General features: G+C 54.4%; 10 protein-coding genes across 12 annotated transcripts; 3 read left to right on the top strand and 7 right to left on the bottom strand.

The window, feature by feature from the left end:
- Positions 1-18,250: 18,250 nt before the first annotated feature.
- MST1 (macrophage stimulating 1) lies at positions 18,251-22,111 on the top strand (the record flags this gene model as incomplete). The annotated part of the gene is made up of 18 exons (XM_079540574.1): positions 18,251-18,302; positions 18,422-18,560; positions 18,631-18,743; positions 18,834-18,948; positions 19,242-19,378; positions 19,451-19,571; positions 19,658-19,776; positions 19,855-20,017; positions 20,088-20,218; positions 20,290-20,392; positions 20,470-20,606; positions 20,692-20,727; positions 20,800-20,911; positions 20,989-21,066; positions 21,131-21,277; positions 21,358-21,464; positions 21,733-21,872; positions 21,950-22,111. The coding sequence occupies 18 exons, from the start codon at positions 18,251-18,253 to the stop codon at positions 22,109-22,111; spliced, it is 2,112 nt and encodes a 703-aa protein (XP_079396700.1).
- A 247-nt stretch (positions 22,112-22,358) lies between these two features.
- On the bottom strand, positions 22,359-30,778 carry APEH (acylaminoacyl-peptide hydrolase; the record flags this gene model as incomplete). The annotated part of the gene is made up of 44 exons (XM_079540573.1): positions 22,359-22,488; positions 22,564-22,670; positions 22,742-22,844; positions 22,923-23,113; positions 23,281-23,369; positions 23,448-23,528; positions 23,598-23,675; positions 23,761-23,887; positions 23,986-24,074; positions 24,154-24,205; positions 24,273-24,367; positions 24,451-24,520; positions 24,637-24,758; positions 24,826-24,866; positions 24,950-25,041; positions 25,116-25,253; positions 25,424-25,563; positions 25,672-25,747; positions 25,824-25,905; positions 25,988-26,111; positions 26,177-26,361; positions 26,599-26,694; positions 26,760-26,866; positions 26,939-27,041; positions 27,109-27,299; positions 27,397-27,485; positions 27,571-27,651; positions 27,732-27,815; positions 27,886-28,024; positions 28,097-28,185; positions 28,253-28,304; positions 28,381-28,478; positions 28,567-28,627; positions 28,733-28,854; positions 28,928-28,968; positions 29,038-29,129; positions 29,211-29,348; positions 29,419-29,585; positions 29,653-29,728; positions 29,803-29,896; positions 29,973-30,099; positions 30,167-30,296; positions 30,555-30,617; positions 30,767-30,778. The coding sequence occupies 44 exons, from the start codon at positions 30,776-30,778 to the stop codon at positions 22,359-22,361; spliced, it is 4,464 nt and encodes a 1,487-aa protein (XP_079396699.1).
- Positions 30,779-33,031: 2,253 nt separating this feature from the next.
- On the bottom strand, positions 33,032-87,910 carry BSN (bassoon presynaptic cytomatrix protein; the record flags this gene model as incomplete). Its single annotated transcript, XM_079540245.1, has 10 exons — positions 33,032-33,072; positions 33,269-33,412; positions 33,514-33,607; positions 33,891-34,603; positions 34,916-37,007; positions 38,015-44,590; positions 45,528-45,935; positions 61,901-62,701; positions 78,174-78,552; positions 87,738-87,910. 10 exons carry the CDS (start codon positions 87,908-87,910, stop codon positions 33,032-33,034), a joined length of 11,421 nt encoding a protein of 3,806 aa, XP_079396371.1.
- Positions 87,911-89,463: 1,553 nt separating this feature from the next.
- On the bottom strand, positions 89,464-106,365 carry TRAIP (TRAF interacting protein; the record flags this gene model as incomplete). The annotated part of the gene is made up of 16 exons (XM_079540258.1): positions 89,464-89,589; positions 90,355-90,405; positions 90,916-91,041; positions 91,545-91,593; positions 91,787-91,942; positions 92,695-92,783; positions 93,000-93,089; positions 94,400-94,487; positions 95,429-95,542; positions 96,143-96,237; positions 98,621-98,748; positions 101,247-101,286; positions 104,535-104,690; positions 104,987-105,070; positions 106,074-106,131; positions 106,268-106,365. The coding sequence occupies 16 exons, from the start codon at positions 106,363-106,365 to the stop codon at positions 89,464-89,466; spliced, it is 1,548 nt and encodes a 515-aa protein (XP_079396384.1).
- An 806-nt stretch (positions 106,366-107,171) lies between these two features.
- On the bottom strand, positions 107,172-110,220 carry CAMKV (CaM kinase like vesicle associated; the record flags this gene model as incomplete). The annotated part of the gene is made up of 10 exons (XM_079540375.1): positions 107,172-107,417; positions 107,484-107,571; positions 107,646-107,724; positions 107,806-107,942; positions 108,015-108,090; positions 108,687-108,807; positions 108,892-109,030; positions 109,103-109,177; positions 109,303-109,434; positions 110,021-110,220. The coding sequence occupies 10 exons, from the start codon at positions 110,218-110,220 to the stop codon at positions 107,172-107,174; spliced, it is 1,293 nt and encodes a 430-aa protein (XP_079396501.1).
- Positions 110,221-118,789: 8,569 nt separating this feature from the next.
- MST1R (macrophage stimulating 1 receptor) lies at positions 118,790-125,614 on the bottom strand (the record flags this gene model as incomplete). The annotated part of the gene is made up of 20 exons (XM_079540314.1): positions 118,790-119,018; positions 119,094-119,230; positions 119,312-119,477; positions 119,553-119,662; positions 119,738-119,919; positions 119,996-120,076; positions 120,154-120,375; positions 120,454-120,546; positions 120,729-120,885; positions 120,951-121,097; positions 121,172-121,393; positions 121,470-121,566; positions 121,680-121,841; positions 121,952-122,097; positions 122,207-122,384; positions 122,452-122,621; positions 122,757-122,927; positions 122,997-123,122; positions 123,224-123,412; positions 124,400-125,614. 20 exons carry the CDS (start codon positions 125,612-125,614, stop codon positions 118,790-118,792), a joined length of 4,200 nt encoding a protein of 1,399 aa, XP_079396440.1.
- Positions 125,615-127,985: 2,371 nt separating this feature from the next.
- Positions 127,986-131,056, bottom strand: MON1A (MON1 homolog A, secretory trafficking associated; the record flags this gene model as incomplete). The annotated part of the gene is made up of 5 exons (XM_079540468.1): positions 127,986-128,126; positions 128,983-129,130; positions 129,256-130,021; positions 130,241-130,708; positions 130,930-131,056. 5 exons carry the CDS (start codon positions 131,054-131,056, stop codon positions 127,986-127,988), a joined length of 1,650 nt encoding a protein of 549 aa, XP_079396594.1.
- A 5,366-nt stretch (positions 131,057-136,422) lies between these two features.
- RBM6 (RNA binding motif protein 6) lies at positions 136,423-185,502 on the top strand (the record flags this gene model as incomplete). The annotated part of the gene is made up of 22 exons (XM_079540544.1): positions 136,423-136,466; positions 138,427-139,780; positions 140,593-140,682; positions 141,615-141,684; positions 153,281-153,354; positions 170,644-170,718; positions 171,868-171,928; positions 172,991-173,059; positions 174,118-174,369; positions 174,861-175,021; positions 175,416-175,513; positions 175,923-175,965; positions 176,526-176,586; positions 177,540-177,631; positions 178,315-178,467; positions 179,238-179,327; positions 180,082-180,171; positions 180,765-181,028; positions 181,595-181,669; positions 182,227-182,324; positions 183,501-183,612; positions 185,224-185,502. 22 exons carry the CDS (start codon positions 136,423-136,425, stop codon positions 185,347-185,349), a joined length of 3,552 nt encoding a protein of 1,183 aa, XP_079396670.1. The 3' UTR covers positions 185,350-185,502.
- A 4,559-nt stretch (positions 185,503-190,061) lies between these two features.
- LOC306950260 (semaphorin-3D-like) lies at positions 190,062-194,863 on the top strand (the record flags this gene model as incomplete). Its single annotated transcript, XM_079540469.1, has 17 exons — positions 190,062-190,164; positions 191,255-191,415; positions 191,502-191,564; positions 191,667-191,786; positions 191,881-191,983; positions 192,059-192,187; positions 192,265-192,410; positions 192,680-192,794; positions 192,868-192,937; positions 193,016-193,160; positions 193,235-193,457; positions 193,559-193,641; positions 193,713-193,754; positions 193,863-194,020; positions 194,130-194,194; positions 194,297-194,427; positions 194,495-194,863. 17 exons carry the CDS (start codon positions 190,062-190,064, stop codon positions 194,861-194,863), a joined length of 2,226 nt encoding a protein of 741 aa, XP_079396595.1.
- Positions 194,864-198,398: 3,535 nt separating this feature from the next.
- Positions 198,399-233,593, bottom strand: RAD54L2 (RAD54 like 2; the record flags this gene model as incomplete). Of its 3 annotated transcripts, none has more annotated exons than XM_079540363.1 (21): positions 198,399-199,387; positions 199,578-199,670; positions 200,227-200,316; positions 200,800-200,996; positions 201,108-201,304; positions 201,983-202,158; positions 203,347-203,552; positions 203,887-203,986; positions 204,794-204,909; positions 205,221-205,339; positions 205,943-206,194; positions 206,805-206,982; positions 207,829-208,171; positions 208,897-209,093; positions 210,441-210,574; positions 210,835-211,017; positions 211,598-211,830; positions 212,553-212,684; positions 213,962-214,101; positions 215,872-216,070; positions 233,446-233,593. In XM_079540363.1, the coding sequence occupies 21 exons, from the start codon at positions 233,591-233,593 to the stop codon at positions 198,399-198,401; spliced, it is 4,422 nt and encodes a 1,473-aa protein (XP_079396489.1). The 3 variants fall into 3 exon arrangements, with proteins under 3 accessions (XP_079396489.1, XP_079396490.1, XP_079396491.1); XM_079540364.1 differs by having other exon boundaries at positions 233,449-233,593; XM_079540365.1 differs by having other exon boundaries at positions 210,441-210,559; positions 233,449-233,593.
- Positions 233,594-249,079: the final 15,486 nt, after the last annotated feature.

The following is a 249,079-nucleotide window of genomic DNA, read 5'->3' as shown; positions in this document are numbered from 1 at the left end:
GCAACAAGGAAAATTACACCAGTGCTTAGCCAGGTTCTGTACCAGCTCGTGCCTGTCCCCTCCAAGCACCATCTCCCTGCCTCACCCCCAAAGCAGTGCCCCCGTGCCCTGCTCCCAGTTCCTGCAGCAGGGCTGCCTTTCCCAGGCACAGGCACCCAGCAGCGCCCCAAAGGAAGCAGGACAAGCCCATTTCACAGCCTCAAGCACTCAGGGCCTTTAACACCCCACACCTTTCCTTCCAAATGCCACCCCTCAAGTCAAGCTAAGTGTGATTTCTGCTCAGCACCCATCTACTCTTCCCTATGAAAATAATGCCCAGACCCCAACAATTGGCTGGAGAGGGCATCCCACTCCCAGGAGACCCTCCTCTCTGTGTGCACACTCACCTCCTTACAGCTAATAACTGCACAGATCTGAACAGCTTTCCAGAAAAACTCAATGGCTCACTGCTATCACACAGCACAGGCAAAGATAAAGGGTGTGGAGAACGGAAGGGCTGCATGAAGAGGGATGCTCAAGCGCCACAGGAAAAAGCAGGCTCGGAGTCGCAGCGAGGCTGTTAACCTCTGAAGGTGTGTGCGGCTTGCCTTGGTTTTATAATGCTGCAGCAGATGCAGGGAAACAATTAAACTGCTTATCACAGTATGGCCCATTCAGCTTCCAGAGCAGAGAGCAATTCCAGTCCCCAGGTGGCAAACACAGCAATTAGGTACCCAATTACCTGCACCAAAGCTTCTATTTGCTTACGCTATCTTACTTCAGTGGTTATATGGCACTTCCTTGGCTGGCTTTTGCTAATGGGCTACAGGTTTGGGGAAGAGCTGCAGGGTCCCAGGAGACCTGGCAGCCCTGCAGGATCACACGGTGCCACAGCTGCAGTTCCATCTTACTGCTCCTACAGCAGGGCCAAGGTACAGAGCCTGGCCACAGCTTCATGCCTTCACCTGGAGGGGGTAGACTTCATTACCAAAACACGAATGGCTACAGGGCAGCCAGGATTAACTTCCAGCTTTCCCAACAGCCCACCTGCTAAGAAGAATCCAGGCCTGGTGCCTGAGCCCTCTCTGGGTTCAGTAAAAAGCTCTAAGGAAAAACGTGCAGCTCAAATTTTAGAAACGGAGAAGAGAAACCCTGGCTTAGCAGCTGCAGCCTCCAGGCACTCCCTGCTTAACAGGAACCTGCACAGCAGAGCAGAAAACTAAAACAGCACGCAGCCAGAGAGAGGTGTGCTGTAAAGAACAAGAAAGGTGCAGTTTGGGGACATAATTCGAGTTAAAGGCCTCCCCAACCTCACTGCAACAAAGTGCACATAAAACCACCAGATGAACCGAATCATCTCAGGCACAAAGCGACTGTCAGAAACAGCAGCAGAAGCCAGAAGGGCAGCAGAAGCCAGGCTGCCCCTCGCTGCCTCATGACAACCACAAGATGAGCTGCTATGACTGCAGGCTGAGCCCCGCACCGCCCGCAAGGCAGGATGCTGCTGTGGGCAGAACAAGCTGCAAATAATGGATTAAAAGTGAGAATACCTGAGCTCGGGCTGCCCATGAACTGGTCACAGCAAGCACAGCGTGCTCCTCGTCCTGCACCTTCTCTGGGCTTCTCTCTCCACAAGGCACAGGAGCTCCTCACCTGGCTGTGGCCGTACACAAGGCAGCAGTGAGGGGACACGGCTGTCCCCCCACAGTGTCCCCAGGTGTCCCCGCCCTGCCACAGCCCATCCAACCCGGCCCTTCCTAGATAGCATCTGAGTGGCAGGTCTGCAAAGCCATTCTGGTGCCTGCCAGGTGATAAGATCAGGGCATTTGTGCCTGGAGCACAGCCCTTGGACACTGACAACAGCAGGCAGCTCGGTGCACAACAGTTAAGCTTTGTTGTTCTCCTGAATACTTAAAACTTTGGGCACTTCTGCCTTTAACTCCTGAAAATGTCTGAACTGTTTTTTGCTGAAAGCTTAAAAACAAGCAGACCCACAGCATGGGAAACTCCAGGGCCAGCTCAAGAGTGAACCAGCACCAGACACAACCTCTCCAGCAAGAGTTTGGTCACGGCTACCTACTGCAGCTTCAACAAGGACTAGTTTGAGAAAGTCCTTTGATGGGGAGCTAAGAAAATGGGTTTTTAAAGCTGGAAAAAGTTACATTTCCAGTGTTTTTGCTCTGTGCCCCAGCACTGACCACCTTCTTGCTCTCGCTGCCTTTCTCACTTGGGAACGGTAGCCCTTTCTCACACTGCTCTTTCACTAAAACAAGCGATGATCCAAAGAAAAGCTGATGAGAGGACTTGGGGCATTTGTGCCTTCACTTGTTAAACGTATCAGCTGTGTAAATCAGCACCATCCCTGCAAACCCCACGGAACTGCTGGCTTTTGGGGACAGCCAAATCCCTGGGATCCGGAGCTGGCTGACCTGAAGCCCCACAGCCAGCAGCTGCTCGGGCCGAGCCCAGCAGAACGCCCTGGGGATCAATCACACCGGGGGAGGTCTGACCACAGCCCCACCAGCACGACTTTTATTCTGGGTTTTCCAGGAATCACTGTGCAGACAAAGCGAAGCGGACCCAAAGCACTCAGATCACGTATCCCAACGCGAGCACGTCAGCCAGAACGAAAGCTTAGAGCCTGGGAAAAGCACCCAAAACGTCACTTGTGACAGCAGCTTTGCTCCGCTTGCAACATGCACTGCCATCACACACAGGAACGCCGCTCACAGATTACCAGATAGGTTTCTCTCAAGGCTTCTCACCACTCACTCTGTTATTTCACGTAGCCCAGCTGCTCTGCCCCTGCGAGACGCCTCCCCACCAAGTGCCGGGCACTCAGAAAGCAGCAGTGGGTGCGAGGAGCGAGCTCAGGAAGCGCCGCCACGGCTCACGGTCCCGCTCAGCCCCGTGCCATGCACTCCTGCACCCTGCGGCTGCGCGGCCCCGCACTGCTCAGTACAGGTGACCTCACAGAACCACCGTCTCCAAGCAGGGGTTTTGTCCACGGAAATGACTCCAGACTCCTCAGAGGGATGAAGTCATGGTTTAAAATGCAACAGTGCAGCAAATTCAATGAACTCACTGAGCCCGCCCGCCTCTTCAGCAACGTGGCGGCAAGATCCCTGGCTGCCCAATCCCGAGGTGCGGCACGTTAGTTATTAGGAACGCCGCCGAGTCCCAGCAGCGTGCTCCAAAGGCTCTGCCCCCATCCCTGGAGCAAGGGTTCCGCTCCCAGGACAGCACAGGGCTCCCCAGCACAGCCCAAGAGCTGCCCCACTATAAACCCCCGGCGGAGGGGCTCAGAGTGGTTTGCACAAAGCCAGCCAGAGGCAAACAGAGGCTCTGCTGTGGAATGAGCCCCTCTGTCAGTCTGTCGTGATTGATATGTACATCTGCCAGTCCCCACCTGCTGTTCGCATTCCTGGCATTTCTTTCTGCAGCGTTTTCTCCCTGAGAAAGGACCAGCTGCTTATCAACTGCTGCAGAGATTTAAAGGAAGAGAAACAGGCCCTGGCTTCAACAAAACTAAGAGGTTTCAAGCCCTGACATACCAAAGAGTTTTCCTCTATCAGGTGCAGAAACCTGCCCAAGGAGTACACTGAAGAACCCCCGCACCACGCGAGAGCTGCACAGAGCTCGATGCTCCCTTCCATCGCTTCTACATCCCACCACCACTCAGTGCCCAGCTGCCAACTAAAGCAGGGGCTCCAAGAGCCTCTCCAACCCTCCAGCCACTCACCCCAAAGTCGTTTTCTGCCCCGGTGAGCCACAGCCTGGGAGAAAGACGTGAGGAGCGTGAGGAAGGCCAGCCTGTGAGCAGGGCACAGACTGCCCAGCAGCGAGGGCTGACGAGCAGGGACAGGCGGTAGGGATGGGGGGGCAGCCAGGGTGCAAATCCCCAGCACACCCCGAGCCAAGAAACTGCCTTCCAAGTATTCATGGGATGGATTCCTGCACCTCCCAGTTCTGGTTCTCAGCCCTGAGTATGTGCTGGAAGTTTTTCTTTCCTTCTCATCTTAGCTTTAATGTGGCAAGGAGGCTGAGAAGAAGAAATGGTAAAGGGATCCAAAGCAGGGAGGGGGAATGTGAGCCTACCTGCCTGCAGAAAGCAGCTCTGAGCAGCAGGACAGACCGAGTATCACAGGGCTCTCCTGAGAGCTCGGTGTCTGTAAGATCCGGACCCCTATCAAACTGGATCAGAATTAGCTATCAGGATCAGAATTATTAGTGTGTGCCCCTGCTGAGAGCAGAGCAGCCCAGCTGCTGCAGGGAGCTGAGCTGTGTGCAGGGTGTGCTGCGGCACCCCGCCTGCTTCACACTGAAAGCAGTACAAACAACTGCAAGTCTACAAGGCTTTGCTTACTTCTGTCTTTGGGGAAGAAGGGAGAAAGCAGCAGGAAATAAATGTAGCTATCCCCGTGCCTGCAAGGGGAAAAAAATGCCAAACAGGTTTTGGTTTGGACCGTTAGTTATTGCCACCTACACACACTCCCTAAGCCAGGCTTGAGTAAACCAGAGTGAACGCAATACAAAAGCTGATAGATATCCCTGACTTGGCCCCAGGAGCCATCTCAGCAGCCAGGACACCTCCAAAGGACATGCAGGGCCGCTCCTCTGCAGAGCAGCCCTGAGGACTCCGTCCCAAAGCTCCCTGCAGCTGGCTCTGCACAGGCCAGGTGGGAGCAGCCTTTGGTTTGCGACGGGCGCAGCTGTCCTCTGGCTTTATGGCTCCTGCAGGAAATTTAAACAGGAACTTTCTATAAATTAACTGTCCATAAAACGAGCCTGTTTTCTCAGTGCACCCGAAGGTCAGGAAAGGTCTGCTCAGCCTCACGTTCCCAGGGCACCAAACAAGCTCTGCACTGCAGCTTTCCACCCAAAGCACTGGAGCACGAGCTCAGCGCAGCACTAAGTTGGTTGGAAGCGCACTCACGCAACGAGCAGCCATTCTTCATCCACAGCAAACTAGTAATTGGTTTTTGCCCTAAAATCCCCGGTGCAATCCAGATGTCTAAGTAGCCTTTGTCCCAGAAAGTGAAATACATGCTGACCTAGGCAGACAGCCCTGGCTCCACTTGCCACAGCCCTCGCACGGCTGTTTGCTCTGCAGGAGTGACAAACACCGATTTCGGCTCCTTCAGGTCTGGAGTTGCTGGTGATAAGGTGGTTATGGTAACTGTCCCCTCACCTTTCGGCCTCTTCCTGTTGATAAAAACACACCTGACACCTTCCCACTGCTGGAGGAAACAAGTGTGGGGAAAGCCAGGCTGAAGTCAGCGCAGCAAACCTGGGAAATCAAACTGCAAATACATCGTAGCACAGGATGCCCAGGAGGGCTGGGGCAGCACACAGGGGAAAAGCCTTCCACAAGAATTATGGAAATCTCTGGAAAAGCTGAAAATAGAAGTTGGGAAACTTGCTCTGTCCAGCAGCACAGCTCTTCCAGGGATATTTTAAGCCACAAGTATGTCCTCTATAACCGAGTATTCTAAGTCACTTTGTTTCAAAACTTATTTTATTGAGCACCCTCAATGCAGTGCCTCACGTTTTCGACCTGCACCTGCCAGCCCAATTTGCTCCTCATTTATCGTAAAGCCATGCTGTGTTACCTCAGAGGTTTCTGTGGTTCTTGCTTCCTTGATATTTTTTCCTTTTTTTCCAGGAGCTTGTCTACAAATACACCTGTGACAGAATTTTAACATACCTGGCCTCCGCTCTACAAATCAACTCTGCTTTGTTCACAAAACAAGAGGTGGTCTTATTTCCTAACCTCGTTTTTTCCCTTTTACGGGCCAGGTAGTGAAAGAAAATACACCAGTAACTGTGCAAAGTAACTCTGTTACGAGGCACTGCTCTCAGGGACAAAGCCCCACAGCACACAGCCAGCTGTGACTTCTGGATGCTGTGCCTGTGCTCCGGCCAGAACACAAATCCTGCCCTGCCATGGGCCAAAGCCCATCTGACGTCTGCTCTCCCCTGAAGACTTGGCCAAGCCTTGCACAGAGGGAAAATGCATTACCCCACAGCCCAGCGTGCCAGGGATACGGGCTCTCGTGCACCAGGGATGCTGACAAAACACAGCTTAACCTTCAGAGCACAAACGTTTGCGGATGTGTTACAGTACACAAATATTAATATTCGCAAATAAATGCAGGCCTGCTTAATCCAAAGCACACAGAGCAGATGGGTCTGTGGCCAAGCACAAAGCGTTTTCTTTGGAGACCAGACCAAGCGCTTGGAGCCCACTTGTTTTACCTGCTTGACACTTGAATCTGACTTTCAAAAACAGGAACCAGCCACACCAAAAGGCCAGCTGTCCCTGCAAGAACTCCTGCTCTCCTCTGGCTGTTACCAAAAAGGGGGAAAACACCCCCAGGTTACTGAACTCACCTCCAGGAGGCTGACAGATACAGAAGGCATACCACATAGTTAAGGTGTTAAGATACACCTCACCAACTCTTGGGAGCCACGCTTGGAGACCAAAGGTGCACCAGCTCATTTCAGCAGGAGTATCAGTGCCAGGTGACCCTCTGTCTCCTTTCCCATCAGTACAGCTCGGGTCATAAACGCTCCAGGGCAGCTGTGAGCAGGAGCTTTGTCAGAGCACCGCTGGGAACCTGCAGGAGCCAGTAGAGCCAGCCACACAGCTGCTGCTGGAATGCAAACGCAGCGTGGAAAATGGCAATTTGCTGCACTGGGATGAAAATGTGCACGTAAACTGCTTGTGCTTAATGGGACACAGGTAGAAGAATGAAGGCTGACATGGGGTGATTTGCCTGAAAGGACACAAGGCACCCAGCGTGCACCAAGCAATTGTAGGGGATCTGCATGGTCATCAGCACCAGGCAGCAACAGGATAAGGTGGGGCTGGAACTGCACAAGTCAAACAGAAGCACCAGGTTTGATATACATATAGCAGAGCTGGAACCAGCAAGCAAAGAAATAACGAGTCCTGTTATTTGGGAGTTTGGGAAGAGCAAGGGGAGCAGCGGAAGGCTCAGTGCTGCAGTGCTGCACTCAGCCTCCCACCAGTGGGGGAGGATTTGTTGTGGGAAGGCAGGCAGGCAGGGACGAGCACCCTGACACCAAGTGCCATGGGAGGGCAGGGCGACACGGCAGCTCTGAAGTGTGACTTCTAAGATCTCAGATTAATAATTACCGACTTTGCAGCCCTAGGCGTGCACAACGGTACGACTGTAAATTAGTATCAATGGTATTTATTAGCAAAAGAGCTAAATAATCAATATCTTGGCTAGTTCTTTGTACGGTTGCCTCAGGTCAGTGATGCAAACTGCAAGGGCTGGACCAAACCTGAAGCCACACAGCAGACTCCAGTCTAGAAGTCTGAGCTGATGGCTTCCAGGGGCTGGGGGGCAGGAGGAGGATCAAGCCTGTGCGGATAGGGGCCCTCGGGGCCACTCACCATACATGCTCATCCAGCCTCCAACGTGAGGAGGCTGCGACCCATCCCTGCAAACCACACACGTCACTGTGAGCGCACCATGCTTTTAATAGCTCTTAGCAATAAGCCAGGATAAAGAGCTTAAAAGTTTGCAACGCAACACGTGAAGCACAACTCCACCAGCCTCAGGCGAGCACCAGCAGCAGAGGGCACAGCACACAGCACACAGCCTGGGCTCCCCGCTCCCAGACCTTCACATTCTGCACATCACTGGTGACCATTAAGCCCAACCACCCGCCCCTCTGCAGGATGGCACAGGGCCCAGCCCCAGCAGCAGCCCACAGCCTTTGCAGACCCCCCAGCAGCACTGGGTGGACGCTGCTGCAGCAGCCTCCGCACCTTACAGGAGCAACGAGTTTTCCTGTGATATCCAGAGTTTTTAATCCAACAGCAACAGCAGATGTTAAAAAACACCCCAGCCTGAGCGGCTCCGGAGTATAAAGTAAACAAGCCGAGCCCTGTTTGTGACAGAGTAAAAATAGGCTCTGCCTCATCCCTCACTCCCAGCACCTCTGCTTTGCACTCCAAAGCCTCATGGGTTAACTACCAAAATACCTGTGCTGTGAACGTCAGCAGGTGCGTGGAAGGAATGCTTCACTCTGAGCTTTGCACCGGTTCTGCAGGAATTTGCAGAGCTGGAGTGTGGATAACACCCACGAAGCCCAGGGCACGCATGGGGCGGATGGCCGCCGATTCCCTTTAATAGAAGCTACCGCCCTTCTAAAAAAAAACTCTGTTGGAATTACATCTTGTGCTCTTTCTTGGCTGGATACTTTTTAAATGACACTGATTCCAAAGAGCATTAGCTACCAAATCCAGTGCTGCAGCCGCCAGCAGCTCCCAGGAAGGCAGTGAGCACAACGGGTCCGTGTTCCAGAGGGCTGGGAGGCGCTGGGTGGATCTGCTCCCCACCAAGATCTGTGAAGTTAGTGCATTTCCAGCCTGAACGGATCATCCAGCACCCACATATTCAGGCCTTGGCACGGGACAGAAGGCAGCCACAATGCAGGGGGCTGTCAGGAAGCAGAGGAGCGCCCAGCCCTGCCAGATGTCCCTACACAAGGGGATCCTGCTGCTGTAACAGCCATCTCCCCACAGGCACACATTACCAACAGCTACCAAGCACCACAGCCAACACATGGCCACGTCCTGCTCCACCACTGCACACATCCTGCTCCCCAAACGTGGGCTCACATCACAGCAGCACCAATTACAAAGCCATGTGGGCCTTTGGACAAGATGCGCAGCGTGTCCCACAAACTCTTAGCGCAGCCACAGTCATTTTAAAGTGACAGGGACCAGAAAAACAGATTTGCTCACTAAACACACATTTAATGCAGCCGGTCTTATGGCAATGCTCAGTGCTTATTTCACATTACACTGCACTCATGGGCAGCATTTAGCAAGATCAGTTACACAGGTCCTTGAAGTTTCACCTGGTTGATTAAAGCAGATCTTGCAGAAGGGCCGCTGTGTGGTCAAAGGCACAACCACAGTCTCTCCCCAGCTGTTTCTTCCAACTAGGAAGCACTCTAGCAAACAATGAAAAAAGCACACCTTTTCCAGGCTTTCTTTCCCTGGCTCCCTCTTCCTCTTGCTGTATGCAGGCTTCCATAATCCAGTCAAAAATGCTTTGGAAAACAAGGAGGCACACTTCAGCTCCCGCCCCACCTGCCTACATACTGTCAGTGCAGCCCCCCCAGGCAGATGCTCCAAGGTAAAAATCACAGCTCCTTATTTACGTTAATATTGGGTTAGCCATTACGTAAATACTGCTGCTCCTCAAGGACACTTCTCTTCTGTCCCCTGCTCCTCATCTGTCATCACTTCCCATTCTTTTTGCCTGCCTGGCTCACAGGAAAAAAATAGGTGTCATTTGGTGGACAGGGGTCTAACAGCCCACTCCCCAAACAGCTGTGGTGTGTGAATACCCTTACCCTTATGTGCAGCCCAGGATTTCAGCTACTAGGTCCAAAGGAATAACACCCCTGCGCATGCACTAAGCAGTGCCCTCGCCTCTGGCGCAACGTGGTGCAATGCATCACACTTCCTTCCTACCCCAGTGCACTTTTCCTCCTATTCAATGGCCTCTGGAGATTTCAGGAGCTCACGCAAGCAGGGCCTGAGAGCAGCACGACATCGCAGGCAGCTGTATAAGCAGCATGGATCCTCACTGCCAGCAACTCAGTGCCTGGTCGGATTTGCCGGACCAACTCTTCCTGCCAGGCACACGTACCTGAAGACCCACACAGGGCAGCTTCATAGTCCTTCTAAGCTGGTGCCCCCTCCAGAGGAAGCACGTCCACCCCTGTACTCTCTGTGCTGGCACAGGAGTTAAAGCCGCACGCAGAGCCAGACCAGGGCACCGACATCTGGCAGAGGAACCCAGCAAGAGGCTGTTTTCCACCTGGCACAGGTTCCTGCTGGATGCGGGCTGTATAAGGGCACTTCTGCTCCCTGGCAGCAGCACAAGAAGGCAGGACTCTTCTGCCCGCAGCACCAACTCAGAGCACGCCAACTTTGGGCTCTGTAAAATCCTCTGGCACAAACTGTTCTGCCCACAGCTGCCAAGGAAAAACCCAAACAACTGCAACAGATAAGGGAAAAATAAATTAAAACTGGTTTCAGCTGGACATCTCCCACTTGTTTCCCACTATTGTCCCAGCCAGCCCCTACTGCTCCAGCAGCAGCAGCTCCCACAGACAGCTGCATCCTGGCAGCACTGAAGCAGTCCCCACTCCACGTCTCCGGATGGGTCCACCCCACACCCACAGCCTGCTCCAGCACTGCAGCAAGCGACCCGACGCAGGTTGCCTTTCAGCCACTTTAAAAGATACCTATAAATGCATTCAGTGCTTTTCTCGTACGGCTTTCTGATTCAAGGGACTGCTCTGAAGCCTGCCAACAGCAAATGGAAGGCGGGCTGCCACGAGGCCTCCTTCCTGCAGGAGCAACCTGTGCACCACAGCCGGTCCGGGCAGTGACAACGCCGAGCCACCCGTGTTCCTGCTCCTAAGAGGTCTGCCACTAGTCACTGCTAGAGGTAAGTTCACACATCCGCTCCTCCCAGCAAGGCCCAGGGAAAGAAGACAAGACTTCAGCCCTGCTGACACAGGTCATTCCTCCCCACTGAGGAGAGATGGTACACAGGACAGCTGTTTGCCTTCATAAGTACGTCGAAATGAGCTCAGCCGGCTGTGATCACAAAGCCCAGGCAGAAAGACACCAGCCACTTCAGTTACTCCTGCTGGTCCTCACGGCCATCGCTTTAGAGTAGATTTACATCACCAAGCTTCCCGAAGCAATAACTTCTGCAGCAGCCACCAAACTTCCTCCTGCACTCTCAGGCAGCTTTTGTGCTGTTAGTGTGAAACCAGGACCAACATGCTTAGCAACTTCTGTCCTTACAAACCTCTGTCCACGTTTGCCTCTGCTTTCAGTTGGATCACACACTGAGATGCTGAGATGGCAGCAGGTGCTTACTCCTGGGTCAGCTCAGGCTGCCGAGCTGGGCTATCTGCTTCTGCTCATACCATGAGTGGCTTTTACCCTGATCACTCTGCTGCATGCCCAAGCAGCACCATGCTCCAGGTAACCTTCTCCACTTGGCACAGACCAAGACTGCTGGTCCAAACCTATTGTGGGAAGAGTCAGGCCATTCAGGATAAAGTTGCCATCATCCTAAGCTTCTACTTAAGAAGAATCCCACCCCAAAATACTGGCTCAAGGACTCAGCTACACCAGAGTGAATTCCCATATACAAGCAGAAAACAGGACTTCAGCATACCTGGAGTGACCAAGACACGTTGCATCAGTCCAAGAGAAATGGATTTCATCTCAGCTCCTGGAAAAATCCAATTCAAAATCTCACTGCCTGCTCTGTTCTCCATTTTTCTTTGCCAAGCAGAGAAACTACATCAAGGAATCTCCTGAAGCACTGCATCAAGTCAGTGGTTTTCAACCAGCACATCAACAGACTACAAGGAACCCACAAAAAGAGCAAGAAGGCTTATCTGGAGTCAGCAGATACAAAGCTGTGCACCTCCAGGGGAAGGTTTAGGAGCCTGCGATTCAGGAGAGGGTGCAGGATGCTAAGCTGGAGCACAGCAGGGTGAAGACGACAGCAACAGAACGCAGCAGCAAGTTCTGCAGGAAGCAGCTCCTTCCTGTGACGACAGCACAGCACCACGGCCCTGCTCCCCCAGGGTGCCCACAGACCCCGCACATCCACCTGCCAGAGCCAGCCTGCAGAAGAAGAGGAGCCTTAGGATTCCAGTTTCCAGCAATAAGGGGTGTGCAGGACTCTGGTTCTGGCAGTGGCACACTGGTTTGAGGACCAGGGGGTGCCTGAGCCATAGCACAGGGCTGAAGTACTGCTTCCCAACAGCAGCAGCTCACCCACTGTAGTGCCGTGGCAATCAGGAGTCCTTCACTCAGCCAATGGAGCAGACAGGACCGGATACAACTTCTATCCTGGCTTATCACCAGCACCACACAGCAACACTGCCACTTTCTCCAGCAATGTAAGCTCAAAGACACGAGTTCACATCATCGCCAGTAACAACCGAATCCCTTCTCCACGTTAGCTGTGATTACCGAGTTTCCTGAAGTGCTGTTCCTAGCCCTTCCTTACAGACACCTTATTAACGAGGTTCACGGTTCTGCCTACAGTACTGATACGACAGAGCTGTTAGCATGCTCTGTACTTTTTTTGAAGGGATGGTATCCAGCAATTGATACTCTCACAACATCATGGCCTCTCTGAAGTCTGAGCTCTGATATCCAGACAAAATTTTATTCAGAGATGTGACGAATGTATCCTGAAAAGGCAGCCAGCACAAGGCCACCAGCAGAAAGATCAGTGCCCAGACTAGAAGTTCTTCTGACCTGGCCTAAACAAATCCAAAATGGTGTTTGCTACCCCACTCCTGAAGCTTTGCTCCACACACAATGGATACATCTGCTGTGTGACCACACTCCAGAACTGCCAGGACCACCAACACACCCTGTATTCACGAAGCTACTCAGCTCACATCTACCACAGGGCAGAGACTTTAGGTCAATCCAGCGTGAGAGCTAACAAAATCAGTGCCACAAGCTTAGTCTATTAAGTTCAGCTGTTGCCACTATTACCAAAATTACACTTTTCAACATGTCATAAAGCATGCATGACTGTGCAGCACGCAAAAGAAAGGAAAGATTTTGGAAGCTGACAGGAGAGAGGGAACTGAATTTTAAGATCCTGAAAACGTTAATACAGACTTTAGATTAACCACCTTTCATCCTCTAATGTGGCTCCTGGCATTATGATAGAAACTCCAATGGAAATAGTTTCTCCGGGGTGGGAAACCACCATGCATGGTCCTGCATGAGAACCAATTCCTCCAGCACAGAGAACACAACATTCAACAGGTGCCAAGACACCGTTTCCAACAGGAAAGCCTAAGGGATGCAAATCTGAAATTGCTGCAACCCAGATTATTTCCATCTTTGTAGCCTCAGCGCCAAAACCATCAGGTCAGATTTCCAGCAGCCTCACACTCTGTGTCTGCAGGTGACTGCGAGGTCATCTGTGCTAAGAACCCCTGATCCGGGGAAAAGCCAAGTGCCCACATTCAGAGGAAGCAGATCCAGACGGAAGGTGTTAGAGGAGAAAAAGGGGGAGAGCTCCGAAGCATTCAGTATCAGCACCCAGCAGCACAGTTCCTCTGCCTTCTGGCTCACAGTGCCTCCTGCTATCACACTCAGAATCTGCTCCCTGCGTGAAGTCTTCCTGTAAGAATCCCTGGAGTACAACATGGAGATAACAGGAACACCTCAGCTGGAGGGCAATGGTACAGCATAAGTTTATGGGCTATGCATAGAAGCCAGAAACGACTACAGAAACATTTCCCCTTTGGTTACAGAGATCCCCGACCCCTCCACTGTAACTGAAAAGCCCCAAAGAAGCCGTGGACACAAGGGGGCCTTACAGGGGCTCTACTTGGAGGTGCCTTTCCCAGAGGGTCTGAAAGAGTCCACCCTGGGCTGACCCTGCATAAGGAAAAGGGAAAAATGGTGGCAAGAAGCAAGCAGTGCCACCCTCACAAGGGACCTGTGCTGCAGCTGGAGACTGAGACAGCAATGTAAAGCTGTCACATCAACCCTCATCATGCACTGCTCAAGTGGGAAACTGCCAGCCCTGACTGCTCCTCACCCTCCTGTTCTCCAGCTCATCCCAATCCAACCTCCAAGCCTCTGGGTCTGATATCAAGCACCCAGTACCTGCTGCTGGAAGCTGCCATCAAACCTACAGGATGCTAATAGCCAGCCTTGAGGAACACACTTCACAGAGGATTAAGCGGCCTCAAGTCTAAATGTACAACCTAGTTTAAAAAAAAAAAAGAAATGAAACGTGCCTGCAAGCAGCAGTGTGAATTTATCACCTGTGTTCAGCACCAGAGCGACCTGTGGCCGTGCTGCAATAAGCTGAAAGCCCTCCTGCAATCACTGCACTGAGGGCAGGCAGGAATGCCACCAGTCAGGTCTTCCCGAGGAGCACTGCAGAACCCAATGCTGCACAGAGGCTTTTAAAGCAATTTGTGGTAGAGCTCCGAGCCAGGATCTGAAATCTTTCTGAAGCCACCACATCGTCCTCTGTGAGCTGAGCTCTTCTCAGAAAGCACGTGAGAAAATACAGCCCATATCCTCAGTCAGGGTCACCGCGATGGCAAGTGCCACAGCTGAGCGTTGTGGTGAGACCACAGCATGTGAAAGGAGGAAAAAAAGAGAACTCATCAGCAGAATCCCTCACTCACACATCTGTTCACAAAGCAGATGAGGCTGGGAGCCTGTTTTCCCAAAGAAAACCCCAACGTGAAACCGAGCACTCCCCCCTCCAGCACCGGGACAGGATCCACCGCTGGCCCCAAGCCTTGCCCCTCCAATACAAGGATCTGCCAGGGAGAACACGTGGGGATCCCATCAGGAATCAGCCCTTGGCCCTGCAGTCCTACAGCACACTTGCAGGCACAGCAAGCAGGGCAGTAACCCCACAGGAGGGACCTCAGAGGAGAGCTGTGCTGGCACAGGGCTCCTTGCCTGCCAGCCCCATCCGAGCTCTCTCCTCTGAGACCAACAGAGAAATGCTCACACAGAAAAAAAAACCACCATGAAAAGAACAACTGAATGCCAAGTGAGCTGGGTCAGTCCATCAGTGCACGGGCTGGCACGTGGGAGGAGGCAGGAGGGCACAGCTGAGAGTGGGGAAGAGAAGGGCCCTTTTGAGAGTGCCCAGCACTAACTCACCGCTGCAGCGCCCGCTGCCTCCTCCTCCTCCAGGCTGGACCCCCCCTCCTCTGGGGCTCTGTGCTTATCTGCTCCTTCGTGTGACCATTTGGGTTACTAATTTGCAGACAGTTAATCCAGGGGAATAAAAAAAGGTAAAAAAAAAAAAAAAAAAGGATCGGCTCAGCAAAAAGACTGGCCGCCACGTGCAGGAAAGAGCTTGCTCACGTTCACAGCGAGCGTGCCACCAGCAGAAACCCTTTGTGCTAAAGCTGGGGGCCCACCAGGACAACCAAAATTGGACATCTCCACACCATGGCCCAGGATGTGGAGGAACCCTGGCACGGTGGGAATGCCAGGGCACTTCCCAGCAGGAGCCTCTGGGAACCCACAGTGCCACGCTGTGCGACCTTGAGCAGGACACAGCGCTGAGGAAAATGGCATGCGTTCCTGGGGTGTGGGATCTCACCTGAGCCCTACTGACATCTCAGGTACAGGCTGCCCTCCAGCCAGGAGCTTCGGCTTCTATCCACCGCCTGTCCCAGGATGTAGGCAGCCTTTCACAGCCAGCACACACTCAGGAAAAGCACAGCAACACCAAATGGTCCCGAGCACCTTTCCCACTGACATACTGACCTTCAATCCAGACCACAATCAAAAGTCAGTGAATAAATGCAGGAAAATACTGATAGGAAAATGTGCCGGAGTAGGAAATATGCACACCTGCATATAACACACCTTAGTTAATGAACAAACTTCCCCTCCTGCAGCACCTCCAGGCTTCGCCCAAACTTACTCAATCTCAGAGAACAAGCCCCAAAAGCACAGGTTCTTCAGACAGATTAAACACAGTCATAGCCCTCAGCAAATGGGGCTTACAGTACAGAGCCCTCCAGACTGCACAAACATCCTAAGAACAAACATTTTCAGCATACCAAGACCTCAGACACACTGGATCAACCCAGTGGTGTTTACTTGTATTTTGCCCAAATTGCTGGCAAAGTACTCAGAGCTGGGGGAGCAGCAACCTCCCCACCAGCTCAGCAAGAAACCATGAGGGATCGGGCAGTCGATGAGCACTACAAGGAATACCAGAGGCATTTATTTACACAACCACTGTTTGCCCAACGAGAACACAGAGTTTACATTTTCCTCATCCAACTCAACGGACTTAATTCCTCCATGCTATTCCTCAGCTGACAGGACATGGAGAGGCAGTGAGGCATCACTCCTGCTGCTGTGCCACACCTCTGCTGCACAAGCAGCACGCTGCAGCTCACACCTGTGCAAGAGGAGCCTGGCAGTACCACCATTGTGACTCCCCTGCCCTCTCAGTTCCTCCAGCAGGGCTGAGGGGACACGGGGCTCAGAAGCAAAGCTCTGAAGCGCCTCTCTCTGTGGCACAAACCTCCAATGTCCCCCCACTGCTGGAGCAAAGTTCTGCCGCCAGAAGATGTGCAGGAATTCCTCCAGAGCAGCCGCCCGTGGCAGATAAGCTATAGTCAGGTCTGAGCCAGTTCTGGCCGTGCATTTCACAGCTCAAGCCGGCGGGGTTCTTGGCGTACCCCAGTGCCCACCCTCACACCCTGCAACAGCCAGAGGAGCAGGGAGCAGCCCTGCAGCGCTCAGCCTGGCGTCAGCCACATCTGAAAGCAGAGAAGCACTTGGGGTTAACAAACCCCTGCAGACCCACGGGTGCGTGGCAAGGCGCAGAGCGCAATCACCCGTACGCCGGTGTGTAAAGAGGTGGGCACTGCTAAATCAGCACACACCACAGCCAAAGCCCACCTCGTTCAGGGACTCACAAGAAGCACAAAGCCTGCAGTGAGCAGGCAGCACAGCGCGGGTGCAGCACGGCTCTGCCGACACGGCACTGTTCCCTGCACCCCAGCTCCCGAGCCTCACCCGTTGGCACACTACCCTATATTTAGGATAGCAGAGTGCAGTGACAAGCATTGGGAAGAATGAGTAAGTAGCTTAGGACGCCTGGAATGGTGGCAGAGGCTGCGGGAAGAAAATGAGGCTGAATTAGGAACTGCCGGAGCAAAGGATGTGGAGGCAGAAGAGCACCTGCGAAGCTGAAGTTTATACGGGCCAATAAACCTCTCACAAAGCGGGGTAAGGACTGGAGCAGCGCTCCCCGGCGAGGGGTGGCAGCAATCCGTGGTGCAGCGGCGGGAGGCGGCCCTGCCCGGGAGATGGGAAAGAGAGGAAAGGTGAAGGCGGGCTCCGCTCACACAGACAGACACAGACAGACACACACACACACAGTCCGCTCCGCGCCCGCTTAGGCCCCACGGCCCCTGACGCTGCCACTTCCCCAGCGCGGAGCCGCAACCCCGCGTTCCCCGCACGCCCCGCACACACCTCACGCCGCGCACCGCGAGCCTCGGCCGGAACGCGCCGAACTCGGCCCGAGCGCGCCCGCGGAGCTGGGCCGGCCCGCCCGCCCGCCGCCTGTTGCTCCCGCGGCCCCGCCGCCCCCGCCGCGCCCCGCCCGGACACCGAGGCGGCCCCCAAGGTCGGCCCGGCACTCCCGGAGCGCGGCCCAGAGCGCCGGCGGGACTCCGCGACTGTCCTGCGGGCGCCGCTCGGCCGCGGCAGTGGGGGGGAGGCGGAGCCCGTCCCGGTGCGACGAGGCCGTTCCGCGACGAGCCCGTTCCCGGCGCGGCCCGCGGGGACAGGGAGAGAAGGAGGAGGCGCTGTGGCCGCCCTGCCGCCCGCGCCCCGCCGGGCCTCGGGCCCGCCCGCCCGCCCGTCCCGCCCAGGCCGCGCCGCGCCACCGGGCCCGGCCCACCGTTAGGCCGAGGGCGGCGCGGCCGGCAGGTGCCGCCGCCGCCGGGCGGAGGCGAGGCGAGGCCCGGTGGCGCTTCCCCCCGCCGCGCCGGGCTCACCGTGCTCGGCCGGGCCCGGACGCCGCTCCCCGCCGGCTCTCGCCGCCAGCGGCCCCGACGCACCGAGCGGGCGGCGCGGCGCGAGCGCGACCCCGCGCGGGCACGTACCTGGGGGCGGGGCCCCGCGGCGCCTAGCAACCGGCGGCACGAGCGCGGCGCGGCCAATCGGAGCCCGCCGCCGGCGCATCGCCCCGCCCCCTCCGCCCCGCCCCACCTGGCCGCGCGCGGCTCCGCCCCCACCCGCGCCCCGCGGCCGTCCCGCGCGGCCCCGCCCTTCCCGTAGCCCCGCCCCCCGCCGCATCCGCTTCCTCTGGGCGCCGCCCCAAGCCCCGCCCCGCACGCTGGCCGAACCCACCGCCCTCGGCCCGGCCCCGCCCGCGCCCTGCGGTCCCCGCCCGCCTCCTTCGGGCCCCGCCCACCGCATCGGGCGCCGCCCTCTCCCGGCAGACCACGCCCTCGGGCCTCGGGCCACGCCCCCTCCGGTTAGGCCACGCCCTCTCCGGTTAGGCCACGCCCTCTTCCAGCAGGCACCGCCCCGCGTGCGGCTTCGTGGTCCGCGACCTCGGCAGCCTCCTGGCCCCCGGACCGCAGGCAAATATTTGCTGGGCCGGCCTTGGGCCGCAGCCTGACCACCAGCACCTTCACCATGCCGGCCCCGCTGGGCCTGCTGCTCTCCCTGGCTGTGGCCCTGGGTGCAGGTAGGGCCCTGGCAGGCAGTGTGGGGCCAGAGGGCAGAGGGCGTGGGGGGCTCAGGACGGGGGCTCAGGAAGCTCTGGCTCTCTTGGGCCGGGACGCACTGACCCTCGCTCCATCTTAGGCCACCGCTCAGCCCTCAACGACTTCCAGCGCCTGCGTGGCACCGAGCTGCGGGCGGCGCCCGGCGAGCCCCCACTGCATGTACTGAACTGCACGGCCCAGAAGTGCGCCCAGAACTGTGCCAACAGGCCGGCCTGCCGGTGAGCGCAGCGCGGCAGGGAGCTGAGCCTCAGTGCTGTGCAGCACCCTGTCGCCTCTGCCTGCCCGCAGGGCCTTCCACCACGAGCGGCAGAGCCAGCTGTGCCAGCTGCTGTCCTGGACCCAGCGCTCACCCGGCACCCAGCTGCAGAAGAACATCCACTACGATCTGTACCAGAAGAAAGGTGGGGCTGGCACCGTGCCTGGGTGCGGGGCTCACGGTGCGGGGCTCCCAGCACCTGCACGGCTCTGATGCGGTGCCCGGTGCTCCCCAGACTTCCTGCGGGAGTGCATTGTGGCCAATGGCACCGGTTATCGTGGCATGCGGGACACGACGGAGCGTGGCCTGCGCTGCCAGCACTGGCAGGCCACCACGCCCCATGATCACAGGTGCCCCGGGCGGTGTGGGCTGATGGGGAAGGGATGGGGATGGTGCATTAATGGGGAGTGGGATGGGGAAAGCGTGGGGCGATGGGAAATGGGGTGAGGGTGGGTGGGGGGCAACAGGAACAGTGCAGCAATAGGAAATGGGATGGGAAACAGACAGCATGGGGTGGTGGGGAGCGGGATGGGAACAATATGGGGTGTTGGGGATGGGGGTGAGGACAGACAGGGAACAATGAGGACAGCTTAGGGACACTGGGGACAGTGCAGGGACAGCGGTCACAACTGGGGTGGCACAGGTTCCTGCCATCCCCCCGCAATGGGCTGGAGGAGAATTACTGCCGCAACCCTGACCGTGACAAGCGGGGCCCGTGGTGCTACACCATCGACCCCAATGTCCGACACCAGAGCTGCGGCATCAAAAAGTGTGAGGACGGTGAGTGCTGTGCTTCGGGGACACCCTGTGCTGCCCATCCCCATTACCAATGACAACCCCGGCTGTTGGCAGCCATCTGCATGACCTGCAACGGGGAGGATTACCGGGGCTTTGTGGACTACACCGAGTCGGGGATCGAGTGCCAGCGCTGGGACTTGCAGCACCCACACAAGCATCCCTACCACCCTGACAAGTCAGTACTTGTTGCCGGGTGTGTGACCGTGGGGGTGGCAGCAGATATCTGTCACTTGCAGCCGCTGCTCCCCGCCTCTCACCCAGGTACCCTGAAAAGGGTCTGGATGACAACTACTGCCGCAACCCGGACGGCTCTGAGCGGCCCTGGTGCTACACCACTGACCCGGCGCTGGAGCGCGAGTTCTGCCGCATCCGCGTCTGCAGTAAGTGCCCTGGCATCATCTCTGGTTCCGGTGTTCTCGGTGCCACCCTCTCCCCGCCTCTCTCTTCCACACAAGCAGAGAAACGCCCGCGACCCATCAATGTCACCACCGGCTGCTACAGGGGCAAAGGCGAAGGCTACCGAGGCCGAGTGAACGTCACCGTGTCGGGCATCCCCTGCCAGCGCTGGGACGCGCAGACACCCCACCGGCACCACTTTGTACCCAGCAAGTACCCCTGCAAGTAGGGCTGGTGGGACGGGGGGCTGCGGCAGCACCCAGGTGTGCAGGCACCCATGTGGCCACTCCACCAGGGACCTGCAGGAGAACTACTGCCGCAACCCCGATGGCTCAGAGGCCCCGTGGTGCTTCACCACCCGCCCTGGCATGCGCGTCGCCTTCTGCTTCCACATCCGCCGCTGTGACGACGAGCTGAAAGCACAAGGTGAGCCCCCGCCACGTGAGTGCCCCACCGGGGTGTCCACCAGCAGTATCAGCTCCCCTGCCTGTCCCCAGAGTGCTACCACGGCCACGGCGAGCAGTACCACGGCCACGTCAGTAAGACGCGCAAGGGCATCACGTGCCAGAAGTGGGATGCCACGACACCTCATGTGCCACAGTGAGTGTGCCGCAAGCGTGACAGGGTGATGCACAGCAATGGGAATGGGGGCAGTAATGGTGGCTTCTGGCTGGCAGGATGTCGCCCGCCACCCACCCCGAGGCACACCTGGAGGAGAACTACTGCCGCAACCCCGATGATGACAGCCACGGCCCCTGGTGCTACACCATGGATCCACGCACACCCTTTGACTACTGCGCCATCAAGCCCTGCTGTGAGCTTGGCCCCACCGAGCCCTGGCTGCCCCACAGGGTGCGTCGGGCCTCCTGCCACAGCCCCACTCTGCTGTCTCTCTGCAGCTGGCAACGCTGTGCCATCTGTCCTGGAGAGTGCAGGTGAGGACACGGGGACATGGGGCGGTGGGTGCTCGGTGCGGTGCCCCCAGCCAACGATTGCTGTGCCCACAGATGCAGTGAAATTCGAGGAGTGTGGCCGGCGGGATGAGAGGCTGCAGCAGAAGCAGCGTGTGGTGGGCGGGATGCCTGGCAACTCGCCGTGGACCGTCAGCATCCGCAACCGGTGAGCAGGCACCCCATGTTCCAGCTGTGCTGTGCTGCCAGCTGGGTACCCACCCCTGCCCGTCCCCATGCCTGCAGGGCCGGCGTGCACTTCTGCGGTGGGTCGCTCGTGAAGGAGCAATGGGTGATCAGCACACGGCAGTGCTTCTCCTCCTGGTGAGCTCAGGGGCAGGGTGCGGGGTGCCGGCAGCTGCCATACCCTGATGGCCTTGTCCCGCAGTGATGCGGACCTGTCAGGCTATGAGGTGCACCTGGGGACGCTGTTCAAGGACCCCAGCCCCACCGACCCCGACCTGCAGGCCATCCCCATTGTACGCATCATCTGCGGCCCCTCTGAGTCCCACCTGGTGCTGTTGAAGCTGGCGAGGTGAGTGTCTGCATGTGGTGCCCTGTGCCCCAGCGCCATGGGCTGGCACCACATCCCCATGCTGCTCCGTCCCTCTACAGACCAGCTGTGCTGAATACGCGTGTGGCCCTGATCTGCCTGCCGCCCGAGCGCTACGTTGTGCCTGCTGGCACCACCTGTGAGATTGCTGGCTTTGGGGAAACCAGAGGTACTGCCAGGGGCAGCCCCACCAGTGTCCCACTGCGATGGCATCCCCTATCTACAGCAATTCCTTCCATAGCACCCCCAGGGTCATGACGTCCCCCCTGCCCATGTCCACTGTCCACAGCAATCCTCCTTGATGTCATCTCCCTGCCCATGCCATCCCCTGCCCACGTCATCGCATTCTCCTACCCATGGCATCCCCTACCCATGGCACCCCTCACCCACCTCCCTCCCACACCCATACATGCCTTGCTGCTGTCCTGTCCCCGCAGGCACAACGGATGGCCACGTGCTGAATGTGGCAAAGCTGCCAGTGATGGCACATGCTGAGTGCCAGGCAGAGCTGCGTGGGCGCCTGAAGGAGAGCGAGCTGTGCACAGCCCCGCTGCGTGCTGGTGTGGGTGCCTGCGAGGTGAGCAGGGTCCAGGGGGCCAGGTAGGCTTGGGGACCCCACAGCATAGGGGTGACGGTACTCTCTCGGCCCTACAGGGAGATTATGGTGGGCCCCTGGCCTGTCTGACTGCCGACTGCTGGGTGCTGGAGGGGGTGATCACCCCATCCCGTGTCTGCGCCCGCACCGACCAGCCTGCCCTCTTCATCCGCGTCTCACTCTACGTCGACTGGATCCACAAGGTCATGAGGATGGTGTGAGCTGTGCTGCAGGTGGCACCTCCCCCTCAGCCCCCAGTCCCAATAAAGGCAGTGGAGCCAGCCTGTGTGTGCATCTGTGTGGCCAAGATACGGGGGACAGCACTGCATAGGGCATCACACGTTTATTTAGAGCCGAACCCAAATCCCCATCCCTATCCTGCACCTTTGCTGTGCTCAATCAGTTCTGACCATCTCCAGGACCCGTGGTCACCCGGAGGCCAGCACAGCCATGGGGCTACCATGAGCTTTAGGGGCTGTGCTGTTCCACTGGGAGCTGCCCCAAGTGCTGGAGGAGCCAGCGGGCGCAGTTCCCAAAAACATCAGCTTCCATCTCCACGCCGGTCAGTGCATGGCCACCCTCAGGGTACCACAACAGCCTGCAGGGCAGGAGATGCTTAGCCAGCGCCGCAGGGTTCCATGCCCGCTTAACCCCAGCTCCACGCTGCACTCACCGGGTTGGCACCCCGCAGGCCCGCAGCACTCGGTACAGCTCCAGCGCCTGCGTAGGGCTGACACGCCTGTCCTGGGCACCCACACATAGCAGCACTGGTGCCCGCACCTGTGACACAGATGGTGGTGAGCACCCGGTTCCTGCCCCTGCACCCCTGCACCCATCCCACCGCACCATACCTGGGCTGCCTGGATGATGGGCGAGCGCTGCAGCATGACAACCAGGTCCTCCGCGCGGGGCACCCGCTGGAAGGAGTAGGGCAGCCCCAGGGATGCGTAGCGCCTGCGGGAGGGAGGCAGTGGTGGGTGACACGGCACAGCGTGGTGCGGGATGGCACGGGGTGGGATGGGTGGCTCTCACCAATCGGGGATGTCGGATGTGCCCAGCAGCGCAGGAAGGTTGGAGACAGGGTTGCGCAGGGCGCACGCCCGGTAGCGCTCAGGCTGACGGGTGAGGAGGTGGAGGGCAATGAAGGCTCCGTGGGAGCCGGCTAGCAGTGCCACGCGGTGCGGGTCGAGGGGCTCATAGCGCAGCGCCTGCTCCACTGCCAGCTGTGGGCATGGGCACCCCACCATCAGCATCCCCACCATCAGAACCCCCACCGTCAGCACCCCCACCGTCAGCACCCCACCGTCAGCACCCCCACCGTCAGCACCCCCACCGTCAGCACCCCCACCGTCAGCACCCCCACCGTCAGCACCTGTTTGCTGCTCCTCACCTGTGTGTCAGCCACATCCTGCTCACCCACACGGGACTGCAGGCACTCAATGCTTGCCTGCCCAAAGCCCAGCGAGCCACGGTAATTCACTGCAGAGATGGGGATGGTGGAGGCCATATCCCGGTGTGGCACAGGGGACACGCAGCACCGTAGTCCCCATCACTCACCCAGCAGCACGGCGAAGCCCAGCTGACACAGTGCAGCCATGCTTGGGCGCCAGCGGGCATCAAAGACGGCGTGAGGGCCGCCTGGGCATAGCAGGGATGTTACCTGAGTGCCACCAGCACCATCAGGATGTCCCCCTGGCCCTCACTCACCGTGGGGACACACAACAAGGGGGTGCGGAGTGGTGCCACCTGTTGGGCTCAGCAGCAGGGCCTCGAAGGTCTGGGGACCTGCACCTTGGAGGGGCCCCACTCAGCACCCAGTGCCACAGACAACCCTGTGCACCCAGGCACTGCTGGGCCCCCACATACTCACTGTGTGGAGCAGAGTTTTGCTGGACTGTCAGCGTTTTCCAGGTGATGCCAGGAACTGGTGGGGTGTCCTCCACCGGCACCCAACGCAGGGGCAGCTCCTGGCCCAACGGTGGCAGCTCCGCCATCACCTGGGGACAGGCAGCGGGTGGCATCAGGTACTCCTATTCCATAGCGGGGTATCACCAGCACCTCGCACGGTGTCAATACGGCATGGTGCTCTGCTCACCAGGCCGGGTGGGCGGTGTGGGGCTGAGCAGGTGGCCACCAGCAGGTCCCACTGGATGGTCAGCAGCTCCCAGCACCCCTCTGCTGACCCTGGGGACAGCGGCACGCTCACAGTTCCCAGTGCTCATCCTGCTCACCAGAGCAACGCGAGCAGCCAGGTGCCACGTACCAGCAGTGAGGTTGGTGATGGTGGAAGCTTCTGTGTCCACCAGCAGCAGGTCCTGTGTGGGGACAGCGTCACACGGGGGCTGTGCCATGGCTGTGCCCTGTCCCCATGCCCCAGCTCACCGTGCGGCTCCGCTGTGGGGTGCACAGCAGCGCCCGCCGGCTGTCAGCTGCCCAGCACTGCAGCGGCAGCGCATCGGTGTAGATTCCAGTGAAGGCTGTGAGTGGGAGGGAGCGTTGAGGAGTTGGGGTGGTGGCACTCAGTGTGATGGTCCGATCCCCCAGCAGCACCCAGCCTTACAGCTCTCACTGCCCGTGGGCTCTTGCACCACGTCGAGCACCGTCACCGTCTGCCGCGTCTGCCAGGTGAGCTGGGGGGAGCCGAGCCCAAAGGGGAAACTGAGGCACGGGGATTCAGGGACCAAAACAGACTTTGGGGACCTGCCCAGTGTGGGACGGGTGGCCCAGCATGCAGGATCCTGCTCACCAGGCGCAGCTGCAGACACTGCCGGTGGGGCCCTCCCACGGCCCCTTCCAAGTAGAGCAGGCGCTGACCGTCCGGGCTCAGCCGGGGTGAGAAGGAGGCACGGTTAGGGGCAGACAGCAGCTCTGCAGGCAGTGGGTCAGTGCCTGGGGACAGCAAGGAGCCCACGGTCCTGTGTGTCCCAGTGCTCACCGCAATGCCCGTCGGCCAGCTCCAGGTGGAAAACACCCGACCTGGGGAGGAGGAACGCTTGGGTCAGAGCTCCATGCCTGTGCCATGCAGGCAGTGAGTGAGCATGGGAGGCACTGGGGCTCACCTCCTGTTGGAGCAAGCGCTCAGCCCCAGGCGGAAGGGCTCGTGCCACCAGCCCACAAATACCACACCAGTGTCACCTGGGGACCACAATGCCTGTAGGACAGCCAGGCTCAGGTCTGGGCCTCAGCCTGATCCCACAGCTGCCCCACCTACCTCCCAGTACTGACCTGGCCAGGGGACACGTGCTCAGGGACACTTTCCAGCACTGAGACACTGTTGCTCTTGATATCCAGTATGCAGAGCACAGGGGCACTGCAAGCGCTCAGCTTCTCTCCCCAGCCCTCGTGGTACACGAACTGCTCGCCCTGCAGCATGCTCACAGGGAGCATGGCACGCTCAGTGTGCACATGGCACACTCACTGCCCATATGGCACACTCACAGGAATCAAGACACGCTCACCATTTGTGGGGCATGCTCACAGGGTGCACAGCACGCTCACCATGTGCAGGGTATACTCACATACTCACCACCCACCTCCTCATCCTCATCCTCTGCTGGCCCGGCTGCCCCTGGCACATGCCCTGGGCAGGCTGCAGGTAGTGTGGGCCGTTTCCTCTCAGCCACATAGAGCAGCTGCGTCTCCAAATGGGACCAGGCCAGGCAGGCAAATGGCCCTGCCGCAGGCACAGGCTGCCAAAGCGCTCCACGGTGCGGGGGCAGCCGGGCACCGCGGCTGTGCCACCCTCAGCCGTGCAGAGGAGGATTTGGGGAGGGGTCCTTACCCTCTGTGTAGACCGCCCCGTGCTTCCCCAGCGCTGTCAGATCCACGCAGTGGCTGCGCCCGCTGCCATCCCACACCTGGGTGAAGCAGGTTCACCGGTTGCACCGTGCCCATTGCACCCGGCTCCCCGGCGCGCCCCCGGCACCGCATTACCTCCAGCAGCTCGTGGCCCTGCGGTGGGCGGCGGACGAGCACGGCGCGGCGCTGCCCCGAGGGTGAATCCTGGCCGAGCAGCCTGCAAGCGGTAGGGAGCCGTGGAGGGTACAGAACAGAACGCCCCGCTCCGCCCCGTCCCACAGGCTGGCCACGAGCCGTACCGGTTGTGGATCTCCGTGCTGAGCGCAGCCCTGCTGATGGCGAGGCCGCGCTCCGTGCGCTGAACGCTGTAGTGGCGACTGAAGCGCAGGAGCCGCCGGCGGGGCAGGTCGGGCTGCCGGCACTCTGCAGGACGGGGATGTCAGCACCAGCCCGGGCACAGCGCAGCGGGGCCGCGGGGCCTGACTCACCGGTGTGCAGCAGGAAGGCCTGTCCCTGTCCCTGTCCCTGTCCCCCCGCGGTGGCCTCCAGCGCGGCACAGCTGACGGCAGGGAAGCGGCTCAGCTCCCTGTAGCAGGCACCAGGGCTGCTCCGCTGCCCCTCCGCTGGTTGCCCCCAGCTCCCCGCGCCCCGCTGCGTCCCCGAGGCCATGGGGCTGCTCCGTGCTCAGCCGGCCGTGGCTCAGCGTGGGCAGGGTGCCAGGGTGCGCGAGCAGCCCGCCGGGGCCAGAGCCAGGAAGGGTGCTGGGAGCTGGCAGCAGGCTCTGCCCAACCTCCGCCTGCGGTCACGAGCCCCGGGGGCAGCGGAGGCCAACCACAGAACCACCGCAGAGAGTCCAAGTGCTCAACAACATTTATTGGGGGGTGATGGTGCCGGGGGCTCTCAGCCCTGCAGGTGCTGGAGCAGCCACAGCACGATGTTCATGAAGCTGTCGGCTTCGGCCTCGACGCCGGCCAGCGCGTGGTTGTTCTTGGGGTACCAGAGCAACCTGCAGGGAGAGAGGGCTCAGCGCTGTGCCCACAGCCCACGTCCCAGTGCCTGCATCCCACTCACCGTGTGGGCACGCCACGGGCCTTCAAGGCACGGTAATACTCCAGCCCCTGCACGGGGGGAACGCGCTTGTCGTCCTCCCCCAGCATCAGCAGTACAGGCGTGCGGACCTGCAGGAAGGGCACAGACTCAGCTGCAGTGCTGCAGGCCGGTACAGGGGATGGGATGGGACAGGGATGTACCTGATTGATGTAGGACATGGGTGACTTCTGCAGCATCACTGTCAAGTGGGCTGAGTCTGGGAGGTTATTGGGCACGTAGGGTACTCCCATCTCCGTCAGGCACCTGCGGGTGAGAGGCAGGGGGACATGCGGTGCCGGGGCTGAGGGAAGCGGGGGGCTGCAGCACTCACCAGTCAGGAATGTCAGTGACGGTGAGCAAGGAGGCGATGTTCACCACGGGGTTGCGGACCACGCAGGCACGGTAGGCATCGGGGAACTGCCCGATGAGGTGGCATGACAGGAAGCCCCCGTGTGAGCCACCCACCAGGGCCACTCGGCTGGCATCCAGCTGCTCCTCCTGCAGCACTTGCTCCACACAGAACTGTAAGCACCAGGGACAGTTGTTGAAGTGGGGACGTGACTGAGCCCAGGTTTCCAACCCAGGACACCCACAGGACGATAGGGCACGTGCATCCTACCTGCACATCCCGCACATCCTGTGCGCCCACATTGCCTGGCAGGGAGTTCACGCTGTCCTGGCCGAAGCCCAGTGAGCCACGATAATTCACTGGGAGAGAAGGTGTCAGAGCCTCCTGCTGCAGAACCCCACAGGTACTGTGAAGGTGTTGCGCCCCATCTGCCCCAACACTCACCCAGAAGCACAGCAAAGCCCAGGCGGCACAGCGTGGCTGGGTACAGCATCCACCCAGCAGAGAAAACAGTGTGGGGTCCCCCTGTGGGGCAGAGGTAGTGGGAGTGACACTGCAGGGCCGGGGGTGGCGCTGGGCAGTGGGAGGGGGGGGCGAGCTCTCACCGTGGGGCATCACAACCAAAGGGGGCTTCTGGACAGTGGGACCCTCACTTGGGCGCAGCAGGATGGCATCAAAGTCCAGCCCCTCTGTGAGGAGGGTGTAAGCAATCAGGGCTCAGTGGGGATGAGCGACAGCCGTGCTGCCCCCAGCACTCACCATACTGGGGGTTTTCCTGATCTGGTGGGGGTTTCAGGGTGCGGATGCCCCAATTGATGCCAGGCACTGGGGGTGCATTTTGCAGGCATATCCACTTTATCTGTGTCTCCTGGCCCATACCAGGCAGGACAGCCACTTGCTGCATAGAGAGAAGTGTCAGCACCAGCACCCAGAGGGCAGGGGGGCACTGGGGACAGGGATGTCACCATACCAACGTCGCGGGGCAGCTTGGGGTGGAGAACTGGGCCACCAAGAGATCCCGGTCAATGGTGAGGACAGACCAGCTCCCTTGGGGTGCATCTGGGGAGGACAGAGAGGGTCAGAGCTGCAGGCCAACCTGTCCCAACCCTGGCACCGTGGCACTCACCAGCTGTCAGCGAGGTTGTGCTGCCTGTTTGCGTGTCCACCACAAACACATCCTGAGGACAGAAGGGCAGAGTCCAGCTCAGCACCAGAACAACTGCTCTGTGTGCCCCCAGGCCCTGCAGTCCTTACCTGCTGACTGCGCTGGGATGTGTCCAGTACGAGCCGACGGCTGTCGGCTGCCCAGCACAGCCTTGGCAGAGCGGTGCAGTAGATCCCAGGGAAGGCACCTGTAATGAAAGTATTGGTGCTCAACACCTCACCCTGCCCCAAGACCTGCCCCATGACTCAAAACCTGCCCCACATGGCTACACTCACCCCATACTTGCCGCGGCACAGCCTCCAGCACAGTGCAGGTCTGCTTGGTACGCCAATTGTACTGTGGGAGACGTGGGGTGGGAGGCTGTGTCAGGTGCACTCAGAAAGCCCATTAAGGTAGGGGTACAGCACCAGCCCCCCCAGGTGGGGGAGCAGAGCCGCTCACCATGCGGAGGCGGCTGCACTGCTGGTGGGGGCCTAGCACCCTGTTTTCCAGGTAGGCAATGTGGCAGCAGTCACGGCTGAGCCGTGGGGACCACAGGGCCCCAGTGTCCTCAGAGAGCAGCTCTGCAAGGTCACAAGCGGGTGGTGAGGGGCTGCAGGGCGCTCAGCACTGCAGGTGTGAGGGTGAGCTGCTCACCGCATTTCCCTCCGGTCAGGTCCACGTAGAAAAGCGCTGAGCTGCCGGGAGAGAGGAGCTGTCACCACAGGGCCGGGGTCCTCAGGGTGGTGGGGACCAGGGGGACTCACCGGCGGTTGGTGCAGTGCCGCAGCCCCAGGCGGAAGGGCTCGTGCCACCAGCCCACAAACACCACCCCAGTGTCATCTGGGGACCAGAAGGCCTGTGAGCAGTGGACCGTGTGGCTCAGTAACAAAGTCTCCCATTGTCCACCACCTCCCATGTCCCCTTTCCCCATCCTGACCTGTCCAGGGGACACGTGTTTGGGGACACCCTCCAGCACTGAGATGCTGCTGCCCTCGATGTCCAGCACGCAGAGCACAGGGACGCTGCGGGTGCTCAGTGTCTCCCCCCAGTTCTCATAGTACACAAACTGCTCGCCCTGTAGCACAGTCCCATTAGTGCCAGCTCCGGGGTGGAGGGACATCACCCCCGGGGTGGTGGGGACCCACCTTGATGGGTGCATCTGTCTTCTTGGGGCACTCCAGCTCCTCATCAGCAGAGCCATCCAGCTCGGGTGCTTTGGTCTGGAAGAAGGACTCAGCCTTGGGACGCTTCTTCTCCGCCACATACAGCAGGTGGGTCTCTGAGTGCGACCAGACCAGGCAGCCAAACTGGTCTGTGGGGAGAGATCTGGCACAAACTGTCCTGTCCCCAGCATCCCCCAGGGCCATCCCGTCCCTCACCGTCATCATAGACGCTGCCATGCTTATCCAGCGCCGTCAGGTCGATGCTTTTCACCTTACGGTTCTGATACCACACCTGGGAGCAGAGGGGCAGGAGGAGCCCAGGTTGCCAGTCCCTTCCTTTCTGTAACCCTCCGGCCCCTCACTCACCTCCAGGAACTGCTTCTCTTTCTCCTTCTCCTTGCCGGCAACTTTGAGCAGGACAGCCTTCAATGCACCGCTGGGGGACTCGCAGCTCAGCAACCTGTGAGAAGGCTGTTCATCAGCCCCGTGCTGCCAGGGACGTGGGGATGTGGGGAGGTAGGGACACGAGGACGCACTCATTATTGATCTCACAGCAGGCACCGCCAGGCCCTGCATAGACGATGGAGGCCCCGTCGTGGAAGAGCAGGTACTGCCGGCAGAACTTGATGCTCTTGGCCTGCACCAGGTCCCGCTGCGACCACTCTGCGGGGATGAGGGTGAGGAGAAGCGAAGACCCCTCTTCCCCCCTCGCCCAGGGCCCACCCCATACCGGTGTACAGGCTGCAGTACTTGCCCCCGTACTGCGTGGTGACATCGGGACCCAGGCAGGCGGTGCTGATCCCAGGGTTCTGGCTCAGCTCCTGGTACAGCGCTGCAGCCTCCTCAGCGCTGGGCAGCACCTGCGGGAGAACGAGGAGGGGGGCAAAGGGCAGGTCGGGAGAGGCTTCTATGGGGGCACTCAGCTCTTAGCAAGGAATAAGGGGACACGGGAGGAATTATGAAGGCTGGGGGGGGTTCTATGAAGGGAACCAGTGCACGAGGGGGCTGTGAATGGGGTACCAGTGCACGGGGGGGGCTGTGATTGGAGTACCAGGGCACGGGGGGGGCTGCTGAGTGGTACTAGGGCCATGGGGGGGGGGCGAGCTGCTGAGTGGTACCAGGGCCATGGGGGGGGTAGGGGTCCCAGGCGTCAGGAGGACAGGAAGTTCCCGCGGCGGCGGCTATGGGGTACGGGGACACCCGGGGAAGGGCAGAATTCGGGGTGCGGGGGAAGCACCGGTCGGAAGGAAGGTGATGGAGGGCGGGGGTCCCGGGGCAGTGACGTCACCGCCCCCCCAAGCCCCCAACCCGTCCTCTCTCAGCCCCTCACCAGCGGCTCCATGTCGCTGCGCCGAGCGGACGCACCGCCGAGCTGCGGCACATCCGGGACGGTGGGCGGGGCGGGGCGGGGCCGCCTCCCATTGGCTGCGGCACTCTGGCCTCGGCCGCGCTACGGCGCCCCCTCGCGGATGCGGCCGGAACCACTGCCGCGATACCTCCGGGCGGGACCCGAAACACGGACCGGATTGAGAGCGCTGCCGCGATCGGAGCGCTGCTCCCGGCCATCCCCGGGATGCACGAAGGCACGAGGCGGAGGCGGTGTGTGGTTTATATCAAGTCCTTTTATTTTGTTCCCACAGAAATACCTGGGTGGGGGCAGCTTCTGTACGGAGTCACGACACAGCGCGGCACGGGGGGTTACTACGGGTCTCACGGAGCACAGCAGACACGCACACCGTCACAATGGTCAGAGGGAGGGCGCCGGCATTGCACTTACCGCTGTAAACTTCTCCTGGGGCGCAGCGGGGCCCCGCGTGCAGCCGCGCCCCGGCCCCTATTTACAGCGCGAGGGGTGGCGGGGGCACAGCCGGCAGCGGTGGGCACGGGGAGCCCAGCCCGTAACCCCGGTGCACGCATCGCGGTCGGTATGGAGATGAACCGATGGAGGAGAGAGAGAGGAGAAAAACAAAAAAAAAAAAAAAAAAAGGGGGGGGGGGTAAAAAAACAAAACAAAAACCAAAAAAATAAAAAAAAACGGGAGTCCAGGCAAAAAACAGCAAGCACTGAAACGCGGTGAGACCGTGCAGAGAAGTAGCAAGCCATGCTCTACGACAGGACAGACGGTCACGGGCGCTATGGCTGCCCTTTGGCAAAGTGGCCCTCCGTGGGTCAAACATGCCACGAATTGGAACTTCATACGCACAGGTGGTCGAGAGAGGAGTTACCCGGTTTGCAATGACACCCTTGCACGCGACGTCGGATTATCAGCTATGAACGGGTCTCGTTCTGGAGTCGTGTTATTTCGTTGCATAGAACATGGGACGGGCGCCGGCGGGGCACCAGGGTGGGCGAGGGCTGGGTGCGTCTCCCAGAGCTGGGGGGAGCCCCACCGGTCCGAGCGTGCCCACGCGGAATGGCTTCAGAAGGACTTGGATTGCACAGTAAGAGGAAGGATATCGGCGGAGGCGAAGCTCTCCTGGTCTTGTTCCATGGATTGTGCTCTTTTGTGGCCTCCTGCACTCTATTGCTTCTACAGACGACAGCCCATGTGCTAACTCATCGCACAAAGCAAAAGGGGGAAGAGGATTTGGTCGAAAGTGAAATAAATTAAAACAAACAAACAAACAAACAAATAAAACAACAAAATGAGCCCAAAGAAAAAAAAAAAGAGGAAAAGAAAAGAAAAAAAAAAGATCCAGCCCCTCCCCTCCCCCCCTGCAGACTCCCCCTGCCCCTCCCGGTGCGGATGAGGTATACGAGAACTCAAAGTGGGATGATTAAGGCTGTTCTTGAAAGAAAAGGGGTGCCCGGTGGTGGGGCGCGCCGGCTGCGTGGCGAGGGTGAGCGCGGCCCTTCGGATGCTTCCCATGGCTTCGGGGCAGAGCCCGGCAGGGCCGCGTCGGCAAAGGCCAGCCCACGTCCGCGCCGCCCGGCAGAGTCCTATGGCCTCGTATTTCGGTAGTGAAACAGTGTTAGGTCCTAACGGGGCGTGCCAGCTCCACGGGGGGAGCGGGCGGCAGTGCAGGGGACCGAGGAGCTGGTGGGGCGGAGGGAACGGGGAGCAGCCCTCGGCTCACACGGAGGGGAAAAACCTATGAAGACACCAGAGCTGGGGGTTCGGAGGGAGCAACTCTGTGTATAATCTTGAGAAAGGGCCGAGGGTCCGGCTGCAGCCCCTCGGCACGCGGGGCCCCCTACGCTGCACCACGCCAGAGCTGCTCGCCGCCATCTGCCACGGGAGGTCCAGCACCCAGGGGTCACCCCGCTTTCAAAAGCTGGCAAGAGACAGAGAAGAGGTCAGCCCACACGGCCACATCCCCGCGGTGAGGGGACACCGCTATGTGGCCACACGGCCGGCCCCGCGGTGCGCCGGCTGCCAGCACGGAGCTCGGCGCAGCTGCCGAGGGGCCGCTCACCGTTATACCCAGAGTCAGCGCTGTGTGCTGAGGTCCCCGGCTTCTTCATAGGTTTTTCCGCTGCAACGACTCGATCTTCACTCGCTTCCCCAGCTCCTGCGGCAGGAGGGCATCAGGGCACGGCGGGCAGGGGGCACTGGGCTGCGGCACCGGCACCGTGCACTCACCTTTCGCCATTCTCACCAGAACGAAGTGAATTTCTTGCCGAAAGCCGACACCGCTGTGGGGAAGCGGGAGAGGCATGAGGACGGCCACATCCCACCGCACCCTGTGCCCGCGGTCGCCAGGTCAAAGCCATCAGACTTTGACGCTTACACATCCCTGGCTGTGGGAGCAGTGCATCCTGGCAGAAGCTTCCAGCCACCCCTGTGCCGCCCAACTCCATCTCACCGCAGGGACGTGGAGGCAGCCCTCACCTTCAGTCAGTTTGCCTGCTTGCTCAGCTGCCCCTCCCGGCAGGATTTTGGAGAAGACGCTTTCTCCCTCCGCCCCAGGCTGCCCCATGGCTGGGCCGGTGGGGCCACGTGTCCCGGCCGCCCTCGGACCAGTCTTGCTGTCTGCTGGGGGACAAACAAGGTGGCAGTCAGCAAAGGTGGGTCCCACGGGATGACCCTCAGGCAGCCAGCACCGGGGTTCTGGTCGCTGACTATCATGCACTGACCTGCTGCTCCTGGGGGCTGAGCTGCAGGCGCTCTCCCAGGCTGCTGCGGCACTTTTGCGGCGGGTTTGGCCGTGTCCGTCTGCTCTGATTTCAGCTGCAAGGCAGAAGATGCCTGTCAGCTCTTGCCCTCCTGGAGGGGATGGCAGAGCATCCTTCGGCACCGGCCCTCTGGGTGGGAGGTGGCACGGGGCTCGCCATGGCAATGTCTGCACTCTGCTTCACAGGAACGACCCCAAAGTACAGTGGGAGCAAGACTCCACACCCCAAGAGTCAGGGGCACAGGGATGGCCCTCCCCACGGGCACCTGGCGCGGCACATGCCCCGGTCCCCAGCCCTTCCCCAGCCACAGCAAGCAGACGCAGCAGATGCGGGCTCACCTGCGGCGCTGGGTGTCCTCCCGGCTGTGCGTGCAGCGTGGCCGCCGCCTTCCCCGCGGGCTGGCCCGTCCCCGGCTGCTGCTGTGCCGGCCGGGCCGCGGCGGCTCCCTGCGCCCTGGGCTGCGCAGCGCCCGCCTGCTGAGCGCCCTGCCGCGCCGCAGGCTGCTGCCGCGCCGCCGGCTGCCCCGCCTGCGGCTGCCTGCCCGCCGCCTGCTGCGCGGGGACCGAGGGCTCCGCTTTCTGCGCCGGGGAGGGCGTCCCGTGCGGCTGCGGAGCCTTGGGCGCCTTCTGGGGCTCGGCGCCGTGGTGGCGGGACGGCGGCGCGTACTCAGAGGCGCCGGGGCCATACGGTGCCGAGGCGCGGGGCTCTGGCTGCTGTGCCTTCTTGGCGGCGGCCGGCGTGGCGTGGCCGCGGGGCTCGTGGCGGCCGGACTCCCGCTGGTGCTGCTTGGCCGAGCGACGCGGCTGCTCGTCGTGGCGGGAGGAGGCAGCGTGGCGGCCGTAGTCGCCGTGGTGCCGGTGCTCGCGGTGCTGAGGATAGTCATCGTGCTGCCACGGGTCCTCGTCCGGTGGCTCGTCGTAGTCGTGGTAGGTGTGCTTAGCCGGGGGTCTCTTCTGCGAGGAAGAGTGGCCGCCGTAGTGCCTTACCCTCTCTGACCGCGCTTCCCTGGGCTTATCAAACCAGTCTGTCTCCTCCTGACCCAAATGATAGGCTTCAGAAACCAAAAACAAACGACAGTCAATCTCTCGCTCCTCAGGCGGGAACGCAGCCCGGGCTGAAGCCATGCAATGAGGCAGGAGAAGGCAAGCAGCTCGTCACACACACAGGGAACAGCCCGCGCCGGCAGGGACGGGACGGGGCACCGCGCGAGCGCCGCCGGCCAACACCGAACACCCAGACAAGGACTGGAAAGGGGGGAGGAAGGCACGTGTCAAGCAAACTGAGGCCGTGAGTGTCTCTGCGGACGAGCATGCCCCGGGGAAGCGCCATGCTCTGGGTGCTCACCACCACGGGTAGCCGTTACCTTCGCTGTCCGAGACAACGCAATGGGAATCGTCCATGCCGTAGCCCTCCTCGTGCTTGTACAAGTGGTTCCTTGGCACGTCTTTGATGTGCTCTTGCACATCAGGCAACGAGTGGCTGGAGCAGAACTGGGAGCAGGGGTCCCCCGCAGACTGCGGAGGGACCACGGAGCGCGACCCCCCCACCGACTTGCCCAGGGGGCTGATGGGGCTTTCCTCCTCGGAGGGCTGCGTGCGGACCGGAGCCCGGCCCCGGCTCTGGCTCATGCCGAGGGATGAGGGCTTGGAGCCGCCCTTCTGGGAGCGTTCCGCAGCCTCCCGCTCGAAGGACTTGCTGCGACCACCTGCGTCACGACTGGAAGACTTCTCCAGCCCGTAGGTGGAGGAGCGGGCTCTGCCACTGCTGGAGTAGACCCGCTCCTCCTCATCCACCAGGTCCCGGCTGGACGCGCCGTAGTACTTCTGCTGCTCATATACGTTCTTCTTGAGCCCGTAGGTGATCTCATCCTGCAGCTTCTTGGCCCGGGAGGCCACGTTGCTGCTGCTGACCGATGTCGTCACTGCGTAGGAGGCCAAGTCTGACTCCACGTCTTTGGCTTCTTCAATGGGAGAGAACTTTGAGATCTTCTGCTCCATGCCCTGCTTCCTGTGCTTGCTGCGCTTGGATGAGACAACGGCAGGTGCCAGGTTCTTGGATGAGTGCTTTGGCAGCGCCGTGCCAGAGCCGTGCTTGTCTGCCCGTGAGGAGTGCCGGTACTCGCTATCCCCGTAGTAGTAGGAGCCCGCCGAGCTCCCCGACACCCTGCCGTTGCTCTCCCGGTGGTAGCTGTTCTTCCCACGATGGTCAGGGCCGTGGTGGTCATAGATGTCCTCCTCGGATTCATCCTCTGCCTTGCTGTAGCAGCACGGCCGGCTGGACCCCTCGCCATCCAGCATCTCGCTCTTCTCTTTGCTGTGGCGGCCGTTGGCACCCGTGCCCGCTGGCTCCACTTTCTGCCCATCCACCACTGGGCTCTCCTTGGTGAGCTCGCTGATGTCCTCAATCATCACGTAGTTCCGGGGAATGTTCTGCTCCAGGCTGGTGTAGAGGGACTCAGAGGAGAAGCTGGTTGACGGGCCCTGCGTGACGCTGGTTCTGTCAGCCAGCCGGGCTTCGGGCGCCTTGTACTGCTCATAGCTGCTGCTCACCGCCGCCGCACCGAGGGTGACATCAGGGACAGCAGAGGAGCTGGTGGCCGCGCTTATGACCTCGTAGTTGGTGGGGATCTTCTGCTCCAGCTCGGCCAGCGAGGTCTGCCGTGGCTTCTGATGTGCGTCTGACGGGCTCTGGTAGAGCACAGGCTGCGCTGCGGGCACACCGGCTGTGCCGGGGAAGGTGCCCTGGGCTTGGTAGGGGTTTTGGGGCCGGAAGCCTGGCTGGTCGGGGGCACTCAGCTCTGGGTACACGGTGCCAGGGGCCGGGAAGGCGGCGGGCGAGGCGAAGGCAGGCAGTGGGGCGGGTGGCAAGCCGTCCTGCGTGGTGCTAGCAGCAGGGAATTGGGGCGGTTGCGGGCGCGTGGCAGGGAAGGTGGGGGGCCCCGGTGGGGCCGCATAGGGGTATGCAGCATAGGAGGCGGCAGTGAAGTCGGGGTACTGGGCAGCAGGCGCGGGGCGCAGCCCGGCGCTGTCATAGGTGGCGAGGCGCAGGCTGTGCAGCTCGCTGTCGGACAGGTAGTCGCGGCGGTCAGCCAGGCCGCGCAAGTAGGGGTGGTCCCGCGTGCCTCGGTCCTTCAGCAGCGACTCCTTGCGCTGCGTGATGCCCAGCTCCAGGTACTTCAGCTTGGCGTCAATCTCCTTTTCCTCCTCGTCCAGCTCTGCCTGCTTCTTGCGAAGCTTGGTCGACTCGTGCTCCACCAGCTTCAGGTCACGGTCCAGCTCCTTCAACAGGCTGGCCTTGGTGACCGGTGCTGTGGCAGGGGCCTTGGGGGCCAAGCTGCCCAGGTAGAGCTGTTGGGTGGCCGGGCTGCCCAGGGCCACGTGGGGCTCCTCGGGCGGTGGGCTGGGCAGAGTGCGCTTCACCTTGCGTGCCAGTGGGCTCGACTGCAGTGTGCTCACCTGCAAAGGCAAGGGGAGGCCGTCAGCAGTGCGGCCCCAGCCCCCCAGGGTTGAGTGCCCCGCACATGTTCCCTCATGCCCCATGCAAGCAGCGTTTATGTAAAGGCACAATAAATAGGATGGAAGTAACAGGCAGGGCACTTTCTATGAATAATTACCATGAGTGGCAGCAAGCCAAATACCAGGCTGGCTGCTGGCATGCCAGCAGAGGAGCACTGCTAAGTGCTGCACAAGCCCCTGCAATGCTCTCCAGCAGGGCTGGGAAAATTGGCAGTGGGGCGATGGCGCGGGACCTGCTGAGATGGAAGCTGTCACAGAGCTGTGTTCCCCCACTGCACCCTGCGAAATGTAGGTTGTGTTTGGGGATGTTGGACAACCCACCACCTGTCTACCCTTCTCCCCTTTGTATGGAGGGGTTTTACCAGGTCGTGCCTCAGTTTCCCCACCTGCAAAATGAGGCTGTTTGCGGATGGGAGTGTGAGCTGCTGCACCCCAAAACTGAGCTGTGCAGGAGAGGGAGGGCACCCGCTGTGGGATGTGAATATCCAGGGTCCTGCCATGGTCATGCTGTGCTGCTGTGCAGCACCAGGGCTCCCTGAGTGCCTGCAGACCTGGAGGAGCCGCCTGCTGCCTGCTCGGAGGTGCAGGGCCACGTGTCCATGCATGCAGGCTGCCATCAGCCGCTGCGGGGAGCCAACCTTTTGAAATATTAATTGCTGCAGCATTAATGAAACTGAAATGGCCTGAGGTGCCTCCTGGGGCCACTCTCCAAAGGAAAGGTTATTTATTGCAGGATGAGAGTGAGTTGAGTGACTGCATCTCTCCTGATCACAGGGGTGAGATGTCACCAGAAAAGATTCAGCTCGGGTCAGCCTGGCCAAGCACACACAGGAAAGGATGCCGCATGAGGACACATCTGAGCCCAGCAGGGTGAGACGTCCACTGAGCTGGGACACAAAGCGCCATCACTGGGGTGGGCGCCCGAGCATGACCCCGCACACACGTACCTGGGTTCCTGGGAGCAGTGAGTGCTGGTAGAGGGAGAACCTGTCCTTGCCGGCCTCCTCAGAGGTGGGGCTGATGGGCTTGGGGTCGGACAGTGAGCGCTGCATGGTTTTGATGGGACGCGGCAGCGTCTGCTGGCGCTGAGCCGAGTCTGTGAAGTGCTTCTGGGGTGGGACGTGCGCCTTGTTGAGCCGCTCACTGGTGGCGAAGGAAGACTCCAGCAGGCGGTGTGGGGACAGCGGGGACACGGGCGAGTAGAGGACCTGGGGGGAGCGGGGAGGCTGGCGGGTCACCAGCTGGGAGAGGGAGTCGCCCGCCAGGTGGGACTGGTACCCGATCTCCAGAGGATCTGGCTTCTTCTTCTCAAACTTGCCCAAGGTCTGCTGCCGGACAGCGTGGGGGTCCAGAGGCCCTGTGCTGACCATCTGCAGGTTGGTGGAGTAGGGGGTGATGGTGGTGGGCACCGTGAGCTGGGGCACCACGATTCCGGGCTGTGGGGGTGGCTCAGGTTCCGTCTGACAGGCGAGACTCTCGCCCCGCTGCGTCTTCTCCGGCGCTGAGATGTACTTGATGATCTCCACACGAGGGTCATGGGTGGTGATGTGGATGGAGGGCGAGACACGGAGGAGCTGGTCGGGCTCAGTCTGCACCGAGCAGTCGCTAATGGTCTGGATGCCAACGCTGGCCACGCCGCGTGCTGTGCCATCTGCCTTGCCCTCAGTGCCGGCATCGGCATGCCGGGAGGGCCGCGAGCGCCGGCGTCGCACAGGCTGCTCCCACTCTCCGCTGTCCTCCTCATCTGTCTGCACGCTGCAGTCAGTGCTGCGCCGTGACCGCCGCCGCCGCGACAGCATGTACCGCTCCTCGCCATCCTCCTCATCTGTCTGCACACTGCTGTCTGCTGTCTTCCTCGCTGTCTCCTTCTCATAGACATCCCGCAGACGCGGCATCGAGTTCCTCTTCTTGATGCCCCGTCCGGGCTCCCAGGACTCCTCGGCCTGCAGTGACATGTCCGAGGCAGAGCTGCTGAGCGGCCGCTGCGGTGCAGGGTAGCGTGGGCCACTGGCAGTTTCAGGACCCCCGGGCAGCGCCGGGCCGGCTGGTGTCCAGCCGTGTCCATTGTGCATTGGGCCCCGTGGCACCTCGGCAGGCCCCTCAGGTGGACGGCTGATGGGTTCGGCACCAGCGGGGGGGAAGATGGTCTTCTGCCTCTTCTGCTCCTCCAGCTGCTGCTGCAACTGGTGCTGCAGCTGGTGGATGTGCTCGAGCTGCAGGCGCTGCTGGGCCAGCTGCTCCCGCTGCAGCGCCAGCTGCGCGTGCCGCTCCTCCTGCTGCTGCTGCAGCACTTGCTGCTTGATGCACTGCAGTTCCTGCAGCTCCCGCTGCACCAGCAGCTGCTCCTTCTCCCGGTGCCTCTGCAGCTCAGCGCGCTCCCGCTCCAGCTCTTCCTGCAGCCGCAGCTGCCGCAGCTTCTCCAGCTCCACACGCTCCCGCTCCAGCTGCAGCACGTGCTCCTGCTGCTTGCGCTGCCGCTCTTCCTCGCGCTCCCGCTCCTCCCGCTGTACGCTCTCCGAGGCTGGTTTGGGCACGGGGGCTGCCTGGCCACCCTCCTTGCTGCCCGCTGCAGGAGGCTCGGTGCGGGGCGCTGCTCCTAACGCCTCTGCTCTCTGTGTGCCAGTGGCGGGTGCGGTGGGGGCTTTGGCAGCGGGGCCTGTGCCTGGTGCAGCGCTGACTGCCTTGCCTAGGTAGACGGGTGTCTCCATCATCGAGGAAGCCGGGAGGCGGCTGGGGGCTGGATAGCGGTAGAGGCCTTGTGGGGCCAGTGGGACGCGCGGCGCAACGACAGGCACCCTGGCCAGGCTGGCGAGCGGGACAGCGGCCATGCCGGGTGGGCCGTAGGGCCGGTACAGCCCACGCAGCATGGGTCGTAGCACGGAGGCTGGCTGGGTGGTGATGGGCAGCGTGGAGGCGATGGGTGTGTTGATGGTAGAGTAGATCATGCCATCGGCTGCCCGCACGGTGGCGGAGGATGCAAACATCTGCCTGACAGCACCCAGGCGCACGCCGGGCACGTTGTACTGTGCCAGGCTGCCGAAGCCCTGCCGTGTCTCGGGGATGGACGGGTTGAACATCCCGCTGGGTTTTGGGGCCACGGCGCCCCCCGGCTGGGCTGGCAGCCCCCTACCGCCGGGGCCATAAGACAGTGTGTCGGGACCATTGGCGTGCCGGGCCCCATACTGGTGGTCCATGGAGTTGAGTGCAGCACACATGCGGCTGATCTCACGTGCAGTCGTAGCACTGTAGTGGGCCAGGCTGGACTCCTGGAAGCTGGCCAGGTCCCCTCGGGGTGAGTAGCGGTAGTCGGAGTAGATGTTGGAGGCTGAGCTGTACCTTCTCATAGGGAGCGGGTGGCCCAGCAGGTCAGCGGGCTGGCGCAGGTCAGAGTAGGAGCCATACTGCAGCCCTTGGCCCAGATACCCACCTTCAGCAAAGCCGATGCTGTAGGAGTGCTTCATGGTGCTCAGGTCCACCGCGGCCTCGTGGAAGGGTTGGTCCCCCTTCAGTGGGTAGTAGTTCATGCCGATTTCTGACAGGTTGGTGTCCGACATGGAGGAATAGAGTCTCCCAAAGGTGCCAGCGGGGTAGAATTTGTGCTCCTCATAGAGTGCAGGTGCCGGCTGCTCCCGGTATGGGAAGGTCTCTGGCAGCTCTGGTTCCCTGCTGCCATATAGGGGCCCACTGGCCTTCCTGCTGGGGACCGTGTCCACAGCCTTCTTCTCTGGCACCTTGGAGGTGGGATTGAATGCACCGGTGCAGCTGCTGCCAAAAGGGAACTTGTAGACCACATCACAGCAGGCCACCTGACTCTCCGCCTTCACGCCCGTGAGGTCCAGCACATTGGCTGGAGGCTCTTCCTTCAGCACTTTGGTCACCGGGCCAGCTGTCACATCCTCCACCTGCACCATCATCACCTGGGACTTCTTGCCACCCAGGGCAAGGAGAGGGCTCTGGGTCTTCAGCTCCACCGGCACCGCACGGTACAGCTCCGAGCTCTGCTCCTGCTGGAATGGCTGTTGAAGGCCGCTGACACTATGCGCAACACTGGTCTGTGTGATGAGCACATCCTTCTTTACCATTTGACTGGGCAAACTGTACCTGGAGAACTTCGCCTGGGGAGAAGCCGGTGGCTCAGGCTTGCTGGTGGGTGCAGGGCCAGCTGCCCCACTGGCTCTGCCAGCACCCGTCTGAACGCCCTGCTCTACCTGCTTTACCTGTGCCAAGCACACTGGGCTGCCGGCCCCCTGCCCAAAGTCCATCCGGCTCTGGAAGGGGTCTCCGTAGACCACGGGCTGCTTAGGCTGGGAGATGAGCATTGGGGAGGCGATGGCAAGGCCTGCGGTGCTGGAGGCTGCGATGATGGCGTGGGGCTGCTCCTGGGCATTGAGGTTGATGATCAGGGGCTGGATGGCTGTGGACTGCCGGCTGGGGATCTGGTCCAACGTTAGGCAGTACTTCCTGGCCTCGGTGGCCAAGGAGGTGAGATCCATGCCTTGGTCTGTTATGATGATGGGAGCTGATTTCAGAGCAGTGCGCAGGTCCACAGCGCTGCTGCTCGGCACCTTGGGCCCTGGCTCCACACGGGAAGTGCCGGGGATGGAGGAGATGCGGCACAGTGATATGTTCTCTGCAGGCAGTGCTCCCCAGCTATACAGCCCCGTGATGCCATCGGGGCCTGAAGTCACGGGCACCTTCTGGGCTGGGTCCTTCACATGCTGTGCCCGGATGAATGTGCCCAGAGGCTGCTCTGGCTCCTGACCGTACCCGTGGGTGATCACCTGCCGGCTTATCCTGGTGGGGGATGAGGCAGGGGACGCAGAGGAGCTCGGTGGTTTGGTCTGGCTGGCTGCATCGGCTGCTAGTGTGATCAGCATGAAGGGTGCATCCTGTGAGGACTGCTGCCGGGTCAGGCGAGGCGAGCCTGCCTGATGTGGTGTCTGTGTCCCCTGGGCCACCATGGGGGAGGAGGCTGAGGGGCCGGTGGTGGTGGGGACATCGTAGGCGAGGAGGGGACTTTGCGTCTGCGTGGAGAACTCAGCAGTGGACTTGGCAGTGGGGCCAGAGGGCACAGCAGCTCTGGGGGCAGCGCGAGTGGGACTCTGAGTGGGAGACGTTGGCGAGAGCGGGGGACTGGAGCTCTTGAAGAATGAGTACGTCTTGGCTGGTGGAGGCTTGCCATCACTCACCCCTTGGAGCTTCTCCCTCGCCATTTGCACGCTGGTCTCCACCCCCACCTTGCTTCGCGTGATGTCCTCTGTCTGCGAGCCGTAGCTGACGGTGCTTTTTGACGGGCCATAGCTCCTGGCAGGTGTGGAAGCAGCCTCTGCAGAGCTGTAGATCCGTGGTGTGCTGGTGGGGCTGGCCACCGCTGTTGTGACCATGCTGGTACCTTTGCTGTAGGTGTAAGGAGCTGTGATGGGCTTGGGAGCTGGGCTGGGTGCTGCTGGGGTGCTCTGGAGCTTGGCCAGGTCTTGTCCCTCTTTGGCAAAATGCTGTGTTACCCGGACGTCAGGAACCGCCTTGCTGCCCTCAGAGGTTGAAAAGGAGACAGGAGCAGAGAGCTGCGTGGGGCTAGTGCCGGGGGTGAGGGGTCCCCCATTCTGCTTCATTAGCTCAGCATATGCACTCTCGGCATTCAGAAAGTGCTTCTCCTGGTACGCTTCCTCCTGTCCTTTCTTCTTGTCTCCCTTCTCCAGAGCCAGGTCAAATGAGGAGGACTGGTGCATCCTGGCAATGCTCTGCGAGGTCTGCAGGATCTCCTCGTACACTGCACCAGGCTTCGACAGGGAACTCGAATAGTCGGGCTGCGAGGGGCGTGTGGGGTCACTGTCATAGCCGTATTTGTCCGCATACTGGTACTGGAAGCCGTTCTGCCCCTCGGTGCTGCGGTATCCAACCTGCTGATAGGTGCTACCACCATAGGAAATGTCCTGCTGGGCCTGCTGGACCTGCTGCTTCTGCATCATCTCTGCCTTCCTCATCATCTCCTCGTAGGCTTCCTCGGCGCTCTTGAGGGGCTTGCTGGTGGGCTGCACATTCTCCACCTTCTCTGTGGGGGAGTACAGTGACATGAAGGTTGGCAGGTTGTACTCACTGCCCGACTTGTACAGCTTGGAGGTCACGGCATCAAAGCTCTCAGCCTCTGAGTCGATGGAGGGCGAGTACTCAGAGCAGGAGGAGCGGTGCAGCTCCTCCATCTCCGCCGCCTGCCGCAGCTCCTCAGTAGGAGAGGCGTCCTCGATGGGGGACAGGTTGCTGGGGGGGGTTTTGGAGCGCTCCCTCCTCCGCTGCGCCCTCAGCTCCTCCTTGTCACGCTTGGTTTTGCGTGCCGTGCTGCGGATGCGCTGCTGCTCCACCTCCCGCATCTTCTCCTGCTCCCGCAGCAGCTCTTCTTCCTCCCGCAGCTCCTCCTCCTCTGATGAGTCCTCAATGGTAGGCAGCAAAGGACCGTGTGAGCGGTGCCGAGCCTTCCTCTGCTGCTTCACCTCCTCCAGGCGCTGCCGCCGGCTGGGGCTGCTGTCACTGTCCTCCTCCAGGGAGGAGATGGAGGTGGGTGAGGTGCCCGAGGTGTAGCTGGGTGTGGTGGCTGGCAGGGTGGATGAATACTCACCACGGGATCGCTCCTCGGGTGATCCCATCAGGCTCTCCATCTCCAGTTCGGGCTCCCTCTCCAGCCCAGCGTCAGCCTCCTGGCTCACCTCCATCTCCCTGCCATAGCCGGTGGTGCTGTTCAGTTCAATGGTCTTGAAGCGCCGCAGGCCTCCCTGGGTTGTGCTTATGTCATTGCTCTCTGCTGCCTCCAGCTCCTTCCTCTCCTCCTTGTAGAGGCCACCAGGGCCGTGCGGCAGGCGCCGCTTGGCTGAGGAAGGCTCTTTTCCTTTCTCCACCTCGGCTTTGGGGGCACTGCACTTGGAGCGCCCGTAGCCCTCCTCCTCCTCCTCCTCAAGGTTGTCCTCCTCTGCACTCATCTCCAGGATCTGCCTGCGCATGAACTCCTCGTCAGCCACCTCCTCCCGGCCCTTGGGACGTCCGGGCACCGGGGAGAAGCCCCCCTCACTGCTATCCTCCACGTAGTCGTGCCGCAGCTTGCTGCCGAACTCGTCCGAGGACTCCACGCTCTCCCGCTGCTCCCTCTGGTTCTCCCAGTCCAGCGAGTCCTCATCCTCCTCCAAGATGTCCTCCAGCTCCTCGTCTGAGTCAAAGGCTTCAGGGGTGATGGAGAGATACCGAGGCCGCTGCCGCTGCCGCTGTTCCTCCCGTGCCTCTGAGCCCTTGCCGGTCTCTGCCGGGGCCCCCCGCGCCTCAAGCAGTGGCCGCATGCTGCTCTCTAGCTTGGTGAGCTCAGAGGGGCTGGGAGGACTTTGCCCTGCCAGCCCAGTGCCACTCAGCTTCTCCTCCTCCTGCTGCACCAGCCCCGTGATCTCACTCTGCGAGCTGGAGATGCCATCCGAGGAGTAGCCAGTGTCACTCAGACTCTGGGGGCTGCGAGACAGGTCCGGGGGGTAAGGCTTGCTCGTGTCCTGCAGGTGAGAGGGAGCGTGGAGTTAGGGTATGTGAGTGCCCCAAGCAGGAGGGGACCTGGGACGCCCCCCAGCGCCCCCCACCTGACAGCAAATGCCAGAAAGCTGCATAATGGCAATACCTTCAATTTTCTATTGCTGAGAGACCCAGCAATGGCTGAGCCCTCACTGTAACCCTTGGGATATTTACGGCTGTGAGCACATCCCTAGGGAAGGGGGCAGGAGCTTGGCCTCGGGCAGCACTGGGAGTACAGCACTGGCTCTGGGTGTGGGCAGGGAGCAAGAGGCTGGCAGCACAGCCCGGAGGGCACAGCTGGGCTGGAGGCAGTGTGAGGCCAGCAGCCTCTGAAGGCAATTTAATTTCTCCAATGGATAGCCTTGCAGAGGACACTGGAGAAGCAAGGCAGTCCCCAGGATCCTTATTGGATGCCAGCAGGAATAAAGGCATAGCTTTAATTGATAGTACAATGAGGCAGCACTGCAATGAGACTCAGTGTCACACTCAGCAGTGGGGGCTGTGCCTGAGAGCCTGTGAGCAGGGGTACCATGGACCCCATGGGATTGGGGACCACCAGGGTGCAAGCAGCCTCCCTCCCCAAGGGCCATGATGGCTCCCTGGCACAGCCATCCCAGTGCTGTTGGGCTGTTTCCCCAAAGAGCACTGAGTTAAAGAGGGAAAAAAACAAACAGAATGAGCTTGGGAATGCCCATTTCTGCAGTGCAAGCTGGAAATGTTTCTAAATTAGCTTTGCATTTAACGAGAACTCCAACTGCCCTTTAAAACCAATGGGGCAGGACTACCTGAGCTATTGCGTTATGAACAGAAGATCCAGAGCGGTTCGGACTCTTGGGAAGCACTGTGCTGTGACTGCGGGTGTGAAAAGTGCCTCTCTGTGACATGGAACACAGTGACCAAGGGGACAAGGGCAGAGCTCACCTCCAGCTCCTTCGCCTTCTGCGTTTCAGGGGCTGCACGTCCCTCCTTGCTCTCCCCCTCCAGTTTGGGGCTGACGCTCTTCCCCTTGGGCGCTGCGACAGATGGCTCCGCAGCAGCTTTGGGCAGCGGCTTCTCCTCTGGTAGCACCAGTGGCTTCTTCTCCGGAGCAGGGCTGGGGGCCCTGCTCTGCTCGGGTGCCCGCAGGCTCCTGGCAGGGGAAGGCTGCCGTTCAGGAGGTGCCACCGGCTCGGCAGGGACCGGTGCCCTCTGGCTGGCTGCTGTGGGCTGGTGCCGAGGGGAGCCGCTCACGGGTTGCTTTGGCGCAGGCAGCGGCATCGGGGCAGGGTCTGCCAGGCTCCCTTCCAGCAGCCTCTGGGTTTGGCAGTTCAGACACAGCCATTCGTTTTTCTGCAGGACACGGAAAGGAAGCGTCATGTTAGAAATCGGTGCCAACGGGGCCTCCCTTTCTCCGGTGCCCAGCAGAGATGGGCATCACGGTGAGCCCTGGGATGGCAAGGTTCTGTGCTGGCTCTGGCCCCATCACCAGCAAGAGCACGGATCTCAGCAGTCAGTACGCCATGGGGCTGTGCCTCACTATGCACTGACGACCATCAGAATGTTCCATTCCTCCCATCTTGCCTTAGGGTGAAAAGTCCTAATTGCGGTTTGTGACAACACAAAAATCATTCTTGCTTTTTATGCCCCCTTCTTATCATCCTGGAGGAGTTTTAATGAGGAAGACTAGATCTCTTGCAGACTACACCAAAACACCTTCAGCATCTATTCGAGGGGGAACGAGCCCAGTGTGAACCTGCCTTTGGCTCCAGGTGTGCTGTCTGTGGGCTGGGGTGTTTGGCCCTGCCTGCTCTGTGAATAAGAGCAGCTGAAAAGTCCACTGGAAATGGGGAGATGCAGCTTACTGGGCTGCTGTGCGACTGACCGCACATCAAAGCAATGCATTGGGCATCAGTAGGAATGCATTGGGCATCAAAACAATGCACTGGGCATCAAAGCAATGCATAGGGTATCAAAGAAATACACTGGGCATCTATAGGAATGCACTGGGCATCAGAGCAGTACATTGGGAATCAAAGCAATGCATAGGGCATCAAAGAAATGTACCAGGCACTGAAAACGACAGCATGGGGGAAGGCCCAACCAAGACAATCCAGGAGGACAGGTTTGGGTCCCCAAGGGGACCCCAGGTTTAGGTCAGACAAACCATGGTGCAAATGCCAGCACATCACAACCCAAGTGCCCGCACTGCTGGTGGGTCCCAGCTTCTTGCTGCAGTTTGTTTTCCTTGCTACAATAGAGGCCTAACAGCATAACCATAATGCTCGGGGATCTTTTTTTTCTAGGTTATCAGAAAGTACTGGCTACACGAGTATGCGAAGAAAAAACTTCCCAAAGATATCACCCCAAGTACACGCTGTGCGGAAAAGAACAAGGCAATCTTATTGAGCGAGGCTCTCAGCAAGAGCCTTCATTTCATGACCTGGAAAAAACAGCGTGCAGCTGGGGCTGTAAGAGAGCCTGCAGGGAGAGGCAGAAGCCCTGCTCAGGGCTCACAAGCACTCTCCCACTCCGAGTCCTCAAAGGGCTATTTTTACCCTCACAGGAATGTCCAGGAATAGGGCCCTGACGTTTGCTTCACTTTTGATGTTTCATCATTTTAAATCTTCTCTCTTTTCTCGGCTCACAGCCATCTCTCCCCATTCCCCAGGTAAGCCTTTCCCCCTCCCCACAGCCCCCTCTCCTCCGCCCGCCCTATGCAGGAGCATCTTCAGAAAGCACCAGGGTTGCACAGGGCCATAAAAGAAACCCTTCAGCACGGTAATATTTAATTACTGCTTAATCAAAGAGAAAGTCTAATTAAGGGGCAAGTGCAGCCTATTGTATCCTAATGATTGCATTTGTCTTCTTTTATTTCGGAGCTAGCTCTCATCATGTTGCCTCTGAATCAGATCTCCTTGCCACGCTCTGCTCTATAATTATTTCAGGCGGCAGAAGAAAATGTAATTGTGTGACACAAATTGAATCCCTTCCTCACAGAGACGCGCAGCCCTGCGTTTTTCTTCCAGGAATCCCATTTTCCTTGCGGAGCTGCTCACGTGGAGGGGCAGGGAGGGCAGGTGTGATGGGGATGGCACAGCTGCTTGGCCCCTTTTGGGGCGATGCAGGCCATGGGGAATGGGGAGCTTAGGGAAGGGTCAGGTCCCACCTGGGGTGGTGCCTTCGTGCCCATGGGCTCTGGTCAGCATACTGCAGGGATAGCCACGATGGCAGCCCCTGCACATCCAAAGCTCAGCCTCCAAACCTAATGCCTTGTTGGCTCGGGGCTGCCCAGGCAGAGCGGCGGGTGCTGTGTGAGAGCAGAGGTTTGGGTGGAGGTTAGGAAAGGCCCTTTGGTGGCAGTGGTGCCGCCCCAGGTTGCTCACCAGGTCTGAGCTGCCCTGTCCCCGTACCGATGGCCACCCTGCACTGGGGACCCCACAAGCGCTTCCCCAGGGGCAGGGGGCATGCAGCAGGGTGAAGCTTATGGGACCCCCAAGATCAGCTGAGCATGAACCCTGCCACAGGAACCGGGGGGCTCATGGGGCCCCACACTTCCTCAGTTGCCACCAGCTTTGCGCAGCTGCGATGGCTCAGCTCTGCAGGGCCACACTGAGAACCAGAGAAGGGAACGCTCTCCATTAAAAATAGCCCTGCCAGGAAGATTGCAGAGCCACGCTGAGCTGCCCGTCCTCAGCAGCGAGCAGGGAGGCTATGGCACAGGGAGGGGGCTGCAGCTGGCTGGGCTCAGCCTCTGCTCCGGGTGAGATGTGCCAGCCGGACTGGGGCACCTCTGCTGTTCCTCCTCACCGACTTGGCAGTGATTGCAGCTCCCACGGCCCCTCTTTAGGCTGAGGGGCCCATTTACCCCTTGGGGCTGGCAGCCGCTGGCGGCTGGCCAGAGCTGCGCTCGCCAGCCCCTGACGGGCTTTACCAGGCAATTGTTTTAATTTACTAATGGGCAACGACAAAACGGTAATTAAGGACAATAGAAGCCTTCCCGCATCATTTTGGTCAACGCCACCGCTTGGCAACTTAATTAACTGCTGAGTCCCCCAGCGCCGCCGGGTTACGTTCCACCGCGAGCTCCAGCAGCTGTGCCAACACAGCCAGCCCTGGCATAGCCCAGCGCTGCCCACAGAGCCCCTCCTGCACCTCATCTCGGAGCTCTGCTGTTATTTGTGCTCCTCAGCATTATTCTACACATTCCAAGTGATAGATATTAAAATACCGGCACGGAGGCTGCACAAAATCAGATAAGCGGCGCGAGGTATAAGTATCCTACAAGCCAGATCTCATCTCCCAGCATTACACACAGCGAATATCCCACGAATATTTCATTTATTTGCTGACAAGCCCTGCGCAGGGCTCATTGTGATGACAGATGGGTGCCTGGGAAATATGGAAAACACTTCTGCTATCTGAATCAAGATCCAAATTAGCAGCAAGAGCCTTGCAGAATGGCTTCTCGAGCCCTGCTCCATCTCAAGGATCTTTCTCCCAGCTCCTTGCACGTGAACACTGCCGTAATTCATTTCGCTCCCCGGATGCTGCTACCCAAATGCCAGCTAATGCTTCTTCCCTCGGTTTCAGCTCATTGGCACAGCTGAATTCTCCAGAGCAATCCCTCCATGGGCTGCATGTGATGCCCCTCCATGAGTGCTTCCTCGGGTGGGAACCAGTGGAAAGGATGAGCCCAGCATGCACTGTGGTCCAAGCACCCGCAGGGGCTGTGTGTGTACCATCCCTGCCCAGCACTTCCCCCTATTTAGGGTTGGTCCACGCGGTGAGCAATCGAGTGGGCAATACTCCATTTTTGGGGATAGCAGATGAGTCCACTATCTCTAATTTAAATAATACAGCTTGGGATTTCCTTCATCTTGTTCCAAGTGCTGCCTTCTCAACGAGAAGCCCCACAAGGGCTTGGAACCAGATGCTCTTCAAGGTCCCCTCCAACCCAAGCCATTCTATAGGGCAAGTTTTAGCCCAGTTGCCAATCTCCCAGTGTTTCTCTGAGGAGGAGGCAGGATGCCCTGCTTCCCAGCTGCATTGTGCCCCATGCACAGAGCAAACACAGCAGCACGAAACCACGGGCACCGCTGTCTGCGCGTCCCTTGGCAGAGTCTATTCTACACTAATTGGCTTCATTAATGTGAACCGGGTGAGCATCAGTGCCACCACAGCTCACAGATTAGCTCAGCCAAAAACCACCGATGTGGTTTTCATCACTAAACAGAGCATATGACTGCACAGTGGAGCAATGCTCCCCAGCACTGTCATGTCGGCACCCATCCCCAGAGCCCTCCCAGCCAGGGGGGATACAGTCCCTGCCCGGCTCTTCTCCAGCCGCGGTGATGTAGCATCACACTTGGCACAGCAATAATGTGATTAAAAGCGGCACGGGGTAATCTCCCTGCAATCACACCTTGATGCAGCTTCTCCTCCCCAGGGAAAAATCACGGGTGGGGATTTTCCTTCCCCGTTTCTGCCCCTACGCCGCATCCGCTGGGCAGTGGCAGGGTGGGCCAGCAGAGCTGAGCAGCCCTCGCCGTGCCCGGCAGCGCTGGACCGCAGCCACCGCCACGCACCGCACTGACCAGCAAGGGATTAATGCAGCTGAAAGCCTTTGGCTGATGAGTAATAGCAGCACTCCCCTCGCCTTCCTTCGAGGAACGAGCACGCCCATGCCAAGTGCGGCTTACTGCATGCTGGCACCGCGGGACGAGCCCAGCAAGCACGGCCACAACGGGAGGGACAGCAGGGAAGGGCTCTCCCAGTGCACAGGTTGGCCGTCAGCACCACCTCCATCCCTTTTCAGTGTCATCCCTCCTTCTGTAACTACCTGAGCGGGAGCACCTGACTGCTAACAAGTAATTACTGCACCTTATTCCCAAGGCAAAAGCCGCTTGACTCAGCATTTCAGACCCAAAAATCCAGGCCACGTAGCCTGGCAGCATCGACCTGTGCCCTTGTGCCCCTGCAGCCCGGGTTTTTGCACCGTGACAACCCAACCTCGCCAACGTCCACCTCAATTCTCTGCTCCCCACCCACTTTGCACCCCTTCCCAAAGCAGCTCAGCTCCCTGTGCCAGCAAGCGCCTTCTGCATTTTCCGTGCTAAAAATCTTCTCGAGTCTCAAGAACGTGTTTCTAAGTTAAAAGATTTAAACTATTTTCCAATCAAGTGAGAGTATTTCCAAACGAGACGGGTTCCAAGTTCTGGGTGCTGCGTGGGCTGTGTGAAAGGGCTGCTAAAAACGGGTACACAGCTGTCTAAAATTTTGAAACCGGTGCTTTTGGGGAATATATATAGCCATGCCTCCCCACTCAACATATTTCCTTCCAGTTCATTAGATTAAAAACACAACAACAACAAAAAACAAACAACCAAACAGCCTCAGTCAGATATTGAGTTAATTTTGATGCTCTTGGCTCATCTAGAAGCCCCAGGACACATCCCAGGGCTGCGGACGAGCATCCTTCTCCCCTGGGAAGGGTCCATTTGATGACACTGCTGCGGTAACACGCACATCCAGCAGTGCAAACAGCTGCTGCAGAAATAACATCTGCGCGGCGCGGGGAGGCAGGGCAGCCTGGGGACAGCCGCATGTCCCAGCTCTCGTGGGACAGCCGAACTCTCATGATGGAGCTGGGAGCAGAAAAGCCATCTGCCAGCGTGGCCAAGGGTGGTGGAGGTGGATGCAAGAAGGTTTGTGTCTCTACGCAGTGGGAGAAACCAAACGTGCAGCCCGGTGCTGTGCGTGGCTCTGGACAGCAGCAGGGCAGCACCATGGGCACGGCTCGGCACCTTTCGGAACAGCCGGAAAAACACAGTGCCACAAAAGAGTAAGAAAATTATGAGGAATGAGAGCAAGGCTGAGATGCTGAAAGCACTTTTTTCCTCTCTTTTCACTAAGCCCTACTACGTCCTCCTTTTTTTTTTTTTTTATCTTGGAGAAAGAGCTAAATTAACTCCCAGCTCAGTTCCGAGAGACTGAATCCAAAAGGATGAAGAATTAAGGAGATTTTCTGTTCACAATAAAACACAGCCAACGGCATTAAATCAGAAGAGGGCCTGGTCTGTTTTTCAAAGATTAGCAATGGCTGTCCCACGGAAGACAAGTTTGTATTTTTCTCTTTTCCTCTACCGTGATGTTTCTGGAGCTGCATGGGTCATCTGTAGACCAGCCTCTGTGAAGGCCCTGTGAAACAGAAAGCCCCCAGAGCACTGGGGATTGCCATGTAGATGCACAGCGCTCATTCCTGGGGAAGTTTTCCTGGTGCTGGTGGCTGGAGCTGGCACTGCATGGCCATGGAGGAGGGGCACGGGGAGCTGAGCACAGCCAGCAGGAGCAGGGGAGCTCACAATAGGAGGATAGGAGGAGAACCACTGCCTGCAACAGATAAAGACTGAAGAGAGGGAAAAAAAAAAAGCCAAAATATGATCCCTGATATGCAGGTAGAAGATAGCCCATGAAGTCCTCTGGGATACAGGCAGAGTAGATTGCCACAGGCATGAGATGAAGGATGATCGTGTATACGAGGCTGAAAGCTGCTGGAGAGGCAGAAATGTATCATGCTGACTGCTCTGGGCAGGGGGGATGCAGAGGTGCTCCAAAGCTCTCCTGTTGAGTGAGCTAAATGCAAAGTACCCTGCTCTGACACATGCCGAATCACAGTCTTTGGGGCTGGAAAAGGCCTTCAGGATCAGCAAGTGCAACCATCTGCCTGACCTACCTGACCTACAAGCCCTGCCACCAAACCACGTCCCTTAGTGCCACGCTCACACATCCCTTCAATACCCGCAAGGGATCAGGACTGCACCAATGCCCTCAGCCACTGCCAATGCTTGGCCATCCTCCGTGTGATGAAATTCTCCCTAATATCCCATCTAAACCTCCCCTGGTGCATCTTGAGACCACCTTCTGCCACCCTTTGCTGCCCCTTGCTGGAGCTCACTGCAGACCAGCCCACGATGAGCACTGTGAGCCATGCAGAAGTGAGGATGTGCTACCGCCCCGTTGATGCCAGTGCTGCCAGAGCTGCTCTCATCTCCTCAGCAAGTCTTGAGCTACAAGTTGAGACACTGAAACCCAGCACAGAGGGGGGAATTTATCCCATCCCCATTAACAGAGCGGTAATATATTGTTCATTTCTGTTCAAATCGATCTGAGCGCGCATTGTAATTTACTCTGCAAAGTAGCACTCCTTAACCAGATTTATCAGCCTGCCAGGCAGCCTTATCTTTAACAGCCCACATTATCAGGATGTATTTCTCAGCCAAGGTTAACAGTAGCGGGAGGATCTCCACACACTGTCTGCATACCAATAATTCTGCAAGAATGCCCAGGCATTGGGCACCATGGAGCCCTGCTCACAGCTCCCATCAGGGCATGGGCACAGCACTGGTGGGATACGTTTTCATGGCCACGCTGCTGCTGCACACATATGTCACCATGCATAAGTGTGATGAAGAAACCACACCTCTCTGAACCCGGATGGGGGAGATTTCAAGTCTGCAGCCAAATAATGCCTGCAAATAGAAACCTAGCAAAACTGCAGAAAAGAAATACAGTATTCTAATCTTTTTTTTTTTTTTTTTCCCCACTAGACAGGAGGATAAAAATCCTTAAAAAAAAAAAAAAAAAAAAGAGGGAGAGAGAGAAATCTTATTTAATCAAAACCTTGGTTTTTCGCAGGCACTCGTGGTGACTAAAACACCCAGCCACCCATCGAGCAATTTTCTGTCTCTGATAAAAGCTGATTCAAGCTGTTTGATTGCCCTCCTCTGAGCTGCGCAGGGCCCCACATATGCCAGGCAGCAGCCATTCACTTGCAAACCAGACAAAAACCTGCATCTTGCCTTGCAGACCCCAACCTTTGCAGACCCTTTCTTTGGGTTTGAGCCTCTTTCATGACCATGATGACCACGAGCACCTTCGAAGCACGCTGGGGAACTGTCTGTTCTGTGGCCCGGAAGCTGAGGACATCACAAGCCAAATACAAGGTCAGGTTGCCCAGGGCTCCATCCAAGCCTCGAATGCTTCCAGGGATGGGGCACCCACCACCTCTCCAGACAACCTGTTCCAGCTCCTCAGTGTCCTTTGAATAAGACACTTCTCCCTAACATCTTGCACAGATCTCTTCTTTTTTGGTTTAAAGCTGTTCCCCCTTGTCCTCTCACTATGATACCACACAAAAAGTCAGTTCTCCTCCGCTCACTTCAAGCACTGCAAGGCCACAATGAAGTCTCCCCAGAGCCTTCTCTTCTCCAAGCTAAACAATCCCAGTTCCCTCAACCTTTCTCCAGCTCCTGCCTTCCTTTCTTTACCTTTATCTTCTATTTCTACACCCTTACTTGGCCCCTGCCAGCATTTTCACCCTGAAATATTCCTTGATGACTGTGAGCTTTAATTTCTGTCTGATCCCATTAAATGGCCATTTTTTCAAAAAAGCCTCTGCCCTGCTCCAAGCTTCAAGCTCACCAATCCCAATTCCAGCAGCGCAAGTATTTTAATGAAAGGAACTACATTTATGGAATAAATCAAGTGATAAGCTTGAAAAAGTAACTCTCATAATCTTTCATACTTGTGTACAGGTCAATAATCTCTCATACCAAAAGGCTCAGAAGCATTCTAGAAACGCAGATTGCTACAGCAAAGATGCATGAGCCATTTCACTCCCCACATTACGCACACCAGCACCTCTCTGTACTTGAGCCTTGCATGCTGGAAGACACCATGGCCATGGGGGGCACACATGGGATCCCACAAAATACCTACAGAGGGTGTCTGCAACTTGGGGGGTCCAACATATTTGTCGTCATCTTCAGAACAACCTTATGTAAAGAACTTGCTTTAATTTAACTTATTAAAAAATAGGTTATTCCTTCTCATACCTAGAAATCAAGGCAGGAGCTCAGCTGAAGCATCCTCTGATGCCATCAGAAGTGTTTGGGAACCCTCATTCCCCCCTGCTCTCCTGCACACCGCAGCGTTGATGGGCACGAAGAAGCCCAGCTGATGGCAGATGCCCAAAGCCAGGGCTGTTAGTTAGTTAGTAAGACGAGAGAAAATGACCAGATACAGCAAAATGAAGCCAAGAAACCAAACCAAAATGAAATGGTGCTATCCACACAAAATGGTTGTTAGCACTTTTTTAACCACGTGGCCATTTTTGCTCAGTTTAACATGCTGGAACCTCTTCCTTCCCCACGTGCTCCATGCAGACAGGGACACATGCAGGAGCTCGGCTCCCTGCAGCCACAGGAGATCTGAGCTGAGCAAACCCTTGAGGCGAGGCACCCAATGTGCTTTGGTGCTCCAGAAACCTGCTGCTCCGCGCCGGGCACGTGCCTCCGCCTCCAGCCTGCAGCAAGCCCACGTGCCTTCAAGCACTGCTGCCTGGCTCTGCTTCGCTCGCCTCTTCCTGACGCGCTATTTGCTCCCAGCAAACAGATGACTGCTGGTCACGCTTCACAGTTTCCAGCGAGTTGGGAAATTACATAAAGATGGGAATTTCACACCACTTGCGGGTGCCGAGCCCTGCCGTGCGGCGCAGTGCTGCCTGCTCACCCAGCTCCACCGTATGCCATGGCCACAGCCCTGCTCCCATCCCTGCGCCCCGTGGCACACGTCATCCCCTAATCAGGTCTGCAGTGAGAACGTTTGTTCCAAGCCATTGCAATCCAGTGCTCTTCTGCTTCAGCAGCACTGGGAATCAGGTGCTCTGTGCCCCACGTGTACCCTTAAAAACATAGCAGTGCAAGAAAAAAAAGAAAACAACCAAGCAAGCAAACTCCAAACCACCACAAAAGCCACAGAGCAACGCAGCTGCATAAGACCGAGCTGGGGGAAGGAGGAGCAGCAGGGAGGGAGCTGACGCTGCTCTCTCCCCTGGCAGCGTTTGTGTCTCCCTCCGTCAGGATACCCGCAGCCCTGGGGGCAGCAGCTGGCCCCACACCATGGCATAAGTGGCCGAGGGAGAGGTCCTGGTGCTGTGCCCCTGCGCTGAGCTGCCTGCAGCCCCATGGGCCGCATGGGGTTCCTGAGCACGGCACAGCGCGTCCGTGGCACGGCCTTATTTTAGTAGGCAGAGCAGATGGCGGTGGGAAGAGAGTGGTGCAGAGCAAGAGTGGGGAGGATGCTTTTGCAGTGAGATCTCAGCTCGGCTGGGGGGGTTCGCCGCGTTTTCATGGCACTGCCAGGGGGAGCGCTGAAGGCTGGGGTGGGAACTCCAGGCACAGAGAGCAAAGATGTGGGAGAAGCATGCCCCAGTTTCCAAATACCGCATCGCAGGAACAGCTGCCGTTGGCTCAGCACAGCCTCGTGGCGAGGCACAAACAGAGAGACCCAAAGAATCCTCGCCAAGCGGAGGCAGAGCTCTGGGAAGGCTCCCAGCCCCGGCCAGGAGATGCCCTGGCTCTGCTGGGCTCCCCCCCCTTGGGCCAACTCCAAGGCTGCCCCCCATCCCCTGCAGCCACTGGGGTGCTCAGATCCTACTGGGATGGCACAGAGGAGAGGGAATGCAGCGCTTATCGCAGCCGCGCGGCGCCGATGGGAAACAGCAGCAGCTGCTCCCTTAAAGCTGCTTCTGTTCCAAGCACATGGAAAACTGTTTAAGTTGCAAAGTGTCATCGGGGGCTTTTGGAAGCAGGTTCTTAATTAGCTGAAACTATTTGCTTTTGTGGGTGAATCGCTTCCAAAAGCACCTAAGAGCTTTTAGCAGCAGGAGCACCCTCAGGAGCGAATGGCACCGCTGTGCTCTGCCCCCACAGCCAGCTCCCCCTGGACACACACGTTCTGAGACTGCATTTGGAAAGGAGTCTGCTGTTCCCTCCTGCTGCTCAGGAGGCTCCCTGGAGTTTCTGGAGCACTCGTGCATGCTTTGCCAGGGGAGCAGCAGCTGCTGGGCCCACTGCACACTCCCAACCCACCCCATCCCACTCCCACATCCTCCGGGGCTTTGCTTGCAGCACGTGCCCCCTCTGGGAATTTTAAGCAAGAGATGGGGAGATTTCAGGGATTCTCAGCCTGAGTGCCTCCTGTAGCTCGGCACTTGCACAGGATGAGTGCCTGCATTTTGCAAGGGTTGCATCAGAAACTGTGCTCATTGCCCATCCTGCCTGCATCTCGGTTCAACACCACGGTTACCAACTCTTGGCAAAGCAGGAAGGAAGGAGTACTTGTGGATGTTCTTTTCCAACAGTGCCAGCATGGCCAAAGGCCACGCAAGGGAAGGTAGCCTGCCCACGGCACTGCTCTCTGCAAGCTGCTGCCTCATGGCACATCCCTCGTCCAGCTCCTGGTGCCTGCCCAGGGTTGCCTGCAGCAGTGTTGGCAACACTAATAATACACATTCCATACCCTATGCGTTGACATGCTGTAGCACACGTGTTTTGCTCTGGGGACACTGGGCTGGGAGCTTGAGAATCCTTCCAGGCTGCTCACAAGCAGAGAAACTCAATAAAGATCATCCATGAAAAAGTGCAATTGCTGTGGGATCAAGTGCAAGCATCTACGTGGATGCCTCTGCTCCTAACTGCAATCCTTTCCGTTAACAGACATGCCTCCCTGCCAGCCCCTCCTAGGCTTCTGATTACTTCCTTTCAACCTCATGTACAAAATGAGACTTTATGACTCTGAATAAAGCAAAAGCCGAACCCCGCCAGTGCCAGGTCCCTGGAAGCAGGTGTGCCAGGGCCTGGCAGAAGGAAAAGGGGCCACGAGCGCCTGCAGGGCTCCAATATCTGCAAAGGGCTGGCACACAGCTTGCTGCACACCTGAGGGCTTCCTTTGAGAGAGCAGAAAAGCAGCACGGATAAATCACAAAGCAGTTTCCAGCATTCAGGGCTTTGCCAGCCAGCACCTGCACCCGGTTCCTGCCAGGGCTTCCTACCTCCAGGAATCAAAGGGGAAATGCTTCCCTTTCAACTCAGTGGCAAATGGCAACAAAAAGACATTTAATTAAATGTTTCCAGCCAGCTCCTGACCCGCACATCTGACAAATTACCCACGAGGCAGCCTTCAGCTCTCCCAGATTCAGGAGGGTTTGGGATAAGAGCGATTCCTATGAGGAGAGGAGAGAAGGCGGGCAGGGCAGCAGCCCTCTGGCAGCCCACATGGGCAGCTGGCACAGCAGCAGAGCACTGCAGCCTTGGCAGGAATGCACATCCCTGCTACGAGCTCACAGAGGAGGAGGAAGCCAGCACTGGTGCACCCCCAGGCCATCCAGCACAGGCTTCTTCCAGCTCTGGGTCCCAGTGAAGCCCAACACGTGCACATCCCAAGCAGCAATCCCATCATCAATCACTGGTCCCTTCCCTCCCCATCCTTTGATTCCAGGGGTCTCTGCAGGATATGGCTGCACAGGGCTCGTGAGGAGAAACAGGGCTGGCTGGGAGGTGGCTGGGCACCGAGAGAGAAAGCGCAGGATCTGCTGCCACGGCTGGAAAACCGCAACTTCTCTGCAGTCCCCAACCCGAGCAGAAACACAGGGCTACAAAGCCAATTAAACGCTCGATTAAGTGTCCCAACGTGTTCCCACACAAAGCAACAACGTGGCACGTCAAAAAAAATTAAAAGAAAAAAAAAAAAAAAAAAAAAAAAAGATAAAGAAATGAGGAAGCGCCAGGTTGTGTAATGGCCTGAGAGCACATCAGGATAATCTGTGCCTGCTCCCAGGGGATGGCAGCAGGAACAGCCAAATCCCCACGCCACCTCAGCATGAATCGCCGTCTCCCTCTGCCTGCTGAGCTCTGCCTGGGGTGGGGTGAAAGGGAGATGATGGATCCAGCCTGCTGGGGGGCTCTGAGCACTGATGGCGCTATGGGTGACACTGCAGGGTGTGGGACCAGATGGCCCTTAAGGGTCCCTTCCAACTCAGACACTATGATTCTGTGATACGGAATGCTGCTGCCCCATGGGAGCACCAACACTCCAAGCCTGGCCCTACACTTACATGCTTCCACTCAAAGCAAACCCCATGCAGGGTGCTACTGCCCCGTGGCACAGAGCTGGGTGACAACACAGGGCAGCAGGGCACACCTCCTGGGATGCAGCACAGTGCAGGTGGCAGCACCACGAGAAACAACAGAGCTACAGATTCAAGAAAGGCACAGGCTGAGATGGTTTTCTAAGCAGCCACAAGCTGGCAGTGGGTCCAACAAGCAGCTCAGCATCTGCACTGGTCCTGGAAGCCCCAAAGCACAGCCAGCAGAAGATGGGTCTATAGGAGGGCTCCCCAGGAGTGGTTCTGCAGGAGAAGCAGTAGCAAGGTGCATTTTGGGACCCCACTCTTCATTCAACTGAATGTAACTCAGACCCAGCCCCATGCTTTCCCATAGGGTTTGGGCAGCAGGCTCCAGGCACTCGGGTTAATCACAGCACATTAAGCAGCAGAGAAAACTCCTGAGTCACGACAAGCTGTTAATTACCCATCTGTAAAGGGATTTGCAGGCTCAGATGGGCAAAGCCGACTTCCATGGTGCGCTGTGGAGGTGGCTCTCTCATTGTGACTGCAGCTCAGATGCTGTCCTACAGCAAGCTCCCAGCCCCACAATAACATCCGGGAGGACAAAATTTGGATGTGGTGCTTGGAGCCTAAATGCAAACTCCTGTTGGATCTGGGTGCTGTGCAGTGGGGACACGACTCGATGGGAGGAACCCCCACGACACCTACTGGGGGTCACAGCCTGGTGCTCAGGGAGCAGCCTTCAGCAAAACCTGCTGCAGCTCCTGTTTCAGGCTGCTTAATTAGGCAAAGGGGCATCGTGCCATGCTCCTTTAGTAACACAACATGCACAGCTCGTTTGTTCCTTAATACAAAACCACTGGAGTCAATTGGGGTCAGCTGGGCGACCAGGAACGCGCCGCACGGCATGGGGCCACTGCGCTCCAAGGAAGCCCTTGCCAGATCACTCAGGATGGCAATGGCCTCACAGCCTGCCTGCCTGCCATGGAAACCTGCTCCTACCTGCACAGCACTGGGCTGGGGGAGCTCGGGAGCTCCTCAACATGCCGGATCCGACGTGGTGGGAAGAGCACCAGGAGCTGCTGGCAGGAGCTGTGCTCCTGGAGGAGGTGTGACGAGGTGGGAAGCGGCTCCAGGCACCTGCAGTTCTGACAGTTCCCACAGAGAACTTATTTAAAGCTGGTAAGGCGAGCAGGCGAGAGAACCGCAGGTCAGACACGCATTCAGGCTCCTTCCAGCTGGTGGCCAATGGCAGCACAGGACAACACAGCCCACACCTCCTGCAGTGCCACACTGACACCGACCTGAGGGTATAACTCCCCATCCCTTCCTGGCCACGGGCAGAAGCTCTCTGTGATGCAGATGCAGAGGAGAGCCAGCCCTGCTGGAGCAGCCTGCAGCTCACAGGTGGGATGGATGCTCAGGGAAAGGAGCCTGCCCTGCTCCCTTCTCACCTGGGAACACCTGGAAAGGCAGGGTGCCATTCCCTCAGCACCTCAGCAGGGATGACCTACGTAGAGCAAACACTTGCCCACAGTGACGAAGCAAACACTGCCCCGGGTTTTTTTTTTGCCAACCCTTGAATGCTTACATGGATTTTCCAGAAAAATACAACCGCATGCAGCCCATCTTCAGCACTGTGACTCAAAGCCTTGACTGCCTGCAGTGATGAGGCAACTGCATTTATGGGAGATGCGTTCATTTAGCGCCACTTTGCTGCAAAACTCCACCCTTCCTCAACAGACAGAACGTGTGGCCCGTGCTCTCTCCTTCTCCCCGTGCCCAGGACTCACATTTGGAAGCTGGGGATGACAGCCGTGCCCAGGCTTCAGCAGTGCAGACAGACTGCCCGTCCTGCCCTCAGCCGGGGCTCCTCTCCGTAGCTGTCATGCAGCTCCCAAAGGCAATTTGCAAGGTCCTAATTCATAAGGCAATTAATGGGTCAAGTCTCGCTACTTCAAAGAGGGAGCTCTGGATGAATTTCCAAGCTTGGGACAAGCTCCTGTGAGCTGCAGGCGAAACACTTACAGGATCAGTCCACAGAGCTATTTTCTGAGAAGATCAAGCGAACCTAAAGCCCGGCCGTATTAAAAGATCTTGAAGTTTTCTTTCTCTTTTTTTATTTTCTTTTCTTTTTCCAGAGCAATTTTTCCTACAGCTCCAATCCCAGCACCCAAAATGACGCCACTTTCACACAGCTCTCCTATAAAACAGGCATTTGGCATCGGGAAAATGGTGCTTTTCCCCGCAGCCCCATGGCACAAGCCTGCCTGGGACTCGACTTTTTGGAACAAAATCGGTTGGAATGACAAGTGGAGGACTTTGCTCACAAGGAGCACGGCTGCCCAGCAATCTCAGTAGCACAAATGGGTGCTGTTGCTGGCATGATGGCATGCAGCAGCCTTAACCGGCAGCTCCAGGAAGAGAATAAAAGTGCTGCGTGTAATTGAAACTGCAGGGAGGAGTTAGGGACATAAAATGTAATTACCCGCAGTGGAACAGAGCCAAGATTAGCAAGCCTACTTCTGATCACTGAAAGTTCCCCTTAACTTTTTGCTGTGCTGATGGTATCGGCTTTCTGCCTCAGCGCTTCCAGAAGCAGCCCTGGGCTCCCACTCAGTGAGTCCATAAAGAGTGAGGTGAGGGTCTGATGTTCAGCCACGGGTCTGCAGGGTTCCCTGTCACCAAAGCAGGAGGAAGAGGAAGGACAGTACACAGAGCCCTGACAACAGCAAGCCCCTCTATGGCCGTGCGTGGCAAGGAGGGGTGAGGGTGCTTTGGGAGATGGTCCGTGATTCAGAGACCTCCTGAACCAGGGCTGATAGGTCTGTTGGACCTCAACCCTGACTCGCATCCACGCAGCCCCGTCTACACCTCCACGTCCATCCTCTCAGCCCTCTCCCTCATATTGCAGACACAATGGAGAATGGAGGGCAGCATGCTCCAGTGGGCCAACACGCGCCCTCAGCTGCTTCCAAACCGTGTTCAGCCCCAACCTGCTTCCCCTGCGCCCTCGCTACTGAGCAGCAGGACACAGCCAAGGAGTGTGCCTGGAGCACCAGGAGGTGACTCGTCGGAGACTCTGGCACAGCACGACACGACTTACTTGTATTTCCTTGCCCCATCCTCTGACTCCTGGATCACCTTCCAGGAGAAGCAGGTAATTTCTTATGGCCTTGAAGGGGCTGCCCACAGATAACCACCCCTTGCTCCTTGTGTGAGATCACTTTAACATCTGTTCTTTATGAAACGCTCGCTGCAGACAAGCAAAGCCTTACCAGGCAGCCCAGTCCCTTCCACCCTCACAAACCAAACCAGCCCACGTTCAGCAACGAAAGCGGCCCCTTACCTCCACCAGGTGAGGCGCAGGGTTGAAGCCACACATGTTGCACACCTGCTGCCGGCAGCTCGTGCAGGCGTTGTAGTTGGGGGGCTCACCGGAGCCCACATTGATCTCGGCCTTGCAGAGGGGACACAACACCCTGGCTTTCGGCACTTCCTTTGGCTTGACGCCTGGCTCCGTTTTGCTCGGCTTGGCGGCCGGCACGGCCCCGACCCGACCCTGCGCCCCGGCGGCTTTGGGGCCGGCTTCCTTGCTGGCGTCGCTGAAGACAATTTTTGGAGGCACTTTGCCAGAAGTCTGTGGACTGGGAGCGGGGGCCTCCGGCTGGACGGACATGAGCGTGCTGGCCTGGGTCAGCAGGGAAGCCCCGAAGCCGAAGAGCTTCCCTGTGAGCCCCTCCTGCTGTGGCTCCGCAGCCCCCGCGCCGGGGGCCGGGGCTGTGGGTTTGGGGTCTCCCACGGCCTTTTTCTGCTCGGAGGAAGAAGGCTTTGCTTGTTGGTGCTGTGGGGAAGCCCACGCCGCCTCGGGAGGAGCGGCAGCTTTCGGCTGGCCGTGCTGCTCCCGCTGCGGCACGGCGCTCTGTGCTTTGGGGGGCTCGGACGGGGGGATGGCGGCGGTGCCAGGGCGGGCGCCGGGCTGGGTGGGCGCCGGGGTCTTCTCCTGGCCTGCCGGGAGCTTGGCCGGGGAGTGGGATGGAGATGGAGACGGGGAGTGCAGCTGCTGCTGGCTCTTGGAGCGCGGGGCGGTGGTCATGTCCATTCCCAGCGCCCGCTGCATCTGGCAGTTCAGGCACAGCCATTCCTTCACCTGCGGGATGAGAGGAGGGTAGGGATGGTGAGCAACCAAGCGGGCAGGGCGAGGCCAGCAGCAACACACACGTACCACCGGGTTCACGGCTAACAAGTGCCGTAAGCACAGTCCTCTGTGGCTGTATGAACAAATCATCAACCTCCCCCCACAAAAAAAAAAACAACACCAAACCCACATTTCAGCACTGTGTTTTTCACAAAAGTATTTTGCAATCACAGGGAACAGACCCCATCTGTCACAGGTACAACATGCCTGTGCTGAAGCAGGCTTTAATTAGCATTGTTTTGCTTCCAAGGCTTCTGCCATGCAGCTCTTGCTAGAGATGAGGCTCTCATACCCCTCCCAGCGCTCGTCTGGTGGAAGAAGGCCCTGCATAATGATGCAGAACAGGAGGAGAAGGCATGGCAGCCCAACTTACCTCCTGCTCTGGCCTCACTAATCCCATGGAGCCCAAACCCTTGCCCCGAAAGGCAGAATGGGGACCAGAATGAAGTCCCCTCCAGGAGAGCACAGGGCCTGCAGAAGGTCAGGGATGCTGAGGGTGGGAGGAACAGCTTCTCTCCTCACCGGGCAGGCACAAGGCCAGCCTGGGAGCAAGAGGTTAATTCTCACTCTTGCAACGATGAACAAGAGGATGCAAATGAAAAATATAGTGCTCCCTGGCTAAGTGGTGATAAATGAAAGGCTTTCCCCCCTTGAGAGACATTCCCGGTAACATGCCAATGTCTGAATTAAGTTAATTAAAGAGGCTGTATTAAAGTTGCGAGCCTTCTGAAACGAGGAATCCCCAGGATGCTCAGCAGCTGTGCAAGTATTAACGTATAGCACAGTCTGCAGGGTAACCATGCCTGCAGATTGCTCCAAGACAAGCAGGTATGGTGCCAAACAGAGCAGAAGTGCTCCCCAGCTCTCTGCCCCACACATGGCCCTGGGTCTCCAGCACAGCTCACTCCTTTGCCCTACAGACCCGGCTGCATGTCAGCACCGAGCTCCTCTTGCTCTCTGCTGTGCTCACTGCTTGCCCCAAACCTCTTCTCTTTTGCTCCCCATCCCTCCTCTGGACCCTCAGCACAACGGCACCCCATGTAGACAGTGCTGCCCAAACCACTGTCCTACACAAACCAGCTGCACCACGCTGGGTTGCTGCAGCGACTGCTATTTACTAGGTTTTGTCATTTCTCACTGTCTTGCTATCACCAATCTGAGCCACGAACCAAAGATGTGCAGAATCCCTCTTTTTTTTTTTCCCCTTCTCATCCCTTGGAGTTTCTTCCCGCAATGCTATTTCAAAAGAGCAGCTCCCCAAATCCCATCAGCTTTGCATGCCATCTCCATCAGCTCTGATTAAGGGAGAACCAATCTCTTCTATTCAGGTTCTCTCTCTCTCTCCACAAAGTTCCCAGTATCTAAGAAATGCAAATCTTGCCTCTCTGTGTAATCTTCTTATCCACACTTTAAGACCCTGGGGCGAGGTAGAAATTGGGGAAAGAGATCTTCACAGCACAGAACTGCTCCCCAGCAATTGGAGGTGCCTTCTGGCTACTGCTGGTCATGCAAGCCAAGCGTGGCTCATGGACAAGCCACCAGGACAGCCCTGCGGGGCTGATGGACCCCTTGGCTGCCTTGCCTCCCCCTGTGTGGGCAGACTGACTGCAGCGAGGAGGAGAAATGGGAGAGCAATGGAGATGAGAATAGAAAGAAGTTATCTTACCAATTCTACATCCATACTGGGTAACCAGCAAGAGGAAATCTGAGTGGGGGAATCATGAAAACCACAAAGGGAATCGGGGTGCAAAGGATGGTTCTGAAACCAAACCAGTCCCCCGATAGGGAGCGAGCCAGGCTGCTTAAAAGGGAGTGTGACTGCTGGGCAAAATGAAGGGCACCACTGGAGGTGGCAAATCAACAGCGTTCAGAGCTCAGCATCACCGGGATCAACTGATGGATGGGGATGGGAAGCTGTGAAGTGCACGAATTGCAGCACAACACTGGAACTGCACAAAAGTCTCTTGGGGTCCTTTTATCGAGCACAGCGGGGACAAAGGCTGTCCAAGGAAGGACACAGGTTCATTAATGGATGGAGCGAGTAAAGCTGCTAATGAGACAGATAGGGCATAAGTGCGCTAATTACTGCTGGTGAACGTTTGGAAGGAAGCGGGATAATGCTCATAACAAGGATGAAGCATTTCCAGCTTATTAGCAACTGAGACGAACATCCAACAACATCTACCAGCACCAAGGATATTTAAATTTGGCAGATCCGAATAATTCTGCATCCAAGAGATCTCTGAGAGCTAAGAAAGCTGCTGCGTGCCGATGTTCATCTTCAAGCATACAGAGGAAATCTTAGAGGTCCGGAAGAGTTGTCTGCTTGGATACCCAAGGCACGAGGGTATGACCTGACAGGACAGCCAGCCAGACATCCATCCAGGAGAGAAAGATGACACTGGAGTCACGCAGCAGAGAACTGAAGGGCAAGCAGATATGCCAGTCAATGTGGTTTTGAGGAAAATAGGTCAAGGCAAGCAAACTTGATTTTATTCCCCATTAAAGAGTGTAGAATCGGTATCAGCAATGAATGGAAGTGATGCCCAAAAGGTGTTTTAACCAAGCAAGGTCTGGTATGCTGAGAAAAAAAAAAAGAATATCCTATAGAATGTGGCTACAAGATATGGCTATAACAGATTTCAGAGCAGATCTGGAGGATAACGGGGGCTTACCACTGCTTGGGTACCCCTCCACTAAGCTGCCCATCACCACGGTAACGTCACCTACAACAGCGTCTGGTAGAGGGATAAATAGGGATGCAGATGGGTCCTGCATGAAGCGCGATGCTGGTGAGCATGGAGACAGCTCAGTTCCACCTCCAGCAGTGAAGGAGCCCTTCCAGAACCACAACCAGTGCCATGCCGACATTTTGAAACGATGAGTACAACTCCACAGAGGATATGGGCCGGATCTGTGACAGGGATTCTAGGAGAAAATGTCTGTAATGGGAGAATTGAAGAGGTCGATCTTTTTGCTTTATCAAAGAGGAGATGAAGAAGTGACTTGATTATGGCATTGAGCAGAAACAATGTCAGGTACTAAGAGGTTCTTAATTAGGCAGAAAAGAGCATGAAAAGAACGAACGACTGGAAATGGAAGCCAAATATATTAAGCATCATTTTTAACAGCAGATGTTTCTAACCATTAAAGCAAATTATACACATGCTGCTGGGCTCAGTACAAAGCTCAGGGAGGCAAAACTTACACAGCCTTTCATCTGGAGAGGATTTAGTGCCCAAATCCATCCTAGCTGTGAACATTGGAGCCATCCAGCCCTCACCGGCACTTGGTAGGAACGTAAGCATGGTGTGCATCCATCTGCCTGCCCAACATGCACATGGGGCAGGGATACGTAGCACACGCTGGCTGTGCCACAGCTGATGGAGACACCGTGCTTAGCGCTGGCTGATGTCCAGCTGCCATCCACCAGCACCCCAGGTCCTTTCCAGCAGAGCTGCTCCATCCTCACTTTTCCCCACCTTGTATCAGTAGCTGGTGTTGCCACAACCCAGGTGCAGACATTGCACTTGGATGTGCTGAACCTCACGAGGTTCTCCCGGGCTCACAGCTCGGCCTGCCCGGGTCTCTGGAAGGCGTCCTGCCCCTTGGGCACATCAACCACTGTACAAACAGCTTGGTGTCATCCGCAGTGAGCAGGCTGTTTTGTTCTCTAGAGGTAAGACAATACAGCTCCGAAAGCATCGTCCGTGCAGGGCGCAGACTTTGCAGCACACAGGAGAAGCCTCAAAGTGAACTGCAAGCAGAAGGACTTCTCAAGTAAATGCCCAAGACTGTCTTCAAGCCAAAATTTAGGATTATCACAGAGAATAATTCTGTCTTCACTGCAAGCTGTCTATTTGAAGGTCACACAGAACACTGTCCTACTGCACAAGCAGCAGAGGACAGGAGAGCATTAGATGATCCTATTTGTGACTTAGGAGACCTGAGAGCGCAGCCCTGTGCCACAGGAACCCTTAGGTCTGCTGGGAGCACAGCTCATCCAACCCGCTGCAAATGATTATTTTAGGCTGGGAAGAGCAGTTCCCCAGTCACCCCCAGTGGGGTTTGTTCATTCCCATCTGAGGTCAGCCTTTTACACCATGGGGTGCACAGCCAGCTGGAAAGCACAACGTGCTCATGGGAAACAAGAGAAGAAAAGGAATGGGGGTTAACTCCAAGCTGCCTCAAGCACTTGTTTAATAGTCTGCACAGTCATGAAAAACCACATTTGGAGCCAGCAATAGCCAGCCTCCAGCAGAACGCCGTCAGCTGCAGGCCTTGCAGGAGCCCCAGAGCCCCACCTCCTGCAGCCAGCCCAGAGGGGCACAGCTCCCTCAGTGCTCTCCCTGGGCAGCAACACCCCCAAGGCAGTGCAAACAAAATGAAGGCTGGAATTTGGAATTGCAGGTGCTGAGCTCATTGCTCTGGAAGCTCAGTGCAGCGTGCCATGCATGGGACGAAGAGCAGTGCCACCGCTGGGTGCTGTCCCAGAGGAACGCTGCAGCATCCTGGCCTCCTCCCGGTGCTGCAGAGCTGCCAGGAACCTGCCTCAAGTGTCCTCACATGCCTCCAACTCATCAGCTCTGCTTGCAGCTGAAGAGCCACAGTCTAAAGAAATCAGCTTGTCAGCAAAACAGTCCATCTCTCTGTTACGCCCGAGTTTTGCCCGTTTCTCCTACAGCAGCACAGGGACAGCCTATAGCACAGGGCGCACAGCCCGCTTGCAAAAGGCTTGTAAATCATTCCCCGGGGGGCTGCAGCATGCTGCTGCGCCACTGAGGGCTTGGTCGGGGGGGAGCACACACAACAGCTCTCTCCCTCTGCAGCACAACGAGCAGCCCTGGGGCCAGCAGGCGAGTGCAAGGCGCCAGCACCACGCGGATGTGCACAGGGAGAGGCGTGGGTTGGAGCTTGCTGGTCACATTCCAATGCATGCTCACACAGGGATGCAGCACTCTGGAGGGGCCGTGCAATTAGCAGCGTTTGGGCATTTAATTGACAAGGGATGTGCCTCCGATGTGCTTTGGAAAAAGGCTGCCCTGTGCGTATCCTTTTCTTCAAAGACAACAAAACAAAGCAAACCCAATCCTCGACACTGCTGCCCAGGAGGGGAAGCCACAGAAGCCACCAAGCCACAAGCAGCCATCCTGCCAGTGCCTGCCAGGAAACAGCCAGCCTGTGCTGGCAAGAGGGAAGAACAAACCCCCAGACTCATCTCCTCTGCTGCAAACAACAGATGGGAGCCCACATTCATCCAGAGAGCCAAGCTGGGGAATAAGATGGTGCCATTTCATCCTATTAGTCATTTATTAATTAATTTTCCCCTAAATAAGCCTCCTTCTCTGGTAAGCACCCCCCAAACTAAGCTAATGCTTCAGAACTGTCAGAAATCACAAGTGGTTGTCATCTCTGCTGTAAACAGAAAAGGAAAGGGTGGCAGAGTGGATGTAACATGCTCCTGCTAGGAAATCACTGCTCACCTATGAGCACAACTGCAAAAGCCCTTCCATCCTGGGGATGGCTGCCCCTCTCTGCACCAGGAGCCATGAATGCCCCACTTCCAGCCATTCCCTGGTAGCGCTGCGTGAACTTGGGCACTCAGCCACTTCCCAGTCCCGCCTGGGAGCACAACACAATCTCAGGGCTGTCACGCAGGACGCAGTGAGGCCACCGTGCCACCGCCAGCCCTCCTCACCCACAGCACCCACCCTGGGCAAACGCTCCCAAACCCACCAGCAAGCAGTGCTGGGACTGACCTCGATCCGCCGTGCCGCACCAGGCGGCGCTCCCCCGGCGAGCTCCCCATCGCTGCCGCCCGCTCACTGAGCACCAGCCCTGCTCTCCTGCCCACAGCAGGGTTAAAGGCTGGGAGGAGAGGAAGGAGACCTCTGGCCGTGCTCTGCCCCTGCCTGCGTGCCGCTGCCGCTCCACCCTGGGTGCAGGGCCCCTCGCTGTGCAACGCTGCCCGGCTCCACGCGCCCGCAGTGCTGCTGCCCCAGGCGAAGGGACAAGTCCTTCCGCTTCATTAGGGAATGTTTCTCGTGCGATTTGCTGCCTCACTAGCTCCTGTTTAGACAGCCTTTGTTCCCCGTCCGCGGGAGCACACGAAAGGTTTGGACGTAGGGATGTGCTCGGAGGCTGCTTTCCTCTGTGCGCGGTCGGGGGGAATGGCAGAAAGCTCACCCTGGGCTTTAGCCTCGTGAGATGGCAGCGCGGACGTGCTTTAAGTGCAGCCCCGAGCCCTGAGGCTGCAGAACCTCAGTGCAAGGTCACAGGAAGCGTAATGGACGGCTCTGCCTGGTCTGGCTGCCATTACAGCTCCCTGCGGCAAGGCGGCTCGCAGTTGGACGCCTGCGGGTCTCCATCACTTGGGCTTCTGCACAACCAAAGGAGCGGTCCAGAGGAGCCTGGGGACATGGGGGCTCATGTTGGTGCTCAGGCAGGGCATAAATAGCCCAAAGCATCCTTAGAGAGACACCGCTCTGGGGCCTCCCATCCTCTCCATATGGAAGTGGCCAAGCTGTGCCCTCTTGCCCCAGTGCAATATGCACCTCTGAGTGAACCAGCTGGAATGAGCATCTGCCCCCGTTCGCAGCAGGGGAGTTGGACTAGATGACCATTAAGGGTCCCTTCCAACTCAAATGATCCTATGACTCCATGATTCTATGAATCAGTATGTAATAAATGCACTTACAGCATTTAAGGCCTGAAGATAGGCAAGACACTGTACGATCTCTTTACATACATAAACAGATTTAATTACACAATTATTCCAGATAAACACGATAAGTTCCCTGCCATGAATAATTCACAATCCAGCTAGCCACACCATCAGCAAAACACAAATCTAAACCATAGGAAAGGAAAAGCAAGAGATGTGATGGTCCTGCAATACCCCAAAACTGATAGGGTTTCTGCAGTAACACTTCCCCCCATGCCTGGAAGCAAGCTTTGGTCAACAAGCACGTAAGAAAGGAGCTCTTCAGGGCAGGAAGCCTTCAAACTTCTGTGGTCTGCCTTGGGCAACCAAGAAACTTCAGAAGGGGAACAGCAACAGCAGGAACCTGAGCAATAGTGGCCAGATGTGTGTGTGTGTGCAGTGGTTGGAGATGGGGGTGATGAGTGGTAAAAAGAGGGAAAACAAGAGTTAATGATGTGAGAACCTTAAGCACCCTCACTGTGACGTACTGTCTTCCTACACTGAGTTCCTCACGGTAGCGAATGATTCTGGGTGAAAAGGTCTACTCTAGAACTGGTCATCACAAAGCCAACCAAACAACCAACCCAATCAACCAAAACCAAGCCAACCAACATAAAAATCCAGCCCAACCAACATAAAAATTCAACCAACACCAACTCAACCAACTAAAACACTCCACTAACCAACAAAAACCAACCCAACCAACAAACACCAACTTGAACAACCAACCTAAAGCAAAACCCAAACCAGCCTCTTGTTCTCTAGCAATGGCCAAAAGAGCAGCAGCACGTGCTACCCATGGTTGGGCTGATCTTGTCAGAAACCACTCACGTGGCCTGTGCCCTTGTTTGGATCCCTGTGCTGCTTAATGGATGCAAATACCGAACAATTAGAAAGCCACAAAGTAGGACTGGTGAATTCCCCTCCTGCTCCTGTTGGATACCTGGGCTGCACAGTTCTCCCCAGAACTTTCACCAAGCGACCACGATGCAGCTACAGGGCTGCAGAGCAGCACGATGGGGCACAGAAGGCTGGAGGAGCCACTTAGGTGCTGCAGGAGCACCGCTGGGGAGGGAAGGTGCCAGGACTCACCACGCTCAAAGAGTAGAGCTGTAGAGCCCCATGAGGTGGGACTAGAATGAGATGGGCATTCAAAAGAAAGCATCCCACACGCTCCATAGGATTCTCCATCACGAGGTGGGAGGCACAGGGCAGGTTTCCCCATCCAAGGGGCCCAGCCCTGCCTGCTCTCTGCAGCACCCTGCTTCTCCCAGGAGATGCTGCTGGCTTTGGGTTGTACTGACACCGTGCTTGGCTCCAGCAAACCCTATGCTGAAGGCTGCAGGGCTTCACCCTCGTGTCCTGCAGCAGCAGAGGGCTCTGCAGGAGGTGCCTGCTCCCCCGACAGATGGTTGTCTAATTCTGTCCTTACACCTCCCAGCCGCTGTGGATTTACTTGGTGGGCACCGCAAGGGGGAATAGCAGGGCTTTAGCTTAACTGTCCTCATGGTTAGAGAGCAGTCCCAAAATATTAACCTAATTCTTCCTTGTAGCTTAAGCCCACTTCTTGCTGCTCCTTTCTCTAGAGACAAGAATGTATGATATTTCATAAAAACAGCCTGAGAGCAGATTCCTGCCCAAGGCACCTGTCTGGATGAGCCATCCCTACACCAACACGGTGAAGCACCTCTCCAAACTGGTTGAGTAAATCAGCATTTTTTTGCTTGCTGTAGGGATCTAAACAGCAGACTCCAGAAAGCTGCACAGGATGCCTTCTGATGAAGAGTTTGTTGTCCTCTTCCAGCATCACACAAAGAACAAGCTATCCAGCTCTGCTCGTTTCCATATCAGAGATTTGCCTTTGGGAGATGTACGAAGAACCCATCAGCCCCATCTGAAACCTCAGCGGAGCTTACAGCACAAGCTGGCTACATTCTGCTCAAAGGATGGGTGGAGTTCTTGATTGCAAAACCAAAAACCTGCTACAGAAGAATAAAAATACTACTCAGCGAAAAGAAGAAGAAAAATACCCTAGGGCAATATTTCCTGCCTTTCTGGTTCCTTAGCTTTTTGCCTACTGCTTCAGGTGGGTGCCTGGGTGCCCCGTCCTGTAGTTCAGAAAGAGGGTGCCCTGCAGGAGGCATGCAGGAGCTTTAGCATGGGGTTGGATGAGGCGATTGCCACAGGTCCCTCCCAACCCCTATGGTTCTGCGATTCCCATTCCAGCCCCAGGCAGCCCCCAGCTCTGAGCTCTGCCACCCCAGCCAAAAATCACAGAGCTGGTGGATGCCTCGGGCAAGCTGGGGATTGCATCCATCCAGACTAAACGGAAAATAAAGAAGATCAAACTGCATCATTCAAACTGATTTCACCTCCCCTTTGATTTACTACAAGCTCCAAACGCCGATTAGGAACCGCTTCTGGAGAGAAACCATAAATCTTGCCCCAGCTCCAAGCAGAGGCCGCTCAGGCGTGACCACCAGCCACAGGGGCCCTGACCGACGGCACATCTGTCAGATGAGGGAGCAACAGCAAGCATTGCTCCCTGCATCTTGCACAGCTCTCCAGTTCTGGGTGCTGCACAGCCAAAGCTCCAGCCAAACAGCAGCAGATCTGCGAGCAGCCAGACCCAAGCTGCAAGGCAGGGCTAGATCAGCAAGAGGGAAGCGGCAGGATCCCTGCACCAAGGCAAAAAGCGTTTTGCATCCAAATAAACACTGCCTTCCCATTAGCTTTTGTCTGCCCACACGCTTGTCTGTTTGGGCACTACTCCACACAGCCCCTGCCTGGCACTCTGCAGGGGTAGGAAAGCAGTGGTGGAGGTGGAGGATATGGACAATGGGTGGGGAGGGCGGGGGGCACATCACAGTGATGCTGCTAAGGCCGTGCACAGCCCCCAGGGGGCATCTCCTCAATGCAATCCCATCCTGAGACCTCTCACTGCAGACCTGCCTCCAGCCAGAGCTCAGCACCCAGAAATACTTACAGGAAACAGAACTTCTGAAGTGCTGTGGTTTTATAATCCCTAACCCACTGTGGCAGTAACCATCATCTGCAGCCAGCAAGCAGCAGCACCCCAGCAGCCGCTCAGAAGACAGATGGCAGCAGCAGCGTGCTGGTTTGGTAACATTTTTCAAAGCACTCTCCAATCTGAAAGCCACAATCATTTCATCTGGAAAATTAATACGGCAGGTCAGAACATAAGGTAGAGTTTGGAAGAATGAGTTATGGCGCACAAGCTGGCTGCGTGGTTGCATGCCGAGCTCAACCAAGCACCGACACATTCAGTCTTCTCAAGGCTTGAGAGGCTGCTCAATAGGGAGGGCACAAGGACAAGCCTCTCCCAGCAAGAAGCGCGATGGTTTCTGAGGAATCCAGAAATTCAGGTAATTCAACTTTCTCTCGGATGCTGAGAGAGGCTGGTGCCACAGACCACTGGCTTTCAATGAGTCCTTCCCACCATACCTGGATGTGACCCGCTGGGCACCACGCTCTGCTTAACATGGTTGCGTTGGGAAAGTGCAGCAGGCAAGTGCTGGAGATGGGATGGAGCAACACAGGATGGCAGCAAGGGCAGAAACACTTCACAGTGTGTAAGAGAGCGCAGCAGGGACCATGCAGAACAACATGTGGACAGAGCCAAGGCTGGGCTGGGTTTGGAGCTGTGCTCCCGAGGAGCTGCAGCCACCTCTCCTCCTGCTCCTCCTGCAGCAGCTCAGCACCTGCAGCTCCCTGCCTGCCTACACCTTCATGCATTGCAGTACTTTGCCAGACAAAAATATCAAACCATCCTCCTTGAGGTTCCCACCCTGTAGCCCCAAGCTTGGCCACATCCCCACACCAAACCCCAGCGCATCCAGCCCCGTGCATCCTTATACATGCATGCCTATACATTTGCATGCTTCGTGGGGGACTTGTGCTGAGCCCACACTTCTTGCAAAGTCCAGTTACACGCAGTGACAAGCTCTTTTGCTCATCGGGGACAGGGCTTCAAATAGCTGCTTGCTTTGCAGCAATTAAATGGGAAGAGCGCTGCCACCGACTCTGATAGCAGGCCGTGCTGTGACTGATGCAAACACCGTCTGCAGCGCTCTGATAAGGATATTGGATGATTCACAATAATCTACACTATGCTGAACGCAGGAGCCCGAGAGTTTGTGCTTCTGTTTCCAGTAACGGGAATACGGTGCGTCATGCTCATCAGAAGGGCACGGGGCACCAAAGCTTTTCTCTCTTGTCAGACTGGTGTGCACTGTCCTGCTCTTCTGCAGGTCTCCTCCCTCCAAGCAGGCTTCCAGCCACCCTTGGCAGTGAGCATCTGGCCCCATGGCTCAGAACTGCATGCAGGGAGGGTGCCCGAGCTGTGGGGAGGGAGCAGACGGGCAGTGGGACGGCCAGGAGGGTGCTTGGTGTGTCATGGGCAGAAACATGGTCACAGAGCCAGCAGGGCACTGCGGTCCCCACACTGGTGTCCAGCTGCTGCAGGGCTGCACTGCACCGTCCCTTAACCCATCTCAGCAAACCTGCCATCCCACAGACTGGGCAGCAGCACTGCTTGTTCCCATCCCATTAGGATCACATTTCCCTCTCCAAATTCCCCTATTGAGCCATTCTGACAATGTTGCATTGATTGCTCCTGGAGAAGAAAGCCAAACCAACGGCATGGCATATTTACAACACCAGCAGAAAAATCCCACCCTTTGGCTGCCCCCAGTCAAAAGGTTTACCATCTAGATAAAGCAGCATTTCAATCAGAGCTAAAATAACCACCTCTTGTAGCCCAGTTAGCACCGCATCCCTGCATGCTGGTCTTCAAACAGGGGCAGCCAGGTTGTGGGGCTGAAGCCGGAGCTGTGAGGAACACCTCAGCAGGTTCACTCACTGCCACACTGCTTGCAGGCACAGGGCTGCTCATTCCATGCACTGGGACGTCCCAGGGAGAGAACTGGAAGCAAATAAGAAACACACAGGGAACCACCAACCCTGCCCCAGCTGCTCCAGAGAACACAACCACGACAGTCCATCGCCCAGCCAGGGTTCTCCTTTGGAAGCCCAGTGATGGAGGAAAGTGTATCTGTGGCCTTTTTGAAGTGAATGAAGTGACGTATCAGGTGGGAGCTGGAGAACACCCAGTCCTGCAGGCAGCACTCAGTCACACCGGGCAGGGACAAGGCAAGGAAACGCCAAGCAGAAAACAGGCTGCCTCTCAGCCCCTGCAGCACCACAGCCTGGATACAGGGGTTTGCCAGCTCTCTCCTCTGGTCCCCATCAGTGCATCACCTGCCTTCCAACAGCCCACTCGTCAGCAACACCAGCACCATCCACCAGCAGCCACCACCCTGCCCATCACATGGTGACATTTTCTTCGAGTGGATTTCTCATTATTGGAATCATTTGCGCAGAGAGGAGCGAAAGGCAGCACACAGGGAGGAACAGCCGGAATTACTCATCAGCTTTTTTTGTTGCTGTTGGCTCTGACTTGGGCGGCCGTCCATCCATCCTCTGTGCAGACAACCTGTGCATGGCTGCAGGAGCCCCTGCTCTGTCTGCAGCAGTGGCTGCAGAGGCAAGCAAGTCATTTATATTTAGAAAGCCTGGGCAAGCGCTGCTCTCCAGCTTCCTATTAGCTGCTCTGTTCAGTGCTAATCACCCCCATTTAGAAAAAGAGCATAAGTAAACAGAAGTCCAGCTGGGAGATAAGAGAAACATCCTTGGGCTCAGCATTGCAGATAGGAGACAAAACAAGGGCTTGGTGTGGAGATAAGGGGATGGAGAGGTGAGGGCCATGCGTGACCTGTTGGAACAGGGGGACAGGCTTACGATCCCCATCGATATTCTCACGTCATGAGTTGTTCAGTGCAATCACACTGTCTCACAGAATGGCCTGGGTTGAAAAGGAGCACAGTGCTCATCCAGTTCCAACCCCCTGCTGTGTGCAGGTCGCCAACCAGCAGCCCAGGCTGCCCAGAGCCACATCCAGCCTGGCCTTGAATGCCTGCAGGGATGGGGCATCCACAGCCTCCTTGGGCAACCTGTGCCAGTGCCTCACCGCCCTCTGGGTGAAAAGCTTCCTCCTCATATCCAACCTAAACCTCCCTGTCTCAGTTTAAGGCCATCCCCCCTTGTCCTGTCACCATCCACCCTTGTAAACAGCTGTTGCCCCTCCTGTTTATATGCTCCCAAATACTAGAAAGGCCATTGGTCTGTAGGCATTCTCCAGACATTCCAAGCAGCAAAGAGCAGGGCAATGGGAAGGGAAGGCAGGTGCATAAACACGCTCCTTCCACTTGGAAAGATCAAGTTCTACCAAGTGCACCGCAAAACTGATGAACCACATCTGATGAACACAATCCCCAGCTGAGAAAAGCACCGCAGGAACATAAGGAAGAACTTAGGGATTCTCTGTAATCCCCAGACAGTCCCAAGCAAACCCACGACACACGGTGAGCATCGTTTCAGCACAAATTAAAGCACGTACTGAAACGCTGCAGCTCTGCTCTCGATTAAGATCAAAATCAACCTCTTGTCAATGTTCTCCTGATATTGTTTGGGAGGGGGAAGGAATGAATGAAAAGAAACAAACAGCACCAACAAAAAGCCTTCAGAGAATAGCGCAGACGTTTGTTTCTCAGATCAGCAATGCGCTGCGACGCTTCCAAAGCCACAAGCAACAGATAAGATGCCTGCAGGTTCCTCTCATTGTACTAAACAGAGCAAATCCAATCAGAGGAACGTGCTGCGGGATCACTCAGCTAAAGGGTGCCATGGGAGCAGCATCAGCAAGCAGAAGATGGAGGGAAAGAAGGTTTTCTAATGGCATTGCTCTGCCTGGCACTCAGCAGAACTGTTTGACCAAAGAGTAAAGCAACTCCTATGAGACAGGAGAAAAATAAGGGGAAAAAAGTTTTAATGGGAAGGAAAAAACCCACCAGAGTGGGTGATGGTGTTTAGAATCCTGCACCTCCATTCCAAAGCCAATTTCATACATGGGCATGTAAGCAAACTGATAGATTTGTAAGCAAACTGATAGATCTGCTCCATCACTTCTTCACATTTCACTACCAGCCTTTAATGACACCATCACTGCTCCCTGCTTCATGTTTCCTTCTGCCTGAAATACAGCGAGGGCTCCAAAATAAGCGAACGAGTGAGGAAACTCATGCATCCTTATGCTACAAAATGGAAAGCTATGGGAGCACTTATTTTAGAGGAAGAATACCATTACCCACACGTCAAACCACAAGCTGGGTCTGCCCAGCCCAGTGAGATGAGAACGAGCTGATACTCAATTAGTCAGAAGGTAGAAACCAAACAGAAGATAGCACCTCTCCACGAGCAATTGGACAGACCCACGCCACAAGGTACCCCAGCAGCTGACTGCAATGGCACACGTGCACCACTCTCCTTGAAAACCAAATGCCTGCTGAGCCATATGAGAAAGGAAAGGAAAAAAAAAAGATGGAAATAAAAAAAGACACAAGTTTGGTTTGGCAGAAATGCACATCCTCTGGAGCATAAGGCCTCGCCTAGCGGCAGGGTCAAAGTGCCTTGCCCCTGCCCACCCCCCTCACTCGTGGTTTCTGGCAGCCCACAGATCGTGCAGAAGAGGATTTGCTGCGTAAAACACAGTTCTGGTTTCCTTGGTTTCAGCTTTCTTAGAAAATATGATGTTCCCGATAATTGAATCCCACTAATGAGCCTTGAAAGCAGAAAGAGAAGTTGGAAAGATGCGTCTACCGCAGCCACTGAGTGGAAACCATCAGCTATTCACATGAAAATATATACGTGAGCAAAAGGGAAGCACGGCTGCATAAATCACCAGGAACAGCATGCAGCAGCCTTGCAGCACCGCCTGGATTGAAGGGGTCAGCCAGGAAAGCCCATTCCAGAGGGCAGCATTTAGAAACTGTAGATTCTGGTTGTTGGGACAAATGGGGTCTGCTCACCACCTCCAATAAAACCCATGCATCCAGCTGACCTGAGTGCCCAAATCCTGTTTCCTAACATCCTGAAGTCACATGGCTGCTTTCCCCAGTTTCTGAAGCGTTCAACCCAAGAGATGAACCCTGCAGCAGGTTCCTGGCCAGAGCCTCCAGCTGCCCCCCACCCCATCCGGGGACCTCCAGCAGAGCCCCTGCATGGGGAGCCCTGTGCTGCAGTAAGACCTGACGCCATGCACCCACCTCACACCTCCACTTGCAGAGTGTGACAGTATCCCAGGTGAGAAATGCCAGGATCGACTCCTTCACCCCAAACCATGACCATGTCCTGGAAGCACCAAGAACCATTTCTCCCACCGCTGGGCCCCAAAACTTCATGGCAGCACCGTGTGTACGGCCACCCCAACCAAGCACCCAACATCTCACCGAGAAGCCCCAACTGCTCACAGAACCTCTGGGCTGCCCCAGCAGGTCCTCCTAACTAGCACACCTTCCTCCTCCCCCAGATGGCAGTTCATATTATGGCAATTATCCACTGATTGGCCAGCAAGAACAACACCTTTAACGCTTTGCAGCTGCCAAAAGCAAGGGTACAGCATCTTGGAGAAAGGAAAACGTGACCATCACACTCCCTGGCAGCCCATAACACTTCAACCATAGAATCATAGAATGGCTTGGCTTGGAACGGTCTCATGGATCATCACGCTCCAACCCCGCTGCCACAGGCAGGGCTGCCAAAACCTCGCACTGAAAAGCCCCATTGGGATGACAGAGACGTTACCTCAGTGAGATGCGGGTTGGGGTTGAAGCCGCACTGGTTGCAGACCTTGCTGTGACACTGGGTGCAGGCATTGAAGTTGGGCTGGCTGGGCGCCGAGGTGAGCTCCGTCGTCTTGCAGATGGGGCAGAGGGTGCTGCTGGGCAGGGGCGCAATCTGGGGCAGGGAATAGGGTGAGGTGGGAGTGCTGCCCCGCTCCGGAGAGGCCGAGGGCGACCGTCTGGCTCTCTGGCTGTGGGTATCCACCTGCAGCGTCCTGCGGGGTCCCTCTGCCTGCCCACGGCCGCGCATCTCACGGGGGCTTTCGGAGTCCTGCGCCAGGGAGGGCGATGCCGATCGCTGTCCGGCCGCGTGATCCAGCTGCTCCGGTCTCCTCGGCGTGCTGAAATGCCATTAAAACACACACGGATAAGGAGAGGCTCGGCGGCGCCCCAGGCACTGGGCAGCCTGAGCTGGGGGCAGCCGGCACCACGGCACAGGTGGGGCTGGGAGGTTCCTTCCGTCCCAACAGTGATTCTATGATTGTCCCACCGCTTTTCCCCATCCTCACCGCGGCGATGCCACCTCCTTCCTTCCCCAGAAGATGCAGGGGCTTTAGCTGCCAGCTCCCATGATGCTCCCAAGGACGGCGCCATTAAAGAGCTTAGTGGCTCTGCATCCCCCACGAGCACACGGCTTCCCGTGCTGCCCGACATCGGATTTAGCCCTCACCTGATCTCTGTGCCCGAGATGCAGCCCCGCACGCCGCACCCCGTGCTGTGCAGAGCCTGGGGCGCATCGCTTACGGGTGGGAGAAGTGGATGTTGGTATTCTGTCACCCAAACCCGCCGTAATCCGGAGCTTATCAGCAACACCCACGAGCATTCCTCGTGCAGGTGGAAGCTCCGCTGCCCTCACTGCCATCCGCAGCCGGTTAAGGAAAAGTAATACCCGGAATCTCAAATGTAATAAATTGATGATTTACCCAAGCAGGGCCTGACCTTATGAGGGTTTAAAGAGGGAAGTTTGACGCATAAAACTAATGAAATTGAAAGCGCGCATCGCCACAGCCATAGGAACTCGGATGAAAACAAATATTAAAACAGCACTTTGGGAATTTATGGATGAAACCTGGTTCTCCAAAGGGAGAGGCACATGGTATTGGGAGTTCTCTGCGTTTTGCAGCTGGCAACACCGCTGTCAGCACTGCCGGGTGCCCGCCTCGTCTCGGTCAAGCACTTCCCTTGTGTGAAAGGAGAGCTGTGTGCAGGACACGGAGGTGTGGGAGCACACAGATGTGGGCACCATCCTGTCCATCCCAGCACCACCCTGCGCACCGTCAGCCCTGCGCTGCTGCCGATAGTTGGGAATGTGGGCTCAGGAAGCCGCTGCCCATCTGGGAACACCGGCCTGCCAACAGCACAGCACTGCAGCTGCAGGCTGATGGAGCCGTGTCCAGGCTGCAAACCCATTTCCAAGGAAGGCTCTTTGGTTATCGCTCATGGACAATTAAACTGAGGCATCTCAGTGCTGCAGCGTTCCCCCAGTCAGGGGGCACAGCCACAGCTCCCCCAACCCAGCCTCTCATGCGTTCTACCTGTGCTAATTAGACTTCCGTTCCACACAAACGTGATTTCTCATGAAGCGAAGAGATGCCATCAGCTTTAGGAAGGATGAAAACAATGCAGGAGGGCAGTCCACAACCCCCATCCCATCCCATCACATCGGCACAGCATTCCGCTGCGGGGATTCCTAGGGTAAGGCAGTGGAAAAGAACGGCTCCAACCTAACTCAAGCTAGCTCGGTCTTGTTGGGGCACCTGATATGGTGCATGGAGGGGCTCAAGGGAGCAGGGGAAGCAGATATCCCCTGACTTCAGCCTCAGCTTTGGGTCTGCACCAAGTTTAGCCCTGAGGACAGTCACAGTGAGCCCTGGGGACAAGCACAGCTCTTCTGCCAGCAAAGAAAGAAGGAAAACGCATGACCCCACAACAAAACCTACGGGATGAGAAGACGGCAAACCAAGATACAGCATGAGAAGCGAGGAAACGTGTGGATGCGGACAGCTAGAAGATGGAGGCTTGGTGAGCAGGCAGGGACTGGAGCTGCTCCGCTACGAGCGCAGATTTGACCTACTTGGTTTGACTGAAACCTGATGTGAGCATCCACATGACTGATTTTAAGAATCAGCGAATATAACCTATTTAGGAGCGAGGAGGGAGCGGAGCAGGAGGAGTTGTACTCCCAGTGAAACGGCACGGGGTTCGCTGAGACATCTGCAGGGCTGGGGAACATTGCAGCCGACAGCTTCCCGGCCCCGAAAACGCATCTGAGGTGGGGGGTTCTGCATTAGATTCTGAGCTGTTAAAGAAAGGCAGCAGCCACACAATTCAAAATCGGCACCGTCACAAATACAAGTGCTTAATTACACTGATGGCCATGCAGGATGGATTTCGTGCTGGAGCTGTGTGTACTGGAGGGCTTTAAAACCAGCAAGTGCCACAGAGCTGACAACAATTCTGCTCCGGAGAGCTTAGGGAACAGACAGCAAAGCAGAAGACAAGAAACAGCGACGGGGAACTGTCAGAGGGGATTTTATGAGGTGCCAACACGCGCTCCTGTGAAAGGCCACAGTGTTTAATGAATTACTTTTGCGAGCAGTGGAAAAACCCCGTTCTGTGCAGCTCTGTGCTCTGGGGCTGCTCCACCCTCCTGAGATGCGACTCCTGCCAGCAAAGCGCACCGAAGCGAGGCGGCTCTCCTGGTGCACCACCAAAGCAGCGCAGACACGACTGAGAGCCAGGTGGATCAGAGTCATTGGGATTGGCAGAGACCTCTGAGATCAACCAGTCCAACCATCTGCCCACGACCCTCAGTGCTACATCCCCACAGCTCTCAGACCCCCCCAGGGATGGTGCCACCCCCAGGCCATGGTTTGGCAGGTCGGTTTGACCTGAAGAACCTGAAGGCCTTTCCCAAGCCAAATGGTTGAGCCACTCTAACTGGCACACACGTGGGTTTTGCTCAGAAAAAGTGTGCTAACAAGGAATTGGAAGCAGCGCAGGAGGTGCCATCCATCCTTTCAGAACTCATGTCATGCACATCTGTCGGGGCCGTGCAAAGAAGCCAAAGAGCAAAAGGCGATGAGCGCCCTTCCACTCACAGACAGCTTTTGGCCAAGTCAATGGATGTTAGAAAGAAATAAGGGGAAAAAATGGAGGGAGACGTGGGCAAATGAAAGGAAACCATCTTGTGGTTTAAGATCTTGGAATCCTGGCATGGAGGAGAGCAGTTACTTCTTGACATGGGAGCATTCTCCAAGTCTTGCCAAGGGAGAATTTGGGCTCTGCTCAGGAATGACCTGGCAAGGAAGCAGGTAGGGATGTTTATTCAGTGCATCCCAAGCTAAAGCCTAACACAAAGAGCTTCAGAAAGCTCTGTTGGAATGGATAGTGAAATCCAAGGTTGAGAAACGCAGAGCAACACACAGGATGCGACCGCCGTAACCGTGCACAGTGATGGGCTCCAAAGGAGGCACTGCCACTGCACCAGAGTTCTTGAAGCCATTTTGGACAGTCCTCAGAAAACGTCAATTTAATGCTCATCAACAAATATAGAACATTCTACAGAGGAAAAAAAAAATATGAATAAACCAAGAAACAAAAAGCCGCAATTAAGTTATTTTGGGAAAATCACATTCTGGAAACCAATTCAAAAGGAAGAGCAGAGCAGCGCGTTCCCTCACATTGCTGCCGGTTTTGCCCCCGCCCCGCACAGCGGCACAAAGCTCTGGTTTTGCACACAGAGGTCTGCTTTTTTTTTTCTTGGAGCTTCAGGCTCCAACCAGCGCGGGGTCTGCAGGCATTGCTGTGCCCACTGCGCGTAGCGCGGGGTTGGCTCCACCAGCACCATGCCGGATGTCCTTTCTGCAGCACCTACAGTTCCCCGCGCTCCTCCAACCCCCACCCCGGCAGCAATAGCTTTGCATTCTGCCATTGAGAAGCCAGGAAGGCTGTAGGGCTCTATTTTGGATGAGTTCCATCCGTGTTCCAGAATTAAAAGCTGATGCAAAAAATGTATCATTATCCATCTCCGTGACAGCTTGAGTCAACTGAACTCAGCCCGGAACGAGAAACAACATTCACTTCAGGCACAAAAAATAGGAAGATCCATCGGGAAGAGAAGCACTCTTAAAAAAGAGGCAGTAATGACATACCAGAAAGAAACCAACCTATATTTTTAGAGAAAGGGAAGAAAACCCTGTTATAACAGCCCCAGTGCCGACGGGATGAGAGGAAATGAGGCTGGCCATGCTGTGGGCTGTGGGCAGGGGCAGCGAGGTGCAGGGAGATGGCTGCCAGCCCACTGCTCTGTGCTGGGGTGCATCAAGGACTGCAGCCAACCAAATTCATTCATTTTCCACCCATGAAAAAGTGGCACCCTTTCACCATCCCCCAGTCGTGTCTTTGTCCATCCTGTCGTTGTCCTTCTAACTTCTCCCCACGCCTTGTGGATCCTCCATTGGTCTTCATTGCTTCGTGCTACCAAGAGAGCTGACATTTAAGGTGTGGAAGAGCAATAGAGAGGACATCGCTTCAGCAGGGCTTGAGGCAACAGGGATAGAAGCTGTTGAGAGGTGGCAGTGCCCACTCCTTGGAGACAGCCAAGCTCAGGCCGGAGGGGCTGAGCACTGATGGAGCTGTGGGTGTCCCTGCTCACTGCAGGGGGTTGGACCAGATGGCCTGAAGGGTCCCTTCCAACTCCAAGGATTCAACGATGTCCTCCACAAAGAGCTCTGAGCACTGCATGTGTCACGAGGGTGCTGGGGAAAACCAAGCCTGCAAGCAGGAGGGATCCACACCCCACCAAGCACCTTCTGCTGAGAGCTTCGTTCAGGCTGTGTCTGTCAGAAACCCCTCTCCTGCAGGAGGTGCTCCCACCCTGAAGCCCTGGTGCCTTGGATGGGGAGGAGGCCATCGGGCTGCAGTGGGCTGTGAGTGCTGATCCTTATCCTGGGGGGGCACCTCCTGGCTCCAGGAGATCTGAATCGGGAGCCCGAGCACAAACTGCAAACCAAACTCAGAAGGAGAGAATATCTGTGCGTGCAAATGTGATATTTACAATAGGAAGGCAAGGAAAACTAATGAATAAATGCATTACCAATAACAAAAAGAGAATCCATCAACTTCAATATCTCAAGCTAAAGTGCCCAGGGAGGCGGTGGGGTCACCTGGAGGTGTTTAGGAGCCTTGGGGACGCGGCAGTGCAGGACGTGGCAGTGCTGGTGGTGGGAGGATGGCTGGGCTGGATGGTCCCAGAGGGCTCTGCCAACCTGGGTGATCCCATGGTTCTATTCCTACACAAAGCAGCTATCTGACTGCGTTTGTGAGTTCTGAAGAAAAAGACAGACGTGATAATTTGTTGATTCAGAGTGTTTTGGATGGCGTTTTTAGTTAATGAAAAGTAGAATGAAGCTGGCAATTATCGACACTGGTTTCCTGAAACCGGGTGGTACGGCCAAGAGGAATCAGATCCTAATCTAATAAGCAGCGCAGCTCGGAGATGCTTTGAGACAAGAGAGGCACACAGGCAAAGTAGAAGAGAACTCCTTTAGAGAAGCTGCTTGAGTTTTCTCCCAGTGATTTTTCTGGACACCGTTTCTCCCAGGCTAAGCTGATGGATAACTTAGGAATACAGACCATCTTCATTGCCCAAACAAGGACTGGTGCTCCATTATAATTGAATGAAGCCAGTCAAATCCACGTCTAATAGAGTAGCCAAGGGTTTAGGAGTCTGCAAGCCAGAGAACAGCAGAGCTCTGCTGCTGGACCCAAGCAAACAGCAGCCTGACATGCAGGAATACAGGACTGGCGTGGAAATTTCCACTCTTTAGGACCAAAGAGCTGCCCTAAAGAGGGGCAGACGCTGAGCAGCACAGGGCGCTCTGCAGTGCTGCAAGCAGAACACAGTGCTGCTCACATACAGCAATGTCGGGTGCACTGGAAAGGCAGCCATACAGCCCTGACACGGCGTGCTCCAGCGTATCTGCTGCAGACATCTGGCACACAGGGTCGTGCTGGAGGCAGGAGGACGCCCAGCTCACCATCCTCTCAGGATGCTCCTGCAGCATGCACGCTCCTCCTGCAGAGGAGGTCTGCAAGGTCTGAGGGACACCGAGGCCCGGCAGCTCCCCGGACCGATGGCAGAGCAGTTGTGGTGCCAATAGCCACCCCTGCCCTGTCCAACATGGAACTGTGCTGTGCATGGGTGAAAAAGAGTCCCAGATCCCTGGGCGTGAGACAAAGCTGGTAAAGAAACATGGGAAAAACCAATGTATCTCAAGGAGAGCACGGCCTGTTGTCAGCCTGACACGCACCAGACCATCCTTTTACCATCAGGTGCGCCTTCCTTGCAGGAAACTCACTATCCAGGAAAACACAGCTTTCTTACTAAAACCTATCCAGCTGTTATCACCTCTTCCCATGAGGACCCACTGGGTGCCCCAAGCTTGGCCAAGCAGCACAGAGCAGGACATGCATACAGCAAGCTGCCAACCCACAGCAACACCACCAAACATCAGCACGCGCTGCAATCGCTGCATGGCCGCACCACAGACGGACCTGGGAAGGCTCCAAGCCATCAGCTTTGCCACTTAACTCAGATGTTAGTGTTTAAGGAAAGAAAAGCAAGAAGGAACGCTCCCTTCCCCCTAGCCAAACAGCCACTGTCTCTCTAAGAAGATTAATAGGTGCGTTTAAAGACATCAGTCTGTGGGCTTTGTGAGAAATGGGTGAGAGCTCCCACGGTTCCTCAGCCCAGCTGTGGAGCCAAATAACAGCTGATGTAAGTAGGATTGGAAGAAAAGAAATTAAAAGCAATCTCGTCTTTCATACTGAAATGGAAAAAAGTGCATTCCAGAGCACACGTATTGAGGGAGGTGAACCCTGGGAGCAGCACAGAGCAGCTCTGCTCTGTCTGCAGCTGAGAACGTGACAATCCGATCTTTGCATTCAGCTGCACGCACGCCAGGCACCCTCCAAAGCACCCCGAGCTGCCTACCAACGCTAAACCCCACATGCACTGATGTGGGAGTGGGATGGAACGTTGGGTCCACGGGGTGGGGGAGAGCCAGCAGAAGCCGTGCAGCACGAGCCCTGGGCACAGCAAGCTCAGGGGCAGCATCACCTGCAGGGGAACGCCAGGCTCCTTCCAGCTGCAGGAAACTGGAACCCACCAGGCAGACTGCAGCTCTGTGTGTTTGTTTTGGAAATAGAGGCATGGATGCGTGCTGAGCACTGTGGATATGGACGAGCACGCTCACAGGAGAGCTCAGGAAGCAGCCAGCACACTGGGGTGCACCCACACCCAGGGCCATGGAGCTGCTGTGTCTAACACAGCAAATATTTTGCCTCCATCAGCCAAGTGAGCCATTCTGTGCTCTTCTGATACGACACACAAGTTTTATGAGCTTGAAATCCCACAGACCTGGTCTTCTCCCCACCTAACCCCAGCACTGGCATCCCTGATGCTCCAGATGCTTCGTACAAACACAGATGTGCTTACTTAGCACAGCAACCCAGCAGATTTCTCTAAAGCACCAGCCTTATGGTGAGCAAGAGCCAGGAAAATGTAACTCTGATTCCTAAGAGAAAGGCAGATCCATGTTAGCACCCAGCAGTGACCAGCATAGGGTTGCACCAGGCAGCATCACCCCAGCACTGTGCTCTGAGCCTCCACTTGCTATCACTCCATGCTGGAAATCCCATTCAGGGATGCAACCCCAAGCAGCAATTCGGCCTCTGCACAGCTCTCCCTGGGGTTCCAGCACCACGTGCCCTGCTCACGGACTGGCCCTATTGCAGGAGCTCTGCACCCACAGCCAGTGCCCTGTGGCTCTGCAGGGCTGGTGCATGGGCTCGGGTGGTGCAGAACAGTGGGGACACGGCATGGTCCAGTGCTACTGGTGGCAATGGGGCTGAGCTGTGCTGGATCCCCACATCCTCCCAGGGATCCCTCAGAGCACCCACAGCCGGGCTCCAACGTTGGAACCACTCACAGCTCACCAGAAAGGCAGAGCACAACCCCACACCAGGCCCTGCCACATTCCTGCTCCCACAAAGCAGCCATGGAGCTTCCGCCCTCAGCTGGGGAACCCAGCACAGCCCCAAGGAGGGAAGGAGGGAGGGAGGAAAACACCCCCCATGCTCCCCCACAGCACCCTCCCTTTTGTGCCAGCATTTAATCTTGAAGCGTCGCGAGCAGCCTACGAACAAGTTATGGCTGGAAGAGAGTGGGAGGCTGAGGAGTCGGAGATTCTTCAGCAACAGAAAAAGGGAAAACGGAAAGGAAAAGGGACAGAATATCCCCCGGGGGGTTATTTTCTCACGCTGTCTCTACGGGAGCTGGCACAGAGCTGGCTCAGAGCAGTGGGGCACCATGCTGAGCCCAGCAGCGCTCCCAGTCCACGGAGCAGCACTGGGGCCAACAGGAGCAGAGCCGCAGGGCCCCACCACATCCCTCCTTGCAACTTTCTGCCCTTCACCTTTCTTTTTCTCGAGAGGATGATGATGTTTTAGGGTGTGCTTTTTAAAGGGACGCCCCCAGCCACCCGTTCCCAAAGCGTCACCCTACAAGCACAGCACCACCAGCTCGGCACCACGGGGCTGCACATCACTCCCGTTGCATAACGGCACTCCGTTCCCATCCACACCCCGTACTCCACGCCAGCCCCCAAGCCTCTGGCTCCCCCTGCAGCCCCCGCCTGCCTGCACTCCCCAACCTGCAAGCAAAGCACCCGCTGCACCCACCAAGCGTGCACCCCACCGTGCACCCACGCACACCCTGCGTGCCTGCAACCCCACTTGCCTACACTCCTCGTCTCTGCACCTACAGCCTTCTGCTCCAGCATCCCGTGCACCCGCATGTTGCCTGGCCCCACACCTGCACCCCGTGTGCCTGCACCGCTCCTGTGCCCCGAGCACACCTGCACCTATGCATACCCACCTATGCATGCTCCCGCACCCTACATGCATGTCCACGCCTCGCGCCCTTGCACACCGTGCACACCTGCACCTACGCTTTGCTCCTGCATGCCATGCACACACACACACACATTCTGCTTGCACACCTACACCCCGTACACCTGCTCCCTATGCACACCTACGCTTTGCTCCACATCGAACCCCACCCACGCCCCGCGTGCACACCTCCTCTGGTGCTCCCGTGCCCCACACACCACCCACATACCTCCCCCCATGCACACCCGTCCGGCTGCACACATACCATAAGGCTGCACACACACCGTACCGCTGCACACACACCCGTAAGGTTGCACACACACCTGTGAGGCTGCACACACACCCGTGAGGCTGCACACACACCCGTACAGATGCACACACACCCGTGATGCTGCACACACACCCGTACAGATGCACACACACCCGTAAGGCTGCACACACACCCGTACAGATGCACACACACCCGTACAGATGCACACACACACCGTACCGCTGCACACACCGTAAGGCTGCACGCACACCCCTCGTGCCGCTCCCCGCCGCCCCGCGCCGCCGGGCCCCGCGCTCTGACCTGGCTGCGGGCGGGGCGGGGGCGGGCGCGGGCCCCGGGAGCTGTCCGCCGCCGCCCGGTGCTGAAGGCGATTTAGAGGCGGCGGGGCCGGCGGCGGGCGGCGGCGGGGCCGCGGCGGCGGAGGGCGGGTGCCCGTCGGCGCCGCCGCCCTCCAGGCTGGCCTCGTTGCCCATGGCGGGCCGGGCGGGACCGCTCCTCAGCGCAGCGCCGCCTCCGCCGCCATCAGCCCCGCGCCGCCGTCGCCGCCGACCCCGTCGCCCCGCGCATGCGCCGCCGACCCCTTGCACGCGCGCGCGCCCCCGAGCGCGGACACGCGCGGCCAATGGGCGGCCGCCCCGACGGGAGGCGGTGGGCGCGCGGGGCGCGGCCGAGGGCGGAGGAGAAAACCCCGCCCCTCCGGGCCCGGCCGCCAATCGGCGTCGCGTATCCCCCGCGGCCGCCAGGCGGTGCCCTGCGCCCCGCCGGCTCGAGGCCGAGCGACCGAACGAGCGGCGGCCGGCCGCGACGTCACGCCTCGGCGGCCAACGAGCGCCCGGCGCCGCATGAGGTTACACTCGACAGCCAATAAGCGCACGGCCCCGCCGTGACGTCACGGATCGCCGCGGGATGTCACGCGGCGCGGACCGACGCGCGGCTCCGCCCCTCGGAGTCACGCGCGGCTCCGGGAGGCGGCGCTCGGCCCGCCAATCAGCGCCGCCCCGCCGTGTGACGTCACGGCCGGCAGCCGCGTCCCGCCGCACGGTGATGTCACGCGGTTCCGCCCCCCCCCCCCCCCCCCCCCGTGACACCACGGGCTGCTGGCGCCATCGCGCCTCACCCCCTCCAGCCTCCTCGTTAGAGGAGCCAGCAGCAGAGCTCAGGCACTGCGGCCACAGAGGCGGCCGACGGGAGGAAGGCAGGGGAGGCCGCTCAGTACCAACGCAGAGCAATTCTTTTATTCCCTCAACAGGTTTGCAGCCAGCCCGGCCCCCCGGCCTCCAGCAGGTGGGGATGGGAACCACGCACTGGGGCCTCAACAGTGGGGCGAGGAGAGCTCCAGCCCCAGAGGCCACGCAGCAGCACCGTGCCTTGGGCTGGCTTTGAAAGAACGACAAAAACGCCTACATTCACACTTAAAAAAAAAACAGAAATTCACACAGAAGTTACAGAACACAGGCCAGAAGGAGAAAGGGCAGCAGCACGGGGCACTGTGCTTCTTCCTGAGCAGGGCAGGGGGGCACCACCACCCCCACCCCCCTCTGTCCCAGCCCAGGCTCCACATCCCAGCCCAAGGTCCAGGACCCCCCAGCTTGGCACAGGTGCTGCAGCCCTGGCAGAGGGACGGGGAGCGGCCCAGCAGCAGGTACAGCTGTGCCGCAGCAGCACCCTGGGCCCAGCAAGATCTCTGCACTATTTACAGCACTGCACCAGGTCCTTTCTTCCCACTCGTGCCTCCCAGGCTGCAGCCAGCCAAGATCTCCTCCTGCAGCTACAGCTCACGGCTGCGGCCCAGCAGTGCAGCTCCACCTCCAGCGACCAACAGCAGCAGCAACTACAGAGCTGCGAGCAGGCTGGCAGAAGAGAAATCCCCATTTAAATTTCTGCGTGGAAATGAGAGAGGGGGGCTGGAAGGAGGCACGAAGCTGTCCATGCACTGGGCAGATGGTTGGGCTCCTGGCTGGCTCGCTGCAGGGCCAGGCTCTGTGCAAGCACACTCAGCCCCGCTGCTCCCAGGGGCACGAACCCTTCACTGCAGGAAAGCATCCAGGCTGGCCCGGCTGCTGCAGGCACGTTCAGGGGCAGCAGCTGCTGCTGGCCTGGAGACATTCCTCTTGCTCTTCACTGCTATGGGACGGAACTCCGTAGGGCTTGTCTGAAGGTAGGGCCGTCAAGGGAAGCACACACATCAAGGCTCTGGGGACATAAGCAGCACAGGACCTGCTCCAGAGCAACCTGAGCTCTGAACCTGGGACCCAGCCACATACTTACACCCTGAGGCACTTTGGTAACACCCTTAATAATATGCTTTAACTTTCGTTTTGTCCCAAAGAGATGGGCTGTTGGATTCCATCTCTGCAGGCTCCCTCCAGGAAAATTAAACTACTCTAAGAAAAGCGCCTTGAAGGTCAGGCTGGGCTCTGCCCCTACCCACAGAAGCAAATCTCAGGCACACTCCTATCCCACACTTTCCACTTCCATGCTATGCCCTAGTGCACAAAGCAATGTCAAAGCACAACCAACAGAGCTTCAAGATCTACCCTGCATATCAGTGCTGGGATACTGGGCAGACAAAGTGACAGTAGGCAGAACCTGCAGCCTCCCAGGGCATGGTGACACTCCAGGGGCAGAGATCTTAGAGTAAGGAGTTCTCCTTGCCTGTGATGGCATCATACAAATCTTCAGAGACAAAATAAATATTAATGTTCTTAGTAAGCTCAGGTCTTTGATGCCTTTGCTGTCTCTGCTGAGCTCGGGCTTGTTCAGAATCAGATGCAGAGCAACGTGATGGTGATTCCCTGAAGGTCCCAGCCACAGTTTGGGAAGCTCTGCCCCAGGCTACCAAGCTGGCTGAGACAGGAGGAACAGAGGAGGTGCCCCACAGCATTACTACTGCCACACAAGCTGCAAGAAAGGATACAGGCTGTATGAACTTGGTTCTGCCTCCCAAGCCATCGTATCCCATCCTCACCTAGGAGAGAAACAAACGTGAATGGAGCAGCACAGAGCCTTGGCTACTTCTTGTCTCGGTCAGCAGAGAGCCTCATAGGCCACGTGCTCCAGGGACAGGTTACAAGCACCTGGAAACACTCAGTCCTTGTGCTAAGCCCTCACCTTCAGAAAAAGGCAGGCCCAAGGGTATTAGAGAAGTTTGAGTACCTTTCTGATGTAAGCTGAGCCTTCAAGACTGCAGCAAAGCTTCAGATTTTTTCAGTGGGACTGATACACACAAGGAAAACGCCCAACACTCCAAGGAGGTGGAACTGGATACATAAGGCCATTTAATCTGCTGCCAGGTAGGGAATGACCATCTGTCATCTCCAGAGCTCCGCAGGACTGGGAGGCAGCCAGGTCGCACTCCAAGATTTACTCTCCCTACGCTGAATGTGGCAAGGTAAGCGCCTCATTGGCTTCCTCCTGTAGGGTAACCTCGGGACAGAAGAGTGCAGTGCCAGCCAAGCTCACCAACAGCACTACTCACCTTGCCCATGTTCGTGTGGGGCCGCAGCAAGCTACCCGACACGGGCTTCTTGGAGAAAACTGAGTTTCTGATGAATGCTGGCAGGAATCCTTTCAGAGTCTCGTCCTCCAGATCATCTCCCCAGTTCTGTCCCACAGAATAATGAGAAAAGCTCTTTAAGCAGCATCACCTGCTGCATGCAGTCTGTATGCAGGCACGTGCTTAAGGTAACAGGCAGTCCTGTAGCACATCACGTCAAAGAACAGTAACTCCAAGCCTCCCTCTGGGGCTCGTTTGGAGCCATGCCTGGGAGGCAGGACATTGCATCCAGCATGCCTAGGGGACAGCTGACCCACAGCCCTCGCAGGCAGAGCCCACAGTGTGTTTGCCAGGCACATCTGATGCAGGAGAATCTGCAAGCAGCACGTGCCCCCCCGCCCTCTCCTGCCCGATTCCAGGAGGCCTCTGAGGCAGCAACAGCGTCTCTAGGAGACAGTCAAGCAGAGTGCTTTGAAATATGTACTGTGGTGCAGCAGATAGGCCAACCTCCAGCTAGAGCATCTCCTGCACAGGAAAATGGGGCCTTTATCTCAAGCTTATTAATAGCAGAATTGAAGAGGTGATACAGCAAACAAGATCAGTCCTTTTACCTCCACTGTTTCCTTTAGAGCTTTCTTTGCCAGATTTACCACCGGAGGCCTGTAAGAAGCACAAGGAGCGAGTCAGCAGAGATTCATTGTTTGACTGGAGCTGGCAAGGACAGACAAGGCAAAGCAAATGACGAAAAAGCTTGCAGTGCGACATCAGGCAGCTGGAGAGCATCTGATCTCACACAGCAGCTTCCAAAGCACAGAGACTTTCATCTCCTTTAGAAAGAAGAGGACAAACTCACTGCTTTTTATCCAGCTTCTGCTTTTTTGCAGCACTGAATGGAGATCTGCAGGGCTGATTTTCAGGGGTGTCCACATCAAAAGCATCATCTAGGTTGATCTCATCACTGTGAGCTGGACGGCGGAGCCTCGGGTGCTGCAGTTCAACAGGAGTTGGGCTGCAAGGCCATGCAAAGCATCAGCCATCAAGAAGTTGCCACCCATCAGACAGAAGAGGAGGGGGAGCTACAAGCTACATCATTTACTTAGCACGACAGAAGTAGGATTAAGATCTGAACCCCATTCTATTTACAAGTTCCAGAAAGAACAACCCAAACCCCACAGTCCATAGTCAATGTCTCGAACCACTGTTCCACCTTCAGACACCACTGCTCACAGCAGCAGTCTGAGCCCAGGCAAACAGCCCAGCACACTTCTGCTCAGCACACACAACCCAGTTTGCTGTACTGGGCTCATAGCACAGGTTGCCAGAAAGAGGCTCACTAAAATATAAAGGATGCCAGACCAAGCCTTAACCATTCTGAACTCCTTTGTTTGGCAAAGATCTCCAGCCCCTGTATATCAGGGCATACTTGCTGGAAGGCCAACCCTGAGGCAACCAGAAGAGAAGCTCTAGGGATATTTCCCTGGCGGGGCAGAGTGGAAGAAGTTTGTCCAAACTTCGTTCTTTCTTCCATGCCAACCTGATGCAAACCCACCAAAATACGCACTTTTTCAGTAACCCAAACATTGTCTTGTCAGCAGCAAGAGAACAAAAAATACAAGAAGAAAGATGACTGTGCTATGGCAACGCCTTCCAGACCAGCATGCTCCTGCCTTCCCAGTCAGTACTTAGTTAAACTGCTGGTGCCCTCACTCTGACATGCTATTCGCTATATTTGGCCTGTATCCGAGGATGCACCGCACTGACCTCTCAAAGACCAGCCGGCTGAGCGTCTCTCTAGTTACAGATGGCACTTTCAGAGTGTCCTGCAGTATGTCTATCTTCTTCTTCAGACTCTAGAGGGAAGAGGAAAGGCAGTGAGACAAGAAAAGATTTAGCAGCCGGTCCTTCACCCCCCTCCCATAAATGAGCATTGGCCAGAGCTCAGAGGTGGGGCAGATGAAAGCAGTAAGGTGGGCAGATCCAAGCAAAACCCAGCACAGCTCCTGGCATTGCTGCTGAAGGTTGTGGCCAGCTGCCAGTTACTGCAGGCTGAGGAGTGATATTCTCACCAAGATCTCCTTGTCTGCATTCTTCAAATCCTTCTGGGTGCTCTTTAACTCCTCCTTTGTCTTCTCCAACTCTGAAACTGTTTTCTGCAGCTGCAGAATAAATAACACCAAAGCGCAGAGTGCCGATTACAACACACAGGTAAGGGAGACTAAGAATCCCCATGGGAACCATGTGCTCCACGGCACACACTATTTTCCTGTTTTCGGGCTCAATTTTCCCATGGCAGTCTGCAAATCAGAGCAATCCGATTGCTGCTCATTTCCTCAAGCTGCCTGCAGAGGGATCTCCAGGGCTGTTTGCCCACCTTAAGTCTTCCCACAGCATCTCTGCCCGACAGTACCAGCTTTTCCACGTTCTAACACTTGGTGGCTCCGTCCCGAATTCCCGCAGGCCTTAGCACACACCACATCACAGCATCACAAACCACAAGCCGGACGCCGGCTGTGCATCAGCAGTGCTGGCACACTGACAAGCCTGATTCAGCACGAGAGCGTGCCAGGAGCCGGAGGTTGAGAGGTGGCCTGGCACCACAACAAGGACTTGAAGTGGGGTCAGGTGCTGGGCCAGCCCACAGAGTGGCAGCACAGTCAGCCCTCTGTCAGCCAAAGCCGAGCGCGCTGACTCGCATCCTCCTGACCCAAGTTAGTGACTGTAGTTTGGCACAGACTCTGCCACAAACAGGTCAGCTCCAGCAGCAACACTTCTTGTAGGAGTTAACTCACTTAGGAGCAGCTCGGTATTCCAAGAACCTCCTCCTCTGTTTGAGGGGACCATAACAGCTATGGCTAGGTAACAAAAATAGGCCAAATCCACCCACAGTCTCTCACTTTCTGAGCCTGGACTCTGGCACACCCCAGGGAACACCTGCTCCTTGGAGAGCAGCAGGCATTTATCACGGCAACTTGCTACTGAAACAGTAATTCCCAGCCTGGGCCAACAGGGCCCAGCCAGGCTGGAGCAGGGGCAGCACAGCAGCAGGGGCTTATCTGCAGCTCTGGGGCAAGACAGGGCTAAGCCCTGCTCAGCTGGTGCTGGCTCACACCTCATTTCCTCCCAGGGCCATGACTGCAGCAGAAGGGGCTGGTGGTTGAACAAGCTCATGCTCATGGCTGGCAGGACAAGGGCAGCACTGCTTCTGGAGCACCACCTGCGTGCTGCTGTGTTCCAGTTCCTGGCTCTGCACATCCTACCCCAATGACATCCTCAGAGTCCACAGTGCTAATAACAGCCCATGAGCTACACACAGCATCATACTCTGCCCCAGAAACCCCTGCCTGACACTTCCATGCCAGCTGTACTGCTTAAGGAGAGCTCACTGTGGGAGGGGGTCACTGCACAGGGCTGGGAGCACAGTTGCTGACCAGGTATCACCTTTACATCCCTCATGTTCTCCTTTTACCTTACTGTTGACAGAGAATAGCTCCTTCTTCTGCTTCTCTGTCATCTCACTAGAGATCTTCTGAGCCTCCTTCAAGTTCTCATATTCCCTGAAAAGAGAGAAGAAGAATCATGCTGCCTTTAAAGAGGACTGAGCTAGAACTTACTAGAGGCCCTCAGTTTGAAGATGTGCAACTGCAGAACCACCGAAGAAAACCCAGGACATACAAAATCCTTAAGGGAACTGAGCTGAGCGTACCAAAATGAACCAATGGTGTAACAAACATCATCACACATGGCAGGGAAAAACATTTGCAGAGGATGCCATGCCTAGGAGCAGGGCATGCACAGGATTCACCAACGAAATGGAAACTGGATTCAGAAATATTACAGTTGCCAGCAGAAGAGAGAGACAAAAAACAAAGCAGCCTCTGTACTTGCAGCAAATAGAGAACTCTGCTTTAAATGACTTTACAGAGGCTTCATACCATTGGCCAAGCACATTGTTCCCAATTACACCACAGGGACACTTGCCTCATTACAGCTTTGTATCAAAGCTGCCATTATTCAGCTGCCATCAGAACGGACCCAGAGAAGCTGTGGTTGTGCTCAGCAGGACCAGAAGCGTTTCCAGGTAGGGGATGGCAGCACTGCAGATCCCGCATGCCAGAGCATGGCGTGCTCAGAGCACTTCAGGCCACAGCTGCACTGTGCAACGCAGCAGAGGGTGCAGCCCAGAGCTCCTCATCCTCCCATTTCCCCCCAGGCGTGAAAAGAGAACTGAGGGAATGATAATCACTGCATAGGTGCACTGACAGCTCTGGAGACAGTTCCCATGGTGACACGCGTGTCACTGCAGTGACAACAGGAACGGTTCAGTGTGACAGGCTCCAATCTAGGTCCCCAGGATCTGTCAGCCAAAACCTAAAGGAGGCCCAAACAGGGACGAGAGCCCCGCAGTGTCTGTGTGTCTGTTGGGACTCAGCAGCACGTTCTCTTCCCACAAGCCCAGGCCAGCATGAGCAGCCCATGCCGAGCCTGAAGCACTCACTTCTTCAGTGAGACGCAATAGACTGCAAGCTGCTCCACTGCTGCCTGCCCAACTCCCATCTCTCTGATCATCTCCTCCACTTCGGGGCGCTGGCTCTGAAGCAACAACTCAATCCTGCAATAAAATAAGGAAATGTACCTTCAGCTCATGAGTCATGAACAGAGCAGGGAAGAAGGCTGCAGCCCTGCTTCCCGTGGGGAGCCCACACAGGCTAAGCTCCTGGATGTAGGGATGGCAAAGAGATGCAACCACTCTACAAGGAGGGTATCTTTGCCAGGACAGAGTAGCACTACGTGGACTAAAGAGACAGCTGTACACACACGCTACACTTGGAACTCACACACCAACTTGTAGGCCCTATACCCATGCAGCTGACTTCATTCACAGGCTGGGATTTGAGCTTTGCCCCAGAACCCTCTCCAGTAATAGCAACAGCATATAGCTATGCTCAGAGGCCTGGAGACAAGGACAGTCTGCACAGAGAATCATGTCCTGCTGCTGTTCAGGGAGAGCAGTTGCCTGGAAAGAAAGCTGGGCTGAGAGCACAGCCAGGCAAAGCCTGCTAATGCAGCAGTATCCAGCCTTACAGGGTAAGGAGGCCCAGCAGTCCCAGCATGTGGGGCTGGGAGGTGCAGCAAGCACAGCAGGACCTCTCCCTTCCTCTTGGAGAAGGGGAGAGACATGCAGCCCAGTCTGCGAGGCCCAGGATCTCACCGCTCCATGGCTTTCAGCTTGTTTCGCAGGCGGCGGGCCTCTTCCTTTGAACTTCTGTTATCCTCCTGCTGCTGCTCCAGGAATTTCATCTGTTTCTGCAGAGAAGCAAGCACACACAGACCGTCAGGAAGGCTCCAGGGATTGTTAGCAAAACATCCTGGCTTATGCGCACTGCGGGCAGCTGGGAGCATACACTGGCTCTTAATGCTATCACCACCTCAGCAGCCCGGGATTATGGAGAATTTAGCTCCTTCCCTGCTGAACCCCTAGCTCTGCTCCTTGCTAGCACAGCAGGGTCTGAGTGCTAATCGCAAGAGGAGCGTGGTGCTGGAACTGCTTTGGATCCCCCTTTCTGCTGGGTGTGTTTGTGGGGCTGGGCAGCACTCCGTGCGCAATACAGCAACCATGTTTTTCAAAAGTGAGGGAGTTCAAAGCAGGCAAACCTCACCAGTGCGTTCTGCTCCCTAAATAGCTGAGCCCTTTGCTTTAGCCTTCCAATTTTCCTTGCTCTTAGCTGCTTAAAGCAGAAATAGGAGTGCTGCATGGGTCTCTCCTGCAGATCTCAGCTGAACCAGATGCTTAGCTGGGTGCTTCTCTCACCCACCTGGGGCGGCCACGAGTCTCTCACAGCCAGCACCTTTCCAGGCTCTCCAGTAGCAGGCAGCATTAGCAGCAAACCTCAGCTGAGCTAAGAAAACACAGAAGCCAAACAGCTGTGACAGCACTGGGACTCTGCAGAGCTGCAGGCTCACATCTTGCTTTTCCGACTGCAGAGCCCACCTTAGGCTGCTGCTGACCAGATATCTCCACATTCCTGACCCCTGGGCCAGGTCAGAGCAGGGCCCAGTAGCAGACTTTTACATGGAGGTTCAGCAGCAGCTGGCAGAAGATGGGACCTGCTCACTGCCTGTGAGCTCGACCTGCCTCACAGCTAGTTAAGCCTCTGCTTTTACTGCAGAAGTTCAGCGCTTTAATCTTTAAATGATGCATGTAAGACATTGCTTGGCATTCAGCTGGGAAACACTGAACACCACAGAAAAGATACCCTCAGGTCCCTACTCCTGCCCTTCTCGACTTTCATTAACAGGACTTCAGCATACTCAGGCTTTTGCAACAGACAAGATAAGCAGAGTCTCTTCCTGAGATGCCAGCTAGGAATGTCAAGCACGGAGATCTTGAGCTGAGAAGCAGGCACCAACTTCCACTGCCACACCTGCCTTTCTGAAGTAGGAAGCATCAATGCTATCCTGCCACCAGTACATCTGAGATCCCAGGAACAGCTTGGGAATGCCAGGCTGCCTTTAGACCCGAGAAGATTGGATCTAACCTGACGGGCAGGCAAAAAAGAGCTTGTGCTGTCCCACAGCAAGGCCCGTGTGGTGGTGACTCCTACTTTTATCTCCTGCCCTGTGACAGCTCGTGTCAGGCAACTTTCACGTGGTTCCTCCAGGAGGAGCCCAGCCCTGTACGTGGTGTGCAGTAAGACAGCTCCATGCCCTACCTACAAGCTTTCCCTGGCTGCATGGCCTGGCAGGTCAAGGAATGTGATGCAGTGCAGGCTCTCTCTACCCTACTCCCTACTAAGGGGCAGAGATTTAAGGAACTGTCTGAACTCTCTGTGCTCGCAGTGAGCTTTCAGCACACAGTACAGGCAGCCAAGCACCAAGTCAAGGCTGCACTGCTCACCACAAGACATCCCAGCCAAGAGGCTCTTGTTCTTACCCCCTTCCACTTGCTGTTTATGCACAATGCATGACTATGCACTGAGTCACTGCACGCTGAAGCACAACAGGAATATTTGATCCCTGGACTTTGCACATTACTAACCTAATCGAAGGAAAGCCCTGGCAACAGAACAGACAGGAGAGTTAGCTGGATCAAATCCCACTCAGCTAAAGCTTGCAACTCCCCCTCCATATATATCAGTTTGATTTCTCCTCTGATCAAACCAAGAAACTAATTTTCCTTGAATCCCGTCTGGCCAAAACCCATTTCAGGAGAACATTCTACCGCAGGGAGCCGGTGCTTCTGCAGCGGGGCGCGGGGGCCAGTTCCCACACTCCCCTCACACCACTACCTTTACGATCAGCACTGCAGCAGCAAAGCTCAGCTAACACCCCCAGGCTGGGCTGGTGGCCCCCCAGCCCCGGCCACCCCTGCCCTGAGCGCACAGCCATTACACACAGCCACAGGCCTGGGTTTTATGGCTCTGAATCACCCTCAGCATGGCACGCAGCCAGTACCTCCAGACTGGCGTCACTGCTCACTTTGGGTTAATAAACCCAAAAAGAAAACCCAGCTCCGCAGCCTTCCTGTTACTCAGAGACTGAAGTGGCAGGCGTCTCGAGGCACCCACCCCAAACTCCCACCAGCACAGAGCAGTGTCAATATCAGCATGGCCTGAAGGCAACCTGAACAAAATTAACATCGATCGTGCAACGGGTAGAGCCGAAATCCAGCAAGGGATGGGAAAGGTACCTTGAGAGAGGAACACAGCATCTCTGTCTCTCCCAGCACCTTCTGGAGCGACTCGATGGTGGCGTTGCGCACATCCAAGGTGTCCCGCAGCCCATCCACGATGGCCTGGCATTCCCGCTTTTCTTTCTCTAGGAGAAAAAAGAAAACCACGGCCTGGAAACCCAGACCTCAGCAGCCCCACATACAACAGCAGTCGCACAACAAACCGGAGCTGATTGCAGTCTCGGTCTCCATGCTGCTAGGAGTCGGCCAGTCCTGTAGAGACCCATTTCCCTAAATGCTGTCTGCAACTGGGCTTGTAGCAAGCAATTGCTTCTCCCAGTGCCAGCAGGCTTCAAGATTTTCTTCAGTAAAGATAACATGTTCCCTTTAATAGCTTTCCAGCGCCAGTCCTGCTAGCATTAAGCTGATGTATCTTAACTCCTGCATGCTCTCCAAGCCAGGCGTGTGCAGAACTGCTCTCTGGAGTCACACTGAGCTGGAGAGCTGAGCCCTCAGCTCATCCTCCCCATGCAGAGCCTGGCGTGCAGGGCAGCCCTTTGGGGGCTGCAAACAGCCAGCCTGCTCAACAGGGACAGCAGCACTGCGTCACCGTGCTACTGCACCCACCCCAGGGCACCACCAGCGTGATGCACCCACTTCCCTGTGCAGGCCACCCAGCACGAGGCACACAGCTTCGACCACCAGGGAGAAGACTGTGAAAACAGCGCCAGATTTCCATTTGTTTTGTCGAGACAAGCAAAGAACAGCTCACAAAGGAACAACCATCAGCAGCAGCTGTCAGAGCTAAACAGGGAACAGCCAGTTCAGCTACTGGGCAACGAAGAAAAGTAACCCTCAGTGCAACTCTGGTGAGAGCAGGGTGAAGTCTTGAACTCCTTCTGCCTTTGTCACAATTGCCTGTGGCTCCAGTCTGACAACAGCAGGAAGTCACTCAGCACCCCTCCAGAAGGGCCATTCCTCCTTCCAAGCAATCCAGTGTCAGGTTGTGCCAACACATCCCACAGAAGTATGGCACTGCTGGACAAAAGTAAGGGAGCCACATGGGACTGAAGAATCTCAGGAAGAACATATCCCAGCAGAAACACACAGGTGGCTGGGGAGGTGTTGAAGGAAACACATTTCTTAGTAAAGCCTTTTTTCTCTGTTGGTCTGAATAACCCTTCCTCGCCAGAGGCAGCACAGCCTGGAGCTGCCCCCCTGAACTTGCAACGACTCCACATCAACCAGAGGAGCCTGGGCTTTCCCTTCCTCCGATCCCAGCTGCCCAGAGGCAGATGGCAGGAGTCAAATCTCCCCATGCTGCAGGAATGAGTTCTCAGCTCATTCCAAGTGCCTCCCACTACGCCTGCTGGGTCTGTACAGAGCTCTGCACCTCAGGAGCCATTTGCAAGCTGATCAGGGACTGGCAATTACACAGCTCTACTACAGCACGGAGCACAGAGCACATCTTTAAGAGGAGAATTTATACACAAGAACCACCAGAGAGCAGAGTGCCCATAGCAAAGGAGGCAGGAGGTGGGAACTGCTTCTTTCCAATATGAAAAGAGGATGGGACAGGGAATGTCACATCCAACCTCTACTCACCAGAAGCTGAGAAGATGAGCAGGCCTTCAAGCAGTTTTTCTTGGATAACATCCTAGCAATAATCCCAGCCACTTTCCCCAGAAGATCTGGCTCTCTACCAAGTCACTAAACTCAACCGAGCTGGCAAGAGAACGAGCCTCAGAATAGAGACGTGCAGGCTGTGCAATGCTGCTCTCAGGCTAAGGACCGAATCCTCAACCTACTGGCTAGCTGAGTCTGTCTCGTGCAGGGAAGGCAGAGTAAAGACGACTCTCCGGGCGTGGGTGAGCCCCTGGCATTCTTTAAAGATTTTTCCTTTCTGCTAGTGTGACTTTGGATTTCTGTCACTCAGACTGACATTTTCCTTTCTGCTCATGACTCATGTCCTGATGACAGGCTGCCTACAGACGATGCTCGAAAACCATCGACAAGTCTCCAGGGCTTTTGCTTTTCCTGCCTCCCTCAAACATCCTCTAAAATTAAAGATGGGAAAAATGGAAGTGCACACAGCAAGCTCCGTCTGCTCTTCAACTGACACACGTGGCACTGCAACAGCCAAACAAAAGCCAACACCTTCCCACTGCAGCCTGGGCACCACTGTAGCTGTTAGAAGGAAGAAGCCTTTGGCACGTGCAGCTGTGAGCTTCCCGGTGCTCAGACCACAGGTTTTGATTTTGGCAAGCTTACTCCAGACAGAGCTGTGCTGGACTTTCACAGCTCTTAATCAGGGAGAGGAGGAAAAAACAAACAAACAAACAAACAAACAAACAAACAAACAAAAAAACCACCATATTTGCCTAAATTGGCAAAGGAGACCCCAGTTAGAGCTGAGCTGGGCTGACTTGTGAACTCTGGCTCTGTTATACAGGTTATACGCAGCTTTGGGCAGTCTCTCCTCAAAGACACGGCTCTGAAGAAGCTTCTCCAGCAAAACAGCTCACAGCCTGCACCATGGCCTCAGCTTCAGTGAGAGGATGCTCTGCACACTCAGTCCTCTGACCTGGACAAGCAGTTCAGGCAGGCAGGCAGGGCCCAGGGCCTGCTGGCAGCTGGAACTCACCTTTCATGGAGAGCTGAGCCTTCACCTTGTCCAGTTCATTCTGAAACGCAACACAGAAAACCCGATTAGGAAACAGCCTGCAGAGAAGCTTTCACCATATCTTCAAAGGACCCGAGAGGTTTCTCGGCAGGACATTTGCACCAGCCATGTGCTAAGAATAGCATGCATTAGCAGCAAGCACCAAGCTACAAACAAGTACCATCGCAGGGAACACAAAGAGCACCTCCAACTGGCATTCTGCGGGGAGGGAAGAGACGATCCCAGTTTTGTCTTAGCCTTGTCAACCTTGCGTTTCTCACACTGTCAGTCATCTCGTTTTAGCTGAATAATTTTGGAAGGCTCTCAGGGAAATTCAGGAAATCAGACAGGAAGAATTTTTGCAATGTTTTACCTAAACAGGGCAATAAAACAGGGATGATGCCAGACTATCTGGATCAAGAGCCACTTTGAACTGACGTGAACTTGAGCCACGTGCAGGTGGGGGGCACAAAAGCACATCCAAACATCTGAAAAGGTGGCAAAGCGTCCAGATCAAAAGGCATCACCAGCATTCTGAGCACACTAAGTCACTGCAGTGTGAGATGCTGATATCAACTAACAGCTGAGCCAAACGGCCATAAACAGATCGCCAGTGAACCCATCTGTACTGAACAGTGGGGACCTAACGTCCCCTGGGCACCCCAAAGGCCTGGGGGAGGTCAGGCATTTCTAACGTCTTAATTAAGGACTGGAGAGAGGGAGCAAATAACCGTGGTTTGAATTATGGATGAAGTGATATAACCTACGAACGCTGGAAAATAGCCAAAGGATGGATGGAGTTCATAAAGATAGGCAATAGATATATTTATATACATATTTATAACTCACACCACGTTACAGATAGAGGGAGGAAAGAAAAAATACAGGGAAGAGTCAACAGAAGATGACTTAAAAAGCTGTTAGAGCTGCAGAGGAAAGCACATAACAAGCCAGGCAGGAACTGCAGTGGAATAAAACCACAATAAAATGCCAACACAGTACTGAAGCCGAGCACACAAATCTGTGCAGCCTGGAATGCTACATGCAAATCTGAGCTGAGAATAGCAGTAGCAGTGACCACAGAGCTGACAGGACCAAAGCAAAGCTCTGCTCGTGACAGCAAATGAGGGAAGGAGAGCATGGGATCTAAAGCTGGGTAAGCAGAAGGGACAGAGGGTAAAGCCTAGCAGAGCTGACTTAGATTTGCCCCCAGGGGGACAACAGAGGGCTGAGGTAGAAATAGCTCTGCTGCAGGAACTATTCTGATGCAGCCTCCTCTGAGTCCTATTCAGGAACGATTAGTGAGCTCACAAGATGTGCTAATTACCATGATAGCAAAAGAAATCCTGGGCTACCGCAGGCAGCTATGTAACATTACCTCATTCATCAACTTAATCTGAAATCCCTCATCTTCCACCACTGTTCCTAAAGGCTGCTCCCAGTTTTCACTCTGATAGACGCAAGTTCCTTTGTCTCTCTGCCAGCCTGATTACAAGAGAATGCTGCCACAAGATATTGCAACCACAAGCCGTCAGCTGTCCTCCCAGGTTTCTACCCTCCCTGGCAGGTTTATAGCAGGAACCCTCCCCTCCTGCCTCCCTTTTACCAAGCTGAACAAAGTACCCCAATCTCCTCCCTAAGATGGGCTCTCAGCTCCCTACGTACAAACAAGTAGGATGCCGGGCTCCAGCAAGCCCCGGGGCAGCATCTCTCCCCAAAACTCACATTTCTACTCCCACAGCAGAAACATGGAGACTGTTCTGATCGCTGAGAACCATCTTTAAAAGCAGTACAGGAAAAAAAAAAAAAACCAACCAACCAACAAACAGGCTCAGCACTAAAAAGCTGAGATATGCTGCAGCGCTCAACCTGTGGTCTGCATCGACTCCAGGGAACCAGGATACCTTCGCAGCGTTAGCTGAAACCCACGCCTGCCAGTCAGCCAGAAGCAGAGCAGCTTCAGCTCTCATTCAACCCCAAGTATTTCAGAGCAAAAGTGAGAGTGGGGATCAGCAAAGGCTGATCACTCAGAAGATAATTTGGGTAATTCTGCATCAGAATGCCACGAGGCAATTCTTCCAAGCACTTCTAGCACAACAGATTTGTCTCTCTGGGATGACACAGCTTCACCCTCAGCTTTCTAGCACGTGGCAGCACACCCTCTCGCCTCTTGGCCTCTCGAGAGGCCAAGCTCTCTTTTCAAGGCATCTGCAGGCTGCACAGCTCCAGCTGATTACACAGCTGACTGATTAGAGCAACCCTCAGAGCTGTCCATGGGGCAGTAGCACCCTATCAGCCAACCGTGCTCCTCTACACAGAAAATACTTGGTTCTTCCCTATTACACAGTGACTGCAGCTCCCTCGTTAAAATACCAGTGCTGAAGTCTAGACAACACTGCTCTAATGGCAACAAAATAAACTTTGTAGGAGCTGTCTTGCTGCCATGCAGGTCTACAGCCTCTTGTGAGAGGAAGAGAGCCAGGCCTTTAGCACAGTCTACATGGAGGGAAAAGCTGAGGGAGCCCATCTTGGACCCTGGGGAGTGGATAAGAGGAAGGAAAAAACAGCTTTTCTAGGGCATTTTTCACCATACAGCCCATCACTGAGTCACTCATCTATTTACACTTATGAGACCCGATCTGAATGCGTCCTAAAGGCAATGTTTACCTCCTTCAAGCCACTGCTTTGCATCTGAGGCGCACAGCTTCCAGTGCCCAGAGATGCTTTTTCATTTCCTCCGCACGCAGATCTGGTCTCCAGTTTATTGGTGGTCTTTGAGAACGACAGTGCTACTGACATCACAGTCTGGCTTGCTTTATTTTAAAAGCATACAGTATACATACAGCAGTTGCCATGACGATGCTAATTATGGTAATTGCTGCACATGCTGATTCTAAACACAAGAGGATACAAGCATCCCATTATACCGAGGTCAACTGATGACTTTTTTTGGAACAGATAACTCCACACATAAGGAGCCATGCATCATCCATATTAAGCAACGGAGTAGAGCGCAGAACAGCCCCTGTGCCTTAATCCCTCCTCACACACAGCTCTCCACAGCAGAGTTTGGCTCTTGGAGAACATCACTCAGCTCTTCTACTCCAGCCTGGAATTCCCACGGGGACCCAGCAGCAGCACTGCATGCTCCTGAGGGTGCAGCTTCTGACGGTTCCACTTCCTAATGTCTCTAGGAAAACCAAGTCACCATTGCTGTCCCACTTCCTTATGAGCCCATGCAAATAAACCCACCTGTCAGGCCACAGATACCTGCAGCAGATCACTGAATTCAGCGCTTTTTCTCACGTGCATTTTGGCAAAATCTCTGCAGTCACATTCCCACACAACCACTGAGAGGAGCTTTGAGACCCAGTGGAGAAGAAGCAGTTGGATACTTACTTGATTCTGCTTCAGGAGGCTTCCAGGCTAAGTAAGAACAATAAGAAAGAACAATAAAGCAGAAGAGGAGGCCTCTTGAGTCACTATCTGAGATTTGGTTGGACTAAACCAGCACATCAGAGACCGCCTCATGGCAGAGCTTAGACTGGACCATGACAGAAAATATGGACAGGCAGGAGACAATGAAGCGCTTTGGGTCTGAAATGTGAGCATAGCACAGCAAGCAGCAGCTTGGGAAGCAGCTGGTGGCAAAGAACCAGCATTCCCAGACGTGTTTCTAAGTTGCTCAGAGCACCACAGGATAGAAGAACCCCATCAAATACCTGCAAGGTCTCTGCATCCAGTGCTGTCTGCTCCTCCAGGGCAATATCAAAGAACAGCTTATTGATTATGTGTCTTTTGCTGACCTAGAGGCAGAGAGGGGAGAGGTTGACTGGCACACACAGGAAGAAACAGTACATATAGAAGACGCACGTGGGGGAAGAAGGTGGCACCTGGCCACAAGGCCACAGGAAGCACATCAGTCCATGTGCAACGCCATCCCTGGCAATATCCTGGTTCTGCTCAGCAGCACAACTGCAGGCCCCCCACTCAGTTTTGGGAGCACGACTCCAGCCAAGCTCCCGAGCTGCAGCAGAAAGATTCAGGCACTTCTGAATCGAGCGCAGTCTGTTCTCTGGCAGCTGAGGCCCAAGCAGCTGACGCTGAGCTAACATGATGCCAAATCCAAAGACAGAAGTACGTGCTGCTTTCTGCAGGCAGAAGGTGCTGTAATTGAATTTGATAGCTCTCCACACCTCCCCCATGCAGTTACAGCTTTGTGTTTTAAGTATTATATACAGTCATGACACCAGCTAATTGCATAGTTACTGCTACATAAGATGTTATTTCGCGATAACTCCATGGTAACCCAGAGATGTAAGCGGCAGCGAAGAACAGAGGGAATCAACAAGTCAGGGAAGGAACAAGGGCCGAGACCTTGAGAGGAAAAAAAAGCACGAGCACAGAGCAAGTCCCAGCAACAGCAAGCTGGAAGCCTGCACCAGAGCCCTCCTTCAGCTGCACGCACCAAGCCCTGCGAGGCCGATAACACAGCAGCCTCCAGAGAAGCGCAGCTCCTCCCTTGCCAGCACAGCACACCCTCAACGAGAGCCAGGACTCGGTGCTAAGAACCACGGCAGCAGTTTGCCTGCCTGACAGCATCCCCAGCAACGCCGCTCTGAGGGCCCGGGGTTTCCTTCCTGCCCTCCCCAGCGTTACACCAAGCAGCGAAGGCTCCGGCACAGATATCAGCAGGGCACGCTCGCCTCCATCCGCCCTCCCCTCATCCCCCAGGCCCGGGGCTCCAGGCCGGAGGCTCCAGCAGCGCGCGGTGCCATAGAAACGCGGCGCCGACAGCGAGGGCGGTACCTGGATCCTGCACTGCGGGCAGGTGCGGCTGGGCGCCGTGTCGAACCACTGGAACAGGCTGCGGAGGGAGAGGGAAACGGCCGCTCAGACCGACACCGCCCGCGGGCCGAGCCGCAGCCGAGGGGAAGGCCGCACCCCGGCTCGGCACCGCGGCCTGAGGAAGAGGCGGCTCCCCTCGCCCGCCCGCCGCTCACCATGCCCGATGGAACGTGTGCCCGCACGGCACGGCGGCCACGTCGCGCGCGTTGTCGAAGAAGTCGGAGCAAATGGTGCAGTGCGCGCGGATCGGCATGGCGGGACCGGCAGCGCGAGGCCGCGCGGCGCCGCGCGATTCAAACCCGGCCGCCCGGCCGCCGCTTCCGGTCCAGGCCGGAAGCGACGTCACGGGGCCCGCGCTCGGCTCGCTCCCCGCGGGGCTGGTCCCGCTGGCCGCCGTGCCGCGCCCCTGCCGCGGGGCGCCGCGAGTCCGCCCGACGGCAGAGCCCGGCTACGCTCCGAGAGCGCGGCGAGCCGAGCCCGGCCCCGCGCGGCCCGTGCAGCGGCCCGCCCTCGACCCGGCGTCCTCGACCCCGGCCCGCCCCGCCCTCGCCCACCCCGGCCCTCCCGGGCGGCGACCCCTCACGGAGGCGGGCGGGCGGCGCTGCTGCTTTCTCAGTTTGCCCTCGGCGGGTCTTTATTTGCCAGAGATAGAGGCCGCGGGGCGCGGCATGCAGCGGCCCGGGGCGGGGGGGGGGGAAGCAGGGACGGGGGGGGGCCGGCTGGGCGCGGCGCTTCGGGGATCCCCGCTCTGCTCCGCCCCCCTCCCCCGGGGGCCGGCAGGTCGGAGGCGGGCGATGGAAGGACCGACCCCCCCCCTCCGTCCCGCCTCGGGCCCGGCCCGTGAGCGCGCGTCCCCGGGGGTTGTCCGCGGGTATCTCTGAGCATCCCCGGGGGAGGGGACGGGGGAGGCGGCGGGGGACAGACTGAGAGAGCGGCGGGGACCGGGAGGGGACGGGCTCCATGCAGGGCGCTGCCCCGCTCTCCGCTGGGGGCACGTAGAAAAGTGGGGCGCAGGCGAGGGGTGCGGGGGCCATGCCGGGCTATGTACAGGGCTGCCGCTCAGCCGCTCGGCTCGCTGGGGGCCTCGGCGAGGGCGGCGGCGGCGGCGTCCCCGGCCCCGTTACACGTGTCAGCGGCCGGGCTGGCGGTGGGCGGCGTGGCGGGGGTCAGGGGGGCCGCGGCGTCCGTGGTGGCGGTGGCGGCGGTGGCGGTGGTGGCGGCGGTGGCGGCGGTGGTTGCAGGGGCCGACTCCGTCTGCTCGGGCGCCCGCAGCCGCTTCATGAGCGTGGTCACTCGCACGGCTTTCTGCGAGGGCAAGTGGGCGTCAGGACCACCGGGGGGAGACTGAGGCACGGGGCTGCGCCCACCCACCTTCCACTTGGCCCTGGCGAAGTTCTTCTCGATCTGAGCGCAGACGCCGTCCTTAATGTTCTTGTCGGAGGCAGCGTTGCCAGAGATCCTGGGGGCAGTAAGGGGGTGGTGAGCGGCCCCTACCGCCCTCCCTGGGCCCCCGCTGCTCCTGCAGCCCCTCACCATTCGTGGGAGATGGCCTCCTCTGCCGTGATCCGCTGGTCCTGCTCCACCTCCATCAGCCGTGTCACCAGCTCCTTGGCTGGGGTCAGGAGGGTCAGCGCAGGCAGGGCACACAGGGACCCCGTGTCCCCCCTGCCCCCCCTCAAGTACTACAGCTCACCCGCCTGCGAGATGTCATCCCAGTAGGGGGGGTCGAACTCGTAGTCCCCAGCCAGGATTTTGCGGAAGAGGTTCTTGTCGTGGTTCTCGTAGTCATCTTCATCCGCCTCCTCGTAGAAGGGGGGGTTCCCCGAAAGGCTGCGGGGTGTGTGCTCAGTGTCCCCCCCCAGCCCAGAGCCCCCCCAACCCCGTCTCCAGCCCCACACTCACAGGATGTACATGATGACACCAATGGCCCAGCAGTCCACCGGCCGCCCGTACCGCTGCCGCCCCACCACCTCCGGAGCTACAGAACACAGGATGGTGGAAGTGGGGGACCAGTCCCGCTCTGGGGTCTCCAGACACCATTTCCCCCACCCATCTCCCTGCTCCTCCAGGGTGGCCGTGCATGGTGTGCCCCAACAGGTCACCCATGAGCAGCAGGAGGGACCCAGTATGGGTACTTCTGATGATGGGGAGCAGGAGGAACCCTTTGGGAAGAATCAGGATGGGTGCCTGGGGTGATGAAGAGCAGGAGGGACCCGCTGTGAGCATTCACGATTGCTCCTCTGTGTGATGGGAAGTGGGAATAACCCACCAGGGACGCCCAGGAACCCACAGAGAGCAGTCATCAGCAGAGCGGGGGCCCAACAGGGGCACTCCAGATTGGTCCCTGGGGTGACGAGGAGCAGAAGAGACCCCCAGGGTACAGCCAGCATCAGCTGCAGGGTGATGGGAATGGGAGAGAACTGCCAGGAGCACCCAGGATGGGTCCGTGAGTGATGGAAACTCATCAGGAGCACCAATGTTCACTGGCAAGGGACCTGCCACGACACTGACCCTGGAGATAGGCAGTCTGTGCCCCCCCTGCCCCCTGTCTGTGCCCGCCCAGCTCGCCCTCACCCAGGTACTCAGGGGTGCCGCAGGGCTCCTTGATGAGACCATTCTCCAGCTTGGCCAGGTGGAAGTCACTGATGACGATCTTGGAGTTCTTCAGGCGGTTGTAGTACACCAGGTTCTCCAGCTGCCAGATCAGGGAACGTGAGCGTGGTGAGGCTGCGCCGGCACCCATAGGTGCCTGTGCCCACCAGGGACCCTGAGCGCCCACCTTGAGGTTCCTGTGAACGATCTTGAGAGAGTGCAGATATGCGACAGCCTCCAGCACCTGCCGGATGACGTTGCTGGTGTCCTTCTCCGAGTAGTAGCCCTGGTCCAGGATCCAGTCGAAAACCTCCCGGCCCGTGGCCCTGCCGGTGCCGAGAGCAGGCTGCAGTGGCCCCGCGGCACAGCGCCCACCCGCCGCCCCATGCCATGCTTACAGCTCCAGGAAGATGAAGTACTCCTTGCGCGTGATGTAGACGTCCACCAGCTGCAGGATGTTGGGGTGCTTCACCCTGTAGCGTCCACGGGACGGTGGTGGCAGTGGGTGGATGGATGGGAGCTGCCCACTGACTCGCTGGGACCAACCCAAGAAGATCCACCCCATTCCCACCCCTGCCCCCCCGGCCTTGGCACTCACATTTTCAGGATGATGATCTCATTCTTGGCAGCCTTCCGCACCTTGCGCCCGTCCCGCTTCAAGAACTTCTTGCAGGTGTACAGCTTTCCCGATGTCTTCTCCTTTGCCCGGAAGATTTCGCAGAACTCCTCCCTGCAAGGAATCAGCAAGGGATAAGCAAAGCATTAGGAAAGTTTGGGGGGGAGGGGGGTGAAGAAAAAGCCCCTTCTCCACAACAGGGCCACATGGGCTCCCGGAGCATCCTGCGGGACGGCCCCTGTCCCTGCACAGAGCTCACGGCCGGATGGATGCTGCAGAACCATCAATACTGAGCTGCACAGCAGCATGCCTCCACACTACTGTAACGCCGCATTCGGGAAGGCAGGAGGTGAGAGAACTTCCCCAGAGCCCCTTCCTCCGCCACAGCCAGAGCAGACGGTCCTGCTTTCGGGAGGTGCACCGGGGAGCCGCGATTTTGAGGAACTGCTGCAATCCCAGCAGATATTTGGGAGGGAAGAGGGAGGGTTAACCGCAGGCGCCAGGCTGCGGCGAGCAGCAGCAGCGGCGGCGAACCTCGGCACCGGCAGCAATTCTGTGCTCAGAGCAGACGGCAAAGCCCTCCTGGAATCAGCACTCGTTGCAGGGAACGCACCCCAGCCCTGAAGGCACCGAGCTCCCCAACTGGTGCAGGGTAGGGGTCCCCGTGGGCACTCCCGGGGCCGGGCAGGGACGCACTCACGTTTTGATGACCTGGCCCAGGTCATATCTGTCGGTCACCTCGGACGGTTGGTTGTAGTCTTTCTTGTCCCCCAGTGTCACGCAGCCAAACGGCATCGCAGGGCCCGGTGCTGCAGAGGCAGAGGAGCCATGAGAGCCCTGGCCCCGCTGCCTGCTCCTGTCCCTCCTGAGCAACGTAAAACCTGACGGAGTGCAGCCCATCCCCATGGCTTCTGGCCACTCTGCCCCACCAGCCTGCTTTGCAGCTCAGTAACGAATTTATTCCAGAGGCAGAGCTGGGAGCAGCTCACCGGGCAGTGTGGCAAGTGGAGCAGGTCCTGTTCCTCAGCCCCATTTTGCCCTGTGGTGACACTTCGTCAGCTTGAGCATTGCCAGCTGCGTGCTGTTACCCTGTCCTTTGGGGACGGTGACAGCCCTCTGCCTTTCCGACAGGAACCCTCCAACCCCAGACCCTTCTTGGGAGCTTGCTGGCAAAAAAAAACTGTTCCCAGAAAGTAATTTTTTTTTCCTTTTTCCCATCCTGTTCTGGGAAGAAGTTTTAACGGATGTTATTTTCTGATGCTCCAGGAAGAGAAGAGCTCCATGGCCCCGCTCAGCCTGAGTGGGACATCCAGCGGGATGCTGGTCTGGTGCCAGAGGCACCCATCACCCCCAGCTCCCAGGATGACAAGCCATGCCGTGCCGCACCGCACCGTGCAGGCAGCACCTGCCAGCCCGGTCCCGGTGGCAGGATGGCGGAGCGGGATGCAGGAGCCGGCGCGGCGGGTACCCAAGCTCTGAGCCTGTTGCTATGGCGATGGGAGCTGAAGATGCAGAAAGCGGCACATCCTGCGGCGGGGGCAGGGACGGGCAGCACCCGACCTGCTGTGCTGCGCAGCCCCGGCACTACCGCGCCGGCCCCGGATGGGTGCCCTGTCTGTGGCACCATGTGCGGGCACCAGGATGATCCCTGGGGCGGGTGACCCCGAGGGGGGTGTGAGGACAGCGAGGCAGGGGTGTGGGGATGCTCCTTCATGTGCTCGCTGCCTCCATCCAGCCCTGCCTGCGGGATGGGAGCCCCTCGCTGTGCAGCACCAGGGCACCAGCCCGTGCCAGATGAGAGCAGGCAGCCCCATCCCGCGCGGAGTGCGCCCACTCCCAAAAGAGAAGCAAAGCACCCACGGGTGCAGGAGAACTCACCCCCAAGCTATAGACCTGCTGAAGCTTCCCTGCCTTCCCTGGGCTCATCCCAACAGGGAACATGCCCTGTCTGGCTGCTCCAAGCATCCCTGTGCCATACGACGCCAGCTGTGCCATGCCACTGACCCGAGGCGAGGGGACTAGGGCTGTTCCCGCAGCCAGTGGCCGGCTGGGAGGGCTGGGATGAGAGCTGCCGGCGTGCTGCCAGGATAAGCCATGCAGGGACTGAATGGGATGACAGATAGGGATCTGATTGCTGCCTCTGTGAGCGCTCGGCTGACCTGTGTCCATCCCAGCAGTTCCCGCTGGCTGAGCAGGTGCCGCTGAGCACCATCCCCTGCCCCGGCTGGCTCAGGGCTCAGCATCCCCAGGATGTCCCGCAGGTGAGTGCACCCGGCTGAGAGCTGGGCACAGCAGGGAGGCTGGGTGCCGTGCTGGCAACCGCACACAGCTGCCCTCCCCCCCCCCCCCCCCCCCCCCCCCCCTTCTGAAGCAGCTAATTTGGGAGCAGAAGCAACAGCGGGTGTAAGACAATAGCGGGAGGTGGGTGGCCGGGTGCGGACGGGATGACGCAGCCGTGCAGCCCTCGCCAGCATCCCCCCCAGCACCCCAGAGCCCGGCTCTGCCTCACGGCTCGGGGACCCCCGGCTGCAGCACAGCCAGCATCACCTGCAGCCCCGCTCCCACCTGCAGCCCCCGGCCGTGCTGCCAGAAGGTCCCCGCTGCACCCCGCACCCCACGGGAGCGCTGGACCAGAGGGAAGCGTACCCAAATGTCCACAGTGCAGGTGGCAGCGGAGCGGAGGGGCTACGGGAGCCCACAGCGCTGCACCCAAACGGAGTTCCTGGGGTTGGAACAGAGCCGGGGCCGGGGGGTTCCCACAACCCGGTGCCCCCCAACCAGGGGGCATCTGCCTAGGGCGAGCTGGGGGCTGCCGCAGCGGGGAGCGCGCAGGGAGGGATGCAAATCGTGTCGGGGAGTGATGGAATGGGGCGGGGGTGTGGTGTGATGCGATGGGACGGGACGGGACGAGGCGGCACGGGATGCGATGGGATGAGTGAGATGGACGGGATGGAACGGGGTTGGGACGGGACGGCAGCTCGGCGCCCGCCGGGGTCGGGGAAGGCGGCAGCGGGGCGCGGCACGGGGCAGCCGTCGGGGGCGCACACGGACACGGCATGGGGGGACGAGGCAGGGACACGGAGGGGCAGCCCCGGGCCGACACGTGGCGAACCCCAGCGACGCCCCCGGCCCGGCCCAGCGGCCCCGCGCCCTGGGGACGGCACGGCTCAGCCCGGCTCGGTTCGGCATCCCCCCCGGGGCCGTCCCGCCGCGCTCACCTCTCGCCTCTCCGACAGCAACGGGGGGCGCGGCCCGGGGCCGCCGCTCGGGGGGAGCCGCGCGGTGCCGGGCGGTGCGGAGCGGTGCGGAGCCGAGCCGAACCGAGCCGAGCACCGCCGTCGCTCCGTCGCGGCGCGGCCCCGCGCGCCTGGCGCGGCAATTGGGGGGGGGGGGGGGGGTGGGACCGCCGGGCCCCGCCCCTCCAACGGTGGGGTCCCCCCGCCCCCTCCCGTGACGTCACCCCAAACTTTGCGCCCCGCCTCCTCCTGGCGCGGGTGCCGCCACCCACGGCAATGGGGTGCGTGGCATCACCGCCGGCATCTGTGACACCGCGCGGGGTGGGGGGACACGGGGGACACCTGCGGGGATGGAGCAACGGGACAGCGGCGGCTCCCGGAGTGCCGTGGGCGGCGGGCACGGGGTGCGATGACATTGGGATGGGATGGGATGGGATGGGATGGGATGGGATGGATGGGATGGGATGGATGGGATGGGATGGGACGTATCAGGATAGAACATAACATGGGTTGGAATGGGGTGGAAGGGATGAGATGGATGGGATGGTTGGGATGGGATGGATAGGATGGAATGTGAAAGGACTGGTCAGAATAGGACAGGTTAGAGGCGGTACGATGGGCTGAGATGGGTTGGATGGAATGGGTGCGATGGGATCAGATGGGATGGGATGGTGTGGGTGGGATGGGACAGGATGGGGTGGGATGGATCAGAATGGAATGGGATGGTTTGGATGGGACAAGACAGGACAGTTCGGAGGAGATAGGATGGATCGGGATGGATAGGATGGCACTGGTGTGATGGGGTGGATAGTATGGGTTGGGATGATTGGAATGGGGCTGATAGGATGGATGGGAGGGGACTGGATGGGTGAGGTAGGATAGAGTGGATGGGGTGGCATGATGGGATGAGTGGTATGGCTGGGATGCAATGAATAGGATGGGTCAGGACAGGATTTGATAGGACAGTTCGGAGGAGATAGGATGGAATGGCATGGGTTAGATGGAATGGGATGGATGAGGTTGGACAGGATGGGATGGATGGGATGCGGTAGGATAAGATAAAATAGAATAGGACAGCACAAGGTGGGATGGATTAACCAGAATAAAGATGGATGGGATGGAATGAGATGGAATAGGAAGAGCACAACCCTGTTGGAGCCGGGCACTTTCCCTCGGGCTCCATCCCTCTGGCTGCAGGCCAGGGGCATCGCTCACTGCCAGAAGTGGCAAGAGAGGGGTGATGGCCTCTCAACAGCATGAGCCCTCTCAAAGCCCTTTGCTCTGCCCGCAGTTCAGGCATGGAGTGCAGGGAGGGCCATGACTGCTCACAGACCTCTGCTGAGTCCCAGAGCCCCCACAGCCCGGCCTCACTGCCACATGAACCACATAATTAACAGCACGTGAGCCCGGGGGAATTAGCAGAGCGCCGTAGATTGAGCTTCTAATCAAGAGTTTAATCACACAGCCTGGAAGCAGCGCACAGCTCCGTTATTAATCTTTGCCCACCCGGGAACTCGGAGTGTAACTCACAATTACTCAGCAGCACCCGCTCCTCTCTGGGCTGCCCCACGGCTGCTCGCCGGGTGAGGAGCAGAACGGTGCTGTGGCAGCACTGTGCCTGCAGCAAAATGGCCCCACGGAGCCCCCGGCCCTCCTCTGCCTGGGCTCCCAGCCCTCCCAGCACCTTGCTGTGCGGTGATGGGCTCTGCTGGGCTCTCGTGCCTGCTGCGAGTCCTGTTCTGCTGCCCTGACGACTTGCATCCCAGGGTTCAGAAGGAATGGGATGTCTCCATGCTGTTTGAACAGTCCTGGCTGTCAGGAGGTGTCCCCTGAGACTGGAAAAAGGCAAACATCACTGCCATGTATAAGAAAGGGAGGAAGGAGCAGCCAGGGAACTCCAGGCCAGCAAGCCTGATCTGTGTGCCTGGGAAGGTCATGGAGCAGATCCTGCTGGATGACACGCTAAGGCTCATGAGTGACGACCAGGTGACCCCAGGCAGCCGGCACGGCTTTGCCGAGGGCAGATGGTGCCTGACCTGCCTGGTGGCCTTCTGTGATGGAGTGACGGCACTGGGGGACAATGGAAGGGCGGCTGATGTCACCTACCTGAAGCTGTGCAAGGCCTTTGACGTGGTCCTGCACCGCATCCCTATCTCTAACTTGGAGAGCGATTTGGAGGCTGAATTATTTGGTGGATAAAGAGTTGATTGGATGTCCTCAGTGAGGGAGTTGTGCTCAGTGGCTCTATGTACAGGTGATGAGTGCTGTCAGGGGTTCCTCTTGGGACCAGTGCTCTTTAACATCATTATCAATTACATGGACAGTGGGATTGAGTGCACCTCAGCATTGAGCTGAGTGCTGCAGCTGATAGAACAGAAGTGATGTCATCCACACGGCTCGAGAAGCGGGCACAAGAGAACCTAATGAGATTCAACAAGGGCAAGGTGCTGTACTTTGGGCTGGGGGCAATCCCAGATGTGAGCACAGAGTGGGAGAAGAACTTGAGAGCAGCCCTGCAGAGAAGAACGTGGGTGTCCTGGTGGACGAGAAGCTGCACACGAGCCAGCAGTGTGCGCTCATAGCCCAGAGGGCCAACAGCATCCTGGGCTGCATCAGCAGCGGGGGGCAGCAGGCAGGGAGGGGATTGTTCCACCTCTGCTTTGCCCTCATGAGGCCCCACCTGGAGCACTGCGTCCAGGCCTGGGGGCCACAGTAAAGGAGGGCTGTGGGGCTGTTAGAGCGGGGCCAGAGGAGGCCACGAAGATGCTCAGCGGGCTGGAGCACCTCTCCTATGGAGACAGGCTGAAGGAGATGGGGGTGATCAGCACAGAGAAGAGAAGGCTCCAGGGAGACCTCACTGTGACCTTCCAGTACTTGAGGGGAGCTTTCATGTAGGAGGGAGAATGACTTCTTACAGGGTCTGACAGCAATAGAACAAGGGGGAATGGCTTTAAACTAAAAGAGGGAAGGTTAGGCAAGATGTTAGGGATGTTAGGGTAAATTCTTTTCTCAGAGGGCAATGAAGCAATGGCTCAGTCCAGAGCTGTGGGTGCCATCCCTGGAGGTGTCCCAGGCCATGGAGGGGCCCTGGGCAGCCCGAGCTGGGGGGCAGCCAGACCATGGCAGGGATGGGGTTGGAGCTCTATGATCTCTAAGGTCCCCTCCAACCTAAGCCATTCCATAGCACCACCCCTTGCACCCCCACCCCATGCACCCTCCATCCGTCCCACCATCCCTCAGTAACCCCACAGGTGGCAGCTCCATCTCCACCCAGATCCCTGTGGGACCTGCCGGTGGTGGGGTGCTGGGCTGGGGTCCCACGGCGGCCCCCTGCACCCCACACACACGGGTAGGGGATGGGGGATGCAGCGTGCCCATGACTCAAGTGCCACGCAGCACCGCATCCCTGCATGCTTGCCATCGCCATGGCAACCGGCAGGCAATCAGCAGTAATTGCGCTGCATGTCAGCCTGGCACTGGGGCCAAATAAAGCCCATCCTCTCCATTTAGAGGGGCAGGAAAGAAATAGGGGCAGCAGCTGCCACCCCACTGCTCTTTCTTGGTGGCATGGCCAGCAGCAGCAGGGAGTTGCAGGGATGGTCCCTGCTGGGGCACGGGGAGCTGGCTGCCAACTCCAGCAGGACTGAGCCCTGCCCTTCCTGGTCCGCAAGGGTGAGGAGGGTTTCAGGGCAGCAGGAGCTCTCATTCTGCAGGGAGGATGTCCTCAATATGGTGTTGGACCAGGGGACATTGGGCCTTACACGCTGGCTGATGGTGGGGTGGGCTCTGAGCCGCCAGCGGGACAATGTGGTGGTCTTCTGTGATGAGTGATGGCTTTGGTAGACAGAGGAAGGACAACTGATGTTGTCTACCTGGGCTTGTGCAAGGCCTTTGAGACGGTCCTGCACTACATCCTTAACTCTGAGTTGGACAGGGATGGATTTGAAGGCTGCACTACTCAACAGATAAAGAATTGTTGGCCGGAGCCAGAAGGCTGTGGTCAATGGCTCTATATCCAGGTACAGGCTGCTGGCAAGTGCTGTCCCCCAGGGTTTCTCTTGGACAACTCTTCTTCAACACCTTTATCAACAACACAGACAGCGGGATCGAGTGCACGCTCAGCACGCCTGCGGATGGCACCAAGCAGAGCGGCGCAGCTGATACATCCAGCTTGGATGGGGCCCTGGGCAGCCTGATCTGGTAGGGGGCAGCCAGCCCTCAGCAGGGAGTTGGAACTGGATCCTCTCCAACCTGAGCCGTTCTATGACTGTATGAGCTGCTGGGAAGGGAGCCCTGCGGGGTGCAGGCAGCCCACTGGCCAGCACGCTGTTTGCAGGCCCCACCAGCACAGCTAGCTCTGCACCTGGCCCCGTGCCGCCGCGCTGCTGCTCCCAAGCATTGGAGCAGAGGCTACAAACAGCCCGTCCCCACCTGCTGTCCACTGCCATCTCTTGCAGGGCAGGGGGACGCTGAAGGATTGCCACCAGCACGAGGCGTGCGCATCATTGCAGCCAGCAAACGCCACCCTAGCACGTCACCCTGGCACTGTCACCTCCCCTGCAGGGCAGCAGGGCTGCATCCTGCTGCCTGTATGCCCGCGGCCCCCGTGCGCAGCCTTAGAGATGGCTCCGATTTTAATAATTAATCCCTGCTAACGACAGCACTTTCCCCAAATAAAACATTTAAACTGCTGCGTGTGCAAGGCGTGCTGCCGCAGCGGGACACCCAGGGGCTGTGCTGCAGCCTGGTGGATGGGCACGGGGAGGCAAGCTGCCACCCTGGGGAAACTGAGGCAGCGCTGCTGGGAGACAGGGCTAAAAATACATTGCTGAAAGCAGCTGGTGCAGGTGTGAGGTGCGGGGGAGAGATGGACAGCTTCTCTAATAAGAGCTGACGTGGCCCCAGGCTCCGGTGCTGCCTCATGAGCAGCTGGGGGTTGGCTCCTGCTGGAGCTGGCTGCGGGGTATGAGTGGGGGCATGTGCTCTGCGGGGTGTCACTGCTGTCCCCTCCTGGGCCCTGTGTGCCCTGCTCTGCCATGGACTGAGAGCACCCCGTAGGGATGGATGCACACGCTCCCTGGCTGTAACCAGTGAGTTTTGCTTCCTAAACGGGCTGGTTAACCACAGGTTCAAGGGCGTTCGGGGGAGGGAATGCGCTCCATGAATATGAAAAAAGTGTTGGTTATGAAAACTCTGGCTCTGAAGTAGCTGCCTGGTGCTGGGAAAGGGATGCCCCATTGAGCAGGGCTGGGGCACCGCTTGTGCAGGAGCACCCAAAGCCCTCAGGTGCAATGAGGTGAGGTTGGCAATGTCACTACCAGGTCCCCAAGCAGGGCGGGCAGCGGTGCCCCAAACCTGGTGGTGCCAGAACCGCTATGCCCTGTGCCCATGTCGCTGTGATGCCAGGGGCTGCATGTCCCCATGCCCATGTTGCTGTGATGCCAGGAGCACCATGTCCCCACATCCACGTGCCAGGTCCTGCCCGCACCTGAGCGCATCCCAGCTGCGTGTCCCAGGGCAGCAGCTGCCAGGGCAGTGTTTTACTACAAAAGACAGCACGGAATTTTGCATCCAGTGTCCCCTCCACCACCTGCTCAATAGCACGAGGATGGGGCTGGGATGGGTTTTTAGAACAATCCTTTCAATCAGTGCTGGCATCACTTCACAGAATCACAGAATGGCTCGGGTTGAAAGGGACCTCAAGGATCACGAATCTCCAACCCCCCCTGGGTGCCCAGGTCCCCCACTGAGTGTGCCCCAGGGACACGGGGTGGTGCTTGCAGGGTGAGCACCTCGGTGGCCAGTGCCAGTCTGCAGGTGCCCTCCCATGGCTGCACAGGAGCAGTGGGTGACCCCCTCCCTGATCCCAGCACCCACCACAGGCAGAGCACGCAGCACCAGATGGTAAAAATAGCATTTGGTTTTTATCAGTGATTCAACCCCCAAAATGGTGAATTTCCCCAGGGAAACCCCTGGAGACAGGTTAGGGTTCCCCACAGCAAGTGCTGGGGCTGAACACGGAGCCCACAGCACCTCACTGGTGCAGGATGAGCCCCACAGCACCCTGCCAGCATGGGATCAAGTGGTGGGAACCCCATGGGACTTGGCACAGTCCCGGTGTGCGGCACAAGACAGCATCCAAAGCACCCAGCACCCAGCCCATAGGGTGGGTGCACTTGGCTGTGCCCCACAGCTCCCCTTGGGGGAGCGCACCCACAGTGCAGAGCACCCCATCAGCGCACAGCCGCGTCCTCATCCTCTTCATCTTCCTCATCCTCGCTGTCGGGCAGCTGCCCCATGGGGAAAGGAGGGCTGCTCTCCAGGTTGACGTAGGTGACGGCCAGGTTGACGTAGTGCTCACCCTCCAGTGAGGCCAGCACACGCTCGAGCTCACACACCAGCCCTGAGAAGGACGGCCGCTCTTCGGGTGTGGGTGCCCAGCAGCTCAGCATCACCCCATACCTGCCCCAACAACACATCAGCACCAGCACTGCCCGGGGGGATCCCACCTCCCCGCTGCCCCCCAGCCCTACTCACAGCGTGTCGGGGCAGGGCTGGGGCTGCGGCAGGCGCCGACCCCGCAGCAGATAGCGGGCCATGTCATAGGGGTCCACCTCGGGGTACGGCGATGCGCCTCGCGTCAGCAGCTCCCACATGAGCACCCCAAAGGACCACTGTGGACAGAGAGCCGCGCTGGGGCGGGGGGACAAGGAAGGGGACAAGGGATGGGGATAGGGACAGGGGGGACCACCTACCACATCTGACTTAGTAGTGAATTTTTGGGTCTGTAGGCTCTCCAGCGCCATCCACTTGACGGGCAGCTTGGCGTGCCGGTGCTGCCGGATGCTGTAGTACTCCTTGCCAAACACATCCCGCGCCAGCCCAAAGTCAGCCACCTTCACTGTCAGCGTCTCATCCAGCCTACGGGCACAGGGTCAGGGCCAGCACCCCATCGGGGTACTAAGGATGAGGGACCCCGAAACCAGCTGCACTCACATGCAGTTCCTGGCCGCCAGGTCCCGGTGCACAAATTTTTTCTGGGCCAAGTATTCCATGCCTAAGGCCACCTGGAGCCCGAAGCCGATGAGCTCCTTCACCGTGGGGCTCTGCAGGGTGGGAGTGGTGAGCGGGGCGAGCTCGGTCCCCAGCACTCACCATATCCCCCCCAAAGCACCCCATACCCTCTCCTGGGCACGGATGAAGTGGCGCAGGTCCCCGTGGCGCATGTAGGGCAGGACGACGAGGGGCAGCCCATGGCGGGGCAGGCAGACACCCAGCAATGAGAGCACCTGCGGGTGGTGGAAGCTCTTCATCAGGATGCCCTCGCGCAGGAACTCTTCCACCTCCTCCAGGTCTGTGATACCTGTGGGGAGCCGAGCCATGGGGCTGTGTGCTGCGAGGCTGTGTGCTGCGGGACCAGGGCACAGGCGCTCACTCACGGTGCAGGGACTTGACGGCACAGTGCAGGTTGCCCAGCAGCGGGTCCATGTAGGTGCCATGGTACACACTGCCAAAGTGCCCTGTGGGGGACAGGTGGCAGTGAGATGTGGAGCTGGAGGGTGACGCTGTGCCTGAATGCCCCGGGGTGCATCATCACCTCTGCCGATGACGCGGCTGCGGTGGGTGATGAGCCGCTCCTCGGGGATGAGGATGTCCTTCACCTCCTCCAGCAGCTCTGGCCGCAGGTCCTCCAGGCAGCAAGATGTGGTCCTGAGCAGCGGCACCGGGGAGCCACCGCCTGCAGCATCAGCTCCAGCACCGGCACCGGCAAAGTGTGCATGGGGCCTGGCCAGGCCGGGGCTGTCTGCAACAGGTAGCACTGCCAGGAAGGGAGAGGTGCCTTCAGGTGCTGGGGCAGCACGGCCCTGGCACCCCAATGCCCACCAGCCCTGCTTACCCTGCACTTCTCTGTAGTCAAAGTTGGGGTGATGGATGGTGGTGGGGTGCTCGCTCCGGCCAGAGTGCACCAGCAGCTCCAGGTTCTCCGTCCCTGCAGGTGGGAGAACACGGGCAGGGGTGACTCTGGGACAAACGAGAATGAGTGGCACATTGGATGTGGGGTGGGACTATGGGCACAGGGTAAAACCATAGGCAGAGGATGGCACCGCAGGCACAGTATAGCACCAGAGACATGGGATGGCTGTGGGGCACCCGGCGAGCAGTGGCACTCACCTCTCCTCTTCCTCCAGCGCCAGCGGAGCAGCACAGCAGCCAGGATGCAGCAGACAAGGAAGGTGACACCAGTGCCCAGGGCCAGGCTGGCGGCCATGTCCAGAGAGGAGGCAGACAGCACCAAACCCAGTGCCTGGCAGGCGCCGTTCACACAGATCTGGGGGAGCGGGGGATCAGCAGGGCCAGGAGCAAAGGGGTTGGGGTGCCCCGGGGGGTACCTACCTGCACAGGGGCCCCGGCGGGGGACAGATCCACGTCACGAGGCACGCGGCACGTCACCTCATTCTTCAGCACGTTGGGGTGGCAGTCCCGGCCCCCCACCGTCATGGTGATGTTCATACACCCAGCCACGGAGTCCAGCCCCAATTGCTGCCGGGACAGACAGCCCTGAGCCCGGCCGGCCCCACTGTGACCCCCCCAGCACGCCTCACTCCGCCACGTACATTCACTTTAACCTCATTATCGCCGGGTTTGAGTTGGTACCGCTCACCCTGCTGCCCGAAGGGGAACATCTGGGGCCGGCGGAAATAGCGCAGGCGGAACAGCCAGCGGCCAGCAGCCCCATCCAGCAGCACGCTCAGATTCCCAGGCACCGGCTTGGTCTCGACGGGGAAGGCCGGGCTGCAGCACAGCAGCCAGTCGGGCGACTGCGGACGCTCACACTCCTGTAGGTGAGCAGGAGGCTGCTGGCACGGTGCTGAGCGCAGCATGAGGGTGACAGCTCCCTGCCCTGGTGCTCACCGTGGCTTCGGTCTTCCCACCGCCGCCGCCTTCAAATTGGATCTTGGCACGATACACTGAATCCAGGTGGGTGCCGATGAGGGTGAGCATCGAGCCCCTGCAGTGGGCCGCGGTCAGGGCACCAGGCACAAACGGTCCCCAGGGTGTTTGTGGTGCCCAGCACCTCAGCACGGGGAGGACAGGGGTGTCCCTGCATCCCTATGCGCTCACCCATAGCTGCAGTTGGGGACGATGGCCAAAACGGTGGGGTCGGGGCGGTACTCAAAGGGCAGTGGAGACAGGAACTCCTCGCCATCAATCCACAGGGCCACAGGGGCTGCACCCAGGCTGGTGGCAGCAGGAGCTGTGCACCGGATCTCCCCGTCGTCCTGGCTGGGGACACAGCACAGGAGCTGGAAGGGACAGTGGGACTGCGAGGGCATCCCCGCGGCCACACCTGTGCCAACAGACCCTGCAGTGCTGAGACGATGGCTGGCCTGTACCTGGGCTGCCCATTCAGGGGACACTCGGAGCCATTGATCGTCACCCGCCAGCTGCTCCCTGCTGAGAGGTGGGTGCCACGGAGGGACACGAGGGTGCCACCGCCCTGGGGACCGAAGCTGGGGCGCAGGATGCTGATGCGGGGTTCCTGGGCAGAATCGAGGACGGCAGGGCAGGCAGTGAGCCAACACCGCACAGCCCAGCACCCAACTCAAGGCACCCGGGGGCTGGTGTCACTGCCACCACGAGGACACTACCACAAAGATGAAGCCGCTGAGGGTGGTGGATCCCTGGACACGGAAGCTCGAGGACCCAGCAGACTCCGTCACATTGAGCACCACATCAGCCGGCCCTGCCGCTGCCGCTGGCTCCCCCGGCTCCAGCACACACACCAGCACGTCCACAAAGTCCTTGCGACGGAACGTGGGCAGCGGCCTGCAGGGTAACGGGGCTCAGCGGTGGGACAGGAAGGACGCCCCCGCTGCGCCCCCCAGCACCGCACCTGTAGCTCTCACTCTCTTCCGGCAGCACAGTGCAGCTTCGCCCTCCCACCGCCACCCTGTAGGGGTCAGTGAAGCTGCGGTGGGCGGTGGGGTCCGGCGGGGAACGGAAGGTCATGCCGCAGAGCGTCACTCGTGTTTGGCCCCGCAGCGGCGCGCTCCTGGGGTGGAACTGCGGGACGGGCAGTGATGGCCGCGGGGGGCCCCACCGGTGGGCATGACGCACAGCCCAGGGCAGGGCTCCCACTGCACATCACCCCACGTGCCACCTCCCTCTCTGCTCTCCCCCCTACCGGCGCAGACCTACATCAGTGAGGACGGGCGGGCAGCTGTCCCGCACCCAGGGGCCGGCACACTCGTGGTGCAGCCTGCAGCCGTCCCCACACCAGCCGCAGCCCATGAAGCGCTCGGCACGCAGGCAGCGGTCACAGGTTATGAAGTGGCGGCAGCCAGGGCCGGTGACATTCACACGCCACACCTGGGGACACAGAGCGGGGCTGAGTGGGGGGCTCTGCAGCCCCACACCCTGCCCCACTGCCCGGCTTACCTTGGTGCCAGCAGTAAAGAGCAGCGAGTGTCCCTGCAGCCCCACGGCGTGCTGCACCGGTGCCGGCTCCCCCAGAGAGAAGTTAGCCAAGGCGACCACGTAAGAGCTGGAGCGTTGCAGCACCATCTGCAGTAGGGCAGGCATCAGGTGAGGCACCGGGCACCCGATGGGCACCGTGCAACTCTGCTCGGCACTGTGCGTCCTGCCTGGCCTCAGCTGGCACCCACCTGCAGGACACGTCCCTGTGCCGTGCCCAGGTGAGCCACCGTGACATTCTGGAGGACGGTGACAAAGATGGAGGTGAGGAGGATGCCGGACAGGCGTCCGTTGAACAGATCCACCTTGTGAGAGGCGGCGGGCACCAGGGTGGGCTGGTCCCAGCAGCTGGTGTTGGTCACTGGCGCCGAGAGGTTCACCTGCATTCGAGCATAACGAGGGCACCTCAAAAACACCCCACACCTCCCCGCACCCTTACGGGTGGGTGCGAGCACCAGAGCAATCGTGGCTCCGAGATGGGAGATATTTTGGGACCAGAGAGTCCAGAGATGCATGTGCTGATCTCCCCTCTAGGCTGCAATAAAGAACCAGGGATTGTTGGAGACGTGACGCATCCATGCCCCCCCACCAGGACATCCCCGAGCAGCGTCAGATCCTGCCCTGCCCTCCCTCCCCATCTGCATGTGGTTATGAGCTCAGGCACTGCGGGGCTGCTGTCCCAGTGCCAGCCCTAAAAACATACTAGGGCTTGGGGCAGAGGGGGATACAAAGCCCTGGTGTGCCTCTAGAGTCTTTCCCCAGATCCCCTCAGGATACGCGGGGCCGGGGTCCCCTTCCCGGCAGCGTGATGCAGGGTGATGGTGAGCTGCTTGCTGCACGCAGCCAGGAAAGGGAGGAGATCTGGCTGCGCCTCGCCCTGGCTGAGAACAGGCGCGCTCATGCCATGTGTGCCAACAGCTGCCCTGCCCCGTCCCCGCAGCGCGGCAGTCCCTGCCCTGCGGCGCTGCGGGACGGTGACTCCGCACGCTTCCGCCCGCGGTCAGCTGGGCACACGGGGCGACGGTGGAGCAGCCGTGCAGAGGAGCAAGAGCCCGTCCCCGCTGCAAAGAAACAGCCGAGGAGGGAGGCCATGTACAGCGCCGTGCTGGGGACAGCCACGGGCAAGGATAGAGGGTAGGGCGCTTCGAGCCCCACCGCACACCTGGGTCCTATGCAGCGAGCACAGCCAGAGCCTGCCACACCAGCATAGCCCCAAAGCACGGTGACACCGGCCCGGCGCCAGCAGCCCGCGATAAGGTGGCGGGGGGGGGGAGGTGGGTGGCAGCGGTGACTCACCGCACCTGGGTGCCACCGCGTCCCAGCGCAACCCGGCCCCAGCCCCGGCCCCGCGGCCCCGACTGACTCACGCTGTGCGGGCAATACTGCTGCGGCTGGAAGAAGCTGAGCCCCCGCTTCAACGTCTGCGTGCCGGTACCGCAGCACTTGTCCATGCCCTCTCGGATGGCCTGGTTGAGCAGGCGCAAGGGGAAGGCGCACACAGCCGAGTTGTGCTGCGGCTCACGGCTCTCCGGGTGGCTCTCGGCGAAGGCACCGAACAGCACGGTCTCGGTGCGGTCGATGCCGAGGTCCCGGGCCAGGTGAGCGCCGGGCTGGGCAGCACGGGCAGCCTGCAGCACGTTGTAGGCCACATCGCGCTCCGTCTCTTCCTCGGCCCCGCGCCGCCGCCGCCGCTTGGACTCGTAGCGGCAGTCGAGGACGATCTCGCGGTAGCGACGCAGGTCCGGCTCGTGGGCGCTGAGCCGCACCAGGCGCGTGTGGAACGCGGAGGAGCCGGGGAACTCCGGCTGCACCGTCACCAAGTAGACGTGGTCCCCGTCGGTGAAGGAATACACGTAGTGGATGGGGTAGATGTCCTGGTAGCGCGGCAGCACCGTCAGTGAATGGAAGGGGTCGGCAAAGCCATCCCGCGTGCCCTTCAGCCTGCGCACCGCCACCGAACGCGGGCTGTAGCGCGCCGCCACGCTGCTGTTGACGGTGGAGCCCAGGTAGAAGGAGGCGGTGTAGCGGTCGGCCACCACGGTGGCGGTGCTCCCCAGGGGGCTGGCCACGCAGTCGGGGCAGGACGCGGGGCTGTTGGCCGAGGCCGAGTACAGGCAGCTGGTGGATTCGATGGTGACCTCGCCGCCCCGCACCTCCAGCTGGTGCAGGTAACAAAGCCCGCGCCGCGCCGCTCCGCAGCTGTACAGCCACGGCTCCACCGGGTCCAGCAGCAGCAGCACGTTGTCCACGTCCTCGGACCCCGGGGCATCCACGGCGGCTGGGCACAGGCGGCAGATCTCACAGCGGGCACTGCCTGTGGGTCCGGTGATGAGGACGGAGCGGAGGCGCAGCTCGGGATCGACCACCAGGATGCGGTTGCGGACGGCCACGAAGATGGTGGCCGGATCGGGGAAGACGGCGATGTTCTGCACGGGGCTGCCAGCATCGAGGCTGGGCAGTGTGTAGGGCACTGAGAAGTTGCGGGTGGAGCTGAAAGGGATGCGGGGGCACTGCCAGGAGCCGGCCTGCAGCAGGGATGGGGCGAGGAGCAGCAGAAGGCACACAGGGCATCGCGGCCCCATGCTGCCACCCGCACGAGTCTACTGATGGCACTCAGCACCAGGAGGGGCCGGGACTCGGGGAGGACAGGTCACCATCGCATCTGCAGAAGTAACAGGGGAAGGGCTTTACCCACGGCACTGGGGAGAGAGATGTGCTGTGTGCTCCCCATGGCCGCGTGCCAGGTGCTAACGTGGGGACGGGTGGCACCTCTCCCTTCCCAAGTCCTTCCCACAGGACTATGGAAGGTGACAAATCCCACCCGGAACGACCCCTCCAAGCCCCTCCTGGGGACGGGGACCCGATTGAGGGCCCCTCCGGCTCAGCAGGTTAGGGCTGGAGACCGGCCGCCAGCCCTGCAGGGACACCTCGGGGACCTGGGAGGAGCCCTCAGCCACCCTTCGGCACGGAAACCGCCAAGCAGCCCCACGGCCGCTCTCCACCCCGCCCCGACGGGCCCGGTCCCGCTCCTGCTGTCCCCACCCGTCCCTCCCAGCGGCTGTCCCGTGCCAAACCGCGCCCTGTTCGGTACCGAGCCGTGCCCAGCCGGGCGCTCACCTGGTCGCTGCGCTGCGGGCAGTACCGAGCCCTATCGTACCGAGCCGTACCGAGCCGTGCCGAGCCGTGCCGAGCCGTGCCGGGGCGGAGCGGGGCTGTGCCGGGTCAGGGCGGGGCGGGGCGGCTCCTACCCCCGCACCGTGCGGGGCTCCGGGTGCCGGGGGCGGTGCAGCAGGGTTTGGTGACAACGGGCAGGGGAGAGCTGGCCCGGCCCCGGTTACGGCTGGCTGGTTTCCAGGCGGACGGGTCGGATCGGTTTCCCCGTTCCACAAGTGTAACTTATTTCTCCGGGACACGTCGTTTACCTCGTGGCTGCTTCCCTTCCCCCCCCCCTTCCCTTCCTCCCCAAACTCGAGGGCTGCCTGCAGGCGGTGCCGGGCTCGCCGCCGCTCCCGTGGAAGGGAGAAAAGGGATGTTTTTGACCCCGTGAACCGCACAGATTTACCCTCAAAGCTCTGCGCTCGGAGCGGCTCGCAGCCACCCGCTCGGAGCGCTCCCCCGGCACTCACCTGGGCAGGGCTCGGCTCCCCGCCCGCATCCGCCGGGACTTTGCTCCCCGGAACTTTGCTCCCCGGAACGGGTCGCGCCCGCCGCCATCGGACTCAGCCTGCCCGCGTTGCGTAAACCCGGCAATACTGCTGGCTGCGAGCCTTACCCAACCGCTCCTTCCTCCGTCCCCGAGGCTCCCTCCTGGTTTCGACATGAGCTGGTCCCAGCCGCCTCCTCCCGGAGCCTTTTGCCGCTCCCGCTCCGCCCGAGATGTCACCCAAATGGAGTCCGCGGAGCCCCGGATGCCTCCCGCCAACCCAACATTAACGTGCCGAGCCTCGATTCGGGTCCAGATAATGTTTATGAGCAAAGACAAGCGACTACAATCTGGCAGGAGCATAAATAAGGGAGCGGAGTCCCTGCGTTAGCCCTACCGGGTTCCTGCCAGTCCCTCGGTGTCACCGCGGGGGTTTCCCCTCCCGGACGCCCATCCCTACGCACAGGGTCAGGCTGTGCTTCACGGGGACGCCCCGGGAGCCGTGCCCAGCGCTGTGCTGCGGGGTGCTCAGCCCCAGCCAGTGCCTGGGGACAGCTGGGGACAGCAGGGAGGAGGTGGTCCTCGCACAGCAAGCACAGCTCGAGGAGCTGCTTTTTGGACGATAGGGGACCCCATGACGCAATGAAGACACATCAGTGCCCCATGCCAGCTGGGGCTCTGGGGGAGGGGGACCACACCACAGCTGCTGCTTTGGAGCCAGCACCACGAGCACGCCGAGTGGCACCCTGGTACCCCGAGTCTCTCTGGGGCTACTCGGTGTCCCTGCAGGCAGGAGCCCGCTGCCCTGCTTCTCAGCATCCCCAAGGACATCCTTCTTGTGGCCTCAGTGGAAAGGGACCAGGCACACATAGGTGCCAGGGGGACAAAGCTGCTGGCTCCCAGCCTGGCTCCGGGACCATCAGGAGCTGCCTGGCACTTGGGGGGCCCAGCTCCCCTAAAGCGGGGAGAGGAGCAGTGCCAGCAGTGCCCCATCCAAGCCTGTCCCTAGCTGGGCGTTGTCACCTGCCCTCTGTGGACACAGCAGCACAAAGGACAGAGCGGGGGGCTGCAGAAGAAGGGCAGCCCCCCAGATGAGGGAAGCACTGCCTGCAGGTGAGAGAAAGCCCTGCTCACCACATTGTCTGGGCAGCTTCGATCCCCGACTCTCACACCCAGGTTGGGCAGTTTCTCCATGCCCTCAGGGTCCCCTGTGCCCTCTCCCCTGGCTCACAGCCCAGGCTTCTCAGAGAGATGAGCATCCTGGCACAGCAGGGGTCCTCCAGGTGGCACCACGCCCTGGGCAATGCCTGTCAGTACGTCTGGGGTGTGAGGATGAAGAGCCGGTCTTCCTCCTTGCGGATCCACTTCATGAGCTTGTTGACAGCACTGATGGCACCTGCCTTGGTCCCCAGTGGACTGTAGCATATGTAGAGCTCGAAGGCGCTGGTGACCTGGGCAAAGAAATAGGGTAAATGCTGGCCATGCATCCACACATCCCTACATGCAGCTGGCACTGCGTGAGTCCACAGTGAGCTGCTGGGTTGGGATACACGAGCTTCTGAGCTGGGGGACATTAAAAACTGTGTCCAAGCAGGTCAAGAGAGGTGATCCTGCCTCTTTACTCCGCCCTGGTAATGCCACATTTAGAAGACTGTGTCCAGTTCTAGGCTCCCCAGTTCAAAAGACAGGGGTCTCCTAGGAGTCCAGCAAAGGGCCACAAAGATGATGAAGGGCCTGGAGCACCTCCTGTATGAGGGAAGACTGAGTGGCCTGCGTGTGTTCAGCCTGGGGAAAAGAAGACTGATGGGGATCTGATACATGTTTATAAATATCTAAAGGGAGGTGGGAGGCAAATGGATGAGAGCAGGCTTTTCTCAGTGATAGGACAAGCAGTAATGGCCTAAAACTTGAATGCATGAAGCTCTGTACAAAGATGCAGAAGAACTTCTTTATAGTAAGGTGACAGAGCACTGGAACAAGCTGCTCAGAGAGGTGGAGGAGTCATCTTCTGTGGAGTTATTCAAGACCCATCTGAATGCCAACCTGTGTGACCCATTGTAGGGTACTGCTTTGACTGGGGGTTGAGCTCGATCTCGAGGTCCCTTCCAAACCCTTCCGACCCCCGGTGATCAGCAGGGTAGCCTACATAGCTGTTCTATCACTCTCTGGCACAGGAACACCCAAAAGGAGTGTGCCAGGCTGGGGGCCATCCTGGGGGCCATCCTGGTCACCACAGTGCTGGAGCTGCACTGTGCCACTCAGGACCAGAGAGGTCGGGGTCATCCCAACTCTAAAGACAGCCCTTACCCAAGCCAGGAGGTTTTCACGTGGGCCTGTGAAGTAGATGTTCTTCAGGGGGCGTGACGAGTTGTGAGCCCGGCTGTGGAGGTACTGATAGAGCCCCAAGAGCCTTTCCTTCTCCTCCTCCCGCACGTAGGGTGCCTCGATCTCAGGGCTGCAGGAACACAGCACCCCATTAGCCCCCGCCTTTCTTGGAGAACGGGATTTGTGGAGAAGGCTTGCCCACGCCCAAGCCGTGCCCCAACAGTTCCCCAGCTGTTATTCTGCCAGCATCCTTACCTGGTGAAGAGCCCAGAGCTCTTGGACTTGTAGATGAAGTGCCGCAGGTCAGGGATGCCCACCTGGGCGACGCTGTAGAAGGGGGTGCGCAGGGCCTCCTGCAGAGCATGGTGCACTCCTCGCCGCCGCAGCCGCTCCTGGAAGCGCCGCTTGCAGTCGGAGACTGTGAAGAAGTCCTCACGGTCAGTGGAGACCAACAGGAGGCACAGGTCCATCTCCTGCTCCAGGTAGGAGATGTGAGCGTGGAAGAAGCCGCTGGAATTGAACTTAGGGAGGCAAATGGGAGTCCAGGCTTCGCCCTCCCGAAAGGAGGAGGAGGAGCTGATGAGGTTGAAGAGCAAATGGAGGTCGATGGGGTGGAGGAACTGATCCTTCTTCCTCACAAGAGAAACCAGCTGGTTCCCTGACAGGAGGATGGAGAAGACCAAGCTCTTGGCCTTGGCCTGCTGGAGGCTGGTGCTGACGGCATCCCGCACGCTGGCAGCCAAGGGCAGGCAGCGCACAGCACCCATGAGGAAGCTGGGGTCGTGGGCCATAAGGTCCAGCAGGTTGTCAGTGATGCGCTCAGAGCCAGCAAGGAGCCTGCGCAGGTCGTAGTTCTGCTTCTGCTGGAAGATGTGGTTGAGCTGAGTCCAGGTGAGCAGGCTCAGGATTTGGTAATAGATGTAGAGCAGCTCATGGGCGATCTCCTGCTCAGACTGCCGGGTCCGTGCCACAGCCACCAGCACCAGCGGGCTCCTCCGCACAAAGACCACCTTGTAGCCGTCTGCTTGGGAGAGAGTCCCCATGGATTGGGGACAGAGACGTAAGCCTAAGTGTGCAAGGCTGCAAGGAGAAGCTCCCACCTCCCCCCGGCCACTAGTCTGCCCCTGGGTTCAGCTAACATGTCCCACAGTGGCAGGGGTTGAGCACTGCTGTGTGAACCCCTGGGTGATGTGGGCTGGCATGCTGTGCCACCACCCTGTCCCAACCCCTAGCACAGTACCTGCGTGGATGGACCGGATGGCATTTTTCTCGGCCTCTAGGAAGGACACCAGGGCCATCATGACCCCCATGGTGCTGGAGAGGGCCTCCTCGGACCCGTAGCGGGAATACACGGGCTTGCCAGCCTCACTCAGCACAAAGACGTGCTTCCGATGCATGCGCCAGGTGTCCATGGTCACATCCTCCTCCTCCTTTCCTGACAGCACCGAGTCGTGGCGGGTGGCCTGTGGGGACGGCTCCAGCTTCCCCTCCTGGCTCTGTCTCATCTCCTCCTCCAGGTCGAGGGCCATGCCCGTGAGCTGTGTGCTCAGCTCGCTGAAGTCCTTACTGATCTGCTCCATGCTCGTGGGCTCAGCTGGCTCCCCTCGCCTCTCCTCAGGGCTCCGCACCACAGCCCCCCCCTCCTCAGGGCTGGTCAGGTCCTCGTAGGAGCGGGTGTGCACAAACATGGCTCCCTCCTGGCCCGCACCTGGAAACAAAGATCAGTGTCTACCTTGCACCAGTGCAGCAGATGGGTGATGCAAAAGAGCATCAGGGAGGGATCTGGTGTCCTTCCCCTTCAGAAATAGTGGGGCATTCATTATTGTGTCCCATGGCACCCAGAGATGCAGATCCTGCTAGAGAGCCCTGTATGCAGGATGAGGAATTGCTTTTCCCTCCCTCAGCCACCCTATGAGCTCTGTCCCTTACCCGGCTCCGTCCCCTGTGCCAGCCCCGGTGTGGGGCTCTCGGAGCGCTCTGCGTGCTGCCCATCGCCCGGCGCCAGGGACCCGTTGGGCACTTCCCAGCCTTTCTTCTTGTGTACATCCGCAGCCATTCCTTGGGGCGGGACCTGCGTGGAACCCACAATGTCAGCCCGCGGTATTCCCCTATGATCCCCTAGCGCTGGGCTGAGGCAGTACCAGCGTCCTTGTCCCTGTGCTGCTGGCTCAGTACAGCACCCGAGCTCAGCCAGACGTCAGAAAGCTGCTCTAATCCAGCAGGATTTCCTCCCTCGCACGGCCCCAGCTCGTTCCAGGCCCCAGCACCTTTCATCCAGGCTTGGCCCCGATTACCTCTGTGCCTGAAAAGCTGCCGGGCAGGGGGCTGGGGGAAGGGGGGGGGGGGGGGGGCCGCAGGACAGGGGGTAGGCAGGGGGTCAGCGAGTGGACAGAGGGGGGAGAGAGAGCGCAGGCCCACGGCCCGTCCCAGCAGTGTCTGCGCAGGGCGGGTTTGTGGCTCTGTGGTCCAGGAACGGGACGGCTCCGGGCCTAGGGGCGCTGAGGGGAGGGGGCACATACATACATACGTACATATGCGTACACGTACACAGTCGCACACGTACTCACATGCACACAGGAGCTCGGCAGCTCAGCACAACGGAAAGCAGAACGGGAAGCCGCGACACGGGACGGCCAAAGGACGCAGCGCGGCGCCCAGCGACCTTCGCGCCTCCTCCCGTCACGGCGCGGCCTAAGCGCAGCGGGAGGCGCGGGCACGGCGGGCTGCTGCTCCCCGGCCTGCCCCTGCCCCTGCCCCTGCCCCTGCCCCTGTCCCGGCCCGCCCCTCGGCCGAAGACATCGCGGAGCCCGTCCCTCCCCGCTCCGCTCCTCCCCGCCGGCTCCGGCCGGGCCCGGGCCCTCCGGCCGCTTCCCCGCCCCCCGGACCGGCCCCAGCCCCTCCGCCCCGCGGAGCTGTGGGGTCCGTAGTCCGCACGCACGGACCCCGCGCTCGTTACCGCTATGGCGGGACTACATCTCCCGGCAGTCCCCGCTCCGCGCCGCCCCGCTGCCCCCTTCCCCCTGTGGCGCGGGCATGCCGGGAGCGGTAGTGCGACCTTTGGACTCCGTTTCCCAGAGTGCCGCTCGGCGGGCCCGGAACATGGGGGGGCACCGGAAGTTCCGGTTCCCGTCAACGGAGCGCTGGGCCTGGCGCGGCGGTGTGCAGGTGAGGGGCGGTGCCGCCCCGCGGGTTCGGCCCGGCCCTGCGGGGGGTAGGCGGCGGCAGAAGGGAGACGGGGGCGGTGGGGGACGGCCGGGGAGCGGCTGAACGGGTTGCGGCTTTGCGTTGGGAGGGCCGCGGGCGCTGCCGTGGAGCCGCCCGGAACGGCGGAGCGGGGCCGTTTCCGGGGTGCCCGGCCGCGTCCTCGGGAGACGGGGCTCTCGGTGAGCCGCTCGGCCGCGTCGGGCTCGGCGGAGTTCCCGCGTGTCAGTGGGCTTCCGAGGCCCTGCGTTCCGTTGTGAAAACGTCTCGCAGCCGCTGGTGCGTCGGGACCCCCCGGGTTTCCTTCTCGAAGTGCTGCTGAGGAGAGAACCCGCGTCCGTGCCCCGGTGGGGTGCCGGGAGGGGCCTCCGGCTGCTACCGAGCTCCCTGCGTGAAGCCCTTCGGGTCTAAGGAGGGCAGGAGTGTGGTGGGAGGGGCTGGAAGTTCACCCCGTTGTTTCTAATACACGCTTTTTGAAGCACGGTAGAACGAAAGAGAGTCTACGCCGTTTTGTTTCACAGTGAAAAGCTCCAATATGGTGTCTGACAGATGTAACTTGGATTTCTCTCCCTTCCCTTCCACCCTTCGGGGATGTGGTTTTGTTATTTTTACCTTGTAGGTTGGAGACCTTCAGTTCTAAAAGTGAAGCAGCAAGATTCCTTGGCTGCTTTCAGTTCCTGTAGTGTGGGGAAATGTTTTCATTTATACCTCCCATAACACTGGAGTTTCACAGAGGTTTTTCCCTTTCCTTAGCCTTACTCAAACTTGATTGGCTGCAGTGTTGTTCCATAGCAGATTACTTTCTCTGTTTGCTGAGCATAGCCCTGTGCATATTTGGTTTCTTCGTTGTCTATAAATACCGAGGTTGGCAGCCTTGGCAAAGTCTGGGGAGAAGTTGGAAGTATCAGGGTGCTTTTCTCAAAATTGCATCTCTCCAAGCTTTCATATTGCCTGCTCCATCGCCAGCTGCCCTCCTACCCCAGTGTGCCACAAGGGGTGCAGGCTGGGAGGTGCTCAGGGCAGTGCTGGCTCTCCTGTTGCTTTCCCTTGGCGGGAACCTTTTTTTTCCTGGAAAATGGCTGCTTAGTGTAGCTTGGCTACCTGACTCTGATGTACAGCACCATTATTTTATTGTACTGTGATGTAAGAGATCTGAAAGAACAGGGTCTGCTGCCAGGCTTGGCATGTTTGGTTGGGAAAGCAGAACCAGATTATCCCCAAATCAGCAGCAGTGTTTGCCAGGCTGTTTGAAAGAGTTGGATTCTGCATCAGGAAGACCGTGGGTGTGATGGCCAGGGCACACTGAGCCCTCTTGGACTGTCCCCTGACTGCTGGGAGGGCTGTGGGACCCCCAACTGCCAGAGAAGCTGCAGACACAGAGGAGCTTTCTTGATAGTGGTGAGGCACTGGAACAGGTTGCCCAAGGAGGCTGTGGATGCCCCATCCCTGCAGGCATTCAAGGCCAGGCTGGATGTGGCTCTGGGCAGCCTGGGCTGCTGGTTGGCGACCTGCACACAGCAGGGGTTGGAACTGAATGAGCATTGTGGTCCTTTGCAACCCAGGCCATTCTGAGATTCTATAATTAGGGTGCACCTTTGTGCCTTCTCTGGGGTCTCTGCCAGCAGGAAGCAGAACTGGCTGGAGGGGATGAGGGAAGTATAATACATACTCTCAGGATGCGCATCAGCCATCCTGAATCCTCAGTATAATTATAACAGCTAATCATCATTTTCAAAGAGCTGTAAATCTGGGCTCCTTGAGTAACTTGGACAACATTGTGCGTTCTGTGGCTGTGCTGTTGTTGTTTTAAAGTGTCCTTTATTACCATCCTAGCACTCAAGGGTGGATTTTTGCTATGCTTTCCTGTTGGCCAGACCCCCTCCATAGGCTCCATTAGTGCATCTTTGGCAAACAACCTAACTCACTCTGACCCATCTGCCTGCACCATGGAATGAGAGGGTTAGGAGCCTCCCGCTGTGCTGCTGCTCGTGGCTCTACCAAAAATGTGCTTTTGTCAGCAGATCTGCCTTGATTTCCTTTTGCCTGCTCTGGGCCTGGTTGCATCACCTCTGTAAGTAATGCCAGGCAGTGAGGGGTTGTGAGCAGAGAGGCAGGAGCTGAGCTGGTGGTCACCTGGTGCAATAGGACTGGGGGTCCTGGGAGTGCCTCACTGCATCTTTTGTAGCAGTTGCATCAGAGAGACTTCGGTGTTGATGGAGGGCTGCAGAGGTTCTGTCCTTGTGCTGTGGTTTGCTGTCACTTTGTTTTGTGAGGCTGCGTCGTGAAGTGGGTCGCTGAAATGGCATGGGTTAAATATACCTCCTTTGGAGGGTTATCCTGGGTGCAAACCCAGGAAAGCACAAGCTGGCACAGCCAACACGGTGCCTGTTGCCAAAGGCAGAGCAGAGACAGCATGTTGTGTGAGGCTGAACAGGGGATGGTTTGAGCCAGTGTTGCTGCCCGTGTCGTTGAACCAAGACCTTGTCACTGTGGATGCTGCTGCATGGCTTGCTTGGTCTATGCTGGCTCTGATCCCGGTCCGATGCCATTGTTTCCTCATCTAATAATTTGAATATTACATCTGAACAGTTCCTTCCCTTTCTTCTGAAAGGAAAGAACAAGAAACTCCAGGTCTAGAGGCTGCTAAAGATCACAGACGGGAGGGCTGGCTGCTGGCAGCCACCATAGCAGGGAGTGCCACAGCCATCTCCCCTTGCCTGTCCTCTCAGTGGAAGGAATCCATTTCCTTGCAATTCATCCCAGTTAAAGAAAAGATGGTAGAGCTTATGGAGGAAATCCTGGGAGGAGGGTGGTGCTTTTCACAGCAAGAGCCACGTGAAACACAAAGGGACCGAGGCTTTTGTGGTCTGCTTCTGCAGCAGCGATGTGACCGAAGATCCGCACGGCGGTCATGGAGAGGGGCTTTGTCACACCTTGACCTGAGGCTGCCGTGTGGAGGTGGTGCTGTGCATGCCCACCTGCAACCGTTCTGCACCTCAGAGCTCACCTGCTGTGCCTTTGACCTGCTGCATGGAAGGAAACGCTGAGCTTTGGAAGCGAGCAGAAACAGGAGGTCATGTGCTTCCCTTTGAGATTTACTGCTCTAGCCGGGCCTGGCGGTGACTGTCCGTGCCATCTGTTCCACCAAACTGCTGCAGTTGGGTTAGTTTGCTTTAGAACTTGTTTGTAGAAGCACGTGAGCCCCAGGTCTCCTCACCTTGGTGTTTGGGCACAGCCTGCTCCACGTGGCTGGCTTGGTGATGGAGACCACGCTCGGCTGGGCGAGGTGGAGATGTCTGGTCTGTAAGTAGAGTTCAGAACCGGACAGGAGTGAGCTGGCGCTGATATAAATCCACCCTTTACTCAGGTAGAGAGGAAATAAGTTTCAAACTGATTGGTGTGTGAGATAAGCTCCTAAACCACAGCAGCTGGATTAGCTGGAGCAGATCTGAGAGCATCAGTGCGTGAACAGCATCGTTCTGCGCTGTGCTCTGCTGCAGCTGGGTGTCCTTCCTGCTTGAAGGCCTGGCTTTGGCAATTGCCAGGAAGTCCTCACCTTTGCTACAGATGGGAAGAAGTGGATGAGATTTTTAGCTCTCTGTTGAGGCATGTGCCCTTCCCATCACTCGGCTTGATTAGGGCAGTGCTGGAGAGCAGAGCCTGTAATGATTTATTGGCAAAGCATACTCTGTTATCTAGATACTTTCTGAGGGCAAAGTAAGCCTAGCAGACCAATTGCGGCGATGGTTTCCTTGAGCAGCAAAGAGCTTTTGGCAGAAATAGTTTGGATTAAACATTAATTGCAAACTGTTGTTCAGGAATGGTCCTCGCTGTTTATAGATTGTGGTGTTCTCACATTTCCAGTCACTCTGAATAGTGTTAGACAGCACAGTATGTTGAAAAGCTTTATGTTAATCAAGAGCAAATACCACATTGTTTGCCCGCCCATGTTGATAGTTTTGTTTCAGAAGTCATTTGAAGCTTGTAATTTTGAACATACAGAACCATGACAATTAAATGAACTCGTGCCTGAGAGGCACCGTGGGCAGTTATGGGTCTCACATGTCCCCACGTGCCTTCCCCAGCTGGTGGTGCTTTTCTCCCATGCTGCGTTTTCATTGCCCATGGCTTACTGTCATGTTATTTATCCAGCAGGTTGTGCTGAGTTGGTGTTCTTACGGTGAATTGCCTGTTTCTGGAAACCTCCCAGACAAGGGAAACATGTGGGGAGACCATCGACAAGGCAACAGGACGGGATCATTTCGGTAAGCATCGCAGCGTACAGCTTGTTTCTTCATGCGTTTAATTACACTGAGCAGTGGGAACTGGCTGGTTCCATTGCACACATCCTCCTGTGAGAGGGCAGTTTTGGTCAAAGCTGGGAGGTCCTTGTGGAGCTAAGAGGCAAGTTAAGCTCCGTGTAGCTTTCTGCATTTTTATGAAGCTTTGCTCTTTCTTTTTTATTGGCAGTTGCTTTGAGTGTTTCTGCTCCTTCCCTACAGCACCTTTTCTAGAGATATTTCATTTAGGTGTTGTAAGCTGAGGTGGTGCTGTGCCGTGTGAATAGCCACTCTTAAGACCCAGAGGAGAAATGCCTAATAGTGTGATGCTGATTCTCTTCAGCTGCGCTTCTTTCCCTAACTTCAGAAATGCAGTCAGTTTAATTGCACCTGGGATTTTGTGTAAACTTCACTTTAATCTCTTCCATGAGATGAGACCAGAATATCCTCATGTGCTTGGCTGTGCTCCTGCACAAGATGTTTCTGAATATCACTGGAGGTGTTGGGAAGATTCATGTGTCTCTGACCTGCAGCGTGTGATGTTTTTTAGCTCATATTTCTTTGCTTGTTACTGGATCCTCTGTTTGCAATGGGGATCCGGACAGAAAAAGTAAAGTGGAGACACACAGAGTTAGGGCTTCCCTCCACTCTATGTAATTCTTTCATCCTTTGCTCCCGTGTCCACCTCAGTTGCTTGAATATCAGCATGATAAATGTGCTTCCTATGACACACCACAGGTTTCTGTAGCGAGGATATTTCAAATAATTGTCCAGCTGTAATGGGTGGAGAAAACTGGTCACGTGAACTGCAAAAAACAATGTCCTGTCTTGATGGTGTTGCTGGGAGAGTGGTCGTAATCTGTGGCCCTGTTAGTAGTGCTGCTGTGCTGATTCTTCAGTGGATTTAATTGGCATTTTTACTGTGCTGGGTGGGAAATTCTAACCTTGAACAAAGCAATTCCTATGTATGGTGGTGAAGCAGGGGCTTGCACCTTGGTAAATCTGTATGCAGTTTGATTACAAATGTGCTTTTTGTCGATGAGCGATTCTGTAATGAAACTCCAAGAAGGACTTACTGTAGTTGCAAAGGAAATGTCTGCTGATCTGGGTGGGATTTGGTGTTTCTTTAGAATTATTTACTATTAAGTTTATTTACTATTCTTTTTTTTTTTTTTTCATGTGGTGGAATAGAGCTTAGCTCTACAGGTAGCTCGAAAGAACAAAAACCCCCAAACATTGGGTTTTGAAAACCTGTATTCAGAGGAAGCTTCTTCCTGAGTGGTGGGGTAGAGGGATCAGGAGAGCTCATGGCTCTGCGACTGTAATGTTGGTGCAGGACAGCCTGTCTCGAAGCACGAGTGCAGAATGATTGCACACGCTGATTGTGGGCATGCTCCTGTGAGGCATCTTCAGAGTCTGAACTGACAGCTGTCAGTATTCTGCTGTCTCCAGCACGAGAGGCAAAAAAGAGTCTCAGTAGCGTGTTACTTGAGCATGTCTGGTAGCCTTTGCTTTTGTGTGCCTCGTGACACTGTGGTACGTTAGCTGTTCATAATACTGCCCGGAGAACTTAAGCTCAAGTTGTTCCTCCCAGGCATGTGCTGGTGGTGATGCTCCTAAACAAACACACCAGCTGGTGGAACCTTGAACACAGCTGCGGAGCTGTGTGCAGTGCAGGACTATGTGGATTGCTACCATCATTAACCCATTAATATTGCAGGTATTCCCTGTTGAGTGCTTCTGGAAATTGTGCTGAAATGGGAGCACCCAAGTTTACTTTCTCACATCTGTCGTATGCTGCCTCATCTTATACTGCCAAACATCAATATCTTCTGCGGATCTTAGACTGTTACATCACTCTATAAAAAGTTTAGAGAAGAATGTGCTGCTATATAGATTTCAGACTCTAAGCACGTTATGAATAATACTGTCTTTATTTCTACAGTGGGAGCCAAGAAGAAAGGTTTGCTCCCGGGTGGAACAGGGACTATCCTCCTTCCCTTGATAGTCTTGCTCAAGAAAGACACTCTGGCAACTTCTCTGGCAGAGAATCACTTCCTTTTGATATCCAGGCACTCGCAGGCCTCCTCAATCCTCAGTTTGCCAACAGAGAGGAACCTTCTTTCAGCTTTGGAGCTAGAGATGGACCACGTAGTGACTTCAGAGGTGGGGAGGGGCACCACGATTTCAGGGGCAGAGACTTCCCACCGTCTGACTTTCAGAGCAGAGATGAGTCTCAGCTGGATTTCAGAGGCAGGGAGCTACCCCCTTCTGAGTACAGGGGCAGGGATGTGTACCCCGGAGACTTTCGGGAGAGAGAAGGGCCACCTATGGACTTCAGGGGTGGGGACGTTCCTCCAGTGGACTACAGAAACAGGGAGACGTTCCGTATGAACTACAGGGACAGGGAAGCTCATAGCGTGGACTATAGGGGGAGAGACGAGCCTCCGTCTGACTTCAGGGGAAGGGGATCTTTTGATCTGGACTTCAGAGGTCGAGATGGATCTCATTCAGACTTCAGGGCGAGGGATGTGCCCGAGTTAGACTACAGGGGCAGAGACCATTCCTATTCAGACTTCAGAAATAGGGATGTACCCGATTTGGACTTCAGAGGTGTGGGCACCTCTGATTTGGACTTCCGAAACAGAAACGCACCGTCGTCAGATTTCAGAAATAGGCACAGGTCCCGGTCTGATCAGGACTTTAGGAGCAGAGATATGCCTCCTCCTATGGACTTCTCAGACAGGGAAATGCCTCCTGTGGATCAAAGCCTTGTAGATTTTAGACGCAACCAATCTACCATACCTTTAGCAGAAAGAGAGGGCTCTGGTTTAAACACCAGCAAGAGAGAGGAGCCTGCCGTTGGTCTGGAAAGAACTCCTTTTGGTAGTCAGAAAGGTGAATTTCAACACTCGGAAGCACCAGCCAGAGAAGAGGAATCCCTTGGATTGGGTCTCAAAGACAACGCTTCACACAATTTCCAAAATAGCCGTGGACCTCTTCCTGCTCTTCAGGACCAAGAGGAGCAACCTCAGACCTTTGCTAACAAGCAGCAACAGCAGCAGCAGCAGCAGCAGCAGCTTTCTGGGGGGGAGCAGCAAAGATCCAATTCTGATCTTGGGTTAAAGGGTGAAGATGACCTGGATTTCCTTGGAAGGCAAGATACGGACTACCGAAACATCGAGTATCGTGATGTGGATCACCGGCTGCCTGCGTGTCAGTTGTTTGACTATGAACATGGCAAGTCATTTTCAGAAGGAAAACCCAGCAAAGACTCTAGGCCCTATAAGAGCCTTCAGGTAGGTGGCTTTGTCAATGGATGTTTTCCTTGAACACGGGTTGTCCACTGGGTGGAAGGAGCTGGGCGGGACTCTGCGTACAACATCGTTTCTGACCTAACTCACTGGCCTCTGAGATGAGCCTCTTGCTCCGAGCCATTTTAGTGGTTTTGCTTTCTGTCTTAGAAATATTTTCTTAAGAGAAATGCAGTTTATCAATTGAGAATTGTTAAATGTGTGCAAGTAGATCTGGTTCAGAAAGTCCCCAGTTTGAAAATGCCCAGAGAGAGGGAGTTATGAGAGAAGTATTCTGTGGAATACCTTATTTTCTCCTGGGCATCTGCCTGTGGGAGCTGCAGAGACAAGATGCTGGGACAGGTGGACGTAGAACAGTGCAGCTGTTTACCTCCAGAATCAAGTAGTTAATCTGAGTTAATGATGACTACTGAATTAACAGCTACTATTGAATTCATCTCCTACTTTTGGAAAGCAGGCAGAGGTGTTGTTTTTTTTTTTGCTTTTCATGTTTTAAAAACATGGAGATGTATCCAGGACAAGGATGGGCTCTTGGTATTTCAGTCCATTCGAGTTGTGTATATTGTGCCTGGATCTGGATCTCATTGCACAGCATGAGAAGCATGCAAAGCTCATTATGCTAATGTTGCAGAGCTCTCTGAATCTTAAACGATGTTATGGTTGAGACATGAGTCATGCTGCTTATAAGCCTTATTATCCTACCTTGCTTTATTTTGTTATGGTTTGTGTAACTTGTGAGTCAATATGTCTGATTTGCTAAAAAACAAAACAAAACATTTTGGTTGTGTGAACTCAAGGACCAAGATTACCGGACCTGCCCGGAATTTGTGAAGCCAAGCAAGCTCATTCGGCTAGGAGGAGTGCCTGAAACTGCCACGAAGGATGATGTAAGTAGTTGTTCTTCATCCAGAATTCACTGCAGGACTTTCAAAACTTCTATGCAATGTTTCTAAACTTAGCGTTTTCAAGCCTGGTGAGTGTAATACAGACAGTCTGTCATTTTCCCCAAGGAAAATCCCAATATAGAAATGATCACAGTGTTATTTTCTTATCTGATTATTCTGCTTTTTTGAGGGCCTGGAAATGCTGATTTATTTTTTTTTTTGCAGTCACATATGTGATGTTGGTGGGCGAAAGCCTCATCCGCCAGACTCTTTTTAACATGCCTTCCTTCCAGGATTACTTTATATAGAGGCAATGTTTTTATTACTTCTGGTATTATGTTTGGAGTCTGGAGGACATTTGTGTTTGAGTGAACTTTTTCTTTCTTGGTTACTTGAAAGTGCTAAAATGAGATCTCATGAAGGCAGGAAAGATGTCTCCTGCTCATTTGAGTTGGAAAAAGAAAATATCTAGGCTACGAGGTGAAAGAAGTTATCTTTTCAAAGGCTTCCACTTCTACTTAATATATTTTTTCGGTGACAGCTCCAGACTGGAGAACACCTACACACAGTTTTTGCAAGGTTTAGCTGTGGTGATCAGCTCTTCTGAGGCTTAATACTGAAATCTGGTTAGTAGAGAACTCGTGGCAGAAACTGTCCATTAAAGGCGAGTCAGATCTCTTGGACCTTAAATTAGGATCAGAGGGGAGCTGCGTGGCTGCAAACAGCATGATAGAACTGCTTGGAGCAGCTGAGGTCTGGCGTAAAGAGTGGTTGCTTACTTAAACAAAAAAACAAACAATCAAATATTCCCCAAAACTCAAAAAATAGTTCTCAGGTGCTGTGGGAGCTTTGTTATAAAGGGATTGTATGCAAGCAAGGATTTCGCTTTCTGAGGTATTGTTTTGGAGACTGAGTGGATCCTGGTTTTCCTTTAGATCCTCAATGCTTTCCGAGGGCCAGATGGGATGCCTGTGAAGAACTTGCGACTGAAGGATTACAGTTCAGGTGAGAGTGCTTTGCCAGTACTTCTGGTTTGGGGTTTACAAGAGGGTATTTTTCACACCAATATGTACCCAGCTGGTTTCACTAGAGTCACTGATGCTGTAGTTACAGATATTTTGCAATGAAAATGCCCACTGAGTTTTGTATTTGGCTCTTTTGTCTCCGGAATTGGTGGCTGTGCTCGCTGTTACTTCAGAGCTTACGTGTGTCCTGGTGCTTCTAGCTATAGGAGAAGCAGGAAAAAAGCAGCGAGGCTATTTTAATGGCTACCAAGGGTAAAAACAAGAAAAACAAAAAACATTAATTCCCAACAGATTTTTTTCTTTTAATTAATATTATTCAGTCCTTTTGGATTGTTCTCAGTCTCGTTCTGAGATGTGAGGCTGTGGAACACATCCTGCACAAATAGTGTCCCCTGAACAGTGCCCCCCTGATACTCCCTAATGTTTCTCCTTCAGTAACATGAAACTTCACCCTTCTTAGATATGAAAAAAGAAAAAAAAAAAAAAAAAGAGAAAGCAGATTTTGTAAGCAAATATCCAAATGCTGGGCCAGAATGCCCTTCTCATATCAAAGAACAGAGTTTTGTTGTAAGTCTGATCAGTGTATATAGGATTCTGAAGAAAGAAATGCTTTGCAAGGCTGCTTTGTGTGAGTTATACTGGAACAAAGATGCGTGGTGGTAGGAGACGAGGGGTGAGTCTTGGGGAGAGGTTTGGGTTCTGCTAGTAAGGAATGCCTGGAAACAGAAGGACCGTCTGAAGTTACCTCTCCTGTTCTGATGGTAGCAAACAGCTTCTGCTCCAAAATACATTTCTGTCATTTTCCAAAGAGAGGAAAAACGGCAGAGCTGTTTCCATTGTCTCTTTCTAAACCAAGGAAAGCAGAGGCTTCTACTGTCGTCAGTGCTTTTCCATATTACCAGTACGGGTTGCACGTGGAGCAGCCGGAATCCTTCGTGTCAATGCTTGATATAAAGGCTTCCGAGTGTTCAGTAGCTGGAGACAGAAACTGGGGCAGTTGGGTATTTCTCAAGTATATTTTTGTTTCTGGAAGCCGTCAAAGGAGATTTCACAACCTTCTCACGAACCTTTGAACTAAAGAACACTTGAGTTACATAATCTGGTCTGGCCCAACAAACGTGGCTTAAAGGGCGTGATGTTTCTTGCTTCCTTTCCTCTTTGCTAAACGCAGCACAGCGTGGCTGTCAGCCATGCAGCACCGAGCACAGCCTCACCACTGCAGCACGTTCCCTTTCTGCCCTCCTCAATGTGATTTGCCAGTGGCTGATTTTCTGAAACAAGTAACTTTTCAGTAATAAATCACTTGAACTGGGGATGTTTCTGTAAGTCTCTTCCTTGCGTTCGTTACTACGACTTAGTGCCAGAGTCACTGCCCTCGTTAGAGAACCATTGCGTTTTACCCATTCCCAGTTTCAGAGGTGATCATCTGAGAGGTGGTGCCTGGTGTTCGGTGTGGAAGCCCTCACATCTGCTGATGGTCACATATAGAATGAGAGCTACAGCTTTCCTGGTATCTCTGTAGAAGCTGCATTCTGTTTCAGTCTATCTCAGATTTTATTTTATTATAAAGTTTTCCCAGCTTGCAAAAGTGAGGGGATGAGGAATGAAGTTAAAACCAGCTCATATTTTGTGAGCTATTTAAAGCCAGCGTTTAACCTTGTCCTTTCAACATCAGTAATTTAAGCACTGTAGTGCTATTCTAGGTTATATTGATGCTTCAAAGACTGTTTTGCATCATGCCCTGAGGCTGCAAATGCAGCTACTAATTTAAACAGCTTTCTGATCCTCGTTACACAAGATGGATGTACATTTAGGACAGAAAAAGCTTCCTGGGTTGTGTAAATGTTTACTTGAAATTGGGTAACGAGAAGCTGTAGTAAAGTTAATCCAGCTTTTGCATGAGGTTATCCTATGGAGAAATGTGCAGAATTGAGTTCATCTGAACTTCAGATAAGCTAATCCTGTTGGAAAGTAGAGGCCAGTCTTGTGCTGAATGTGGCTTTTACAGTGGAGTGGGGTGTAAATGAAGAGTTAAAAGCAAACCTCCTGGGTCGCTCATGTCTCTGATCAACCTGGGCCCCCTGGCTGCCTGCGTGTATTGGTTCAGTGCTGCCACAGCAGCAGCCTGGCTCAGAAGAGCGGGTTGTGTAATTCTGAGCGCTGTCCAGGAATGTTAAAAATAACATTAATCATGTGTGCATGTACTTCATGTTGAGTGTGTTTGGGAGAGAAGAATGCCTGCAGCTGCTGGAGAACAAAACCAGCCATAACAAATAGCGCGCAATTAACTTGAAAGAAGCGAGGTTCAGATCAGTTTCACAAGGACATGATGCTTTTCATAAGGATGATCTCAGCAGCTTCAATGCGATGATTCTGCTGGGTGATCTTCCTCGAGGCTCTGTTCTGAGGGAAGATATATGGTTGGCTTTTCTGGGGGGGAAAAAAAGCAGTTCTTTACAAACACCTTTCTTTTTACGTACTGGAAGTGCTGAGGGAGGTGCGTTTTCTGTGAAGGTTGTGCTAAGCCTTGGAACGCTGTTCTTAGTGTGCCTGCTGGGGTTTTGATACGCATGCAAGCTGTTTATTCTTTAGATTGTTTGGTCTCTGAGGTGCACAGACTGTAACGCTTTCTAGATGTTGAAAAGGTGGCGAATGGAGGGACCTTAAGAAGCGGCACAGTATTTCTGTTTGAATCAAAGAGGAGGGTGTTTGCAGACAATCAGAAAACATCAAAGTGGAATTTCACTGGAATACCAAGTGCAGTGTTATCTCATGTTTCCTTGTGTCTGTAAGCTGTCTCAGATCTTTTGAATTGGTGCCTGTACGTTTGGACTGAAAGTAGCATCATCCGTTTGTTGGGGGGAAAAGGGTTTCTTCCAACATCGTGTTAAACATTGGCAGAACTATTAGGCTGTTGGCTTAGCTTCCAGCTTCTCCTTTCGAGTGTGTTTGAGCCGGTCTGTTTGATTAATCATTACAAAGCATAAAACTGGAGGTGATGGGGGAATTTTGCCAAAGTCCATCACTTGCTTCAGCTTCCTGTCTCCTGGTGCCTCTTGCTGCCCACTGCTGTTGCAGAGCTGCAGATGCACCGCTTCTTTGGTAGGTGCTAACAGTGCTGACTTGGAGCTTATCAGACAGCTCCTGTTGGTGCTTGTGAGCTCCCCAGCTGGAAGTTCCTCTCTTTGATTGCAAGGCTTCCCAGTGGTCCTCTTGCCACAGGGCTGTTGGTGCTGTGCGATAGCACCAGGCTGTCAGTCTGGGAACTTAGACTCATAGAATCACAAGGTTGGAAAGGACCTACAAGATCTTGTAGTCCAACCATCCTCCCATTACCATTGCTACCACAAGCAACTTGTGGCAGCGCTGCCAAAAACTTGAAGCTGACACCTGGCATTCCGGGAATCTAATGTGTATGCACTTTGTCCCTGTTTTGATTTCAGTTGTATTTTAAATTTACGTGCTGCCTCATTCTCATCAAGCTCTATTTCTGATTTTCTGACTAACATCAAACATAAGGAAAATCTGAGAAGTGATCCTGAGTGTTTGATGTGCACAGAGCACTTTGGGTGAATGCATACATATGTCCCAGGGAAGAGAGTGTGCAGTGCTATCTTTATCCTAAAGCTTCTGCTGAGTTGTTTCCCCTTCGAGAGATGCTGCAGTGGTGTCCAAGTAATAAATGAAAGCATGAGGCGTGCTCTGGGCCCTCTGCTCAGATTGTTTTCCTGGATGCAGTCTACAGTTGCCAATCTTGCAATGTGCTTTCCAGCCAGGATTCACAGTTGGAAAAAGCTGTTTAGAGAAAGTGAGCCTTTGTTGGCAGCACATAAGATGTTCCTTGTGGACTCCAGGAGCGCATCTGGGGAACTGAGAGGAGTCTTTGCTGATCTGGGAGAGATGGAGAGCAGCATGATCTGAGAGGAGCTCAGTGGGCTTGCAGGGAGTAGGTGAGCTGGGCTCAACTGGGGGCAGCGGGTCTTCCCAGCCCTTTTGTGCACCCTCTGTGTTACTGCAGCACTTCAGAAATTGGCTGATTTGGGTTTGTTCATCCCTCTGCTGAGTATTTACTTTTGCATTCCCGTGTCCCTGACCAGCTTAGCAACGTCTTCATGGCAACTGCCTGCTCAGTTCTGAAAAGCTTTTGTTCTATCCAGTACCATCGGCATCAGACATAATTCACTGCTGACTTAGCCACCTATGTGCACTGGCATTTATTTATTGTTTGAGATCTGTGGCCCTTATGTTGTAGGTGCCTGGAGCTGCGCCCTGTTCCTCTCTTTGTTAAACTTAATGCAGTTTTTCTAGGGCTTTGCCAAGGGACTCTAACTTGGTCTTGCTAAGCTCTGCCACACTGGTACCCTGCTATACGTTTTAATAATTAATATTTTAAAATTTTAAGACCTTTAGGTAAACCTATAAAAAAGTACCTTTTGGTTTTCTTCATTTTTTTTTTTTTTCCCCCAAGTGCAATCATTTTTTGTCTGTATCGAATCATTGTTTGCAGGAATATTCCAAGTAGGCCCTGAAATTTAAAATGGCATTCTTTACAACATTTAATTTTAGTCAAACTTATAATTTAAAATCCAGAAATGTGTACTTCCTGATGGAGAAACTGACACAGATCTCAAATGATGCACACCTCCATACTAGGCATAAGGACTCCATTTTTTAGGGCTGGGGTGCAAGGCCAGGTGAGATCTGATCAGGGTGAGTTCTCTTCTCAAAGCAGAGCTCTTGTTGTGGATGAGAGCATGGCTGTGCTTGTGTCTGGCCCACCTGTAGCTGAGCCTTAGGTCGCTCCCAGTGGCTGTGCATACACCCAAGGTTGGGGCAGTGATGCCCTAGGAGGTCGGGACTGCTGGTGAAGTACTTCAGTGCAGCTTCCAGCCTTGGGAAGGGCAGAGGAGCTGAACTGTTCTGCACAGAGAGGGGATGTTTCTGCAAGCATGCAGCCATGCACCTCCATTCTGAAGCTAGCTCTTTAGTTTCCTTACAAGGCTGATGCAGTGCCCTCAGGCAAACCCCTGGGAAGGGTGGTTTTGTGGCCAGCTCATGGCTTCCTCATGAAGACAGCTTGTACCAACCCTATGGAGTTTGATTAGAGCAGATCTCACAAAGACCTACATCCTTCAGTTTGCTACAAAGAGCGTGCCATAGGATGACATGACATGTCTCTAATACACGCTGTGCTGCAGAGTTGCCTGTTGTGTTAATTATGCAGAACACAACTTGGCTCACCATTAAGGCTGGCACTGCAGCACACTGGGAGCCTCCTGCTAAGGCTTGACCAAGTCAGCTGCTTATCTCCAGAGCTCTTGGTTCTGCAGGGCTTGTCTTTGAGGAGGTAGGGGAATGCTGTCAGTGCTGAGTCTTGTCTGTAGCTGAAGTAGCCTGACCAGGACTGAAAAAGGACCTAGGTTTCCCAGCTGTGGGGCAATAGGTTTTTGGCTAGTCTTGCCTAATTTTAGGGCAGCACAGGCAAAAGGCATTCTTGCTAGGTTGTCTTAGTCTGTGATGCGATGGCTTAGGAAGTGAGAAGTATGACTGATGAAGTTGGTGTTTGATAGTGATCGACCTTGGTTCATGATTTACAGCATGCTCAACAGAGGAAGAAACAAACAGTCATCCATAAAACATGATCACAGCCCTTCTGACATGCACAGTCCTTCTCTATGACTGCTTTTAGAAATATGTTCAGCTTTTATTTATTTTTTGCATCTCTAATGTAAAACTTCAAGGCTTCTCACACCATGCTGACTTAATTGGATTAATTGCTTTTCTGAGTCGTTTGTGCTAAATGGCAGGTGCTGGAGGCCTTTGTACACATTGCCAGCATTTAAAAACCCATTTCTTCTCTGTGAAACCTCCCCAGGTAGGCAGCTTCCAGTCCTCTCATAGAGTTCTGCGGTGGCCCCAACCTTCCTTAGGTTCCTCAATTCTGTACAAACATCACTTAGTAATGTGTCTCAAAGTTGTGATGTCTTACGTTGTGGGTTTTTCCTCACTTCACCAGTGTATTGGCTGCTGCCCTGTAGGCCAAGAGGACAGCCATTTGGTGCTCTGAGTGCTCTGCCACAGCCCCTGCAATTTATAGGGCAGTGTAGACTGACCACAGTCAGAGCGTGTCTCGAGGAGATCCTTCCTTCTGGATGGAGGGAGAAAGATGGACTGTGGCATCATACCTTTCACAATACAGCTGCATTTCATATTTTCTGGTTTCACTGTTGTTTTCTTGTGCAGCACTGTCATGAATGAGTGCATGAGAGTATGATTTTCTTATACAGAGGGACGAGATGACGTGACCACCTTTTTTCCAGGAACCAGGTGTGGCTTGTGTACCCTCAGCCCTTGAAATGAACTGGGGACATGGCTTTTTGTGGATTATTCTCTATTATTCAACAGCGAGCTTTTCCAATACAGCTCTTCAGCTTCCGTATCTCTGAAGACCAATTTATCTGTGCAGAAAAGAATCCTGACAAAGTGATGGAAGCTCTGAATCTACCAGCTGGTATTGAGAGCACTCTTGCTTTTGGCTTCTGAGTGTGCGTGTGTGTGTTAGCACAGATTGATTGCTGGCTGCTCCTTGCAGGGTGCCCTCCTGATGTTCACACCCTGCGGTCAGCTTCATTTTCCCTGCTCCCTGCAGCAAGCACTGTGCTGCCTTGCTGCATGGTAGGACTTGTGTGCACGCAGTGCCTAGTCAGAGGTGCTGGCTTCTTGGAGGCTTTAGGTGTATCATACCTGCTAATGGTAGAGCACTGTAGCAGTACAGAAATATGGAGAGAGTCCTATATTTCCCAACATTTCCTTGAGAGGAGGTATTCACTTTTGGGTATGGATGACTTCACAGGCTTCCAGGGCCTCCTGTTCTAGGTGACCTCTGTCTGCACCTTGCCTTGGACACGTTTCTGTGTGGGGTGATGGGTGTGCTGCCAAAACCTCCCACAAAAGCAGGTTCTTTCTGTGAGAAATGTGCAAAACCCAGTGTCCACAGCTGTGAAGACCGGTGTGTGAGACTGCAAATCCCTTGAAGGATAGCAGAAGTCATAGAATAAAATAGGATATTGGAACTTGGAAGAGATCCATAAGGATCATCAAGTCCAGCTCCAAGATGCCTTGTCAGCCCATGAGGGAAGTCCTTCATGTTCACCCCACGCTTTATGCTATTGTTGCCTTTGAAAGCAGTGCAGCTTTCTTCTCTGACCCTGTGTTCTGTTCTGCCGTGCTGTCTCTGGGAAGAGCAAGCACCAACATCATCCTTGCATTGGCAGGCTGGCTCTGCTCAGGGAGACACCATCATTATCTTCTTCCCTCAGGCTGCCTGGCCCCATCTGGCAGATGCAGGTGTGAGTGATGGCAGAGCAAAGGCCCCCAGTGTGTCTGCATCTGGCCCAGCTGTAAAGTTACAGCAGGTTGCCAAGAAGACTGTGTGCTAACAGAGCTACTTTAATAAGAAACCACTGTTGTTCCTTTCTTCCAGCTGTAGGAGAGGCTCTTTGTACTGCAGCACAAGGGACAGGAGCTTTCTAGCAGTTGTTTTCAAGAAAGCAGTGACATTTCACTTTGGATATTTGCTAATCCCCTACTCTGGTAAGGAGGGTGGTAATGTGATGCTGCATGAGCATTCTTAGAACGGAGGAGCTGGATCAGCTTTCTTGAGTTGGATACCTTTGCCATGTTGCCATCGTGCCTTCTTTCCCAAAGTATCTTCAGTTTGGCATAGACCAGGGCCACTCCTGTTATGTGATCTTTTTGTTTGGCCTCCCAGAACTCCAGAGAGATATTTCTGATGTCTCCATGCTGCCTACAGCACGTATCAGAAGAACATTATGGTTTTGTTTTATTTGGATCTTGGATGTTACAGACTGTCATGAAATAACACATTGCTATGTATCAGTTGTTCAGCAGAAATTTTGCCTGTATAGAAGCAAGTCTTATTTTAAATCACAAGTCTTTGATATTTTTATTCAAATCCAAAGAAGGTAATTTTAAGTCACGCATTCAGGATTTTTAGCCCAACCGTGGATGCTAACAAGGACCTGCTATTTGTTGTCAAAATTCCTTTCACTAAAAGGCATGTTTAAGAAGCAAAACATCTCTTATTCAAATGTTTGTACAGCAGCTTCCTGGTGCTTTAAATGTATCCTTACTCCTAAGTACTAGGAGATCACTGTTGTTTCCAGTGTGGAAAACAACCAAGCATGCTTTGGAAACATCCAGAGAGGACTGTGCATACGCAGGGTGAACCAACTCAACCACTGCACGAGTTCAAGTGCTGGAGGACTGTTGCATACTCCTCTTGGAATGTTTATGTGGGCAGTGTAACAAACTCTCCAGCAACATGCTGATTTGTTTTTTTTGTGTGTATTTTTGACAGCGAATCCATGTTGATCACAAATATTTCCAAGACACACAGCTTTCCTTACTCCATTCTACCCTTTTTGTAGGTCCCCTGACAGTGGCTTTGTGATAAGCAGCAAGTGAAGGATCTGATTAAGAAGATACCAAACCTTATAGCTTCACGTGAAGCGTTGCAAGTGAATTTATGTCACCTCGAGTCACAAAGCCGTGCTGTAGTCATTAGCAGTGATTCTGCTTTGCCACTGCGATTGTGTTGGTTTTATCACTAAGACCTGAAGAGTGCCGTTGGGTCTGATGTGCAAGGAAAGACAGCTTCCCTTGGGATGCCTGTTGTGTCAGTCCCCGCTCTGTCCCATGCATCTGCCCAGATCCCCTGTCCTGCTGCTACTGGATTGCTGTGTTCTGATGGGCAAATTGTGTGTAGGCTTCAGGGGGAAAACAGTGTGAGCTCAGCAGTGGCGGCACAGAGAGCTGACCCAGCCCTGCGGAGGAGGCAGGGGGAGGCAGGGCAGCCAGCAGCAGCCTCTGCAGCCCACCTCAGGGTGCTCGGTTTGGTTTCAGGAGTTGTCCTCTGGATAATGTGATTATTGCCAGCGGTGGGGAAAAGATGCGGTGTAGCAGAGCTGCTGATCCGCTGGCCTCCATTTCAGTGGGCTTTCCAGCACGGTGTGAAATGGAAGGGTGCTTTCATGGAACTGTGGCAGCAGCTCCAGGCCTCCCACTCCCATCGTTGTTGTGGCTGTGATGGAGGCCAGCCTGTGCACTGCAGCACTGCATTCCTGTGCAACCCAACCACGAGGTGTGAGCATCTGGAAAGCCTGGAGCAGCTTTCTGGCAGGGTCTGGGGTTGCAGTTTCTGGTTTTGGTTCTTATCCTATGTATTACTGTAGCAGTGCTGCTTAGTTGCGCTGAGTTTGGTGGGGAGGGTGGAGAAAGGAGAGTATACAAGGAAAACCATGCTGAGCTGCCTCTTCACTGTCTCTGTGTGATGCATGGGGTGGTTCTGCAGCATACAGACTTCCGAGCGCAGTGTTTCTCTCCACTGCCTCGCATCTAGTGCTGGGCTCACTGGCTCACATGCTGCATTACAGCCATGTCTGAAGCACTCGTTTGCTTCATCAGGACTTGGGTGCAAACTGCCTCTCGTGCTGAAGAGTGCAAACTTCTGCAGTCGTGCTTTTGGGCTCTTGGGGTACCCTTACTTCATATGCACATAGGAATAAGGAATAAGACAGCACCCTGAGCCTGGCGTGCTGATTGCAGCAGCTCTTGAAAATCCTCCCTGTGAGCAGGAATCAGGGGTATAGAGGCTGACAGCATTCAAACAACTCTGTTCTAAATAGGAGGGAGAGAAGTGGCTCTGGATTTGAATAGGACTTTAAAACACGCTATGTGAGCCTGTGTACCATGCCATAAGGCAGTGGGTGCCTGCCCAGAAAGCAAACCATGCTCCAGCAAGGGGCAGCACTGCTCCTGGAGAGCAGCTCTCTGCTGCTGAGCAGGCATTGCCTTGTTGTCCCAGGCCGTGGAGTGTGGCTGGAACTGCAGAGCACTCTGGAAGCAGGTCAGCAAATTTGCTTTTTTTTTGTCGCTTCTGCCATTTGAAACTGTACGTTGAGTTCCAGGTGCCTACTTCATGTAGCAGCATCAAGAGGCTGTTGCTGCTTTCCCCACTGATGATATACTGCCGGCTGGCCTCTTTCACTGAGCTGAAATGCAGCACTTGTACATTTCCCTCCAGCATACTCGTATTGGCACAACTGATGTGTGGTGGGGAAATGAACTCCTGTGTGAAGTAGAATTGGAGCTGGATTCAGATTGGAATCCTGTTATGGCAGTAAATGTGCAAAGGAATGTGGTGTTAGGTGTTTGAAGAGCTCCCAGAATAAAACACAGTAGGGTTTGGCGATGGAATAGTTTTGTACAGCCTTGTCTCTGAACTGGTTAACTTTTAAGATGGTAAGAGAAGAAACAGAAGGAAAAATGGGTGAGTGCAGCAAGTGACCTTTGGAGTAACTTTGGAGGGCCACGGAAGCTGTGTTCTGGCAGATTGGAATGCCTTGACAGGGAGAAGCGTGTGTGGGTTTACGTTGCCATGGAAGGTTGAAGCAGCGGTAACCAGATGCATACCTGGGCTGAATGTGTCTGTGTTCAGACATGCATCCTTAGGAGGGAGAAAAGCTCTTCCCCTGCGCAGCGAGGTGCTTAAAATGGTGCAACCCACATACAGCACAGCTTTCCTCTCACCCCTGACCAGGAGCAGGAGGAGGGAACCAAGCTTTCCCCTTTCTGTGTTCCCATGTAGAGGCATGCCAGCCCACAGTCATCTGGAAAACACTGTTCTGGAGTGAGGTGGCCTTGGTACGTGAAGAGAGAGGTTGTGACTGTAGGTTGTTGCTCAGCTTTTCTCGGAGTTCCTTGCAACAGCAAGGATGGCTCTTAGGATGGCCTTAACTTCTGTAGTGCTCACCCTGCACTTTGCCGTGGGCCAGAACGTTTTGGTGCAGGTAACTGGAGTAGAAATCGACAGGAAGCAAGAAGAGTAAAGCATCTCTGGTTTCTCGCGTCTGGTTTCTTGGGGGAGGATCTTAAGCTCCCACCCTCTCTTAACTAAACGTACAATAACATCTATTGGAAATAAAATGCCAGAATGAGAAAGCTGAAGTTATGATTCCTGCTCCACTGTGCTGTTTCATAATGCAAGAAATGGACTTCAGCAAAGAACAGGTGTTGGAGGGAAAATAGCAAAGGTAATAGAATCGTGGTAGTTCTTTCTGAAATACTGCCCAAATTAAAATGCTGGCCATTTGTGTGAAATACATTCACAGCAAGGTGCTTTGGAATGACTTACCAACACTTGCTCTGGAGAGCACTGCCCCCAGGGCAGTACAAGACGTGAAATGAGCATGGAAAATCACTGTGCCGTACAGAAAGAAGAAAAAAAAGCTATTATTTCTTGCCCTAAGGAAGGGTGTGCCTGTCACTGGGTTGTGCAAGGGGAAGTGGGAACGCTGCGCTATTAAAATTCATGATCAACTGCCGTTAGTCATCATCCAGCTAGTCCCTGGTTTCTCTCCTTTTCATTTTGGAGCAGAGGGGTGGTGGTTAGAGGGTTTGTCACTGGAGGGAGAGGGAAATTGATTATTGAATGTGGCTTTCTTTATGACAAGGCACTAACTTGACTCCCGTCTGTATTTAAATGCTGTCCCCAGGTTACGACTATCGCTATGTCTGCGTGGAGTTTTCACTCTTGGAAGAGGCCATCGGATGCATGGAAGCCAACCAGGTTGCTTTACACTTCGGTCAATGCTGCTAGAAGATTTTGTTGTTTTTTTTCTTTTTTTTTTTTTTTTTTTTTTTGGTGGGGTGGTGGAAAGCCAATGAGGTTTTGTGTTTCTTTGAACCGTTCAAAGGAGGATCTGTTCTTGTATAATGCACAAGGCTGTGGTTTAAATATTGTTTCCGGAACTTTGTAAAAGGCTTAGAAATGCCAGTGTGAGAGAGCTGCCAGACACTGAATGGTCCTCCCTCCTCCCCGGCATATGTCAGCACACTGGCTGGATTCAGGCTGGGAGCTGACAGGCTCCTCAAGTAGGTTTTGGCCCTGATACTTTTGTAGTCACACTGAAATGCAGTTGGAAAGAGCTCTGCTAGCATTAACTGCCTCCCCCGGCTGTGCGTGCGCACACATGTGATTGTAGGTGAGCGCTCTAGTATGCAGCTCTGAGCTGACTTTCCATATGCCTCATGCGTGGGAAAGATTCTTAATTGTGCATCTCCCCCATCTCTGTCCTTTGCCAAGCTGGCGTTGCAGACATGAGGACTACCCTGCGTTCAGTTGCACCTGGTAAATCTGAGCATTTCCAGTCCTTAAAAGTGCTTGATGGATTAAATCTCCCGTGAAGAAGTTCCCAAGGGGAGCCTGCTGTGACCTGACATTTGAGGCTAGAGCTGTGGGCTACTAGACAGAAGCGAGATGCAGAACACTTGTTAGATAAAAGATCGTTTCCATTTCACACCAGCCTGTCTGTGCCTTGGAACTGTGGGTGAGGGCTCACCCAAGAAAAACAATCGATTCCCATATCTTTGCTACATCCCTCACATCTCCTCTCTTGCTGCCTTCTTCCTCCTAATTTGCCTGAGTAAGAATTGAAATCAGTTATCAAAAGCCTTTTTTTACCTGAATCCCATGTCTCGCTGTCATGGGAGGAGAGTCATGAGTCGGATTTTGAGCTGTGCAAGTGCACAAATGTGCTTACACTTAATGAGTCTTCACAGCTGGGGTTTCAGAGGTCCCACTAAGCGCTTGCATTTGCCTCTATTTTCAGTTACAGAGGTATTGCAAGTTAGAAAAACGTTTTACAGAAATAATTCTGTTGCTGGGAAAGAGCCTGGCGCATTCTTACAGGATGGTGGAAGGCGGAGCACAGCTAGAGAAGGCTCCAGAATTATTCATTGCTTTTTACCATCAGAAACAACTTTTGTCTTCCCTTCAGTGTTGCAACAACTCCTAGTTTACTGTGTTGTCACTGAGAAATACATAATTACGTGTGTCACTCCCTTTAACCAAATGCCTCTGCATAGTCCCTCCCTAGCTCTCACCACATGAAATGATGTCTCTCTGTGCAAGTGCCATTCCCAAATACACAGAGGTGTGGAATTTGGGAATTCCTCCACTTCCCGTTGTTAATATCTCCTTTCCCCCTTCTGCTTGAGCATCCTAATGTATTTGGCAGGTGCTTGACTTAGATTAGGTCCTTTGCTACGGCAGAGAGCCTGTAAGCAGCAGGCCCTAAACTGGACAGAGTACCTTAAGATCACCAGTAAATCTGTGTGCACGTGAGGAAGTGCTGACTGGCCTTCAAGCAGCAGTTAGGGTAGGCCTTCAGACTGGGTGATTATAAACCCTTTTTCCTTTTAGTTAAGGAATATATAAACAAAGGCTTGTATCTGGCTTGCTGCCAGGGAAGAAGCTGACTTTTAAGTTCTCAGTGAAACCCAAATAGAGATATTCGGAAAGGGAGTGGTGTGACTCAGTTGTCCTTAGACAATGGATAGCCCATGTTAGAGCCTTCATGGGTAGAGGTGTAAGATCACCTCTGGAGACTGGCAGTTTGTGTGGATTTCTACAGGATGCAAGACCTAAACCTGTGTTAGCTGGAGCTCAGTCTCTGATAGTTCAGTTATTTTCAGAAGGTTATCGACTCTTCTGTCAAATTTAATCACTGGTGACAGCATAAATAGTGAAGCAGTGTCAGCCCACGGCGACACTCTAGCAACTCACTAGCCAGCCTGCCTCTTTTTCAGTTTTCTGCAGGCTAGAAATAAATTTGTTTTGCAGACATCGTCTTTTTGATGCGCTTTAAACAGCTTATTAAACTGTTCCTGCCTGAGGAACGACTGTTTTCCTCCCTACATCCCTGTAGTCTTTATTTCCTTTGTTGGAAAATCTTTTTTACTCTGCGTAGACCATTCCCAAATTTGCAACCTGCAGATTTACCAGGTCCAACACCCTCCATTCAGTTACTCCACCATGTGTATGTGCCTGCTGAGATCCATTGGGGTCAATCTGCTGCAGGAAGGAAGCGCACATCTTCTGTGCTGCCCAAATTTTGCAAGAGAGTTTTATTCCCCCTGTATTAATGGCCACAGCTCAAGTAACTGAAATAACTCCTGCCTTGCTGATGGTGGTGGTGGCAATTTATCACAGCTCAGAGGGTCCATCTGTTGTATGTGAGCTGTGCTGGATTGCAGTTAATGGGAGCACAGAGCTGGCTGCCTGCTCCTCTGTCCCTGGTAGGACAGTGTGGCTGTTATTTTGCAGAACGTGGTGCAGCACTTGTTTCTATTTCATTCAACCTGGTGGTTATGGTGATTCTGTTGGTCTTCTGTTACAAGCTGATTGTGGTTTGACTTTAATGAGGCCTTCTTTTTGTTTCTGATGAGCTGCTTTTCCTTTTGAGAGGCATAAATATTTTAAATGGAAAATGGGATTTCTGTCTGCTACGTCATGCAGTTTATTCCCCAATTAATCTTTTCCTCCTTCATTCTCTCTTTGAGACATTGCAGTGTGTGTGTGTCCTTTATCTCGTGTTTCCTTTGCAGTCAGGCTTGGCAGAGCTGCAGGGCAGCAGTGTTCCTGCCTGTGGGCACCATGTTGGCTTCCTGAGGGACAGCTTTGGCAGTGTGTCCCACAGCTGTCTGTATACGCGTGGATTCGTTTGGGTACTTGAATTCTCTCTCATCCTCCTCCTCTGTTTGTAGAAGAAATGCACATAATGACCTTGTTCTTGGGTTCAAGAAGGTGGGTGGGATAAAGGAAGTTGCCTTTGTGTACCACACTGCTTGTCTTAAAGGCAGCTGATGGAGGAGAGGCAGGGAGATGCTGCTGCTTGCTGCCTGGATGTGTGGCTGTTTTCACAGAGGTGGATCTGGTTGTTACATTGATGGAATTGGGATATTTACTTGTAGCTTAGGAGCAAATGATTTGTCTTGACTGACTTTACAGTAAGCATCTCCCAAGTCCTCTCAGGCCCCAACCTTAGCAACACTGGTGGTGTTATTTGCCTAGCTTTAGTTGCTAGTAACTAAATCCTTTCCTTCTGTTTCTAAAGAAAGAGGACAAAAATGGGAGAGCTGTAGCATCAGCTTGTAAAAATACCTGCTGTGTGTTGTTGTGGGGGTCTCGAGGAACATGCAGGACTGGCTGCTCCCAGCCTTGCCCCGTGCATTCCTGCACTGCAAGCAGTGCCTGTCAGAGAGCAGTTTCCCTGTGTGCCATGCAGTCTGCCTGCTGAGCACAGTGCTACCTCTTTTCCCTGCTCCTTTCTCACAGGACAGGGGTATTTTGTGGGTGCTTGCTTTAATTGAGCATATTCAACCACTGTGCAGTTGGGAACAACAGTTGTGTGTTTCTCCTCCTCTGCATCCCCTTCTATATCCATTCACTGCAGCGCTTTGCATTTTGTGTGAACACAGCTTCTGGAATAGATGAGCCTTCACAAGCTTTTTGCTGGAGCTGTTGGTGTTTAAATCCACGAGGTGCTTTGACAGCAGGCAGAGCCTGGGACTTTCTGTCCTCAAAGCATTTGCAGCAGCCAGTCACATCTCGCTGCCTTCCCAGCTAAACGCAGAAGGAGCTTGTTGTTCTCCTGGGAATGCTTCTGCTCTGGAGACCTGTAGCTGTGTGTGCTTATTGAGAGCTGCTGATGCGCTCAGTGAAAGGAGCACTGCTGTGATTTTAAAGAGAAAGCATGAGTCTGGATGCAAGAAGTGACTGTTATCCTTTCGGTAGCACGTACTGAGTTGCGGAGTCTGAGATTTTTCTTCAGAACCTGCAGAATGCCCCCTGCAAAGGAGGCTGACTGAACCCCAAGGGCGTTTCCATCTATCATTTACTCACCTGACAAACTCACTGCATCCCATGGTCGCTTTAACCTGCAGTTCAGAGTGGTGTTAGCAGTTGAGGGTGTCCACCAATAGTCTGAAACCCCTTTGTCTGTTAGGCTAAGAGCACTGGAGAGAGTCTTGCCTTTAATATTTCCTCCTTGGATTATCAGCTGATGTAGTCTTTTGCTTTTCCTGTTGTTTATGAGGGCTGTGAAGTTTTCTAGGATCATATCATTGCGCATGCATCTTTTTTTTCCCTTTTGAACCTGCCCTGCTTTTGACCACGTGGATTTCTAGAATTACCCTGTAGAGTCTTCAGCTTTGTGTGTGCACAGGGAGAGGGAGAAGCCTCATGCACCTCAGCTGTGTTTCTTCTGTCAGCATACTGCTGGTTTAGGAAACGAGTGTCTTGCATAATTTTTCATGTGCCGGTGACCTATGCAAAGTTCTGCCTGGTTGGATTTCCAGGCAGCACAACCCATTTGTATTTTTTGTGTCTGATTCAGTGTTTGACCTCATCATGAGCTCACCGGGGCCTGACGTCACCGAGGCCTGCCATATTGAGTCAGTCATGTATTCATTCCCACCCGTGTCTCACTGATGGCTGTGCTGTACCGATGTTTGGTAGGAACTGCAAGCCTCTGAGGTCAGGGAGGCAGCGTGCAGCAAGAGGTCCAGGTGCTGGCAGGGTCTGCCTGTGACCTGCAGTGCTGTGTGGGCACACGTCCTGCAGCAGCACCGGGACGAGTGCTGTGTCTGCTCCAGGGGTCAGGAAGGCTGACCGACCTCTGAGTGGCAGAGGTGTTCCTTGTGTGTGGAAGGATTATTTGTGTTGTAAAACACCCAAAATTCCGGTACCCGAAACACTTCTCTGGACCTTCTTCTGTCATCTCACCTTTTCAAGCTTATGTGAGTCCTCTGAGTCCCTTCTTCCCTTGGCATGGGAGGTGGTAAGGGATCTTCTGCAAAAGACCTCACACACTTCCTTCAGCTAGTGGTAGCCACCATCAGTGTGGCTTTTCCAACCTTTGTCAGTTAAAACTACAAATTCCTACTTCACAGCTCTGTCCTGCCCTGTCTCAGGAAGCAAACCCTGGTAGCCAACTTACTTAAAATGTGTGCCCATTTAACTGGAGGAGTCCTGAAGCTGCGTGTTCTTGGTCTACTCATCTGATCCTTTCTTGCCCTGTCCCTCTGCCTTCCTGATCTCACTCAAAAATCTTACCCTCCTATTTTCCTTCAGTCCCACTGGCGTAGGTGAGGATTGCATGCTTCCATGCTGCTGCTGGGTTGCTGTTCTGTAGTAACCAGAGGACAGCTTCTGGTGAGCTGTTTGAAGCATGTGGCAGATGCACCAGCAGGAGTTCTGCAGCATCTCTGGTTGTGTGGCCTGGTGGCCAGCAGGGTTATCTGCAGACGTGGATGTTGTGTACTGCAGTTACCCATTCCATGCGCTGAAGCTGACGTGGGCTGTCTATAAATGGGATGTTCCAGGTAAAGCATCCTTCTGTACTCTTCTCCAAATTCAAACTGTTCTTTCTGTGGCCCCCTGGCAGTTATATTCTGGTTACATTTTTGGTTTTTTTTACCAGTTGATATTAGCAAGTCTCTGTGATGCTATGTCTCTGAAATATCCCTTCTTCCTTTGTAGATCTCTAGTGCCTTGTAATCAGGTATTTCTCTGTTGGAATGCAATGAAATGTCTCTATGAAATGTTCTATATGAAATGTCAGGAGCTTAAGCTGTCTGACATTAAGGAATAATGTCATTTCCCAAAGTTGGTTTAAACAACTCGATCTATAAGTGATTGCCAAGATCCATGTCCAGTTCTTTCTGTCTGACTGTATGGTGATCCACTGGCGCTTGCAGTGCATCAGTTACCCCTGCTGGGTACCTCAGACTGCTGTGCAGCGTCCAGCAACGTGTGGCCTTTGCTCAGGCCCAGCATGGCTGTTGGAAATACGGGGATATCTGGCACTCACTGCCAGAGCAAGACCTCAGTGGTCTTTTCTCTATTACTGTCAACATGCCAAGCGTGGTCCTGTGTGATGTGGCATCTTGCACAATCCATTTGCTTGTAGGCAGAATTTTGCCTTGAGACAGAAAGATTTCAGATAGTCCTTGAATGCAGGATACAGATGCTGCTCTATCTGTGAAGATAATCTGGCTCTGTTTTCTCAACATCTTAGCAGATAATCCTCTAACAACAAGGAGATCCTAATTCTATGTTTAGGTGTAGATTCATCTTAAAACAACAAGCAGAGCTCTGCTGGCCTGCTCTTACGCCCTGGTTATGTTTTTTATTGTGGTTACATTCATGATTGTTTGATATTCTGTGAAAGTCTGCAGAAATTCCAAATATATTCTTGTGTAAGCACATGTTTATCACTGTAGCATCGTGATGCTTCAGAGGGTTGTGGTAAATCAGCTGTAGTGCAGCTAGTGCATTGCTTCAATTGATAGGTTGTTTGTGTGGTCAGATGGTGATTTGGGATGGAGATGTGGGATGCTTTGATCCAGCTCCTGTTTGAAAGTTAGTGGGACTTATGCCACTAATGTGCTTTGATGCTTTTGAAGTCGTCCTTTAAGCAAGCTGCTGACTAAAAAAACTGCGGATGCGCTCTCAGAAATTGCCTCTGTACTCTTGAAAGTGGATGATATGACTGAAATTAAAGGAAACAGAAGCAGTGTCTGTATGAGTCCAGCTTACGTGAATAAAGGCACCTAAGTGAGCATACTATGACTTCCATTTCCATAGCAAGATCAATTGCTATCACAGCATTAGCATAGTGGTTTGCACAGGACTTGTCACAGCGAAAGAGATGGCAGTCCTCAGCCCACTCCCAGCAATGTCAAGGGAGTGCTTTACCAGCTTTTGCACCAGATTCCAGTGCTAAAACTCCATCTGGCCTATTCTCAGAAGTGGGAGCACACCAAAATGTTGTTACAGTTTTCACTTGATGAGTCATGTTTGTTAGCTTCGGCACCAGGACTGTTTGTTCGTGCTCTGTGCTGTCTGCTGGTGGTTGCTTTTCCATTCCTTGCTGTGCGAGCTGTTCTCATAATGCTGGAACTGGACGGTAAAAGCTCGAATCTTGAGGCTGGAAAAAAGTCAAAGTGCGTACCCCCTGGTATCAGGGAAGGCAGAAGCACAATTGCTTTTGCTTAAGAGAACGACAGGCTGCTTTTCTGCAGAAACTCTGCTTTTCGGTATAACTGTGGTTATGACCAGCAGTCTGAGCAGAATGTAAATCAGATGTGGATTTTGGTCTGTTTTCTTTCCAGCTCAGTTTATGTTGGAGGTCTGGGTACCTTGATGGGGCATGTCCAAAAAGGATACTTGTCTTTTGCTACGTTCTGGTGAGGTTGTGAAGATCATGCATGTGACAGGTTGAATTCAAGTGTTACAAGTTAAGCAATGCAAGATCACAGCTATGGCTGTGATCACAGCAACTTTTATTTGTGAATTTCTGTTTCCATTTGACTTATTACTGGGATGTTAATGTTCTTGACTAGAAATGGATTGTGATTGCAGTGGGAAGTGAGATTGACATGTGAGCGGACTGTTGTGTGTGTTATGCATCAATCACTGGCAGCAAGGAAGCAGGTATTTAACACAGAAGGAATCAGTATTGTCCACCCCATTCTCCCTCAAACCACAGGGCAGCTTCAGGACTCTTATTAAAGCTTTAATACCTACAAAAAGCTCTGTATGCTGCAGAAGGAAATCTGGAGCATTGCTGTCACTCTGTGCGTCTCGTTCTCTGCGCTTCAGAGGAAAGGCACACACTTCACGTGCTCCTCTCACTTGAGAGAGGGAAAATTCCTTCTGACATCACATCTAGTGACCTGTTGCACTCACCATGTATGAACAGCAGCTGAGAGGTCCTCAGCACTCCTATGCGACCAGCTTACTGTACATTTGGCTCATAGGACCCTCATAGCAAGGCAGTGGGGGAAAAATCCTGAAGCTTGTTTGTACAAGAAGGCATAGGAGGGAGGTGGAAGATTCCTCCTGCCTTCTGCAGCGACAAAAGACATGGAGGTTTGACAGACTGCAGTGAAGTGTCTGCTGTGGAGTTCTGCCTTGAGGTTTGTTCTGCTGCACTGTTGCACGGTGTGTGTGCATTGACAACTAGCAGCTGCTACATCCCAGTGTCCTCCTGCATCTCCGCTGCTCCATCCCACCCAAACTCTCGCTGAGTCAGTCTTCCATAGGATGAGCAAGCAGCCTCCTGGAGCCACATTCCCCAAAAGGAAAGTGGTCTGAAATCAAATGTGTCATATGATAAGTACGTTTTTAATGAGGGTCAGGGCTATAAAGCTGAATACATGAGATTCAAGTATTCAGATTTCTGAGACTATCTTCTTTAGAGCAGGAAGAGGAAAGTGATTCTCTGCTGTTCTTGTAGACAGCAGGGGAAATCTTGAGTTTTGTGACGTACAGTCCATGTCTCAAAAGAAAATTAGCAATGTTCAGATGAGTTTCTTGTACCAGATTAGAGCCAGGATGGCAGTAAAAGCTCAAGCAAACATTTGCTGTATTTTCCATCGAGAATCTCAGGAGAAGAGTTACTAGAGAAAGTAATTTTAAGTCTTCAGAATCCTAAGATGTGCCTTCTTACACATCAAATCAAGTTGAGAGTTCTCACTAGGTAGCTGTCTTGCTGTCTTAATTGTATGAGTAAGGTATTTTCATGTTTATAACCATAAGTTTTTGAAGGTCTGTTTGACTCTTCCCAACTTGTTATGTCACAGGAGAGGAGAGCTTGGGTGTTGGGCTTTCCCCTGCCCTGACAGTGTGCTGTTCATATGGGCTTGATATTCTGTCCCACTGCCTGCTTCTCTGCCCATGACTTGTCTAGTCTTCTTCCTTCCCGTGTCTGTTGGGCCAGTCATTAAATGTAAGTAGCAAATTCCAAAATATTGACTAGGCAGCTCTTAGTGATAGGCATATCGATGGATAAATTGATTCCTGAGAGGAGCAGCTGAAAGCTGGAGTCCTCTCCTGTAGAGCTATGGTCGTCCTCAGAGCCTGATCTCCTTGTAGATGTTGTCACCTTCTGCCTCCTGCACCCTGAAAATGCACCAAGCCCTTCCTTCAGCACTTGTGGGAACGTGCCTGGAAGCAGGGCTGTGGCCATACTCCTGATGTTGCCTGGCTGAACCTCTTGCAGCTTGGTACGTCTGTGAAGGAGGGGCTGCTGGAGCCTAGTGCAGCTGTGCTACTCACAGGTGTATGTTGCATCTATGCCAAGCTGACAGGAGAAACTCATTTCCCCCCAAAGAGCTCACGTGGCTCAGTTCTCACTCTGAGCCTTGCTTCTTTTGTGAATTCTGACCCAAGATGTTAAAGCAGCAGTTTTCCAAATCAACTGCTAAGAGACTGTACTTGTTCACATGTAGAAATCTGTCCAGCTGCCAGCCTGAAGATGTGCCAGTTGGCTCTGTCCAGGTGTGACAGCTAAGGGCCTGGCTTTGGCTTTTGGTCACAGTGAAGTGATGGGAAGCAGCATTCGAAGGCATGGGTAAGTGTTGCTCTGCTCCTGCATTTCACCTGGCAGCTCACCTGGTTCTTTCTCTGGCCTTTTTGGAGTCAGTACTTTTGCCATTAAATGAGAGTTTGTGAATATTGAGAAATGAGTTCTCCAGGGACAAAACCTTCTTTTAATCCACATAGCTGCTCCCTGTTCCCTGGACTGTGTGTCTTTTCCTTGTAGCAGATGTTCTCCAAGGAGCTTGCCTGAGCACTGGCTGCAAAGTAAGCATTGCCAGCAATGGCTCTGAGTACTTAATTCAGTGGGTGCTTAATTAATTCAGAAATGAGCTTTGAGGTATGTGCTCCAGTCTGCCTGTGGGATCTTGAAATACATAACAAAATGCTCTGAGTTACCTAGGAGTACATTTACTCTTTTCAGGCAGAGCTTTCCAGGCTGACTTTTTCCCAGCACGATTCTGCACTGGGATTGATTGGCAGTGTTTTGATACTGTGCGTCCAATATGTAAGTAAGGAGCTGAGCATTTCCTCATTGTTCTCCCAGTTTCCTAATGACTGCTGCTAATTGTAAGGTGCCCCTGTGGGAAATGTGCTGGAAGGTCCTGGGGTGATTAGTGCATACAATTGCATTGTGCTAATGTGTTTAATGTTTGTATTGTTTAACAGCATTAAGGGCTGAGATGACCTTTGAGAAAGAAGCTGGCTGTTTAACAAAGTACTGAGGAATGTGCCCAGGCACCAGGGCAGCATTTTGGAGAGAGGGAGAAAATCTCTGTGTTGAGAGCCAAGGGAGTGTTTGAAGCAGCTGCTGAACAAACGTGGTCCGGGCAGCAGACCACAGTGAATGAGAAAAGCAGTGTAGATGAAGCAGAGGCATGTGCACACCTCCCCAGAGCCATCTATGAATAACTGCACTCAATACAGTATATGTTTAAATACTCTTTAAATGTTGATAGCTTGTGTTTGCTTTTCAAATGTAGGAGACAACCTGATTCGTGCTCTTGTGGGCGCTGGAAGAAATGTTTGATATCTGTGCCCTTCTCAGCTTACCCCATAGTATAAACCCTTAACCATCCACGATTCTGTTAGCTGTGGGATGGGAACCCCACCAGTAACAGCAGTATTGTGGAATTTGGCCCACTTTAAGGCGTTATCTCCAGATTCCTCCTGGCCATCACTGTCCTCTTCTGACTATATGGAAAAAGCTTTCTTTTTAAAATGTTCCCATTTGTTCAGCGACCCTACAATGCTGTTCTGCAAAGGTGCCCTCTTGAGGGAAGTTGTTGGGGGGGAGGGAAGCTGGAGATTAGAATTAGCTGGCAAAGGAGAAGTTAGGGCTTTCAGTGGAAGGCGAAAGATCCACTCTGCCTCGTCGGATCAAAGGTAACCTTTCAGATGAGTTGAGATTTCATCAAGAGACAAGATGCAGAAGCTATTCATATTGCCTACCATCCAAATCTGGACCCAGAACATGTAGAGTCCTAGGCATATTGCTTGTTTTCTCAAGTTGCAACACAAAGCTGTCATCCTTCCTGAAGCCCTAATTTGCAGCCTGTCTGTGCTGTTTTGGTGACATTCTTGGAGCGGGACTGAGTGTGCTAACAAGTGGAGCAAATGCTGTGTTTAAAAGATAAGCACTTGGAGAGTACCAACTTGGAAGGGAACTGGAGTTCAAAAATCCAGGCGCTGAAGTGTAGAGAGCTGGCACAGTTTGAGAGGCAGTTGCTGTGTGTGTTTGCAGAAGGGATGACAGTGGGGGGGGGGACGAGCTGTAGAAAGATATTGAGACTTATTTAAAGAGAGCACAGTTGTTATCCAGAATTAGAAATCATAAGAAGAAAACCAGAGGTGTCTCAGCAGGGTAGGTGAGGTGTCTGTGGAAATAAGAATGCAGACTGGCAGATTGTGCTGAAGGACACGTTGCCTGGATAACGGGGCAGGAAGAGTGGGCTGGGGAGGGCTGTATGAGAGCATCTGTAAGTCCTAACGGATGGTCCCAGTGCAGGTGGGCAATGGATTTTGTGGGAAAGGAGTTTGGGAAGGGGGCACAGAGGGCTGTCTGGGATAAGATGAGCCTTATATAGCATCTTAATCCGTTACATCTAGCTGCTGTATCTTTAGGACTCTTTAGGTTATCCTCCTAATGCCTCTGTCCCGGGTTAGTGCCAGCTTCATTTACCATGCCCATGTGTCTTGTGTTCTGTTAACGCCGGATTGCTGAGGACATCTTTGGCCGTCTGTCTCAGGCCTCCTGTGACATTGAAGGCGGTGAGCTCTGAGCACCTTGCTGACTGTTGCCAGGTTGCTGCTGAAACCAATGCTCCGAAGTCATTCCGCATGCTCTTCAGCTCCCCAACACCTCTGATACCCAGGAGCCAAATTTACCTTCTTCCCAGGTCACCTCTAGCACAATGCTTGTGCAGGATTTATGTCAGTGTTGGTCTTAATAGAGATGTGCAGTAATACGCAGGAGGGTTGGCTGGATCCACTCAGCCACATAACTGTGCCCCAAGTCAGCTCACCCCTTCCCCTGTGCATCTGGAAGCAGCAGCCCATAGCTATCAGCTGCTCTGCAGCAGCACACTGGGAGACGAGGCCAATGAGAAGATGCCTGCTTTGCAGGTGCTCAGGGAGCTCCAGAATGGGGTGGAGAGCCTTTGTCAATGTACCACTCCACTGGAAGTTTTCTTGGTGTTACTGTTGCTGTAGGGAATGCCAGATCGCTGCAGTACCCATGGCAGGCTGGACTGCTCGCTTTCTCATCTCTCCATGTCATGCTAAGTCTTCTGATTAATTTCTTAATTACAGATGGATTGTGCTTTGTGGGTTCACAGCTTTTCTCATCTGCTTTTTGTCAAAGGTGAGCAGATGCACTGCCTGTTGCTCTGTAGATCGAGTCCCCTGTGCAGCAGCTGCCAAGGAACTCGGAGATAAAAGCTTCAGCATATGGGAAAACTAGGATGAGAATCCAGCTCCTTTGGTTGAGATGGTCTTGTTTTGAAATCTATCCAGCTGGACTCTTACCCCCCCAGTGTCTTGCTGCTTGACCACTGCTCCATCCCCAGAAGGTGCTGCCTTGTGAGTTCCACAAGGGTCAGAGGGACTGGAGGTGTTTGACCCTCTCTGTTGCATGTGAAGATGAATACCTTGAGGGAGAGAGCATTATTGCTCTTCCTGCCAGCCCCCATCTATCCTCTCTGCAGAGGCATGTGCCACGCCAGGAACACAGGATGAGATTGTCATGTAGATTGTGGTGTGATTGGAGTGCTTTGTAAACCAAACTCAAAGTCTGATTTGCAGTTGCACACAGCTGCTGTCAGCCCCTTGTCTCTGCATGCTGTGCTGCATGGTGAGCCCTTGCTGTGCCAGCAGTGCTGCTGGGGCTGTGGGCTCCCCCTGCATCCTTCTCCTCTGCCTCCTTGGCTACATCCCAAGACTCACCAAGGCAATAAAGTCTAGTCATTAATCAGTTAAAGTCATGTTTAAATGATTATTGTGTAATGATTTTTGGATAACCATCCTAATTATAGTAAATGTGCATAAGAGGGCTGAATTCACAACACGTAAGTGATGTTAGTCTTGATGTTTTAATTTGACTGCTTTGCTGTGCTTCGTGTAAGCATTCTTGTGTTGTAATCATATGCAATTTTACATCTGTTTGCAAGTGATATTTCAGTTCACTTTGAACATGTGGAACCATGTCAACATTACGACTTGGTTACTACTTAGCAAGGTGGAAACCAGAAGCTTTCAGTATGGATATGGTATGGATATTTTCCATTTAATCAAAGCAGATGAACAGTATAAGGGAGTGATCAGGTGCAGCAGTGCTCAGTGTTGTGTGTGAACCAGCTGCTGGACAAGACCTGTGTATGGTGTGCTTGGGGTGCAGGCATCTCTGATGGATGTGAGGCAGTGCATTCTGTGCTCCCATGAGCTGCATTCCATCCAGCCAGGGAGAAGGTTTTGCCTCGCTAATCCTTATGAATCTAGAGACTCATAGGTGAGTCTTGGCTGTGATCCCAGGTGCCCTTTCTTGTGATAAGGGATGGTAACACATAGGTACTGTTCCCTGGGAGAGCCTGGGCACACTCTGCCATCCTACACAGCAGCACTGCATGCTGCAGCCATGTCTCTGTGCTGTTTGGCAGCTCTTGGCAGCTGCTGAAGTGCGACCTGTGGGGTGTGATGCTTGGAGAGCTGTCAGCTCCTTGATAAGAGGCTCTGAAGTGAGATTTTGGCCAAATTCATGGAATTGTAGGATCATAGATTCATAAATTCAGCAAAAGCAGAAGATGGACTGACTTGAGGAACTGTGCTGTGCTCCAGAAGTGTTTCAGACTTTCTAGATCACTCTTAGAGGCTCTGCATTTTCTTCAAAACAGTTAGCTAGATGTTCAATTGATAATTTGTTTTCTTCTGTAATCCCAGTACAGCAACACTTTTCCAGCAAGTTCTCCCATCCTCAACTCTCAGACATCACTATTAGAAGTCTGACAACAGATGTGAGCATAACAGGAGCTGACTGGGAGTGCTGGCTGGGAGCCGAGCAGCCATTCCTGCCCTCCTGACCCAACCTGCTCTTTGCTCCTGGCCCTGCACGGCTTGGCAGCACACAGCCTCCCCTGCCTGTGTGAGCCAGCTGTGCTCTGCACAGAGCAGGATGGAAGATGGCTAAGGCAACGTTATTGCAAGGAGATTTAACGAGAGGTGGTTTACAGCAGCCTCGTGAGCAGGCTTTCCACGTGCTAGCGGCGCAGTCTGGCTTTGGCCTGACAGCCAGGGTTATCTTTACCATTTAAATCACATCAATATCTTTTAAATTCTGCTGGTTTAAATGCCTTCAGTGACAAGGAGCATGAGTGCTGCTCTGGTAATGTTGGTGTTTTGTTGCTGAAGCCTCGTGGCCAGCTGACACGTGCTCTCCAAAGTGATTTTGGAAGGGTGCCATCATCTAAATATGATGGCTAAGGGGTTTTCCCTTTTCTTGCCCTCTTTTAAGTAACCTGTTCTTGTGGGTTTGGGAATCGCATGGATCAATGTCTCCACTCACTGAAGGGCTCTGGGACATTGCTGCTTGCTGTGTGCACTTCTTGCAAACAGGCTGTGTGGTTCCATGGCATCTCTCCCCAGGCACTGTGGTGACATCGCTCAGGTGGTTGGAGCCTGCTGCCATGGTGTTTGCATGCTAAGCCATTAGCTGTTATCCCAAGTGGTGCAGATTTTTGGATAGCTTTAGCTGCAACAGTTTACATTCTTCTGTATCATTTGTAATCCAGTACTGCATCTCCAACAGACCCATAAGCAGAAATATATATATATAATTGCATTTGAAAGGTATGGATACCAGCATTAAGGTCCTGCTGCTCTGTTTTGAATGTAGAAATGAGGAGACAAAAGCAAAAGCTGGCTGGTGCCCTCACAAACCTCAGCATTTCACTTCCATGGTAGCATGGGGCCACTCTATCTCTGAAACATGCCTTTGGTGGGTCAACGCTGCGTTACAGTTGGGTTTGAGGGGGAGATTCTGCTCTGGGAGAACCAAAGAGACATTTCTGTAGCCTGATGATACAGAAAGAAGAGGCCAGGCTGCTCGGAAGTGTTGGGAATACACAAGGAGAACTACAAGGCTTAATGAGTCGAGGAGAGGGGTCCCTGGTAAAGCATGTAGATGGAAGAGATGGTTACTGCCTGGGTGCTGCTGTGATGTAACATAACTTTGCTTGCCCTTTCTTTTTGCCCTCTTGCATTCTTCTCTGTAATACTCTTGAGAATTCTCATGGTTTCACAAAGATCTGCTAAACTGAAGATTGTTTCTATCCAAAGTATCTTGCAGAGAAAAGTAAGAAAATGTCACTAGGAAACAATAAGGAGTGGCAGGGATTAGAATAAATAAAGATTTGGGAAATATTTGGGACAGGGTCTGTGAACGAAATGGGGGACTGAGGAATTTAAAGTCACTGAGCTGCCGTATCCTCTGTGTCCTGAGCAAAGCATCCATTTCTGTCTGTTAAATGACTGCAGCCTTGAAAATGGTTCTATCAGAATCCAGCAAGAGCAAGCTCGACAAAGTGAGCAGGCAGTCAGCAGGGTGTTAAGGAAATTAGTGACTAATTACGCAAGTGACACTTTTCTGCAGCCTCCAAGAAATGAATTTGCAGCAGAGAACAGCACCACATGCACTTGAAAACTGTCTTCCATAAAAAGAAAAACAATCTGAAGGCTTTCTGGCAACTTTTATTCTCAGTAGCTGGTGGAAGGGTGAAGCTGTGTGTACTGCCCTGCCAGGGGAAGCACTCTCTGCCCCTGGGCCGAGCTCACGGCAGGGCTGTTCCAGAGGCCCTGACTCAGGGCTCAGTTGAGGCTGTGCTGGTGAGGATGTGCACCCTGCCTTCTCTCCCCACCCCAAGGCTGGTGCATCTGGCCTGCTCTCCCGGCAAGGCCCTCGGCCTGTGTGTGATGTGATGGGTGCCTGCCTGGGATGGGAACCTCCACGTTAAAGGGGCTGGCAGCCCCATGTGCAGAGCCTTGATTTCGGTTTGTCTTCCTCACTCATGTTTGCTTGCATGCCTTTTGTGAAGGTACAGTGTTCTGCTGGGCTGTGAGCAGTCCCTGTGCTCGGCATGCACGCATTGGCCTCAGCGAGGTCTGGGGACAGCACAGCTTTCTGTAAGGCAGGGCAGGCTGGAGAGAAGAGCTTGAAAATCTGGGTGGCAGAGAGGAAAGCCCTGAGATGTTCCGTGCCTGTAGGCCTGGTAGGAAAGAACAGCCCTGATGTGTAAAATCAGGCTGCCAGAAAGGGGAGGTGGTGGCACACTGCCTGAGTAGTGCCTTTCATTTCCAGCTTTCTTTTCTGCACTCTTTTTGGAGGAGCAAAGGATTGCTGTTGTGCTGTCAACCAAGTGATTCCCTCCCATGAACGCTTCCCACCTGCCTTACTTATTCCCTAGCATCTCTGTCACATTTGTCACAGCAATGTATGCATGGGTGTATTGTGACTTCTGAACAAGAACCCTGGGACCTGGTTTGCTCGCGTTCATAGTTGCTGTGTGTTGTCTCAGCATGACAAAGCTGCAGGGTCAGAGCATCCGGCAAGCTTCCAGCTCACTCGTGACTCCCAAAATGGCATGGTGCCATGTGCAGCTCCCCGGCACCTGTCTGCACTGGCCTGAAGGGTGGCTGCTCTCCAGGGCTTGGCTCTGTGTCACCTGATGGCCATTGCATCCCATGTGATGGTGGCACTCAGGCCTGCATCCCGTGTGCCTGAGCATAGGCTGTGTCCGTGTCAGACGAACCCTCCCTGCTCTCACCTCTGCTTATTCCCCCTTAGGAAGCTGCCTCGAGGCCAGCCCGGTGTGTCTGGGGTGGAGGAAGCTGGCCAGCTGCCCCTTCCCAGCCTCATTTCCCCCCTTGTGCCCTGGTCGCTCTTTCTGCTCTTTCTGGGAGGTATTTGTGCCTGGTTCCTCTGGTGTCAGGCTGCAGCTTTGTAGCCCCACGCTAGAGCAGGCCACAGGCAGTTTTCCTCCCACTTCCATGGCAGAGCTCCAGCTAACTGAACCAGAGGCTTCCTCCCCCTCTCAGCCTGTTCCACTCGTGAACCCTTTGGGAAGCAGAGCTTTAACCCCTCTCTTTGCCTCAGTAATCTCTGTGTGCTGGGTGCATGTGTCATATACCCCCTTGTCTCAACAGGGAACTCTTTCGATTGGTGGTGAAGAAGTGACCCTTGAGTACACCCTATGCCCAGAGTTTTGGCGCTGCAAACGTGTAAGTATGCAACCAGAGAGCTGCGTTGTGCTTCCCCTGCTGGTTTTTATGGCAGTGGCAGCTGAGAGAGCATTAAACTCCTGCTCAATGGCTGAAAATCCTTGAAAGTAATATGTATCTTGAAGTTCTCTTCTCTTCTAAACTTCTGTATTTTCCCCTGCCTTATGTGGTACTGCCTTGTTGCTTTTGGTACGGGTAGCACAGCTTTGTGTGCAGAGCAGCCTTATCCCTGTGCAGTGGTTCTTTTTTAACGTGTGGGGAGCATAGCATATTTCTGCTGGCTCAAAACAAGGCAGTGATTCCACCAGCTGGAACAGAGCAGATTTTCATTCTGGTTCGTGAGTGCCTTCACTCCCCAGGTAATCAGAGCCTTCACAGATGGAGCAGTGGAGACCTCCCCTCTATCTCCACTCAGGAACCCATGACTGCATTTGAGTGCAGTAAATCCAGCAGGGAAGTGTGGAAATAGATACAAGTGCAGGTAGGGTTAGTTCAGGCCACAACTGACCCGTCTATGGGGCAGCACAACTGCTTGACTGCCAGCTGTGTTCCCCTGCCCTTCCCTTGCTTCTCCCAGCACAGGTGCTTCAGTGCTAGAGCAGAAGAGGGTTGCTGTCCCCAATCCCATGGGCTGCAATCCACAAGCTTGCAGCAGGCTTTGGGTGGGATTACCAGCTTTACCTCTCTGTTGGCAGACACCTGTTTGCTGACTGTCCCTGTGTAGCAAATCACATCTACGAGTGTCTTTTAACTCTGAGAAGGACTTTGTCTCTGCTTGAGTTGAGAAAAAAACGGTAACTTACTCTCCTTTCAAACAACAGGATGGCTAGCAGCATAGTGTCCGGCGTGGGGCTTTTCAGCCCAGCGTCACTTTAGAGGGACAGAGCCCCATTTCAGGGGTTCCTCTGTGGTGTGAACAGAGCTGTGCTAAAATCATGTTCCCAAGGGCAATCCCAGCTGGAACATTCCCTTTCCATCCCAGCCAAAGCTCCCACTGCCATCACTCATCCTGACTTTCAGGCTCTCTCTGTAACTTTTCTATGGCTGTAACTTACTTTCTGAAAGCACTGCAGAATCTGACCTTCTGAAGTAGGCTGTAACCACATCTGCAAAACATGACTTCTTCATGCTCTACATTTTCCATTGCAGTGCAAAGTGTGTAATGTGGGCTACAGATCTTCCTGCTCCTATTGCAAACTCCCAAGAGATGGTGAGTATATCTGGTCCTCCTCTGTCTGGTCAGTTAGAAGTTTCATCTGCCCCAACAAGTAAGTTTGCCTTCTGGCTTCCCAGTAGCATCCTTCTTGTTGGAACTGGCTGAGTGCTATGTGTAGGAGGGTTATTAATTTTGCTTCCTTTAGGCCCCTTCCCTGCCCACACTAAAGGTGCTGCATGCCGTATGCTGCTGCTAGATTCTCTCTTCTTTTGAGGCTTACCACACGAGGCCCTTCCTTCCTATTGCTTTGGCATTGCCCTTCCAGAGTGACAGGCTGTGTGCCCTCCAGGTCTCTGGGCTCGTATTGCTGCCTGCGGGTGACATGAATTTTCCCCAGCTCCCCTTCCTTGGGAGATGCAGCTGCATGGTTTTGCTGTTACTCTTTCGAGGTTCTCGGGGTTGGGGTGAATACAGGATGTGAACTGCTGAACTCACCTTGCTGGCAGTGAGGAGCATGTGGAAGGGAGTTCAGCTCCTCCAGAAGCTCCTCCTTTCCCACCAGCACCTCTGGGTGGGATGGCATGAGAGCCATAACACATTCCGTGGAGGAGCTGATCTCTTAGAGCTGAGCAGGTGTTCCACACCCTCTGGAAGCTTTGCCTTGGCATCTTTGAGCAGACTTCTAATGTTCCCTGTTTCTTACGCACCTGAGGTAGGAGAGCGTTAAAGTGGCTGCTGATGCAGAGTTCCTTACTTGCTGAAGCACTGTCTCTGTGGATGTTGTGCTTTCCTTGCACTGTGGCTCCTCTGTTGGAGTTAGGAAGGCAGAATTTACATAGCTGGTCCCCTTGGTCACTACAGTTGTGTATTGTAATAAAAAACAAGGAGCAAAATGAGCCTTTAAGATGCTGTGATGACTGGTTGTGTGGCATGCCTCACACTGGCCTGTTGTGTTGATTGCAAGGTGAAGGTCATCTCCCCGTGGCTGTCCATTAATTGTTAGTGAAATCAAGTAAGGTTCTACACATAAGCATTCGTTACTGCAGCTTTGCATGGGTTCTGGCATGCTCTGCAGCTGCTGGTTTTGAAATGGATTTTAATATGTGTCTCTTACAGGGAACAGAGCAGGCTCAGAGTCCAGAGGTGGTCCTGAGGGAGAAGATGCATCATCTGAGCAAGAATTCAGTAAGAGCAGTGCTATCCCCATCTCTGGGATTGTGTTTATGTCTGTGTGATTTGGTTTCATTTGCAAGTTCTATGTGAGGCCCTGCTCATGAAGTGTAGCCAAACCTCTGCAAACTGGAGACAGATTCATACAGAACTGACCAGTGTGAGCTGTGCTGGCAGCCAAGCAAGTCAGTGTGCAGCTTTCCCAGTGTTTATGTGCCATATGATTGTGTTCCGCCGTGCTTTCCACTGCCCAAACACAGTGAGAGCAGGGATGTGCTCTGGGGAAAGTTAAAGAGTGAAGCTTTGCTGTGCCAGGGCTTGTACTCTCACTCCTTAATTTGTGGGAACAGACTTCAGCAGCAGGTACAGGGCTGGTGACATCTGACCTTAGAGCCCCACAGCTTAGGCTTCCCTTTCTGGCAGCATCAGAAGCTCAGGCAGGGATCTCTTGAAGTGAAGCTAGATGCTCCAGAGGCCTTCAAACTCAGAAACTTGATAGGATTTACCCTGTGTGTATCACACAGCTGGGCTAGCAGCAGGGTGTCTCCACATCATGGTGCATCATTTGTGGTAAGTAGGGACCTAATAATAAAAATCAGTGATTTTATTGATGACGTTTGTTTGTGCACCCAGTTTTCTTCTAGCATAGACAGGGTGACAGTCACTAGTTGATATCACTCGGCTATGGAGTGTTCCTGAATAGATCAGGCATGGTAAGGAATATCATTGCTGTGTAGGTTTTCCCAGACATGAGTATACCATATCCAAAACCATCATATTTACATGTGCTCAGGCAAGAGCTGGTCCTAAAAAGAGGCCAGAATGCCTCATCTCTGACTGCAGAGGTCAAGCAGAGAAACCTGATGTGATACAGCAGTGGAAGGATGAGGTGGACATCTGTCTTGCCCTTCTTATGCCTTGGGTCTGCAGAGAGTAAAGATATGGGATGTTCAAAGGACAGAATAGGGTAGCCTTTTCTGAGGTGAGCGTTTGTACTGAGCAGAAAACAGCACAAGAAAAAGTATGTGCTGAAGCACTGTGTTTGAAACCAGACCATTTCTTTTCTCTAATAGCAGAGACAAAGCTTGAAAAACCTGAGCAAGAGTTGCCAGTACAACCAGGATCTCCAAAGCAGCCTCTCCAGGCCTCAGATCCTGCTCCACAGCCAGAGTGCCAGCCTGAAGAACAGGAGCCAAGGAAAAAAGATGAAGGGAGAGAACGGCGTCCCTCACAGGAAAAGAGAAGGGACATGGAAAGGCACCAGGAGCTGCCTTCTCAGAGGGAAGGAGAGGAAGCCACACCACAGGAAGGTGGAGGAAGCAGAAGTGAGTGGCAAAGAGCCCAATTTGGAATTCATCTGGACTGCTGTCTCAGCACTCCTATCTGCAGAAAGGGCAGCATTTCTCTAAGACCTCTGGAGGCTGTTGTGCTAATCTAAGGCACCAAGTAATGGGGGGCTGTCCAGCTCCTAAAGTGCTGGCAAGTTGCCCTTTTAAAAGTTAATTCAGGGCAAGCTGTCTTCAGGATGGTACAACTAAATTAGCACAGCAGCAAAAGTCTCTGTGGCCATAACTTAAACTGAGCACCTCCAAGGAGGAGACTGCATTCTGCTCTGTTTTCTGAGGGGGAAAGGTGAGGAATTAGAGGGAGGATTCTGAGCAAGCTGGGGAGAAAAAATGGGAAGGCTTGCAGACCCAACTGCAAGAAGCCCTGCTGTTTCTTTGGGAGAGTTTAATTCTACCTTTGCTGTCACAGTAAACCTAGATTTGAATTTTCTTTTTTTGTTTTTTCTCTGGCCACCTCTCGTTGTCCTCAGCAATCATGCTGAAGCGTATTACTCGGTTCACCCCACCAGAAGTGATTGTGGGGCTGCTGGCTCCATATGTGCGTATCTCCACATCCAACGTGCGCATCATGAAGAACAAGGCTGGCCGGATGGGGCAGACCTATGGCTTCATTGAACTGGAGTCACATGCTGTGAGTAGCTTCCTGTTTTCACATCTCTCCCTGTTGGCGTGTATAGCAGGCAGAAGTTGGAAAAACACAGGAGTAAAAGAATATACCAAATTGTTGTACTTGTGGAGCATCTGTCTTGGAGAGTGTTGGTGGCTCTCCTGCTTGTCTGGCTAGTTACAGGGAACACCTGATACATCTGTTATCTCAGGTCTTAGGAGCCAGAGACTGTTGTCTTAAGTTGTGGTGCTTTCTGAATGTGTCTGCTTGCAGACCCTCCTAAACCTGACCATAACTTGCTCAGGTATTTTGTTTGTAGGGATCTTGAATTTATGTGTGCAAAAGGCAGGAATCTTAATTAAGAGGGAGCTCTGGGGGAGGGTTCACATGGATGTGAAATTGTCCTTTGCTTTGACAGGAAGCACTGAGGTTGCTAAAGATATTGCAGAATCTGGATCCCCCTATCTGCATTGATGGACGTACATTGGAAGTGAATCTTGCTACAGGGAGGAGAAGGTATGGCCAGATGAGGCAGTAGGGTTGCCCTCTGTGTTGTGCTGTAAGGCTAGAGCTGTGCTGTCAATGCAGGTGCTTAAACATCAGCATACGAATTAGCACAGGTGTTCCTACAACTTAACAAGATTTTAACAACAAAGCAAAAGTAGCAGAGCTGGAAGAAGTTTCAGGGATCGAGTGTGTAGGAGTAACCATTGTGTTAAGTGGCCTTCTGTTGTCCAGCCATCATGTCCCATGGTGAAGGAGCCAGTGATCTGCACAGCCTCTCTGTCTCCTGGGGTGGACACAGTCCAGCGTGTGGCCAGTGAAAGTAGTCTTTCTGTTTCCATAGCTCCTGCTGATCGTTTTGAGTACACTGAGGTTAATGTGAAGCTAGATTGACGTTAACCTGCCCTGTTTATCTCAATAGGAACGACTACGGGGAGCATGGAGACAACTCCTACTATGGCCAGGTAGGTCTGCACAGCTGCACCTAGGAGGGAAGGGAGGGAGCACCAAGAGTGGCCTGACTTTGTTAGGCTTTTTTCCTTTGTGCTGCTGAAACTTCAGCAATGTCTGAAGGTACAGTGGTGATGCTTGGGTGTACTCCATACTGCTGCCCATCCACCACACAGAATCCTCATGCATTCAGAAGTGCAGGTCAGAGCACAGGTGCTGCTGGAAGGAGTTTGGGGCTGGCTCACTGTATGACACACTTACACAGCACATTACATTACTGCTGGCTCATCTCAGTTCCTGGACAGAGTGTGACTGGGCTGCAGGGCCATGCTGAATGGGCCTGGTGCTTTCATGTGTGTTGCCATGAGCACTCAGTTTAAAGACTGAGGGGAGATGGAGGAGTCCTGTGCTTTGCACCACTGTCCATCATTCTGTAAATGAAAAGTCAGGTCTGCAGGTCTGTGTTCTATGTATGTGGCTAAATTAATGTTTTCCTGTTCTTTGGGCCTGTGGGAGGGAGAGGCAGGTGATGTGTGAGAGTTTCTGATCTGTCTGTGTTGTTCACTTATTCCAGGGCAGGAGGGGCATGAGAGACAGGAGGGGTGGCGAATCACAGAGACGAACCAGAGCACAGTGTAAGTTAAGCTCTGCCTCCCTCCTACTATGGAGACTTTTCTTCCTTAAAAGGGTACTGACATGAAGGAATCAGCCAAAAAAGATTTTAAAGGCCAAGAGTAGGTTTATTTGCTACGCCCACTTCTGAGTTCCTTTGCCAAATTCTGGTCACATTTTCCTATCTGATAATGGGTTACTCTTACTGTGCAAAAGCTACATGCAAATAAATAAAACTTGCTGCTTACTTCTCTTGTTGCAGCAAGGGATAAAATCAGCCAGGCAATTGCTAGATGAGCTGGAAGAATATACACTGCACCAGTGGTGCTGGTGGCTGTAAAGCCAGTCCTGATTGTTTAGCTAACTTATATACACGATCGCTGAGCTTTGTTTAAGTAACATCTTGGAAATGAGAAACATTGCTCATGTTATGGCCATACCCTTAGGGCCTTGGGCTTTTCCTGTAGAAACAGGTCGCTCTGTTTCTTCCACAAGCCTTCAAGCACCCACGGGCGGAAGGGATGTGGGGAGTGTCATCATTTGAAACAGAGGATTGTTTGTAAGAGCACAGATCTTCCTTGTTCACAAGGGTGGGTGGAAGCAGTGCCTTGTACTCATTAACCCATTCTTCAGGAAATTGCTGAATTTTGTTTCTTTATCCGGTCAAGTGTTAGGATCTGGTGATCTCAGTGCATCCTCCTGTGAGCGTGTTGTTGTTAAGTGTTTTGATAAGGAGTTTTCGTGAGAGCCCTATAACAGAAGAATGGTGAAAACCTGACTACCTTACTACTCCTTAGAGAAAAAAACACGTAGGTAGATCAGTGTCAGGATTCTCTCGCCTGTTTTACCAGGAGAGAAAGATTTCTTCCTTCCCAGATTCGATCCTTTCACCAGTGCAGGATTTACTTTTGTCTGTGTAAAAGGCGAGTTCTGCATTTGGAAGGCTACTTGTGTTAACTGTTGTCTCTCCGTTCAGCTCCATCAGATGTGTCTACATACATTTATGATCCTGAAACAGGGAATTACTATGATCCCATAGCTGGAACATACTATGACCCCAGGACTCAGGTGAGTGCATAGGAACAAAGTTTTATACACTGGTTGTTCTTACAGACCACCCTTCTCTGTGTACATTTTGCAGCCTGAAGAGGTCTAGCATAGAACAGCATAGAGGGAGCTTTGTTTCTCTCAATTCTCTGACCTGTATAAAAGAGTTCCATGTTCTGAAATGTTACCTTAATGAGCAGCCAGGAGCCCAGCAGCTGTGTCGAGTCATTTACTGTGGCTGCCTACTTGACCTCTGAAGCCTTTGGAAGGCTTTTGGTCTGCTCTTCATTGCACAGATTTACAGAGAGAGCATCCTTGCTCAGTTTTACTGAAGACATGTTATGTGACTGTATGTAAAGATGGAGAGCAGAGCTCTATTTTTGTCTTTTTTGCTTCCTGAGCCTGGCCAGGAATAGATACAAGGATGCCAAAAAAGAGCCATCTGCTGAGGTCCTCTGGGGCCGTCATCTTGTTTTCATGCAACTGAAGATGCCTGTGCTCTGTGCAAACAGGGCAGTGCTCTGATGACCTGGCTGCAGCAGACAGTCTACTGCCCAGCAAAGTCCTGAAGCCTTTGCTTCAGCTGTCTTGAGACTCTGTAGTCCCTCCTCAGTGTGCTGGTCTCCTTTGCCCTATAAGGATAATAAGTCCAGTGAGAAGGCTGAAAGGTTTTGGCTACATTCTTCTTTCTTTGCTCCATTCAGAGAGAAGTCACAATAGAGCGAGAGCCGTGCTCATCACCTCCAGAGAACAGGAGGAGGCGGCACGGAAGCCAAGAACGGACAAGTGAAAAGAAGGAGCCACATAGCAGGGACAACAGGGACAAAAAGGAGAAAGGGAAAAATACTGCTGTCAAGGTAAATCCCTCCAGTGGTCAGAAGGGTCAGAGATCTGAGGCCGGGAGGTTGAGGTGACACATGTTAGAGCAAAAATGAGTAATTTTAGAGGAGTCAGAAAGGGGAGAAAGTGATGAAATTCGTGGGGTCACCAGCAGGCCACGAACGTGAGTCTGACCAAGCAGGAAGAAGTTCCTGAAATTTTTGCCTTGTGACTTGAAGTCAGGGCTTCTCATCTCTTCCTTACTTTAAAGGATGCAGAAACATCTGCATAATTGAGACTGGCATTTCACTCACGGTACTGAAAGCACCCAACTCTTGTAACAGAGCGAGCAAAATAATGGTAGGGATGTTTGAATGTAGTCAGGTAGTAACAGAGTAACTGCAGTTCCTGCCCCCTCCAAACGTCACAGACAGGAGGATGAGGCAGGTGGTGTAGATGAACTGCAGAGATGAGCCAACATCTTTGGACATTCTTTACAGTGAATCCCAGAGTCCAGCCCCAGTTGTGAGTTAGTGCCATTTGATGCTGAGCAAATGCTGTCTCCCCAGTTTGCAGAGCTGCTGACTGGGATTAGCTGCGAAAAGTGAAGTTTAAGCATGGGTATTTTGAGCTGGATCTCCCTCAACTGCACTGACATATGCTCCTTGGCCTGAGGAATGCCAGGAGAGATGGTGGAAGTGATTTAGTCACAACTGTAGGAACTTTTTCTTCCTTGCCTACTGGTCTGGCTGTTTGCGCCCTGCCTCTGTGCTGATGGTGGCCTAATTCCCAATCTTGGGTTTTTCAGAATGAGCCTGGGGAGGAGAGGTTCTTCACAGAAGATGTCTTCAAAAAGCCATTACCACCCTCTGTGAAAAAGGGCGAAACTGCAGGCCTGGTAAGATGCTGCCTAGAGCTTCACTTTCTCCAGTCAAGGCACGTGTAGCTGACAAACCACTAAACTAGATCATGTCTGGGTTTTCTGTAAAGCTTGTAGACATGAAGCATCACCCAGCCTCCTGTTTGTGCTGCTGACACGAGTGAGCATCCCAGGTTCGTCCTGTTGCTGTGCTGGGTTACTAGTATTGGTGTTCTCTGTCCAGAAGAAAATCCTGAAGCCACAGAGCTGCATTGAGCCTGGCCATATATTATGCCATAGATACAGCAGGGAAAATTAGTGTCACTGTTACTCCTCCCCACCTATAGTGCTTTTGCTTGATGGCTTTCCTCTGCAAGACTGTAACTCTTCCTGCACCGCTTCCTGTGTTTCTGTTCCCATGCTGACTGGCTGTGGGGGTTACTTTGCACCTCAGCTCCTGTCCACATCTTTTGAGCAGGTGGAGGTGTCTAAATGTGAACTGGCCCTCTGCCCTCTCCACTGCTGGTCTAAGGCCACTGGGAGCGTGGTCAGCATCACAGTCTAGCAAAAAGCGAGAGTAAAACAGCTTGGCAAGCTACTTTAGCTGTCTCTGAAACCAAGGATGTAGCTCCAGGAGAAATGCTTCTGGTGATGCCCAGAGTTGGAATGTCTCCCACCAAAACCACTTCTTTCAGCTGCCTGGTTTCCCTGGAGGTTTTTTACGTGGGTGATTAGTTTGCTGCATCTGAGTTCACGCTGTGGCTGTCTTAACACCTGATCTTGACTGTTTCAGAACGACTCCGGAGATGAGAAGTTCTTTGCAGAAGATGTCTTTAAAAAACCATTACCTCCCTCTGTGAAAAAGGACGAGAGTGCAGCCCGGGTAAGACATTCCATAGGAATTTTGCCTTGGTTGAGCTTGGTGTCCAGGGAGTTCACCCAAGCCTGGCTGTGACCTTGGGTGGCAGAAGTGCCAGTTTCTCATGCTGGCAGAGGAACCATTGGCAGTGGAATGGCAAAGGCAGTTTGCTTCATAAGGCTGAGCTTGTCTGCAGGATTCTAGCGTGATGAAAGTTGTTACTGGCATCTGAGCAGGATCTCTTCACTCCAGAGAAACTCTTGCAGCTGTCTCCAAACTGAGGAAGGGTAAACATCACTAATTTCCATTGCTGGACAATGAGATTGATAGCTACTCCATGCCAGATCACCACTGCAGTTGTCAACTTCTCGTGCTTAGTTGTGTGGCACATTGGAAAAGCCTGGCAACAAAGCATAGTCCATCTTGAGAACGGAACAGCTTCTACTCTGTGGTGCTTAAATGCTGGCCAGCCTGCTTCTTTCCATTCCTTACTTATACTGCTGCTCTCTTGCTGTTGAGCTAGAATGGAGACTGTAGATAGTCTGGGGAAGAAGACCCTAGCACTGCTGAGCAGACTTGGTGCTACAAACTGTCAAACTTTCGGCTTCTTCCCTCAGCCCAAGGTGGTGAACCCTCTGATAGGTCTGCTGGGAGAATATGGTGGAGACAGTGACAACGAAGAGGAGGAGGAAGAGGAGGAGCAGGTGCAGTGGCTGCCATCTCCTCACCCACCAGCACAGCGCGAGGAGCAGCCGAGAAGGGCCAAGGCCAGCGATGACAAGCTGACTGACTGGAACAAGCTGGCCTGCTTGCTGTGCAGGAGGCAGTTTCCCAACAAGGAAGTGCTCATCAAGCACCAGCAGCTCTCCAACCTGCACAAGGTATGGGGAGCTGGTAGCAGTGGGAGCTGCGTGTGTGATGTGAGCTGCCTTTGGCTCAGCAGCTTTGTGACGTACGGGGGAAATGCAGTGTGGGAAGAGCCATTCTGAATTTGACAGAGTGGCAGGTAAAGTTCCCAGCAAAGCTCTGCTCAAAGCATTGTGTGAGCTGCTTGCTCCTGCTACAAGAGTGCCATAACGTTAGGGTGGGACTTCTTAGTAAGCTATAGTGAGAAACCTCAGGGCTGGGGAGAGTGGTGCATTCAAGTGTGGTAGCAGTAAGAACTTCAGGAATACCTTCTGTGCTGTCTTTGAGATCTTGCTTCTGGGAAGACCAAACTGCATGCATGCTACAGTAGGACAGTAGGACGGATTGCCTCTCCTGCTGTGGTGTAGAACAGGCTCCTGGTCCCTGTGGGTAGACCAGGGTAGCTTCATGGGAAAGTGTTGCATCTGGATTAGTGCAGCTGCAGGAGCCTGGTGCTTTATTTGTACTCTTTATGGCTGCAGCAAATGACCCTGACAGCCTGTATCCTCTGCTGACTCTGGTTCTGTTATCTTCCTTCCAGCAAAACCTGGAGATACATATGAAGATCAAACAATCTGAGCAGGAACTGGCATATTTGGAGAAGAGAGAGCGTGAGGTGGGTCTGTGGTGGTGGGCAGATTTGTTTGCTAGGGAGAATGTTGGTCTCAGGCATGACCTCGTCCACTTGTGCACTTTTGTCTGGAGCCTGGGCCTCAGGTGCCTCCCACGGAGTCTTGAACTGTGAGCACGCACTGCGTTTGGGCCTGTAAATAGTGCTGTGGCTCCAAGAGTAGGTCTCCTTCCTCCCAGAAGGGTCTGAGCAGTGGTTTTCTTGTCCTGCTAGCCTGTGTTGGGCTCTGGGCTTTATAGAAATCAGATTTCTACTTAAAGTCGGTGCAGTGTGTGGGAAGCTGATGCTGCCTGGCCAGGAATGGCAGCGCTGGAACACTTACTCAGAAGCTGCTCATGCTGCCATAGCAGGAAGGTTGCGACCACAGATCCGGGTCTGCTCCATAGATACCATCAGAACAGAATAGGTGGACTGTGGGTCCTGGAAACATCCAGGGTCTGTGGGTCCCCAGGGTAGATTTCCACATGCCTAGATAAGCAGCTCCTCTGGAGCATCCAATCCTTTGTAGATCCTGTGCTTGATTTGTTCTTTCTGTTACCAAGGGGAGATACAAAGACAAAGGAAACGACCGGAGAGAGAAATTCCAGCAGATGGATTCACCAGAGAGGAAACGATTCAGATACGATCGGGGCGCAGAGAGGTAATGGTTGCTCTTGGTTAAATGTCTTCTGGGCTGCTGGTGTCAGCCTGTCACGCCAGGGCCAGAATTGGCCAGTGGGCCAGATGCTGGAGAGGAACAGAGGAACAGCCACGCTGAGGTTCTTGTGGCTGGAGTTCCCCCAGCGCAGATCTGTTGTGCTGCACGACTTCTTGGGGAGGGCAGCCGAGGATGAGGGTTATGTAGTGCGTGGAGATCAGGGTTTAGTGTTTAGGCACATACAGACAGGTACTGAATGGGTTGGATAGCAGTTTTGAGTGTGCCTGGACAGGCACAGGTAGCAGAGTGCAGTCCATTCCCATCCACTTCATCCTTAAGGCACTTGCTGACTTCCTGTCCTGGTGGTTAGCTGTTGGAAGAAGGAGCAGAGCTGTGTTTCATCTGTTCTTCTGACTCATAGGAATGCTGGGAGCTGTTTCCATCTCATTCAGAGTAGGTGGAGGAAGAAAGTCTGTGCTGTTCCAGTGGGCTGAGCAACTGCTGGGCATATGTTGAAGGCAGAACCGATTATGTTCCTGTTCCCTTCTGGTATTGCACCTCAGAACTGGACTTTCCCTCCACATCTAGTTTAAAAATCAGTGTCTTCTCTTCCCTGTGTTTTCTTGGAAAAGCTGTAGATAAACTAAAGCAGTTTGTGTGCAGTGTCAGCAGCAGCCAGACAGCAGAACTTGCCTGAACGTTCAAAGCTATTTTTGTACAGAGCAGCTTTGAAAACTATGGATTGTGGTCTTGGATGAGTAACGACCAGGTGGGAGAAGGGGTGTCCAAATCAATGTTGCTCAGTGACCGCAGTGCTCACAGCACTGGGAGGGAAGAAAGGTCTACCAGAGCAGCTGGGATTAGACTCCACTTTCTCGCTATTGCTAAACTTCAAGCATAGAACACTTCTGGATTTTGTGTATTGTAAATATTTTGGAGCCTGAGCTCATTTCCTGTGCCCTAGCCTATTATTCCTTGAAGTGGAGCAGGGAGTTACATGGTCAAAGGTGTCTGAACCCTGTGGTGGTTTCCTTGGGCGGTTTACTTCTTGCAAGCAACTTGAAATACCCCTCAGGAGAGGTTTGGATGGCAGGGAAGGTGCTATTATTAGAACTAAAAAACTCTGGCATGCTTTCAAAGCGTTGCAATGCTGAACAATTGATTCTGCCTCCTTCCCAGTGACTACGACCCAAGGATTGACAGTAACAACAAAGGAAACCGAATGTTGCAGTCCACAGGGTGGAAAAAAGGCTTCGGTCACAACCAGCAGGGTACAGCATCACCAGTGGAGGTGAGTCTTACCTTCCCCTCAGAACAAATCGCTGTTCTTCAAGCTGGTGACGTCTCCCAAGAGAGCTGGAGGCAGTTTTGAGCTGCAGCAAGAGTCAGGATGTGAGACTCAGCGCCCACTGAACAGTCATGTGTGCACTGAGTGATTTTGCAGGCTGGGAGGGGCCGCAAGTGCATTGGCAGAAGAAAGGGATTAGGGTTCATGCGCATCTGTAGGGGTGGAAAACAGCAACAGTGGGTAAGGAGGCTGTGAGCTTCTAATTAATACCTGCCCAAAGCCAGGCTGGGGTTCAAATAGACCACCAGCTCAGTGCTGTGCAGCCACGTAACTCAAACGCAGTCACACTGGCATAGATGGGTACAAAGGACCGATGGCTGCTGAGGCTGCTGTTCTGCAGAAATCTACCTCGTGGGCAGCACGGGCTGCTCAGGCACAGCAGGAGCAAAGAGCCTGGGGCAGGGACTGCTTTGCTTGCCCAGGGGCAGGTGAGCAGCACCAAACCCCTGCAGCTGCAGCCGTGCCACGCCGTGTTTGTCCTCTGAGTGCCCTGCTGCATGGTGTCAGTGCTCACTGAGGGGCGGAGCAACTTGCAGAGCAGCTCGCCTCGTGACAGTCAGTTTGCAGCCGATTGTATCATTAAAAGCAAATATTTGAGGCTTTGTGGCGTATATTTGCTCAAGCCCATGCGCACAAGGAAGGCTTTCCTCTTCACATCACAGGGACGGGCCCCAGCTGTTGCTCGGTCCTCCCAGAGAGCTTCCTGTGGCCATAAAATGGGCTCAGTTGGAGAGCTGGCTTTGGGGATGTGCTCTGGGAGGTCTGACCTCCAGTTGGGGCTCCCTGGCCTGGCTGGGAGAGCTGCTGCAAGGCACAGCCCTCATGCAGCTCCTACAGGCGCCTCCCAGAGAGATGTGCTTTCTTCCCTCTTCCAAATCCTGCTGGACAAAGCCGTGTGCCTGCTTCAAGCCCACCACACTTTGATCTCCCTGCCTAATTGATCACAGCTCTGGTATCGAGAGAAGTCAGACTTAAAAGCAAGGGAAACTTTCAGTCTCGGGCCGGATCTCCTGGGCTGACTCTTGGCAGGTATTACTGAATAATTCAGGCACTGGCTGCCCAAGCTAGCCGTTAAACATTGGTTGACTTTCAAAGTGAGCTACTAGATTCCATGGGAACGCTGTTAGAAGAGAGAGCTGCTGAGCTTGTGCAAGTACAAGGTAACTGCAGACAGCTCCCTGGGATCCCAGCTCTCCTGCTGTTGCTTTCTTTTGCTCTGTTTCAATTCCTGCTTGCATGTGTCTGCCTCCTGCCTGCTGGCACTGCTTTGGCTGCCCGCTCCAACCCAATGTGCAGGAGCTGATCTCCACAGCCAGTCCCTGCGGTTTGGTTCTCACAGGGCATTTCCTGCCTCTGTTTTTGTTGCTGCTAAGGCCTACAGCTTTTAGAGGAGCACAGCTTCTCCTCTTCTCACCCATCCACGTGGGAGCAGTTGGCCATCCTGAAGCAGCCCTTCAGGGAAGCAGCAGCCTGAACAGGGAAACCTGTTTCTCTGTGGGCAGTGGGTGACGGTCAGAAATCACTAAGATGTGTTGTGGTTGGGGTTTGTTTCAGGCAGAAAATCGGAAGAGGGGAGCTGGGCTGGGGGCCCAGGGGAGGCCCAACAGGAGGCAGTCCAACGAGACCTACCGTGATGCTGTCAGGAGAGTGATGTTTGCCCGCTATAAGGAACTTGAGTGAATGGTGGACAGAACCCCAAGCCCGTCTCCCATCTCTGTCTCTTTCTCTGTGTAATGTTCTCTCGGGGGTTGGTTTTTGTTTTTTTTTTCTTTTTTCTTTTCTTTTTGTTGTTCGTTTGTTTTTGAATTGTTACAGGTTTTGCTGCTAGATTTTTTTTAATAAAACTGAAAATTTGTCAGTGCCTGTCTCTTGCCTGAAATGTGTTGCTTTGGAGGATTGCCATCGTGTTCAGCTGCCTGCTGGTAAGGGCCTGGAGCTTACATCTGTGTCTGGGCTGTGTGCTCCTGGTGCTGTACTTTGTGGGGACAGGGAGCAGAGGACAGCCCCAAGACCAGGTAGGGAACGGGGAGCGACCTGTTTGGGATTCACCTTTAGCAAGGAAGCCGTTCTGAGCAAGTGCTGAGCACACAGAGGCAGCTCCTGGCACAGGGATGTGTGCAGAGCGGTTTGGCTGAAGCTGATGGAAGTGAGTTATGTGTGTGTGAGCTCAGCTGGGACAGCAGTGCTGGGGCTGAGTGTGGCCTGGGCAGACTGGTGCGTGCTGCTGGGCAGCATGGAGCAGACTTTGAGCCCGGCCCTCAGCAGGTGGTGATGGAGCTGCCCTGGCTCGCACACATCTGCTGCTCGCCCACCAGAGGCGTGGGGAAGCTGAAGACAGCAAGACTGGGAGGTGAAGGACCACCTGCAGCAGCACACAACTTCTGAGGAGAACAGAAGACCTGTCGAGGCTGCATTTCTCTACCTCTGGCACAGGTAACCCTGGAGAGGCATGGAGCACTGCTGCTACATCGGTGCTGCACCCAGCAATGGAGGATGCAGGGGAACCTGCGGAGCTGGTGAGTCCATGTCGTGAGACGTGCACCCAGGGCAAGGAGCATCCTTCATAAAGGATCGGTAGGCAGCCCTCTGCTGCTGGAAACCCACTCTGTGCCCTGTCCTGGGGCTCTGGAGCAAAGCCAGGGAGAGGAGCTGCTCAAGGAGTTTGCTTTAGAGGACTGTGTTCAGGTGGAGGAAGAGCCACCTTAACACTCGTGTCTTACAATGAAAGCCCTCAACCAGCAGCTGGGAACAGTTTGTTTTGGTCCACAGCCTGGGAGCTCTGTGAGAGTGGGAATAGAGAGGGAGGATCCCAAACGAGAGCCTGAACAAGTGCTGCCAAACCACAGAGCCCCGCGTGCTCCTCCCCTTCATCTCCAAACCCGGAGGAGAACCGGGCAAAAAATGTGGGCTCCCTCGAGTGTCTGCAGGAAGGGTTGCAGAGACACAGGGCTGCCGTGCAGTGCACACAGCCAGCACTGCAGAGCACTCATGCTGTTAGGGATGCAGGGTGCAGGGCAGTGCTGTGACCTGTTAGGGATAACGGCATGGCGGTGGTGTAGAAACCCAAACCAAACCTGGGGGGATGCTTTTGCTGTCCTCGCTGTTTTCGATACCATTGACAGGATATTTATTTAAAGACCATTCACCTGAAGCCACAGCTGTATTACAATTACCTTCATCCCTTTTTAATTGCTTTTCTCCTATTTCCAAGAGTATTTCCAGTGGTAGTGGTTCTGCTGCCACTGCTGCGTGTCACAGTGCAGGAGCAGGAGGCTGATCCACACGTCCTGCACAGTGAGAGCTGCTGCTCCCAAAGAAGAGCTGCAGATGGCCTTTGATTTTTGATACTGACTCATTGAAAAGTGCTTTAGGACCCTCTGCACTGTAGAGCTGGAGCTGTACTGCCAGTAGTGTTCTGCTGCACAGCTGGAAGCTCAAACCCTTTGCACCCCATCCTTGTGTCTGTTGCAGGACGGGGCCTCAGCCCTTCAAGAGCAATTCCCTTCCATGTATCCACGTTCTGTGAGGTCAGCAATGGGGTTTGAGCTGCTGCAGACCCCAGGGTTGGCCGGAATGAAGCTGAGAGCCACACTGCGGCCATGCAGAAGCTCTGAGTCTGGCCATCTCCCTTTCCTTCATGGGAGGATTTCCAGCCGCTTGATGCACCTCGGCATCCTGTCGGCAAGGAAGAGGGGAAATGAGAGCACTGCACCCCTAGGGGATGGAGCCCTGCGGCCGCACAATGGAAGGATGGGCTGCTCCCAAATGGAGCTGCTCCCAAATGGAGCTGCCTCGTCTCCACCTCACCGGAGCTGCCATGGTGGAAAACCCGGCAGTGGGGCACCCACGGGCCCGACATTCCCTGTACTGCGTTATTCCCCCTGGCATCGCGTTGGGTGGACGAGGGGAGGAGAGGAGCAGCCCGGCTGCGGGAGGTTCGTGGTCCCAGCGGTGTGAGAAGTGAGGGCCGCCCCGGAGGGGCTCAGAGGCGGGGGCAGCAGCGGGGGCAGCGGCCACCCTGGCGTCACGGCCACCCCCTGTGCTGCGGATCCGAGCAGAGCGCGGGCGCTCCTTCGCCAGCCCAGCCAGAGCAAATCCCTTCAGGCGCGTGGTGAGCACGCCGCGCTCGGACGGCGCCCTTTTGGCACGGTGCAGACACGGGGATCCCGGAGCTGCCCTCATTCCTCGGGATCAACCCGGCCGGGGAAAGTCTTCCCTGCCCAACCCCGCAGACGCAGCCGGCACAGCCCCTCTCCCGGCTCCGACGCTCGTATCACGGCTCCGACGTGCGGGCCGCTTCCGTCAGCCGCTCCCGACGGGTTCCCGCGCTGTCCCTGCGCTCCGTGGAGCTGCGGGAGCGTTTCGGAGCCCCGCACCGCTAGGTGGCAACAGCTGCCCGCACCGCGGGGCTGAGCGGGACGGACGGACGGACGGACGGAATGGGCGCAGCCCCCGGCCCCTCCCAGAGCCCCAGGTGCTGCCATCGGCGGACGGCGGCTCCGCGGCTCCCGGGTGAGTAACGGAACGATGCGGGAATCGTCCTGAGCCGGGCGGCCCGGGGGGAGCGCCGTGTCCCGGAGCCGGACCCGCAGAGCTCTGTCGGGTGCGGGACGGTCCCGCTCCGGGTCGGGCTGCGTGCGCTTTGTGCCCTCGAGCGCCGTGGCTCTGAGTGAGCTTCGTGCCGTCGGGGTCAGGGTTGGTGCGGCGGGGTAAGGCACTGCGGTGGTTGGTGTGCTTAGGGTGGGGGCACTGGGATGGCTGGTAGCCCAAAATGGGAGCACTGGGGTGGTTGGTGTTCCGGGACAGGTTGGTGTGATGCTCAGGTTGCTGTGACGCTCAGCACACAGCAGTGTGTGCCTTGGTGCGGTGTACAGATTTCTCCTGCAGAGCTGAGAGCATTGAATGTGGCAGAGAAACAAACACCCTGATGGTTTATGAGCCAGAGATAGGGAGGTCAGCCTGAAAGCAGTTTGAAAGCAGCGCTATAGGGAAATATGGGAAGAATTCATCCCTAATCTAATCTCCCCAAATTCCACAAGGATGCGAGGCAGGGCTCCATCGCTCCTTTGGTTCCTTTGGTTGAGAATTAAACAGGAAACCCCAATGATGTGAAATGTTCCCCCAAACCCCAGGCGTGGTTTGAAGCCATGTGCTGGGCAATGCTCCTGCACAGTGCAGCACTGCGGGGACAGGGGCTGGGAATGAGAGAATTGTGGTTTGTGAGCCATGGGGGGATTCTGCGCAACGCCTTGGCAGCTGAGGGTCTGAGGTGTGGCCTGGGGGTGCCTGGGTGCCCCATCTCACCCCGAGAGCCCCGCTCATATTTTAGCCCCCATGCGCTCAGCCAGCTCTGAAAATGGAGGAGGAGGTGCTGTATCAGGTGTCGCCATGTCGGTCAAGGGATGAGGGCTGCGTTCGGCCCACACACTGCACCAGGGTATGGATGGTGCTGGGAACGTGGCCATGCCCCTGGAGATCTCCAGGCTGAGGGAACCTCACTCTTTGGGGCCGCTGGCTGTGTGCAAACCATGGTCCCAAGGGCTTGGCACGGCACAGCGCTCTGCTTTCGGGGTCCAGCTCTGTGAACATCCATCCCTTCCAGCGGCCCTGGGTCAGCAGGACAGGGACGACAGCTGCCTCTGCCTGATGGAGCAGCTGTGAGGCATCCATCAAGCGGCCCCCGGGGGACAGAGGCACGGGCAGGGCAGATGCGTGGGGCAACCCAACGTACAGATGCAGCCGTGGGCACGCGTGGCGCTGGCAGCACACAGTGACATAGGCTGAGCCACGGGGTGGCAAACGCACGGGGACGAGGCATGGCCGCCCCATCACCGCCTGCCCGCACTGCTGCCCGGCTCTGCCGCATCCCGCAGCCCCATCCCCAGCTCTCCCCCAGCTGCCGGCCCCGCTGTAACCCAAGAAGCGCAGCCCGCGGGGCTCTGGATTAGCCACGAGACAATCGGGGTTTGTGGGCCGGCACGTGGCGGGGGTGGCTGCGGGCTCGCTCGGCCCTCCTTCGTCCCTGGGGACGGAGCTCTGCCGGCGCCCTTCCCCCCGCAGCGTTTGGGCTCCTGCCCCGTTCGTGGCACGGCAAAAAGTGCTGCCAGCATCCCTCGCTCGGCGCCTGCCCTCGGCAGCAGCCCCTCTCGCAGGAGTTGATTATTTGAAGCTGTCGGCAGTGTTTAGCTTAACCCTGGATTCATCGCCCGCAGCTGTTTCCATCCGAGGACGCTCCGCCTGCACTGAGCCCCCGGGAGAAGCGTGGTGTCTGTAAGAAGGTGCCACCCCCGGCTGCCACCCGGCCCGGCCCGGGCTCACGCAGGTCGCCACTGGGGCAGAGCGCATCGCAGCGCAGCTTCTCCCCTTCGGGCGGAGGCCCCGTGCCCGCAGCGATGGCCCCGTTGGCTGCAGCCCTGCTCTGGGTGCTGCTGCTGCGGCCGCACAGTGCCGGGACGTGGAGAGAGCACAGCCCGCGTCTTCGTGTCGCGTACAGAGGTGAGCGGCTGGAGGTGGGAGCGCAGGGTGGGGGGCACAGGGCTGTGGCATCCCCACATGTGGCTACGTCCCCTGGAGGTCCCCACCGACTTCTGTCCCACCTCCTGCACGCGGTCCCCATCCGAGGTGTTTCCACTCCCGGGGATGTGGTTCCGTGGGGTGGGGGATCCATGGGGCCGCAGCCATGGGCAGAGGCAGCAGAGGAAGCTCCCAGCATCGGGAGGGCTGGGGAACAATGGAACAATGGCACGGGATGTGACTCACGGACAGCGAGGGGCAGCAGGTTCAAGGACACAGAGGCTCCAGAAGTTTAGGTTTAAAAACTCTAGGAAAAAATAAATAAATAAAATAAAAGGGCCTTTGAGAGCCTCACATCGGGGCTCAGCATGGGAGAGAGAGAGAGCTGGTGAGGGGGGGGAAACGTGAGCAGTTTGCAGAAGGAAATGACAGCAGTGATGCCATGGGAGCGCAGGAAGGATGGGCACGGAGAGAGGTGGGTGTGGGTCACGCTGGGACAGTTTCTGTGTCCCTGCAGCAGTGCTGCACGGTGTGGGGCTGCAGAGTGGGGCTTCAACCTTACCAGCGAGGGGATGGAGGTGCAGAGCCCCCCAGGCTGAGGGGCGTGCTGAGGGGCAGGTGGTGACCCCAGGAAGCGGGGTCAGCTCACATCGAGGATGCTGAGGCTTAGGAGATAGATGGGAGGGGGGGAGGAAAAACACCCTGTCCTTGGGAGATAATGGCACAAAGCAGAGGATGTGTCTCACCCATCGCCACAGCCGCTGCGCAGTGGAAGCGGGGACAGGAATCCAGACGCTCATCCCATTCTCTCGGTGGGAAGCACATGGCAGCCCCTGCCTGGCCCTGTGTGCTACCCTGCCCTACCCTGTGCACTTCCCCTGCACTACGTCAGGGCCACTCCGCTCGCTTCCTCCCAGCTGCTGCGGACGCGCCGGTGCCCACGTCCCATGCACTTAACACTGCAGTGTGCACAGCCGGGTCCCCAGCGCCTCGCTCCCACCTGCATGCTTGGCCTCACGCTGGATGGGGGGGTCCCCTCAATGCCGCCCTTCCTCCCACCCTGTGCCCTCAGAGCTGCTGAAGTCCAACAGCTCCCGGTGGCTGCTGGCCCCGGGGGACACGCCGGGCTCCCAGGCGCTGCTGCTGGATGAGGACAGGACCTGGCTGATGGTAGGAGCCAAGAACCACATCGTCCTGCTGCACCTGGAGCAGCCGGGCAGGGAGCCTGAGAAGGTCAGCGTGGGGCAGTGGGTGCGTGCCGGGCAGCGCCGGCATCTGGCACCGCGTCCCCATCACAGCCCACGGTTGTGTGGTTGCAGATCTCCTGGCCGGCACCCAGAGCACAGGTAGAGCACTGCCAGCTGGCAGGCAAGGACGTGGAGGTGAGCGGGTTGGGAAAACCTGCGTGTGGCTTCTGGGCACTGAGAGCTGAGCCCCAGCACCGTGAGTGTGCCTGCCACTAACAGCTGTCTCCCCTTGAGCAGACCGAGTGCGCCAACTTCATCCGCCTCCTGCAGCCCTACAACAGCAGCCACGTGCTGGCCTGCGGGACCGGTGCCTATCAGCCCATCTGCGCCTTCGTGCAGCTGGGAGCCCGCGGGCAGGTGGGGACTCCCCGTGGCAGTGCCTGGTGGCAGTGCCTGGTGGCAGTGCAGCCCTGCTGCAGACCGACCGCCCCTCTCCCCCCATTCTCTGCAGGGTCCTGGGATCCCCGTGATGCGGCTGCTGAGCCATTCCCTGCAGTCGGGGCGAGGACGGTGCCCTTACAGCCCCCGGCAGCCCTTTACTGCACTGCTGGTCGGTAAGAGCAGAGTACCGGGGTCTGTGGGGGGTCTGTGGTGAATCCCAGCTGCTCCATGCCCACACTGCCCCACAGATGGGCAGCTGTACTCGGGCACCTCCAGTGATTTCATGGGCAGCAGTGCCGCCTTCTTCCGCACCGAGGTCGGCGGGGCTGAGCGGGCCTACATCCGCACGGAGCAGCACCAGGACCACTGGCTACATGGTACGAGGGCTCCGGGCCTGGATGGTGGCCCCACGGGGTGCTGTGGGCGTGGGGCAATGCCATGTTGCTGCTCGCAGAGCCCACGTTCATCGGCACCTTCGCCATCCCCGACACCCACAACCCACACGACGACAAGGTCTACGTCTTCTTCCGTGAGACGGCCCTGGAGGGCGGGCAGTGGGAGCGGCGGCACATCCACGCCAGGGTGGCCCGGGTCTGCAAGGTCAGTGTGAAGCCAGGTGGGCGTTTGGCTTTCCCTGCTGTGGGGCTCGATTTGGTGGTCACCCGAGGTCTCTCCAGTCCCCAAATCCCCTGTGAGCAGGAGCACGGCCCCCACCTCTGCCAGTGCTCTGCTGCAGAGCCTTGAGCGCGTCCCCATCCCTGGGCACCCAGGCAGCGCAGGGACTGGGGCTGGGGCTAGGGCCACGTGCCAGTGCTGGTGCTGGGCTGGGTGGGTGGATGCAGGTGTGCGTAGCGCTGTTTGCTCATCAGAACGACGTTGGAGGGAAGCGTGGCCTCATCAACCGCTGGAGCACGTTCCTCAAGGCCCGCCTGCTGTGCTCCATCCCCGGGCCCCAGGGCACGCAGACACACTTTGACCAGTTGGGTGAGTGCCTCCCTCTTGGGGCTGCTGCTATCCTGCACCCAGTGCCCTGCCACTCCTCTCTCTCTCCCTGCAGAGGACGTTTTCCTCCTCCAAACGCGAGACCCCCAGAACCCCCTCGTCTTCGGCCTCTTCACAGCATCCAGGTGAGCCCACTCCTGCACACGGGGCATCCATGAGCCTCCCCAGCCCTCAACCCTGCTACACTGACAGCTGCCCTGCAGTGCTGTGTTCAGCGGCTCCGCCGTCTGCGTCTACTCCATGGCTGCAGTCAGAGCAGCCTTCAGCGGCCCCTTCGCGCACAAGGAGGGCTTCGACCACCGCTGGGTGCAGTACAAGGCCCGCGTCCCCTACCCCCGCCCTGGCACGGTATGGACGCGGGCAGCAGGTGGCATCAGGAGGGTCCATCCGAGCCGTGACACGTCCCTCGGTGTTCCCTGCAGTGCCCCAGTGAGACGTACGACCCACTGCTGCGCTCCACCAAGGACTTCCCCGATGAGGTGATCAGCTTTGTGCGCGCCCACCAGCTGATGTGGGAGCCCATCCACCCGCTGGGCCGCCGGCCCGTCCTGCTCCGTGCCAACGTTCCCTACCGGCTGCGGCAGCTGCTGGTGCACCGGCTGGAGGCTGAGGGCCGCCACTACGACGTGCTCTTCCTTGGCACAGGTCGGGGCTCGGCACAGCGCTGGGGATGGGGAATGGAGCCAGGCAAAGGGTGTGTGCACAGCGTCAGACCCCCACCCCACAACACCTTTCTGTGTTGGCAGATGATGGGAAGGTGCTGAAGGTGGGGCTGCCCGGTGAGGTGGGTGCTGAGGCTGTGAGCCTGGAGGAGATCAGCGTCACTGAGGTATGGAGGCACTCACTGGGAACGACTGCCCGGCGTCTAGCAAGGCCTCACTGCCTTCCTTCACCCTCCAGGTGCCTTCACCCATCATGGACATGAAGCTGTCACCAAAGCGGGTGAGTCCCCATTCTTCTACTCCAAGGGACGGGGCATCTGGCCCCAGCCCTTCACTCCCAGGTGTGCCAAGGCCCTGCCCCACTGACCACTGTGATGTGCCCGAGCAGCAGGAGCTGCTGGTGAGCAGCACACAGGGGCTGCTGCAGCTCTCCCTGTCCCGCTGTGAGCTCTATGGGCAGACCTGCATGGACTGCTGCCTGGCCAGAGACCCCTACTGCACGTGGGATGGCAGTGCCTGCACCTCTCTGCTGCTCACGGAGAAGCGGTGAGCATGCCATGAGGTCACCTCATGTTCCCTGCAAGCCCTGGTGCAGGAAAGAGCTTTTCCCAGCCTGGAAAGAGGTGCCAGCACATCCCCATCCGCTGTCCCACAGGCGTGCCCGCTGCCAGGACGTGCTGAAGGCCGATGTGCTCAGCCAGTGCCAGGACACAGCAGAGGGTGAGCGCCATTGCTGGGACTGGTGGGCAGCGGGGCACTGCCGGCACCCTCTGCCATCGGGGAGGGCCGCGCTGGGGCTGACCCCATCCCATTCCCATGTAGGGATGGCGGCCGTGGAGCAGCCGGTGTTTGGTGTGGAGAAGAACTCCACGTTCCTGGAGTGCCAGGCGCGCTCCCCGCAGACAGCAGTGCGGTGGCTGGCGCGGCGTGGAGAGGGGCTGGGGCTGAGCGAGGTATGAGGGCAGCGGGGAGGGGGTGAAGGCGAGGAGGACAGCAGGGCCTGACTGTGCCCGTGCCCAGGTGAGGAGCGGCAGACGCGTGGTGGTGCTGGAGCAGGGGCTGCTGATCCGCCAGCTGGGCTGGGAGGACGCCGGCACCTATGAGTGCCGGGCCGTGGAGCGCTCCTTCTCCTGGCCCCTCACTCGCTACAGCCTGCACGTCATCCGGCACGAGGCCACGGAGCTGCCGCTCCGCCGTGGTAAAGGGGCCGAGAGCACGTGGACAGAGCCGCGGGCGCTGGGGGCACCGGGCAGCGGCGGCCTCGATGCCTACTGCACCGCACTGCGGCTCCGGGAGCGGCAGCGGCAGAAGGCCTGGCAGCAGAAGTGGCAGCACCGTGCCCCCGAGGGCAAGAGCGGCCGTGTGCGCCGGCAGCCCTGGAGGCTGTAGGGGCACAGAACCTCTCCAATACGACTACCTCACACCGTGCTGGGACTGTCCGCCTTGGCACAGCTCCTGGACGCAAAGCTTGTGTGCCCTGAGGAGTTGATTCCCATTCTTCCCTGGGCAGTTCTTAGCAGCAATAAGGAAGACAAGCGGTTGAGAATGGAAAGCAGCCATTCTTGTGTGTGGTTCCCAGCACCTGGCGGCACCTGGAGCTGCGATGGGCGCAGTGCCCACATCCAGCACCATCCCGGTGGGCTGAGGGGTGCCCGCCTCTCCCATCCCAGCCCTCGTTGCTTTTATGGATTCCAGAGTCAGAGAGACAACAGGCAGTTTTACCAACTTACAATTTATTATTAAAAAAAAAAAAAAAATGACATGAAACACAAGTAAAAATAAATACATCATATAAACAACAAATTGTTCCAAGTCTCTGGTCCGGGAGCTCAGGCAAGTACAGCCCGTTGGACAGAGAGCAGAGGGAAGCACGAGATCATGCGTGGGGCACCGACCCACCCACCTTGCTGGGTGCTCCTCCTTCCAACCACAAAAGACCAACCACAAACTAAGGCGGTAGTTAAAAAACAAAAGAAGAACCTCCAAAAAACAGGAAAACCAAAGTGAGACTTATTGATGGATTCACTCAGGCTCCACGCACGCACGGCTGCACTGCAGGCTCCGGCGCTGAGCCATTGTCCCAGCAAAGGGAGCGCATCCCCTGTTGCTGCCCGGAGCCACCATCCCCACAGCATCACATTATGTTGCCCTTGTGACCAACACCCCCAGCCCACCTCCCCTGCATGAACACAATTCATCCAAGTGTGGCAAGCAACACCAGCTGCAAAGGTGTTGCTGCCCTTTGCCTCTTTCGACCCCTCACCCAAGAGTGATGTTCTGGTGGTGCTCAGCTGTTCGCTGCTGTCACTAAGCCACAATACATCATCATTTCTAGCAAACACCCCTCTGCTTGCTGGAACCCTCTGCTTCGTGTGCGCATCCGCAGCCGCCCCCCCAGCACCCCGCAGAGCCCACCCTGACCCTGGGACTCTGCCCCACCACCCCAAGCTCTTCCTTAGGGTCTGTGAGACTCCAGGCAGAGCCTTGCAGGGCTGTCCCCAGCATCACCCCCAGCCCCACTGCTTCCACCGGTCGTTGGGAGACAGAAAGTCAGCAGCAAAAATAAAGAGAGCGCTGAACCAGGTGGGAAAGCGCCGCTCCAGGCTCAGGGCCAGGACAGGAGCCCTGCAGCAGAACCACATGCTGAGGGAAGGGATGTAGGGTGGGGATCCCTGGGAGAGGTGCTGCAGGGCTCATAGAGGTCCCTCCGCTTAAGAACAGCCTGCATAACCCCACGGTGCTGGGAGGAGGAGGGAGGAGATGCACAAGTGCTGTCTCTGCAGCTCTGCAGGCAGCGCTGATGGCCACCCTCCCTGGGCCAGGCTCTGATGGGCACGGGGACACGGACCCTCTTCAAGGGGGGACCCCATTGCGTCCAAAGGGTGCCTGGGAGCGGGGCAGGCACCTGGTGAGCTGCAGGGAGGCCGCCTGCAGAGCCGTTCTAAGCTCCATCACCTGCAGTGGCACGAGGCCAAGCGGGGACACCTTGGGGACACAGCGCAGGGACCATGAGGAAGGCCGGCTGCGGAGGGGCTCCGCTGCCACTCCGCTCCCACTCTCCCCCCTAGGACCACCCTTTGCTACGACCCATCCCCAAATCCACCGGCAACCACAGCCTCACGGGGACGCGGCGGGCAGCGGGGCACGCTGGTAACCATCAGCGGCACAGGGCTGTGCGCAGGCGGACACCCAGAGCACGGGAGGGCATGACTCACAACGCAGCACTGTCACGGCTTTGGAGGAACTTGCATGAACACCATCAGTTAATTTGCTTTGTTACTTTTGTGGGGGGGTTTGATTTTTATTTCCATGGTGCATCCAAAGACAAGTTGTCCAGCAGTTTGCTCAGAACCCCTCGGTTTTCAACTCCTAGGATATGTTAAAGAAGAAAGCACTATTTTAATGTTTGTCTTAAAAAAAAAAAAAGAATAATAATTAAAGTAACTTGCATAGCTAAACTGTTGATCTAAGGCTTCTACGAACGGTGTGGTTATGTTTGACAGACAACGGCCATTGAACAGAGAAGGACACTAGGAAAGCCCCGCAACAGTTCTTTTATTGTTTCCATACCGCGTCTCCAGCGCGCGCAGCCCTGCCAGAGGATGGCAGCGCATCCTGCACTGCCCTGCCTGCTCCCAGCGAGCACCGACCAGGCATTCTCCACTCCGAGAGCCCTCAGGGCTCGCCCGAGCCCTGCAGAGCTGCCTCTCCTTCCTCCCCATCCAGTCTCCTCCCTCGGAAGGAGCACAGCAGCTCCTGAGAGCACCAAAGGGTTCCTTGTCCCTCCAGCTGCTCTGCAGCCCCCGTGGGATGCGGCGTGATGAAGGGAAGCTATGAAACCACAGCCAACCTGCTCTATGCTTCAGCTGCTCCCCTGCCAGACAGCCTGACAAGCCTCCAAGGCGTGATGGAGGCCAGAGCTTCACGGATTTCTTTCTTTTGCGTTCATACGGAAATTAATTTAGCAAGAGAGAGTCCCCCAAGCAATAAATATGACGCCTTCATGTAATAAATTAAGGTAGAGATTCTGTGCAGGGCGGGGGGAAGTGGCTCCATCACAGAGCCACCAGCTGGGCGCAGCCCCCTGTCCTGCCTGGGGCTGAGCCCACTGCAGCAGCCCCACAGTGGGTGCTGTGGGATGGACCTACCTCTGTTGGCAGCCCCAGAAGGGCCTGGAGCCCTCGTGCTGCTTAGCAGTGAATTTGAAAAGGACGACAGATTGTTTGTGGGGTGATTTTGTGTCTGGTTTCTTTTTTGTTGTTCATTTTTTGTTGTTTTTTTTTTTTTTTTTTTTTTTTTTTTTTTTTTTAACATCAATCCCTCCCCCTACAACACACATGACAGAAAGTTTCCCCCCCACCCCCCCACGCTCCCCCAGTAAAAACGCTTCACCCCCCCACCCCCCGACCTCCGCTGGAGCCTCCCCCTGGCCCCCACCTCCCGTGGGGAGGGAAGCTCACGGATAAGGCAGTTCGTGTGAGAGGGAGAGCGCCCGCCAGCACCGCGCCTCCGGGCTGAGAAGGGCAGCGACGGGCACCGAGCCGCCTCCCCCTTCGGACAAGACAGAACAGAGACAGACAGACAGACAGGGCGTGGGAGGGAGGGAGGCACTCCTATGGTTTGCATCGCCGCTTCCCTCCAGCCCTGGCTTGTGCTCCCCCGGCCTTCAGGTCCACCCTATGTCCCCCACCGTCTCCCAGCCCCTCAGTACAATTCAGATCCTCGATGGCTAAAAAAACCCGAAAACACAACAGAACAGAACAAAAAGAAAAAAACCAACCCCACGCCACACCCTTCGCATCCTTTTCCACCCCACTGCCCGGGGTGGAGGGGGGGGGGGGGGGGGGGGGGAATCCTGACTCCCACAGAGGTCCTGCAACTTTTGTCTCCCGGTGGAGCTGAGACCGAGTGGGAGCCGGGCCCGTTATTTCCCTGTGATCTCTATAACATCGTCGTCTTTGTCCTCGTCATTAGAGCTGCATCCCACCTCTGGGACCTCCTGGGGTTCAAACTGAGGCACCTGGGAGCGAAGGAAGCCCCCGGCCGGGTAGCCCGAATGAGGGGACACGAAGCCAGGGTAGGCGGATGCCACGCTCCTGGGAAGGCTGCTGGGCAGGACGGGGGCTGGGAAAGGAGCGAACATCCTGGGCTCGGGCAGGAGGGACTGCGTGAAGGGAAGCGAGTAACTGGGCAGCACCCCCGTCAGAGAAGGGCTTAGCATGAATGAGGGGACGCTGGCGGTGGCTGAGGTAGCAGCAGAAGAGCTGGCGGTGCCGGCTGTCAGCAGAGGGTCAGTAGTCACAGGGAACACCAGATGAGGGTCTGGGAGTAAATTGGGCAGCTGGTAGTAAGAGGAGCCAGCGACCATGTACAAGGAGTTTCCTGGCTGGGAGGCAAACGGATGGGTTAAGTTGTGGTTTAAAGAGACAGGAGGCATGGCGAACCCACCGGAGACGGGGTACCCGTGTTCGTACGGCTGCACGGACGACGGCAGCTGGCGTTTCTTCTGCTGCCTGCGGGTTTGCTCCTCCGGAGTCGACGGCGAGCTCGACTTGCGCTTGTTGCCCCGTAAGTCCAACACGGAGCGGGCATCGACGTGCTGGCTGGTGACTGGCAGGGCTGAAGACACGGAGTCAGCCACGCAGTGAATCCCCGCGCGCTGCTCAGCTCCTCGAGCTGCTACGCCGGGCGCACTGACGGTGCGGGACGGGTGGCCCTGTGCTGCGGTGGTGCTGGGGGAGCTGTGCCGGGACTCCCGGGCTGCCGCCGCCTCCGCATACTGCTGCAGCTCGCTGATGATCTCGGGGCTGTCGGGGGATATGGGCCGAGTGAGCTCCTCTGCGCTGGGGAGCTGTGGGGATGAGGCACTGTGTCTGCCGTTGCTTGTGGATTCCAGCGAAGAGCTCTGGGAGCCTGCAAACAAGGAGATGGAGCAGGTGAGAAGGACAGCCTCGGAGAGAAAGCTGGGAGCCGAGAGGTAGAAAAGGCAAGAATACCGTGGGGAGGCTGTGGGGTGAGCTCTGAATGCCAGGGAACAGCAGGCTCCACACACTCGGGCGTGGAAGCAGACGAGCAAGCCTTGCAGAGCGCTCACAAGCCCTACCTGAGGCAGCTGTCCGACGGTCTTCGTTGCCCTTTGGCTTCCCAGTGGTCCGGATAGCAAAAATCCGCCCATCGCTGGTCCGGATGTACGTCCCTGGAACAGAGGGAGAACACTTCATTCCCGGCTCCTGGTCTCAGCTGAGGACTCCAACCACTGAGCAGAGAAGCTGCCCGGGCAGGAACATGACAGCAGTGCTGCAGAAGGCCAGGCCCACAGAACAAGCGGGGTGATCAGTGGGGGGCTTCTGGCCTCTTCCTCGTTCCTCATACTCTCTTCTTCAGCATTCCTGGGTTGGAGCTCACCCACTCCCAGTGGGAAACGTGGAACCTCATACTCAGGGTGCTAAGTCTGCCCTGGGAATACTGGGAAAAGTGTTTGGCTGCCCCACTACACGCAGTGGGTACTGTGAGAACGAGACACCCAGCAACAACATCCAACAGCTCCTCTCAGGGGCAGACGCAGTCATAGCTGCAACATCCCGAAGTGTCAGCTACAAGAGCACACCACAGGCTGCACAGAGCACTGTGAAGTCCAGATCTCCTCTCCTTGTTTCTTTCCTCTCAAGGGCCTGACTGATGCCTTTACGTCTTTGCTAATTAGCATTGGCCAACTCCCCACCCAGAAATCTTTCCAAGGCAGAAAGACTTACCTTTTGTCCCTCGGATGATGTGGATGCTCTCACCAGCACTGATTCTTGCCTGTACATCAGTGGATGTGTTTGTACCAGGAATCACAATATCTGGGAGTGGAGGAAGAAAACAAACAGTGCCTGTGAAAATATGTGCCAGCCACAGCTGGGAGAGGGGAACAAACCCCTCTGCTTGCAGTGCAATTGACTCCTCTCTCTGCCGTGCTAGAAGCAAGCCCCAGGTGTATTTCTGAGCAGTGCAGAAGGCAGCATAGGCTTCGAGGAAGCAAAGCCCTGCAACTCTGGTACAACATCTCTCCTGTCCCAGCAAAGACAGCTGGTGACTCCTGTCTAGAAGAAGTGTTCACTGGTCTCTCACAGAGTTCAATCCCAGTAACCCACCAAGCATGCACCCCTTAGACACCTGCATGCAAAGTCCTCCACATACTGGAGAACTGTTCAAACGCAAAGTGGTGGCACCAGTTGCTCTAACATCTGTTCACCCACAGCCCACGTGGGCATCAGCAGTTCACCCTGCTCCTCAACTCACTGCGGTCATCACAGCTCAATCGCCTGTGAGCAGCAGCAACTCACCTGTGGTTGTGACAATCTTCTGCACAAGGACACCGGCTCGCTGTAGATAGTTGATGGGGAAGTTGACAGCAGGGTTGGAACTTGAGGTGGATCCTGCACTGCCCAAGGGGACATGCCGAGGCATCATAGGAATGGGAGTGGATTGAACTGGGCGGACACTTGCCACTGGCTTGTCCTCGCCTTTGAGGGCTGGTCGCCTGGTGAGAGGAGAGAGGAAAGTGCAGTGCCCCCACCGACAGGGCTAATGTCCTCTGTGCCTTCATTTCTCATCTACAACACAGGAAGAAGGGAAAGATGCAAACACTTACCAGTTCCTCTGGCTGAAGGCAGGGATGCTCGTCAGGCTCTGGTCACTGGCTGGGTAATATTGTGCGTAGGACGGCCGAGTGTACGGGACGGATGCTCGCTTTTCCTCCTCGTAGCTCTTCTTGGCTGCTTTCTTCTCTGCCTTGGTCAGCTTGTGCTCTTTCCGGTCAATCAGCAGTGACTCATGCTGAAAAGGCTCCTGCAGCCCCACAGCACAGAGCTTTTGTCACCAACTCACCACAAGAGGGAACCAACATACCCTGCACGGCAGCCATCCCATCCCCATCCCAGTGAGAGGGACGAGGGGAGCGGAGGCAGAGCTGATCAGAGCGCAGCGTATCTGGGGACACGCTGCAGAAGCAACCAAGGCACGGCCTGAAGACTGACTGAGAGTCACTTAAGCCATCGTGTTTGCCAAGCCAAGCTAAGAGTGCAAGTACAGAGTCTGCTGAGGTGTCCCGTAGCACCAGAGCCCAACACCCGGCCACAGGTCCACTCTGCAGCACCATCCTACCAGCAGAGCTCTCCCCAGCAGAGCCAAGTGCTGGCTTTCCCCTGCATTGTTTTAAAATCACCTCAGAAAGAGAGCTGGCAGCAAATCAGGACGTGCCACTGCCTCCTTTCTGGTTGAAATAAGAGACGCCCCTACCACCTGCCCCTGAACCTGTCCAGGACAGAGGTGGCTCACAATGCGTAAAAGATATTGCACCAAAGGGCAGGTCTCTTAGGACCCCCACTGGAGGAATTTTTATCTATTCCCACCAGCATACTGATGTGTTCTTCTTGCCACCACATCCCCATCACACAGCCAAACTCCAACAGACCCCCTCTAGCCTACACAGTGCTGTACTAGAAAAGCAGCAGGCTGGTCTTATACCTTGGTGATGAGGTGAGGATACTTGAGACAGGCTAACTGTAGAACTGACTCCTTCATCTTGCCTGGATTGAGGGAGAGCTGAGCAAGGTCAGATTCCTCTTCCACGAAGTGCAGCAGATTTTCCACCTCTCGTCGGGTGAAGTTGAGCACTGGGTTCAGGTCATCCACCACCCGATCTGGAAGAGGGAGGGAAACAGTGTGAGCTGAGAAGGGAAGAGATGGACACTGCTCCCCTTTCTACACTCCTGTCCTAACAGAGCTCCCCTCTTCGCAACTGAATGTTCCTCAGAAGCCTTGTGTAAATGTTAAGGTCTCATGTTGGGAGATGGGTCTGCTTGACCAAGTCAGATTGACAAATGTCTTATCCCCAGATCACACAGCACTGCAACGCAGGCACGCAGGAACATGAAGAACATTTATAAATGGTGTCCCATCTCACAACCTCCACGTTCTAAGGCTGAAAACAGACAAGGTTAGGGACATAAAGGTGGCAACATCAATACTTGGCCCACCAAAATGCCACCAAAAAGGTTCAATAGGGTGCTGAAATCCACAGAACTCTCGAGTCAAAAGCTGAGAAAAGCAGCCACAGTCCCTCCCTTGCAAGAGCCTGAAAGTTTTGCGTGGACGTTTTCTCCTGAATGTGGAGCATGGAGAAAACACCCATACCCAGAGCTCTCCTGGGAGCCAGGCCAGCCACCAGGAGACTCTGCCTCGAGGGAAAGGCAGCGCACTGAGCTGCTGCCTCTGGCACAGATAGTTGAGACAAAGCAGAACATAGGCAGCAGAACTCTCTTTGGGTCACTACAGCCCTCAGCTGCATACGCTACAAGAGCAGCTTGACAGCTGGCACAAACCAGCACAAAAAGACCTTTTGGTATGAGGGCAGGTTAAAACGGGAATTAATTCGTTATTCTTGGCTCCTGAGTAACTTCTATCAGTCAAAAATATCAGTGTGTACTTTTATTTTGCTATTTTTTGCTCTCTTGCTGCCAGAGAAATGGAGGTACAGAGCTACTTAAAAAAATAATGCCCAGGCACGTGGGGAGAAGGATCACCACCCCTCAAGCTCCTGGTCTCTCATACAACCAAGAAAGCAACAAGGAATGTAAATGGCACTGCAGAGCACAACTCCGCTGCAGGATGCTGGTTCTACAACTCTCACTGCTCTGCCCTGATTTTCTTGCAGGGTCTCAAATCGCTGTTGACTCAAACATCAAACTCTGCCTTAGAATGATGTCCTTTTGCCAACTTCTTCGGCTGTTTGGTTCTCAACCTTTAAAATAAGTTATGAAAACATAGAAACGAGACTTGGAGGAGCCGAAAGGAGGAACAGCCAAAAGCAGCCTTATGCCCATGCCTACCTGACATGCCCTGCTTGGAGATCTGACGGTCATAGATCTTCTTCTCCAGGGTGTAATCAGACACCAATCTGTAAATGTGGCACGGCTTCTTCTGCCCGTAGCGGTACACTCGGCACACAGCCTGGGCGTCGTGGCATGGGTTCCAAGAAGCATCAAACACCACCACTCTGTTTGCACCAATCAGGTTGACGCCCAAACACCCAGCACTGGAAATGAAAGGCAAAATTTCCAATCGCTGCCTTGGCCAACATTTAAAGCTTCGAGGCAGGGACGGCCGCCACGACCACGATGCGTCCATGGACATTTCCCTACAGTTTTACAGGCAACTTCAAGCCTCTATCTGGTTTTCAAGACTGCCATTAACGGTTTGCAGAGGACTAAGGGTAAAATTTGACACCTCTAGGGAATTCAGAAGGAGCTGGTACTGTCGTCCCATACATTCTTGAGAGCAGGTTACAAAGGAAGCTAAGAACTGAAAACCCACACGCATACAGAGGAGCGATGCAAGTCCTCCACCACGTCATTCTGCAGCCAGCTTACCGTGTGGACAAAAGGAAGAGCCAAACAGAAGCATTACTGGGATCATTGAACTGGTTAATCAGTCGTTCCCTTTCTGAGGCAGAGGTGCTGCCATCCAGTCCTGAGAAGGAAATTAAAGATGCATTTAAAAGCACTGCTTTTGGGGGAATCCCAGCAGAACAAACTTGCTTTCCAACCACTCAGCTTTGGCTCTGGTTTCTACTCAATTCTATGCATTCATGCACTCCTGGACCTCAACTGGACCACTCTGTACCTCTGATTTGCCCAGCCAGGTAGGTGCAATGCAGCCAGCCAGGCTGGGCTTTGTTCAATTGGAAGATCAACCAAAACAATACTCAAGCTTGGCAAGGCCAAGACTGGGAGTGCTACAACACACCTAGCACATAAAGGCTTTGTATTAGGCAAGCAAGAGCAGCAGGAAAATCCTCATATGGACTGGAGGCTCGAGGAGCCAAGAGGAAGGAAATTGTGAAAGGCTTTGGCAAAACCTCATTGACTGGATCAAAGCACAGAGAACACTGGACTGAAGGAGTGCAGAGGGGTTGTGAAGGCCCTGCTCCTGTGCAGCAGTTTGCTTCTAGCAGCTCTGCAAAAATCAGGAACATCATATCCACCATTCCTCTTAGCCCTGGCCTGTGAAGTAGCCACACAAAGCAACAACCCATGCCAGAACAAGATTTAAAGCTGAGAAAGAGGGAAGGAGGAATTCCCAGCCCCAAGGACTGAACTGACACTGTCTTCCCAACCAACTTCCCAAGAAAAAGACTTCATCAGAAGATTGCTTCAGAAGAGCATTTACGGAGTCAGGCAATACTACAGGACGGTGGTGGAAGACACTCAGGAATTAGTCCATCACAAAAGATCAAGCAGTCTTACAGCAAAGGAGAGGAGGTTTGGTTGCACCTACTGTAATAGCTGATGTTTCGGACCCAGTTGTGAACACCTCCGTCTGAGCCTGGAGGACTTGGCATTGGTCTCTTTGCCAAAAACTCTTCAATGACAGACAAAGTGGACAGGCTCTGGCTGAAAAACCAAGAACTGCATTCAGGAGAAAGCCTCAGCAGCAGAAGTGGTACATCAGAGCTCTTCCCAACGAACCCAGCACTGATGGTATCAAACCCTGCCTGTTGCAGCCCACCTCTTGCTCGTAAACTACATATAGGCAGAAGCATAAAAGATGTGAAGGTAAAAAAAGAAAAAGGATCTAATACAGCAAAGGAGAAAAGGGAAACTGCCACACCATTCGCCCCACGTAACAACATGCTGGCACCAGAAGGTGCTCAACAACTTGAGCATTTAGTGATTGTAGGATCAGCCACTGATACTTTGCTTACCTGAAGACCAAGATCTTGTCTCCAAGCTTCACGCTCTCCTCAACTAGGTGGAACAGTAACACCATTTTGGGTGAGTTTTCCAAGACTCCCGTCTGGTAATCACACAAGATGTCTTTGGCCTATCAAGAAATGAGAGACATTACAGGTGGAGTTGTTGATGCCCTGTTTATCTCACCTTGAGTACAGATTATCTAACTAAACAAATAATTCCAGAGAGGATATGTTCATCCAGTCAGTCCAGGTGACAACGCTTTTTCCAACCACTGCTGCTGCCTCCCATTCCAGAAGCTCCAAAGGGAGGATGGATGAAGGAGCATCTTCCTAACCTCTCACGATTCATGCCCTATCACCAAATCTCCCCTCTGCTTCCTGCCAGATTTACCACCATCTTATCTAGACTAAATCTCAGCCTGACATCTCTTCAGAATAACAAAGTCCATAGCCTTTTTGGTCCAATAAAAACAATTAAGTGTATTGCCTGCGCTCCAGTCACACAAGCGTCACAAAAGTCCCCCCCAGTGCCATGCACTCAGGCTCATCAGGACGCTCTGTGGCAGAGAAAATGGATGATAAATGCTTAGCTTTCAAACAGGAGAGTCTTTTCTTTGCTCTGCTTCAGAAAAACCATCCTAATGAAAACAGGCACAGCTTTTAAGAGTCAGTGCCTGGTCTACGTGTCCTGCAACTTGCCAAATATAGAATCATCCAGCAGTGGTACTCACCCACTCATAAGTAACAACCTGATTTGCTCTCTCCTGAAAGGGGTTGAAGCCAACGCTCTGGAGGAACTTGCTGTTGGTGGCTTCTCCAACTGGTGATGCCAAAGCATTACTCTCAGTTTTGACTTTAACTCCTTGAGGCTGGCAGCGGGAATTAGTGCTTGCTGTGCCAAGGTCATCCACATCCAAGTCCTGCTCGTTTGCTAAATTCTCCTTTTGCAGAGCTTCATACAAGACATCAGGATGGTTCCAGATCTGAAGAGGTAAGAAAAGACAACGGTTAGGCCTGTGCCAGCCTGCTACCTCGCAATGTTTGGGAACTGAAAGCTCCCAGAGTTATTCAAAGGACAGAATTAATAGTTTGATAATCTCATCACCGTCCCCACGCGGAACTGCAAGGCACTGAAGAGAAAGCCAGCCTGACTGCATTAAGAGAGCAAAAATAGAAAACACGATTCTGCCACAACACAAGGTACAAGCTGTCTTAGCCAAGGCTCTCCTGACTGTAAAGCTGCCAATTTTTTCCCTCTGAATAAAACAGAATGCCACTCTGACTCTCACAGCACAAACACGGAGGAAGCTATTTGCACTGAGGCAGGTAACCAGTCACGCTATCAGCCCAGCACTGGTTCAGCTGACAGCTACAGGTTTCTTCCCCACATTTGAACACAATGTTTAGCAACCCTGCATGCCAGGTCTGTAAGGGAAGATAACAATTTTGCTGGATCACCGCTGAGAACACTGCGGGGAGAGGATGGACCTGGCCAACCACACTTCTGTCTCCTGTTTTGATCCATATTCTTGCCTTTCCCTTGCATATATATATATATTATTTTTTTTTTTTGCAACTCCTGTCAAAACCTACCTTACAGCAGACACAGAAAGCTTTGAGTGGGTTCAGTCCCAGCCAGCCGCTGTTGCCTGCATCTCGGAAGCGGTTCATGAACTCCGTATAAAGGGCCCGCTGGATCTTTGACAGACGAACCAAAATGACATGCTCTTCCTTAGAGGGGAGCTGAACCTTCAGCACATTGTGCCCCCGCCTGCGGAGACAAGAAAGAAAGAGAGATAAATACAGGGAAGGGAATTTCCCAATCTCTGCAGCTGCCTGCAGGGCATGATCTTGACTTCCTGCCCACCTGGCTGCATGCTTCTCTAATGCATGACACTCATGAGATACTCTCCCTGCAGCCAAATACTAACAGCAAGCACAATTACAGAGATCTCAAATGTTACAATCTTCCAGCACAGGTCACAGTGTTAGGAGTGTGATGGAAGTCTTGGTTTTTTTTTTTCTTGGCAGCTGAAAAACAGAATTGAGATCTAAGGTTTCTTTTTAGCTCTGCCAGTGACTAAGACACTCCATCCAAATCACTGATCCAGCACCTCAGAACCCTTGACCAAGAAACAAAGCCAATTTGTCTCCAGGTTGGCAGAGGCACCATCACTTTTTTTGTAACTGACTGTTCATGAAACACTTTCAGATCCTTATCCTTATATAATGGATATCAAAGACTGCACATCCAAATTAACTATTAAGACATCAAAATAAGCTTGAGGTTAATCTGTACAGTTAGACATGCTGTTCTCCATTACATGTGTGTTCAGTACCAACACAAACTAACTTTACTTCCATCCCCAAGGCAAAACAGAGCCATAAAAACACCCTGCAGTTGACAGAGGTTCTGAGAGAAATAAGAGCTACTGACTTAAGAACATCTCCGGTTTTCTCTGTACGCTTAAGGTCCCTCCACAGAGACTGGCAAGGATAAAACTCAAGCCCAAGAAGACAGCACACTGAGTTGTACAGCATAAACTCAGCCATCAAGCAGGTTGGCTTGGGGTGACCGAGCTGCATGGAGCAGACTAGCAGCTCCCCGTGGACTCACCGCTGCACAAAGCCCTCCAGCAGGCTATGCAGGACATGGCTGCGATACCTCATGAGACGCACGTCCTGGGGGGTGCTGTCAATGCACTGCCCATTCAGGATGGGGCGTTCAAACATGTTGCTGAATTCCTGCCGTGAGCCTAGGAAGTCGGGTCGGACAAAGTCTACCATGCACCAGTACTCAATGAGGTTGTTCTGGAGCGGGTAGCCAGTCAGCACCACCCGCCGCCGGGAGCGGATGTTCTTCAGGGCCTGCGAGGTGCTGGCATGGCAGTTCTTGATGCGGTGCCCCTCATCACAAATGACCACATCTGGGCCGGGGCGAGACAACGCTTTCTCAATCCCTGAGGACAAGGAACGTTAAGCGTTAGTTTAAGACAAGCAAGATGAAGTTCTGCCTTTACACCGTCACCGACTTCACAAAAGAAAAGGAGGGGCAGCTCTGAAAGACAAAAAGTGATATTCACAGGTGGCACGGAACAAGGCTGACTAAGGAAGTAACACCAGCTCCCATTTAGCACGATGTGGTCACAACCAAACATGGCTGTCCCTTGACTACTGCTCAAATGGACTGCATTACATCAGGCTGGTTGTCTTGGGTCATGCACCACCAGCAAAGTTCACACAAGGCATCTCCAAGCTCAGGGTACTGTCTTTCACTCTTACTTGCAGAATGAGAGACTCACCCAGAGCTGAACAATGCACTGTCTTCAAAGATGCAATCCTGCCCAGCAAAGCCTGATCATGTCAGGGATGCTAGAAGAGAACACCCCATTCTAGACATGTTCTGATACTGAGGGCTGTGGCTTCTAGCCAAACGTAGTGAATAGACCTAACAGCCCTTGGATTACAGGCAGGAAGCAGGTGATCACAAATACATCGACTGTGAAAAGAGCATCCTGATTTGACTGCCTACAAGGAACAAACTAACTGCTGCCAATGGCTAGGGCTGACTATTACTCACACTACTAGCTCCCACAAATAAGCAATTTGTAGGTTGTTTCCCTGTACTGACAGAGCTGGTAGCCAGCTGGACAACAGGAACACACACTCTCTCCTGACTTCCCACCTTTCAGAAGCTCTTGCTGCCGGTCTTCTTCATCCAAGTCAATAATGACAGGTCCAGTTTGCTTCTTTGTTTTCTTCTTCCTTCCAGTGGCAAAGGACTTCTTCAGTGAAAGGAGGCGGTACATCTCGTATCCCATCAGCAGCACACCACCCTCTATCACCCAGTCATTCACCACCTTGGCTCGTGCAGCCGTGGTCCTGCAAAATAAACCAACAAACAGAACAGGCTGTAAGCACTGTCTCCACTTTCAACTCGAACCACTGGATTGGAGCCTGCCAAGAAAGACTTGATCTTAATTAAGTTAATTAGAGTACTTTTTAGCATCAAACTAGACAGAGGAATATAAAGAAGTTGCTGCAGCACTGTTTTTTTTTGGTGGTGGTGGCGTTTTATTCACTTATTCAATTTATTTATTTGTTTATTTTTGTTGAAGAGACAATTTGGTATATAGGAAGTGAAGAAAGGCCTTTTGGCATGCCACAGGTCATGGGCTGAGATTGAAAAATCCTTCCGGGAACTGGGCTGCAGAAGTCTTTCATGCACAAAAGCATATAAAAGTTGAGAGCATCCTTCTAAAAGAGCTGTTGAGAAGAGGGCCTCCACAAAAGCAATCAGGTGCTAATGCACATGGTTGTGACCCTTTATTAAGTTTACACCTTTTTGTCTCTTCCAATTCCAGTGTCCTTCTACTCTCCCTTCCCTGCTACCCACCTTAGAATTGGTTCAGATACAGCCACTGTCCTCATCCAAGCTCCCCAGAGCCTACAGAAGCTCATCCAATAGTAGATACATGGCTGGAGCAGTACCAGCAGCTTCAAAGCACACTGCACTCAGGAGGTGAGGATGAAAACACGTGAGTGTATGAACACAGCTGGGAGCTCCCAACGACCACTACCCTGTCCTGATACATGCAAGACAAATGCCTCAGAAAGAAGCAGAGATGCACAGGCCAAAAATACACTCCACAGCAGGCTGTAAATGCTATTGCTCCTTTCTGGAAAAGGATTCTTTGCATCAATTGCCAGAATCTCTCAAGGACAACACAATTCATTGAAAGTCGCAGTGTAGGGCAGAGGAATCCTTCAGTGTGTGAAAATTCCCAGGGCAACAACTCAAACATTTAAAATACAAGAGATGCATGGTGCAAGGGGACATCTCACAAGTCCCAGGACTCTGACAGGGCTAGCAAGGTACAGCCAGAAACAAACAATAGCATTTCTGTTCCTCTCTGCAGAATTAGCTCTTATCTTTGACAACTGAGTTTCTGATCTCAGCACGAAAGGAAGAAAAGAAAGATGAGTGAGCAGAGTGAGAAGAAAGTACAAGATACAAACAATCCACAAAAGCAAATCTCTGTAAATCTCTTTTAATTACCAAAATCCTCCCCTCAAAACAGCGTTACACAAGAAAAGTAGAATGGGAAGGATCCAGGAGTTGACAGTTGACAGAATTAGCCCAAACATAGCAGTCTGCAACAGTAATTCTTCTTCTAACAGTTCCTCAAGACAGTCTAACAGTTCAAAAGGGCTTCTACAGGCACCTACTTGTGTTCATCATTCAGGATGTGGACTTTGAAAGTGCGAGGCTGGACCTCTTTGGAGTTATAATCAGCAGGAAGGTTTTCAGGTGCTGGGAGCCACATGTTGAATTCTGCTAGCCAGTTTTGGAGCGTATTCACCTGAAAAAGTTAGCCATGGAAGGATTGAGAACCCAGCTGAGCTGCTCAGGATTTTAACAGCAGAGATGAGAGCATGGAACATCTCCCTGCTGTGCCCAGACAGGAGCACGCATAATCAGGGACATGAGGAACAAAATGGGGAAAAGAGCAGCAAGGGCATGACAGAGCATGATGTAAGATGGGAAACTAATCAACCTCTACACAAAGAGAGAAGCAGAGCAGGGAAGGTGATCATTAAGCTCTTCACAAGGACCACTTACAGGTACGATGGCAAGAACAGTCTTTGCCTCCGTGTGCCGAAAAAGTACATCCAAGAAAGAGATGACCTGTATGGTCTTGCCCAGGCCCATGCTATGTGCTAAAATACACCCAAACCCGCTGCTGGTTTTAAATCTCTCCAAGGACTCGACCAAGTTGTCATACAGGAATCGGATCCCACCAATCTAGAGAGAAAAGCAGAAAAACTGAATTGGGACTGGTTAGTTCGTTTGTAAATACAATTTCGTTTTTTAAAATGCTCATCTAAATAGGTAAAGAAAACTCTCCCGTCTGTTCCAGATACTGCTACACCCCAATAAGAAACAACTTTGCTTTCCCAATGAATTCTAATCTTAATAAAATATTTTGCCTTTGAGAGCTGAAGGAATTTTGTTACAAGTACAGCCAGAATAAAGAAAAAACAATTTATTTATGTTTTATTGAATTTTATTGGTGGTAGGTGGACGGTTGGACTAGATGATCCTGGAGGTCTTTTCCAACCTTGGAGATTCTACGATTCTACGAATATGAGCACGGGCCCTCAAAATAAAAGCAAAGGGCTTTTGTTATCAAATGGTAACAGCAGACAAATTACAACAGTTGCACATAACCCAGGCCTTCTTTCAGTTTCTCCTCATCATCTGACTGTCCACAGCTGCAACCACTGCAACCAGACTGCTCACAGATATCACCAAAGAAATTCGGCTGCAATAGCAGAGCTGGTCTGCCTGAATTTCTTGCACTCCCAAGCCTAACAGAGCCTACCTGATGAGGTTTCACTGCATGTGCAAGCTGGGGAGCCAGGAAAATGTCTTCCTCGTTTGGTGGATGGTTGATGTTGACAATGACTTGCCCCAGAGCATCTGACTGATTTAAGGCATCATTCACATGAGAGCCGCTGCTCTCTTCGCTGCCGTCTTCCTCCCCTTCATTGCCAGAGTCACTGCTGTCCACAATTTGGAGGGCATCATCCTCTCCTGAACTCAGCTCAATCACTTCTGTAAACAGAACAGGAGAGATAAGGGCAAAGGTTAACGTGACGTCAGTGTTAATCACGCTTGGAAAAAAACTCATACGGGGAAAATAAGGCCACCACGTTCTGCAATGCTGCCCTGGCCCAGTGACCTACCCTGAGCAAGCAGGCAGGACACAGGCTCTCAGGCTAGTGTATAAAAACTGGGGCTTCCCTGAGTCTCCCATTGCTTTAGAGAATACTCATTGAGCTGGGCCATGCAGAACATGAGGTAGTTCCTGTATGTGTTTTACATTCTCCTTCCCAAATCCCGACAAGCACTGCTATCTGTTGATGTGCTAATGACTGCCAAAGAGCGCAGGCAGAAGTACTGGGGTGGTATAAAGCAATCAGGCGAGACCCATCTGGGACAAGGGACACAACTGCTTTCAGCTGTAGATCTGAATACTCAGATGCAGATGATGCCACATCTCATGTAAGCATTCTTCAGCAGAGCACTGAGCAAAATGAGGAGTATTTATACAGCAGAAATAAATACAAGCTTGCAACAGTGCCTGATGGGCCAGGCTAGAAGTGTCAGTTTAGGACTCAAAGGCAAAAATTGGCCATGTATTTGGAAACGAACAGACCTACAAAAATCCAAAGTAATTCCCTACTGGAACATCTGACTAGAGAAACACGGGAAGTTTGTGGCTGAATAAATGGCACTGCTGTGAGAAGACAAGGGTGAGACTGCTGGTCACTTACCATCTTTAATGCTATTTTTTCCTTTAGTATCATCTTCACTGCCGCTGCTGGTACTGTCTAGGCAGATCACTTCCTCAGCAAGGACCTGAGGGGGGAGCTGGGTAGCCTCTGCTGCTCTGAAAATGATGTCCTCTACAAACATGACAATAAGTAATTCATAACAACGGAGAAGGAGACAAAACTGTTCAGAAACCAGACAGTATTTCCTTCCATTTTTGCTCCAATAACTTAGTCCTGGAATTTTCCATAACAGACTCTCACTGTCTAAAATACTGCTATGACTCAGCTTCCTGGGTCACAGTCGCCTTCTTTCTCAGTATACCTAAACAATAACCCATTGCTCATGGCATGCTCTTCATTGCACGCCCTGGCTGGGGCACGCTGACCATACACATGCTGAAGTCACCCCCTTCCCCTTTGTTTCTGTCTCAGAAACAAAAGGATTTCATTTTTCTTCATTCCAATCTTATTTTTCATCCAGCAGAGAAGCACCAACTGCAGAAGGCATAGTAACTGCCTCTGCCTGTTAGTAGAGACACCGTAATAATTATATCCTACATATCATAAACAACTTTTGATGATCGAGACCATTTTTTGGTATGTTTAAGTATTCCCATGTGGTGAGAGAGGCAAGATCAACAGGGCCAGATAAGAACTGCTGCAGTGACTCAGTAAGCAACCACATTCATCTGGGGCTGCAACCTATTCCTCACAAGTTAAAGTGTTCTAAGCTCCCGTTCCTCTTTTTTAAAGCAAAACACTTTAAACTCTTGAACTTCAGAGACATTATACATTTTCCCAAGAGGTAAAGCCAACCCGAGAGCTCCCAGTCCCCTGACAGGCTTCCCAGCTGCACTCCTCTGCCCTTGCACAGCAGTCTGAGGGGCTGTGCTATAAAACCACTTCAGTGATCCAGGTTAGAAGATGATGCAAGACGACATATCGTCAAACTGCATCCTGACACAGGGTTATCTGCCAGGAACTGAGGTCACTCCCATTGCGAGAAGAGAATACTTTACCATTTATACTGCCTATTATTTTGCTGCTTGTTGAAACATGCTAGAAAGGATAAGGCTACATGAACACACATACACCCAGTGTTTTGTTCTGCTGTCCCAGTACCAGATCCACGCATTACCAGACCACTCACAGAACAAACACGATCTAGAGCAAGGACATGGCCTTTCTGTCAAGTCAGTTTGTTTATGCTTCCAGAGCAGTTGGAAAGACAAGAGAGACCTGTTCCACTACCCTGCTTACACAGTTAACCAGCCAAAATACCTTCAAGCAAAGTTTTCTGTCACCTTCTACCATGCAGCCACAGCATCTGGCTCCAGAACTAGCTCACAAGTGGAACGAAATGCCTATCCTTAAAACTCTTGCTTCAGGTGGCATCTCCCACTGCTTACCAGGAAGGAACTCGGGGGACACGGTTGGGATAGTGGCTGGGTAATCCTTCCGTTGCTGCTCTAGACGCTTCCTTCTCTCCAACTCTTCCTGTTGGGCTGCCTTTGTCACAGCCTCTAGTTGGTCCTCACGCAATAGCTTTCTGAACACACAAGCAAATGGAGAAACAGCTTGGTTACACTCAGTTTTCTTCCAACAAAATCAAACAGCTGTCCAGCTGGCTTAACAGACCGACCAGCTCCAAGTCGCGTGTCAGCTAGTGACTACAAACACCACAGCCAAAAGCTACAGACAGTGCTACAGCTCTTTCAAGACTGCTTCCCAGCTGCAGGCAACGATACTCAAGGATAAGAGTTTGAAAGAAGTAACAAAAGGAGGAAAAAACATGAGTGGGTAAGAATACACTTAAGCTAGGTTACCCGAGACCAGCAGTATTTCAAAGAGCATTATTTACTGCCATCCAGTTTACAAATAGATAGGGCACAAAGTATGAGGAAAAAAGGCATCAGTTCCCCCACAAAAAGTCGTCATCGTGATTTCCATCTGCTTCAGTGTTTTCAGGAAGCAGGACCTCTCAGGGCTTTCACACCACTGTTCCAAAGGCTGCTCTCAAAGCCACTTTTACCACCAGGTAATTGCCATAGTTCTGAAAGTCGCTTTCCTCTTTTCAGTTCCACTCTCAGTTTCCAATTTGCAGCCCTGGAAATGAGGGCTTTTTTGCCAGAGAGGAGGTAGAGCCCAAGCAGTGGCAAAATCCAGCTCCCAGTGGGCAGCCACTGCAGGGACAGCTCCTCCATCCTATGCAAGTCTCAGGCTTCCAAGCCTACTCTGTGCTCACTCCTTTGGCTTCAAGGAACTCCGCCTGCACCAGCTGAAACACGCACCCAAGATCACCAGCACCATACAGGCAGAAGAGCCACTTGTTGCCACAGGAATCCCCGCTCCACTATGACTCCTCTGAACAAAATGTAATGGTGAATTACCAGCCCACAGCCTATCCCACAATGTAAGTGGTAACTCATGCAACCAGTTGCTACTTCGTAAAATTCAGGTGAAATGGATTTCCAGCATTTCATTCACCTGTCACAGTGAGTGTGTTCCAGGACAGAGGTAGGACTGTATTTTAGGCTGTTTACAACACAATCATCAGCAACAAATCACACGTACACATCTGAAACTGGGTATTTACTTAATGATGGTGCTATTTTTTAATTAAATGTCTAAATAAACAGCAGCCAACAGCTGATTTTTGCAATCCGTTCCATAATTAGATATTCACTCTTCTGAAATACCAAATGAATCTGCACCCATATGCAGCGCTCCAGACTGAAAACACACTACTGCCATTGTTGAAATCCAAAGGCTTTGGAAAAAAAAGCCATCTGCTTTTCCAAAACTCCCTCTTTACCCAAAGGAGTCCAGAGGAGGGCCACTAAGATGATCAGAGGGCTGGAGCACCTCTCCTATAAAGAAAGGTTGAGGGAACTGGGCTTGTTTGGCTTGGAGAAGAGAAGGCTCTGGGGAGACCTCATTGTGGCCTTCCAGTACTTGAAGGGAGCAGATAAACAGGAGGGGGAACGGCTGTGTGTGAGGGTGGATGGTGACAGGACAAGGGGGAATGGTGTTAAACTGAGACAGGGGAGGTTTAGGTTGGGTATTAGGAGGAGGTTTTTCACCCAGAGGGTGGTGAGGCACTGGCACAGGTTGCCCAAGGAGGCTGTGGATGCCCCATCCCTGCAGGCATACAAGGCCAGGCTGGATGTGGCTCTGGGCAGCCTGGGCTGCTGGTTGGTGACCTGCACACAGCAGGGGGTTGGAACTGGATGATCATTGTGGTCCTTTTCAACCCAGGCCATTCATGATACAATATGGCAATATACAGGACTCTACTTCTTGTCCTGTTGATGCTCACCTTATGTTTCTCCGCATGTGAGACGGTTTCTGAGCCCTCTTCTTTTTGGCGTCCCCAGAGGCCAGGCTCTTGTGCTGGTTCTGCAAGAGTCGCTCTGCCCGCTCACTCTGCGATGAGGTAGTTGAAGTAGAGCGCTGCCATTCTCCATCCTCTGCGTGCTCAACATGGTCACTGCTGAACACAGCTTCCTGGGGTTGGTCTGCAGAGACAAGGTGGTAACGATGAGAACAGCTGTGCCAAGCCATCTCTTGGTTTTTACAAGAGCACCCATCAGGATTTCAGCTGTATGGAAATCCACTCGTGCCAGATTTGGAGTCCTTCCTAACAGTGCCACTCGGAGTGTTAAGAAATCATATGCTGAAGGGTCTGTTTTCCAGTAAAAGCCATGACTATCCTACTCAGCACAGCCCTAAAGTGTCCTTACAAAAAATAGAGTAAGATTGCTTCAGTCCACGCAGAGCTTCCATTTACATGACACCTGTGTAACTATCTTCCAAGCTAAGACACACTGCTATCTGCTTCAAACACTGGGTCATGGCCCATCAGGAAGCCCCATACTTTTATCACCAGACTCCACTCTCATGATTTAAATGCTACCTTCTGGCAAGCTCTTTTGAGAAACCACAAAGTGACAATCCTCTTTCTGTGTTACAGACTATAGACTCCTTTTCCCCTGCCTTCTCCTATTTTCAGGCTTGCTTTAGTGCCTGACTTCAGTCTTAAAGTCCTATGCAAAATGACATTATGTCCCACGTCATCTGGCTCTTCAACAGGCTGCCAGTGACAAAGTCTGCAGAGCACAGAATGAAAGTGTTTTCTGTTTGAAAGCTTCCCTTGAAGTAAACTGTTTTTGACAAGCCTTGTAGTAGCTTCTTTGAAGCACCTTGTCCCCTTGTGTCGGAGGAGATACCCCAAACCTCATCTCTCCATCAGCTTTCTTGCTCACAGCATGTGTATGAGCTAATGACTGCACTGCAACAATGCTTGGACAGAACTCTGAAGGAAAGAGGGGAAAAAGACATCAGCAGAAAAAAATGCAGAAGTAACACTGAACCATCAAGCATCATTTTGGAACACCTTGGTACCTGGAGATACAGAGCACCCCTTCTCACAGAGCAGAGAGCTGGAGCCAAGGACGCCTCAGTACAGCACTACAGGCACCTCTTTGGCTTCCAGTGTAACACATCTATTTAAATTAATTTTACCATCAGTATCACCTCTTAAAATTGAGGTGACAAGGACCTGACGTGCCTTGGGCCAACTCTGTAGCTTCACTCCAGACATTCCAGTGCCCCTGCCCAGTGCCAGCAACAGCCACAACAGGCCAAAACTAGCATGAGCAGCTCAGCATCCCTGGGAATGGCAGTGCCAGCAAATTGCACGTGTGCTAGCTAAGCAGGCAGCCACAGCTTATGTGATGAATGGAAGAAATGTCACACGTGAGCACTAAAGGCAAAGGGGTTCGCTGCTACCATCGCAGTAATTCTGCTGCAGGCAAGGTCAGGGGGTTCTGTGCTGGAAGCAAACCTACATTACCTGCAACTCCTCAGCAAATCTTCCTTCCTCCTGGCCTTCTGGACCTGGACCCAAGGTTACATAACTAGATCAAAGGATCAGATGAAATAAGGCAAAGGGAAACATGGAGACTGCACACGTGACCGCATTCTCGGGGATGAGTCATTAAAGCAGTGACTATCTGGAGGCAAACACTGCCATGGTTACACTGCTGCCATCTCACCCTGCCCAGGGGATCTTGGTGAGGCAGGAGGAGCACAAAGTCCCACCAGTTGGGCAAGGGAAGTGCTCCCCTTCCTCTTCCAGCCATGCCATAGCTCCTACCTGACAGGCTGCAGCTGCAAGCAGAGGTTGCTCCGTTGCTGGTCTGTACTGAGAAGCTGTTCCGTGCTGGGGGTTCCCAAGGGCAGTGGGAATGACATCACTGCAGCAGTGCATCCAGCTCTGAACCTTGGGGGTTCTTGCAGCTCTGCAGCACCCAGCTGTGCCCTGCTCCTTGCACAGACACCTGCACGTAGCCAGGACTGCGCTGTCACAACCCACAGGCCTGGTCACAGCTCTGGTTCATGCTGCAGGTTGGGGCTGCCGACTTTCCCGGCTCACTGAGCAGCAGCACCCACCACCCCCCGCTGTACACAGAGCAGGGCACACGCCTGGCTCCTCCGCTAGCACCACTGAGAAGTCTGTAAGGAACACAGTCGTGACAGCTCTGTGCATCTGCTCCCTGGGTGGGATGACTGTCAGAGCTGCCCCTGAACACCATGACTCACGATACACAACAGAAGAGATCTGCCCCACCGCAGGGCATTTCCTATTGCACCTAGGCCTGAAGAACTCAGCTCACCAGCTCCTTCCTGCATAATATTCTCAATGTTTATTCTCACAAAACGGCATGGCATGCAGCCTACAAAATATTCTCCAGCACCTCAGGTTTTGCAAGGCACTAAACACTGTTATGCAAGGTTCCTGAAGCATTGAGCACCTTGTTTTTTAGGGGAGCGTGAGATTGCTGTAACTGACAAAAGTCTTCCCCTGGCACTGAGGTGTGTGAGAAATAGTGCCAGAGCTTCAGTGAGGCCACGCATCTATACAAATCAATCCCAATGGGTCTGTAAAACAGTCAAAAACTCACAGGAAATGCCATTCAGGATCAGACCTGAGGGTCCCCACCTGAGGCTGCTGCACAGGAAGGTGCAGGAGGCGCCTCAGCTCTCACCACGCTGAGGGAGCTGGTTGCTCCTTTGTGCCACACTGATATTAACAGAGCCAGCTAGGTTCAGCTCTCCTGGGATGGCAGTCCTCCGCCAGCACGGCTCCAGGGACAGTGGATTGCTGAAAACAGCCCCTTGTTTATTTTTAAAGTCATTTCACTAGGGATATACTCAGGGTACTAACTAGTAATGTTTTGCTGAGTGCAGGCATTATTCCTGCCCTAAGGATCAAGACATGCATGCACGGCGAGGACAGCAGCTGTGTGCAGAGCAGAGAGCCGTCTGTTTCTGCTGTGGGAGCTCTCTCCTGCCCTGCACAAAGAGCAGTTATCCTGTTTCCTGCAGTCTGTGGGCAATCAGAGACCAGCTAGTACTGGCTCATACTACTACAGCCAGCACTGAGCTGCCAGAGCAACAGTGGGAGGAGCACCGAGCGATGGCACAAGGAAGCCTAATTGCACAGCTCCAGCTGCAGTCACTGACACACTGAACTACAACAGAGCCAAAGGCTAGAGCAGCGGCTCTGCAAAGCACTGGCAGTGACACACTGCAAGATACTGTGAGTCAGTCTGCTGCCCTCCCTGTGCCGGGCACAGGAGGTGTGGAGGCAATGGGGTTCAGCTGCAGCACAGCAATTGTCTTGGAGGTTGGCAGAGGACTGTGCTGGCTTGTCCCGTATTCAGCTGAAGCAGAAGATAAATGAAGTATTTGCAGAATTTTTTTGTGTATGTTACTGGTGCAGCTGTTGTGTGCATGCCATGCAAGGTGGTGTTCCCAAAGCACACCTCATATGGAGGCAGTGCTATAGAACACCCCAGTATACCCAGCTGGAGGCAGGACAGTGACGAAACCACTGTAAAAGAAGGTGCAGGGGAAGCCTGGGCCCACTTCCTGAAGCCCTACCTACCAAAAAACTCACCAGACCCACACAGAACCACGAGCCCTCCAAGGGCTTGGCGCACACCAGAAAGCCCACCCTGCAGCAGGGAAGTGGCTCTCAGGGGGCTGGGGCTCAGCCACCCCCCCAGCTGCTATCAGGGCAGCTAATTAGCAACAAAACTTTGTTCTGCTCGGAAAATAATTGCTCTCAGTCTTCAGCGGCGGCAGGATGCCCCTCCCAGCCACAACCGCTTAACAAAGCGCTAATTATGTAAGTGCTGGCATTATATAAGCCGGCACACCTACCCCCAGGCCCCGTGCAGCACCCACTGACCCCTCGCTCCTCTCCGGCCGAGCTGGGCCAGCACCCAGCACCACTATGGGGTATGTCTGTGCTGGGTGACACCAGGGCTCCCCTTGCCTTACCAAGGCTGAGGATACGGGGAGATGCAGGCTCGGTCCCACCGCCTCACCCTGGCTGCCAGTGCTTGTTGTCCTGCTAAGTCACAGCCACACACTGTAAAACATGAGCACAGCATTCTGCCCAGCCCTGCAGCTGGAAGGTGCTCTCTGGGTTATCCACATCAGCTCCAGCATCTTCAATTCCCATTGCTGACTGAGTTAGGGCTAACCACCCCAGCACTGTCACTGGTGTGCCGCTAACCAGACACGGGCTGTCATGTCGGCATGGCAATCGGTGCTGTTACAAATCCGAGTAGTGCATTTCCCATTTCTGTAAATAAAACGTGTCTGTAAAGTGATGGTGCTGCAGATTCAGGACTCTATGAAACACACAGCCTGCAGGTCAGGGGCTGCCCTGGGCTTGTGGGAAGGGCTCTGGGTAAATCCTGGCAGAGGAAACATGGTAGGAGCTTGACCAGGAGAGCATACAGCAGCCAAACCCACCTCCAGGCTCCTCTTGGAAGGATGGAGCTGCAACGAATGGACAAGTTTAACAGATAAGGCAGCACTGCCCTTCTGTTTTTTTCATCAGCGGCCCTTTGGTGTATCGGTTACCACAAGGTTATGCTGCACGGTAAAACTTTCCCTGCCTGAAGGAACCCACAGGCAGCAGAAGTGAAGGGCAGGAGAAAGGAAGAACCCGAAAGCCAGAGGGAGAGGGAGAGCTGGGAGCACTGCGAGGCAGGCTGGAACCTTCTGCAGCCAACTCTGGTGACAGACAATATATCTTCTAACCCAGGGATTATGCAAGCAGAACCAGGCCCGCGTACCAGCCGTGGCCGGGTTACATAAAACCCCAGGAGCACTTACACAACGCCAGCAGGGCACAGGTAGCAGCCCCAGCAGGGATGCAGAGCACCAGGGGACGTTTCCATAGCGCTGCAGGAGCACAGGGCACTGCCCCACATCCCTCCTCCACGCACGGCCCGAGACATTTAAGATACTTTTCCCAGGAGAAATCCTCCTACCTACAAACGCCCCCTCCTTTCGAGCCCTCCCTCCCTCTCTCAGCAGAGGGGCAGGGAAACAAAGCCAGGAAATGCACCCAGCACCCAGCGGTGCAGCAGGGCTGGGCTGCATTTGTCCTTTACGCTGGGGATGAGTTACATAAACCTACCGCGCCGCAGCTGGGAAGCGTCTCCAGAGCTGGAAAGTGTTCAGTGAGCTGCGTGTAGGAGGGGCTGGCCCTCCCCGCCCTGGTTAGCCCAGTTAACTAGTAACCCAGGATAGAGCTTTGCCAGCCATATTCAGAAAAAATAACCAAAGGCATCCAAATCACGAGGAACCGGATTTCACCCTCAGACCTCGCTTGTTTTCATAACAGTTCCAAACTCTAAAAAAGAACAGTGGTTGTGTTTTGTTTTGTTTTTTTCCTTTTAAGGTGGATAAACACTCATTTACGTAGAAAAGCTGACTTCCACCCCCCAGCACACACACAGATTCAGAAAATAGATGCAGATGGGGGCTAGCGTGTTCCCAGCACAGTGGGTCCAGCCGGCTGCTGCCATTCCTCTTCTTAGGCACAAATTTCAGGGACTAAGAAAAGAGGACGAGCGAGGGAGCAGGCACTCTGCATTATGCAATGATTACATAAGCAGTAGTTTACACTAGGTAGCTGGCAGTTGTGGCGTTAGCTTTCTGCCAGGGTACCCTCAGTGCAAGGGGAAACAATGCAGAGGGGATTACTGCTGCCACACGCTGCCAAGGCCACCAAACCAGCAAACAGTGAGCAGCAGCTCACTCTCTGAACTTCCATCTCTTCCCTGAGCCCTCATTCAGCACCTGGTCAAAGCGAGGCGGGGAGAGGCATCTGCTGCTCCTAACTCAAAGGAGCTGCGTGGGAAATAATGCCAGCACAAAGCGTCATCCCTTGGTACCTGTGTGCTTCTCTTCCTCCCCTGAAATGCATTTTCATGCTTTAAAAGCAAAAGTGGTGCTTTTGGTTTGTTTGTTTGTTTTTTCAAACTGTAAGAGAACTTCAGCTGCATTGCCCCTTTCTGCTCCACTTCCTCAAGTAGTTTTGGAGGAATTTTTACGGGCTTTGCTTAATGAGGGAGGCATCGCTTGGGAGAAAAATGCAAATTGTTGAGTTTGAGCCTGTGTGCCACCGCATTCCTCTGGCACCTCTCCCACCCAGAGCAGCCAGAGCAGTGACTGAGTGCTGGAGAAAGCTAATAAGAGCAGGATGAAACAGCATCACTGGAAGAACGAGCTGTTTCTGGCTCTTCCTTTCAGAATGCCAGCACTGCTTTGTGTGCTGCTACAGCAGTCTGACCAAGAGCTGCCAAGTTGTTTGGGGCACTCACACAGCGTCACAAGGACACCCCTGCCCAAGGCAGGCCAAAGCTCATTACAGGCTGAAGACAGCAAGCACCAGTCCTTGCCCTGGGGCTGCTCACGTTACTGCTACCCCACTGGTCAGAAGGGAGGATGTGGGTCTGTGTGGAGGGGATAGGGCTCTTCTGAAGCAAGAGCCATCAGCTCGTGCACAGCCATTCCCCATCAGTTACAGCGCTCCCTCAAACAGAGGCACTTTCCCATTGGCAGCACGCTGTGACGCACCTCACCCCAGGCACTCTAACTTGACAAGCACAATGCTGCACAACCAAGGCTCAGCTCACCTGCACTACTGCTCTCTTATGTCTCCAAAATATCTCTCCACCCTCCAAAAAATTTGAAGGGCCTCTAACCTTCTGTTCTCCCCTGTTCATATGACCTACAGTCTCACTTCCAAAAGCATCCTCCCCTCCCACCCCCTTCCTCTCTTTATATACCTATTATCCAGACTGAGTTACATAAGCCACTTGTCTCACCCAGATTCTTCATTTATCCAAACTTACTTTGCAGCCAGATTCCTTTCTCCTCTCACCTGGCACTCTCCCACAACTGGCCTCCTTGCTCTGCCACCACTACCAGAGAGATGAGAAAGCAGAAAAGATGCATTCTTTGCTAGAATCCACACCTCTCCACTAATGGACAACAAACACTGCATGGTTTATTGCCATCAAAACTCTTGAAGACCAGTGTCCCAAACTTGTACAACAAATGGGGCTGGGACCAGTATCTCCCCGGGAGTGAGGTGGCTTCTGCAAGGACCTGACCTCACAGTAACACGTTTCATTACACATTTAGAAAGTTCTTCAAATCCAAAGTTTTTTCTTTCGACACACAGCAACCAACCCAAGGGGCAGCTATCCTCAAAGTGTGTACTGGTGTGAGGGTCTCACCAGTGCGTTCCAATGGGTGGAGGGAAGAAAAAGGAGCCAAGCAGCCCTTAAGCCCACTGGCACCAAGGAGGCGATAGGGGTGGGCAGCCCTGCTCTGTCCAGCAAGGCACCAGGCACTTCATGGGGGTGAGATGCTGGGGAAAGCATGCACGGATCTGAGGGGGTGGGGGAGATACGCTGATACAAAACAATACTGATGATCAACAGCTGCCTCCTCTCTCACTAAGTACTACTTTTGCAGTGCTGTGATACAACAGCAGAAACAAGAACAGCCAGACTCAGCATGTCACATCACTTCAGTCTTCAGAATTATAAGCACAAGGAAAGTTTCCTTCTCGTATCCCCTCCGGCAAAGCAACAAGCACCGCAAGACTCTGAAAATTCAACTATTTCCACCGCTGCCTGAGAGTTAGGGAACTGCTGCTCCCAGCACACAGAGAGGGTGTTCTGCAGGAAAGCAGGAGGGCAAGGAAAGCAGAAGGAAACCAAACCCCTGGGTCCTACCTGGGAACTGCTGCGACTCATCCAGGAGCAACATGCTGCCCGGCGCGCTGACTGCTGCCCGCAGCTATTCTGGGCTCAGGGTCTTCTGTATGAAAGTTTCCAGGCACTCCCAACAACTCCTTATCTCTGCCTGCAGCCCCAGATCCGCTCTCACTGGCTGCTCGGCTGGCAAGTGGGAAATGCCTCCTGACAAAGCAGTCCAGGGTACAGGCAGGGAAACCTGTACTTAAGGTTTCTGAAAATAACTTTGGTAAATAGCTCCCGGTGCACGAACCCACCGAGCCGGGACTCAGCATGCAGGCATCCTCCCTGAACTCAGCCGAGGCGGAGCGGGGTCACTGTTATATAACTGGTTAAATACGCCTCGTGTTCAGCCTAAATAAAACCTGTCACCGTCTCCTCCCCGGCTGAGCGTCAGGCAACACAGCCCTGCCCGGGGGAGCTGCTGCTGCACTGGGCACCGCTGCCCACCTGGCTGCGGGATGTGCCTGGGAAAAGAGGTTTGGAGGGCTGGAGGGCGCAGGGAGGCGCGCTGGGTGAGCGCGGGGACGGCTCGCTCCTCTCCCCCGCCTGGTGCTGCGGGGCTGCGCGCTGCTGGGATCGGGGTCCCATTCACGCAGCCCGCAATCCGGTTCAACTAGTGGCAGGGATGGAGCCTGGGAATAAAATGAAAATCCTTACATAACCGTAGGGCTCTGGCGGGGCCCCACACAAGGGGAATCCCAACAGACAACAGGACGGTCTGGGCAGGAGGGATGGATGGCCGCTGCGCTTCCCTGCTGCACAGCACCAAGGGGGGGGCTGGGGTGCAGCAGTGCACAGCCCTCTGGCTCTGACAACAATCTCTGTATCTGCGGCACGGTGAACTGCTTGCACTGTGCCTGCTGGCTTCCAAGAAACCGGCACAATCAAACCCGAGCAGTTGGAACCCGTTTGCTCAACAACCGGGAAAAGCGCATCCCATTGGTCTCACTGAACCAGTGACGCCTACAGCACTGCCTGCCTGCACAACGCTCGCAGGGCAGCGAAAGGGCTAGGAAAGAAAGTTCCAAGTTTATAAGGAAATGATCAAGCAGAATTTGCAGGGCACATTTAGCTCTGAGCGTGCCGTGCCTTCCTCCCTACCACCCATCTGCACTGCGCTGTGGCCAAAACCCAAAGATCCGTAGGTCCTGCCCAGTCCTCCTCAGAGCTACTGACTTCTTCGTGTGTCCCTCCACAAACAGAGCCACAGACGGGAGCAAATTCAACCTGGGGATGATGGACGTGTGATGAAGGCAGCCTGCTCTCAAAGCCAACTCTTTGCTTGGGACAACCAGCAAGCAAACTCCCGTTCGGGCTACAGGTGTGCAAGCAGCCATGGCACAGCACAGGCACTCCTTGTTATGAGACTCACCGTTGATGAAACCATCTTTTGTGAGAGCCACCACTCGGGGTGGTGGAGCACAGAGAATGCTTGCTACCAGCAAAATATCCACAGTGCTTCAGAGTATGTCATTAAAAAAAACCAACATGCCATTTTCATAACTAGAGCTGGCTACATTTTACCAAAGAAAAAGATTATGAAGTTAGTTAAAAGAGAGAAAAAAGTAGCTTAAAAGAGGTTTGTTACCCAGATTGGCTTCCCTCTTTGTCACCAGTTCAAGCACTTTGGCACAAAGGAACACACCGTGTTTGGCAAAGGGCAGAGGAGGGACCGATCAACTGGGAAAAGCACACGACACTGCAGGGCTGGAAGGGGCAACCAAGCACAAGCTCTGCATCGGCCCAGTGGATTTCTGAAACCAGGAAGCGAGACTTAAAGGCAACTGTTTGTGTAAATACAGCTGGGTGCTTTCCAGGGCACGTCTGTTACACTCACAAAGCACAGCGGAAACGAAAGCTCAGCCTATCATGGAAAACGTGACCTGCACCTGTCCTTTACCACAAAGGAATAAAAAGGGAATTTCCTTCTTTACCTTACCGTGCAAGATGGAAAGGAACTTATCAACACATAGCAGCCCTACTGGTGAGGCCATCGCTGTGGGAAGCACGCATTCCTGCAGCCCCGATCCTGCAGCCTACACTGCCAGCAGCAGCCAGGTCACAGAGCAGCGTCCTCCCTGTCGGTCCTTACTGTTAAGCCCATTTACTGAACAGCTTTCTATGAGGCTAGCCTTGCCACGGAGAAGAATAATCTCCCTCTCCTACATCACCCAAAGTTGAATCACTTGCTCCTTAGCAAACCAGAGAATCGTTACAGCTAGAAAAGATCTGCAGATCTTTTTCCTAGTCCAGCCATCAGCCCATCACCACCAATTCCCACTACGTGTTGCAATATAAAAAATAAAACCCTGAATGTATTGAGGTCACTATGGAAAACTCATCAATACAGTGAGTTTTGGAGTGAGCTGTACGGTGTGAAATCCAATCTGTACTGTCACACTGTACTTATATTCATACAAATCTTGGTTTATTGTCCTTGCTACCTAAGGTCATTCTTCACAAGAAACCCGAAAATCCCTAAATCGTGAGGGGCAGCTTGGGTTTGTACATGATGCAACAAAAATCTATAAGGTTTGCTCCAAAATTAATGCCTCTGATTTTATTCTGTTTGCCCACAGTGTCAGAAGCGGATGTTGGTGGGGTGGCAATATGGTTAAACCTTCCCACCCTATTCCATGACATGTTGGTGGGGTGGCAATATGGTTAAACCTTCCCACCCTATTCCATGACATGTTGCTGTACAAGAGATGGCAGCAGAGGGGCAGTCTGAGAAAACGGCGTCTGACGTGGAAAAGTGTACGAAGCAAAGGTGGGTCACTGAGTTCCTCTGTGCAGAAAATATGGCACCCACTGACATTCATTGATACTTGCTGAGTGTTTGTGGAGATCAAACGGTGGACATGAGCACAACGAGGCAGTGGGTGGGCAGTTTCAGCAGTGGCAGTGGCCAGACTGCGTCACCTGCACTGGTGTAGACTGTTCTGAGTGTGGTGTGCAGGCTTTCGTTCATCACTGCCCAAAACGCAGAGACAGAGGTGACGACTGTGTTGAAAAATAATCTACTGTAGCTGAGAGTTGGCTCTATCAAACAGCATTACTGTGCTCATTGCATCTGTTGTAGTTTCTAGGGAAATAAATAGGAAGCATTACTTCAGGAGCAACCTACACAACCATCAATGACATGAAGTGATGAAGCCGTGCATTCCACAGACGCTTTTCAGAGGATGGCTGTGACAAAACATGCACTGCTTCAGGCCCGAGTCCCAGGGATTCAGACTGTCTACCCGAACTGCAGCAAAGCAGCCATGAGAAGCGTACCATCTAATGACTCCAGGGATGCATATCACAGACACTGATCATCCTGCCAAAGCCTGTGATTCACATGCTTTTCACTGCCCACCGGGATACAATCCCAGCATTTGTCTTCCACTTACCCTCAAGAAACTGATTCACATCTCTTCCTACGTTGCTGCTGCTGCAGATGGCACTGTGCACTGGAACAAGGGGATTTTGTACACCTTCATTTCACTTCCACTTAAGCCCAACGTTAACATGAATCCCAACCAAAAGTACACAGTGTCACTTCAAAACTACTTTCAACAGTGTATTTTACACGCACAAAGGTTACCTTACAGCTGTTTTAACTGCAAAATTTGTTTTTACAGAGACCAGCAGTTTTTTCACCTAACCCCAAAAGATTTTACCTTGCAGCTTTCTACCGCATCATTCCTGTTTGCTTATTTGTAAATGACAGTTAAAGCCCTTGTACTCCTACTCAGAGGTTTTTCTCAGCTCACTGGCTGAACTGCAAGCTGAAGAAAACATAAGACATTCTCAACATCTGTAGCACAAACTGCTGAGTACTGCACTGAAAAACTGAGCTAAATGAGGATGCACGCTGGTGGAAGCTCACTGCTGCAGGTTTCTACAAAGCCTAGAGCAACCAAACAAAATCGAGCTAATAACTGCAACGTGATGCTTTGTTTCAATATCCAAAGAACAGATGTCAGTTAATTAAAACAGTTCCTTCCCCTTCCAAATCTGCTGCCACTTCTTGGCCAACAACAGTGTTTAAGCAACAGACAGCTACACAAGTTTTATTGAGCCAGTCATTAAAAGCAGTACTGCGCCAGACAAATTAAAGGAAAAAAGAAAGTAAGTCCTTGCATAGTTTAAACTCCAACACAGAACAAACAGAGAAGTGTTTCTCCCTGGCCTGGTACATCTGGAAATAAAGGGAGCGTTGCATAAAATGCAAGGCAGGGGATTTTCAGTGTGGCTTTACCATGCGACCTTGGCAAAGCGACTCTGCCATTCCTTCCTTGTTCGAGAGGGAAAATACTGCAGTACAAATTTGCTAATTAGCTTCCTTGTGATTCTATCGTGCTTTCAGAAGTTGCAGGAGGAGCACGGCACCTCTCAGCAATGACTAAATGCGGTACAAAGTTGACCACTGAAAACAACATGGGGAAAAGGTACAAAGGCTGACCATGTGCTGTCCCTCTGAGATCCTCTGCCTCCCAAATGAGACACACTGCGGCCAATGAGACACAAACCTCCAATCCTGCCAAGCCTATCAGAAAAGCAGGAAGCAGCAGGACCCTCCTGCTCCACCAGGAAGCCTTGCAGTGACTCTGTGCTCAGCTAATAACTGCTTGCTCACCCACACCCCGCGCCCAGGTGCTGCTCCCCTGCTTGTGCGGCTTTAAGAGCACTCAGCACACGGTGAGCGGTTAAAAAGACCCCACAGACGCAGCGCAGAGCCACGGACGTGGGCACGGCAGCATTTCTATTTTGTGCTCCCGCATACGCAATAGCTCGAAGGGAAGGAGAACGGAAAGTGGGGGGGAGCACACGCTGAGTCCTAACAGCATCATCTGACGGGATCAGGCAGCGGCGCGCAGCCGGCGGGTCAGGAGGATGCAGGGCTCTGGCGTCATCGCCTCCTTTGAAAGCAGCGAAGTCATTCCGGAGGGTTATGCAACGTTCTGACGTCACCGGACTCGGTGCCACCCTCTCCAAAAGGCAGCTGCCGTCAGAGAGCCTGCAAGGGGGCCAGGAGACACGGGCACCTTCCACCTGAGCTTCTCCTGCTGAGGGCGAGCAGAGGAGACGGGGCAGAGGCAGCAGCTGGCACAAAGCTCTGTGCTGAGCGCACGGCGTCCTTTCTCCTGGCTGAGAGCTCACAGGGCTGAGAGACAGGCAGCAATGGGAACCCTGCTCCCAGTGAAGCAAAGCTCCCAGGGAAGCCAGTGGAACTTTGCCTTCCTGGGACAGGAAACCTTCCCTGCGGTTTCAGCGTAACCTCTCTGCATTACTCAACAGCTGGGATTGCTAAAACTGCAAATGGCAGCATCCAGCTCCTTTTCACCTTTGATATCAATTAAATCTTTTGTATTTTATTCAGCTGGATTGTGGAAGCATAGAGGACAGTCAGCTCCTAACTTTCTGGCTCTTAGGAAATTAACCTAACTCTCGAATGTAAGGCTTGAAGAGGCAGAGCGTGCATGCTTAGCAGACACAAAGCAACCTCAGAGGTGCTCCTGCCCCTTTCAGGGAGTGAGAAAGTATTAGAAAAAAGCTTAGTTTTAGTTACAGCAAGTCACCGGAGAAACGCATGGAGCACCTGCAGCTGCCGTGGGGCTGCGCCATGGGCTACACACCCTGATGATGAAACGTTCAAATGTTCTCAGCCATAAGAACCACTGATAAGGTAATGCAGCTTCTGATAGCAATTCCATAAGGTTCAGAACCACACCAGTATGCAGGATATAAGTTCACAAGTCGATTCCTTTGGCAATTAGTTCTGTACCTCTCTGGGATCGCACACACTTCCCCTATGCGTCCAACCACGAGTGCAGCACACAGCCTACAAGAACTCACTGTCAGCACTAAAATCTCCCTGGTTGTTTAAAAACAAAGCGCACGCAGACATCCAGGTTTGGTTTCTCAGATCAGGGCCAAGCAATGTTACTGTTGAGGTTTGGTTCCCCAAAACAGAAACTTCCAGCCTCCTCACAAACAGCCGTGGGCAGATTCCAGAGGGAGCTGCATCCAGTCAGGGGTAACCAAAACGAAGGAATCGAGATAGGAAAGTCCACCAAGAAGGGAACAAATGAATGACGTCAGCCACCACTCCCCTCAGCACCCAACTGGGCATTTGCCAATTAGACTGCAGGATCCATACCTGGGGGGACCCATCGTTGGCACACATACACACACTGCAGCAGTGTTTAAAATTCAATTCCTTAAGGTAATTTTCCAGATCATAGAACGGCTTGGGCTGGAAGGGAACCAGCGTTTCCCAGCAGAACATGTTGTACAGTCAAGGCAAAAAGAATTCAGGTTGCTGGGACTTGTCTCCATTTGCTCCTATAAAAACACCATCAAATTCATGCAAAATTGCAGGTGTGTTACCTTCTAGTTGTAGCTCCTTTTCTTTTTTTTTTCCACCTGCAGTGTAATTGTACACACACCACCTGCACACACCACCACTATGAGCTCCAAAGGGCCACAAAGGAACATCATGCTCAACAAAATCCATTTTTGCTGTAATTTTATGCAGATGTTTTTACTCCTCAACCACCAAGCAGAAATTCCAAGCACGGCAGCACCCTTTTAATCAGAAAGGCATTCCTTTTGCAGGAACCCAAGGAAAGCAAAGACCTTTACAAACCTGCCTCCTCAGTGGCTGTCTCTCAAGTGAACTACTCCTGCTTTGGCATCTTGGGAGACCCAAAACTATGACTATCAGATGGCACGCCCAAGTTCAAACAGAAAGCAGACAAACAGAAAGCATTCTGGAGCACGCTCCACAAATAAGAGGTGACTCTATCTGAAGCTGTGACATTATTAAATGTGACAGGCAGAGCTGAGTGGTTTTAAGGGGTTTGAATGAGGAAGAGGGGGTCTTTCTTTCCCCTTCACCAACCTTTCAGTGGGTCCAGTCCCTCTGGTCTCCTCTCAAGAGGAGACGTCAGTGCCATCACCCTCCAGAGAGGCTGGATGCACTCTGTACCAGCACCAACTGTGCCTCTCCTTCACTCCCCTCTTCACGTCCCCAGGCAGGGCAGTACATTCTGCACCAGCCCTTCAGCAAGGAAGGCAGAGGTGATCCTTCTGAGATGGGAAGCAGTGCACACTGCCTCCACCTCCTCCTGCCCTCTGTTGGTCAAATGTAGGTGCGACAGAGCCAGCGCTCCCCAGGCCTGGGGAAAGGAAGAGGGCATGGCACAGGATGACAGGCACAGCAGGCAACGCAGGGCAGGACGCGAAGCTAAGGGTGTGAATATTGTAACATCCCAGTCGGAGCATCTAGTGTGCTATTATTTGGTGCTGCCTGGTCTGGTGTATCTGTATAGTAATAGAATGACACTGGAAAGCTGTCTATTGCTGTACTCCAGGAGCACTGATTTCAATCCCCATCTGCTGCACCACACACCTGCAATGTGAACACAACCAGAGCTGCCAGAACAGCATCCAAATGCCTGCACTTAAGGCACCTTTCAGACACCTGACACAATCAGCTCTTAACAATTTTTCCTTTGAATTATCATTAAAAAAGTGTTTAACCCATATTTTCTGAGGCAAGAACGCAACCAACTTGCCAAACTATTAATAGCAGAACAACAGCAATATGTATGAGTAAGAGATAATGATTTCCAGAATAATTAGAAGATATTCAGAAAGAGTGAACAGCAGAGCATTATAGTAAGAGTAATTCAAACCTTCATGCAGTCACTATTTTGCAAGACAACTGTAAAATTATTAGTTTTATAATTGTTGCATCACTACTACTTAAAACAAGAATCATTTTCAGTTTGGGGAAAACATGCAGCCTGGTGCCCTTCTGAGGAAATAACAGGGAAAAACTATTAGTCTGTTGAATCTTTCACTGCTTGAAATGTGCAAGAGCCACCCCACAGGGGAAGGATTCCCCCAGGATCCCTTATGGGACATCTACAGGACGACCACAACACCAGGAGGGAGAACAGCCCTGCTGGGAACGGGGAGAACAAAGCTTTAACAGAAACTATTAAAACCAAGACTTTATCAAGTTTCATGGTATAAACATCAGACTTCTTCCTTCCTTCTTAGGAAGTACACGTAACTGCTCCAGGAGGATCTGCATGAACGGGGGTCAGCTACACAATGAGGACTACAGACAGATAACATGAAACAGTCACAGAATCACTTAGGCTGTGAAAGACCTTCGAGATCACCGAGTCCAACCACCAACCCAACCTACCAAGGCCCATCCCTAAACCACGCTCCTTAGTGCCACATCCACAAAGTGATCCTCTTAAATTTGAAGTCAGCTATGCTTCCCAGTCCAGATAACAGCACCCTAACATTCTGTCAGGCAAAATTAAAGCTGAAAAAATCCAAAATCTCAGAGGCAATCTAGCTTTGCTCAGACTGCGTTCAGTAGTTTTCTCCTTTGCCTAATAAATAAATACAACACCACTCTGCATTATCAGCATGCAAACTCCTCTTACTCCTCATTATTTCCATTGTTCTGTCAGTCACTGAAGGAATATAAAATACAAGTATGGTGTACAGTGTTCTGGTGGACATTGAACAGAGCCACTCCTCTGCTAGTAGAAGTTCTTCTAAAATGTCACAGCTCCTCAGGCTCTGCTGGGTGCATGCTCCTGTGAATGAAGTGACAAGGTCACTGCCAGCCTCTGAGCCATCTGCAGCCCTGCAATCACCTCGCTTCTCACCACAATTAACACTTCCACTGCTGATTTCTCATGAGGAAGTCACCATGCGACAAAAAACAGGAATAAAACTCATTCGTATGAACCTTATCTCAACATTTCAAATCACAAGAGCATCTTCAAGTGCCAAGAAGGAATAAAAGGACTCAAGGACAAAGTACTTAAAAACCAGTCATATTTTTGGAACTGGGACAAGACAGTAGTGCCTGTATTTAACATATTCTATGCTAAGAAAAAGAGGCCTATGCTCAGTAGTACATTTAAAAACCTGTACACTCTGAATTTAAATCACAATTGAAATAACTGAAGATTGATCATCGAGAATATAATGGCACACCAACAGGGTTGGGACATGGTTTAATGACAAGGAGTTGGTGGCAAAGACAGCACATGGAATTCCCACCTGCCACGCACTGCTCCGTGCCCTGCCACCAAACGTTGCTGAGATCGGGTCACGAACCAAAACCTTGCTTAAAAGGTACTTTCCAGAGCAGAGGTCCACAAACAGCTATATTGGTCCTAAGTGAAGATGAGACTGGGGCCACTACAACTACGTGAGCACAGAAGGTGACGACTTTGTCAGCAGTGCCATTCTTCATGTAGTGAAGAAACGCTGCAGCTGTCAGAAAAGAACAGTTCCCTGTTGATGAAGATGGGATAATTGCCAACAACATTCGTTCAACTGTTTACGCGTGGGCAAAAAGCAGTGATGTAAATATATTTAATTCTTCTAGATCCTTTTAATAACACATGGAATTGTAATCTGATGTATCCATATCTTTAGATAATTGCTTTCCTAGAACACACAGCCATTTAAAAAATTCCAACCTCCTTACAGGCTATGCTTGTAGCTCATAAGGAGACTCTGTGGGCCAGAAGAGCAACTTTTACCTGCATCAAATCCCATTTAAACTAACCACCCAGATATGCAGGTCCCCCTACCAGTCCCCAGACTATCTATCCATAATCTATCCCTTGCACTACCTACCAAGACGTCACTCACCAAACTTAGCAACACCAGCTTTGTGTAACAGAAGTACGCACAGATTCACTGCCCCATCCACTTACCACTCTCATCAAGTAAGTCCTCCTCATCATCCCCGTCATTGTCCTCCTCCATCGCCTCCTCATCTTCCTCCTCCTCCTCTTCCATATCCTCCTGCTCCAAGTCCGGGTCCAGGTCCGGATCACTCCCTGAGATTGACTCGTCTGACATGACTCCCAGCGGTGCTCCTTGTGCATTACCTGCTCATGTTCCACCGTGAGGCAGCCCTGTGACAACAGGAAACAAAGAAGTACGTTAGGAGCCCCAAAAAACCCAACCTCTGAGCACCACAGCTCCAAATGTTAGCACTGCTACCAATGGAAAAGCCTGGGTGTCCTAGTAATCTTTTAGATAATTACATCAGACTGCACAAAAACCTGCATGGAAGGCAGATGCCACAGGCAATGTACCACGGTGCAGGCCCAGCCTTCTAGAATCAATACCGACTAATCATTCAGAAAGCATCTCTTTCTTGGTATCTTTGACATGTGCACAGCAGGAGGGTTCTGGTATTTATGTCTGATTATACAAAGATGCCAAAATAAATACGTTATGTGAACAATTTCAGAATGCTGCAGTCCAGACAAGAGACAGACAAGCACAAGAAAAAAAGGATTGGACTCAGAATTCCCCACTGCTGTGCTACGTTGATCCCTGACCACTGCAAGCATCACTGCAGGATGCAGGTAGCAACCACCTCGTGTCCCAGCCATACCCACTGCTCCCCACAGCCTGCAGCCACCTCTCAGCCACCAGAGCAGGGACAGCATTACCTTAATGACAGCACAGGCAGAAAACAACCAGGATCCCCATTTGTAAAGGCTGCATGCTCCTCTGTAAAGGGGAGCAAGAAGAAAAGCAATCATCAAGGAGGGATGGATTAGTGGGAATTGCAGATTCACAAGTTTATCCAGAACACACACTGCTGCTTCTGGACAGTGATGCCTATCTAGGTACTCCTCCATGCACGAAGAATTACCATGGATGAATGAGAAGAAATACACTCTTTAAAGGAAAATAAAGAAAGCATCACAAGGAATGTAAAGCAATGGATGCTGGAAGTCTGAAGGTTAAAGACAACTCAAGGCTCCTGAAGCAAGGCTGCAAATTTGACACGTATGCTGAATTATTCCAGCTGAAGTCATCATTTTCTGCTTTGCCTCTCTTAGCTTCTCAATAACGCTGAAAAGCATGGGTGAGAAAGAAGAAAACAAACACAAGGGAAGAGCAGGCTTTGGGGGCATTCACACTGAAACAGGAAGTGTTTCACTACGAGGTCCTGGTAGCACTCCACCACCAGGCAGACAGCTGAAGTCCTCACTCTTACACACATGGTACAAAACAAGCACTGCAGACATGAAGCAATCAGAAGTTTCCTAAATTCAATGCACGTTTCAAAACAGTAGCTGAGCTTTGCTTTTCAAAAGCTTTGGTGTCTCCTCGCAGCTGATACAGAGCCCTGAGGAAAACAAACATTTTGCCCTTAGAAACAGCCGGGTTGTACTCAAACCTGCCATTACAAGGCTGCATGCATTCCTGTGCCATTCAGGAGATGAGCTGTATTGGTGCCTTTCTGCTACCTGGGATTTCAAGGGAATTACCCATTGCCACGACGCCCACAGCATATCACGTGTGAACACATCCTCTGCCTTATCCAGGGAGGAGAAAAGATCTGTGGTGTCTATCCCCCTCCAGGAAGCCAAGGCGTCCAATCAGCTGAACATCAAATTAGGATTCAGACAGCCTCTCTCATCCACCATATCCCATCTCTCGGCAGAGATATAAATAGTGTAGCAGCTTTTGGGCTTTGCTTTTGAAGGTAGAACACTTTGGGTGTGAGTGCCATGCGGTGACAGTGAGCGAGGCCTGGCTACAGCCTAGGAAGCTTCACAGGCTGACGAGTTCAGACACACTCCTGTCCTCTCGGTGTTTCTCCCTCTCTGCACAGCAATAGCAGCACCATTTCTTCTGTCTGAAGTTGAGAGGAAGGTTTAACGCTAATACCGCTGCGGTGCTGAGGAGTAAAGAGGATTCCAGCACCTCCCCAACCTCCAGCCACGTCCAGTATCTGGGACTCATCAAGATTTGTCCCTCAAAGCCTGTTTTGCAACCAAGACACCAGTGGGCACCGCGGTGACTGGCCACAGAACGGAGCACAGCAGCAGATCGCAGAGGGATCTGCACGGGCAGTTTAATAAAAACAGGTATTTCAACGTCAGCATTGCATAAAGCCCTCTGCCTTCCGCTGCACCACAGATTTCATGGTATTAACCATTTCCCCTCCCCTCCCCCCTTTTTTGTTTTTGTTTTTCTTTTATTGTTTGTGGCCATAAGATTCCTCTTACGCACGCAGAGCACATTAGCACTTCAAACTGGGAGCAGCCCTAGGCTCTTTGGGGTGGGGAATCATCTTTCTGCTGGGTCCCATGCTAGCAAAGTTTGAATCACAGAATGGCCTGGGTTGAAAAGGAGCACAGTGCTCATCCAGTTCCAACCCCCTGCTGTGTGCAGGTCGCCAGCCAGCAGCCCAGGCTGCCCAGAGGCACATCCAGCCTGGCCTTGAATGCCTGCAGGGATGGGGCATCCACAGCCTCCTTGGGCAACCTGTTCCAGTGCCTCACTGCCCTCTGGGTGAAAAGTTTGGGTACTTCCTAGGCAGCCCTCAGCCAAAGATAAAGCACCCAGATGTGGATTTGTAACAGCGTGATTTTAATGTATTGTATAAGATTTAAAACCTTTTAACAGTTTGCAAGTAACACCTCAACCTAGTAGGAAATAAACCTGAGCCAGCAGTATTACTGGCCAATACTAGCCTAGCAGATCCATTTTCTTATTCTTTCACCTACTTTTGAACCAAACTGGATGTAAAGCCATCCTCAGATGATTGCTTTGATTATAGCCCCTTCCCCCTTTGCAGCGATTGAGTTCTCAGCTGTGACTCACCGATGCCTGGTGGCCACACACAGCTCGCTGGAAAGGAAGAAAGCAATTCTCCTTTTCCTCTTGTTCAAACCGCAGTGGAACTCAGTAACAGCCAAGAAAAGCAAGGAGCTGTAGAATCACAAAGGGGAGGGCATCTGCTTGGTGCAGACCAGCCCTCTGGGGATGGCAGGTGCTCCTCTCCCACCCATGTGGCACACCCAGCCTGAACCCACATTTGGTGCGTGCATTTAGGAGCCCACCGTGATTTATGGGAAGCAGAAACTGAGAGAAACAGTGTCTTAGAAAACTCTCCCATCCATCAGTTTCGGGAGACCTGCAAGTCTTGCCCTCTAGGATAAAATTTTCCTTCCTGCAAAGCATGGTGATGCTGAACGCAGCACGAAACCGCATGTTCCCCAACAACAAAAGCCTCTCTCGAGAAAGGGTGGGAGAAAGCGAGGAAAAAAAATGAAGAGACAAAGAAAAGGGAGAGCTAATCCTTCCCTTCTGCTGACACGACAGTGCTGGAATGGGAATGTGACAATGAGCATTACATAAGGCTGCTCTCACCACCATCCCCAACGAGACACGCTGGCATTACACAACATGGGCTGGTGGCACAGGCCCTGCCAGCCACTGCTCTGGGCTGTGACACACGGCAGGGCCAGCCCCTGGCAGCCCTGGAAGAAGTAAAAGGGATATTCTTCAGGAGATGGCAGTGCTCACTTCCACACGGACTTCAGAAGGAGCGCTGGACAAAGGCAGAATGAAGCAGCAAGCTCTATTTGTACACATGCATGTATGGATAACCATTTGCTACGAAAAGGGTGATTGCATTTAATTAAAATAAAAATAAATTATTTAGTTACTCTAAAGTCAGTATTGGCTTCCTAAAAATAAACTCCTTCAAAACTCCTGGGGAGGGGAAATGCCCTCCTCAGCTGACCGCCCTATGGAGGGGTGTGCGTAGTGCTGCACTCCACAAAACCTGACCATCTGAGGTAAGCAGCAGTGATCAGTCCTAACAATCACTGATATTTCTCTGTGTTAACGTCATAACTGAGTAAAAAATGCTTATTTCGCAGAGTCACATTTTCGGCACTGTCAGTGTCTGCATAGATGGCATTTGTGTTCCTTCCTAGAAGAAAGGTTAGGAATAGGAAACATCCCTCCCTCCCCAGATCATAGAATCATAGAATAGCCTGGGTTGAAAAGGACCACAATGATCATCTCATGTCAACCCCCTGCTGTGTGCAGGTCGCCAACCAGCAGCCCAGGCTGCCCAGAGCCACATCCAGCCTGGCCCTGAATGCCTGCAGGGATGGGGCATCCACAGCCTCCTTGGGCAACCTGTGCCAGTGCCTCACCACCCTCTGGGTGAAAAACTTCCTCCTGACATCCAACCTAAACCTCCCTTGTTTTAGTTTAAAGATCACAGTTTTATTTTCAAAGCAAACAGCATTTCAGCATAAAAGCTACTTGCAAGTCAGATTTCACATGCTTTGCCATAGCACCTACAGCTACAGAAACCAATCAGCACCGAAGAAAGGAACAACATCCTGAGCAAAGACTGGGAAGACTCAACAGAGAGATGTGGCACACCAAGATTCCAAACTCATTGCACAGAAAAGATGAACCTGGATGAACCAGCATGAAGGACCGCCCAGTCTGGAATTCCAAGAAACAAGATTTCAAAAGTCAGCTGATGGGAAAGCAATGCCAAAGCCTTGTCCCTGTGAACACAGAAAGGTAGCAATAGGTTGGCCAATTCTGACAAGCAAGGAAGGTCCAGACTATAGAAAGATCCCTCTAGGACTTCAGGCTCTTATTACACATAAGTGGTAAAGAAGTTATGTAATAAATTACAGCAGTGGAACAGAGAAGGGAAGGCAAAGAGCTGACCCCTTCTCAAAGAAAGCTCAGCCACTGCCACTCGACAAGGTCAATCTATGGCTCTGGATGTCGTGATATGATAACATTATGGCTCACCTACTTGAAGAGTGTCCCAGGGAAAGAGCCTCACACAGCTCATAAGCAATGCTTCCTTCCTTCAGAAAGAGGAAAACTGCGTGTTTTCTCAGTGCTGAGGGCCGAGTTGATCTATTCCACTTTCTCAGCACCGCCCTACCCACACTCTTTTTTTTGCCCCGCAGAGAAGCACGCTTCATTACTGGGGAATGATTCACTGTCTGCGACTGCGTCTCCGCTCAGGAAATGTGTTCCCATCACCGGTGGTCCAGGGCAACCAGCAGCCCCTCTGAGGCAGATGCCAGTCCCACTGCACACCACTACGCAGAGCTAACCACTACCCAGCCCTGCTTGTGCTCAGCTGTCAGCAGTTCACCACTGAGGCTTGCAGAGGGCTGGGAGCTCGTTTCCCGTGCCTCATCCTTCTTCCTCTCCAGCACTGGACTCAAAACTAGGTTTCTGGTTTAAGCAGTTTTTAGAAAAAGACTTCAAAACAGGTTTGTCCCTCTTTATTCGCAGCCCCACCTCCAGCAATCATTACGCTACAGAGGAGAAAGTATTACTTATGCCACCTACAGTTTACCAAAGTAAGTTGAACACTAGCAAAAAAAGAAAAACTCCCAAAGCAGGAAGGAATGGAAATACACAGTTTTGAGCTCTCATGAAATAAAGATGACAATAAGCATATGGCAGACCCAAAATGCTCCTGTCTGCAAAGCAATCAGACAGCAAACTTATTTTTACTGGCTACCACAGTAGATTAAAAATCCATTAGAGGATTCAGAACTGTCAGCAGCATGGGTTTCTTCCAGAGCCATTCCTTCCAACAGAACGTCCTGCTGGCAGAGGGCCGGGAGGATTTACAGTTAGTGCCACTCATAGAGGGCACTTTTCTGCTGGTTCTGAGATCAAGGTTACCAAACACTTCCATCTTCACCCTTCCCACTGAACGTATCAAAATAAATCAGGTACCTTCCTACCCTGCACAAACCCAACCTAGCATCTGTTTCCCTCCTGCTTGAAACCAACTGGATGAAAGAGCCTTCCATGCTTTTGTCTTTAGCCACAGCCGTGCCACTTGCTTTCCTCCAAATTTTGAGGATATGACTCTGGACACTTGAAATTCCTTTCAGTAGAGCCTTAAAAGCCGAACAAGTTTGTCAAAAGAGCCTCACAAATACTGCTAACGCAAACATGACCTGGGAGTCACCACACCATATCGGTGACAGTGACAAGCGCCCACTCCCAACAGATGTCAAGCATTAATGACCCTTATGAGCCCCCATAAACGTATATCCAGTGCTACGACAGGAAGGCTCAATTGAGAAGGGACTCTGGTAAACGAACACCACGGCAGCGATGCACACAAGTAGCTGCTGGCTACTGGACACAGCTCTGAAGGAGTACAAGTGCCGCTGTCTGTCAAGCTCACAGAATGACTTAATGCTGATAAATGCTGGGAATGTCTTTTGTAGCTCTGGCTGGTGCTGAACAGACACTGCTGTACAGACATTCACACCGAATTCAGCCCAAACACTGTTCCAAAATGCACAGCATCCACCTGTGACCTTGGGAGGAAATACCTTTAGTGCATTGCTTCTTCCAAGAAGCACAGGTCTCAGCTGAGCGGCCTTCCCAAGCCCTCACTTCATCCATGGAAGCTCGCTGAGTGGTGCTGCAGAGGGACACCACAGCCTAACCCCCTCATGCCCACCTGCTGATAACCCCTGTGAAGTGTACTGGGAGGAGAATATCTTGTCCTGCTTTTATTTTTCCTCACTAATGAGTTATTAATTAGTAACCGAATCAAGGCTGCAAATTCATTTCCCTCAAACTACTCACTTAGCAAACTGTAGGAATTGTTGGTCATCATTCACTGGGCAGAACCCTGACATTTGAGCAGTAACCCTTTCCTCTCGATGGGTATTTGTGTACAACCAAAAGTGATGGGGCACTTCCAGAGCAGATTTACTGGCAATGCTGTAAAACTCACTGAATTTCATTCCTAGTCCCTCTTTATTAAAGGCAAATGGCAGAAACTGAAGTCTGTCAAGAGGCTGCACCTGCTCACGGCAATGACAGCATATGGGTGCATACAGAGGTTGCACGCTAACAGCGGGGGTAACAGCTTTGTACCTCACCCTGTTAAAAGAGGCATTTTGCTGACCAGAAGCATTGATTTAGTTGAAATATAAGACCTCCTCTTCTGTGTTTTTCATGAGCGCCGTGGCAAGTGGCAGAGGAAAGAAAAGGCACCTCTAAACAACTGGGTTGTTTCTTTTTCAAGGGAGAGTCAGAAAAAAGCATTCAGAGTCCACATGATTAAGCAGATCACCTATTTCCTCACTGTTCTCTACTCATTTACTCATTATCTGGGTCTTATTTTCAAGCAGTTAACTACTATCCTTAGAGCATAAACAAGCTCAGAACAAGAGGAAGGGCCTCCCTGCTCATGCTCCTCGAGAACAGGATGCGCAGTCACAGCAGACCCGGCTTCAGGCTGGCTACTGCAAAGCTCCCGGTGTGCTGCCTCATAGCTTCCAAAATTTAAAAAAAATCACATAATTAGGGAATCCAAAGCACACAGCTTGCACACAAAGCTCTCCTCCACAGGTAACAAGACCACGTCCCAGGAACAATGGGAACGAAGTCCGATACAGCCTCCTCTGGGGTAACATCCCAAGCCTCGTGGAAGAAGTCTGCAGCCCAACAGCCCCTGCCAACCCCCCCGACCTCTCACTCATCCTACACCCAGGAGCTGCACTGAGCTGCACCAAGGCTCCCTGTACCCCTGCACTTCTTCCAAGGAAGGAACACAGCTCCCACACCGCTCCTGCAAAGGAGAAGCAGCTCACCGCAGCGTTAAGCACTCACAGTGCAAGAGTAATCTAAACCTCCGGACAATTACGTTACACCACAAATGCTGTTTCTTTTGCTTTCGACATCCACTGATGCAAATAATAAATAATAAGCATAAATAAGCCGGAATAATATGGTATGGCAACAAAAATCCTATGTTCACCCCATCAACTAGACACACAGCAAATACTCTTAACCACCCCAGTCACAAAGTAAACTACCATCAGACCTCCTCACGTAAGTCCTTAATGATTTATAGTATTTAACGATCGCTTCTATCAACAGGTCAGGGCAATTCCATGCGGGTACTAGCATTAAAGGGGCAAAGAAGGGATAAAGCTCTATTCCAGGGAGCAGGCAGCTCAGCTGTCCTGAGCCAGGGACTGCAGGCAGCCCAGAAGGGCCTGCAGGGCAGCACGGCTCCTCTCCCCCAGCACTGCTGTAGGACTAGGAGAGGCAGAGCTGTGTAGGGGGACAAAGGGAAGCGAGGCAGCCTGCACCATCCCTGCAGCAGAGAACAAGTGGGTAAGTGCTGCAACCTCACAAGGAGGACTGTGCTTTGCCCATCACGCCCTCAGCCTGAGACCAGGGGCTAATTTTTAGTATCTGAATGAAGGAAAATCACTTCCTTCAACTCTCAGCCTTTCTTTGTTTTTGTGTTCTGCATAATTACACCTGAGATGAGTAGATACTCCTGGGCTGTCCTAGAACATCAACCTCTTCCCAAGATCTCCCTTGGGGTATCAATAACTCATTTCATTCTTGCTCAGAAACTTCTGCTTCGATCTCAATCTACCCTACACCTCATTGCATGCTTCAAACCCAGGGCTCTTTGCACATGATGCTTTCTCTGCTTCAGATCCTATAACAGCAGGGCCCCCAATCCATCCTACACAACCAAGGGCCACCATGGAGTTCTGGCCATACTGTATGCAGTGCCTTCCATTCAAGTTCCCTGCAAACTCTGTGCTTGGTTCATCCACTGCCAAGCTTCCCCCAAAGTGCTCCAGGCAGCACAGCTCTTCTTATGCTAGGGTGAGGTTGCAGCTCCAGAAACCTGAAAGAAAACTACTGCTGTCCAGTTCCATAGGTAACTCCTTCCACACGTTACAACCTCACACTAAATGTCACAGACAAGTGAATATGGGAGTGAGGAGAGGAGAGGTCCCCTCAGCAGCTATGAGAAAGCCACCGGTCTGGGAGAGGATGCACATCAAAGCAAAATGAAGCATACAGACTGGCATCCTTACCTCCCAAGTTCCACAGTCCTTCCCCCAACCCAAAACCACCCCCAGACCCCTGGAGGATTAACTCTGCTCTCCCCCAACCTTCCCTGCCATAATCAATAAGAGGCGGAGCTGAGGGAGAATTGGGCAGCAGCAGCATGAAACAGATAGGAATTCAGAGCAATAGCCAAACACTTTGTTTCCTCTCTGCTCCATCCTCTTCTCTTGTGCATTTTGATTTCCTACAGCACTAAGCAGAAATTAAAAAGCCACCCACAAAGAAAGCAAAACTCAGAACCTGTGAAAGACTTCCAAAAGCCTAAAAAGGGCTTGAGTTTGGGCTTCTGCTGGCTAGCGAGTAACAGAACACAACCTTGCTAATGTGAAACCTAAAGGCAGTCAAAAGTAAAGGCAAGAGCCAACAGCTTCATGCGCCAAAAAGACCCTTTTCTGTAAGGTGAAGTTGAGACTTTTCTTATTACGTTAGTTAAACCATACAACTGTAGAAAGGTTTGGGTTGGAAAGGACCTTTAAAATCATGTCGTTCCAAAGCCCTTGCTGTAGGCAGGGACGCCTCCCACCAGACCACGTTGCTCACAGCCTCATCCAGCCTCTTCATTCCCATCTCCTCTCCTGCAGTGCTTGTGGTGCATTCTTCCACAATAACAGCTGCAGTTAAAGCAGCAAGACCCGACAGACTACAGGCACCACTCAAAGCACAAGACAGTGTATTTTAACAAATTTTATACTCTTAATGGTTTAAAAACTGAAGGAGCAGAGCAGCAGTCTCAGAAATACAAGAGCCATTACTTTCAGAACCTTTCATCACTTTTCAGAACCATTCCTGTTCCCAATGGTTATGAAGAGAAAAAGAAGAAGCCATGAGCTTAAACTTCCTTCGTGTTCTCCCACTGTAAGGCTTTAAGGGAGCTGTTCACTTAGAGCAACTTCTGGCTCCTCTACAGGCTTCTTTTTGTCAGCAAAATGGCTCAGATGAGATGACTGTGAGGGCAGCGAGAGACTTCTGCCACAAGGCAAGGAAATTCAGATTAACATCTAAACAGCCTCCCTCAATAGAAGGGCTTTATCTGCGAGCCCTGCTGCCCAGTATGGCTTAAGAGTGCAAAGAACAGAATGTGAGAACTTCCCTGCTTTCTAAGACTACAGTGTGAGCAGCAGTGGGGTGCAAGCAGCTTCTGCTGGGGAAATGCACTCAGAGGGAGACTTCTCCCAGTAGGACAGGAGCACCTCCCCCATGGGGACAGGCTGAGAGAGCTGGGGCTGTTCAGCTCCGAGGAGACCTTATAGCTGCCTTCCTGGACCTGAAGGGGGCCCATAGGAAAGAGTTTTTATAAGGGCAAGTAGAGACGGATGAGGGAAAATGGTTTTAAACTGGAAGAGGGTAGATTTAGACTAGATATTAGGAAGAAATTCTAATTCTAAAGGGTGGTGAAACACTGGAAAAGGTTGCCAAGTGAAGTTGTGTGCTCTCTGGAAGCACTCAACACCAGGCTGGATGGGGCTGTGAACAACCGGTCCCATGGGTGGTGTCCCTGCCTACAGCAGGGGTTGGAACTACATGACCTTAAAGGTCCCTTCCAACCCAAACCATTCTATGATTGCTCAAATCTCTGCCTTTTTCCTTCATTTGAATCATTTATGACAATACTGCAAAGCACTAGACATAACAGAAATCCCTCAACAACCCTCCATTTACGCTGCCTGCACACCTACTCCTTGTGGGGCAGGTGTGTGGCACCAATCACACACACAGCCCTATCCTTTGGGCTGCAGCAACACCCCTCCTCAGGGGAGGAATGGGATATCACGGAATCACAGAATGGCCTGAGTTGAAAAGGACCACAATGATCACCTCGTTCCAACCCCCTGCTGTGTGCAGGTCGCCAACCAGCAGCCCAGGCTGCCCAGAGCCACATCCAGCCTGGCCTTGAATGCCTGCAGGGATGGGGCATCCACAGCCTCCTTGGGCAACCTGTGCCAGTGCCTCACCACCTCTGGGTGAAAAACTTCCTCCTAATACACAACCTAAACCTCCCCTGTCTCAGTTTAACACCATTCCCCTTGTCCTGTCACCATCCACCCTCACACACAGCCGTTCCCCCTCCTGTTTATCCGCTCCCTTCAAGTACTGGAAGGCCACAATTTGGTCTCCCTGCAGCCTTCTCCTTTCCAAGCTAAACGAGCCCAGTTCCCTCAACCTTTCTTCATAGGAGAGGTGCTCCATCATACAAGCATCACACCAAGCCCACATGTACACACATGTGATACAAGAGCTCTAATCACAATGCTTTGATCTTCTGGAGCACGGGCACTCATCAGCCATGGAGCACTTGCCTTTAATTTGCTCTTTTTGAACGAATCCTGCCACCAGCCCTCAAGCAAATCCTTTTTGGGTAATACCCATTTTCTAGTCTGACTCAACAGCCTGAGCAGCTCCATCCCCAGTTCCCATTCCCGGCTTTGTCAGGACCATAGGGGGCTTTTTGTTTTATCTATTGGCCTTCGGGTGCCACGCAGCTCAAGCAAGCTGCATTGAATGAACATGCTTTTACAACCTGCTTATTCCAGATTCAATAACTCTGAAATAAATAGATAGATAGATAGATAGACAGACAGACAGATAGATAAAAGCTTTCTTCACAAGCTAAAAGCTTAGAAAAAAGGATGTATGAGGCAGGACTGGGGTTTCCCAGCCCCAGCTGGCCCTGCAGACTGGGCACTCCGTCACCCACCTGGCTGAGCAATGGAAAGGTTCTGCTGTGGCTGTTAATCAACTCTGTCCTCGTGGAGCTCCAGTTCCTTCTTAATTAGATCAAGTCAGCTCTCCACTGAGAATGCCAGAGTAACGCCGTCCACTTATTACATGCCAAACACTACAAAGCGTCTTTAATTGTGTTCAGAAGTTCAGCGTCTCTCTGAAGTCTCTCCTTACGTAACGCGCATTGCTTTGCATGTTAGGCCTTCATCAAAGCCCTCGTAATTCAGCACAGGCTTGGATGTATCTGTGACACCAGAAAGCCCGTGGGTATGCAGAGCTACACCGGCGTACATCCATTCATCCTTTTGCTGCTTCCACACTCCAATTCACAGACGCACCTGCGGAATGGCAGCTCTGGAACACGGCCCTGACCACCTGCACGCCAACGTGAGCACGCTGAAAGTGCCGATATCACATCTAAGTGCTGCCATACCTTTTATTTTTTCCTCCTTCGAGGCAATTCTGGCTACCTTCAAATCACCGCAAGGCTTTCAGAGGTGTCAGGCTGACCCCAAGTCGGGTATCACACTGACTGAGCAAGAACAAAATTCAAATTATCACTGCTGCTCCATGATTACAATAGCGCTGAATGAGTCTCGCTCACTGGACTAAGCTGACATTCTGCTCTTTAACGTCAGACATAAAACTGAGTCAATAGCGTGCCTGACCTTCAAGGAGCTCTAAAAACCTATTTTCCATGCTTTGAAGAATTCGTCAGATCAACAATTTGGTACAATTTAGATTCACATGGCTGAAAACGTGTTTTTCCACACCTTCTTTAGGAGGAAGTTTTTCATCCAGAGGGTGGTGAGGCACTGGAACAGGTTGCCAAGGAGGCTGTGGATGCCCCATCCCTGCAGGCATTCAAGGCCAGGCTGGATGTGGCTCTGGGCAGCCTGGGCTGCTGGTTGGTGACCTGCACACAGCAGAGGGGTTTAAGCTAAATGATCATTGTGGTCCTTTTCAACCCAAGCCAAATTCCATGATTCCTGGTTTTCCAGAACTTGTTTCAACTTCAGATGTGCTTAACCTGCCAGCAGGTGCATGCCGCCAGCATTAGCTGGTTACTGCAGCTGAGCATCAGTCAGCACTAACAACTCAGAATGAGGAGGCACCAGCTGCTTGCTTTAAAGGCAGGATGGTTGAAGCACTGCTACTTGCTGCAATACATCCCATTTAATTCATACCCATGGACAACATTATTTGGAAACACCTTCTCTATCACAATGCGCTTCCATTCCGGCTTTGCGCTCGGTCAAACTGCTCGCTACTCACACAGCTGCTCCTTGCTCCTGTCCCACTGACCCGATCACGTGGCACAGAAGCATTTGAAACAATGCCATTTTGAGAAAATCAAAGCACAGGCTGTCCTGGTGGCATGGCCAGCCAGGGATGACCTGCTGCTGTGCCCCCGCACACCAACACCACCTGGAATCCAGGGAGGACAGTCAAGCTGCCCTTCAGAGGTGCAAAACATGTTGTTTGATGCATGCGTTTTTATCTGCACAAGTGCATGCATGACTGAGGCTCTCTTTGGAGCTGCACAGCCGTGTGCATGTGCATACAATGTGCCTCCATACGTGCTCACAAACAAAGCAGCACGAATGGTGGGCAGCACGCTGAACGTGAGTCAGCAGTGCGCCCTGGCAGCGACGTGGGCTAACAGCACGCTTGGCTCCATCAGCAGGAGCACGGCCCCATTGTGAGTAGCCATCCCTTCCTTTCACTTCTGTTGGGAACATCACAGGCAGCTTTGATGCCCCGCAACAGCAAAGACAGAGAGTTCAGTGGGGCACTCCAAACACTCAGGTCAGAGGCGCTGCTATGGGAGGAGAGGTGTGAGCGCTGGGACTGCATGCAGAAGGACACAAAGCAGTGGTCCAACTGCAGCAGCGGACGTTGTGACCTGATGTCAAGGAAAGGCTGATCCCTGCCAGGTCCGACACAGCCTGGGGCAGGGGCACAGAGTTGAATCTTTGTCTTCAGGGGGTTTCAGCTCCAAGGGAAGAAAGAAAAGCTGAACCCACTGCTGTGGGCTGTGCACACGTGCAGTCCCTCCTGGCCAGGATTAACACCATGACACCAACTTGGTTTCCAGAGGGTGCTATCACAGCCTACTACAATTTCTCGATCGGATTATAACCTTTCAGATCCTCACCAAGGCAGAAGGCACATGGTTCGGTTCTTCTCAGAGCACACCGTGTTCCAGCTGAGGAGCTGCACTGCTCTCCAGTACCAAAACTGGAATTTGGACAGATTAGTGAGATGCAGAAGTTATCGATAACTGAGGTGTACAACAAGGGGAGCACAGGGGCCAAATACTCAATTGACATCAGTGGAGAAAGTGGCATTTGGTGGGAGACAGAAAAGATTGCACACTATATCCACATCAGCTCTTCCTTAAAACGGCGAGCGTGTTTTCCTTAAGAATCTCACATTCAGCACCCTCCATTAACAAACAAGCCCCTCATGCTGGTGCTGAGAGGACCACGAGATAAAAGGCTGCACTGTTCACTCTGTGTACTTAAGATATACACCTTCATACCCAGGAAAGAAAGCACCCTTGCTCAACAAACAGGCCATGAGCTCACTCAGACACCCAGCATGGGCAGAGCAGGCTGTTTTGTTTTCATCCCTCTGCTGGACGCTACTGCCCCTAGAGCAGCACTACCAAAACAAAGGCTGTTTATTCTGAACTAATTGACTTTGTATCGAAGCAGACAGAGGGCTTTACGGCCCGTTCCTGGAGCCGGGGAGGGACGGAACCTCCAGCTCGGATCCCATGGGCTGAACGAGTATTCACCAAACATAGCACTTGGGTAACTCTGAGAACACCCAGCGCTACAATAAGACAAGATTACAAAGACGAGCAGAGGTGCACGCTAACACCTCGTCAGCATAAAAAGAGCTCCCGTCTTTTAAAGACTTTTTCAGCGACAAAGATTCCACAGCTGCACACAGACAGCCCCGGCCGAGAACTTTGGAAGCCTTCGTTTCGTACAGACGGACGGAGCAGCAGACCTGGGAATCGGGGGGAACGTGTCCGGTGCCGCAGCCGGGAGCGCTCAGACCACAAGCAGCGGGAGCGACCCCGAGGCGGATCAACGGAGGAAACGAGAGAGCCAGCCGGGCCCTCCCCCCGGAGCTCCCCAGCGCGCTCCGCGGCAGCACCGTTACCGCGGCAGCACCGTTACGGCCGCGCCCCGGTCACGGCCCCGCGGGCAGCGCACGGCCCCGCTCGCGGCACGGGGGGCGGCCGCGGCCTCCCGGGGGCTCCCCGAGGCCCCACCCCCTCTTAGGCCCCGACCGGCGCCGCGCCCCGGGGACGCCGCCAGGGGAGAGCCGCGCCGGCTCGGCCCAGGGCGGGGGCTGCAGCCTCGGCCCCGCTCCCCGCCGCCCCCGGGCCCGCGGGGCGGGGCGGGCGGCTCTCCGCCGGTTCGACCCCTCCCCCTCCCCCCACAGCACACCCACCCCCACCCCGCGGCCTTCCGGCCCGCTCCCGGCGCGGCGTCGGCTCTCACCTCGGCGGGGGGTGCGGGCCGGGGGCGCTGCGGGGCCCTGGAGCTGGCAGCCGCCCGCCTCCGTACCGGCCTCGGCGCTCAAGCGCCGCTCGGGAGCCGCATCGCACAGCGTCCGGCCGCGCGCTCCCCCGGGCAGCAACAGGCGCCTCCGCCGCAAAGGTTCCGCGGGGCGCAGAAAGGTTCCCTCCCGGCGCGGGGGACGGAAAACGGCCCCGGGGAGCTGCGCCGAGAGCTGCCCCTCTGCCCACGGCCACGGCCCAGGCTGCCAGGGCCCCTCCGTGCCCTTCGGCACCTCCGCGGATGGGGCACCCACAGCTCTGGGCAGCGGTGCCCGTGCCTCACCGCCAACAAAAGCTCCTTGTTCGTATCCGTTCTTCCCCCC

This window comes from Tetrao urogallus (assembly GCF_951394365.1).
Source record: "Tetrao urogallus genome assembly, chromosome: 10".
Classification (NCBI taxonomy): Eukaryota; Metazoa; Chordata; class Aves; order Galliformes; family Phasianidae; genus Tetrao; species Tetrao urogallus.
Note: the sequence above shows the minus strand (reverse complement) of the source record. Positions and strands in the feature narration are given on the sequence as shown.